This window comes from Salmo salar, chromosome ssa10 (assembly GCF_905237065.1).
Source record: "Salmo salar chromosome ssa10, Ssal_v3.1, whole genome shotgun sequence".
Classification (NCBI taxonomy): Eukaryota; Metazoa; Chordata; class Actinopteri; order Salmoniformes; family Salmonidae; genus Salmo; species Salmo salar.
Window position 1 is genome coordinate 104,097,851 of NC_059451.1, and position 288,358 is coordinate 104,386,208.

General features: G+C 43.9%; 7 protein-coding genes and 1 pseudogene across 16 annotated transcripts; 7 read left to right on the forward strand and 1 right to left on the reverse strand.

Annotated features, from left to right (window-relative positions):
- Positions 1 to 7,140: 7,140 nt before the first annotated feature.
- LOC106561409 (transcription termination factor 2, mitochondrial) lies at positions 7,141 to 9,177 on the forward strand. Its single transcript, XM_014125355.2, has 2 exons — positions 7,141 to 7,220; positions 7,639 to 9,177. Exon 2 carries the CDS (start codon positions 7,650 to 7,652, stop codon positions 8,793 to 8,795), a length of 1,146 nt encoding a protein of 381 aa, XP_013980830.1. The 5' UTR covers positions 7,141 to 7,220; positions 7,639 to 7,649; the 3' UTR covers positions 8,796 to 9,177.
- Positions 9,178 to 14,451: 5,274 nt separating this feature from the next.
- LOC106561407 (cryptochrome circadian regulator 1) lies at positions 14,452 to 31,417 on the reverse strand. Its single transcript, XM_014125353.2, has 9 exons — positions 30,668 to 31,417; positions 18,963 to 19,071; positions 18,434 to 18,576; positions 17,643 to 17,916; positions 16,973 to 17,425; positions 16,710 to 16,861; positions 16,171 to 16,373; positions 15,741 to 15,836; positions 14,452 to 15,478 (listed from the first exon to the last, which is right to left on the reverse strand). Exons 1-9 carry the CDS (start codon positions 30,823 to 30,825, stop codon positions 15,387 to 15,389), a joined length of 1,680 nt encoding a protein of 559 aa, XP_013980828.2. The 5' UTR covers positions 30,826 to 31,417; the 3' UTR covers positions 14,452 to 15,386.
- Positions 31,418 to 33,503: 2,086 nt separating this feature from the next.
- LOC106561406 (ankyrin repeat and BTB/POZ domain-containing protein BTBD11-B) lies at positions 33,504 to 152,110 on the forward strand. Of its 3 annotated transcripts, none has more exons than XM_045688298.1 (17): positions 33,505 to 34,712; positions 115,436 to 115,585; positions 127,709 to 127,913; positions 129,380 to 129,532; positions 130,330 to 130,492; positions 134,551 to 134,640; positions 136,137 to 136,238; positions 136,994 to 137,087; positions 138,088 to 138,223; positions 138,442 to 138,674; positions 139,850 to 140,028; positions 141,728 to 141,833; positions 142,029 to 142,131; positions 148,223 to 148,304; positions 148,521 to 149,069; positions 149,625 to 149,738; positions 150,395 to 152,110. In XM_045688298.1, exons 1-17 carry the CDS (start codon positions 33,845 to 33,847, stop codon positions 150,602 to 150,604), a joined length of 3,537 nt encoding a protein of 1,178 aa, XP_045544254.1. In that variant the 5' UTR covers positions 33,505 to 33,844; the 3' UTR covers positions 150,605 to 152,110. The 3 variants fall into 3 exon arrangements, with proteins under 3 accessions (XP_045544255.1, XP_045544254.1, XP_013980825.1); XM_014125350.2 differs by having other exon boundaries at positions 33,515 to 34,712; positions 148,521 to 148,589; XM_045688299.1 differs by lacking the exon at positions 136,137 to 136,238 and having other exon boundaries at positions 33,504 to 34,712.
- Positions 152,111 to 158,024: 5,914 nt separating this feature from the next.
- On the forward strand, positions 158,025 to 179,401 carry LOC123724508 (membrane protein MLC1). Its single transcript, XM_045688300.1, has 10 exons — positions 158,025 to 158,104; positions 158,852 to 159,231; positions 170,525 to 170,578; positions 170,775 to 170,876; positions 171,179 to 171,280; positions 174,931 to 175,047; positions 175,230 to 175,286; positions 175,369 to 175,491; positions 176,353 to 176,514; positions 178,831 to 179,401. The coding sequence occupies exons 2-10, from the start codon at positions 158,863 to 158,865 to the stop codon at positions 178,876 to 178,878; spliced, it is 1,134 nt and encodes a 377-aa protein (XP_045544256.1). The 5' UTR covers positions 158,025 to 158,104; positions 158,852 to 158,862; the 3' UTR covers positions 178,879 to 179,401.
- A 2,077-nt stretch (positions 179,402 to 181,478) lies between these two features.
- Positions 181,479 to 197,337, forward strand: LOC106561405 (pannexin-2). The gene is made up of 6 exons (XM_014125349.2): positions 181,479 to 182,525; positions 187,254 to 188,112; positions 190,439 to 191,553; positions 193,631 to 193,763; positions 193,991 to 194,179; positions 194,498 to 197,337. The coding sequence occupies exons 2-6, from the start codon at positions 187,884 to 187,886 to the stop codon at positions 194,803 to 194,805; spliced, it is 1,974 nt and encodes a 657-aa protein (XP_013980824.1). The 5' UTR covers positions 181,479 to 182,525; positions 187,254 to 187,883; the 3' UTR covers positions 194,806 to 197,337.
- Positions 197,338 to 208,105: 10,768 nt separating this feature from the next.
- LOC106561403 (protein adenylyltransferase SelO-1, mitochondrial-like) lies at positions 208,106 to 217,290 on the forward strand (annotated as a pseudogene).
- Positions 217,291 to 220,236: 2,946 nt separating this feature from the next.
- LOC106561402 (mitogen-activated protein kinase 12) lies at positions 220,237 to 232,578 on the forward strand. Its single transcript, XM_014125347.2, has 12 exons — positions 220,237 to 220,917; positions 223,631 to 223,760; positions 224,228 to 224,286; positions 224,494 to 224,605; positions 224,737 to 224,766; positions 228,713 to 228,760; positions 229,134 to 229,248; positions 230,554 to 230,625; positions 230,893 to 230,972; positions 231,071 to 231,149; positions 231,341 to 231,514; positions 231,986 to 232,578. Exons 1-12 carry the CDS (start codon positions 220,799 to 220,801, stop codon positions 232,051 to 232,053), a joined length of 1,086 nt encoding a protein of 361 aa, XP_013980822.1. The 5' UTR covers positions 220,237 to 220,798; the 3' UTR covers positions 232,054 to 232,578.
- Positions 232,579 to 249,556: 16,978 nt separating this feature from the next.
- On the forward strand, positions 249,557 to 285,693 carry LOC106561401 (protein MTSS 2). 8 transcript variants are annotated; one of them, XM_045688302.1, is made up of 15 exons: positions 249,558 to 250,089; positions 254,783 to 254,844; positions 255,294 to 255,367; positions 270,965 to 271,067; positions 271,189 to 271,280; positions 271,400 to 271,474; positions 271,907 to 271,915; positions 273,969 to 274,126; positions 274,541 to 274,648; positions 275,014 to 275,244; positions 282,268 to 282,339; positions 282,445 to 282,600; positions 283,071 to 283,256; positions 283,445 to 283,613; positions 283,957 to 285,693. In XM_045688302.1, the coding sequence occupies exons 1-15, from the start codon at positions 250,021 to 250,023 to the stop codon at positions 284,853 to 284,855; spliced, it is 2,463 nt and encodes an 820-aa protein (XP_045544258.1). In that variant the 5' UTR covers positions 249,558 to 250,020; the 3' UTR covers positions 284,856 to 285,693. The 8 variants fall into 8 exon arrangements, with proteins under 8 accessions (XP_045544262.1, XP_045544258.1, XP_045544261.1 ...); XM_045688301.1 differs by having other exon boundaries at positions 249,559 to 250,089; positions 282,265 to 282,339; XM_045688304.1 differs by having other exon boundaries at positions 249,560 to 250,089; positions 270,983 to 271,067; positions 282,265 to 282,339.
- The last annotated feature ends 2,665 nt before the right edge of the window (positions 285,694 to 288,358 follow it).

The window sequence follows — 288,358 nt, forward strand, 5'->3', positions numbered from 1 at the left end:
CACAGCATTATGAAAGCATATCATCAGGAAATAAGGAGAATGACAGAAACCTAGAGCAATGATTAGTAAAAAAAATATCTGGAGATCAGCTGAGAAAGTGTCCATTTAAACCCATAGATTCATGGAGTGTCAGGTAGCCTAGTGGGAAGAGCATTGGGCCAGTAACCGAAAGATCTCTGGTTTGAATCCCTGAGCTAACTAAGTTAAAAATTATTTACCCTATAGCAATGCACTTAACCCTAATTGATCTGGAAGAGAATCTGCTAAATGACAAATGTCAAATGTATGTCTTATTGGCCCAGTACACATCCTTAGGATTAGGCTATCAAATGAAGCTCTGAATTGAAAACAGAATCATGACACGGGATCAACCATTGTATCCATCAAATCAGTAAATAGTTTTGAACTAAGTATTTAAAGGGTCATCAAATAAAAAAACACAACACAAGTCCAAAGCTGTTAGGGGCCTTGTCCATTTGGGTTCAGTTTTTCCTCCTCACTCAGCCCAGTGTCCATTGTTTTCTGTCCAGACCCCATGGCCTCTCCTCTCTCTGTATCGGCGGCTTTTCTCCGACGCACAACCACCACAGCTGCTATGACCACCACAACTACAAGCACAGCCAGCACTCCACACACAGCAATTACCATTGTGTTGGAGTCATTGTCTGGTTCTGGTTCCGGTGATGTGTTGGGGTCGGTTCCTCTGCCTTTGACTATGTCCTCTGGTTTCTCTCTTATCAGAGTCAGAGAGGTCACCTGTTTAGAAATGCATGTGTCTATGTTGTCCTCTAGCCAGATGATGTCCTTGTTGCCATCATCATCATTGCCCTCAGTGTATTCATCATCATCAAAACTGCCTGCGTAGTCGTCACCGTCAATATAGTCTGGGCTGCCCAGAACCACGCACCAGAATTCCCCTCTGTCCCCCTCGTTGAGGTCAGACAGTTGGAGAGAGGAATCCTGCTCAGAGAAAACCACTCTGCCCCTCAGATCAGCAGGAATGGCAATAGTTTTAGCATTCGAGTCCAGAATCAGTTGTTCTTCTTCCAGTGGTCTTCTGTAATACCACTGCACACGGTGAGACTCCTCTTTGCCTTGGGAACATTGTAGAACAGCATCCCCTCCATCAGAAAACTGTCTCTCAGTGGGTTCTCCACTGGGGCAAAGAACCAAGGCATACTCAGCAACAAGTAGTGAGGCAGAGAAACATTTATATTCCCCAGTGTAGTTGGCAGAAAGTACATGAACAACCAATGAGAAGTTATCATCATCACCACTGACCAACATGTCAGACTTTACTGACTCAGAGTTAACATTGCCCATTGGTGTCTCCCATTTCTGATCATGGCTCTTCGCCTCAGAAGGACAGGCGAGAAGCACTTTCTCTCCCAGAGATGTGAAGGCAGTCTTGGGGTCGACATAGTCAATGTTGGGGATGTACATGTTCTGAAAGCTGAGGCATCTCTGTCTATCCATCACCAGGCAGTAAAAGTGATGACTGTCCTTCAGCATGCTACCAGAAACATTGAGAAAAACGCCTCTGTCCTTCACCTCGATGACCCCCTGTAGCTCCTCCTGTAGGGGTACCAGAGACACACTGGTGTCCAGGAAGCAGGTAGCCTTATATTTGGGGAACACCTCATGGTACCATCGAATGGTCTTCCCCTCCAGACTTGTGGCATTGATGTTACAGTTCAGTTCTGCCCCTCCGTCTGGCCGCTCAGAGATCTCAACAGAGCTGATTTCCTGGTTACACACAGACAGCTTGTGTTCATGCTTGTTGGCCAGCGCCTTGTCCTTCCAGCATTCCCTCCTGTACATGCCTGAGTCGGACTGTCTGAGCTGGCTGATCTGGAGGCCCAGCAGCTGGAGCTGGTAGGTGAGTCTGATGCGGCCCTCAAAGTCTGTGGGAGGCGAAAGGGGTGCCGTCTCATCCGAGGAATTAACCAGTAGCTGGTCTCCCTCAAGAGCTGATCTGAAAACAGTGATGTAGTCGACTCCAAAGCAGTATCCCATTTCTATGACACCTCCTTCTGTTCTGAAGATGGCCCCTGGTACCTCTGGCGCCTCACAGTAGGCTGTGTTGACTATAAAGAACAGTAGAAATTCCTTAACAGTGGTCATTCTGTTCTGTACTTTACTCCTTGTCCATGAGTTAGTCACACTCTGGGGATGTGTTCTCCAACTATGCCAACTCAGAGTAACCTTTTGTGGGTTGTCAATGAGATCCTCCCCCTTAGCCCATATCTCAGCTGCCTCTTCTCTCCCCCCCACCCCCACCCCTCCACACCCAGTCATGCACACACAAAAAGAAACACATACATGCATGCATGCATACATACATGCATACATACACTTTCTCTCTAATTCTTTTAGCTAGGGTGGACCTGAGTATGGAAAAAGTGTCAGGTGTAGGTGGAAAGTCATCAGAGTCATTCTTCTTTCATTCTCACTCTGTGAAGAGCGCTAAGAAGACAAAAATAAGTGTGTGGAAAGAAATATTAATTAAAAGTCATGTTCCCTGATGTCACTTTGCAGTGTCTATGCATGGTTGGACTGGTTTGATTCAGTCATGGGTGCAGTTTATCACCATGCCAAGGGCCTCTGAGGGTGGATGCAAGTGTGTGTGTGTGTCTCCTTGCGTGCGTGCAGGCATGAGTGCATGTATGCAAGTGCATATGTGCATTGTTATGTTCCTCGCCATTGTGCAACGCGCTGGAAGTTGCAACTTGCTCTGTATTTGGTACGATTTGATCAGTTTTGTTGTTTGATGATAGTCATTTAGTGTGCATGGTGTAATACAACCAACGCCAAATCCAAAGCCAAAATACTTTGGTAGGTTATGGATGGGCAGAATAGCATGCAGAAACATCATTCTGCTGCACCACATTCCACATGTGGCTAACATTGTACAGTGTGGCTTTGATTTTAGGTAACAGTTTCATTTCACACCGTGCACATTGCAAGTTGCTGTTCTGTAATTTCTTCACACAAGGTATTTTTTCATATCTAATTTTCATCATTTTAATCATGACAGGATGGCAGGAAGGGGTGGCAGGAAGCTTGGCCCCAGTGATGTACTGGGCCGTACGCAATACCTGCACTCTGTAGTGCCTTGTGGTCGTAGGCCGAGCACTTGCCATACCATGCAGTGACGCAACCAGTCAGGATGTTCTCGATGGTGAAACTGTAGAACTTTTTGAGGATCTGAGAACCCATGCCAAATATTTTCAGTCTCCTGGGTGGGAATGGGCTTTGTCGTGCCCTCTTCACGACTGTCTTAGTGTGCTTGAACCATGTTAGTTTGTTGTTGATGTGGACGCCAAGGAACTTGAAGCTTTCAACCTGCTCCACTACAGCCCCGTCGATGAGAATGGTGGCGTGCTCGGTCCTCCTTTTCCTGTAGTCCACAATCATCTCCTTTGTCTTGATCACGTTGAGAGAGAGGTTGTTATCCTGGCACCACACGGCCAGGGTTCTGACCTCCTCCCTATAGGCTGTCTCATCATTGTTGGTGATCAGGCCTACCACTGTTGTGTTGTTGGCAAACTTAATGATGGTGTTGGAGTCTTGCCTGGCCGTGCAGTCATGGGTGAACAGGGAGTACAGGAGCGGACTGAGCACGCACCCCTGAGGGGCCCTCATGTTGAGGATCAGCGTGGCAGTTGTGTTGTTACCCACCCTTACCACCTGGGGGCAGCCTGTCAGGAAGTCCAGGATCCAGTTGCAGAGGGAGGTGTTTAGTCCCAGGGTTCTTAGCTTAGTGATGAGCTTTGAGGGCACTATGGTGTTGAACGCTGAACTGTAGTCAATGAGCATCCTGTCGGGCATCCTGTCGGGCTGTATCACCGCCTGGTACGACAACTGCACCGCTCCAACACCGCAGGGCTCTCCAGAGGGTGGTGCAGTCTGCACAACGCATCACCGCGGGCAAACTACCTGCCCTCCAGGACACCTACAGCACCCGATGTCACAGGAAGGCCAAAAAGATCATCAAGGACAACAACCACCCGAGCAACTACCTGTTACCATCCAGAAGGCGAGATCAGTAGGCGAGGTCAGTACATCAACGTGCATCAAAGCTTGGACATAGAGACTGAAAAACAGCTTCTATCTCAAGGCCATCAGACTGCTAAACAGCAATCACTAACTCAGAGAGGCTGCTGCCTACTTACAGACTTGTAATCATTGGCCACATTAATAAATGGAACACTAGTCACTTTAATTATGCCACTTTAATAATGTTTACATATCTTGAATTACTCATCTCATATATACTGTATTCTATACTATCTATTGCATCTTAGCCTATGCTGCTCTGTCATTGCTCATCCATATATTTATATTTATATATTCTTATTCCATTCCGTTCCTTATTCCATTAGGTATGTGTTGTGGAATTGTTAGATATTACTTGTTAGATATTGCTGAACTGTCGGAACTAGAAACACAAGCATTTTTCTACACTCGCAATCTGCTAGCCATGTGTCTGTCACCAATAAAATGAAGTTGGCCTTGTCGAGTGTCTGAAGTAAATCCTTTGCGTCCGACTCGTTAAAGAAAACATCTTTGTCCAGTACGAGGTGAGTAATCGCTGTCCTGATATCCAGAAGCTCTTTTCGGTCATGAGGGATGGTGGCAGAAACATTATGTAGAAAATAAGTTACAAATAACGCAAAAAAACACACAAAATAGCACAATTGGTTAAGAGCCCGTAAAACAGCAGCCATCTCCTCCTGCACCATTCCTGCTTGGACTCGAGTGAGAATCACAAATTTAATGACTTAAGACTCAACTTGATATAAAATAAAATAAATTGAGACTTGACTTGGAGCCTCAAGACTCGGGACTCGACTTTGGCTTGAGACTGATGACTTTAACTTATCTGGCCAGGTTTTGTAAGGTTTTGTCACTCATTTTGTGGCACAGAGTCTACATGGATTACTCTACACGCAGCAAGAGACAGTAGCCGCAGCATCGCCCTTGGCTAGTGAAACGGAGCAGCACATTGTCAATTAACACAGGTCGCGTAAGCTAGCGAACAGATTGCTGATTTGCTGTGGTGTACAGCTTTAGGATTGGGTGCAACACAAACATCAAATTGTAGGAAGAGAGGATTGCCATAATAAATAAATATGCAGCTCCAAAAATGGTTTGGTGATCAAGAATATTAACTGTTTACTTTGGTCAATCTACTTGTATATTTTGTATGATATTGCGCTTTCATCATTGGATCACCAAGACCTGTAAATAAATCTACACTCAGAGCACGTCAACATGCCTTGACTTCTGCTGATTTCACGCCCTTACGACTGCTACAAATGCCCTATTTTACAATTACATAGACTAGTCCAAATGTGTTGTAGACAAAACATTTTTTTTTACTTGACTTGAGACTTGACTTGAAAACTTGTGACTCTACTCGATTTGACTTGCTCTTAGAATGTACGACTTGGACTTTTCACCCGTTCTACTTGGGACTCAACTTGAGACATGGACCTTGTGACGTCAACTTGCTTGTGCTCGAATAATACTGACTTGGTCCTACCTCTGTGAGATACATTGTAACCCATGTCCTTTATCAGTGGGCTACATAGTGATATTGTATAAGTATTGGTTAGGTTTTAAAGTTCAGACAAATGTGTAATGCCAGAAGAAAATTGTATTCTTTACAGCATAAAGATGAAGTTCACACAACTTTCTCTCTGTGAATCACACATCATGTACAAACTACATATCGCTAAGGACTCTTTGCTCAAACAGCCATGAGCAGACAGATAAGGAGATAAGGAGGTTGTCAATAACTGGAGTTATTTTGCTTTAAGCACCAGCTGTCAGAGCAGCTCACAGATCACTGCACCTGTACATAGTCCATCTGTAAATAACCCATCCAACTACCTCATCCCCATACTGTATTTATTTATTTATCTTGCTTCTTTGCACCCCAGTATCTCTACTTGCACATTCATCTTCTGCACATCTACCATTCCAGTGTTTAATTGCTTTATTGTAATTACTTCGCCACCATGGCCTATTTTTTTGCCTTACCTCCCTTATCCTACCTCATTTGCACACACTGTATATAGACTTTTTCTACTGTATTTTTGACTGTATGTTTGTTAATTCCATGTGTAACTCTGTGTTGTTGTATGTGTCGAACTGCTTTGCTTTATCTTGGCCAGGACGCAGTTGTAAATGAGAACTTGTTCTCAACTAGCCTACCTGGTTAAATAAAGGTCAAATAATAATTTTTTAAAAAGTAATAACTAGAGTTACCTTAATTATTCTATTCTCTTTAAGCATTTGGACTGTACTACAAGTTATGCAGCTAATTGAAGGGATTTTTACAATGTCAGCGGCTGCATCTCCAAAAATTGTCCAACCTCAGTCTTACTCCCTGACCTCTACAAAAACTAAGGGGTGCTGATCACATGAGCTACATACAATAGTACTGCTGATTAGGTAGATCAGATCTAATTATGCCATAATACCTGCCTGGCTGCCTGCATTCAAGCCATTATCCCCAGGTGCCTTTACATATTATGCAGACTTACAATAATGAGCTCCAATTTCCTCTCAGTCACCAGATTGGGAAGCTACATACATTTCCTGAACTGGGCTGGCAGAACAGCCTGTGGAGCTGGTGATCAAGCAGTGTGATTAAGCCCCAACTGTGAGAAACTTTCCCTCTCTGTTCACTCCAGTTTAGCTCTGTGCTGATTACAGTGATCAGTGGCTGTCCCATATGTTGCTGCTTCTGAGATGCATTGACTGCTATTTGATTTGAAATATACATTTGCCAAAATACCCTAATTACTGGAAGTGTATGGTGCAAGACCAGAGCTCTGAGGAGAAATGTAAAGATAGGAAGATAAGACAGAAGGATACTGGGCGTCGTGACTGTTCTGCTTCCTGCAAGCAACTTTAGTCAGAAGCAGAAGGAAAGCATTGCTACATTACATCTCTTCTGTGATCTATATGATCTATGTAAACTTAGTTTAGTATGCATTTTAAGCTGGAATAATTTTAGTCTGCCTTTCAGTGGCTTGAGGGATGAGTTTAGATGTTTGCATACGGTGTCAGCTGTGCACTACCGTTCTTGTACACTTAGTTGCGCTGTGGTGCATCTGCAGATAGTACCACACCGCCATACACCAAAGAAGCAAAGTTCAGTTTCATAACGAAACGTCACATCCGCTGAACGCTGCTAACAAACTCAGGTACTGTTATGTACTTCTCTTTTGTTTCTGTCTGGAAAGTACAAGGGACATGAAATAACATGCATTTTAATTGAATCAATAGTCAGTTTGCAATAGTTGTGTCTTCCAAGCATCGTCGGATGTCATCACTATTGATCCTGCTTGCTTTTAGCAACCTATCATAGCTGTCAAGGCAGCTAGCTAATTTAGCTAACCGTAGCTAGATGACTAATTCAGACATTGACAGACCAATGTTATGACCATATGACTGATGTGATATTGTAACATTTTTCATTATTACTAAGTTGTTAAGTGCTGAGTTTGTTCCCTTTGTTTTGATTCACAAATATATGTTTTGTATGTTTTATAGTCAAGAGTCTGTAGCAAGCTATCTTGAAAAAGAAAGGTCATATTACTATCTTTGTTATATCACCCCTAGGTCAGACCTGCATGGTCTGTGACTGTGCACCCATGTTGCGATTAGTCACAACGTCGCTATGCCGCCACTGTCAGCGGGTTCGACATCTCCCCCCTCTCAGGGCCTTCTCAAACCCGGGAGGCACAGCAGAGAACCAGGTGACCGTGGAAGCCCTCTATGACCTTTCTGTGGACATCCAGAAGATCCGCCAGCTCAAGGGCTGGGTCCTGCGTCAGAGCCCTGCCTATGTGAGTGAGACGGCCAGCCTGCTGCGGGACATGGGAGCAGAGGGGCCCATGATTGCCCGGGTCCTGGAGCTCTACCCCGAGGCGGTCCTCTGCAGCCCGGAGCAGCAGCAGGCCCAGAGGGAGCTGTGGAGGTCCATTTGCCCCAGAGAGAGAGAATTAGTGGGCATCATTGAGAAGTTTCCCGCTTCCTTCTTTACCTCCAGTCACCACGCCAACCAGAGGGCCAACATTGACTTTTTCCAGAGTTTACACCTAAACAAGCGCATTGTCACCAAGCTGATGGCCAGCGCCCCCCAGAGTTTCAGCTGCCCCGTGGGGCAGAACGAGGAGATGGTCTGCACCCTGCAGCAGGCCTATCTGGAGCTGGGGGGCGATGCAGCTAACATGAAGATCTGGCTGCAGAAGCTGCTCAGTCAGAACCCCTTTGTCCTCCTCAAGCCCCCGGAGGTGCTGAGGGACAACCTGCTGTTCCTCAGAGACCGGGGTTTCACCACCTCAGAGCTCCTCCGCCTCCTCTCCAAACTCAGGGGGTTTGTTGTCGAGCTCAACCCGGACAGCATGCGCCACACCCTGGCCTACTCGCAGGAGACCCTGGGCTGCTCAGAGGCTGAGCTCCGGGACATGGTGCTCAACTGCCCAGCCTTGCTTTACTACCCTGAGGTCATCCTGGCTGAACGCTTCGAGGGCCTGCTCCGAGCTGGAGTCACTATGGCTCAGATTACACAGACTCCGACCGTTCTGGAGCTGACCACACAGATTGTAAGTTACCGGATCCAAAGACTGCGGTCATATGGCTATGATGTACGGACAGGCAGCCTACAGGCCCTCAACGGCACTAAGAAGGACTTTGAGATGAGTTCTGGTAAACTGCAGCTGCGACGGGAAAGACCACTCTTCAACCCTGTTGCCCCGTTAAAGGGTGATGATTGACCTTGATTTCATGATCTAAAATGCAGAACATTCTTATATCACCATAGGGAGAACTTCAATCAGGATTTTCTTTCAGCTGAATGGTATTACTGAGGTTAGGAGACAAGCTTGCCTTGAAAGTAGTCTTGCACCGCAGACAATTCCTCCCCAAGTGCATTTAGCCTGGGGATAAGGTTAACTTGAAAGAGGCAACGCTTCATTTTATCTGTGCAATATTTAAATACTATTAGGATAACAATAATATTTGGATATTATGATGCATTGTTGAATACGTGTTAAGCAGATGTTTTGCTGTGTGTTGGGAATTGCCTATGTATTGAAGCCAATGTGTGTCAAAATAACCCCTTCAAAACATCCTAATAAAACCATTTTATTGATTATTCATGGTTTTGTGTATGAAAGGTATCATTGAAGGTACACTTTTATAAACAGTAATGAGCCATAAACTTGTTTGCTCTACAGCCAGTGTCATTGTGGATAACATAATCTCAGTGTCTTGATGGCAGCATCACTTTTGTCCCCTTAAGCAAGTGTTTTGTACAGGGTTTTTGTTTTATTGGCTGATAAGATTACTCTATTAGTCTTTGAAGTGCTGAAATCAAATACCAGTTCATTTCTGCCTGACAGGGAAAGCAAAATATGATTTCTTTGGTTGGATTTGCAAGAACTGTATTGCCTGTGTGTATAGGTCTAACACACACTGTCATGTCTGATTTGTCATGGGTATAGAACTGATATTGATCTGTCAAACGCAGCTGCCAACTTGGCTTGTATTGAGAACTGAAGTGGAGTTGCATTTAATATGTGCAGAAACTAATTTGGTCAGCTTTTCACCTGCCTTACACCTGCCGTGGTTTTAGATTAGTGCGCACATGTTAATTCAAGGTAAAAATCGCTATGCAGCCTTGCTGAGCATATAGGCCTACCCCAAATACTGTACTGTAAGCTTCTTTTAAAGGCCTCGCTGAGAGTTTAAAGCCTGCTGGAGCCCTTGAAACATGCTCAGAGTGCTTTTTAATGGGGAATGAGCAGCACAGCTAACAAAGTCATGACTTTATGCTTCAAGGTTTCCAGCTCACTGCCAACCAACAAACTTTGACAGCATCTGAACCAGCACCCCATTGCCTATAGAGAACTACTTTTGACCAGAGCCCTAGTGAACAGGGTGCCATTTCAGATGCTTCTATAGTCCGACCAGAGGGGGAAGAGATCCAGCTTAACAAGACTGCTATAATCATGGCAATAACAAAATGATATGTTCATGAATTTGGGACTAGTTCCGAGTCATGTACAATTTCAAAACCAGCCGCCTATAAGGATATGTTTGCAGTCCCAAAAGTTCACTTTTATTTTCTACAGTTGGTTTCAATGACAGTGACTTCACCCTCATACATTGTCACACCGAGTTATATTCAGTAACCTCCAAATTGGTGCCATCTTTTTAAAGCAGAGTACTACCCACTGACCTCTTGGTACAACCTGAACTTGTTTTATGAGCTCAAATACAGTATGTTTTCTGTTAAAAGGTTTGCTTCCATTTGAGTGTAATGAACAAGACCATGCGAAGTGTACAAATGCAAATTCCGTTTTTACTTCTTTCTCCCTCTCTCTTCCTTGTTCCCTCTCAATGATGATCCACTGTCACCACGTCCAGTCTGCTGCCCCACGGCGACTATGTCGGTCTGAATTATCTCTTAAAGCAGGAGAGGTTAATAAGAGGCAGTATAAATTGTTATTTTTCATTTCAAATGTGACACCTGGTATTATTAGCCTGGGTTACACATTGTTTTTACGGGGCATTAATCAGGGTAAATATGAAAATAGATGACACCTGCAATTAAAAGGTATGATTTTCAGCTGCAGCGACAGCATTGCAGAGTATTAAGGTGGTAAATATTCCATGTCTGAGGTCAGTAGGGCATGGAGAATGAATGTGTGCTCAGAGACCACGGCTAAGCATCCTGGTATTATAACCTCAGCTGTTATAATACCAGGATATCCCTGACATAATGTGCGTCCCAAATGACACCCTATTCCCTATGTAGTGCACTACTTTTGACCAGGGCCCATGAGGATTTAGGTGCCATTTGGGACATATCGATAATGTCCCTCAGTAAAGGTGACCCTTCTGGGATACATTTCCATATAGTAATTTCCGTTGTGTTGTGGTATACACAAGTTGTCTGAGTGGATGTGGACAAGAAGTTCTTTGATACACAATTATATAGAGGACATAAGGTCCTAATCTGTCTGACAGTACTCAGTCAGTTTAAGTAAAGTTCTAAGAAACTGGTTCACACACCACATCCTATCCACATCCATGACATTGGATAAATGTTGTAGTAAGAGGGAGGGAAAATGGAAATTGGTTTCAGGGGCCATACCCACTCTTTTCTCTATGTCCTGTCTTATGTCTCCATCTAGAGGATCACTTACCTCAACACTGTATACTGAAAGATGGAGTTGAATGAATTATTACTGATGACAAGTATTCGATTAGCCATGATGACAAATACAATATCACGGCAAGTTGAAGAATTTAAAGGAACTGTATTTAAGTATCATTACAACTTACATCTCTACATTGCAGACATTCTTCAATAGTAAACATTTGCAAGAAATCTAATGTCTCTCCTACACCTTTCAAGAAACATAATTCAGAATAAACATTCAATAATATATATTTCCTGTATCATTTAAAGCACCAGTTGACATGAAACACTTTTGAAATCATCATAATTACAAGTATTAAAACCATTCCATCCTTTGGGTGGTGACTCCATAACGTAAATTGCCAAATGATATTAAATCTTCAGTCATAAATCGTCATAAATATCAGAGCATACATAAGAGCAAGAGTGGCATGGGGTGAGTCATAGCAACGTGGGAACTTCCAGGAACAACCCCCCCCATCCCTGGTGCCCATGTTGCTATGACTCACCCCAGGCCACTCTTGCTCTGACGTAGGCTCTGACTCAGCGAGAGCCATTGGTTTGGACCTTGCACAATATTACTGATGAGGGGAGAGGATAACAGGGGATTGATTATGCATCAGACAAGGAAGGCCACTATATGGGACAGCAGTGGCTCAATCGTCTGTGGCAAACATGGAAATCTGTCTATATTTGACAACACATGACATGACTAACAGTAACAAATCTGACTGGGATGGACATTGTCATGACGTTGCCCTCTTTGGGTTTACTATGCACCACCCCCCTACCTCTGTCTCCCACACCCAGGCTCTGTGAGAGCGGTCGTAAATTCCTAAAGAGAATGTCCTGCCTCATGGCCACAGTATGGAGACAGAGTGGGTTTCATAGAAAGAACCAAGGAGTTCTTCCACCTCACAGGACTGGAGAACCGAACGACATTTATGTTCTGGAGAAGGTATAAAAGATCGGTGAAGAATCCAGCTACGAACTGGTCCGTTTCGTACAGTTTTGTGAAGCTCATGAGAGACAATACGGCCACATTACCATGGCGCTGTTTATATAATAGCCTCAGTTGTGAGACTTACATCTAATGGTTGTATAACATGAATGAATAAGGATAAAGCTATTTGTGAAATTGTGTAATGTGATTTTGGACTGTTTAATGAAGGGAACTCCAATTCCCTTTGGAGTTTAACTCAATCAGAGGCACGCCCCCATGAACAGACGGGACCTGGCGTCATGAGACAGACCTTTTCTGTTATTCCGAATATAACCCCCACCCAGGGTTTCTATCAGGATACCAGCTTACCTCGATAACGAGAGGGCCAATGTTTGACCATGCATTCCTCTTTCTGAACTTTAACCATACCACGTGGTTAAACTCTTAGACTATCGATACCGACAGAATAAGAACAAGTCTTTGATATTAATTACTAGTCTGCAGCTAGGAATTCGGTATCATTGAACGTGAAGACCGACGAAACATCTGTCCTATAACGACATTAATGAATGTCACTTTGAAATATCCATTCTAACCGAGAGAGAGAATGCGAGGACAAACTCTCCAACAGAACAAACTTTACAAACTTTACAACTTTACAAGAACCCGACGACACACTGAGCGTAAATATATATATTGATTGCAATTGTTCCCGAATGAATGAGCGTTCATGTGCAAAGGTTTAGCATTTCAATTGTTATAATTATCAACTCTTATCAACCTTTTGTCTAACAAGCCGCCATGCCGGTTTAGCTCACTAGGGCACATTCTATCATTTCCTTGTAACCACATCTACTGTTTGTTATGCATTTCTGTGAATGACTTAGTTAGTAAATAAATGATTTTAAGACAATTGATGTATGGATGACTCATAGTGAAGACTGGGTTCGTGCAGATAACCAACAATTTACGACGTTTGGAATGAGACTGACGAGGTAAACGAATACATAATTAATCAGAAGACGCATAGATCAGATATTATGATATCTGAAAGTTATATTAGGAAAATTATAACTTTGTAATCTGAATATTTTCCTTGGTGCCCCGACTTCCTAGTTAATTACAGTTACACGATTAATCAGTTTAGTTGCGCATATTCTCTCTTTGTTCTTGTTTCCTTATTAGGATGCAGGTGGGCGGAGTTGGGAGGGTCGTCAGCTACATGGGAAACACCTGGGCCCGGGTGAGTCCCAGGATAAATAGACCTCTTCCACATTCATTGAGGAGACTCTCTCCATGCAGACACAGACAGATTTTGGTTGTGGCTATTTGGTTTGTTTGCGTTGGCACCTTTCAACACCCCTCATTATCACATGTATACACGTGACCACTCACTTACACTACTGACTGCTGACTGAACACACACCATTGTTAATTGTATTTACTTTACTTCAGTTAATAAATATATTTTGTTATTCTTTATCTCCACGTTGTCTCCCTTTTTGTTACGGGCTTTGAGCTGGTTCGTGACACCATCCACACTAACCAACCACGTTTTAGTTTTTGCCTTAAGTAACCTGTTATGAAACCATAAACTTAACATATCATAATAATTTGAACGTTCCAGATTTAAGTTCACTATGTTACGTCTAGTCTATGAGACCAGTCTGCAAGTTTACAAGTGTTTATATAATACACTGATATGCAGGCAAGTTTAAGAGGATCATTTAATTGCATAACGACAAAAATCACTGATTTGTTTTTCCGGGTATGACAACTGTGGACATCAATGGAGGCTGATGGGAGAACAGATTATTATAATGGAGCAATTGGAATTGGAGCAAATGGAATGGCATCAAACACATGTGTTTGATGCCATTCCATTCGCTCCATTCCAGCCATTGTATTTGATATCTTCACGATTGTCTGATCCCTCCTGATGACCCAATTGGACATGACAGGGCCACCAGGAGGGATCAGCCAATGAAGTTGGAAGTCCCACCCAGTTGACTACATTTTTATGGTAGAAGCCCTCAGCGGCGCTGCCCATGCTAATAGTCTTTTGGTTACACATCTGGAATTTGCGCACATATCTGGAACGGCTTTTTCTGGATGCAACGTGACCAACTGGGCTGTCCATGTTTACCACTCATTACAGCAATTGGAAGTTTAGTTTTGATACATTTTACTTTGCATTCCTCATTGAGCTTTACAACAAACAATATTTGCATACCCATCACAAAAAAAAACAGCCTACAATAAATATTACTTTGAGCCGGTGTTACATTTTGCACCTTTTATTACAGCACTATACAGAACAGTCAGTCTTTATACAAAAATAACAATTGGTTTACAACTTCACCAGAAAAAAAGAAAACATGCAATATACCCTTTTTACTGTATACATTTTGAGTTGAATTACTCACACGCTTATACAGAAACGTTTACATCATTCCCTTACAACGATTTTAGAGGTTATGCTGCCTTAAAAATGGTTATTGGAACCTCATATTTCTGAACTTCTGACAGCACTATACCCCATAGAATGATAAGTGTTTCCTGACCATTTAACCTGACGATTCCAAGTTGGGTCATCAGCTTGAGGCTGATGCCATTCTCCATGTCTAGGACTGCACATAACATGCCCTCAGGCTCAAACAGTCAACACCCAGTGTTCTTTCAGCAAATAACGTGTGCCTCCATCTTCGATACATGTATCCCCAAAGGGACCACATTTTTCCATAGACATTTTGGGGAAAGAGGACAAACGTGTGTGTCATTTATTATAAATGGAACTGAGGCTTGTATTCCCAGCACCACAAAGAAGACAGTTTGATGGTGTGCATATTATAGAGTTTTGGGAGTCATGTCGTGAAAGGGCTTCTGTCCTGACACCATCACCTCTATCTAGTAACACTGGGAACAGTGCGACTATGTGTTTGCGATTCTCCACAGAGGTTGAATGTCACAGACCGCGATGCTGCGATCAGTTCTCTGGGCATCATGTGATTTGATGTTCCCCATAGTTCAATGTGGGATGTTAGCAGCCTCCGTTCCTCTGCTCCATCTCTTCCTACTGCTGCTCACACCACTGAGGTAGATGTGCTCCTGTACAGTTGAAGAGTCAGGGGAGGAGGATGCAGTGCTTCAGGTGCTGGTGGAGCCTACTGGAGGTCAACAGGTTAGCTGGCACCCCCTGTCCTCTACCCTTCCATATCAGGGACTAGATGCTGGTCTGCCTCTGGGCATTGTTGCTACCCCCGGTGTGAGGTCCTCATTGCTACGCTTCACAGCAGCCTGTCCTCTGCCTGAATAAAAAAAAAAATACATGATATTGTTCCCTATTAAATTGGTTATGGGTGTCTGCTTTGACTCTTGTAACTTCCACCCACGGCCCACATATCTGAGATGGATGAAGTCACGGTTCAATCTCGATGTAGATGAGATGGGCAGATAACATGCAGGTTAAAGAAAAAGTTAATTTGTCCTTTAACCCTACTCTTTGGAAAATGCAGGTTTTGCTGTGGTAAGGACAGCCAAGGAACCGAGGAGAATGGAGAGGGTCTTTACCTGCTTGAGCGACTGCCTCATGCTGGATTTCTTCAGGGGAGGTCCCCACACCATTTCCACCATTGTTAGGATTAGCAGGCACAGTCGCGAGCAGCCCTGTGAAGTGGGGACAAAAGAAGAGTTGTGCAGTCAGTCTACCACACCCCCATAGAGAACAATTGATAATGATAATATAAAAGACAACAAAGTCACTGTATCGGCAAAGAATCTCAGAATAGGCATACTGATCTACGATCAGGTCTGCACTGCCTTATTCATTATAATTTAAAAGGCAAAACTGATCCTAGATCAGTATGCCTATTCTGAGACACTTTGAATAGCTGAATAGCTTATCATTGAAATCATTTGAGTAAGTACCAGAAAGTGGCTGATTTTAAGCAGATTTTCAGGCTATTAGCTGTAGTTTCAGCAGGTTGTGCTCGGTGCTCACCCAGACCGCGGTAGCAGGAGAGCTGTTGGTAGATCTGCGTCATCCTCTGGATGTTGAGGCGGCTGGCCTCGGTGTGGTGCACCATGGGCTTGGGGTAATGCATGCCGATCACGCACTTGGCTGCCTTCTGCACGCTCTCGGGCGCGTTCCAGGGGTCAAAGATGTACTTGGCCGGGAAGGCCTTCAGTATGGGCAGATAGCGCCTGGAAGAACCAAACAGAGAAATTATATTGTTTTTAAAAAAAAGAACCGTGGTGACACACTTCTTCTGCAATGAACAATCGAGAAACAAATGTACATTTCTAGTGGGGACAGCATGGACATTTAACCAAGACTCTATGAAGTGTATGACGTGACATCGTGGTCTAGCAGTTTGTCATGGTATTCTGCATGTCCTACATGTTGTCACAAGCTTGGTGAAATAAAGCACTGAGGTCTATTACTTTGAGAGTACTTCAAAAGGAAAATAACTTGAGTGTACCACACTGGCTAAATATAGTGGAGGGGTGGACAACTGGGTGTAGGTAGGGTCTTCTCACCGTATGTAGTCTCCGTTTGGGTCTGTCCTCCTGCCGAAGCCCACAGGGCAGTAGCAGTGGAAAAACTGCTGGAAGAAGGAGCTGCACGAGAGCCACATCCAGCTGCCTGCGTTCACACTCCAGTCTGCATCCAGGAGCAGCTCCTCAAATACCTGACAGGTAAATAAACACACACACGGTCAGATAACACAGTCATACATTTTCTACCTACTTGTCACTTCGTCTCCCCGCTCCCTCTACCATTCCCTTCCCCCAGTATCTACCTTCATGCCCTCCTCCCAGCTGATCCACAGGTCTCCCCGGGTCAGGAAGCAGGCCACGGCGTGTCTGGCCAGGTGGTGGATCCAGCCCTCCTGCCTCAGCTGGGTCATGATGGCGTCAATCCAGGGGAACCCTGTCCTCCCCTCGGCCCACTTGGCCAGCGCTTCTGGGTTGCGGTCCCAGGGGATCTGCACACACACCGGATTGCCCTCCATTTTGTCGAAGCGGGGGTTGTTGGTGGCTGTGGTGTAGAAGAACTCGCGCCACAACAGCTGGCCATAGAGCGAGAGGGGCGGAGAGCTGTTTTTCTTCACCTTCCTGTAGAGGTCAGTGAGTTTGAAGTAAAAGAGGCGACAGGAGAGGCAGCCGAAGCGGAGGTAGGGGCTGAGGCCTGTGGGGCTGGCTAGCAGGGAGTTGGCGTTCATCCGGGGACGCTCAAAGTTGGCCACCCAAGCCTGGAACACAGAAGGTTAGTGTTTGGGTCACAGTGCAACACACTGACAAGGAGTTCAGAAAATAAAATAAAGAGGGCAAAATAAAGAGGGGAAAATAAAATAAAGAGGGGAGTTGAATTGACTGAATTGAAATGGAATTGACCCCAACCCTAGTACTGTATGTGTCCACCACACTGGTTCAGTAGTGCTGGGATATAAAGAAGGGACTACTCCTCACCTTTCTCTCCAGGTGCCTCTCCAGGCGAGTGAGGGCCTCGGTCTCTCCCCCCGGCCATACTGCTGTAGCCAGGCCTTCCGTCTCAAAGCCAAGCTCCTCCAGGGAGGGCACGGCAAACTTGTCGTCATGGTCATCACTGATGGGCGTGGCACACTTCCTCATGACCTCAGCAGTGATGGTCTCAGCGGGCGATTCCACGGCATCCATGTGACTGATGAGCGCCTGGAAACGCTTGTAGGTGAGAGGGGACTGGCCTCCGTTTAGCTCGATGATCCTACAGAGACACATGGACAGACATGGAGGCATTTAGTGCATCACGTAACACTAGCATCATGGCATTATTCATGAATATGTTTCTAATACATCATGTTTGCACAACTTGATCACTTGGGTTGTATTCTCACAATATCTACCGTGTGTGTGTGTGTGTGTGTGTGTGTGTGTGTGTGTGTGTGTGTGTGTGTGTGTGTGTGTGTGTGTGTGTGTGTGTGTGTGACCAGAATTCCCCACAAGAATAGTAAATGAACAAAAACTTGACCAACTGGGGACATTTTGTTAGTCCCCACGAGGTCAAATGCTATTTCTAGGGGGTTTAGGGTTAAGGTTAGAATTAGTGTTAGAATTACGTTAAGGGTTAGTTTTAGGGTTAGGAGCTAGAGTTAGGTTTAGGGTTAGGTTTTTGGGTTAAGGTAAGAGTACGGGATGGGGTTCTGGAAAATATCATTTTGAATGGGACTGAATTGTGTGTCCCCATAAGATTAGCTGTACAAGACTGTGTGTGTGCCACTCACTTGTCCAGGTCGTAGAGCGTGTGGGAGACTTTGACAGTAACCTCCACCCCGGCCTCGCTGGCCAGCTTCTGGATGGCGGCGTCACGTTCCTTGCCAAAGGGCTCAGAGTCGTACTCATAAGACAGCTGGCTGGTCTGCCATTCCTGGGAGGCAGAGAGAGAGGAACAAGGTCAGTCAACATGATACATAGGAGACCTTTACCGTTGTAAATATAGAGATAGTGGATGTCACAGAAAGGTCCTCATAGAAAATAACATGGGATTCCAATGGAATTCAAATACTTTCACATATACACTGAATATACAAAATATTAATAAACACCAGAAATAATATTGAGTTGTGATCCCCCACTGTATCAGCATATCTGATACAGTGGATTTACGGTACAGTTACTGTGACTGTATTTCTATGTGACATAGCCTAATGTATTTCTATGAGTTATAGGCTACATGAACAGTACCGCAAGTGTATGTATGGTACAGTAGTGTAATGGGTTTACTACAGTAAGGTAACTATGACTTGACTATACCTGGAACAGCCTAGGGAAGACATCAGTAGGCTGGCCCCGGATGACAAACAGACGGGAGTTGAGCTTGCGGAGGCTGGCGTCTAGGTCCTCCAGACATTGTAGTAAGAACCTGGAATCAAACAGAGGAGATGATCAATCAAGTGATTGTATATCAGAGAGGAAATAGTTTTAGGCATTGATTTAGTTAAATACAGTAAATGAATGGGTACTGCAGTGCATTTGATACTTGTCTTCAGGAAAACAACAGGTATTTCAGTTGAATGATGATCCAAAAGCCACATTAGTGACTGAACAAATGATCCATGTTTCATATGATCCATCATGTATCATAGGTCTTTGTGTCAGAAGCCTTGGCTTCTTCAAAATGATAATAGCTTGAACCGGAAGGATCAGAGGGCTAGTGGAGAGGAAGTACAAACATGCGATGCTACTTCTCTCAGTTCGTCACATTATTCAGAATGACTTAGCATCTTAGCTTATCGAACAATGTCCTCCTGAACAACAAGTCAATCAGTTAGGATAGAAGATGTTAGATGAATATTCCCTCAATCAGTTTCCCTCATAAACACTCAAACAAACAGGTGACAATATAGGCTAGGCTATATTGAAATGATTCATGCCCTCACAGATAACCTACATACATAGGCCTACTCCTCTGTCTGCTGGTATAAAACTGGCCTAATTGGCCTACCATTTAAAATACCAAGTGGAAACATCCAGTGGACAATCTTGACCAAATGGAACTTCCATTCCATTACCTTAACAATAAAGTCACTAACATCCCAGCCTTGTAGTACACTTCAGCTCACGGCAAAGTAGTTCAACAAAATGACTGCTGCTTGCCTCCCTCAACAGGCAAATCACAGCTAGTGCAACAAGGCCTCATAAGAATGGGAGTATACATTCCTGAGTAAGCGAACACAAAGTCTGTATCAACATTTAAAGAACATCTCTGGCTAACAGTAGTTCTCCGCCGAGGTAAACTAGCATACTTTGTGATCATCCTGGGCCCCTGGGGCAGGACTGCTGGACTGATCCTCTACAACAGTCCTCGGCTCGACCTTCCCCATTCTGTTGTGATATTGTCCTCAAACTACATAGGCAGTGTTGATAACAACACAGCGGTCCTCTATAGCTCAGTTGGCAGAGCATGGCACTTGCAATGCAAAGATAGTGGGTTTGATTCCCAGGACAACCCGTTTGTAAAATGGATGCACACATGACTAAGTTGCTTTGGTTAAAAGTGTCTGCTAAATGGCATATATTAGTGTCGTCATTGTGTTATGCAGCCAATAAATCTGCCTACTGTTGGATATGACAACATGGATATCAACCAAGTTAAGAGAGGGCGACTGACATCCTGTTCTGTGTTAGGTGACTAACTTCCCCTAGGGTGGCATCCCATCACCCGGCCTATACCCTCAACTGAGAATGGTGTCCTCCTGTTGTGTTTTTCAATTCACACATCAGTAAATGCTGTCTGGGGCTTGTCACCAGCTGTACTCTACTTGGAACTCTTATGAAACATGCAGAGTGGTTAGCAGCAGCACTGCAGGGAGGTTTTAAAATGTGATATCTGAAAGGGTAGTGTAGCCTATGACTTATGACAACTAGTGGCCCTACAAGAAATGTCATCTTCATGCATACACTTGAACAGTCGGGTAATGCAAGGTGACCACAAAGCGAACATAGCACAATATTGAAAGGTTGCAAACTGAATTTCAATGGATGCAAGCCTCTGTGTCCAATGGTGAGATGTCACCAGACTACAAAATAGATGCTATGGGGCTCAGGGACAGCGTTATGGACGGGCCTTAGTGGACCTGGTCTGCCCTACTTCCTTGCCAGTCAAAATAAAATATTTGTATATTATTTATTTGCAGAGCCGGTGCCAGAACGAATCAGATGGACACGCATTTGATTTCTATAGGCAGGCCTGTTTTTTCCCCACGGGACCTCCTGTGTGCAATGGGTGTTATAGTAAAGACCATAGGCACAATGGGTGTTATAGTAAAGACCATAGACACAATGGGTGTTATAGTAAAGACCATAGGCACAATGGGTGTTATAGTAAAGACCATAGGCACAATGGGTGTTATAGTAAAGACCATAGACACAATGGGTGTTATAGTAGAGACCATAGGCACAATGGGTGTTATAGTAAAGACCATAGGCACAATGGGTGTTATAGTAAAGACCATAGGCACAATGGGTGTTATAGTAAAGACCATAGACACAATGGGTGTTATAGTAAAGACCATAGACACAATGGGTGTTATAGCAGAGACCATAGGCACAATGGGTGTTATAGTAAAGACCATAGACACAATGGGTGTTATAGTAAAGACCATAGGCACAATGGGTGTTATAGTAAAGACCATAGGCACAATGGGTGTTATAGTAAAGACCATAGACACAATGGGTGTTATAGTAAAGACCATAGGCACAATGGGTGTTATAGTAAAGACCATAGGCACAATGGGTGTTATAGTAAAGACCATAGACACAATGGGTGTTATAGTAAAGACCATAGGCACAATGGGTGTTATAGTAAAGACCATAGGCACAATGGGTGTTATAGTAAAGACCATAGGCACAATGGGTGTTATAGTAAAGACCATAGGCACAATGGGTGTTATAGTAAAGACCATAGGCACAATGGGTGTTATAGTAAAGACCATAGGCACAATGGGTGTTATAGTAAAGACCATAGGCACAATGGGTGTTATAGTAAAGACCATAGGCACAATGGGTGTTATAGTAAAGACCATAGGCACAATGGGTGTTATAGCAAAGACCATAGGCACAATGGGTGTTATAGTAAAGACCATAGGCACAATGGGTGTTATAGTAAAGACCATAGGCACAATGGGTGTTATAGTAAAGACCATAGGCACAATGGGTGTTATAGTAAAGACCATAGGCACAATGGGTGTTATAGTAAAGACCATAGGCACAATGGGTGTTATAGTAAAGACCATAGGCACAATGGGTGTTATAGTAAAGACCATAGGCACAATGGGTGTTATAGTAAAGACCATAGGCACAATGGGTGTTATAGTAAAGACCATAGGCACAATGGGTGTTATAGTAAAGACCATAGGCACAATGGGTGTTATAGTAAAGACCATAGGCACAATGGGTGTTATAGTAAAGACCATAGACACAATGGGTGTTATAGTAAAGACCATAGGCACAATGGGTGTTATAGTAAAGACCATAGGCACAATGGGTGTTATAGTAAAGACCATAGGCACAATGGGTGTTATAGTAAAGACCATAGGCACAATGGGTGTTATAGTAAAGACCATAGGCACAATGGGTGTTATAGTAAAGACCATAGGCACAATGGGTGTTATAGTAAAGACCATAGGCACAATGGGTGTTATAGTAAAGACCATAGGCACAATGGGTGTTATAGTAAAGACCATAGGCACAATGGGTGTTATAGTAAAGACCATAGGCACAATGGGTGTTATAGTAAAGACCATAGACACAATGGGTGTTATAGTAAAGACCATAGGCACAATGGGTGTTATAGCAAAGACCATAGGCACAATGGGTGTTATAGTAAAGACCATAGGCACAATGGGTGTTATAGTAAAGACCATAGGCACAATGGGTGTTATAGTAAAGACCATGGGCACAATGGGTGTTATAGTAAAGACCATAGACACAATGGGTGTTATAGTAAAGACCATAGGCACAATGGGTGTTATAGCAAAGACCATAGGCACAATGGGTGTTATAGTAAAGACCATAGACACAATGGGCGTTATAGTAAAGACCATAGACACAATGGGCGTTATAGTAAAGACCATAGGCAACTCGTGAGTTTCAAGTTTGGGGAAGCTTACAATTCATCCTACCAATCTACGTGCCAGTTATGATAATTTTTTATATGCGCATTTTCGTGGTAAACAGTTTCATTTTAATAATAACATTTTAGTTTCTCAAAATAATTGTCACATGGTTAATCATAAAAATGCAAGATCACCAGCCTTATGGACACATTGGTACACCGTGATCCCTGGGCGGCTAAAGAAATGAGCACAATGTAAGTCAGAGATAGCCTATAGGCAGCAGTAGGCCTAGAACTTCCATCGTCAATTAAGTAAAATACATAGGCCTAAAGCTGACCAAAAAAAACACAAAATATTGAAAATATCCTGATGGAAATTCAGGTTCTTTCAATCGCATGAATCACTAGTCCGCCTGTCTGCCTCCCTTTCTATCTGAATTCACTAATGATATGATATCTCAAGTCAAGTGCAACATTGTATAAACTCAGAAGGTTGTCAAGGTGTTCCCTCAACCTTACCAGGACTGAGAAACCACATAGATGCTCATTGCTCACATGGAGCCTTCCCAACAAAATAGGATTTTTATTTGACAAAACTCTAAATAATGGTTATGACATAAACCAAAACTCTAAATAATGGTTATGACATAAACCAAAACTTGTTTGTCACAAGTGTAGCAGGTTGTGAACTCTGCAAACAACATTTCCACTCCGAGAATGAGAATGATAAATGACTAATACAGAAATTAATGTAACCAAACGACAGGGATTAAGGGTACATTTACTAGGCCTAATGGTTACTAGGTCTAATGGGGAATTGATAAAAAATAAACAATCAAAGGGCAAACAATTCACACAATCAAACAATGAATGTGCAAGAATTGGCGGGAGACAGAGGAGCACATTCTGGAGAGCTGAGTGCATTCATTCTGGAGAGCTGAGTGCATTCATTCTGGAGAGCTGAGTGCATTCATTCTGGAGAGCTGAGTGCATGCATTCTGGAGAGCTGAGTGCATGCATTCTGGAGAGCTGAGTGCATGCATTCTGGAGAGCTGAGTGCATACATTCTGGAGAGCTGAGTGCATGCATTCTGGAGAAAGACACCCATATCTTTGCCACACAGCCCTCCCATTCTTGTCTCAACATTTTAAATTATACTCAAGACATTATCTTCACACATTTTAGATGCTTTTCACTGACAGCCTGGCCTAGTGCCTATTGCCCAAATTGCTGGCTTCCCAAATAAGCATAAGCACTTGTGATTTGAAACAATCCACAGCAAAAAAAAAATGTAAGAAGCTAATGATCCTCTGTGGCTAAGCCAAGCTCTATGGTAAAGTATTTGAATTATTTTATTTAGATGAGTAATTATATAATTTTGGTAAAACATCAATTTACTTTAGGGGAAGCCAGCATCCGAACAGTGCACCTGCCAACTTACCATTCTAATTCACAATTGGCTGAAACCACAGTTCTGTATACAATGACGAGATGCTCATGTCTCTGCTTAACAATGTGAGTCATTGTCCCAACGGCGGGAATACAGGTGACAAGCTTAGGTCTGCATATTATGACCATAGAAACACATTGGGCTTATTCAGGATAGATTTTGGCGAAAGTGAGCTCTCTCGCTTCGCCTCTTCCTCTCTGCTGAAACTAGCAAGGGAAACTGTGTCGCTCGGTGTTACTACAAGCATTTCGCTACACCCGCAATAACATCTGCTAAATGTGTGTATGCGACCAATACAATTTGATTTTACTATATGTAGCCCATGTATCCGATGCTGTCTGGACAGAAAAACATATGACATGCCATACTCTTTTTGTCTAGACAGCATCAGATACATGGTCTACACCTACGGCGACAGAGGGGCGCCATTTCGTTCGCTCTGATGATTTATCTGAGATTGATGGGTCTCTTTCTGTCGGCTTACGTCTAGGTCAAAGAAAAAAAGCCAGGTTGACGATGACGTTGTTTCGCGTCACCCAGAATGAGTAGACGCTGGAGCAGGGACGATGACTCCTACTTTACTAGTTAATGAGTTATTAGCCCTGGTATAGATAATGTGTAGTCAGCAATGTGGGAGTGGTTGCTTTCTACAAGAGCCCAAAATGTGGACATTTCTAGACATCTTTGAAAAGTGTGTTAGATAAGGAGATTTTTTTTGTCTTAAAGGGCCAATGTTGTATTTGTTGCTAAGTAGCCAATAGGCAGTAGCATAATGTGTCTGATTCTCTGTAATAATGGCATGGGAATAATAATGCATTTTGTTTTGTAAAGTGGTTTCTTGCATCAAACACAACATTTACATAAGTATTCAGACCCTTTGCTATGAGACTTGAAATCGAGCTCATGTGCATCCTGTTTCCATTGATCATCGTTGAGATGTTTCTACAACTTGATTGGGTTCCACCTGTGGTAAATTCAATTGATTGGACATGATTTGGAAAGGCACACACCTGTCTATATAAGGTCCCACAGATGACAATGCCTGTCAGAGCAAAAACCAAGCAATGAGGTCGAAGGAATTGTCCGTAGAGCTCAGAGACATGATTGTGTCGAGGCACACATCTGGGGAAGGGTACCAAAAAATGTCTGCAGCTTTGAAGGTCCCCAAGAACACAGTGGCCTCCATCATTCTTAAATGGAAGACATTTGGAACCACCAAGACTCTTCCTAGAGCTGGCCACCTGGCCAAACTGAGCAATTGGGGGAACAGGGCCTTGGTCTGGGAGGTGACCAAGAACCCAATGGTCACTCTGACAGAGCTCCAGAATTCCTCTATGGAGAAGGGAGAACCTTCCAGAAGGACAACCATCTCTGCAGCACTCTACCAATCAGGCCTTTATGGTAGAGTGGCCAGACAGAAGTCACTCATCAGTAAAAAGCACATGACAGCCCGCTTGGAGTTTGCCAAAAGGCACCTAAAGGACTCTCAGACCATGAGAAACAAGATTCTCTGGTCTGATGAAACCAAGATTAAATTCTTTGGCCTGAATGCCAAGCATCGCGTCTGGAAGAAACCTGGCACCATCCCTACGGTGAAGCATCGTGGTGACAGCATCATGCTGTGGGGATGTTTTTCAGCAACAGGGACTGGGAGACTAGTCAGGATAAAGGCAAAGATGAACAGAGCAAAGTACAGAGAGAGATCACTGATGAAAACCTGCTCCAGAGCGCTCAGGACCTCAGGCTGGGGCGAAGGTTCACCTTCCAACAGGACAACGACCTTAAGCACACAGCCAAGACAACGCAGGAATGGCTTTGCGACATGTCTCTGAATGTCAATGAGTGGCCGAGCCAGAGCCCGGACTTAAACCCGATCGGACAGCTCTGAAGAGACCTGAAAAAAGCTGTGCAGCAACACTCTCCATCCAACCTGACAGAGCTTGAGAGGATCTGCAGAGAAGAAGTACTGAGTAAAGGGTCTGAATACCTCTGTTGATATTTGCGTTTATTTTTAATAAATTAGTAAAACTTGTAGAAACCTGTATTTGCTTTGTCTTATGGGGTATTGTGCATAGATTTATTTTCACTATTTATCTAGCACTCTTGGTGCTTCAAATGATGTTTAGGCTACTGATGTTGTTTTCATAATTTAACCACGCATCTTGCTGACCGTGCATCTTGTAGGTTGGGGTATTATTCTTTTTTTTGTCATTATAAAAAGAAGCCCTTTCCGCGTTCCGTCACATATCCTTTCTGTTTCATAGTTGTAAAAAAGGCACTCCACGTATTTTTTTATTGAATACTTGAATGTGTTTTTACATGCATCTTACAGTTACAGAAACAAATAAATGCTTTTGTATTATTTTAAGATTTATTTTCCTTCTAATATTACCTAAGTTATTCATAAACACAACCAAATGATTATTTTTGCAATACCATATATGAAATGTATTAATTACATTGTTAGAATGTTTTAGTCAGAATAACTGCTCGTTAGCTCGAGGTCCGGTGATTCTAATTTAAAAATGTTTTATTGTGCAGTGCATGCACACATAGGAGGTCCCGTGAAAAAACAAGTACCCCCTTATGGAAATCAAATGCCCGCCCAACTGATTCATTCTGGGGGCGGCCCTGATGATCAGATGAAGCAAACCATTCAGAAAAATATATAGTAACAGAAACAATGTCTATGGCTAAAATGTGCATACATTTTAATGAATATTTCTGGCGTTGTTACAATTAGTCTAGTAGTAACGGTTTATATCCTCTGGACAGCGCACTCCGACAGCAGGTCAAACAGACACTCTCCAGACGAAGCCTCTAAAGGGTTGGCTAGGCTAAATCCTGTCTAAGCTTCAGTTGTTCCATTGACCTGGAGCAGATTACACACACTGGGAACTTTATATTGGCTAAGCCTATTTATAAACTGGGTGGTTCAAGCTCTGAATGCTGATTGGCTGACAGATGTGGTATATCGAAACGTATACCACGGGTATGACAAAACATGTATTTTACTCCTCTAATTAAGTTGGTAATCAGTTTATATATGGCCAATATAACACGGCTAAGGGGTGTTTCCAGGCACTCAGCGTTGCGCATCAGAATAGCCCTTAGCTGTGGCATATTGGCCATTTGGCACACACCCTTTGGCCTTATTGCTTAAATATACATTATATACAGTACCAGTCAAAGGTTTGGGCACACCTACTCATTCAAGGGTTTTTCTTATTTTTTTAAAACTATTTTCTACATTGTAGAATAATAGTGAAGACATCAAAACTATGAAATAACACATAAGGAATTATGTATTAACCACAAAAGTGTTAAATCAAAATATATTTTATAATTTAGGTTCTTCAAAGTAGCCACCCTTTGCCTTGATGACAGCTTTGCACACTCTTGGCATTCTCTCAACCAGCTTCATGTGGTAGTCACCTGTAATGCATTTCAATTATTAGGTGTGCCTTGTTAAAAGTTAATTTGTGGAATTTCTTAACTTCTTTGGGATAGGGGGTGGTATTTTGACATCCGGATGAAAAGTGTGCCCAAAGTACACTGCCTGCTACTCAGGCCCAGAAGCTAGGATATGCATATAATTGGTAGATTTGGATAGAAAACACTCTAAAGTTTCTAAAACTGTTACAATCATGTCTGTAAGTATAACAGAACTGAAATGGCAGGCAAAACCCAGAGGACAAACCATCCCAAATGTAAAAACAAAGGCAGAAATTGTAGTTTTTCTAGGTGGCTCCCATTTTGGCTGTAGTGTTTCCAAGCGTGTAACTGAGAGCGCGTTCTTTGGTGTTTTTCTCCGGTAAAGACAACAACGATTCTCCGTCTTAAATTGTATTGTTTATTTGCGTATTAGGGTACCTAAGGATTGATTATAAACGTTGATTGACTTGTTTGGATAAGTTTATGGATAACGTTTGGGATTCATTTTGTATGCATTTTGAAGGAGGGAAACCGAGTGGATTATTGACTGAAGCGCGCCAGCTAAACTGAGTTTTTATGAATATAAAGAAGGACATTATCGAACAAAAGGACCATTTGTAATGTAACAGACATTTTGGAATGCCAACAGAAGAAGATCTTCAAAGGTAAGGCATTTTTTATATCACTATTTCTGACTTTCGTGTCGCAACTCCCTTGTTGAAAATGATTTGTTATGCATTTGTGTGCTGGGTGCTGTCCTCAGATAATCGCATGGTTTGCTTTCGCCGTAAAGCCTTTTTGATATCTGACACCTTGGCTGGATTAACAACAAGTTAAGCTTTATTTTGATGTATTGCACTTGTGATTTCATGAAAGTTTAATATTTATAGTAATTTAATTGGTATTTGGCGCTCTGCAATTTCACTGGAAATTGTCGAAATGGCACGGTAGCGTCCCACTAATCCGCAAGAAGTTAATGCATTTGAGCCAATGTGTTGTTACAAGGTAGGGGTGGTATATAGAAGATAGCCCTATTTGGTAAAAGACCAAGTCCATATTATGGCAAGAACAGCTCAAATAAGCAAAGAGAAAGGACAGTCCATCATTACTTTAAGACATGAAGGTCAGTCAGCGCGGAAACATTCAGGTTTCTTCAAGTGCAGTCGCAAAAACCATCAAGCACTATGGTGAAACTGGGTCTCATGAGGACCGCCACTGGAAAGGAAGACCCTGAGTAACCTAAGTTCATTAGACTTACCAGCCTCCGAAAATGCAGCCCAAATAAATGCTTCACAGAGTTCAAGTAAAAGACACATCTCAACATCAACTGTTAAGAAAAGACTGCATGAATCAGGCATTCATGATCAAATTGCTGCAAAGAAACCACTACTAAAGGACACCAAGAAGAAGAGACTTGCTTGGGTCAACAAACATGAACAATGGACATTAGACCAGTGGAAATCTGTCCTTCGGTCTGATGAGAGTAGGTGAACGGATGATCTCTGCATGTGTGGTTCCCACCGTGAAGCACGGAGGAGGTGTGATGGTGCTTTGCTGGTGACACAGTCTGTGATTTATTTAGAATTCAAGGCACACTTAACCAGCATGGCTACCACAGTATTCTGCAATGATATGCCATCCCATTTGGTTTGCGCTTAGTTGGCCTATCATTTGTTTTTCAACAGGACAATGACCCAACACACCTTCAGGCTGTGTAAGGGCTATTTGACCAAGAAGGAGAGTGATGGAGTGCTGCATCAGATGACCTGGCCTCCACAAGCACCTGACCTCAACCCAAGTGAGATGGTTTGGGATGAGTTGGATCGCAGAGTGAAGGAAAAGCAGCCAACAAGTGCTCAGCATATGTGGGAACTCCTTCAAGACTGTTGGAAAAGCATTCCAGGTGAAGCTGGTTGAGAGAATGCCAAGAGTGTGCAAAGCTGTCGTCAAGGCAAAGGGTGGCTACTTTGAAGAATCTCAAATATAAAGTATATTTTTATTTGTTCAACACTTTTTTGGTTACTACATGATTCCATGTGTTATTTCATAGTTTTGATGTCTTCACTATTATTCTACAATGTAGAAAATAGTAAAAATAAAGAAAAACACTTGAATGAGTAGGTGTGTGCAAACTTTTGACTGGTACTGTAGGTCACAAATGCATAGGTCAGAGCTGCGAGGAGAGCAGAGTGCCATAACCACCCTAATGACACAGTGCCCCGTTTCCCCTACAAAGCCCTGCCTTCCAGGGTAACTTACATCATTGTTACTGCTACGCATGTTCTCAAACCTGCAGAAATGTATTCTCCTGAACACACGTTTCAATGAAGAACACATCACAACGCTGACCATTGTTATGGTCATAGAAACAGAGTTTCCCACATACAAGGGGATGTTTTCCACATGTCATTCTCCCTTTCGCTTCTCTAAATTGAGTATGTTATTCTCCCCTTCTCTTTATGCTTTAATTTAAAATTGTCATAAGTGTCCAAACTAAAGCAACATAGTATCTGGGCTAAATGAAAGGGAATTCAAGGTCAAGCAGTTATTGCAACAGTCATTGGTCCCCTGGAATGCCCTCGCTTCCAGTTTTGTACATAGTTGTTTAACTCAATTTACTGTAGGCAAATAATTTTCTCTGTATTTTTTTTGTAATAACTTAGTCATTTGCAGTCAATGTACTATAACTGTGTACATAAGTGTGGAGCCTTTAGGGATGCCCTTCTTTCTTGCCTAGGGGCACACACACTGTCATTCATAACCACTACGCCCTACTTTTAAAATGTACTATAACTGTTTGCATGCACTGCATAACAATATCCTATTCCGTGTGGTGCTTCTAGGGATGCTCTACTTTACTGCCTAGGTGGCACACCAAACACACTAATGTCATTCATAACTAAATATTTCTGAATGCAGAAAGCAGGATGTGTGACCTACATCTGCGCTACACACATCTGTGTTTGGTGTGAGTCCAACACAATGTGAGATGGCAAAACAAAACAAAAACGTCCTTGCCTCCACCTGCTGATGCCCACGTTGGAGGACCCTGCAAACCAGGGGTCTAGGATGTAAACACAGCGAAGGGTGTCAGCTCCCCGGATAGACTCCTTCAGCGAGGGGTTGTCGTGGAGCCGCAGGCCCTTCCTGAACCAGTGGATTGTGTTGCCAACCATTTCACTTGCTGTCCCTTCTTGTTATGTACACGAGTCTTCTGAGATACCGCAGCGTTGACCACAAAACGCTCACGAATTAAAACAATATCCCTCGCCTGCCCAAAATGTGTTTCGGTTCTGTCGCCTTGCTGGTTTTATAATGTATAGCTACTGAAGTGATCTAACCTTGTTCCATCAATTTGTCCATTGTGATGAGTTCACTGTTGCCGCATTGATTTGGTGGCCTCTGATAAATACAGTGTAAGGACAGGTCTCGCTCGCATCAACTTTGTATAGAGCGCATTAAGTAAGACATTGTTTTATCTTTGATAATTATTTTCAACACGAAAGTAAAAATAAAACTTAAAAATGATGTTCGACCTGCTATCTTGCTTGTTTTCCTATAGCAGGTCGAAAAAAACGAATCCTTGCGTTGAGTCGTAGCGAGTGAACTAAAATATGCCTATAGCAATATATTACTAGAAGGTTTTGATCAGAAATTAGTGTTCCAATATCATTCGAATGTATTCCAATAAGCAATTGTAATGTTCTTCGTTTACAGTCGGCATTGTCAACCCCACGAAATAACTGTTATTTCCCAACATCTCCACCCACAGAGGTACGAGGATAGAGATGGACGAATCTGATTGGTCAATGTCACCCGTTACGTAAGGTTTGCTCACTCAAGTTTCTGTGGTGTGCTTACGTTGGCTTACTTCTTGCTATTTTGTGTTTTTTCCCACAAAGGCATCATTTATACTTACTATCCTAGCAACGCAATGTGTTATGTTTAATCAGTTATTTACAGCCTATGAAAACACCATAGTTTGAATATTGAGTTTATTTTGTAGGTTGTTGGCAAAAGTGTTTGCTGCCTGCCCGCGTCATGATTAGTTGCGCAGGACCCGGATAAGCACGTGTACTAAGGCAAGGCAAAAAAATATTACACAATGTATAGGTAGGGCTAGTGGGCAGCCCAGCACAATCACAAGCCTGCGCATGTGATGAATCGCATATAGTCTACTCTTTATTATGTCTTGCCGTGAGACTATGTATGTACCTATATGTATTTACGTTAAAATGGTATCATTTCAAAATTGATTTCAACCAAATAACGCATATTCTAGCCTAGAGATTAGCTCTACCAATGCAGAATTTCAGATATGGTCAAATTTCAATCAAAAACTTCTGCAAGGATCATAACGTAAACACCATCTCTGAGATGAATCTAATAATCAAACCCTATTGTATTAGGGCCTACAATTTAATTACATTGTCCTGAAGCATGCGGTAAGGGGAATATCATCATTTGGGTGATGGTGACCGTGATACTGTCGTTAGTAGTTTGTATTCATGAGACAAGGGATGGGTGGGTAGTTGGGTGAGGAAACATGCAGTTTGAATATCTAGACACTAGATGGCAACATGCAATCACTATATAGGTATAGTATAGTGAATGATATAGGCTACGTTTATCAAGGAAAGGTTCAGAGTCATAACTGTGTGACCTTTGCATATGTAAAACAAATATGTAAAAATTGTTTTGATATAGTAACCTTCCTTATCTGGAAATGTATGGTGGGGATAGATCTTTGACATAGTGATTGAGGTTTGTAAACTGAGCACCAGGGTGCAGTGTTGCTTCAATGATAAGCAGCCTACAACTATAGTCAAATGTACCAACAATCCTCTCCCTCAATCCCACAGATATCAACAGTGCCCCATATCAGGATGATTTACAGTTAAATGAGAAATATCCTATGCCCCAATTATCTCTCCTTCCTTCCAAAGTGTGATAGTTCACTTCCCTTTACTGACTAATATGGTGGAACATCCCACTAGCCCAAGCCTCCACCAATCCAATGCTTTTAAATTTGTCTGAAGTAGCCTCGTGAACAAGTGTACACTTTAGGAGAAAGGCAATATTATTGGGATGCTGCCATGGCTATCTATGGCATAGGGCTATCAATCACCTTAGGGACATTTTCTGTTGTTGCACATACATGTTGACAATATGGTATGTACATGTCTCTCTCTCTCTTTCTCTATCCCCCTCTCTCTACTCCTCTATCTATCTCTATCTATCTATCTATATGTCTATCTCCCTCTCTCTCAAACACATTCCGTTTTTGAGTGCATGTAACACTTTTCAGCCTGTCGAAGGCTCAATCCACACACACACACATCTCTCTCGCTCTCTCTGATTGTGATCAAGCCTTGGTCAATACAATTATGCATCTTTAATAGTCAATGATGCAGTATAATGTCTGACCTTGGCAAGGAATTCAGATGTCTACTTTTCAATGAGCTCTAGCTATCTCCTTGTAAGGGACCACATTATGCATGTCATCCATTATTAATGGCCTTGAGTCATGTTACCATTATTGCTGTCAGAACAAATGCCTAAGGGACTTTGCTATCCATAGCATGACACATTATGTGGATAATCACATTATCCAGTTTATCCAATCCATTACAGTCAGACCATTAGCCTTGAATTTTGAAATCGTGTTCAAGTTACAGCATGTGAAAGGACTGCTTCATTTATGAAGGTATAGTTTCAAATAGTAAGTAAAAAAAAGAAAGAAAATTAGATGGATTTGAAGAGAAAATAATTATATAGATATTTCAAATCCACTCCCCATATGGGTTATACATTGAATTGAGTAGACTAATGTAAATTAAATTGTATGATGAGGTGGTCCTAATTCAAAATCTCTCTCACTGCTCGAGTTATCCCGAGAGTGTATTGGCCGTTTGAAGAACATAGCCCCGCCTCCATCTACCAGGATCTTACTGCGTAAAACACAGACCACTGTAGCTGCTCTATGTGCTATGATGGAAACACTTCGAAGTTTTAGTTTGGATTGAGAAATATCAACTTGATTCGTTTCCACTGAAGGCAACGGGATAAAATATTGACACTTCAAAATACATCGCAGTCGGGCTTTAATTGCGTTCATTTAATTGCATTGGGCGACGTTGTGAGACATTTTGAGCCATTAATTCCAAAGTCCTCTTTACAGTATGAGGTGCAGTTATGGCAAGCAGTAGTAAGAAGTCAGTGGCGAGGACCCTGGAGGATCTGACGCTTGATTCGGGTTATGGTGGAGCAGCAGACTCCTTTAGGTCTTCCAGTGCTTCACTGTGCTGTTCCGAGGCACATATACCTTATGCGCATGGGGGGAATTTTTGGCATTTAACCGACTCCATGCACAGTCGCCACAACAGCCTGGACACGGTCAACACAGTCTTGGTCGAAGACTCCGATATCCTGGATTGCTCCGGCCAGTGCGCTAAACTACCCGAGCTCGAGGACGTGCCATGGAGCCTCGGGGAAGTAGAGAGCGCACTGAACAAGGACGAAGAGTTGAGGCTGGGGGTCGTGTCACAGGAGATCCTGGCTAGGCTCTCGGTCCTCATAAGCCGCGCACTCGTGAGGGTCGCCAGGGAAGCGCAGCGCCTGAGTTTGCGCTATGCCAAATGCACCAAATATGAGATTCAAAGTGCCATAAAGGTTGTCATGTCTTGGACAGTCTCGGTGAACTGCATCACCGCCGCACTCAGTGCCTTGTCTATGTACAACATGAGCACCGAGGACAAGTTCAGCCGCGGAAAGTCACTCAGATGCGGACTCATTTTCAACGTGGGGAAGTTCTTCAGGTGGATGGTGGACAGCCGAGTTGCGGTGAGGATCCACGAGCACGCTGCCATCTACCTGACAGCGTGCATGGAGAGTCTTTTCCGAGAGGTGTACGCACGCGCACTGCGGAGCGCGCTCGTGGAGAAAGATAATGGGATCCCTAAGTTCACTGTTGAGTCCCTCGAACAGGCCATCAACAACGATTCGGAGTTATGGGGGTTCCTGCAGCAGTATCAATACCTCATTTGTGGGAAGAATGCAAGTGGTAAGTTGTGTGTACATGACTAGTTCTGTGACGCATCTACTCAGTGCGTAATTCTAACGAATTCTTCATAATTGTGCCCAAAACATGGTGAAGGGATTTCTTATCACCATCTGTAATAAAGTCATTATCAAGTTAGGAGTTCACTTTCTCATGCTACAACATTTCTCGATGGACAGGGAGAAATAATCATGACTTCCCATATCCCCTCTGAATTTGCCCATGTATTTTTTCCTGTGTCTGACATGGCAGGATCATCCTGGGTCTTGGGTAACCCCTTTGTTGAGTTGCTGTATTCAATATGTTGATGTATGAGCACAGAGAATGGCCCCTTCTGTCACTGACATCAATGAGCATGGTTTATTTATGATAATGGAGGAGAGTGGGGAGAGAGAGCACCTAACCCCTCTTGGCTATGATCCATCTATTAAATAGATGGCGTTCTCAGAGTTCTTCATCAGTGTTGTGGTGCTGTGAATGCATGATACATTGAAGCAGGCTATAATTCACCGGGGAATATCTTTTGGATTTTCGTTCATGTCTTTAGCTTCTCATGTTTATAAGGGCAATTATCTCATTTCTGTGCAATACAGCTTTCAAACCTAAAAAAGGGTAATTTAAATGTAAGCTCTTACCTTCAGACTTCTTCATTGCTCATCCATACAGCAATACATTTAATCAGTTATAACCCAATAACCTAATGTAATAATAAGGTAATGTAATAGCAGACTGTATTACCTCTGTGGTAGATGCATTTAAAGTGCTGCTGTGGCTCCATACTCCAACAGGTTTATGTAATACAGAGCCCCAGGACACATAAGTGTTATCATGCGTTATTTTGAGTGATGTGAATGGGACTGAGTTGAAAACACAGAGGAGAAGTCCCTACTGATGCTGTGTTAAAGAGAGCTCAGGGGCAGGAGAAAGAGGACATGTCAAATGGCTCACACAATGGTCAGAAGGTGGTGGCTCCTAAAGCCAAACAATTTTTACATTGCACATTGTCACACCTATTGCAATGGCGACAAGAGAAGGCCTTAACTGTGGCCTAAGTGTAGAAGGTCATGACTTTCACAGCATTCTCATTTCCAATCTGTAACAATTTATCAATTATCTCAGTGCTGGTTGGCCTTTTCACCCCATCCCAACCTCAACCCCTTTATATCGTTCCAGCCATTCTTTCTCTGCCAAGTAGGAGTAGGCTAATTGAGGTGATTTTTCAGTATTATGGTCATGTCGGCTCCTCTCTCAGACTCAAGCGATGCATATCTTTATTGCATCTCTGTTGCAACAAGAGCTATTTTCTTTCGCTGGTGCTTTTCATAAATATAACTCCAAATACATTGAGGTGTTTAAATCTCCCTGTATGACTGCTCCTCCCACGCCCCTCTTCATCCATCCTCTCCTCCCTGAAGCCCTGAAGTAGCCCCCTTTGCTGGCAGCGTGGGCTCCTTAGTCAGAGAGAGTGTATTTGTCCTGCAAGTTGGAGGTCAGAACACCTATTTTGCAAGTGTAATTGTTATAGGGCCCAGAGTTTCTCCTGACCATGTGATCTGACCAGGGAAAACTCTGGGCCTAATAGGCTAAGGTCCCACAGGTCCTCGTCAGATCATGTGGTTAATAAATACTACTGGAACCTAGTTTTAGTTAACACCTTACTTTTCAAATGTCCAAGACCAAGAGAGCAGCATGTTATATCTAAAGAAAACGCACTATCATTCATTGGAAAAAGCTGTTATTATACAATCCTTTACATTCCCCACTTTCCGGTGTGAAGTAAAGGCATATTAATGTACTGTATGTGGTGAGCATTTCAAGTCATGGAAACCATTGGAACACAACAGGGTCCATTACCTCAACCACACACTGCTTCTGCTTACACAACACTCTTCCTCCTATTCCTTCCCCCTGTTCTCACGTATACTGTAGCTACTAGCGGTTCTCCGTTGGCACATCAGGCATATGGTAACCCTGGCTCACCCCTCCCACACACCCGGGGGTTCATTTCAGCAGCTACTGCCTCAGTATTCTGCTCAGGTGTTGGGTTCCCCTCTCTGCCTTTGGTATCCTGTCAAGACAGGAAGCTTGTTCGGTGGTGGAATTGCAGTGGCAGCCCCCACAAGCTCAAGGCAGGGGTTGCTTGTAATTTCCCTTTGTACATGTCACGAGAAATGTATCGAGAAACAGGACATTGATGCCCAGGGGTTTCTACCCCTGAGGATGACTCATAACCACACCTTGGCTGTGAGATGTCATGACTTTAGTGATGCACCTTTTCAAGTCTGGGCAGATGTTATGGAGATAGATGGTAGCTGGGAGGAGGGTCTCACCTCATGTGGTAGAACCCTCTCCCATGGCATTTGACCCTTCACACAGCTCCCACTCCATCAAACGGTGACATCCAAGTACAGAAATGCTTCGCAGAGTACATAGCTCTTTGAGATGCAGGAAAATACAGCACTAGAATGAATAGCCCTTCTGGGAATGGCAATCAAAAATGGACATTTAAGCAACAAAAATCTAAATATATTTTCCTCCATAATTGTATTTTTATTTTGCTGCATGCAGCGCAAGTTAGACACATGGAGCTTACTTCGTTTCGGCTTAAGTTAATAAGATGATTTATGTCAGTATGGTATGCTGTGTCTGGGTGTATGTCTCTAGGGTCTATGAAGACTGCGGCTGTGAGAGAATGTGTAGGTTGAAGTTCCATTCCGGCTAGGGCTCCTTTGTGCCTCATCCAGTGTTTCCCTGTGAGGTCGGTGCCTGGCGGCTGGTGCCCACAGTATGACATGTGCTGTGGTAAGCATTGTGGTCCACCAGGAATGACAGCGGTCTGCTGTGGTACCAGCCTGCACCAGACCCTGTAATGTCTGGGGCTGGGATATCTGTGGCAGATAAAAACACACACGTACACAAATTCATACACGCACACACATAAAGTGTACACACACACACACACACACTGTCTCACACACAGTCACACACACGTTATGTTATTCTATCCTCATGGGGACCTAAAATACATTTCCATTCAAAATCCTATTTTCCCTAAACCTAACCTTAACCACTAACCCTAAACCTAACCACTAACCCTAAACCTAACCACTAACCCTAAACCTAACCACTAACCCTAAACCTAACCTTAACCACTAACCCTAAACCTAACCTTAACCACTAACCCTAAACCTAACCTTAACCACTAACCCTAAACCTAACCACTAACCCTAAACATAACCTTAACCACTAACCCTAAACCTAACCACTAACCCTAAACCTAACCTTAACCACTAACCCTAAACCTAACCACTAACCCTAAACCTAACCTTAACCACTAACCCTAAACATAACCACTAACCCTAAACCTAACCTTAACCACTAACCCTAAACCTAACCACTAACCCTAAACATAACCTTAACCACTAACCCTAAACCTAACCACTAACCCTAAACCTAACCTTAACCACTAACCCTAAACCTAACCACTAACCCTAAACCTAACCTTAACCACTAACCCTAAACATAACCACTAACCCTAAACATAACCTTAACCACTAACCCTAAACCTAACCTTAACCACTAACCCTAAACCTAACCTTAACCACTAACCCTAAACCTAACCTTAACCACTAACCCTAAACCTAACCACTAACCCTAAACCTAACCTTAACCACTAACCCTAAACCTAACCACTAACCCTAAACATAACCTTAACCACTAACCCTAACCCTAACCCTAACCACTAACCCTAAACCTAACCACTAACCCTAAACATAACCTTAACCACTAACCCTAAACATAACCACTAACCCTAAACCTAACCACTAACCCTAAACATAACCACTAACCCTAAACCTAACCTTAACCACTAACCCTAAACCTAACCACTAACCCTAAACCTAACCTTAACCACTAACCCTAAACCTTAACCACTAACCCTAAACCTAACCACTAACCCTAAACCTAACCTTAACCACTAACCCTAAACCTAACCTTAACCACTAACCCTAAACCTAACCACTAACCCTAAACCTAACCACTAACCCTAAACATAACCTTAACCACTAACCCTAAACATAACCACTAACCCTAAACCTAACCTTAACCACTAACCCTAAACCTAACCACTAACCCTAAACATAACCACTAACCCTAAACATAACCTTAACCCATAACCCAAACCCTAAACCTAACTCCTAACCCTAAACCTAACCACTAACCCGTTACCCTAATTGTAACCCTAAACCTAACCCCTAAGCTTAAAATAGCCTTTGTTCTCATGTTTTACTATCCCTGTGGGGACTTTTGTGGATTTTAGGTCCCCACAAGGATAGAATAACCACACACACACACACACACACACACACACACACACACACACACACACACACACACACACACACACGCACATACGCACACACGTACGTGGGTGCGTGCGTACACAAGCCCCTTGCAATTACAGAGCAGAACTGGGTTTAATAATGAGGAGCTAGGGCAGGCAATGTTAATGTTAGATGGTGTATGGCAGTGATTTCACAGACATTTGAGGCGAGGAGGGATTCTTGCCAACTTTACCTCAGATGATCAACCACTAAGACGTGATCAAAACCAGGCAACTCCCCGCCCAGGACCCAAGGTGGAGATAAACTTTAGAAACACAATCTATCTTCAACATTAGGCCTTAGAGGCCTAAGAGGATTTCTGAAAAACATTTAGCCGTCTTCCTTTCTCATCCACTGCTGTGCATGATGACACATGTAGCTGGCAGACTGGCACTAAGTACTGTCACTTTGCACCAGAAAGACAGAAACTGAGCATCAGCACCACACCATTGTATCCAAGAAGAGCTTGGAAATATCATCCTATGAAAAACCTGCAGTCTGCAGTGCTGTACCAGCAAGCAAGTGCATGCAATAGGGAGACCACAATAGTTATCCGCCAAGGATTTGAGACATCAGGGTGAATCCTAACTTCCAAATGTATGTAGCCTCCCATTGATATCACTGCATGACTAAGTAAACATTTTATTGAAGTGGAAGTTAGGATTTAACCCATAGTGAATGGCTCATGGTGTGTGGAAAATCTGGAATTTTTGTAGAGAGGCTTTGGCATGAGGAAGTTAACAACAGATCAGCACTTCTGAATTTAGCTGGAAGAAGACAGTCTACAAGTTTCAACATGTGGATTAGTCAGACAAAACGGTGCTGTCACACAATCATTCTCTATAGCCTTGCTGCTAGTGATTACTTCTCTTACTGTAGCTTGGAGGCACAATCTAGTTCAGCATGCAGTATTTGGGTTGAACATTTGTTATGGATGAAAATGTATTAAATCAACTAGCATTAGTTTATATATTATTTTGTTTTTCATTTCAAATTCAAAATGAATATAGCCAACAATAGAATTTGATTTGTAATTTGTTGTCATTTACTACAATACTGCAAAAGGCTTATTGTCAGTGACAATGTGTATTTCACCTTGCTGCTGCCTATGGGAAGGAGAATAGCTCAAATTGACTCAGACAGTGTGGCATGTCGGGGCAGGACATGATAGGTGAACTATGAACAATGGTCTCTCTGTCTTTCTCTCTCTTTCTCTCTCTCTCTCTTCCCATTGTCTTTTCTCTGCTATGTTTATGTTTCCCTCAGCCGACGCCAGATTTAGTCAAATAAAGCCTCTAATCTGGTCAAAGATCAACATCAGGGTCTTTCTATAAATAAAGGCGCCAATGTGTGACATCAGGGTAAAAAAAAATAATTGTTTGATATACATTTAAATATACATTTTCTTGCAACTTCACATGTGTAGTTACAGGATTAAGAGTCTAGATAGGCACAATGAGACCATAACTCTTAGCAACAACAAAACATCTACATCATTCAAAATGTCACATGAAATATGGACATTGAATGTTGCTTTGTCATGCCTAGTTGCCGGGTCGGATTGTGCTTTAGTCAACTTCTCTATCATTTATAGCCATGCTAATCCTTCCAGAAGAATGAAGAAGATAAACAACAGCATTTCTATATATTTTTTTATAGTTGATATAGTCATTTAATACAATAATATAATACAATGGGTTCTGTCAACAAAGTCACTGACAATAATAATAACCAAGAATGAAATCATTATAATCAGTAAACTCTTCAAGCAGTGTGTGTGTGCGCGTGTGTGTGTGAAAACTCGACATCACATTCTTGCTTCCTATGTCCTTGTTTCCTCCACTCCTTGCCTCTCCTTAAAAGTGCATTGGAGACAGTGGGGAGGAACCTTCCCTCTCCCCCAATGTGCTTTGAGAGGGAGGTGAGGAATGGAGGAAACAAAGGGAGAATCTCAATTGCATTTCCTTCATTCCTCATGTCTGATCTTCACCTCTGATTTTCTAATCCAATGGGTTTTGAGAATGAGACGAGGAGAGAGGATGCAGCAAATCAAGGAAATGCTATTGAGGACAGAGGAAGCAAGTATTTGACAGCTATTAACAATCTTTGCCAGTGCCAGACTGACTGACTGACTGACAAACTGAGCTACCATAAAACCCATGGCGTGTCCAGAAACATCCCCTAGCCCCTACTGCCCAGAGTCTAGACACTTGTGGAGATCTGAGCGGGATTGATAGGTAGTGACATGGTGAGAGCTCCACCTTACCCTCTGAAAGTCTTTGTGCAATTTTGGCAGTATTGCTTACACCTGTCCAGTTTTCTCAGATCTCCACAAGTGTCTATGGGTAGGACTAGGGGTTGTTTCTGGACAGGACCCCACAACCATTCAGGTGTGTGGTGGACCTACAGCATGAAACTTGAGGTATTGGTTGGATGTTTCATTCCATTGCTATACACACACAGATTTGCACAGGTGTAAGCTGGACACACCCACAACACCCCACCAGGCTGATCAGACAGGTTTGGATAGCTGGAGACCTGCTGCAAACAGTTAAAGGATATATTTACATGTCTACTATTCACACCCGTGCTTCATTCCAGCTAGTTAGATGTGCAACCAGTGACTAACTATAGTTAAGGCATATCTCTAGTCTAGCAATAGATACTGTTGTTTTGGCTGTATACCATCATTTAATAAGATTTTTTTATTTATTTAGCCTTTATTTAACTAGGGCAAGTCAGTTAAGAACAAATTCTTAATTACAATGACGGCCTAGGAACAGTGGGTTAACTTCCTTGTTCAGGGGCAGAATGACAGACCTTGTCAGCTCAGGGATTCGATCTAGCAACCTTTCAGTTACTGGCCCAACACTCTAAGCACTAGGCTACCTGCCGCCCCTGCCTTCCCAGATTACCAATGGTTAGCTAAGTAGCTAGGAATTATCAATCAGATAACCATTTACAGTAACAGCAGTTCATTAATAAGTTAATACACAGTAAATCTTGTGCAGAAATGTAGAAATCTTACCTTATCTTGGAACTGTGGCACGGTATGAGCAGAAAATAATAGATTTATGGAATGGAGTTGGAAGGGTGACCTCCTACTTTGAAAGGACAGGAAGAGTTGGCTTTGCACTTGACCAGGCATTCCACATTTAACCCCAACCACATTTAACCCCAACCACATTTAACCCCAACCACATTTGAACATCAAAAAGTCAAGTCGTTTTTTTGGTTTATATGGGGGGATTTCTATAAAAAAACGAATAAACAGGCACTTTTCATGTTCCCAATTGCTCAGTTTTAACTTGGAAAACAAAAGACCAAAACATACACAGACCGTAATCTTATTTTAAGAATCTTGATTTAATGTTGTCTGGGAAGTAGGCTAATTATCTTGAGCGTCATAACAACACACACCAAAATGCTCTGTCAATCCTCCAGGTCAACATTCATTCCAGCCCTTTGGCTGTTAAACTGCGTGCAGTATCACACTCTTTAACACTCGACTGTCATTCAGAAAATCCTTTCCTGAATCAGCTGATGTTGCGTGATAATGTCCCCGTGAAACTAAACAGCTAGACGTCAAACAACTATTATGTGTAATTATTGAAGAACCCTGTTAATGACAGTATCCATTTTTGTTTTATTACTCATATTAAAGTTACTCTTTCTGTTTGAAGCATTGTATTTTGCAATCACATACATTATTTTGGATCAATGTGTAATTCAATTGATAAATGCTTAGTATATTATATAAGAAGAAGAACATGTATCATTAATGTAAGGAAAGGAAGGTATTGTTTAAAGTCACCAGATTTTTGTCAAATCTGTGAAGACTCCAAGCGTGAGAAAGGGTTTATACATAGATTTTGATTCAACTCATGAAATACATTGAATGTATCTATGTTCCCCGGTTATTTCTTAATGTATTCACATGAAAAAAAAGGCTAAAAGCTCCAAACAGTTGTCCACTACAAGAAATGCTCACTGGTACCCTAGTTTATAGAAAGACCCATCAACAGAAAGGCTTCCAGATTACCAAAAATATCTTCTTGATTACAACAAATCCACCACCCTATTTCTCACCATTGAAAGAAACCGTGCGGACCTGCACTCCCAATAACCCCTAACAAACTCTGATTCTCTGACTGATGGGCCTCGGCTGGTGCAGTGCTGGTCCGTACTCCGCTTTAGGGTTACCACACGTTCAGAAGAGTTTACACATTTACATGCTTCTCCCCACTCAAACACCAGCCATTACATCACTGTTGATGGGTTTGATAGGTCTCTGATGATCACCTAGTCTATTGACACTAAGACGATGGTGAATAGGGCCTGATTGTATGATTACTGAACCTATGGGGTATTACGTAGTAATGGTGTGTGTTTATCTCTACAGAACACCCTTCATATGTGTTATCCGAGGATAGCTGGGGGGATTTTAGTTGTGGATGTTTGCATCGCTTGCTATGTTCCATTATCCAGTCACTTGAATATGGGAGCTCAAGACTGGTTGAGAGTCATAAACAGACCAATAACTACAGAGATTGAAACCAACTGAATGAAATAAAGATGGCTAGATACCTAATCAACACCACTGACTTAAAAAGGTATTGGTTTAGGATCATTTACTTTATTATAATTTTCACTTCAATCATTTAGCAGACACTCTTATCCAGAGCGACTTACAGTAGTGCGTGCATACATTTGCATACATTTTCATAAATTTTTGTACTGGTCCCCCGTAGGAATGGAACCCACAACCCTGGTGTTGCAGCTGAGCCACACAGGATTATAATATATTTTGCTGCATTCTGAGGTGTTCTTAACCTTTAACAGCCGTTTGCTGGTATGAAATGTCAATGGGAACACTATAATACACTATTTCCACTAATCCTCAGTTATGGCAATGGGGCTCTGTCTTGTGGCTTTGTGAGATAAAGGTATAGGGACACTATTATTGTAGCCTTGTGTAAACCACTCTGTGTGCTTCCCCTACAGAGGGAAAATAAATGACTATCAGCTGTACAAACACAGAGCCTGATGTAGTTCATATAGAAGATATAAACATCTTTGCTCCAGGCATGTCACCGTCTCAGAGAAATAAACATGTACCTATTCCCATGTGATTTCTCATTTGTAGTGTTATTGAAGGTAAAGACAGTTCAGGGCACGGGGAACAACATTAAGACAATTTATTCAACATACTGATGATGTCACCGCAGACATGCTCCGTGTGTGTGTGTGTGTGTGTGTGTGTATGTTTGAGAAAGAGAACAGCAATCACATAATTATACTTTTTTTGCTGGGTCACTTCCTAGAGCCCAGTGGAACTGCTGATGGAATACTGATTCTGCTCCGAAGGACCGCTATCCCATTACTCCCATGTGAGATCAGAACAGTGACCTCAGGAGTGTGTGTGTGTGTGTGTCTGCACTTCCTCCCTCTGCCCCTAACAGCTCTCACAGCCTTGGCCCTTGCTTCAGTCAGAAAACCCTCTAACCTCCCTCCACCCTAGTCGGATGGATTCCATAAAATTACTCCTGAAAAGAGACGATATCTCTATTCTCTCTCTTCTCTGAGTCTCCTTTCTCAGTGCATTCATAATGCGGCATCTTTCTGTCATGGCTTTTATTCAGAGTAAGAGATAGGTCGTATTCACTAGAGTTCTATTTAGATGAATTAGGCAACAAATGGAAGAAAATGGACTGAAACAGGGAGAAACTACCTGAACTTGTCCAATAAGAAACACTCATTTTCTATGGAATTTTCTTTGCTACGGTGTTCAGAACCATGAGTTTGGGTGACCTTGTCCTTTCCTGGCTGTCTGGCGGGGGTCTAATAGTGCTGTCAGTCCAGACATTGAGGGCCCCGCTGGGAACCCATTCCTCCCTTCAGCCCTGCCGACTGCAGACTGAGAGACAGACACATGTGCCTGGGCCTTGACAGATATCCCCCTATCCAGCTTCCTTCTCTAGTTTCAGTATGTGTGTGTTAGTGATGGGTGGAGGTGGGTAGATGGGTATGTATGTGTGTGTGGATGCATGTGTGTGGGTCTGTGGAAGTGTGTGTGAGTCTGTGTAAAGTGAAAGTCTGTCAGAAACCATATTCATACAGGCAACTCTCTCTCCCTTCCCCCCTAACTCTTAGACACTGACTGAGTAGCTCCTTGTCTAGTACCCACGACATATGTTACGCATTACTCCTCGAAACGCATTACTCCTCAAAATGCATTACTCCTAAAAAAAACATTACTCCTCAAAACGCGTTACTCCTCAAAATGCATTACTCCTAAAAAAACATTACTCCCGAAACGCATTACTTGTCGAAACGCATTACTCCTAAAAACACATTACTCTTCGAAATGCATTACTCCTCGAAACGCATTGCTCCTAAAAAACATTACTCCTCCAAACACATTACTCCTCGAAACGCATTACTCCTAAAAAACATTACTCCTCCAAACACATTACTCCTCCAAACACATTACTCCTCGAAACGCATTACTCCTAAAAAACATTACTCCTAAAAACACATTACTCTTCGAAATGCATTACTCCTCGAAACGCATTGCTCCTAAAAAACATTACTCCTCCAAACACATTACTCCTCGAAACGCATTACTCCTAAAAAACATTACTCCTCCAAACACATTACTCCTCCAAACACATTACTCCTCGAAACGCATTACTCCTAAAAAAAAATACTCCTCGAAATGTATTACTCCTAAAAAAAAACATTACTCCTCGAAATGCATTACTCCTAAAAAATATTACTCCTCAAAATGCATTACTCCTAAAAAAACATGACTTGTCGAAACGCATTACTCCTAAAAACACATTACTCTTCGAAATGCATTGCTCCTCAAAATGCATTACTCCTAAAAAACAATACTCCTCGAAACACATATTACTCCTCGAAATGCATTACTCCTAAAAACATTACTCCTAAAAACATTACTCCTCAAAACACATTACTCCTCGAAACGCATTACTCCTAAAAATACATTACTCCTCGAAATGCATTACTCCTAAAACATTACTCCTCGAAACACATTACTCCTAAAAAAATACTCCTCAAAATGCATTACTCCTAAAACATTACTCCTCAAAACGCATTACTCCTCGAAATGCATTACTCCTAAAACATTACTCCTCGGAACACATTACTCCTCGAAATGCATTACTCCTAAAAAACATTACTCCTTGAAACGCATTAGTCCTAAAACATTACTCCTCGAAACACATTACTCTTCGAAACGCATTACTTCTAAAAAACATTACTCTTCGAAATGCATTACTCCTAAAAACATTACTCCTCGAAAAGCATTACTCCTGAAAGGTATATATATTTTTGTTTCATTACATTTTTTATTGCAAACATGGTGGTTTCTGTGTGACTCTTATTTCATCCTCACTGAGGATCAGTGACACACAGAATAACAAGCTCGTTGTGACAAAACAGATGGAGTGTAGGTAAAGCATGGCCCTTCATTTTGGCACCTTATTCCCTACATAGTACGTCCATGTGTTTGGGGAGAGGGAAGGACACTTAAGATTAGATGTATATTTGTCTTAAATAACCGAAATAAAGAAGCTCAGATGGTTTCTCTATCGAGGGAGTATTTTGTAGTTTTACTTAAAGCTAACTGTTTGTTTTGCCATATATATTTGCTTTATGGCTTAGTAACATGCACTAATGAAGAGCACTTCTAAATCTCAGTGCTTTACAGGGTAATGTTCAATAAGGGAAATATTTATAGTGCAGTTGTATCTGGTAACTTGATCTATTCAGCAGAGTCCAGAAATTACAATAATTGGACTCAAGAGAGATTAAAGGGGTACACAGAGGGAGAGAAAGAGAGAGAGAGGTGATAGCACTTGCAACAGTTCAAGATTTTATCAGCTCTAACTCCAGAAGGCTACCACTATTTCACTGTTGTGTGTTGTTCTGTACTAGATGTGTTCAAAGTTAGTTCACCCTAGTGATTTCTGATCAATGGCCAGTCACCACTGGGTGGTAGATAAGTAGATGATGTGGTCGTTGTCTTTATTTTCTCAGTATCAGTCATCAGACAGACAGTGAAACTAAATATACAGTGATTCACAGGGACTGGCAGAGCAGGTGACAGGTTAGATTGTGACAGGTGTGTCAGGCCTTGTCTCAGCATGTCGCCCTTTGTGAGCCAGACAGGTGTGTGTGAGAGAGTCTAGCACACTTCCTGCACGGTGGAAGTCTCCCGTTCAAAGGAGCCACAGATCAAGTAAGGACGTTCACTAAGAACAAGTTACCAACAGGTTTGCATAGCTAGAGACCAGGCTGCAGTTAGACTGGTGATATGGTATATAAGTATTCTTGAGGGGCAAAAATCTCATTCGGAAACCAGTGAAATAAGTGTAGTCAGTGACTTTGTGTCGTTTGCTACCGTGGAGTTATCAGCCATAACAAGCCTAGGCAGTGCAGTTGTTTAAATGATCAAATGAACAATTAGACACACAAACTCCTACATTAAAGCCTTTCTAACTCACATCCCCCAAATGAATGAACACCTTCATCAGATTTCCTGTTCCTGTGTCTGTCTGTGGGCCCATGCAAGTGAAGCTCAGTCACAGAGAAGAAAGCTCTCAGGTCACATGATTCAAATAAGCTCTCTCTCATTAAGTCCGTGACTGTGGGCCGTGGAGCTGAGTGCTGTATCTGGCTGGCTCGTCTGTGATCACAGGGACAAAAGACAGTGTGTTTGATGAATTTAAACAGCGGCAAGCTAATTACGGTGATGAATGCTAACAAATGTGTCTCTTCCTATCTGGGGTTGTAAGGAAGGAGGTTAGCTAGTCCAGTAGAACTCCAGTGGTTCTGGAACGTTCCTCCTAATGTTTTATGGTAGTATTATTACTCCCAGGATGGCAGGGGGCCCAGGGATAAGGGACGATGGACTGTGTTGAAATGGCAAAACCGCCATATTTTTCTCCCATAGCTTTTTAGTAAATGTCACATTCAGATCTGAAGGCACCGGTTCAATTCTCATCTATATTGAAGTTCCCTTTTGGAAAAATAAAGTTATTCTATTCCATTCCATTCTACTTTATTGCTCCCCAGAAGACTATGATAGATGTTAAAACAGTATTCTCTGCCCCTATAACCTTCTGCACACCTGCAGACCTTATCACCTCCTAGTTGGTAATCTCATTCACAGCTGCAGTCAGTGAGAGACAGACTTTGACTGGTTGGTGCACATCGTATTGCTACCAGATCCAGAGCTGATAGAGAGATAAATAAGGAGGCACAGAGAGAGAAAGAGAGAGAGAAAGAGAAAGAAAGAGATAAACAGAGACAGAGAGAGGGGGAAGTGAAGGAGAGAAAGAGAGACAGAGAGAGAAAAAAGAGCACTAAGCCCTGCACCCTGCACCCTGCAGTGAACTCCTGGGGCTGTCTGCAGCGTGCTGGCAGGGGGAATCTGAATCCATCCAATTTGGTCTATTTGCTCTGCTAACGGTGTCTAAAAGTAGGCCAGCCTGTGCCTAAAAGCAGAGCTGCCAAAATGACTGCACAGGCCTGCACTTGACAAGGAGGATGACAAGAGGTCTGGCAGGAAGGGCAGGACACAGGGCTGCGATTGAGAAGAGGAAGTCCTTAAATATAAGTCAAAAGGAGACCGGGACAGCCGTACTATTATTACTACAACCAACCAGCCCACATTGTTAAACAAAGCCAAGCTGTGTGGTATGGTGCTTTATGCTTGTGGTAGCTAGTAAACTGGTTGTGTTCTACTACAGTACCCGGTCCTTCTCTCAGCACATATCCAAGCTGCAGGCTAAGGTTAAATCTAGACTTGGTTCCCTCTATCGTAATTGCTCCTCTTTCACCCCAGCTGCCAAACTAACACTGATTCAGATTACCGTCTTAGATTACGGAGACGTAATTTATAATTTATAGATTGGCAGGTAAGGGTGCCGTCGAGCGGCTAGATGTTCTTTACCATTTGGCCATCAGATTTGCCACCAATGCTCCTTATAGGAGGCCTCCCTCCCCACTATCTGAGATACCTACTGCAACCCTCGTTCTCCACATACAACACCCGTTCTGCCAGTCACATTCTGTTAAAGGTCCACAAAGCCCACACATCCCTGGGTCGCTCCTCTTTTCAGTTTGCTGCAGCTAGCGACTGGAACGAGCTGCAAAAAACACTCAAACTGGACAGTTTTATCTTCATCTCTACATTCAAAGACTGAATCATAGACACTTATTGACACTTGTGGCTGCTTCGCGTGATGCATTGTTGTCTCTACCTTTTTGCCCTTCGTGCTGTACCATGTTTGTGCTGCTGCCATGTTGTGTTGCTACAGTGCTGCTGCCATGTTGTGTTGCTACAGTGTTGTTGTCATGTTGTGTTGCTACCATGCTGTGTTGTCATGTTGTGTTGCTACCATGCTGTGTTGTTGTCTTAGGTATCACTTTATGTAGTGTTTTGGTGTCTCTCTTGTCGTGATGTGTGTTTTGTCCTACTTTTTTTTAATCCCGACCCTCGTCCTCGCAGGAGGCCTTTTGCCTCTTGGTAGGCCATCATTGTAAATACGAATTTGTTCTTAAATGACTTGCCTACTTAAATAAAGGTTAAATGAAAATAAAAAATAAAAAAACAAAGCTCAGAGAACAGAGCAAAAAAGACCAACGGAAATGTATGGCTATAGGCTAATACTAGCACCATTTGGTCTTATGCTTATTTTGTTATGTAATCTCTTCATCACATTGTGCTATAGGCTGCAGATGGATGGTGATGCATTGTGACACCCTGTACAGGGATGTACACAGTCATAGCCATAGCCACAGGGCAGTGTCCTGTGATAATGGGGTGTAAGGGCATTCTGATAGACCCTTGGCCCCCTCTGCTCTCTCTATCTCTCAGCACCTCCAGCTGTGTGATAACCAAAACAGAGGCAGAGGGTCGTCAGGGCGGACGATTGATGCTGACCCCTGTGCTCTCCGCTCTCCCCGGGGGTCTCGAGTTGTCACGTGGACCTCAATACACCCGCGGAGGCTACCACAGGCTATGGGGGGGTGTTGAGTAACCAGCCGTGTGCCCCCAGGAAGTGAACAGATCAATACTTGATTAAACGATTTAACATTCCACAGCATCAGATTCAGATAACTCTCTTTTGTTGTTCTGTAACCCCCTCCCGCCCCTCAGAATAGAACGGTCCAATGCAAAGCATTGATTTTCAGACCAGTTTCTGCTCTAATGGATAGAACGATGGGCTTCATTTTGCTGTGATGGGAGCCTGTCAAGCCCTCTGGCCATAGTCGATAGTGATGGGCCAACAATCAGCAGCAAAGCTAGAGACTAGAGAAAACTAGAGAAAGACAAACGGCTAAAGAGAGACAGCTCTTATTGCCCAGAGGGATAGGCTAAGGTGGCTGTGAAGCCAATATTCCAACTGCTCCACCACACCCAGCCACAGGGGAGGGCAAATCTGTCATGATGTTTATAGCAAGATGTTCTTTGCTTCTCATCCTATAGGAATCATGTGAGAGAGCCAGATAGCATTTTCTTGAGTAATAAGGGAAGAGAAAGGGAAATGGGATATCTAGTCAGTTGCACAACTGAATTCCTTCAACTGAAATGTGTCTTCCGCATTTAAACTAAGCCATCTGAATCAGAGAGGTGCGGGGGGCAGCCTTAATCGACGTCCACGTCATCAGCGCCCGGGGAGCATTTGTTGTTGGGGTTAACTGCCTTGCTCAAAGGGCAGAACGGCAGATTTTTCCACCTTGTACATTGTAACATACATTGTATATTGTAACAATCAGTAGCATGCTTCCTATACCCAAGAGGAATTAAATAGATGTATCTGATGTTGCTGTAACATTTTTTAAAGGACCAGGGGATAGTGGTTGCAATTCAACGCATGATAAAATCCTTCGCATGTCAGTGCTGGCAGGCTGAAGAAACAGGAAAGCGTACTGTCCTGTCTGGTATCATCACAATGTGTATATACAGTTGAAGTCGGAAGTTTACATACATCTTAGCCAAATACATTTAAACTCCGTTTTTCACAATTCCTGACATTTAATCCTAGTAAAAATTCCCTGTTTTAGGTCAGTTAGGATCACCACTTTATTTTAAGAATAGGAAATGTCAGAATAATAGTAGAGAGAATGATTTATTTCAGCTTTTATTTCTTTCATCACATTCCCAGTGGGTCAGAAGTTTACATACACTCAATTAGTATTTGGTAGCATTGCCTTTAAATTGTTTAACTTGGGTCAAACGTTTCGGGAAGCCTTCCACAAGCTTCCCACAATAAGTTGGGTGAATTTTGGCCCATTCCGCCTGACAGAGCTGGTGTAACTGAGTCAGGTTTGTAGGCCTCCTCGCTCACACACGCTTTTTCAGTTCTGCCCACAAATTTTCTATAGGATTGAGGTCAGGGCTTTGTGATGGCCACTCCAATACCTTGACTTTGTTGTCCTTAAGCCATTTTGCCACAACTTTGGAAGAATGTTTGGGGTCATTGTCCATTTGGAAGACCCATTTGCAACCAAGCTTTAACTTCATGACTGATGTCTTGAGATGTTGCTTCAATATATCCACATAATTTTCTGTCCTCATGATGCCATCTATTTTGTGAAGTGCACCAGTCCCTCCTGCAGCAAAGCACCCCCACAACATGATGCTGCCACCCCCCGTGCTTCATGGTTGGGATGGTGTTTTTTGGCTTGCAAGCTTCCCCCTTTTTCCTCCAAACATAACTATGGTCATTATGGCCAAACAGTTATATTTTTGTTTCATCAGACCAGAGGACATTTCTCCAAAAAGTACGAACTTTGTCCCCATGTGCAGTTGCAAACCGTAGTCTGACTTTTTTATGGCGGTTTTGGAGCAGTGGCTTCTTCCTTGATGATCAGCCTTTCAGGTTATGTTGATATAGGACTCGTTTTACTGTGGATATAGATACTTTTGTACCTGTTTCCTCCAGCATCTTCACAAGGTCCTTTGCTGTTTTTCTGGGATCGATTTGCACTTTTCGCACCAAAGTACGTTCATCTCTAGGAGACAGAACACGTCTCCTTCCTGAGCGGTTTGACGGCTGCGTGGTCCCATGGTGTTTATACTTCCGTACTACTGTTTGTACAGATGAATGTGGTACCTTCAGGTATTTGGAAATTGCTTCCAAGGATGAACCAGACTTGTGGAGGTCTACAATTTATTTTCTGATGTCTTGGCTGATTTCTTTTGATTTTCCCATGATGTCAAGCAAAGAGGCACTGAGTTTGAAGGTAGGCCTTGAAACACATCCACAGATACACCGCCTATTGACTCAAATTATGTCAATTAGCCTATCAGAAGCTTCTAAAGCCATGACATAATTTTATGGAATTTTCCAAGCTGTTTAAAGGCACAGTCAACTTAGTGTATGTAAACTTCTGACCCACTGGAATTGTGATACAGTGAATTATAAGTGAAATAATCTGTCTTTAAAAAATTGTTGGAAAAATTGCTTGTGTCATGCACAAAGTAGATGTCCTAACCAACTTGCCAAAACTATAGTTCGTTAACAAGAAATTTGTGGAGTGGTTGAAAAACGAGTTTTAATGACTCCAACCTAAGTGTATGTAAACTTCCGACTTCAACTGTATATTGGATTCTTGATGTGAAGGATAACTGAATTGCCTGTGCTCTAGACATTGTTTAGGGCAGCCATGAAGGTTAAGAGTATGATTGTGTAGGGAGATTTATATGCCACCATAGAAGGTTATTGTGTATATAATCTGACTGCGTAGACCATGAGCTGTGCAAATTGTGTTAGGATTTGAATCATATCCTCGGGTTTGGTCTTATCACAGGAGCTTTGCCTCTCAAGGCCTGATTGTCAATGGAGAAAAATGAGAAAGTAGCAGAGGATGATTTTGATCTGTTCATGGACCTCATACAAATAAATCACGCTACATCAGTCACTCCAGCTAGCAAAGTCACATTCACCATCCATTCTCATCAGAAATAGTGACAGTTGAAAAGCAACTCAGACAGGAACTACAAAAACTTGAAGGTAATGGATTAAATAATGGGTTCAGAAGTCCAAGTGGTACGGTTACACTTGTAGCTCTACTTATGTATGCATTCATAAAGCCTTCATAACAGCTATGTAAGACCTAACATTCATCATAGGCAGGCATAAACATTATGAACAATGGCATAAGATAGCAGTCAGGCTTTCTAAGTAATTATTTTCCTTCTGGGTGTGATAATGAGATATTGTCAACTAATATGGTAGTTATTAGATATTTCTTCTGGCATCTCAGAATCCCAGGAGTACATTTGATGGCTGGAGGCCTGTATTAAACCCTCCCCAGCCTAGCCATCCCGTCCTAGATGATATGGTTTGATGAAGTGAAAGTCAGTCAGAGTGACAGGGACCGTGTCCTGGGATGCTCGGCCAAGCTTCGTTCACTTCTGGTGCACTCACCCATCCCTATTGCTCAACCGTGCCTAGTCAGAGAAAAACCTCACAAGCTAAAAGTTTATTCAGCGGTACGTAGGTATGTACAAACATACTATCTCTGCACCACCGATCTCTAATGATGGGCGTTGTTCTTTATTTGAAAATGCAGTACATGTTTTTTGTTTTGCCATTGGGGTATATACCTATCAGTGTGTTTTCAGCTGTACCGATCCGCTGTGTCTGTGTTGTTGAGATGCATTAGAACAGAAATAATAGAGACTGCCACAGTATATGAACTGAATCAATTCAGTCTTGTCAAAGACCTCTCTAGAATCTGGTAGATATACGTTGTGTTTTTTCATAGCTGCTGCTCAGTGTTCTACTGTTAGACCTGTCATGGTTCTGAACATGGAATAATCTCTTTCTTGGAAACATTGTAGAGAACATGAGAAATATGAGACTACAGTCATTTTTTATTGCCATCCATTATGTTGTGCCTTCTGTGCATTACATTGATCTTTATTTCCCTGCCCAGTCCTGTCTTTCTCCATCCAAGAATAAACCACTCATAAGTCTTTATTGCCTTAAGAGGCAGGGGGTTTACCTACGTTACATTTTGAATGACGATGAATGCATACGAGCATTGACTGTATAGGATATCTCTCTGAAATCAGACATTGTATCTCCTCACCCAAGTGGAAGGCATCATAAGGCATCATGGGAAAATGACTCAAGATACTCTATGCTCAGTAGGACCATTAAGCTCTTTACTTTCCACTGAATTCACTCTGTGCCACTGGCTGAGCCTCAATGGCGTTCAAGCGCCATTAAGGAGCCATAAAGTTATGCTTTATTTGAAAATTAAATCCACTTCATTTGCCTTGGGAGGGAAAATAAGTGCTTTGCCTTATTTTAGATAGTGCCGCGGTTACCGACGAAGCTAATGACATTATATGAAGCTAGCTATTAGGAATGCTATGCAGTTCCTTGAAATAATTATGTTTGGTGACAGTCTCAGAAGGTGTAAGTAGTTCAACAGCAAGGGTATATTGCCATATGGAATATGCCCCAGTCAGTCACCTTCTAGGCTGTGAACACTAGTAATGCCAAACCCATGCTTTAAATGCAGCACAGTCACTGGAAACTATCTCAGGAATCCCCCTCAAACACCCAACAAAATGATATCATCACCCCTCGCCACATTCAAAACAAACACACTTGGGCAGCCCACTCCAAACCTTCCCACTGTATTTTGCGTGCCTCAGGGTTTTGATTCATTGACATGTTTTTTTAAATTGTTGTTAGCCATACTCAGCAAACCCCCACAGATTTATAGCATCATTAAATAGGCTTTTGATTTTGAAGTGGATGGCTCCATTGCTCATAATGATGGGTCTTTAAAAGAGTATTATAGCCCATCTCTGGGATTGGGAAGACTGGGAAGACCCAAACCCACAGTGATGTCATAATGGAATGCCATCCAAGAGGGAGGGATATCTGGCATTCCCAGGAATGGTTGCTCCTTTAAAATTCTGTCAGTGCTGTAAAATACTTAGATTGCTCGGTTACTAAACTCTTCCCCACACTTTTACTGCTCTGAAAAAGAACAGTATTCCAAAGTATCAGTTTATTTTATGAGTTCAGTGCTGCTAATGAGTACAGTGCTCTTAGGGTATGACTTTATGCATGATTTATTACCTTTATTTAACTAGGCAAGTCAGTTAACCTCTCCAGCGTCTCATCCCGTCAGCGGGATCAAAATCCAGCGAAAAATCATATCGCCAATTAGCATTAAAAAAAATCATAATTAAAAAAAAATATATATATATATATATATATATATATTTTTTTTTTTATAGATACACCTCTCCTGAATCGACCCACGTCGTCCGATTTCAAAAAGGTTTTACAGGAAAATCATTAGATTATGTTAGATGAGTCCATCGTAAAAAGCAGCTTCATAGCCATTTTCCGACCAACCACTTGCATCACATATAATCAAAAAACAGCTAAATGCAGCACTAACCTTTTACAAACTTCATCAGATGGCACCCCTAGGACATCATGTTATACAATGCATGCATTCTTTTGTTCAATAAAGGTCATATTTATATATAAAAACAGCATTTTACATCGGCGTCTGACGTTGACTAAATCATTTCCCCTCAAATGCGTCCCGGTAAACAATGCTACAATTCCCTAAATTACTATCCGATAACGATTTTTTAAATTTATATTGTCAATCTAACATTTATAGATGAATATCTCTTGAGAACACCTGTCATACCAGATTTTAAATTAACTTTACTGGGTAATCACACTTTGCGATAAAAGGAGATGCGATACTCAGAAAATGAGCTAATATACAGAGCTCGGCGCCATCTTGGAAACAATCGCATGTCACATCTCATCTTGTATAATATTGTCAATAATCGCCTACCTTTAGTTGTCTTCATCAGAAAGCATCCCAGGTCCACAACAGATGTATTTTCGGTCAAAAAGTCCATACTTCACATTCCATTAGCCTGCTGTTGGTAGCGCGTCCTATGGCTCTCTCCAAGCGCAGGGCTGAAGTTCCGGATAAAATGAGATTCTCCCGCCTGTAGGTTCGTTCAAACATGTCAAACGTTGTAAAACATTAATCTTCAGGGCCTGTAACACCAAGAGAGCCAATAAGATTCGAGGGGGGATGATTTCATTGCCTTTAAAACCGTTTCCAAAGGTGGGGGTAGACATGGCCGCCGGCGTCATAATGGTGATGGCCCATCCCCTGTGACCAATTTCCAACGCGTCTCATTCACTGAGTTTCGACTGTATAAGGCTCAAACCACTGTGAAAAGACTGGCGACATCTAGTGGAAGCAATAGGAAGTGCTCACTGAACCATGGTTAACGGTGTGATTTATAGGGAAAGATGAGAAGTCGAGTCCACAATTCTGAATTCCACTTCCTGTTTCAATCGGTCTCGGGGTTTTGACTGCCATTTGAGTTCTGTTATACTCACAGACACCATTCAAACAGTTTTAGAAACTTTAGGGTGTTTTCTATCCATATATAATAAGTATATGCATGCCCTAGCTTCTGAGTTTGATTAGTAGGCCGTTGAAAATGGGACCGATTTTTTTTCAAAATGCGCTGTGGCGCCCCCTATCCTAGGGTATCCTCAACAAATTCTTATTTTCAATGATGGCCTCAGAACACTGCCTTGTTCAGGGGCAGAATGACAGATTTTTACCTTGTCAGCTCAGGGATTCGATCTAGCAACCTTTCGGTTACTAGTCCAACGCTCTAACCACTAAGCTACCTGCCGCCCCGATTAGTTGATGACTTGATATAATTGACAGGATGGATAGCTTCTAGATGAGTATGCAGTGCTATGGATAAGATAGCCAGTCTCTGATGCACAATGGCCTCTGGACCTATTGGGATCTGGGATGGGAGAGGGGACCAACATGCTTGGTGGCTTGGTTTGTGGGTTTGTTGGCATTGGGGGTTTTGAGATGAGAACAACATTCCCTTATCCACAAGCAAGAACCCCCCAAGAACATGCACTGTGTGTGATGACAGCAGTCCATTTTCTGATGCCAGGGTTATGCGCTGTAGCTCGATGTGAAACAACAGAGGTGTGTATTTATTGAGTTTGACTGGATTTGTTGAAGTTGTGCTCTCGTAAATTGTTCAAACACGGGCTAATATGGGGATTTTCATGTTCTTTATAGGTTCGGAATAATAAAAAGACTTGGGTTTTATGGCTGGTATTTAGACAGTCAAACTTTAAATGCGAAAGTTTTGGAATAACATTTTTTTTTTACTGTTTGTGTATGATTATGTGACATTTTACTGATTTGTTTTGTGTTTGTTCAGGAAGTGTCAATAATATAGATTCAGGCTATACAGACAGAAACATATTTCATAATGACCTTTTATCACAAGTTCAATTTTATGCTGATGTAGACATAAAAGCTTGCAGAGATGGAAAGAAAGATAGAGATAGAAAGTGAAAAATAGTGATGATATATATAAACTCAGCAAAAAAAGAAACGTCCCTCTTTCAGGACCCTGTCTTTCAAAGATAATTTGTAAAAATCCAAATAACTTCACAGATCTTCATTGTAAAGGGTTTAAACACTGTTTCCCATGCTTGTTCAATGAACCATAAACAATTAATGAACATGCACCTGTGGAACGGTCGTTAAGACACTAACAGCTTACAGACGGTAGGCAATTAAGGTCACAGTTATGAAAACATAGGACACTAAAGAGGCCTTTCTACTGACTCTGAAAAACATCAAAAGAAAGATGCCCAGGGCCCTGCTCATCTGCGTAAACGTGCCTTAGGCATGCTGCAAGGAGGCATGAGGACTGCAGATGTGCCCAGGGCAATAAATTGCAATGTCCGTACTGTGAGACGCCTAAGACAGTGCTACAGGGAGACAGGACGGACAGCTGATCATCCTCGCAGTGGCAGACCACGTGTAACAACACCTGCACAGGATCGGTACATCCGAACATCACACCTGCGGGACACGTACAGGATGGCAACAACAACTGCCCGAGTTACACCAGGAACACACAATCCCTCAATCAGTGCTCAGACTGTCCGCAATAGGCTGAGAGAGGCTGAACTGAGGGCTTGTAGGCCTATTGTAAGGCAGGTCCTCACCAGACATCACCGGCAACAACGTCGCCTATAGGCACAAACCCACCGTCACTGGACCAGATAGGACTCTTCACTGACGAGTCACGGTTTTGTCTCACCAGGGGTGATGGTCGTATGCGCGTTTATCATTGAAGGAATGAGCGTTACACCAATGCCTGTACTCTGCAGCAGGATCAATTTGGAGGTGGAGGGTCCATCATGGTCTGGGGCGGTGTGTCACAGCATCATCAGACTGAACTTGTTGTCATTGCAGGCAATCTCAACGCTGTGCGTTACAGGGAAGACATCCTCCTCCCTCATATGGTACCCTTCCTGCAGGCTCATCCTGACATGACCCTCCAGCATGACAATGCCATCAGCCATACTGCTCGTTCTGTGCATGATTTCCTGCCAGACAGGAATGTCAGTGTTCTGCCATGGCCAGCGAAGAGCCCGGATCTCAATCCCATTGAGCACGTTTGGGACCTGTTGGATCGGAGGGTGAGGGCTAGGGCCATTCCCCCCAGAAATGTCCAGGAACTTGCAGGTCACTTGGTGGAAGAGTGGGGTAACATCTCTCAGCAAGAACTGGCAAATCTGGTGCAGTCCATGAGGAGGAGATGCACTGCAGTACTTAATGCAGTACTTAATGCACCAGATACTGACTGTTACTTTTGATTTTGACCCCCCCTTTGTTCAGGGACACATTATTTCATTTCTGTTAGTCACATGTCTGGAACTTGTTCAGTTTATCTCTCAGTTGTTCAATCTTGTTATGTTCATACAAATATTTACACATGTTAAGTTTGCTGAAAATAAACACAGTTGACAGTGAGAGGATATTTCTTTTTTTTCTGAGTTTATAGAGAGAGCGAGGGCAAAAGAGAAAATGTAAAGGAGAGAGAAAGAAAGAGAGAGTTTCTACACTCTTAGAAAAAAAGGTGCTATCTAGAACCAAAAAGGGTTCGACCTGAAACCAAAAAGGGTTCTCCATGGGGACAGACACAGAATCCTTTTGGAGTCCTTTTTTCTAAGAGTGTATCAATCCCTATGAAGAAGAGATCCACCTCCTTCAAATCCTCTCTCACCTGTAGCTTATTGTTCCCTGTGGAGTAAGAGATCAAATCAAAATCCAATCAAATTTTATTAGACACATGCGCCGAATACAACAGGTGTAGACCTTACAGTGAAATGCTTACTTACGAGCCCCTAACCAACAATGCAGTTTAAAAAAATACGGATAAGAATACGAAATAAAAGTAACAAGTAATTAAAGAGCAGCAGTAAAATAACAATAGCGAACCTATATACAGGGGGGTACTGGTACAGTGAGTCAATGTGCGGGGGCACTAGTTAGTTGAGGTAATATGTACATGTATGTAGAGTTATTAAAGTGACTATGCATAGATGATAACAACAGAGAGTAGCAGCTGTGTAAAAGGGGGGGGGGGCAATGCAAATAGTCTGGGTAGACATTTGAGTAGGTGTTCAGAAGTCTTATGGCTTGGGGGTAGAAGCTGTTTAGAAGCGTCTTGGACCTAGACTTGGCGCTCTGGTACCGCTTGCCTTGCGGTAGCAGAGAGAACAGTCTATGACTAGGGTGGCTGGAGTTTTTTAAAGTTTTAGGGCCTTCCTCTGACACCGCCTGGTATAGAGGTCCTGGATGGCAGGAAGCTTGGCCCCAGTGATGTACTGGGCCGTTCACACTACCCTCTGTAGTGCCTTGCGGTCAGAGGTTGAGCAGTTGCCATACCAGGCAGTGATGCAACCCGTCAGGATGCTCTCGATGGTGCAGCTGTAAAACCTTTTGAGGATCTGAGGATCCGTGCCAAATCTTTTCAATCTCCTGAGGGGGAATAGGTTTTGTTGTGCCCTCTTCACGACTGACTTGGTGTGCTTGGACCATGTTAGTTTGTTGGTGATGTGGACACCAAGAAGCTCTGAACCTGCTCCACTGCAGCCCTGTCGATGAGAATGGGGGCGTGCTCAGTCCTCTTTTTCCTGTCGTCCACAATCGTCTCCTTTGTCTTGATCACGTTGAGGGAGAGGTTGTTGTCCTGGCACCACACGGCCAGGTCTCTGACCTCCTCCCTATAGGCTGTCTCGTCGTTGTTGGTGATCAAGCCTACCACAGTGTGTCATCGGTAAACTTAATGATGGTGTTGGGAGTCGTGCCTGGCCGTGCAGTCTTGAGTGAACAGGGAGTACAGGAGGGGACTGAGCATGCACCCCTGAGGGGCCCCTGTGTTGAGGATCAGCGTGGCGGATGTGTTGTTACCTACCCTTACCACCTGGGGGCATCCCGTCAGGAAGTCCAGGATCCAGAGGGAGGTGTTTAGTCCCAGGGTCCTTAGCTTATTGATGAGCTTTGAGGGCACTATGGTGTTGAACACTGAGCTGTAGTCAATGAATAGCATTCTCACATAGGTGTTTCTTTTGTCCAGGTGGGAAAGGGCAGTGTAGAGATTGCATCATCTGTGGATCTGTTGGGGCGGTATGCAAATTAAGGTGGGTCTAGGGTTTCTGGGATAATGGTGTTGATGTTAGCCATGGTCTGACTTTCAAAGCACTCCATGTACAGATAGAGATGACACGGTATGAAAATTTCATATCACGGTTATGGTGACCAAAATTATCACGGTTATCAGTATTATCGCGGTATTGTTAAAATGTGCTGGAAATGTTAAAAAAGTACTGATACACACACTGAAATCATTTCACCAAGTTATATATTGAAAACCAACAAACAACAAATACAATTAGCATCACTGGGTTTGCCTGCTGCACGCCCACTCTGTTAACAAGGGAATAGCAAATGTATTATTATTATTGGTTTTGTTACGTTATATTTATTATTATTATTATTCTCTCTCTCTCACACACACACACACACACACACACACACACACACACACACACACACACACACACACACACACACACACACACACACACACACACACACACACACACACACACACACACACTACACAGTTATCTTCTGTGTTGCATTTGTGTATATGCAATGACCCCATGCACAACTTACATAAATACACATTTTATTTATTTTTTATTTATTTCACCTTTATTTAACCAGGTAGGCAAGTTGAGAACAAGTTCTCATTTACAATTGCGACCTGGCCAAGATAAAGCAAAGCAGTTCGACAACATACAAAAACACAGAGTTACACATGGAGTAAAACAACATACAATCAATGATGCAGTAGAAAAAAAAATAAGACTATATACAATGTGAGCAAATGATGTGAGATAAGGGAGGTAAAGGCAAAAAAATGCCATGGTGGCAAAGTAAATAAAGTATAGCAAGAAAAACACTGGAATGGTAGATTTGTAGTTTGAAGAAAGTTCAGAGATAAAATATAAATAATATGGTGCAAAGGAGCTAAATAAATAAATAAATAAATACAGTAGGGGAAGAGGTAGTAGTTTGGGCTAAATTATAGATGGGCTATGTACAGGTGCAGTGATCTGTGAGCTGCTCTGACAGCTGGTGCTTAAAGCTAGTGAGGGAGATAAGTGTTTCCAGTTTCAGAGATTTTTGTAGTTCGTTCCAGTCATTGGCAGCAGAGAACTGGAAGGAGAGACGACCAAAGGAGGAGTTGGCTTTAGGGGTGACCAGAGAGATATACCTGCTGGAGCGCGTGCTACAGGTGGGTGCTGCTATGGTGACCAGTGAGCGGAGATAAGGGGGGACTTTACCTAGCAGGGTCTTGTAGATGACCTGGAGCCAATGTGTTTGGCGACGATTATGAAGCGAAGGCCAGCCAACGAGAGCGTACAGGTCGCAGTGGTGGGTAGTATATGGGGCTTTGGTGACAAAACGGATGGCACTGTGATAGACTGCATCCAGCTTGTTGAGTAGGGTATTGGAAGCTATTTTGTAAATGACATCGCCGAAGTCGAGGATTGGTAGGATGGTCAGTTTTACGAGGGTATGTTTGGCAGCATGAGTGAAGGATGCTTTGTTGCGAAATAGGAAGCCAATTCGAGATTTCACTTTGGATTGGAGATGATTGATGTGAGTCTGGAAGGAGAGTTTACAGTCTAACCAGACACCTAGGTATTTGTAGTTGTCCACAAATTCTAAGTTAGAACCGTCCAGAGAAGTGATGCTGGACAGGCGGGCAGGTGCAGGCAGCGATCGGTTGAAGAGCATGCATTTAGTTTTACTTGTGTTTAGGAGCAGTTGGAGACCACGGAAGGAGAGTTGAATGGCATTGAAGCTCGTCTGGAGGGTTGTTAACACAGTGTCCAAAGAAGGGCCAGAAGTGTACAGAATGGTGTCGTCTGCGTAGAGGTGGATCAGAGATTCACCAGCAGCAAGAGCGACATCATTTATGTATACAGAGAAAAGAGTTGGCCCAAGAATTGAACCCTGTGGTACCCCCATAGAGACTGCCAGAGGTCCAGACAGTAGGCCCTCCGATTTGACACACTGAACTCTGTCAGAGAAGTAGTTGGTGAACCAGGCGACGCAATCGTTTGAGAAACCAAGGCTACTGAGTCTGCCGATGAGGATGTGGTGATTAACAGAGTCAAAAGCTTTGGCCAGGTCAATGAATACGGCAGCACAGTATTGTTTCTTATCGATGGCGGTTACGATGTCGTTTAGGACCTTGAGCGTGGCTGAGGTGCACCCATGACCAGCTCTGAAACCAGATTGCATAGCGGAGAGGGTGCGGTGGGATTCGAAATGGTCGGTAATCTGTTTGTTGACTTGGCTTTCGAAGACCTTAGAAAGGCAGGGTAGGATGGATATAGGTCTGTAGCAATTTGGGTCAAGAGTGTCACCTCCTTTGAAGAGGGGGATGACAGCAGCTGCTTTCCAATCTATGGGAATCTCAGACGACACGAAAGAGAGGTTGAACAGGCTAGTAATAGGGGTTGCAATAATTTCGGCAGATAATTTTAGAAAGAAAGGGTCCAGATTGTCAAGCCCAGCTGATTTGTAGGGGTCCAGATTTTGCAGCTCTTTCAGAACATCAGCTGAATGGGTTTGGGAGAAGGAGAAATGGGGGAGGCTTGGGCGAGTAGCTGTGGGGGTGCAGTGCTGTTGAATGCAGTAGGGGTAGTTAGGTGGAAAGCATGGCCAGCCGTAGAAAAATGCTTATTGAAATTCTCAATTATAGTGGGCTTATCGGTGGTGACAGAGTTTCCTATCCTCAGTGCAGTGGGCAGTTGGGAGGAGGTGTTCTTATTCTCCATGGACTTTACAATGTCCCAGAACTTTTTAGAGTTGGAGTTGCACGAAGCGAATTTCTGTTTGAAAAAGCTAGCCTTGGCGTTTCTAACTGCCTGTGTGTATTGGTTTCTAACTTCCCTAAAAAGTTGCATATCGCGGGGGCAGTTCGATGCTAATACAGAACGCCACAGGATATTTTTGTGTTGGTTAAGGGCAGTCAGGTCTGGGGAGAACCAAGGGCTATATCTGTTCCTGGTTCTAAATTTCTTGAAAGGGGCATGCTTATTTAAGATGGAGAGGAAGGCATTTAAAAAAAATAACCAGGCATCCTCTACTGACGGGATGAGGTCAATATCCTTCCAGGATACCAGGGCCAGGTCGATTAGAAAGGCTTGCTCGTTGAAATGTTTCAGGGACCGTTTGACAGTGATGAGTGGAGGTCGTTTGACCGCTGACCCATTACGGGTGCAGGCAATGAGGCAGTGATCGCTGAGATCTTGGTTGAAAACAGCAGAGGTGTATTTAGAGGGCACGTTGGTTAGGATGATATCTATGAGGGTGCCAGTGTTTGCGGCTTTGGGCTTGTACCTGGTGGGTTCATTAATAATTTGTGTGAGATTGAGGGCATCAAGCTTGGATTGTAGGATGGCTGGGGTGTTAAGCATGTCCCAGTTTAGGTCACCTAGTAGCACGAGCTCTGAAGATAGATGGGGGGCAATCAGTTCACATATGGTGTCCAGAGCACAACTAGGGGCCGAGGGGGGTCTATAGCAGGCGGCAACGGTGAGAGACTTGTTTTTGGTGAGGTGGATTTTTAAGAGTAGAAGTTCAAATTGTTTGGGTACAGACCTGGATAGCAGGACAGAACTCTGCAGGCTATCTCTGCAGTAGATTGCAACACCGCCCCCTTTGGTCGTTCTATCTTGTCTGAAAACGTTGTAGTTAGGGATGAAGATTTCAGAGTTTTTGGTGGACTTCCTAAGCCAAGATTCAGACACAGCTAGGACATCCGGGTTGGCAGAGTGTGCTAAAGCAGTGAATAAAACAAACTTAGGGAGGAGGCTTCTAATGTTAACATGCATGAAACCAAGGTTATTACGGTTACAGAAGTCATCAAAGAGAGCGCCTGGGGAGTAGGAGTGGAGCCAGGCACTGCAGGGCCTGGATTCACCTCTACATCCCCAGAGGAGCAGAGAAGAATAAGTATGAGGGTACGGCTAAAAGCTATAAGAATTGGTCGTCTGTGACGTCCAGAATAGAGAGAAAAAGGAGCAGGTTTCTGGGGGCGATAAAATAGCTTCAAGGTATAATGTACAGACAAAGGTATGGTGGGATGTGAGTACAGAGGAGGTAAACCTAGGCATTTAGTGATTATGAGAGAGATATTGTCTCTAGAAACATCATTGAAACCAGAAGATGTCATAGCATGTGTGGGTGGAGGAACTGAGAGGTTGGATAAGGTATAATGAGCAGGGCTAGAGGCTCTACAGTGAAATAAGCCAATAAACACTAACCAGAACAGCAATGGAGAAGGCATATTGACATTAAGGAGAGGCATGCTTAGCCGAGTGATCAAAGGGTCCAGTGAGATTCAGACAGCTAGCCGGGCCATAGGTAGCAAGCTGGTGGAAGATGGGAGGGAGGTCTGTTTTTAGCCACCTCGTGCGTTTCCGTCTGTGGGTTAGTGGGGTTCCGTGTGGAAGGGGGGACCAGTCCAAGTTGGCAAAATAGAGTCTTAAGAAGACAGTGATTGTAATTGCAATGAGCCCAACAATTGACATAAATACTGGAGTCTTGTATAATAGTCTATAGTGTTTCTCCTGTTGGAACACTTTTACAACCAAGTCGACGACTGCCAGATTTTAAATGAACAAAATATGTTGGTTGGTTGACTACATAACGTGTTATCGTGTGCAATGGGCGAATAGATTCTGCAGACACACAACGCATACAGCAGCAGAACAACGTGTAGTGTTTTTACAAGAGTAGGTAACACTGAAAGCTTCAGTTCACATTATTGACAAGCTATTAGCAAGTTACAGACAAACCATGACATGTTCCCCCATTCCGAAGTCCCCACATCATGCATTGAGCTAAAAGTTAACTTACCTTGCATTCACTATAAAGTAGTAGGTGGTGGTCACGAAGATGACTCAAGATATTTGAAGTGTTGCCCCCTTTCACAGCAATTTTTTGTTGTTGCATGTTCTGCAGACAGGGTGACCATCTTCGATTAAGTTTCCCTCAGCACTCTTGTAAAACCCAAAATACGACCACAATATCTCCAGAGCGCTGTCACTGCCTTCCGCCATGTTTTCACACAAAACAAAACCCACGTTGCATGCTGCGCCTGTGTCAGACTGTTGCTAACTTTGGTTGATGCTGGACAGTATTTTCCGTGAGTTTTTCAAACCATGTTTGATCAAACATGGTTTTAATGATAATATAAATTTGAAATGGTAATACTAATCGTCGGGAATTTTACAGTGAAACCGGTAACCATTTCATCCCTAGCTACAGACGTGAGTGCTACGTGTCGATAGTCATTTAGACAGGTTAACTTAGTGTTCTTAGGCACAGGCACTATGGTGGTCTGCTTAAAACATGTTGGTATTACAGACTCAGACAGAGAGAGGTTAAAAATGTCAGAGAAGACATTTGCCAGTTGGTCAGCGCATGCTCGCGGTACTTGTCCTGGTAATCTGTCTGGCCCTGCGGCCTTGTGAATGTTGACCTGTTTAAAGGTCTTACTCACATCGGCTACGGAGAATGTGATCACACAGTCGTCCGGACCAGCTGGTGCTCTCATGAATGTTTTAGTGTTATTTGCCTCGAAGTGAGCATAGAAGTAGTTAAGCTTGTCTGGTAGACTCGTGTCGCTGGGCAGCTCTCGGCTGTGCTTCCCTTTGTAGTCTGTAATAGTTTGCAAGCCCTGCCACATCCGACAAGCGTCAGAGCTGGTGTAGTACGATTCGATCTTAGTCCTGTATTGACACTTTGCCTGTTTGATCAATGTGAGACGCTGCGTCTCTGATCCATAACCCTGTGCTCACTCATTCAGTCATAAAGATGCATACAGTATCTATCCCTATGGGTTCAGCAGTGTAGTCCACACATCAATGGCCTGAACTAACATAGGACAGAACAACACACAACAGTGAAATAGTGGTAGCCTTCTGGAGTTAGAGCTGATAAAATCTCGAACTGTTGCAAGTGCTATCACCTCTCTCTCTCTCTGAGGGACTGCGGCAGCTGGGAGTAGTTTTAGTATAAATGTCGAATCAATAAAAAACATCATATTTTTGGCTGTAAGTTCATGCCGGAGAGACGCTCTCCTTTGTGCTGTGGATTCAATCAGATCAGAGCCGTGAGTTCTATTGCTGGCTGCACACCACAACTGCCAGCTGGGTTAATAGCTCTCTGTGCCTTTCTTAATCTAAACATTTTTCACTTTAAACTCTCACACAGTCACAGCCAGCCAACTACACTACATGGTGATCTTGTGCGGCTGTTCGGCCATGGAAACCCATTTCATGAAGCTCCTGACTAACAGTTATTGTGCTGACGTTGCTTCCAGAGGCAGTTTGGAACTTGGTAGTGAGTGCTGCAATCGAGGACAGCTGATTTTTACGCGCTTCAGCACTCGGCGGTCCAGTTCTGTGAGCTTGTGTGGCCTACCACTTCGTGGCTGAACCTTTGTTGCTCCTAGAGGTTTCCACTTCACAATAACAGCACTTACAGTTGACCGGGGCAGCTTTAGCAGGGCAGAGATTTGATGAACTGACTTGTTAGAAAGGTGGCATCCTATGATGGTGCCACTTTGAAAGTCACTGAGCTCTTCAGTAAGGCTATTCTACTGTCAATGTTTGTCTATGGAGATTGCATGGCTGTTTGCTCGATTTTATACACCTCTCAGCAACAGGTGTGGCTGAAATAGCCTAATCCACTATTATTTTATATATAGTATACATACCTCAAAAAACAAATAGAAAAGATTGATCCACTGTCAACAATTCAGGTTTTATTTGAAGGTCTTACCACTCAAATGGCTTTTATGTCCAAAGCGCAGTCCGTGTGTATTGCAGTGGGGCTGATCAATGTAAGGTCACATGTGGGGACATGAGTGGTACAGGCAGTACACTAACTGACTCTATCCTAGGGCAGTATGGGCATGGCCTAATATGGCATTGGTAGACAGTGGCCATTCAGCACTCTCTGTTCAGTACAATGGGACAGATTGAGGTACAGAATAACAACAATAACAGAATCATGGCGACTACAATAGAGGATCCCAGCCCTCTCACAACTTCTACTGATGCAGAGGGTGAGCTACCATTACTCATTTCAATAAGAATAACAAGCTTCAGCGTTTATGGTCCGCTCACACTGCCCCCCAAAAAGCCAGAAGAAGCAATTTCATTGGTTCTAGCCAGCAGAATATGGGGTGTGTCTGTGCAAGGTTGCGATTCATTGGTTTACTTTCTGGCATTGATTATTTACGCAAGTAGTGTGAAGGGACCCTAATGTTAAACAAATGCATATTCATGCTTTTGAATGGAGTACTTTCTGGCAGTGAATGGAGTACTTTCTGTACCTTTGTACTTGTTGTTAATTTGACCAGATAGAAGTACTTACACTAATACTACTACAGAGCTGCCAACTCTCCCACATTGGCTGTGACACACACTCTTCTCACGCACTCACGGCACACCTCTTACATCTAACTCATTGAAAACTACTGCTTTTATTTTTCGAATTTGTCCAATTGCGCGTTAACTTTTCAACTGTGCTCCAAGTCGTTTTGAAATCAAAGCATCTGTGCCTGCAATTTAACATCACGAACGGAACTTTTATCATTGTCCTGTCTTTCCACAGCACTGTGAACTGGCACATTGAAGCATAGGATGGGTCTAGTTATATGAGGGATCAAGGGGATTGGATGCATGTTTTAAAGAAACATGGAGCTGACTGGAGAGACAGAATGTTCTCCCCTGATTTTATAAAACTGTAAACCGAAATGGTGTTTTTTACATTGGATAAAAGTAGAGACTCAGAGCTAGAAAATGGTACATCATACACTACAGTTGAGGAACAATGGGAAAGTAATTCTGCTTTGAAAGTTGATAAACTTGTAACCCCACTTTTGAGAAAATGGGCCTTGAATATTTTCGTAAACCTACTGGATAGCTCTTCTTTGTCTACACCCATTCAGCATCGTTCACACCCTCTTAAGCCCCACCCATCTCTTTAATAATTCACATGTGAGGCCATGTGCTAAACAGAGTATTCTAGTGTACTAAACAACCAAAGATTTCAAGATTGAAGGCTGGTTTATACTACGTCTATCGACATGTCTGTATACAGTTGTCGCAGTGACATCATGAACATTCTATTATCGTCCGACATCAAATTTGTCATTGCCGTTTATGTAAAAGTATAAACACAAAAATGACAGACTGCATGACATCAGCAGCCTGGTATTCCAAAATAGCATAACTGGTGTATTTTAACACCAATAAACCTATCCGTTTAAAAATGTATTTAGTACATATCGATCTAGCAAACCAGGCAACTAAAATCAACTTTCTACACAATGTTTTGGTTAGTTTCTAGCTTGTTAGCTAGCTAGCTAACCTTAAATTACCTGGCTAGCCAGTTCATATAATAACCATATCATATAGTTGACAATGTCTTAACTTTAGCAAATTTTTATTCATTATTACAGGAAAATAAACTCACAACAAATCATTATTTACAAGTTAATGGTGAGCTAATTACAGAAAATAGCTTATATTTGTGAGTGTGAAGAATTAAAAGCAGGGCATTCTACCGGATAATTTTAGAACTTGGACACTGTCTCGTTGGCCTAACGTTATATCCTAATTTGACTTTGATGTAGGTCATGTTCTTCTTCACATTACCATCTCTCACTATATCAAATAAAATCTACGTTTATTTGTCACATGCACAGGATACAGAAGGTGTAAACGGTACAGTGACATGGTTACTTGCATAGTGGAGTCTTCTGTTTAGACATGTAGCTAGCTAAACAATTAACCATAATCCCAATTCTTAACATTACTACCCTCATAACATTACTACCCTGCAACGTTACTACCCTACAGGTAGCTAAAGCTAACCAACTAGGTTCAATGTTAGCTAGCTAGCTAACATTAGGCTATAACTAGCAATGCAAATGGCTCTGAGATGCAAATAATATTTCTACATAGATCATAAACGTAACGTTAGCTAGCGAACCAGCCAACTAACGTTAGCTAGCTAGCTAACAGCACGTTTGAACTTGCAATGAAAACGACTTTCTGACAATATCTGAAACGTATAATATCTAAAAATGTAGCTAGCTAGACTCTCTTACCCTTATACATGGATGAATGCTTCTCCCGTGGTCACAGATGCCATGGTTGCCCTTAGTTTGAAGATGTAGTCCGGAGACAGGGGTTTTATACAACAGCCTTCTGTGCTCTCTTTTCAACTCCCTCCGCATTTGCAATCAAACGCCTACATTTTCTCTATCTCCTTAGCTATTATACTCTGCTTCCACCAGGCATTCCACTGATTTCAAAATTCGGTCCTCCAGAAAGTGGAGAGCCTTAACTCTTTTACAGTTCTTCATGATATCTTTTTTTTTAAAAGCCGCTTTAGAATGGATTACCTACTCATACTGAGAAGCTCATGTTATAGACAGAAGTGTTCTACATGGCAGACCAATCCAAACTCATCTCTCGGCATGTCCAGCCCATCTATTATCTCAGCCAATCATGGCTAGTGGGAAGGTTCCTGACTTATTCAGTGGCTTAACTAACTAGGCTCGTAATTTAACGGTTTTATTTGTGTTTACAGATGGCATACAGGTTTGTTATGAAGGCACATGAAAGTTCATATGTTCCAGAAGACATTTCTGCCCCAAAAACATTTAAAAAAAAATAAAAAACAGTTTTTTACGTTCAAATGCCTCTTCTGTGAAGTAGTGACGCACGACATATGCCTAGTTTCCTGAAACAAATCACAAAATGAGGTTGCTGTTATTCCTGTCCTTATTGCAGAATGCAGCCTTTTAACAGCATGTATTTAGCCACACTTGTATTAGGCTGTGACAACAAAAGGCAGCAGACTACAGTATTTACTAGGCAAGTCAGTTAAGAACAAATTCTTATTTTCAATGACAGCCTAGGAACAGTGGGTTAACTGTCTTGTTCAGGGGCAGAATGACAGATTTGTACCTTGTCAGCTCAGGGATTTGATCTTGCAATCTTTTGGTTACTAGTCCAACACTCTAACCACTAGGCTACACAGTATGTTTTAGCAGGGAAGTTTGATAGGGTGACCCGATTTGTAACTATGAAAATAATTTTATCAAACAGATTGTGAACCCAAAAGTTAAAGTTTTATTCTAGAGTGGGAAAAAATGTAAGATGAATTTGGTTAGGGTGTAGGGGCAGATTTGTGTCATCATTATCTATTTACTTTATTTAGTCTGATCATTGGAACAATTACCATTCTTAACAATGGTCTAGAACATAGGGTAATTACTGTGCCTGTCAGCATGAACACTACTGTGATTCCCCAAATGTATTTTATTACTCCACTTCTTCCCAATTTCGCCTACTTGTGTCTTTGAAAATGAATGTATTTCTGCAGCCATTCATAGAGACTTTTGAATAAGTCATCAAATAAGCATTGGATATTAAATGCTCCAGGAATCAAATATAATTTTTGACATTTTAGTATTGTGCACATGCTAGGCAGAGATGGTAGAGGGACTCACAACTCATGAAGGCATCATAATTTGTCTATGTTGAGGAAGATGATGGCAAAGATCTTCAACTCGTAGGCATAAACCACCTGAATATTGATTTTCATTCAATTTTTCTTGAAGGTTTGGTGATATTGAGAAATTAATTTTTATAACAAGAACATTTTCAAACATCCAGCACTTGGGAAACATAGATCAGGGGTGGCCAACCTTCCTGGAGAGAAAGCAAGATTTTCTTCCAGAACTAATGTAAAGAGATAGCACAACCAAATTAAAAAACAAATGTATCCTTACCTTGAAAGCAGTCTATGGACAAAGAGTTTGCAATCTATGATTTGGTTACTTTCTGCCATCAACCATTAATATAAAAACATTCCCTTTGCAGAGCTTTGGTGTAGTGGTAACACTCCCCGGCACATGACACATACAACTTTCTACCTGAGAACATCCCTGCTTCCAACCCACCTACTGTTTCTAGCATTTGCCTGTCTCCCTATCTCATTTCAGTACTGTCTAAAGTAAGTGTCAAATCACCTACAAAAAGACATAAAAAATATAATTTTTTACATTTCAATTTTGAGTGATCATTTAATGTTCAAAGCATCCTGAATACGTTTTTTTTCACCCTGGTCATAGGCCTAAGCCATGTCAGAATACGTAGAATTGCAGGAAATTAACTTTAAAACAGTAACATTTTCCCAGTCCCCCTTCTAAGGATTGTGACAGGGGCAATGAAATTCTCGCTCAAAGCTTTCGTCAAAAGTTGGCAGCCCTGCTACTACCTCCCACCTGTGTTAACGACCTGCAGCAACCTACCTCATGCCCGTCTTTTATCAGACAGCCCTCCCCTCTTTCCCTCCTTCCCTTTTATGTGATTTATGCACCAAGTTGTGTTTTATGGAAATCGTACACTTATACTAACTGGTCTAAAGAGTCGGTTTGTAGTAACCCTTTTGAACTGCCATATTTTCCCTGGTGTTTTTTTGGGGTGAGAATATCCTGGTGTTTTAGCTGGCTCAGTGTGAACACTGTTACTAGCCTAGACAGGTAGCTATAATGACCAGTCTCAGATATCATGTTCCATCCCTGGGACATTTGTCTCAGTACTCAGTTTCACAGTTGAGAGTTAGAATTTGTCCGAGGGGTCACCCATGAGCTACTCAGAAGTATTTTCTCTGCATTTGCATGATTGTCTTTCATTTATTCTAAGCTCAGAATGCAAAACCAAATTGCACACTAGCTATCTTAAATTGCGATTGCTAGCTAAAAGTTTGTCATTACTCAGGAGATTAGATTTATTCCAAAATATTCTCAAATACATAGGCCTACAACTGAAACTCATCTGCTTTTCGAAAAATATGGAAATGACTGTCTGCATTGTAAGCGCAGGCCGCAGAGATTCCTGTAATATATGGAGCCTGATTTTCCCATGAACTGATCAGAGAGCCTCCTACACCCCACAGTCTGCATGCTGTACACATTAAACCATGTGCTGGTGAGGTTTCTGGCCTACGCTCTTGTGTCAGTCCAACATGTAGTTCTCAGATTGCTCTCTGCTCTGTCAGTGCCACGCCTTCTTTTTATGTCTATGATTGGTCGAACAGTAGCCTGGTCCCAGATCGGTAGTTGATTTAGCCAGCTATTCTGACAGAGTTGGCTAAACCACATACATATCTGAGACAAGGCTAGTTGGTGTGGTAGTGGCCTGTCAGCTTTGTGTTGAGGTTATCCCTTCAGTTTATCAAGGCGATGGTTGGAGTGGTGGAGAGTGATGGCTAGCTCTAAATGGAAAGCTGTGGGCCAACCCTTGGGAAGGCCTCCAGCCAGTGAGGTCATAATGGCTTTAGTGGTGTCAACACCCTCAAGACATGTGCTCATCCATGTTATTTTGTAGCCATAATACAACTTTAGGCAGCTATTCAAGCCAAGCAGTTTCGAGGTCCACCCTTTTAGCGTTTTGGTTGTCCATGCTTATTATACTTTGTGCATGGACACCCTTCATTAAACAGAAGAGATGGGAGTTGAGGGACTCCAGAAAAGAGGGAGAAATCTGTCACAGGGCTAGCTTGTTTCAAACTAACCAAAACAAATGATCACTAACTCTGTGTTTGGCTAGCCCCAAAGAGTTGATGTTAGCTCCAGAGCAGGGGCAGCTAGCTATGCCCTAGGCTAGGTTTGCTGCTATCCTTTCAAATTTGTGTGAAACATTGCTAAGCCCTGAGCTTTAGCGCTCTCTTAGCTCTGGGCTAAGCAGAAAATGTGTAAATCCTTTTCCCCAAACTATCCCGCTGCATAATTTACTTCAATAAACTATGTTTATTGGGCCTATTTTAGAGTTGCGTGGCTGCAAAAGTGGCATGGAGCTGGGAGCTGACGAAGGTCTGCTTTATATTTCATATGCCCCTGCAACCAGCCTCCAGGGAGGGGCTATAAAGACACTCCTGACCTGCAAAACTATGAACTAAAATCTAAAACTGACCCTTACCCTAAACCTAACCTTAACCTAACCCTTAATCCTGACCCTAACCGTAACCTATTTTTAACCAATTTTGAAATGAAATATTGGTTTGTAGGTCAGGACTGTCCGTATAGCCTTTTCCCAGCCCCCAGCCTTCTTTCTTGTGGACAGACATTAGGCAGAACTTGTTTCTAAGCTGCCTGCTGCAGATCATATTGTTTTGTCTTTTCATCAGTTGCATGTTTCTTGCCAAGGTCATTAGAGGAGACACTGTGTGGAGGGAGGGAGACGTCGACTGAGACATAGGACTGATTAACAATCACGTTGCTGTCATTTTAGATCTCCATAAATTACACTATAATGTCAGGGAAAGTGACTCTGTCAAATCTATGCCAGCATTGGCTCATTGGCTCAGTCTGCTGTATATGCCTGATAACTGTCTTTATGTTATGTGGTTGTCTCACCTAGCTATCTTTGGATAAATGCACTAACTGTAAGTCGCTCTGGATAAGAGCGTTTGCTAAATGTAACTGACCATCACTCACTCTCTCCTTCACCTCATTGATTTTCCTTTTTGCTCTAATTGTTCATTCCTTGGCATTCATCACTCCTCCCATTCATCCTTTCTCTCTGTCTTTGCCTCCCCCTCTCTCTCTCTCTCCCACTCTTCTTCTGTATGTCTCCTTCTTTCTCTTTCTGTGAAGGTAGATTACAGCATGACTCAGTCTAGAGGGAGTAAGGAGGGGGGTTGCATTCATTTCAAACACCTTTTTGCTACAGCCAAATACTGTTATTTTGCTGTTATCCAGAGCCCAGATCAATTTGAAACACTCAAGGGATGCAAATATAGCACTGGGAACTTGAGAAATAGATATACTGCTTTCATACTGCTCATACACCTGGGAAATGTAATTAAATTGATGTAAGTACAGATATGTGAATATATGTACACTATATGCATAAATTAGTATGTGGATGTAGCAAACTGCTGAATATGATGTTTGCTTGCAAAGAAGAGAGAAGTTTCAGAGAGAGGGGGAGAGAGTAGTTTCAACCCAAAGTGAATAATTCAGAGCTTTGGGAAGGCCTTCTATCAGAAGAGAGGAACAGGAGTAGAAAGACGCCCAGACATCATAAACACACACACCTGCCCGAGTGATGTGGTTGCCATCTGCTGGAGAGTTGTTTTCCTCCAAGGTGTCGACTCACCTGTCATTCATGAGAATAGCAGTCTCTGATGACACAGGTGGAGAGTTAGAATCCTGCTCCAGTCGTGTCCCAATCCAAATGAACTCTGTCCGTTAGTTTTATCCTTTGAGGGATGTTCTACTTTTGTTGCTTCTCAGGCAATGAAAATACAAGTGGATTACAGTATATAAATAGACCGTCAATATTATAGACGGATCATAAAGTTGTCCTGTTTTATTAGAGCGCTAGTAAGTGTTTATATACAGTATTACTAGGGCCCAGAGTTTTTCCTCAGGTCAAGTGGTCAGGAATAATACAGAATCCCAACAGGATCTCTTGTAGAACCTCATGTCTTACGGGTCGCACACATCACACCGAATGTAGATCTCCTGTTCGTCTACCGTTCGTTCAGTGTGCTGTTGACGGCTGACTGCCAACATTTTTGCACAATGTAAAATCGGTTTGCACTCTCGAACTCTCGGCAGGCAAACACTATTGGTCTGTTCGAGCCCTTAGGTCTATAAGGCCTGCTAAGGCTTTATTTGTTCCTTGCCTTTACTTACAGTGCCTTTAGAAAGTATTCAGACCCCTCGACTTGTTCCACATTTTGTTAAGTTATAGCCTTATTCTAAAATGGATAAAATAAATACAAATACTTTTTGTTTCAAATGTATAAATGTTTCAAATGTATAAAAAACAGAAGTACCTTATTTACATAAGTATTCAGACCCTTTGCTCTGAGACTCAAAATTGACCTCAGGTGCATCCTGTTTCCATTGGTCATCCTTGAGATGTTTCTACAACTTGATTGGAGTCCACCTGTGGTAAATTCTATTGATTGCACATGATTTTAAAACCCTCTTAGGCCTCACTCCCCGCTATCTGAGATATTTACTGCAGCCCTCATCCTCCACATAAAACACCCGTTCTGCCAGTCACATTCTGTTAAAGGTCCCCAAAGCACACACATCCCTGGGTCGCTCGTCTTTTCAGTTCGCTGCAGCTAGCGACTGGAATGAGCTGCAACAAACACTCAAACTGGACAGTTTTATCGCAATCTCTTCATTCAAAGACTCAATCATGGATACTCTTACTGACAGTTGTGGCTGCTTTGCGTGATGTATTGTTGTCTCTACCTTCTTGCCCTTTGTGCTGTTGTCTGTGCCCAATAATGTTTGTACCATGTATTGTGCTGCTACCATGTTGTGTTGCTACCATGTTGTTGTCATGTTGTGTTGCTACCATGCTGTGTTGTCATGTGTTGCTGCCTTGCTAGGTTGTTGTCTTAGGTCTCTCTTTATGTAGTGTTATGTTGTCTCTCTTGTCATGATGTGTGTTTTGTCCTATATTTATATATATATATTTTTTTAAATCCCAGCCCCCGTCCCACAGGAGGCCTTTTGCCTTTTGGTAGGTCGTCATTGTGAATAACAATTTGTTCTTAACTGACTAGCCTAGTTAAATAAATAAAAAGTACAAAATAATTTGTAAAGGTCCCACAGTTGACAGTGCATGTCAGAGCAAAAACCAAGCCATGAGGTCGAAGGAATTGTCTGTAGAGCTCCAAGACAGGATTGTGTCGAGGCACAGATCTGGGGAAGGGTACCAAAACATTTCTGCAACATTGAAGGTCCCCAAGAACACGGTGGCCTCCATCATCATTTTTTTTTTACCACTTTTTCTCCCAAATTTCGTGGTATCCAAATGGTAGTTACAGTCTTGTCTCATCTCTACAACTCCCGTACGGACTTGGGAGAGGCGAAGGTCGAGAGCTGCGCATCCTCTGATACACAACCCAACCAAGCCACACTGCTTCTTGACACAATGCCCAATTAACCCGGTATCCAGCCGTACCAATGTGTCGGAGAAAACACCGTACACCTGGCGACCGTGTCAGCGTGCACTGCATCTGGCCCGCCACAGGAGTTGCTGTGTGTGTGTGTGTGCTTGATGGGACAAGGACATCCCTGCCGGCCAAACCCTCCCCTAACCCAGACGATTCTGGGCCAATTGTACGCCGCTCCATGGGTCTGCCGGTCGCGGCCAGCTGCAACAGAGCCTGGACTCGAACCCAGAATCTCTAGTGGCACAGCTAGCACCACGAGGAAGTGCCTTAGACCACTGCGCCACTCGGGAGGCCGGCCTCCATCATTCTTAAATGAAAGAAGTTTGGAACCACCAAGACTCTTCCTAGAGTTGGCCGCCTGGCCAAACTGAGCAGTCAGGGAAGAAGGGCCTTGGTCAGGGAGGTGACCAAGAACCCGATGACTGCCAAAGGTGCTTCAACAAAGTACTGAGTAAAGGGTCTGAATACTTATCTAAATTTAATATTTCAGTTTTTATTTGTAATACATTTGCAAACATTTCTAAACCTGTTTTTGCTTTGTCATTATGGGGTATTGTGTGTAAATTTATGGGGGATTTAAAAAAATGTTTTTAATACATTTTAGAATAAGTCTGTAACGTAACAAAATGTGGAAAAAGTCAAGGGGTCTGAATACTTCCCGAATGCACTGTGTGTATGTTATGAACAGAGCCCTTTTAATTAGTTCATTGAGTCTTCTCCTCTCACAATGGCCATGGCATGACTCACTGGGCCAATTGGTACAGAGATTAGTGGCACTCCATCTCCCACACTGCTTCAGGATATGGATGAATAGGGAGGTAGAGAATCAGTGTCTCTAAATGAGCTTTATTGATCACTAGGGAAAGGACCAGGGAATGAAGTTGGGCATCATTTAAAGCACCTATCTGTACTCCCCATAACTGCTCGCATCATCCTCCTCAGTAAGAGCAGTGCATTGCTGTGTTTAGTCTTCATTCTGAGGGCAGACTTAATCATAATCAAAACATAATTAAGAGTAAAGTGTCTCGGAGGGCCTAGTCGCATCACTTTTGTGATTGTTTTCTTCACCAGTCAAATGAAAAGCCATAAATGAGTCTTAGTGGTGGGCCATAATGGATTCATCCTGAATGGTTTGGTGAACTAGCCTCTGTCTCTGTATGAGCCCCATTTCTGCAGAGAGGGGTTTTAGGCCCCGTCAGCTAGATCATTCTCACTACACACACACACACACACACACACACACACACACACACACACACACACACACACACACACACACACACACACACACACACACACACACACACACAATAACATTTCTCCACCGATAGCAGGGCAGGCAGAACTTGTGTTCCTCTCCCTGGGGTGCTTTTAATCAACCTGTGCCTCATGGTTTTTCATTAATTGTCTCTGTGGGAAAGTAGGCTGTCTTCTGGCTCTGGCTGTCTGGCAGGGTAATCTGGTGTTTTATTAGGAGTGGGGTGGAGAGGACTGCAAGCCGTTAGGAAGGTGATCAATACATGTCTCTTCATTGTCTCAGACTGATCTCTTCATCTCTTTATCTCAAGGTGCCTATCTGCCCATCTGAGTGTCAGGAGAGTAAGGAAACTAAGAATTTGGCAAACTGTAATGTAATACTATTACTGCACATTGCTGCCATCTCAATAATTGATGAAAGTAAGTTTATCTGGGACTGGGAAGGAGGGACAGCATGTTAGCCTACAGCTCATCATCATGACATCAATGACTCCACACAACCACAGACACCTCCAAAAAGCAGATTTGAGGTTGGGCACTCAGAGCCAGATGCACTCTGTAGTCCTTGCTTAGTGGTATAATGTTTTGTACAGGAATGAGAGATGAGCCCTATGTTAAAGACTGAAGGAGATGTCTGAACCTGCTGAGTGGATATCATCTGGTAGCCCTCACTGGTTACCACCTGGTCCTGTGTAAAACACGGCCCCGAAATAGGAAACTTCAGCAGGTTCCATGAGCCCGAGGAAGAGTAGTGTAGAAAAAGAGTGGATGTTTCTAAACTGCATTTAGCCATGATTAATGATTCCTTGTACTGGTATATGGTGCTGTTTATAGGAAAAGGGAAAGGGGGATACCTAGTCAGTTGTACAACTGAATACATTCAATTGAAATGTGTTTTCCGCATTTAACCCAACCCCTGCTTTATTACTTAATCAAAGTACTTGATACAATAGAATAAGGATGTTTGGAGTTTTTGAATATAGGCCTACATTTCTTCAGGAACATCATTCTTAAGAATGTTATATTTTGCTAGTAAGATAATATGTATTTGGATCAAATGACATGTGCAAACAATATGTGAAAGTGTTGAATTATCTTCTGTTGTGAAGGCAGCTTCCTGCTGAGTTTCGATCTTCATGGCCTCACAGAAGACTGAACTAAACAGGGATGGGAGGAGAGACATGGGAAAAAAATACATTCCAAAGTCACTAGGTAATATTCGGACTTTCGAATTGAGAACACTGACAATCTGTTCCCTCCTGCGTGAGTGGGTTGAATTGACTGAAATGGTAGGATCTTTAAAACAGATTGTATCAGATGATTTTTAAAATATGTGGGCAGAGTAATAACATATGTGTCCTGAAGCAAGACAGTCAAACCTGTGTCACAGAGTAAGTCAGAGAAAATAATAGAATGCTTTGTTCCTTTAGGGCAAATATGTCTGGCAACATACAGCAGCTCCTGGAATACATGCACAAAATCAAAAACACAGGACATACAACCTTTCACTTGTGGACAACACATACAGTATCACAAGGCATACTTCAGACATATAGATAAATGCTAGCAGTGTGGGGTTATGGTTTCTAGTCCGTCTGTGTTTAGGAATGCATTTCCGGTCTGTTCTGTAGAGTGGGATTTTGAGTCTTTGGTCGGACTGTAATGTTTGGTACTTGGCGTTCAGCAGGTGTGTGATGTCTTTATTGATCTGTTTGGCTTTGTGGATGGTTCTGGTTTTATAGAGGGATGAGACGCTTTGGTACTTGACACCTCAGACTTGAAATGTTGACTGTTTTGTGAATTGTGTTGGTGTTTGTTATTGACAGTGAACCATACCAGCCAAGGAAACAGAAGGTGAGAATGCTTTCGATTAGTTTCTTATATAAGAGGTGGAGTATTGTGTTGTCCACATTGGAGGAGGTGCAGTCTTTGTTGTCCTTTTTTTGAATATTGCCTGTGTTAGAATTCCAGGTTAGTTGAGAGTCAATGATTGTTCCCAGGTAGCAGTATTCTTGTACAGTGTCGATATTGTCCATTTTGATTTTGACCGGTTCCAGAGCCTCAGCTTTGGTTCGGAAGTCGATGATAATTTATTTTGTTTTTCTTGACAGTCAGTTGTAGTGAGTGGTTGTTGTAGTTGTAGTGAGTGGTTGTTGTAGTTGTAGTGAGTGGTTGTTGTAGTTGTAGTGAGTGGTTGTTGTAGTTGTAGTGAGTGGTTGTTGTAGTTGTAGTGAGTGGTTGTTGTAGTTGTAGTGAGTGCTTGTTGTAGTTGTAGTGAGTGGTTGTTGTAGTTGTAGTGAGTGGTTGTTGTAGTTGTAGTGAGTGGTTGTTGTAGTTGTAGTGAGTGGTTGTTGTAGTTGTAGTGAGTGGTTGTTGTAGTTGTAGTGAGTGGTTGTTGTAGTTGTAGTGAGTGGTTGTTGTAGTTGTAGTGAGTGGTTGTTGTAGTTGTAGTGAGTGGTTGTTGTAGTTGTAGTGAGTGGTTGTTGTAGTTGTAGTGAGTGGTTGTTGTAGTTGTAGTGAGTGGTTGTTGTAGTTGTAGTGAGTGGTTGTTGCTCCATTCTGTGAATGTGTGTATTTCTTTCCTGTAGTTGTTTTCTCTCTGTCTGTAGCCTTACAGGGTAGCTCCCAAATGGGACAGTGTATTAGACAAAGCACCAGAGACTTCTGCTTCAAATAGTGGAGTTCAATAGCACTGTCTATTTGTCTGTCTGTCTGTCTGTCTGTCTGTCTGTCTGTCTGTCTGTCTGTCTGTCTGTCTGTCTGTCTGTCTGTCTGTCTGTCTGTCTGTCTGTCTGTCTGTCTGTCTGTCTGTCTGTCTGTCTGTCTGTCTGTCTGTCTGTCTGTCTGTCTGTCTGGATTAATTTGATGACCCGTGGCAGTTTTACATAATCTAATAGCTGTTGTAAACTGGGTGGTTCGAGCCCTGAATGCTAATTGGTTGACAGCCGTGGTATATCAGACCGTATACCACAGCTATGACAAAACATGTATTTTTACTGCTGTAATTACGTTGGTAACCAGTTTATAATAGCAATAAGGCACCTCGGGGTGTTGTGGTGTATGGCCAACATACCACTGCTAAGGGATGTACCCAGGCACTCTGCGTTGCGTCGTGCTATACCACACCCCCTCGGGCCTTATTGCTTAAACAAGGCACAGCTGTGAGAACTGAAATGACTACAGTATGTGTGTGAACAAGTTCAGAAATGTAGTGCAGTGAGTATTAATCTACATGAGAAGAGTGAAGGACATTAAGCAGCCTTGGACATGGACACATGCCATCTGTAAATTGGAATAGAAACACACTGATTATTATGTAGACTGCACACATACTGTATGCTCAAAGGCACTCTTGACTCTAATGCACGCTCTCTTACACACTCACACACACTCGTGCACACACACACTTAACGTAGCTTCGAGACACCAGAGAGGGAGTATTGTAAGGGGGGATTATTAAAATAAAATAATTCATTCCACAAGTCTAATAGCCAAGTCAAAGTTGAACTTTGATCAACCCTCTGATTGGATTGGGCAGCTAAGTGTTTTGGAAAACTCTTCTAGAAGGTTTGCTGCCTTTGGCTTTGAGGCGGAGGCCCTCTATTCATAAACATAGTCTCCGTCAAGAGCTTGGCTGTCATTTCTCTGGCAGCCGACTCTGTGTGTCTATTGTGAAAAAGGCAAGAGACTGCTTTAACCCTTTACACTGGTGGAAATGGGCCTTTATGGATAGGGCTGAAATGTTTCTTACAGAAGAAAAATGTAATGCATAAGCATGGTAGCAATTGAAAGGGAACAGTTTGGAGATTATGGGAAAATTATTTGACCAAAGTTAAGGACACAACAGTTCACCTGACACAAGACTGAATCCAAGCATTACACTGTTGATTTTATGTGCATTTTACATTTATTGTACTTTTTGCCGCATTTGTTGATAATGAAATCTGAAAATACTCTGGATACATTCAGTAACATGATAAGAATATTCTTGGAAAATGTGGGGGGTTTGAGTGAAAGGACTAACTGGTGTTTCTAAGTGGCCACAAACCTCTCCAACGTGATCACAGTTCCTAAGTCATTTAAATTCACTGTTGTGACTCAAAGAAGAGTCTTCAACTATAAGGTGCTTTTTTGAGCTCTCCTAGTTGTGCCGTTGAGGAACTACAGCAAGCACACTTGTAGTTGTTTGGTTTGGAACACACCCCTGCATCCCTGCCATCACACAATTACTGTTGTTGTTTACGCAATCCAAAAACGGTCCATTATAAATGGCATTCTGGATCAGGTGGGAGTCATTAGAAAGCTAGACCAGCATGACTAGTGATAAAATATGATCTTACAGTGTTAGGCTTTCACAAGGCAATTCAAAGAAACAGATTGTTATGTTGGTGTGCATAGCAAGGAGTCATAAGTGCAATCATGTGTGTGTTCAGCTGGAATTTTCGTCACAATAGACAAACATAGGCTCATTCTGTTCAGAACAACACAGGGTGTGATGTACAGGAGGTTGGTGACACCTAAATTGGGGAGGACGGGCTTGTGGTAATGGCTGGAGCGGGATGAGGGGAATGGCATTAAATACATCTAACACATGGCTTCCATTGTGTTTGATGCCATTCCTTTCGCGCCATTCCGGCCATTATTATGAGCCTTCCTCCCCTCAGCAGTCCCCTGTGGTATGAGGACATGTCATCTTGTAACTGTACATCAAACATAGTGATCATAAACGTTGACACTGTATATGACATGAGTTTTATGATATGGAAATGTGAAGTGCACTTGCTTGTATTTGTATTTGCTTGTAAAGTGGTATTTATTTATTTATTTATTTTCAAAAAAAGATTCTCACCTTTTTATAATCCTAAATGACTCATCTTTCAACATACATAGTCCTCTTAATTTACAGCATTTCCCTTACTCAGACAACAAAAAAATGCAACTTCTTGTGCGGTGCTCAAGTTCAGAACATCTGTCAGTCAAAACCCATACAGAGCTGTGAAGCGCAGAGCCTGAGCTCTGACATCATTTATAGCATGTTACTGTAGAGCCACTGCGTTCCAATTTAGGTGTTTATACGGGTACGAGTGTAAAGGGTTAACGGCTTAAGGGTAATGAATAACACAAACAGAGAAAATCTATTACATAGATCATTATGACCAAGCAGAACAGCAAGCCCCTCAATTAAGAAGGAAGGGTGGTTTGAGAAAGGTGGTTTGAGAAAGTCTATAAAATAAAATGTTAGCAGAACTAAAACTTTACTTTTTACCTCAAAGATGAGTTGTTATGGTACTTTTATATTCTGCTGCCATGTATTACTGCTAGAGGTTGACCGATTAATCGGAATGGCCGGTATTTTTGGACGCCGATTTGGCCGATATTTTTTTTTATATATACCTTTATTTAACTAGGCAAGTCAGTTAAGAACACATTCTTATTTTCAATGACGGCCTAGGAACGGTGGGTTAACTGCCTTGTTCAGGGGCAGAATGACAGATTTTTACCTTGTCAGCTCGGGGATTCAATCTTCCAACCTTACGGTTAACTAGTCCAACGCTCTAACCACCTGCTTTACATTGCACTCCACGAGGAGCCTGCCTGTTACGCGAATGCAGTAAGAAGCCAAGGTAAGTTGCTAGCTAGCATTAAACTTATCTTATAAAAAACAATCAATCAATCATAATCACTAGTTAACTACACATGGCTGATGATATTACTAGTTTATCTAGCCTGTCCTGCGTTGCATATAATCGTTTAGGTACACATTGGTCCAACCATAAACATCAATGCCTTTCTTAAAATCAATACACAAGTATATATTTTTAAACCTGCATATTTAGTTAATATTGCCTGCTAACATGAATTTCTTTTAACTAGGAGAAATGTGTCACTTCTCTTGCAACAGAGTCAGGGTATATGCTGCTGTTTGGGCCACCTGGCTCATTGCAAACTGTGAAGACTATTTCTTACTAACAAAGACAGCCGACTTGTGAAGGTGAAATTGTGTCACTTCTCTTGCGTTCATTGCACGCAGAGTCTGGGTATATGCAACAGTTTGGGCCGCCTGGCTCGTTGCGAACTAATTTGCCAGAATTTTACGTAATTATGACATAACATTGAAGGTTGTGCAATGTAACAGGAATATTTAGACTTCGGGATGCCACCCGTTAGATAAAATACGGAACGGTTCCGTATTTCACTGAAAGGAAAAACGTTTTGTTTTCGAGATGATAGTTTCTGGATTCGACCATATTAATGACCTAAGGCTCATATTTCTGTGTGTTTATTATATTATAATTAAGTCTATGATTTGATAGAGCAGTCTGACTGAGCGGTGGTAGGCAGCAGCAGGCTCGTAAGCATTCATTCAAACAGCACTTTCGTGCGTTTTGCCAGCAGCTCTTCGCTGTGCTTCAAGCATTGCGCTGTTTATGACTTCAAGCCTATCAACTCCCAAGATTAGGCTGGTGTAACCGATGTGAAATGGCTAGCTAGTTAGCGGGGTGCACGCTAATAGCGTTTCAAACATCACTCGCTCTGAGACTTGGAGTAGTTGTTCCCCTTGCTCTGCATGGGTAACGCTGCTTCGAGGGTGGCTGTTGTCGATGTGTTCCTGGTTCGAGCCCAGGTAGGAGCGAGGAGAGGGACGGAAGCTATACTGTTACACTGGCAATACTAAAGTGCCTATAAGAACATCCAATAGTCAAAGGTATATGAAATACAAATTGTATAGAGAGAAATAGTCCTATAATTCCTATAATAACTACAACCTAAAACGTCTTACCTGGGAATATTGAAGACTCATGTTAAAAGGAACCACCAGCGTTCATATGTTCTCATGTTCTGAGCAAAGCACTTAAACGTTAGCTTTCTTACATGGCACATATTGCACTTTTACTTTCTTCTCCAACACTTTGTTTTTGCATTATATAAACCAAATTGAACATGTTTCATTATTTATTTGAGTTAAAATAAGTGTTAATTCATTATTGTTGTAACTGTCATTATTACAAATAAAGAAGGGAAAAAAATTGTCCGATTAATCGGTATCGGCTTTTTTGATCCTCCAATAATCGGTATCGGTATCGGCGTTGGAAAATCATAATCGGTCGACCTCTAATTACTGCATCAGTCAAGGCCTCCAAATGTCAGTGATATTAAGAATGACTCACCTTGCCCAAAGTGCCTGTCTGTATCTGTCTGTCTATCTGTCTGCCAGTGAATATCTTTCCCATTTCCACTCTTCACAGTGATTTACTCGTACAATGACCTGCATCTAACGCTAATTCATTTCACATTCAATCAATGTCATCTTCTAGCTCTTTGAAAAAATTGTGATTTGTATAATAGCAGCCAAGAATTCAATGAGGTCCGTCCTTGGTCACTATTAGAAACTATTCTGATTCTGGGTTGAACTTCCAGTCCTTATAGCTTAAAAACTGAATGTACAAAACATTAAGAACATCTGCTCTTTCCATGACATAGACTGACCAGGTGAATCCAGGTGAAATCTATGATCCCTTATTGATGTCACCTGTTATATCCACTTCAATCAGTGTAGATGAAGGGGAGGAGACAGGTTAAATAATCATTTTTAAGCCTTGAGGCAATTGAGACATGGATTGTGTATGTGTGCCATTCAGAGGGTGAATGGGCAAGACAAAATATTTAATTGCCTTGAACGGGGTATGGTAGTAGGTGCCAGGTGCACCAGTTTGAGTGTGTCAAGAACTGCAATGCTACTGTGTTTTTCATGCTCCACAGTTTTCTGTGTGTATCAAGAATGGTCCACCACCCAAAGGACATCCAGCCAACTTGACACAACTGTGGGAAGCATTTGAGTCAACATGGGCCAGGAGGTGGCTTGAAGCCCTTTTCTACTACATGGAGCTGTGGTAAAGCACAACTATGACTCTCCGGACCCTGGAGAGGATACTATTGCTTTACAATCCCTGCAACACATCAAATATGATGTCAACTTGAATTTTATGCTCGGACTATTGGTTAGAGTAACAATGGTACTATTGTAACATTGTTTTTCGGCTGTACTAAACTTTTCCTTTTTCGAAAGGGCTTCAGCATCATAGCCTACATTCCATAGTACTGCCTTGATATTTTGGAAAATAAAAATGACCTTGCCGAATACCCAATAGGCTGTTCCCAACTTCTCAAACCCACAAAAAAACGATTTAGCTGTAGCCTCATGCATTCGAATGGCTCTGCCTTGTTTAGAAAGGTCAGGTTTTAAGTCTGAACTCTGTGGTCATGTAGGGCCATTAACCCTCAATGGGCCAGCAATGCCTGGAGCAGCCTGGGGAATGGACCACTGTTAATTAGATATAATGACTTGACCCTTTGCCTGATGATGATAATGATGGACTATACATGTACATTGATGAAGATGATGAAGAATATGAGCATGATGCTGATAGTTGATAGACCTTTGAACAAACATGGGCCAGTACTTCAGTACTGTATAAGCTGTAGCCATGAGAAAGTTCAGCAGTTTTACGCCAGAAGTACAACTGTAGAATAATTTCAATTGAGTTAGCCCAGTCACTGGGCTATAGAGTCCACTGCTGTTTCAAAAGGTGCACCACGCCTAATGAACAAGTCCAACACTGGGCCTATACAGCCAGTTCAACAATGATTCCCTTTTGACATTCATATTGCGTCTCTGTATTCTGGTCAAAGTTGGACTGGGCACTGTGTAAAGTGAAGCAATAACAGGGTTAAGGAAGAAAGTGTGGGAAGTATGTGTGTACTATGTGTGTGCTTGCTTGCATGCGTTCATGCACATGCATGTATGCATATACTGTATGTGTGTCTGTGTTTGGGTTTACTTGGGCCCTTTCCAGCCAGTTTCCTCCAATGTTTTTTCTGTATTTTTTTATTTCACCTTTATTTAACCAGGTAAGCTAGTTGAGAACAAGTTCTCATTTACAACTGCGACCTGGCCAAGATAAAGCAAAGCAGTGCGACACAAACAAAAACACAGAGTTACACATGGAATAAACAAGCGTACAGTCAATAACACAATAGAAAAAAAGAAAGTATATATACAGTGTGTGCAAATGGCGTGAGGAGGTAAGGCAATAAATAGGCCATAGTAGCAGAGTAATTACAATTTAGCAAATTAACACTGGAGTGATAGATGATCAGATGATGATGTGCAAGTAGAGATACTGGTGTGCAAAAGAGTAGAAAAGTAAATAAAAACAATATGGGGATGAGGTAGGTAGATTGATTGGGTGGGCTATTTACAGAGGGACTATGTACAGCTGCAGCGAACGGTTAGCTGCTCAGATAGCTGATGTTTAAAGTTAGTGAGGGAAATATAAGTCTCCAGCTTCAGCGATTTTTGCAATTCGTTCCAGTCACTGGCAGCAGAGAACTGTAAGGAAAGGCGGCCAAAGGAGGTGTTGGCTTTGGGGATGACGAGTGAGATATACCTGCTGGAGCGCGTGCTACAGGTGGGTGTTGTTATCGTGACCAGTGAGCTGAGATAAGGCGGAGCTTTACCTAGCATAGACTTATAGATGACCTGGAGCCAGTGGGTCTGGCAACGAATATGTAGTGAGGGCCAGCCGACTAGAGCATACAGGAAACAGACCCTACCTACCTGCCACCCACAGCTGACTGTAGTCGAAGCAGGGCAGGCTCCCAGAATGTGATACTTCAATTTTTGGCTTGGAAATATTGGGGAGATTCGTTTAAGATATGCGCTACAGTTGGGGAGGACGGTTTTAACCTGCAATAACAATCCTAGTTTGGTTGCGTTAGGTTTTGTAGTCCTCTGTAGAAAAACAAACTCATCTGAGTCGTTGTTTGACAACTTAAAACCTCTTTGGGATAGGGGGCGGTATTTTCACGTCCGGATGAAAAGCGTGCCCAAAGTAAACTGCCTGCTACTGAGGCCCAGAAGCTAGGATATGCATATAATTGGTAGATGTGGATAGAAAACACTATACCGTTTCTAAAACTGTTAAAATAATGTCTGTGAGTATAACATAACTTATTTGGCAGGCGAAACCCTGAGGACAAACCATCCAGGAATTATTTTGTTGTTGAGTTGACTGTGTTTTCTATTGGTTTTCTATGGGGAACTAGATTTATGAGTCACTTAGTTGCAGTTCCTATGGCTTCCACTAGATGTCAACAGTCTTTAGAAATTGCTTGATGTTTTTCCTTTGAGAAATGAAGAAGTACGGCTATTCAGAATGAGAGTCAAGCCAAGTGTACTTTTTGTTTGGTGTGCACGACCTAGAACTCGCTCCACTTTCATTTTATCCGCTATTGAACACAATATATTCCGTCTTAAATTTGATCAATTATTTACATTTTAGGATACCTAAGGATGGATTAGGAAAGTTGTTTGAAATGTTTGGACAAAGTTTACAGGTAACTTATTAGATCATTTGTCGTCATGTTGGGTGAGTTGGAACCGGTGTTTTTCTGAATCAAACTCGCCAAATAAATGGACATTTTGGGGATATAAAAAAGGTGTTTATCAAACAAAAGGACCATTTGTGATGTTTCTGGGACATATTGGAGTGCCAACAGAAGAAGATCTTCAAAGGTAAGGCATGAATTATATCGTTATTTCTGACTTTCGTGTCGCACCTGCTTGGTTGAAATATGATTTTCATGTGTTTGTATGGTGGGGTGCTGTCCTCAGATAATCTCATGGTTTGCTTTCGCAGTAAAGCCTTTTTGAAATCTGACACGGTGGCTGGATTAACAAGAAGTTAAGCTTTATTTTGGTGTATTGCACTTGTGATTTTATGAAAGTTAAATATTTCTAATAATTTAATTTGAATTTCGCGCTCTGCAATTTCACCGGATGTTGGAACGTCTAGCCGTAAAAGGTTAAAGTTGTGCTCTTGTTGTTATGTATTCCCCACCCTCTTTGCATTGCATGTGTACAGTACAGCTGAATGTGTCAGTGTGAAAGACTTGTTGGAAGGACAGTGAAGTCAACACTGTAATCAGCTCCCATTCCTTGTGTGACTGACTGAACCCAACATGAAAAGCATACTTCAAACTGCACTAATAAAACTTTGAGCTGATGTTAATCGGCATCTTCAGGTCCATCACTATTGTTCAAAATCAACCGGAAAACAATGTGGACATTGTTTCTCTATGTGGCAACATTTTCAAAATTTCTCTCTCAAAAGAGTGAAGTTGACCTCGGCTCTTCCTCTGAAATTATTCTTAAATTCCCTGCCGTGTAGACGTGTTGAATGTAGATGACCCTTCCACCTTTGCATGGTGTTCTCCCATTTGAAAGTGACAGAGAATTGGGCTACAGTGGCCCCTAACAGTCGGGTCGTTCCTTTGAGAAGTCAACCACGGTACAGCATGGCAACACAAGGCCCCAGTCTCATCACTCTCTGCCAATGTGGCCCCACTTCCATTGTCCACTATATTACACCCAGCTACTCTGCACAGTCAAAATGATAGATTACGTTAGGTGAGTTAAACAATTACCCAGCCATTTTGACCTTGCTCGCTCACAAATTACCACTCGGTTCCCAAAACAACTCTGAGAAGACTAATGATTCCACACTCTTAAGAGGGAAAGAAAAACGTTTAAAGATAATACTCTGCGATAATAATGCTTTCAGGAAGACCCTCTCTTCTAGATGTACTGTGAGTCAGTTGAGTGTTGGGTCATTTACTTGGTTGATGATGGATGGAATGTCTATTTTTAAAACCTCACACACAACTTTCTTCTTTCATAAAGATCAGGAGGAGAGGAAGAGACCCACAGCATTTGGTTTGTCTGTATCTATCAGATGACTATTAGTACAGCTACTCTCTGCCCATTATCTGGTACAGTATGCCAGGAATTTGGGTTATTCATGAATGAGAGCAGGGCAGAGGAAGTGTGTGTGTGTGTGTGTGTGTGTGTGTGTGTGTGTGTGTGTGTGTGTGTGCGTGCACAGGGGGAATATGTCTGGCGTGCTTCTTTCTGTCATGATGCAGGAAACAGTGGGGGACTGACTGCTCTCTGTTGGGCTCTGTTGGGATGGCTGGAGCTATCGGTCATTAATTCTGGTCATTTATGGAATTTTCCCCAACGGATTATACAGATATGTTGTTCGATATCGCTTTCACAACGAGGTGTTATGTGATGAATATGGAGCAGTGTTTGCTTGCGTGTGTGCGAATAAGAAAGAGAAAGGGGCAGGGTGTGTGTGTGTGTGTGTGTGTGTGTGTGTGTGTGTGTGTGTGTGAATAAGAAGGAGAAAGGGGCAGTGTGTGTGTGTGTGTGTGTGTTTGAATAAGACAGAGACAGGGGCAGTGTGTGTGTGAGAGAGAATACAGAATAAGTACAAGAGGAGGTTAGGGATTTATTGATGTAGATGTATTTTGATTACATTCTGTGTGAATAGGGTTTGTTTGTTCTCTTACCATATCCATGAGAGGTAGAGGAATAGGCCTGGAGTGAAAAGAAACTGTTGTGGAATGGCTTTTTTTATTGTGGCTCCATTAACCCTTGATGTTTGCGTATGAGAGAGAAAGAAGGGAGAGAAGGGAGAGATAGAGAGAAGGAGAGGGATATATATATATATATACAGTTGAAGGTGGAAGTTTACATACACTTAGGTTGGAGTCATTAAAACTTGTTTTTCAACCACTCCACAAATTTCTTGTTAACAAACTATAGTTTTGGCAAGTCGGTTAGGACATCTACTTTGTGCATGACACAAGTCATTTTTCCAACAATTGTTTACAGATAGATTATTTCACTTATAATTCACTGTATCACAATTCCAGTGGTCAGAAGTTTACATACACTAAGTTGACTGTGCCTTTAAACAGCTTGGAAAATTCCAGAAAATTATGTCATGGCTTTAGAAGCTTCTGATAGGCTAATTGACATAATTTGAGTCAATTGAAGGTGTACCTGTGGATGTATTTCAAGGCCTACCTTCAAACTCAGTTTTTCTTTGCTTGGCATCATGCGAAAACCAAAAGATATCAGCCAAGACCTCAGAAAAAAAATTGTAGACCTCCACAAGTCTGGTTTGTCCTTGGGAGCAATTTCCAAATGCCTGAAAGTACCATGTTCATCTGTACAAACAATAGTACGCAAGTATAAACACCATGGGACCACACAGCCGTCATACCGCTCAGGAAGGAGACGTGTTCTGTCTCCTAGAGATGAACGTACTTTGATGCGAAAAGTGCAAATCAATCCCAGAACAACAGCAAAGGACCTTGTGAAGATGCTGGAGGTAACAGGTACAAAAGTATCTATATCCACAGTAAAACGAGTCCTATACCGACATAACCTGAAAGGCCGCTCAGCAAGGAAGAAGCCACTGCTCCAATACCGCCATAAAAAAGCCAGACTACGGTTTGCAACTACACATGGGGACAAAGATCATACTTTTTGAAGAAATGTCCTCTGATCTGATGAAACAAAAATAGAACTGTTTGGCCATAATGACCATCGTTATGATTGGAGGAAAAAGGGGGAGGCTTGCAAGCCGAAAAACACCATCCCAACCGTGAAGCACGGGGTTGGCAGCATCATGTTGTGGGGGTGCTTTGCTGCAGGAGGGACTGGTGCACTTCACAAAATAGATGGCATCATGAGGACGGAAAATGATGTGGATATATTGAAGCAACATCTCAAGACATCAGTCAGGAAGTTAAAGCTTGGTTGCAAATGGGTCTTCCAAATGGACAATGACCCCAAGCATACTTTCAAAGTTGTGGCAAAATGGCTTAAGGACAACAAAGTCAAGGTATTGGAGTGGCCATAACAAAGCCCTGACCTCAATCCTATAGAAAACTTGTGGGCAGAACTGAAAAAGCCTTTGCGAGCGAGGAGGCCTACAAACCTGACCCAGTTACACCAGCTCTGTCAGGAGGAATGGGCTAAAATTCACCCAACTTATTGTGGGAAGCTTGTGGAAGGCTTCCCAAAACGTTTGACCCAAGTTAAACCATTTAAAGGCAATGCTACCAAATACTAATTGAGTGTATGTAAACTTCTGACCCACTGGGACTGTGATGAAAGAAATAAAAGCTGAAATAAATCATTCTCTATACTATTATTCTGACATTTCACATTCTTAAAATAAAGTGGTGATCCTAACTGACCCAAGACAGGACATTTTTACTAGAATTAAATGTCAGGAATTGTGAAAAACTGAGTTTAAATGTAGTTGGGTAAGGTGTATGTAAACTTCCGACTTCAACTGTATAACACAGGAGGCTGCTGAACGGCTCATAATAAGTGCCGGAACGGAGCAAATGCATTGAAAACCATGTGATTGATGTATTTCATACTATTCCACCTATTCCGCTCCAGCCATTACCATGAGCCCGTCCTTCCCAATTAAGGTGCTACCCAACCTTCTGTGATATAGAGAGAAGGAGAGTGATAGAGACATAAGAGAGTAAGGAGGGGAAGGAGAGAGAGAGAGAGAGGGAGAGAGAGGGAGAAATGGAGACAGAGAGAGAGCAAGAGATAACCCCATACGGTGTATTATCTGGCACTGTCACTGTCACAGAGAAACATCTGTCACCAAACACATGGCTGAAATACAGTTGATAAATCTCTTCCTGCCTTGTTCATCCCACTCCCACATTCCTAGTGGTCTTTCTAGTGGGGTCTGACTCATCGGACTCTGCCCTTCTGATTGCTGTCTCAATCTGATGGATCCTGAGCTATCTGCTCTGACATTTAGTCAATAGCGACACTGCATAGAAGAGGAATAATCACAATGGTTGTTGGTGCAGAGGTTGGAGACCTATCATGATATGTGGAAGGGATGCTTCACGGTTCCTTTAAGAGAACATCCTTTAGATCCTAGGAGAAAATTCACATATTTTAGTATCATGCTGTAGTTACTGGCCAGGTTTTTTTTAATGTAGGGTTGGATGAGTTGACCTACTGACTGTCAGTTTAGACTTCAGCACTGAAGCTAAATCCGATTACCTCGACCAACCCAATATCACAGATTATTGAGAAATAGACACATATTGCTTATTGGAAATGTGTGACAGACACACCAAAAAAGTGAAACAAATGTGTGTGCAGAACAGGATTTTTTATACAGTGAATTTCAATCACAGATAAAGACTTTAGGTTGCTAAAGACAGAAACAACAGGAGGGAGGTTGATCGGGGAGCAAGGGTGGGCATATACCGCGAACGTCTAGCAACCCAAAGGTTGCGTGTTCAAATCTCATCAAGGACAACTTTAGCATTTTAGGATGCCTGTCACGAATTTGGAATAAGTAATTTGTGTCTATTTCACCATAAGCATTGATAGTGTGTTGACCTGGACTCCACGAGGATTCTATTTCCATTATTTGACATATTTGATTTTCATATACAGCATCCCGTGGCGTCAAGTGGGAAGTTTGTAGCCATTGAAAAACATTGACTTGAAAGGTTCCAATGTTAACAAATGGCAGGATATGATGTCATCTATGTACAATGACTCAGAGGAAAATATACCCCTACAGCAAATGTCATTTTATGCTATTAGTCATAGAATTATTTCCACCAGAGCCTCTGAAGCTAAATGAGTAATTACTATAGCACAGTGTTGTGTTAAATACTGTAAAATGGAAAGTGTGTTTGTCAACAGTTAATTTGTCCTCTCAAAGAAGTATGTTTTAGTCATTGGGACGGGGATTTTATATAACAATGCCCTCACCACACAAACAGATGAAACTGTTATGTACGCTATTTCCCCTACGGCTGACCAGGCTATGTTGGAGCTGTAGTCGGATTTTGTTGCCTTGTACTTAATGCAGGAAAAACTAAATGTATGCTGTTTGTTAATTCTCGTAGAAATATTTCAGATGGCTTACACAATTATGCATTGCATGGTTCTTTCATCCAGCTGGTTCCTGCCAATAAATATCTGGGCTTTGGATTTAGAATGATTTGACCATTGAAAAACATATGGATGAGCTAGTTAAGAAGCTGAGGTTTAAAGTAGCCTTTTATAGAAGTAGATCATGCCTCTCCCTGAACAGCAGGAAGCAGATTGTACAGTTCACTTTTCTGCCAGTTCTTGCCTACGGTGACACCATTTATCGGAATGCAGCAGCCACTACTCCTACATTCACATCACTGCATTCTGCATCAAAAGGTTGTCTGGTCCTCATTAAATTCCCGTAGATCACTTAATTATTCCCTTTTTGTTTACAAGGCTCTACTATAGCAGCTTCCAACTTCGTTGTTTAAGTATAACAGGGTTGGTTAACTCTTGAGGTTCCTCGGGTCTCCACCGAACTAGGTAAATCTACTTTTAGTTTTAACGCTCCACATTTTAGGAATCACTTACAAAATTCATTACATTTAGAATCCCTGGTTCCACTAAGGCAGTTTAAAACCCTGAGGTGTGCAATTGTTTTGACTGGTTGACTTTAATCATTTGTTTATGATGCCTGTAATGTTGTGATGTTCTAATATACAATAACAAGTATCTTGTATCTTGTAGTTTTATCTTTCATTTATGTTCTCAGGTCACCATTGAAAATGAGACCCTGGTCTCAATTGGGCTCCTCTGATTAAATACAAGTGATTAATAATAAGATACACACACTCTCACACACACCCCATCCCCTGGCCTCGGTCCACTCAGATAAAACAGATGTGGTTGATGTCAAGTGAAAGAGTAGGCAGGACATGACTAGCTGTATCTGCATGCTTTGGGGTAGATACAGTCACAGAGGAGTGAGCAGAGCACAGTGACTTCTCTCTCTGCTGCCTCTGATTGCTAGCATTGTCTGGAAAGCATCCTGCAGGGAGCATGCGACTCATGGATATTACACACAGTGTTATTAACCTTGACAGAAGAAATGACATGAAAAGAGGGTAATAACAGAGAGTGAGTAAGCTATTACCTCAGGATAAAAGAACAGGGCTTACAGAAAATAGTTTTTCCTCAGATTGGAGGGAATTGTGTAATGCTGGTTGGGGTTGTTTTCCTGTGGTGTGTCAGTCAGACCTTGTCCTCATTTCCTCCTATGTGTGTGTGTGTGTGTTTGCATGTGTGTGTGTGCGTGATTGTGTGTGTGTCTGTATGTGGCAGTATATGTATGTGTGTTAATGTACATGCCTGTGTGTGCACATACGCATTTATCCATGTGTGTATGACAGCTCTAGCCTTTTGGGGGCCCTAATTGAGATTTGGTCTGGGGTCCCCCACCTTGCGGCAAAACATTTTTGTGGCCACCCTCTTGACAGTGGAGAGAAAAATGTCAGTTTTCTGCAATTCTACATATTTTGCCATGGGGCAGATTAAAAAAAGTGCAATTCTTTAACAAATTTCATGCATGGGGTGCCATGGGGTGAAGAGACATTTTTGCAGTTTTAAGGTACATTTCCTGCAATTCTACATATTATTTTAGTGGTTAGAGAAGTGAGCCAGCAGCCGGAGGGTTGCCAGTTGAAATCCCGGGTCCAATGGGAAATATCTGGCGGGAAGTGAGCTGGCAACCGAAGGGTTGTTGGTATCAAATCCTAGACGCCATTGCCGGCCATTGTGCCCTTGAGCAAGGCACAACAACAGCTCCCTGGGCTCCCAGTGAGGCAGCCCCCCCGCACCTCTCCAAAAACCTGTATATATATGTACAGTGCCTTCAGAAAGAATTCACACCCCTTGACCTTTTCCACATTTTTTGTTTTACAGACTGAATTTTAAATGGATTAAATTGAGATATTTTGTCACTGTCCTACACACAATACATCATAATGTCAAAGTGGAATTCAGTTTAAATAAAAAATGAAAAGCTGTAATGTCTTGAGTCAATACGTTTTCAACCCTAAATAAGCAAGCCTAAATAAGTTCAGGAGAAAAACATTTCCTAAACAAGTCACATAATAAGTTGCATGTGTGCAACTTTGTGTGCAATAATAGTGATTTGAATGACTACCTTATCTCTGTACACCACACATACAATTATCTGTAAGGTTCCTGAGTCGAGCTGTGAATTTCAAACACAGATTCAACCAGAAAGACCAAGGAGGATTTTCCAATGCCTCGCAAAGACGGGTACCTATTGGTAGATGGGTAAAAATGAAAAAATATCCCTTTGAGCATGGTGAAGTTATTAATTACACTTTGGATAGTGTATCAATACACCCAGTCACTACAAAGATACAGGCGTACTTCCTAACTCAGTTGCTGAAGAGGAAGAAAACCGCTCAGGGATTTCACCATGAGGTTATACATTGCTATGACAGGAGAAAACTGAGGATGGATCAAAAACACGGCAGCTACTCCACAATACTAACCTAATTGACAGAGTGATAAGAATGAAGCCTGTACATAATAAAACTATTCCAGAACATGCATCCTGTTTGCAACACGGCACTAAAATAATACTGAAAAAAATGTGGCAAAGCAATTAGCTTTTTTGTTATATTTGGGGCAAATCCAATACAACACATTACTGAGTACCACACATATTTTCAAGCATAGTGGTAGCTGCATCATGTTTTGGGTATGCTTTTAATCGTTACAATTGAAGAGCTTGAAGAATTTTGAAAAGGAGTTTTTCAGGATAAAAAATGAACAGAATGGCACTAACCATGTTCACCTAAAACACAAGGCCAAATCTACACTGGAGTTCCTTACTAAGAAGACAGTGAATGTTCCTGAGTGGCTGAGTTACAGTTTTGACTTAAATCTGCTTTAAAATCTATGGCAAGACTTGAAATGGTTGTCTAGCAATGATCAGCAACCAATATGACAGAACTTGAAGAATTCTGAAAATAATAATTGGCAAATGTCGCATAATCCAGGTGTAGAAAGCTCTCAGTGACTTACCCAGAAAGTCCCACAGCTGTAATCGCTGCCAAAGGGGAATCTAGCACGTATTGACTCAGGGGTGTGATACTTATGTAAATGAGATATTTCATTTTCAATAAATTTGCCAACATTTCAACAACAACAAAAAATCACTTAGTCATTACAGGGTGTTGTGTGTAGATGGGTGAGGAAAAATAAATATGTAATCCATTTTGAATTCAGGCAGTAATACAGAAGAATGTGGAATAGGTCAAGGGGTATCAATACTTTCTGAAGGTACTGTATGTGTATGTGTGTCTTTCGGCGAGGTTGGATTGAAAGCGAAGGTCAAATTTCAGTTGGACCTTGTGTGCAATTGACCAATAAAGTGATCTTAATCTTGTATTGATTTATACCATGCTAATATGATATCTGAGTGAGAATGACTAACTAAATCAATATGGGCCCCCTGGACATGCCCTGCATGCTCGGTCGGTATTCAGATATCTGGCTAGACTAATTACTAATAAAAAAATGTTTAGCTGACATGGCTAATTGAGTGACTGTCAGGGGTCCCCAAGCGGCCGGAGGCCCTAAGCGACCGCTTATGTCACTTATGCCTGGAACCGGCCCTGTATGATAGTATGTGTGGCTCAGTAACACGCTCATGGTTTATCTCAGGCTGTCAGTCTCTGTGTGATGCCATCCACCCTGGGCTGTTGCCAAGCTGCTCTGGGACCAGGGATTTCTCTGTTTATGCTGATGCACCTGCCTTCAGTCTATCTGTCAGCCTCTCTCTCTCTACCTGAAGGTAATCCTTCAATCAGGCCCAGTCATTTAATACACACACGCGCAAGCATGCACACACACACACACACACACACACACACACACACACACACACACACACACACACACACACACACAATGTAGATACAAGCTTGTTTGTTTTGTCATCTAATTTTGAAGATAAATAGCTAATTACAGTAGTTGTAATGAGATATTGATTTCCCAAAGAAAAGTAAGCCGTGAGCAGCTCTGAGGGTCGCCTGTCAATCCCAGTGCTAGACACTCGTTTTTTGTTAACACCTATCCCAACCCTTAACTTAACCATTCGGAATGAATGCCTAAACTTAACCGTGGAGTTGTTTTTGTTTTAACCATATTCCTAACCTTAACCTGTTGGGTCTAGGGGGCAGCATTTGCACGTCTGGATAAAAAAAATGTACCCGATTTAATCTGGTTACTAATCCTACCCAGTAACTAGAATATGCATATACTTATTATATATGGATAGAAAACACTCTAAAGTTTCCAAAACTGTTTGAATGGTGTCTGTGAGTATAACAGAACTCATTTGGCAGGCAAAACCCTGAGACATTTTCTGACAGGAAGTGGATACCTGATGTGTTGTATTGACTTTAAACCTATCCCATTGAAAAACACAGGGGTTTAGGAATATTTTGGCACTTCCTATTGCTTCCACTAGATGTCACCAGCCTTTACAAAGTGTTTTGAGTCTTCTGGAGGGAGATCTGACCGAACAAGAGCCATGGAACGGTGATGTCCCATTAGACACCTGGCGCGCTAGTTCATGTTGGGTACCCTCGTTCCAATACGTTATAAAAGAGTATGCATTCGTCCACCTTGAATATTATTCATGTTCTGGTTAAAAAGGCCCTAATGATTTATGCTATACAACGTTTGACATGTTTGAACGAACGGAAATATATTTTTTCCCCTCGTTCATGACGAGAAGTCCGGCTGGCTTACATCATGTGCTAACGAGACGGAGATTTTTGGACATAAATGATGAGCTTTTTTGAACAAAACTACATTCGTTATGGACCTGTGATACCTGGAAGTGACATCTGATGAAGAGAATCAAAGGTAATGGATTATTTACATAGTATTTTCGATTTTAGATCTCCCCAACATGACGTCTAGTCTGTATCGCAACGCGTATTTTTCTGGGCGCAGTGCTCAGATTATTGCAAAGTGTGATTTCCCAGTAAGGTTATTTTAAAATCTGGCAAGTTGATTGCGTTCAAGAGATGTAAATCTATAATTCTTTAAATGACAATATAATATTTTACCAATGTTTTCTAATTTTAATTATTTAATTTCTGACGCTGACTTGACTGCCGGTTATTGGAGGGAAACGATTTCCTCAACATCAATGCCATAGTAAAACGCTGTTTTTGTATATAAATATGAACTTGATAGAACTAAAAATGCATGCATTGTCTAACATAATGTCCTAGGAGTGTCATCTGATGGAGATTGTAAAAGGTTAGTGCATCATTTTAGCTGGTTTTATGGTTTTGGTGACCCTGTCTTTGACTTGACAAAACATTACACACAACTCTTGTAAATGTACTGTCCTAACATACTCTAAATTTATGCTTTCGCCGTAAAACGTTTTTGAAATCGTAAAACGTGGTTAGATTAAGGAGATGTTTATCTTTCAAATGGTGTAACATAGTTGTATTTTTGAAAAATTTGAATTTTGACATTTATTTGGATTCAAATTTGCCGCTCTTGAAATGCACCTGCTGTTGATGGAGTGCACCACGGGTGGCACGCTAGCGTCCCACCTAGCCCCAAGAGGTTAACCCTTAATCATTTGGAATTAATGCAGGAGGAGCTGCAGCAGGAGGAGCAACTCACGGTGTCCAAAACACCTTGAAATTTGATGTTTAGTGCAACTTGAAATGGGTCATTTGGGGAAACCTAGATAAAGGTCAAACTGTGAGATCTTGTTGGTCAAGAGGTAGCCTGGTCCCAGATCTGTTTGTGACGTTGTGCCAACTCCTATGGTCTTGTTTGGTAATGAGAGAATATGAGAGAAGAGACTAGATGAACATATAAAAAAGAAATATATATATATATATATATAATAATCATTTAGCAGACACTCTTATCCAGAGTGATTTACAGGAGCAATTAGGGTTAAGTGTCTTGCTCAAGGGAACATCAACAGATTTTTACCTAGTCGCCTCAGGGATTTGAACCAGCGACCTTTGGATAACTGGCTCAACACGCTTAACCGCTAGGCTACCTGAACCACTAGGCTTTGGGTATATGATGTACATGGATCAGACAGTATGGAAGTTTAGAGAGGCTTTCAATCTAAGCCAACAACCATGACGCCATACGATGGTCATCAAATGGCTGTTGAAGTGTCAAATGACTCACTCTATATTGGCGTCTGGAAACAGGTTGCTACACACATATGCACTCTGATTTCCTTTGCCTTTAATGTCAGCACAAGGGCACATTAGAAGTTCCTTTTTTCCAAGCTACATCATTTCTTATTTTCTATTTCTTTCCTGGCCTTTTATTCACTAGCAGTAAGTGAGTTTTCCGACATAATGGAAATTGTACCTGTATGCAATGTACAGTGACTTCAGAAAAGTAGTCACCACCCCTTGACCTTTTCCACATTTTGTTCCACTTTACAAAGTGGGATTAAAATGGATGTAATTTACTTTTTTGGGGGAGGGGAGGTCTACACAAAATACTCTGTCATGTCAAAGTGGAAGAAAAATGTGAACATTTGTAGAAAACATGTGCCATATAAAACACTAATATATCTTGATTACATAAGTATTCAACTCTTTGAGTTAGAATTACCTTTGGCAGCTCTTGAAAATATGGAGAGTGGTACTCAGTAATGTGCTGTATTAGATTTGCCCCAAACATAACACTTTGTGGACAAAAACACTTTTTGCAGTATTACTTTAGCGCTTTCTTGCAAACAAGATGCATGTTTTGGAATATTTTATTCTGTACAGGCTTCCTTCTTTTCACTCTGTCAGTTAGGTTAGTATTATGGAGTAACTACAATGTTGTCGATCCATCCTCTGTTTTCTCCTATCACAGCCATTAAACTCTGCAACTGTTTTAAAGTCACTATTGGCCTCATGGTGAAATCCCTGAGTGGTTTCTTTCCACTCTGGCAACTGAGGAAGGACGCCTGTATCTTTGTAGTGACTGGGTGGGTGTATTGATACACAATTCAAAGTGTAATTAATAACTTCACTTTGCTCAAAGGGATATTCAATGTCTGCTTTTTTTTACCCATCTACCAGTAAGTGCCTTCTTTGCGAGACTTTGGAAAACCTCCCTGTTTTTTTGGGTTGAATCTGTGTTTGAAATTCACTGCACGACTGAGAGACATTACCGATAATTGTACGTGTGGAATACAGAGATGAGGTAGTCATTCATAAATCATGTTAAACACTATTATTGCATACAGTCCATGCAACTTATGTGACTTGTTAAGCACATTTTTTACTCCTGAACTTATTTAGGGTGCCATAACAAATGGATTGAATACTTATTGACTCAAGATATTTCAGCTTTTCATTTTGAATTCATTTGTAAACTTTTTGAAAAATATAATTCCACTTTGACATTATGGGGTAATGTGTGTAGGCCAGAGACATACATTTGTGTGTATATATATATATATTTTGTTGTGTTATAGCCTGAATATATATAGCCTGAATATATATATAGCAACACAGATATACACATGGGATAAACAAAAGTACAGTCAATAACAATAGAAAAATATATATACAGTGTGTGCAAATGGAGTAAGGAGGTAAGGCAATAAATAGGCCATAGTAGCAAAGTAATTACAATTTAGCAAATTAACACTGGAGTGATAGATGTGCAGATGATGATGTGCAAGTAGAAATACTGGTGTGCAAAAGAGCAAAACATTTAAATAAGAACGAGGCGAGGCAGTCATTTGAGAAACCAAGGCTGTTGAGTCTGCTGATAAGAATACGGTGATTGACAGAGTCGAAAGCCTTGGCCAGGTCGATGAAGACGGCTGCACAGTACTGTCTTTTATCGATGGTGTCACGGCTGTGTGGAGAGACGGACCAAGGCGCAGCGTGCTCTGAGTTCCACATCTTTATTTTTTGTGAAACTTACAAAACAAAAAAGGAAACAAACAACTAACCATAACATCAGAGGTACGACATGCACTAACTCAAAATAAGATCCCACAAAAACCAGTGGGGAAATGGCTGCCTAAATATGATCCCCAATCAGAGACAACGATAAACAGCTGCCTCTGATTGAGAACCATACCAGGCCAACATAGACATAAAACAACCTAGATAACCCACCCTCGTCACACCCTGACCTAACCAACATAGAGAATAAAAGGCTCTCTATGGTCAGGGCGTGACAGATGGCGGTTATGATGTCGTTTAGTACCTTGAGCGTGGCTGAGGTGCACCCGTGACCAGCTCGGAAACCGGATTGCACAGGGGAGAAGGTACGGTGGGATTGTAAATGGTCAGTGATCTGTTTGTTAACTTGGCTTTCGAAGACTTTGGAAAGGCAGGGAAGGATGGATATTGGTCTATAACAGTTTGGGTCTAGAGTGTCACCCCCTTTGAAGAGGGGGATGACCGCGGCAGCTTTCCAATCTTTGGGAATCTCGGACAATATGAAAGAGAGGTTGAACAGACTAGTAATAGGGGTTGCAACAATGCCGGCTGATAATTTTAAAAAGAGAGGGTCCAGATTGTCTAGCCCAGCTGATTTGTACAGGTCCAGGTTTTCAGCTCTTTTAGAACATCTACTATCTGGATTTGGGTGAAGGAGAAGCTCGGGAGGCTTGGGCAAGTGGCTGCGGGGGGTGCGGAGCTGTTGGCCGGGGTTGGGGTAGCCAGGAGGAAAGAAATTCTCAATTATCATGGATTTAACGGTGGTGACAGTGTTTCCTAGCCTCAGTGCAGTGGGCAGCTGGGAGGAGGTGCTCTTATTCTCCATGGACTTTACAGTGTCCCAGAACTTTTTGGAGTTAGAGGTGCAGGATGCAAATTTCTGTTTGAAAAAGCTAGCCTTTGCTTTCCTAACTGACTGTGTGTATTGGTTCCTGACTTCCCTGAAAAGTTGCATATCGCGGGGACTATTCGATGCTAGTGCAGTACACCACAGGATGTTTTTGTGCTGGTCGAGGGCAGTCAGGTCCGGAGTGAACCACCTATATCTGTTCTTAGTTCTACATTTTTTGAAAGGGCCATACTTGTTGAAGATGGTGAGGAAATTACTTTAATAGAACAACAAGGTATCCTCGACTGGCGGGATGAGGTCAATATGCTTCCAGGACACCCGGGCCAGGTCAATTAGAAAGGCCTGTTTGCAGAAGCGTTTTAGGGAGCGTTTGACAGTGAACGGGTGCAGGCAATGAGGCAGTGATCGCTGAGATCCTGATTGAAAACAGCAGAGGTGTATTTGGAGGGCAAGTTGGTCAGGATAATATCTTTGAGGTTGCCCATGTTTACGGATTTAGGGTTGTACCTGGTGGGTTCCTTGATAATTTTTGTGAGATTGAGGGCATCTAGCTTAGATTGTAGTGTTAAGCATATCCCAGTTTAGGTCACCTAGCAGAATGAACTCTGAAGATAGATGGGGGGCAATCAATTCACATATGGTGTCCAGGGCACAGCTGGGAGCTGAGGGGGATCTGTAACAGGCGGCAACAGTGAGAGACTTATTTCTGGAGAGATTCCTTTTTAAAATTAGAAGCTCGAACTGTTTGGGAATTGACCTGGAAAGTATGACAGAACTTTGCAGGCTATCTCTGCAGTAGATTGCAACTCCTCCCCCTTTGGCAGTTCTATCTTGACGGAAAATGTTGTAGTTGAGGATGGAAATCTCAGAATTTTTGGTGGCCTTCCTAAGCCAGGATTCAGACACGGCAAGGACATCAGGGTTGGCTAAAGCAGTGAGTAAAACAAATTTAGGGAGGAGGCTTCTGATGTTAACATGCATGAAACCAAGGCTTTTACGGTTACAGAAGTCAGCAAATGAGAGTGCCTGGGGACACGCAGGGCCTGGGTTAACCTCTACATCACCTGAGGAACAGAGGAGGAGTAGGATGAGGGTACGGCTAAAGGCTATCAAAACTGGTCGTCTAGTGCGTTGGGGACAGAGAATCAAAGGAGCATATTTCTGGGCATGGTAGAATAGATTCAGGGCATAATGTACAGACAGGGGTATGGTAGGGTGCGGGTACAGTGGAGGTAAACCTAGGCATTGAGTGACGATGAGAAAGGTTGCATCTCTGGAGGCACTAGTTATGCTAGGTGAGGTCAACACATGTGTGGGAGGTGGGACAAAGGAGGAATCTAGTGGGACTAGGGGCTCCGCAGTAAAATAAAACAATGATAACTACCCTAAACAACAGTATACAAGGCATATTGACATTAGAGAGAGACATAAAGCGAGGCATAAAGCAATCACAGGTGTTGATTGGGAGAGCTAGCTAAGACAACAACGGGTAAGACAGCAACTGCTAATCAACTAAGACAACAACAACAGGTAAAATAGCGATGAATGGGCAGAGAGGGTCAGTTAACTACACACAGGGCTGAGTTCGAGGCTGGGGCCGACAGATAAACCAAATTAACAAAATGGAGTTCCGTGATTAATGAACAGTCCAGCAGGCATCAACTATGTAGCCAGGTGATCATAGGGTCCAGTGAACAGCAATAGATGAAACAGGGAAGCCGTTAGGTAGTCGTTACTACGCTAGCAAGTGGGAGACACGGCGTTCATAAAGATAGCAGGCCGGGGCTAACAGAAGCATCTTCACCGACGTCCGGCAAGGGCCGGTTGAGGGCACAACGGACGGAATTATGTCTGAAGACCATCGTGATGGATCGGCGGGGCTCCGTGTTGACAAAGGTTCCAGGCCAATTGGCAAAAGAGGTATTGTAGTTGGAGTAATTTTGTTTGCTAGCCGGGAGATGCACCTGGCTTGATGCTAACTGGTGCTAGCTTCGGGACAAGGGTGTTAGCCACTATAGCCACTCGGTAGCAGCTAGCTTGCTGTGATCATTCGATGCAAAGGTCCAGAGCTTACGGCAGAAATCTGGTGATGTAGTGGCTTCTAGTCGTGTTAGTGAAGAGTCCGGGAGGCATCAGCTTTGTAGCTGAGTGATCATAGGATCCACTGAGCAGGCCGGGAGATGGGCCTGGCTCAAGGCTAGCTTAGGGGCTGGGCCACTAAGTAGCAGCTAGCTAGCTGCGATGATCTGGAGTAATGGTCCAGAGCTTACGGCAGGAATTTGGTGATGTAGTGGAGAAAAGCAGTGTGTGGATGCATAGGGTATATGTTGGGCGGGAATGAATGAGAATGGATGAGTAAATTGATGGGTGTAAGGGTGTCTGAGAGTTAGGGAGGGTGGGAAAAGATGGGAGGTTGGGACAAGTTTTACTTGGGTGTGTAAGGTTGGGAAAGGATGGGAGGTAGGGACAAGCTTAGCCTGGGTGGGAAAGGATGGGCAAGGATGGGTGATAGGGACAAGCTTAGCTTGGGTGGGCAAGGATGGGAGGTTGGAACAAGCTTGCCTTGGGTGGGGTGAAGGGCAGAGAAAACAGGAAGGGGGAGGTAAAGATGGTACAACATAGTACAATGTAATTCTTAGTTCTGGACAGATTAAGAGAAGATGTCGAAACCTTATTATTCCTTTTTTGTCAGTATAGCTAAGATATAATGGTGGTTATTGGTAAGAGGGGAGAGGGGCTCTATCCGAGGGACTGGGACGGGGAGACTGGGAGGGCATCAGGCACTTCTCTGAGATGTGTGTGGGGCCTCCACTCATTTCACTTCAGTCTCTTGGTGGACCCACTCTCCCGAAGTAGACACCCACAAGCCACTATATTTTCATTTAATTTACAAGGTAATACAAACGGACCACAATTCTTAAATGGCAGACTTTATCCAATGTATGTACAAAGACCTAATCCACAGGCTTTTGGTACATCAGGAGAGGAGTTGGAGTTTAAAATCCCTAAAAGGCGTAGCGCCTCAAAGTACAAAAACGTTATTTGCTTTGTGACTTTTGTGTATTCTCTGTTAAATGTCTGCTCAGACCACATGCTCACACACTCTATATACACAATATATACAGAAGTATGCGAACACCCCTTCAATTAGTGGAACCGGCTATTTCAGCTACACCCGTTGCTGACAGGTGTATAAAATCAAGTACACAGCCATCCAATTTCCATAGACAAACATTAGCAGTAGAATGGCCTTACTGAAGAGCTCGGTGACTTTAACCGTCATAGGAAGCATCGTCAGCACAAGAACTGTTCGTCGGGAGATTCATGAAAAGGGTTCCCATGGTCCGAACAGCCGCACACAAGCCTAAGATCACTATGCGCAATGCCAAGCGTTGGCTGGAGTGGTGTAAAGCTTGCCACGATTGGACTCTGGAGCAGCGGAAACGCATTCTCTGGACGGATGAATCACGCTTCACCATCTGGCAGTCCGACAGACTAATCTGGATTTGGTGGATGCCAGGAGAACGCTACCTGCCCCAATGCATAGTGCCAACTGTAAAGTATGGTGGAGGAGGAATAATGGTCTGGGGCTGCTTTTAATTCTAGATGATTCTGTGCTTCCAAATTTGTGGCAACAGTTTGGGGAAGGCCCTTTCCTGTTTCAGCATGACAATGCCCCTGTGAACAAAGCAAGGTCCATACATGCCTATTTTCAAAGGATGAAGCTAAGAATATTAACAACTTCATAGTTAAGAACAGTACAACATTGTGGGAAAAAATTTAACTTATTTTACAAGAACCAATACCACACCATAAAACACACAACACTAAGGAATGATCCTAGATAGATAGATAGCTTTTCAGAATTCACAGATAAATTGGTTTACATGGCAAACTAAAGGCATAGAAACTGTATATGACTTGGAAATCAATGTATTTCCATGACAGAATAAAAAGCCATTTTGGACTGACCAATGTAGATATTTGCAAATACTTAAAAGTTTCATATCAAGAAATTCCGAATTTGGGAATCATCTGTCTGCTTCCACCAGGCATTCCACTGATTTCAAAACTCGGTCAACTTCTTGCGTGACAACAACACTATTGATCACCGTTTCTTCTGATGACAGTGATTTTTACTTAAGTCAGAGAGAGTCAGCATGGCATGATCATCCTCCAGAAAGTAGTCCATCACAACTTTTCCCGCTGATCTTTGTTGATAGCGCTATTAACTTCAAGGCAGCAATACAACACTTTTTCAGTTCTTCATGATATCTTTCAAAAGAATCCTTGGTAGAAAGGATTTTCCAAGCATACTGGGCAGCTCATGTTATAGACAGAAGCATGCTACATGGGAGACCAATCCTATCTCCTCTCTCGGCCCGTCCAGCCCATCCATTATCTCAGCCAATCATGGCTAGTGGGAAGGTTCCCGTATTTTTCCGTGGCTAAACCAACTAGGCTCGTAATTTAACAATTGTATTGGTATTTACAGATGGCATACAAGTTTGTTATTAAGGCACAAGAAAGTTCACATGTTCCAGAAGCATTTCTGACAAAAAACACATTTTGATATATATCTTTTTTTTCCTTCAAATGCCTCTCCTGTGAGGTAGTGATGTCCGACATACTCCTAGCTTCTTGAAACGGGCTCCAAATGCTTTACAGTCTATATGTTGAAAGTGTGTGGGGGACGATGAGAAACAATGCAGTTTGAGGCCATGTGGCGGAGAGTGATGCGAGCGGTGGAGATGGGGGTGTGAGCAGGTGGGTCTTGGCAGGGGTGGCAGGGGTGATGGTGTGGATGTTTGTAAGCGTCTGTATGTTGTTGTTTGTATGTGTTTGTTTTGTATTGTTTAAAAATATATAAAAAAATAATAAAAAATGAAATTGTATCTGCTTGCAAACATGTTCAAAGGACCCACATGGTTCTCTCCAAGAGGAAACCCACACCTCCTGAAACAGGGTTCAAAGAGGCAGAAAGCGTTGAATGCTTGACAGATGGAATTCATTAGGTTTTGTTGATGTGTGTTTGTGCATGTGTAGATAGTTGCCTTTGCGTGTGTTTGTGTGAGATTTAAATGGAAGTTTATATCTGATATACGTATTACTGTAAGAAAAAAACGACAAAATCTTCTCCTTGTACTGGGACGTATAGACTACAGCTATGCATCGTTTGAGGCATAATTATGTCTCTGTCGTATTGTATGTTTCTTTGTGTGTGTGCTTGCATGGATGTGTGTGTCGTGCGCATGCATTTGTGTGTGCATACATGTGTGTGTTCTTGCATGTAAGTATGTGTGTGTGCTTGTGTGTACATGTGTATGTGCGTGTTTACAATATGTGTGTGTCTGATAGCGTGTTGACATGCTCTCTCCCCAGACCATGTTCTATATAAGCAATAAGGCCCGAGGGGGTGTGGTATATGGCCAATATACCACGGTAAGGGCTGTTCTTATGCACGACGCAACACGGAGTGCCTGGACACAGCCCTTAGCCATGGTATATTGGCCATATACCACAAACCCCCGAGGTGCCTTATTACTATTATAAACTGGTGACCAAAATAATTAGAGCAGTAAAAATAAATATGTTGTCATACCCGTTGTATACGGTCAGATATACCACAGCTTTCGAACAATCAGCATTCAGGTCCCGAACCGTCCAGTTTATAATACTAATAGAAGCATACATGTGTAGGTCTTTTCTCCCAGGGCCTGTGTGATCTCACTTTGTCAGAGTGGTTGTAGCCTCCAACTTCCAACACGTCCCTGTGGCAGCTATACAGTACTAACCCATTAAAGACTTGTGGTCGGTGGCTGTCTTAGACCGAACTGTGGCTGCTATACAGTACTAACCCATTAAAGACTTGTGGTCGGTGGCTGTCTTAGACCGAACTGTGGCTGCTATACAGTACTAACCCATTAAAGACTTGTGGTCGGTGGCTGTCTTAGACCGAACTGTGGCTGCTATACAGTACTAACCCATTAAAGACTTGTGGTCGGTGGCTGTCTTAGACCGAACTGTGGCAGCTATACAGTACTAACCCATTAAAGACTTGTGGTCGGTGGCTGTCTTAGACCGAACTGTGGCTGCTATACAGTACTAACCCATTAAAGACTTGTGGTCGGTGGCTGTCTTAGACCGAACTGTGGCTGCTATACAGTACTAACCCATTAAAGACTTGTGGTCGGTGGCTGTCTTAGACCGAACTGTGGCTGCTATACAGTACTAACCCATTAAAGACTTGTGGTCGGTGGCTGTCTTAGACCGAACTGTGGTTACTGGGTATCCCAGACCAAGCCCATACTCAAGCACTTGTACAGTCATCCCAGGTATGTGTACTCCGCCTCTCATCTAACTCACATACAACTCTAGACATTTCACTCACAGTTGTATTTGTACCACTGAAAATTGGCCTACAAATGTCAATGCATACGAGGAAATAAAGCTGTTATACAATGTACCGTATGTTATATTCTCTCTTCTCTCTCTTACTTTCTGCATCACTGTTTCCCAGGCTAGCTCCATCATGTCTGATTCCTCTCTCTGTATACATATGGCCACCATCTGGTCTGGCAGGGGGATGTCAGAGCCCAGAGTGAGCCAGCTCCAGCTCCCTCAAAAGACTATGTGCAGTATCAGGGTTAACCCCTTACAGGAACACCTGGTACAGTACATGGTGCAGTACACTCTGCAAAGAAAGAAAGGAACAATAGGAAAGACTCTCTCTCTTTTTTTCCTTATCTCTTTTCTCTATCTTTCTCTCTCCCTTATTCTTGTTTTTACATACAGACATTTCTTTCTCCTCTCTCTCTCTCTGCTTATTTGATACAAGTCACATGCCTCTGGTCTAAGTTGTATTATTCATCTCTAAATCCCCTAGAACAGTGAGTACAGTACACAGAGGACAGAGTGACTTACCAGACAGACGGACTCCTATATTTCATTGTTGTCCCTGCTCTGTGAGAAACCCAGGGAAACTACTCCCATGGAGCTGCAGAGTTTTCTGGGGAAGAACCAGGCTCTAGTGCGTCCCTCGAAAATAGATTTAAGTGCAGGGTAAAGCCACATCGAGGTCACAACTCCTTCAGTCAAGCATGGGGAAGTCAGAGAGGCAGGGCTGGTCCTGCATGCTAGGCATTCAGCCCTACAGACAGGGGGTGGCAGAGATAGACAGCCTATAGTAACCCTGCTTTGTTCCCTCTTTTCTCCCTACATAGCTCATAGGTTGTTGTTGTTTTTCCTCTAATAGGCCTATATAGTAGCTCAGATGGATTTGTGTGCTCATATGTCAACATTTATAAGTAAAGCAGTTATTTGATAATCAATGTTTCAACAGCAAAGTAAACTGTATTTTTTTTTAAATGACATTTAATAGTAACTGTAACTATTATGTTCTCCTTGTGGCAGTAGAACAGAGTCAGTGTTCCAAACCAGTGATTTTAATGTCCCAGGTCTTTCCTATGAGGCTGTATGACACTGTCCACTTTAGAATTACCATATTATTGAGTACTAAGCATTCATTATAGGGAGAGATCTGAATGGGGGGCTCCTCCTGTACACAACCAATTATTCATCATTCAGTGATGAGTGGCTTGCCTGGAGGATCTCTCTCTCTCTCTCTCTCTCTCTCTCTCTCTCGTTCTCTCTCTCCCTCATGCATTTAAACCTCATGACTGAATAGCAATAGCCGTCACTTGGCGCAGGTAGTTAAAAGTCTGAAATGTATTATTCAAAAGACACAATGGCTACTGGATCCCACCACTGCCACCACATGCATTTTTGATAACAACAACATCAGAAAATAATTTCATCATCTAAATTAATAATCTAATCTCTGGTGGCTGAATATTGCCAGGTTTGAACCACAGCACAGTGACAGGGACATAATCAGGAGAGGAGTCCTGGCTTGGCTTTTTTGTCACGCACAGAGAGAGTGGTTACAGTACTTTGGTTGTGGCTGGAGTGTGTGTAAGAATGTCGGTGTCCGCGACGTCTTGCTCCCAGACAAGCTAAACACCTTCTTCACCTGCTTTGAGGATAACACAGTGCCATCGACGCGGCACCCTCCCAAGGACTGTGGGCTCTCGTTCTCGTTGGCCAACGTGAGTTAGACATTTAAGCGTGTTAACCCTCGCAAGGCTGCCGGCCCAGATGTCATCTCTAGCCTTGTCCTCAGAGCATGCACAGACCAACTGGCTGGAGTGTTTATTGACATATTCAATCTCTCCCTATCCCAGTCTGCTGTCCCCACATGCTTCAAGATGGCCACCATTGTTCCTGTACCCAAGAAAGAAAAGATAACTGAACTAAATGACTACCGCCCCGTAGCACTCACTTCTGTCATCATGAAGTGCTTTGAGAGGCTAGTTAAGGACCATATCACCTCTAACTTACCTGACACCCTAGACCCACTTAAATTTGATTACGGGCCCAATAGATCAACAGACGATACAATCACCATTGCGCTGCACACTGCCCTATCCCACCTGGACATGAGGAATACCTGTGTAAGAATGCTGTTCATTGACTACAGCTCAGCCTTCAACACCATAGTACCCTCCAAGCTCATCATCAAGCTCGGGGCCCTAGGTCTGAACCCCGCCCTGTGCAACTGGGTCCTGGACTTCCTGAATGGCCGGTGCCAGGTGGTGAAGGTGGGAAACAACACCTCCACTTCACTGATCCTCAACACTGGGGCCCCACAAGGGTGCGTACTTAGCCCCCTCCTGTACTCCCTGTTCACCCATGACAGCGTGGCCACGCACACCTCCAACTCAATCATCAAGTTTGCAGATGACACAAACATAGCAGGCCTGATTACCAACAATGACGAGACAGACTACAGGGAGGAGGTGAGGGCCATGGCGGAGTGGTGCCAGGAAAATAACCTCTCCCTCAATGTCAACAAAACGAAGGAGCTGATTGTGGACAGTGTGGTGAAGAAGGCACAACAGCGCCTCTTCAACCTCAGGAGGCTGAAGAAATTTGGCTAGGCCCCTAAGACCCTCACAAACCTGTACAGATGCACCATTGAGAGCATCCTGTTGGGCTGTATCACCACCTGGTATGGCAACTGCACTGCCTGCAACTGCCCAACGCATCACCGGGGGCACACTGCCTGCCCTCCAGGACACCTACAGCACCCGATTTCACAGGAAGACCAAAAGATCATTAAGGACACCAACCACCCGAGCCACTGCCTGTTCACCCCGCTATCATCCAAAAGGTGAGGTCAGTACAGATGCATCAAAGCTGGGACTGAGAGACTGAAAAACAGCTTCTATCTCAAGGCCATCAGACTGTTACATAGACATCACTAGCCGGCTACCACCCGGTTACTCAACCCTGCACCTTAGAGGCTGCTGCCCCATATACATAGACATGGAATCACTGGTCACTTTAATAATGGAACACTGGTCACTTTAATAATGTTTACACACTGCTTTACTCATTTCATATGTATATATTGTATTCAATTCTACTGTATTTTTGTCAATGCCACTCCGACATTGCTCGTCCTAATATTTATATATTTCTTCATTCCATTATTTTACTTTTAGATTTGTGTATTGTTGTGAATTGTTAGATACTACTGTACTGTTAAATTGGAATACAAGCATTTCGCTACACCCGAAATAACATCTGCTAAATATGTGTATGTGACCAATAAAATGTGATTTGATTTGAACTCAAGCAGTTCTTCCCTGAGGGCAGTGGCTTCACTGGCTTGCATTAGAACACAGTGAGTCACCTTGCCCCAGCCAAGCCTGTGAGCAGCCTGCACTTCACTGTCAGCTGGTCTTGCACCATCACTGCATGATTCTGCACCCTGCGTCACAGTAAGGTCAAGGACTGGGAAAGTTAAAGCCAAAAGCTATAGTGCAAACTTGCAAGGTGTTTTTCAAGCACATACTCTCATTCATAAATCAGTTAATACATTTTGAGGATATTGGCAAAATTACAGGCTCGAAAACTGTGAGCGAACCCAATTTTTTCTTCAGGGTCTTGATACGGGTCTTTACTTTGGCCAAGTTTCATAGTAAACAACTCTCTGGCACCCCTTGGAAATCCTGACTTTTCAGTGATCTTCCGCGTAAAGCCTGTCCAGCTCCAACCGAACTGTGTTGGTCTGACTGAAGGATGGCCAAGGGATGGAGAGATGACCGGGGGAGCCGAGAGAGAACAGGAAGGAGTCTTACCTCGCCCATCAGTATGACCCTCTTCTCTCCATCCTCCTTCTCTTCTTTCCTCCGGTCTCAGGTCACACACAGGCCTGGCACCCATGGACTAAGTGGATGTTCAGGTCATGGCCTGCATGTTGAGGGCCTCTTGGCCAGTGGCAAGAGGGTGCCTCTGCTGCCAGCCAGCCCAGCCTTGCTTATGGGAAATCAAGGTGACACTTCAGTGTTATTTTAACTCATAGCATCCCCCTCATAGAGTCCTCCTGATGTCGCCTTTTCTAGCTTTTACTATGGCACGATGCTCGAAATTTACCTCCAGAAAAATGTGGCTGTTATAACGTTCCCCACAAAAATGATGGGTGTTTTGCTAAATCACTGCACATCAAAGGTTGAGGAACACATTTAGCTAGCTGTATAATGGTGTGAAAGTGGTGGCAGGGGAGGGGGGAGATGCCAGGACAGCTCCCCGCTGCTTTAAGTGCTTAAAGCTGGATTTCCTGGAGCGTTGCTCTGTGAGCTGGCAAGATAATAAAGAAGGTGTTTCATAGAAATCCATATTGTGCCTATGTGCTTGCTGAATATGTGTATGTGACCAATAAAATGTAATTTGATTTGATTGAGGTAGCCTGGTCTGTGGTCCGGGATCTGCTGTCTTGCCAACACCTACAGTCATTGTCATGTATTGCACAAACAGATCTGGGACTAGGCTACCTACCTGTAAAAGTCTTCCACTAAGGCATTGGTTGATACTGTAAGTTAGGTTTGGCTGGTGCTGTATCAGACATCTGACCCTATCCTACTGAAGCAGATGGTTGGGTCTCATGTTCTTTGTTAGAGGGACATGTGTTTGTGCGTGGTCCCCCGTAGTGTACCTAGCTGAGGTGTATAATGGGAGGGGTCACGAACACTGAGCAGTGAGCTGTGGCTCTACACCACACAACACCTGTTATCCCTGCGTCACGGCAACCAGTCACCCCCCCCCACTGGCTCTCTGTCTCCATGGTGACTGACTTTCATTACTGTCAATATTCTGACCATCGTCACCCTGGAGGAGAAAAAAAAATAAAAATATGTTTGGACTCAGAAATGAACTGAGGTCTCTATTCTATGTGTAACAAATTAGTCTCGTCATGTGTAATGGGTCAGAGGAGGATTACTAAATTCCCTTAAAGCCATTTTTTCCCTTAGAGACTGATGAATAGTGTAAACTGCAAGGCTAGGCAGCAAGTCAATTAAATTAGCTGCATATTGAGGAGGAAGTATTCAAACCAAAGCTACTTTCCCTTTTCCCTAGGGGGTATAGGGCCATTGGTTATAGCCATTTTGTAATTTGACACACCGCAGGCGTGAGTCGTGGGAAGCGGTAGCAGCACTGCGCTGCTGTGGAAGAATAGGAAATGGGAAGGAAAGCAATCTGCCTCGTCATCCCCTGAGCAGGAGAGAATGACTAATGTAATTTGTGGCTGCAGCTATGATGAAACTGCCTCCATGATATTAGTTTAGGTAGAACACTCCATCTGAGCCAAACTGAAGAGGGATAGGTACAGCATACAAATATGAGCACGTACCCTCATTTCTGCAGAGCTAAATGGCCATATTTGAAATGAGGAACTAGAATTTAACATGGCCACCCGATGGATTAAATCTGAATAAAATAACACAATAAGTAGGTGTGGAATCATGTGATAAAGTAAGGTGCCTCACTGCCAAGGGAGATGGCAGTCGAAGTGAATATACATAACAGATCCACAAAAACAAGAAAGGCTAGATTATTAAACTGTTTAGCAAACAGTGTTTTACAGCTATTTACCTCACAACAAGCATCTCGCATTGAAACGTGAGGACGGAGACAGGTAGGTAACCATCAGCAGCAGTCTACCCCCTTCCTAAAACAGACTGGCATAAATACCAGCTGGTAACACTGCTACCTGGCTTGGGTCATACCCAACTCACTTGTATTTATGAGTTGTATTTATGAGTTTATTTACTTGTATTTATCTCTAAAATACATAAAAGTACCAGGGCATTCATAAATTCATCAACTGCCATACAATTCATGAACTAAAAATAATACCGAGCTCTTCCATGTATATAATAGCAGATGTTTGGGCATACATTCAGCAACAGGTCGAGTTTAATCACTGTCAGGAAAACACTGCAAAGGCAGCACTAAGCCGCGTCATCACAAATCATATATATATATATATCTCTAAGCAATAATACTCTATGAAACACAGGCAGTCAAAAGGGACATTTCTGAAATTGAGGGGATGAAGTATCCTCTCCCTGTTCCAATGACTCAACTTGTAAACAGCAAACGATTACACCCTAGCTCAGCGACAAAGACTGCCAGGCGTTGTTCCTCACACACAGTGATTGCTTGTGTAGACAGAAACACAATACAGTATACTCCTCAATGTCCCCTCTACGAAGATGGCTGACAGTGAGCTTTAGGGACAAACCATTCACCTGTTGCAGTGCAGTACAAACCAACATATCTAATGAACATAAACCTTTCCTGCAATGGAGAAGTCACTTCTCCTGACTAAAAAAGAACCAACTCATGCTGTATTATGATTATTGTAACTTTTCACTTATTTGATATTTTGTTATCCAGTGAGTCTGGGTCCATCGTGAGTCTGTCTACTGTGTTTACACATTGGTTTGTTCTTAACCACCTGTCTCTTTTCTCTCCTCTTCCTCCCTCTCAACCTCCTTTCTCTCTATCTCCCCCCTCTGCCTCTTTCCCTCCTGCAGGTGTGCTCAGCCTACCAGAGAGCCTGACTCTGCATCGGGACCAGCAGCGGTCAGGGAAGAGTGGGGAGGGCCACTCCTACAGTCAGTCGGAGCTGCGCTCCATAGAGCAGTGCCTGCTAGCCACACGGGTGGGAAGCATCTCAGAACTCAGTGAGTATACTTAGACAGACATACAGTATATATTGTACACTGACACACATTGGGTTTTTACAATGCCTTTGTGTGTGTGTGTGTGTGTGTGTGTGTGTGTGTGTGTGTGTGTGTGTGTGTGTGTGTGTGTGTGTGTGTGTGTGTTAGAGTAAGCCCACTCAGGTCTGTTTTTTTACCCCAAGAGAGTCATTTCTCCTGAAGCATCCATATGATTTGCCTTCTAAGATGAACATGTACCCCAGAAGTCCCGATAACGAGGTCAATGGCAGAGAATTCCAAATCTATCCATTATTCAAACAATTTAAGTAGGCGTTTGAATGGTCAATACATTTCTTGGAATAGATTTAAATATGCTTTAAGGATTAGGACGGCAGCGAGGTATTCTGTTTCACCTACAGCCTTTCAGGGAGTTCCAGGATCACTATGAGACATCTGTCTTCTTTCCCCATGTTGTCATCTTTTGTAAGTGGAAAAACTACTGCAACTGTTCCCCAGATCCTTGCAACAAACCTGGTAAATTAATATACAGTGCATTCGGAAAGTATTCAGACCCCTTGACTTTTTCAAATTTTGTTACATTACAGCCTTATTCTAAAGTGGATTAAATAGTTTTTTCCCCTCATCAATCTACATACAATGCCCCATAATGACAAAGTAAAAGCAGTTTTTTTTTTGCACATGTATAAAAAAAATTTTTTAAAAAGGAAATATCACATATACATAAGTATTCAGATCCTTTACTCAGTACTTTGTTGAAGCACCTTTGGCAGTGATTACAGCCTCAAGTCTACTTGGGTATGACGCTACAAGCTTGGCACACCTGTATTTGGGGAGTTTCTCCCATTCTCTGCATATCCTCTCAAGCTCTGTCAGGTTGGATGGGGAGCGTCAGTGCACAGCTATTTTCAGGTTTCTCCAGAGATGTTCCATCGGGTTCAAGTCTGGGCTCTGGCTGGGCCACTCAAAGACATTCAGAGACTTGTCCCGAAGCCACTCCTGCGTTGTCTTGGCTGTGTGCTAAGGGTCGTTGTTTTCATCAAGGATCTTTCTGTACTTTGCTCCGTTTTTATGACTAGTCTACCAGTCCCCGCCGCTGAAAAACATCCCCACAGCATGATGCTGCCACCACTATGCTTCACCGTAGGTATCGTGCCAGGTTTCCTTCAGACGTGACGCTTGGCATTCAGAAAATCTTGTTTCTCATGGTCGGAGAGTCCTTTAGGTGCCTTATGGCAAACTCCAAGTGGGCTGTCATGTGCCTTTTACCGAGGAGTGGCTTCTGTCTGGCCACTCTACCATAAAGGCCTGATTGGTGGAGTGCTGGAGAGATGGTTGTCCTTCTGGAAGGTTCTCCCCTCTCCACAGAGGAACTCTGGAGCTCTGTCAGAGTGACCATCGGGTTCTTGGTCACCTCTCTGACCAAGGCCCTTCTCCCGCGATTTCTCAGTTTGGCTGGGCGGCCAGCTCTAGGAAGAGTCTTGGTGGTTCCAAACTCCTTCCATTTAAGAATGATGGAGGCCACTGTGTTCTTGGAGACCTTCAATGCTGCAGAAATGTTTTGATACCCTTCCCCAGACCTGTGCCTCGACACAATTCTGTCTCTGAGCTCTACGGACGATTCCTTTGACCTCATGGCTTGGTTTTTGCTCTGACATGCACTGTCAACTGTGGGACCTTAAATAGACTGGTGTGTACCATTCCAAATCATGTCCAATCAATTGATTTTACCACATGTGGACTCCAATCAAGTTGTAGAAACATCTCAAGGATTATCAATGGAAACAGAATGAATTTGAGCTCAATTTTGAGTCTCATAGCAAAGGGTCTGAATACTTATGTAAATAAGGTATTTCTGTTTTTTATTTATAATACATTTGCAAAAATGTCTGAACCTGTTTTTGCTTTGTCATTACGGGGTATTGTGTGTAGATTGATTCGTTTTTTAAAATGTTTTATTCATTTTAGCATAGGACTGTAACGTAACAAAATGTGGAAAAGGGGAAGGGGCCTAAATACTTTCAGAATGCACTGTACATGTATGTTTTGTGAAAACCTCTTCCACTTGAGAATATGTTGAGCTCTTGTATAATGCTCTTAGGGCCATACACAGTACTGTATCTCTTCCAATGGCATTTCGATAAACTGTAGTCCGTCAAGGCCATTTTTGGATGAGTGAGTGGGCCCTTCATTTGAAGAGACACACTGTTCAGTCTGGGAGTGTGGTTGAGTTTGTGTCCTCAGCTCATTTCAGCTGACTAACCAAGAAACGACCTGTGATGTCCAGAAGTGCTGAAACCTCTAGTCTAGTCAGTGTAGATACACAGAGCAATGTCATTCTAAGAACACATGCAGCAACACAGAAGGACTTTAATGCTGTCTCTTTCAGACGTGAGGTCTCTAATGTTGTCTCTTTCAGACGTGAGGTCTCTAATGTTGTCTCTTTCAGACGTGAGGTCTCTAATGTTGTCTCTTTCAGACGTGAGGTCTCTAATGCTGTCTCTTTCAGACGTGAGGTCTCTAATGCTGTCTCTTTCATACGTGAGGTCTCTAATGTTGTCTCTTTCAGACGTGAGGTCTCTAATGCTGTCTCTTTCAGCCGTGAGGTCTCTAATGCCGTCTCTTTCAGACGTGAGGTCTCTAATGTTGTCTCTTTCAGACGTGAGGTCTCTAATGCTGTCTCTTTCAGACGTGAGGTCTCTAATGTTGTCTCTTTCAGACGTGAGGTCTCTAATGCTGTCTCTTTCAGACGTGAGGTCTCTAATGCTGTCTCTTTCAGACGTGAGGTCTCTAATGCTGTCTCTTTCAGACGTGAGGTCTCTAATGTTGTCTCTTTCAGACGTGAGGTCTCTAATGCTGTCTCTTTCAGACGTGAGGTCTCTAATGCTGTCTCTTTCAGACGTGAGGTCTCTAATGCTGTCTCTTTCAGACGTGAGGTCTCTAATGTTGTCTCTTTCAGACGTGAGGTCTCTAATGCTGTCTCTTTCAGACGTGAGGTCTCTAATGCTGTCTCTTTCAGACGTGAGGTCTCTAATGCTGTCTCTTTCAGACGTGAGGTCTCTAATGTTGTCTCTTTCAGACGTGAGGTCTCTAATGCTGTCTCTTTCAGACGTGAGGTCTCTAATGCTGTCTCTTTCAGACGTGAGGTCTCTAATGCTGTCTCTTTCAGACGTGAGGTCTCTAATGCTGTCTCTTTCAGACGTGAGGTCTCTAATGTTGTCTCTTTCAGACGTGAGGTCTCTAATGTTGTCTCTTTCAGACGTGAGGTCTCTAATGCTGTCTCTTTCAGACGTGAGGTCTCTAATGCTGTCTCTTTCAGACGTGAGGTCTCTAATGCTGTCTCTTTCAGACGTGAGGTCTCTAATGTTGTCTCTTTCAGACGTGAGGTCTCTAATGCCGTCTCTTTCAGACGTGAGGTCTCTAATGCTGTCTCTTTCAGACGTGAGGTCTCTAATGTTGTCTCTTTCAGACGTGAGGTCTCTAATGCTGTCTCTTTCAGACGTGAGGTCTCTAATGTCTTTCAGACGTGAGGTCTCTAATGCTGTCTCTTTCAGACGTGAGGTCTCTAATGCTGTCTCTTTCAGACGTGAGGTCTCTAATGCTGTCTCTTTCAGACGTGAGGTCTCTAATGCTGTCTCTTTCAGACGTGAGGTCTCTAATGCTGTCTCTTTCAGACGTGAGGTCTCTAATGCGGTCTCTTTCAGACGTGAGGTCTCTAATGCTGTCTCTTTCAGACGTGAGGTCTCTAATGCTGTCTCTTTCAGACGTGAGGTCTCTAATGCTGTCTCTTTCAGACGTGAGGTCTCTAATGCTGTCTCTTTCAGACGTGAGGTCTCTAATGCTGTCTCTTTCAGACGTGAGGTCTCTAATGTTGTCTCTTTCAGACGTGAGGTCTCTAATGCTGTCTCTTTCAGACGTGAGGTCTCAAATGCCGTCTCTTTCAGACGTGAGGTCTCTAATGCTGTCTCTTTCAGACGTGAGGTCTCTAATGCTGTCTCTTTCAGACGTGAGGTCTCTAATGTTGTCTCTTTCAGACGTGAGGTCTCTAATGCTGTCTCTTTCAGACGTGAGGTCTAGAAATGCTGTCTCTTTCAGACGTGAGGTCTCTAATGCTGTCTCTTTCAGACGTGAGGTCTCTAATGCTGTCTCTTTCAGACGTGAGGTCTCTAATGTTGTCTTTCAGACGTGAGGTCTCTAATGCTGTCTCTTTCAGACGTGAGGTCTCTAATGTTGTCTTTCAGACGTGAGGTCTCTAATGCTGTCTCTTTCAGACGTGAGGTCTCTAATGTTGTCTCTTTCAGACGTGAGGTCTCTAATGTTGTCTTTCAGACGTGAGGTCTCTAATGTTGTCTCTTTCAGACGTGAGGTCTCTAATGCTGTCTCTTTCAGACGTGAGGTCTCTAATGCTGTCTCTTTCAGATGTTATGTCGACATTTGGCCAATGTTATTGCATCTGACATGATGAGCGACCCAAAGCACCCTGTGTGTTCAGCGTCAACACTTATCATCAGAATAAACACTGATCCAATTCTAATCTGGATCAAAATGGAGTCCCAGGCATACAGAGCGCTAAGTTACATCATCAGGCTCTGTACATGGAATATTTATGGGGTCACTCTGGGACTAATTCAACTGTGTTGACACTGCAAATACAGTGACACAGCTGTAGCGGCCAAGGATACCTCTCGATGCCTCTCGAGCTTATTTCCAAAGGTAATATCAACGCAGGAAGTTTATCTTGTAAATAGGCCGGATGATATGTGCAAAGTTCAAACTGCAGAATGAATTATTGAGAAAAGCAGAAACGACAACAACGGACGAGCTATCAGACTGTCATGGAGGGAGAGGGAGAGGATAAAGACAGATGATAAAAAATCTGGCAAAGTTAAATTTAGAGATTTGCATATTCTAGGTATAGTGTTTTTCCAATGGCGTTTAGATGTCCATTTAAGACTTATCGATTTTTCTGCTTTGTTAGTTGTGTCATCTATTTTGTGTTAAATGCCATACAGGCATATTTGAAACGGCAGTCTGTCAAAGTCCCCACAAACGAGCTGTCATCTCTGACATGTTTCAACAATACCTCAGAGAATCATCATCAGTCAGTCGGAGATTAAATTAGGTAAAATCTTCCTTTGAAGTAGAGAGAAATTGATCATGTAATTATGTACATTTAACAACAATGGCCTCATCGTATTCTTGGAAATGTCAATACTCAGCACAGGCTATTTTCATATGGAAATCTGTAGAAGCAACCACTAGGGAAAAGTACCTCAGGAAATAATGTCAAAATGATGACCTCAGTGATTGCTTTCTACACCACCAGAAAAACAGTTTTATGTTCATATAATGTGGGGTCCTTATTGGAGCCCATTGTCTGATGTTTAGGAACAAATGAGGTGGTTATTTGATTTTGAACCAGAATTTATTTGGATCAGGACTCAAATCTGAACACAGATCATATCATCTCCACAGATCTCCCTGTATCATAAAACACACACGTGCACATACACTCACATTTTACATTTATTTATCGATAATAAAAATAGGCTATACATTTTTTAAACAGTTTGACCTGATATGTTCCTCTGCTTCTGTCAGAGCCTTGGAGAGAAACGTCCTGGACCTACACAGGCTACTCAAAATTAAACACTATCATGGCTGATTGGCAGCAAATCAAAGTCCAATAGCTCTGACTTCACCTGCGCTATTCTGTGCACTAAACTACATATTCTCCAACTGCACAGACCAAATATGATAAGAAGTTGTGTAAAAAACATTTCTAATAGCGCTTCTAATTTCTGTCTACTGGTAAATGTTTGGTCATGGCTCCTGTGAGATGGACTCAGCTTCTACCCCATTAAACAGTCATTACACATCACGCTCTAATGAACGCTTGGCTGTTATGTGGGCACTGAATAGCTGGTAACTCACCCCTAAGGTGCCAACACTTCTAAATCCCCCTTGTAAATATAAGCGGTGATTGTACTCCTGAGAAACAGAACTAGACGAGAACCCAGCTCATTGCAACAGTGAACAGGTTTTAGGAGATTATCTTTTGATAACCATGTAGATCCTGTAGACAAAGCGGATGGTGCCCTGTTGAACACTTTAAAAAGGCATTATAGTTAAGATGCATACCCAAACACTAGAGCTATGATACCAGTCTGTCTCCTACTTCCCTGCTCACTGTTGCTGGAAAGAATGAGCTAGCTGGGATGAAATTAGCAGTAGCTTGAATCCCATTGATAAACTAATAGCATTGTAGACTAGCTCTTAAACGGCTCTCCTTCCTCCTCGCCACCATTATGGCTAACACAAAGTACTGTCTAGTCCAGTATCCATGGTGACATGACAGCTTTTATTAGAGGACATGACAGCTAGCCGTTTCCTATTCCTGCCTATTATACTGGACCCATATGTTCTCTTGGCTATGCATGCCTCTCTAATATCAATATGCCTCATCCATTACTGTCCTGGTTAGTGATTACTGTCTTATTTCATTGTAGAGCCTTTAGCCCTGCCCAATATGCCTTAACCAACCATGTTGTTCCACCTCCTACATATGCGATGACATCACCTGGTTTAAACGTCTCTAGAGACTATATCTCTCTCATCATTACTCAATGCCTAGGTTTACCTCCAATGTACTCACATCCTACCTTACTTTTGTCTGTACACTATGCCTTGAATCTATGCTATCGTGCCCAGAAACCTGCTCCTTTTACTCTCTGTTCTGAACGTGCTAGACGGCCAGTTTGTATAGCCTTTAGCCGTACCCTTATCCTACTTCTCCTCTGTTCCTCTGGCGATGTGGAGGTTAATCCAGGTCCTGCAGTGCCGAGCTCCACTCCCCAGGTGCTCTCATTTGTTGACTTCTGTAAACGTAAAAGCCTTGGTTTCATGCATGTTAACACTAGAAGCCTAATCCCTAAGTTTGTTTTACTCACTGCTTTAGCACACTCTGCCAACCCGGATGTCTTAGCCGCATCTGAATCCTGGCTTAGGAAAACCACCAAAAACCATGAAATCTCCATCGCTAACTATAACATTTTCCGACAAGATAGAACTGCCAAAGGGGGCGGTGTTGCAATCTACTGCAAAGATAGCCTGCAGAGTTCTGTATTACTATCCAAGTCTGTACCCAAACAATTCGAGCTTCTACTTCTAAAAATTCACCTTTCCAGAAACAAGTCTCTCACTGTTGCTGCTTGCTGTAGACCTCCCTCTGCCCCCAGCTGTGCCCTCGATACCATATGTGAATTGATTGGCCCCATCTATCTTCTGAGCTCGTGCTACTAGGTGACCTAAACTGGGACATGCTTAAAACCCTAGCCATCCTACAATCTAAGCTTGATGCCCTCAATCTCACACAAATTATCAATGAACCTACCAGGTACAACCCCAAATGGCCCTCCAAATACACCTCTGCTGTTTTCAATCAAGATCTCAGTGACCATTGCCTCATTGCCTGCATCTGTAATGGGTCTGCAACCAAACAACCACCCCTCATCACTGTCAAACGCTCCCGAAAACACTTCTGCGAGCAGGCCTTTCTAATCAACCTGGCCGGGGTATCCTGGAATGACATTGACGTAATCCCGTCAGTAGATGATGCCTGGCTATTCTTTAAAAGTCCCTTCCTCACCATCTTAAATAAGCATGACCCACTCAAAAAATGTAGAACAAGGAATAGATATAGTCCTTGGTTCACTCCAGACCTGTCTGCCCTTGACCAGCACAAAAACATCCTGTGGCGTTCTGCATTAGCATCGAATAGCCCCCGTGATATGCAACTTTTCAGGGAAGTTAGGAACAAATATACACAGGCAGTTAGAAAAGCTAAGGCTAGCGTTTTCAAACACAAATTTGCATCCTGTAGTACTAACTCAAAAACGTTCTGGGACACTGCTCTGAGGCTAGGAAACACTGTCACTACCGATAAATCCAGTATAATTGAGAATTTCAATAAGCATTTCTCTACGGCTGGCCATGCTTTCCACCTGGCTACCCCTACCCTGGTCAACTGCCCGGCACCCTCCACAGCAACCCGCCAAAGCCCTCACCATTTCTCATTCACCCAAATCCAGATAGCTGATGTTCTGAAAGAGCTGCAAAAACTGCACCCATACAAATCAGCCGGGCTAGACAATCTGGACCGTCTCTTTCTAAAATTATCGGCCGAAATTGTTGCAACCCCTATTACTAGCCTGTTCAAACTTTCTTTCGTATCGTCTGAGATTCCCAAATATTGGAAAGCTGCCGCGGTCATCCCCTCTTCAAAGGGGGTGACACTCTAGAACCAAACTGCTACAGACCTATATCTATCCTACCCTGTCTTTCTAAGGTCTTCGAAAGCCAAGTTAACAAACAGATTACTAACCATTTCGAATCCCACCGTACCTTCTCCGCTATGCAATCTGGTTTCAGAGCTGGTCATGGGTGCACCTCAGCCACACTCAAGGTCCTAAACGACATCATAACCGCCATCGATAAGAGACATTACTGTGCAGCCGTATTCATCGACCTGACCAAGGCTTTCGACTCTGTCAATCACCACATTCTTATTGGCAGACTCGACAGCCTTGGTTTCTCAAATGATTGTCTCGACTGGTTTACCAACTACTTTTCTGATAGAGTTTCGTGTGTCAAATCGGAGGGCCTGTTGTCCAGACCTCTGGCAGTCTCTATGGGTGTGCCACAGGGTTCAGTTCTTCTCTGTATACATCAATAATGTTGCTCTTGCTGCTGGTGATTCTCTGATCCACCTCTACGCCGACGACACCATTCTGTATACTTCTGGCCCCTCTTTGGACACTGTGTTAACTAACCTCCAGACGAGCTTCAATGCCATACAACTCTCCTTCCGTGGCCTCCAACTGCTCTTAAACGCAAGTAAAACTAAATGCATGCTATTCAATCGATCACTGCCCGCACCTGCTCACCCGTCCAACATCACTACTCTGGACGGCTCTGACTTAGAATACGTGGACAACTACAAATACCTGGGTGTCTGGTTAGACTGTAAACTCTCCTTCCAGACTCACATTAAGCATCTCCAATCCAAAATTATATCTAGAATCAGCTTCCTATATCGCAACAAAGCATCCTTCACTCATGCTGCCAAACATACCCTCGTAAAACTGACCATCCTACCGATCCTCGACTTCGGTGATGTCATCTATAAAATAGCCTCCAACACTCTACTCAACAAACTGGATGCAGTCTATCACAGTGCCATCCGTTTTGTCACCAAAGCCCCATACACTACCCACCATTGCGACCTGTACGCTTTCGTTGGTTGGCTCTTGCTTCATACTCGTCGCCAAACCCACTGGCTGCAGGTTATCTACAAGTCTCTGCTAGGTAAACCCCCGCCTTATCTCAGCTCACTGGTCACCATAGCAGCACCCACTCGTAGCACGCGCTCCAGCAGGTATATCTCACTGGTCACCCCCAAGGCCAATTCCTCCTTTGGTCGTCTTTCCTTCCAGTTCTCTGTTGCCAATGACTGGAACGAACTGCAACAATCTCTGAAGCTGGAGACTCATATCTCCCTCACTAGCTTTAAGCACCAGCTGTCAGAGCAGCTCACAGATCACTGCACCTGTACCTAGCCCATCTGTAAACAGCCCATCTTTCTACTTACCTCATCCCCGTACTGTATTTATTTATCTTGCTCCTTTGCACTCCAGTATCTCTACTTGCACATTCATCTTCTGCACATCTACCATTCCAGTGTTTAATTGCTATGTTGTAATTACTTCGCCACCATGGCCTATTTATTGCCTTAACTTACCTCATTTGCACTCACTGTATATAGACCTTTTGTTTTCTTTTGTTCTACTGTATGTTTTGTTTATTCCATGTGTAACTCTGTGTTGTTGTATGTGTCGTATTGCTATGCTTTATCTTGGCCAGGTCGCAGTTGCAAATGAGAACTTGTTCTCAACTAGCCTACCTGGTTAAATAAAGGTGAAATAAAAAATACAAATAAAATATATCCAACTGTAACATATCAGTGGTTGTTTTCTGTACTTCAGAAGAAACTCATTGTCTTTGTGTAGAGAAAGGCACAGTTCTGTGGCCGAGAGTATTGCTGTTGGCTTGTTGTGTTTAGTTATCTCACTCCTCAGCCCTACGCCTGCCTGCCTGCCTGCCCGCCACCCAACTCCAGGAAATGTCACAGTCCAACATCAATAAGAGATGAGGATGGATGTTAGACCATCTCGCTGAGCTGCCTGCCTCAGTCCCCCATCCCCCTCATTCCACTGCTTAATTAGGGCACTATTACACTGTCATCACACTGTATTGTACTCCCTTTTGGTACAATTAGTGTAGGGTGGGTGTAGTGTGTGGGTGTGCAGTGTGTGTGCGGTTGTGCTGCTAGCATGTCAAGGCTATAGGGTCTCAATTATACATCTGAATTGCCAGTGTGTGGTGGTTGTTGTTTGTTTTCATCAGATCCGCTAGCCCACTCTGTTCTTTGCATTGCATCATACTGTTCCATACAATGCTGCACTGTTTCTCTTATCAGTTGAGCACTGACATCTCCCAGATCTGCTGTCTGTAAGATATACTGTTGATTCCAAGCATCCAATTCCCTCCTTTTAGTCATGCTTCCACATGTGCCCTTCTCTCATTGTCAAGGCAAAAAACGAAATATTGACAACAGGCAAGCCACACAATTATGATGCTAAACAAACCATTTGTCTCTTTGAATGACTGTCCCCATAGACTCATCCCTTTATTGGTACGAATGCTTGCTGTTGCGTTTCCACTGAATGAGTTTGGTGAGAAATAGATCCCTCTTAAATACCACTGTTTAGTCTTTAATTGAATGCAATGTGTTGTGATTGTGTAACAGACCCCTACAGTATGTGTGAATGTGAAACCAATGGAACGTGCCATTACACTATAACTCTATTACTTGACTGACAGATTAGCACCATGTCAACCTATATCCGGACGATATATATGTGTGTTTATTTGGATCCCCATCAGTAGCTACTCTTCCTGGGGTCCACAAAAAAACACAAAACATGACAAGTAACAAAACACTGATAGACTGATAGACAAGGACAGTCACACACATTTAACATACAATCAATACAACAACAAAAAATGTGTTAGATGCATAATAATGTTATATAAACAATAAGTGTTTTTCTGTTATATACACAGTAACAAAAGTGTACGGGCTGATAGGGCCCAGGACTCTCAGAATGTCACGCTATGATAGAGACGCAGAACAATCTGCAGTATGTTTCTAATGTATAGTAATGGTGTCATATCGACAAGATGTGCTTTTCTGCTCTATATAGTAGAAATAGGGTGAATACTGGTACTCGTTGTGTCTATGAGATAGCATAAATAGTGCAGCCTTTTGAAAAACCCTCATGTACAGTTTTACTGTGTCTCAGTGGGATTCTAGTTGGGCCCAGCTGTCTCGTTGTCTGGCTTCCAGGTCTGCAAGGCATTCGAAGGCAATATGTCCTGTCCCTTTCAGCTCAGTAAAAATTTTGTGGAAAACTGTTTTTGCCATGCCATTTGAAGCATCTGGAGAATATTCACATTTTATGAGGAAATCCTTTTAAGCAGAGAGTTTGAGTGAAACCGCATGACCTAAAAGTACTGGAGGATTATGCAGAGCATGAGGAAATAGCAAGGAGAGTATTATGTTCCTAAATATTCATATTTCATAAAAAAACTGTTGTGGCTATGCTTTTACTCCACGGAAGCTCCTTTAGAGAGGATGGTGATGAACGTCTGTCTGTCTGTCTGTCTGTCTGTCTGTCTGTCTGTCTGTCTGTCTGTCTGTCTGTCTGTCTGTCTGTCTGTCTGTCTGTCTGTCTGTCTGTCTGTCTGTCTGTCTGTCTGTCTGTCTGTCTGTCTGTCTGTCTGTCTGTGTGTTTATGTCTCTTCGCCATAGACATTCTCTATATTATCTATCTCCCCTGACAGCGTGCGTGTGCATGTGTACACGTTTGTGTGCGTGTGTGTACGCATGCGTGTGAAAACAAGAGGACATTCCCTCCATTTCTCTATGACCTTCTTCTTGTCCAGCTCCTGATTTTATTGTGGATGAGTGTGTAACCCCACCCCTCTTTTCATTGTGTCCTGCAGGTGACCTGGTCTCCCGGGCCATGCACCACCTCCAGCCGCTGCATGTGAAGAACCATAGCAACGGGACGCCCATCCACCAGAAGAGCAGCCCAGTACACTGGGAGCCTGAGGCGCTCTACACTCTCTGCTACTTCATGCACTGTCCCCAGGTGGAATGGGAGAACCCCAACGTAGAACCCTCTAAGGTTACCCTGCAGACAGAGAGGTAACACACACCTCAAATGAGACTGTTATATATATGGTAAAGTTTGATTCACAGTTATGATTCACAGCTCAGGAGAATCTCTGCCCTGTACTGAACCTCCACATTCATCCTTTGATCAGATAGGTATTGACACAAATATCATGGTAGTACTTTAATTCTATGGTGAACCAAAGCCATTCTGAAGTACGCCAGTTTTAACAGTGAACCTCCAAAGTCTCCCCCACATGCCTTCAGAATTTGATCAAACTCTTACCCTGCTGGGAACTGGGAAGCTGACGTCATTGGAACCAAATTCAAGAACATACATTTTTTCTTCTTACAGTCCTACGCAATATATTTTTGAAGAATTCTGTGTTTGATGACTTTATGGCAAATAGTTATCTATCTACATAGTTTTTCCTGGCCATATCACATGGTGAGGAAAAACTCCTGTACATTATCTCTATAAATGATATAACCTCACCGCCCCAGTATGTCCACAGGCTATGTGGAAACCCCTGTCAGGGGAAGGGGAAGTGGGTGAAAAAGCTGACAGTTGGTTATGAGCAGGCCTCCTCCGGAGTTCCAGACTTTACTGCCCTGTAATGGAGAGCTAACGGCTAATATGTCCCCCAGGTCTCTTTTCCCCAGTCTGCTTCAGCTCTGCGCTCTGCAAAGAAAGGTTCCTAACGAGCAGATTGGTAGAGTGGAATTGGGAAAGTTGTGTGATTCCAATCACGTTTTAAAACTTGGCTAGGTCTATGCCTAATTATGAGTCTTCAAAGATAATGTAATATTTTGAAAACACGTGTACAAATTACTTCATAATGCCTCAAGGTCACATGTTTCCCATGTCTTTGAAGAGAGTCATTTGCATTTGTGCAGTGATGAAACCTTGAATCTCTAAAGAGCAGGATTCTCCCTCAGGCTAGAATAGCATTGATGAATGACAGATTGATGATGAGTGACATATAGCTATTACAAATAAAGGAGTGAAGCTGGGGTCAAGGACATTCAACACATTGAACCATCCTGTATGAGATATCAAGCAGTGACTTAGAGTCACCTCAGTATTATTCAATATTAACATTACATATATATTGATAATAATGTCTATGACAGAAAGGTGCAGATACATATTAATATTTGTAATGTCATTTGAAATGGGAACCAGCTGTTAGGGTCTCTGAATAAAGGAGTAGGAGGAATAGCAAACTTTGCTCCAAGACACAGATCTCAAGTCAGTTTTGTGTCCCTCCAACCCGGATCCTCTGAATGGTAATGGTTTGCATTTCTGTAAGCTAAGCTTATCCAAGGTATGTACTGAAACCAGACAACAACCAGACTACATTCAGCCAGTAGCTGATATTGATGACTCCTGTCTGTGTGTGTGTCTGTGTGTGTGTCTGTGTCTGTCTGTCTGTGTCTGTCTGTGTGTGTGTGTGTGTGTGTGTGTGTGTGTGTGTGTGTGTGTGTCTCCCCTGCAGGCCATTCCTGGTTCTACCTCCTCTGATGGAGTGGCTCAGGGTGTCTGTGGCCCACGCAGAGCACCGCCGTAGCTTCTCAGTGGACAGTGATGACGTCCGGCAGGCCGCCAGGCTGCTGCTGCCAGGGGTGGACTGTGAACCACGCCAGCTCAAGTACGGCATGGAAACACACACACACAGGGCACGCAGGCACACACACAGGCTTGAAACACACACATTCAGTATGAACTCAGAGACACACGCATGCACATACGCAGGGATGGACGCATGCACGTGTTCACACACACATACATACATACATACACACACATTGAGACTTATATTTCCCTCACTAACTTTAAACATCAGCTATCTGAGCAGCTAACCGATCGCTGCAGCTGTACATAGCCCATCTGTAAATAGCCCACCCAATCTACCTACCTCATCCCCATATTGTTTTTTTTAACTTTTCTGCTCTTTTGCACACCAGTATCTCTACTTGCACATCATCATCTGCTCATTTATCACTCCAGGATTAATCTGCTAAATTGTAATTACTCCGCTACTATGGCCTATTTATTGCCTACCTCCTCACGCCTTTTGCACACACTGTATATAGACTTTCTTTTTTTCTATTGTGTTATTGACTGTACGCTTGGTTATTCCATGTGTAACAATGTGTTGTTGTTTGTGTCAAACTGCTTTGCTTTATCTTGGCCAGGTCGCAGTTGTAAATGAGAACTCACACACACACACACACACACACACACACACACACACACACACACACACACACACACACACACACACACACACACAAACTCAGGATAACCTCATACAGTAAGCATTTGTCCTCACATTGGCACTAATCAGTTAACATGCAAATCATGTCCATCCAGAGGATTGATAGGAAGCTGAGTGTAACTCTGAATTCAGCTAATTGATTTCCTTTCCTGTGATTTCCCTACCAGGACAGATGACTTCTGTGCATCCCGGAAGTTGGATGCAGCATCCACAGAGGCTAAGTTCCTCCAGGACCTGGGATTCCGTATGCTCAACTGTGGCCGGACCGACCTGGTCAAACAGGCTGTCAATTTGCTGGGGCCTGACGGCATCAACAGCATGAGTGAACAGGTTAGTTAGACACACGCATACACACACACACACACAAATGCACGCACGCACATACACATGAAAAAACTCACATTCTCTCTCTCTCTCACACACACACACACTGCTTGGGGAATCTGTGTATCACACATAATGTGAGGATTTGACTTACGTTCCTTACAGCGGACATAGCACCAGTCCACAGGGACACCTTGCAGGCAGGCACGCAAGCACTGGCAAAGATGCTCACACTCTTACAAGCACGAATGCACCCCTTCGGCCTCATGTACACCTGGATGGATATACACACACATGCCCACACCCCCAACCACCCACCCACATTCTCAACTCAATTTGACCCGGCACTTTTTATATTTATTTAAATCATTTTAGGGTTAAATTGCAGATCGATTGTGGCTTCTATCAGTGTAATTGTCTGCATAATTTCCAAACCCCCATATATATATGTGTGTGTGTGTGTATATATGTATGTATGTATGTATGTATGTATGTATGTATGTATGTATGTATGTATGTATGTATGTATGTATGTGTGTGTAAAAAAAATTATATTTTCCTTTATTAGTTTCCCCTAACTCTACCACCTAATTGGAATAAACTAATGGACAACAACACATACAGTAGGCTTCTACTTCCAGCGTATACATACTATTTACATTTTACAGACACAGAATATTTTACAATAGTTATTTTTTGTTTGTTTTTAGTCACATCCTTCAGCTCCCCTCAACCCCTCCCATCTATCTCTGAACACCATCCAGTTTTGATTTCTATTCGCCATATATTTGTAACTGTGATGTTTCACAAGTTCTGAACCTATATACATTTTACAGACACAGAATATTTTACATTAGTTATGTTTTTTTCTTCCATCCTTCAGCTACACTCAACCCCCCCCATCCATCTCTGAACACCATCCAGTTTTGATTTCTATTTGCCATATATTTGTAACTGTGCTGTGATGTTTCACAAACGTTCTAAACCTTTCTATTATCATAGTTTCTACAGATTGTAAATGAAAGATAAGAGTATTATTATATTATTGATCGATTAACTATGACTTTTCAAATAACCCAGCAGTGCTATTTTCAGAGTTAGCTTCAGGTAAATGTTGCAATTCTTCATCCATTCCTGGACCTGTGACCAAAAACAAGCTACATATGGACAGTACCAAAACAGAGGATCTAATGATTATGTCTCTTCGCAGCAAAATCTGCAGAGCTGGGATGGTTGTATCCCCCATATATATATAACATTCTATTGGTTGCAAGAATTTGTATAATAATTGAATTTGAAAAACACAAAGTTTTGAATCCAGCGTCATTTTGCTGCATTTAGTTGGTTGTAATTTTGGGTAGAGCATATATTTTGTTGGCTGCATGTGTGACATAACTCCACCAGTTCTATTTATTCTCCCAAAATATATATATTTTTATCAATTAGTATATTTAAGTTTAACAATAATATTTGTTGTATTATTTATTCTGTCTTTTCTGGTGGATTAAACTGAAATTGCAACCAACTTTCTATGGCTTGTTTAAAACCAAATCGATATTTTGGAGATTATTTCATTTTAAAATAACCGAAAGTGAGAGGTTGTAATCTGAATAAAGGGAAAAATGCCATTCTTGAACTTGGAGTGAGACATTTCCTCAAATTGTGAGTACAAATTTGTTTACATCCCTGTTAGTGAGCATTGTTCCTTTGACAAGATACTGTATGCCACACCAGTCAGGTGGATGGATTATCAAGAAGCTGAGTAAACAGCATGATCATTACACAGGTGCTCCTTGTGCTGGGGACAATAAAAGGCCACTCTAAATTGTGCAGTTTTATCACACAGCACAATGTCACAGATGTCTCAAGTTTTGAGGGAGCGTGCAATTAACATGCTGACTGTAAGAATGTCCACCAGAGCTGTTGCCAGAGAATTTAATGTTAATTTCTCTACCATAAGCTGCCTCCAACTTTGTTTCAGAGAATTTGGCAGTACGTCTAACCGGCCTCACAACCGCAGACCTTATGTAACCACGCCAACCCAGGACCTCCAATTGTTGCATTTGCTTTTATATTTTTGTTCAGTATATGTTCAAGATAAAAAAAAATATTTGTTGCATTTTGCTGATATTTGCTGATATTCCATATAGTTTGCTTTATTTTTTATAATATATTACATTTGATCTTTTTTGAATAAGTTCCTCCATTTCCTTTTGTTTTTCCTCTAACTTTCAGTGCCTCTATGGTACAGTTTTTATTGTTATCTTTCTGTACTGTTAGTCCCTCTATGTTCTTTGTTAATATGAACTCTTTTGACCTAAATTGTTTTTGTTTTAAAGATGAGTATTGAATTGCATGGCCTCTAAATGCATATTTAAAAGTGGCCCATACAATAAGGGAATCTGCTGTACCTATGTTTTGTTGGAAAAAGTACCGTAATTTCCGGACTATTAAGCGCACCTGAATATAAGCCGCACCCACTGAATTTAAATTTTTATTTTATTTTGAACATAAATAAGCCGCACATGTCTATAAGCCGCAGGTGCCTACCGGTACATTGAAACAAATGAACTTTACACAGGCTTTAACGAAACACGGCTTGTAACAAAAATAAATAGGCTTTAACGAAACACGGCTTGTAACAAAAAATAAAAAATGAGCAGTAAGCTTTAGTTGTCTTTTTGCACTGAGTCAATTCCTCAGGCTGCTGTTTCCAACGTCTTATCATCGACTCATTAAGACCAAGCTCCCGTGCAGCAGCTCTATTTCCTTTTCCAACAGCCAGATCAATCGCCTTCAACTTGAAAGCTGCATCATATGCATTTCTCCGTGTCTTTGCCATGATGAGGGTGACAAAATGACTACCGTAATCAGAATGATGGGAAGTTTGAGAGCGCTCGATTTAATCTAAACAGTAAACAAAAACGTTGTTTGACCGTAACCCGTTCGGCAATTTCATTGGTCTAATGAAAGCTTCATGCCGCCAAAAAACTGAGCACGTCACAGAATGTGTTTTAAAAAAAAAAAAAAAATGAAAGCGGGAAAAATCCATATATTAGCCGCGTCATTGTTTAAGCCGCGAGGTTAAAAGCGTGGCAAAAAAGTTGCGGCTTATAGTCCGGAATTTACGGTAAGTTATAAATTCTTCTGTCTTGGTTGAAAAAAGGTTGTCAACCAAAAGGCTTTGATAACATGTCAGACCCCCCCCCCCCACACACACACATCTAATGTACCAGCCACATTCATTTTTAATGGAAACCCAGTTTTTAGTTCTAGGCTGTTCTGAGCTGAGGAACCCAACTCATTCCCTTCAGACTGGGTGTCTTTGATGTTTAGACTGACTGAGTAGCCTAGTGGAAACGCTGGCTGTTCCCAGTCACTTAGAGCTATGGAACACTACTCCTCTGAGTTTTCCATGACCCACTCCACATGCTAGTTAATCAAAGTGGCTGGAGGGGAACTTTCAGACATGGAGTCCAAGTGAGCTGTGAGCACATCCAAGAAGTCAGATACTGGTCAAACTGAGGATTGTTGCCATGTGTTGATTGCTTCAACCTGTGCACATGTAAGGGAGGTGGTTCGGTGAACCACGTTTGCATGATGAGTAACCTTGTCTGAGACCCAAAGACTTGTGTTAGCTCCCCGAGCTAATGCCTAAGCTTTAGCTCAGCGGGCTAACACAGTATCAACTCACAGTATAAAGACAGTGTAAAGCAGCCATACACTGTCATACAAAAACAATGTGGCTCAGTTGGTAGAGCATGGTGTTTGCAACGCCAGCATGGTGTTTGCAACGCCAGGGTTGTGGGTTCGATTCCCACGGGGGGCCAGTACAAGAAAAAAAAAAGAAAAAAAGGAAAAAAATGGATGAAATGTATGCATTCACTACTGTAAGTTGCTCTGGATAAGAGTGTCTGCTAATTGACAAAACATTTTTTAAATCTGCTTTATTCAACTCACATAACCCTGAACATATCTGTCAAACAAAACATGAGTCCACCCTAACTGTAAGTTGACCAATTAATCATCTGACCCCTAAACTCCCTGTGTGATTCATCTACCAGGGAATGACCCCTCTGATGTACTCCTGTGTGAGAGGGGATGAAGCCATGGTCCAGATGCTGCTGGACGCTGGAGCCGACATCAACAGTGAGGTCAGGGACGATGGCAACACCATGTTGTGTAGAATGGTTTGTGTGTAGCCTGATCCCAGATCTGTTTGTGTTGCCTTGCCAACTCATATGGTAATTTTCATGTTGTGACAAGACAGCACAAACAGATCTGGGATCAGGCTAATTTATGTGGTGCGAGATAGGAGAAAACTCAGATTGTGTTGTCCCTCATTTGTCCCCACTCCTCCTCTCCTGTTGCCATGCTGTATAGTGTGTAGAAGGTCATTATTTCGAGGCATGGGCCACCATACTGTTTACTGTACAAAATATAATAACACTGTTGACAATTTAATTACACAGACACAACTGTAAGCTCACCTTTTAGCTGTACCTTTGATACGAAGAATGATAAGATAACGTTAAATACTGTACTAATATGTTTGAGTCATTTGTCAAGGAGCCCCTGGTAAGCTTAGGGGGTTCTTTGGTTGTAGCCTACTTACATGTAATGGTGGCCTATGTCTGTTGGTCCTAGCCTTGGCTAATCACCTCATGCATGTGTAACCCACCAGCCATCACGCCAGAGTTCATGTCGCCCATAATAGTGATAAACCCCAGAACAAAGCACTCAACACAGCATCCCATGAGGCTGAAAACTGGTTTTTTTGACCGCTCATTATTATCGCAGTGAGGTCATAACTTGTCGTTAATGCAGCAATGATTCATCTCAATAAAGTTAAATGGAGCATGTGACTGATTTGATTGATTAGGAAGTTTTTTGCTTCCAGTATTTCTGAAGCACCGCACACACACACACCAGTCAAATAGATTAAACATTCATAAAAATGTTACTTCTGCCTCTGTGTACCCTCAGAGTAATTGAGGAAAAGTAAATGGAAGTAAAGCAAATTAGAGAAAAGTAAATTAGAGAAAAGTCTGAAACGAGTCTCTGCTTCAGAGGCTCTGAGAGATGCTCGAGGGAATATGAGTTTGTGTGCTTCGTTCACGGGTCTGTCTCAGCCCCTAACTGACTGTCTGCCTGAGAGGAGATGTGGTCTAGTTACTGAGGTCACCTTAGGTCAGTCTTGGACTCAGACTGGACTCAGAGTCATGTCTATCGCTGTCAGACACACCAGGGCTGGAACACAGTGGAAAGTTTAAAGTATCAAATAGGACTACACGACTAAGCGGGACAAGACAGAACTAGATGGGATCTATCGAGTTGGTTAGAAACAAGTCAGGCTATTGTGCAGAGGATGTCTGTTTTTGCTAGTTACCTCAGGGTCATATTTATTAGGGCAAGCAATGGACAACTTTTTTTTAAAGGTTTGGAAATGGAAAACAGAAATGAAAGTTTGTTATTGGACAAGTCCAAGTAAGCCTTCCCTGTTTCTGTATGTTTATTATGTTTGGTGCCTAATGAATACGACCCAGCACTCCTTTAGATTCCCCCCTTTAGCTGCTTGTCTTTGCTGCATAGACTAGCATTTTAATGGCTTCATATCTCTCTCCCCTGAACCTCCCCAATGACTTCCCAGGTGCCAAACACAGTGCACAAGTACCCCTCAGTCAACCCCGAAACGCGCCTGGGGACACCTCTCACTTTCGCCGTGTTACACGGACATGTCCCTGTCGTGCAGGTAGTGATGTCATCCTTTTTCACCTCACTGTGTTTTCTGTCTGTTCACCTCCCATTGTGTATCGTGTCAGGCAGGGTGGGGGTCAATTCAAAATTCAGGAAGTTAACTAAAATTATTTTTTCATTTAATAGCAATGACAAAAATTGGAATTGGAAGCTTGGTTTACTTCCTGAATTGACTGAATTGAGATGGAATTGACCCCAATCCTGGTGTCATGGTTATTATTATCATGACTTATAAATGGTAATAATAATGGCTAAAATGTGTTTTCTCCTTAATCCTATGAATGTTGTGTCTATTGAATGTCGTTGAATGCTGAGTGAACTGAGCTTGAAAACTCAATGTAAACTGGTTAAAATGGAAACACTCAATACATTTAGGAGTGTTTGTCCCATTTTATTGTCAGAAAAGTACGAGCTGATTCTCTATTTCCTTCTTTCAGTGTGCACGCAATGCATTAACTTAGTGGAAACAGGACAATCTGTTTGTCCCCGTTGCTAATGGTTATCAAGCACAATGGACCAACATTGCAATGATTTTTCCACTGAACTGCTAGAACTAATTACTTCTACATCTCGAATGAAAAGGTGTAGCAGCACTTTTTCCACAGCCTCATGGAAGGGTTCTGGAAGGACATGGAAATCACATGGGCTGAAAGCAGAAAAACAGCATTTGTGGTTGAATAAATGCAGATTTAGTGTCCAGGCTTTTTGGGGTAGAACCGTCCCTAAGCTGCCTCCCCCTGCCCTCCATAGCTGCTCCTGGATGCCCGGGCCAACGTAGAGGGCTCCCTACAGGACGGTATGGAGAACTACACAGAGACCCCGCTACAGCTGGCCTCCGCTGCAGGTACACTATGCACTATGCAGATCTAGAAGATGTAGCATACACATACAGTACACACAGACACCTAGCAGGTCTGGAAGATGTAGCATACACATACTGTACACACAGACACCTAGCAGGTCTAGAAGATGTAGCATACACAGACACCTAGCAGGTCTAGAAGATGTAGCATACACATACAGTACACACAGACACCTAGCAGGTCTGGAAGATGTAGCATACACATACTGTACACACAGATACCTAGCAGATCTGGAAGATGTAGCATACACATACTGTACACACAGATACCTAGCAGATCTAGAAGATGTAGCATACACATACTGTACACACAGATACCTAGCAGATCTGGAAGATGTAGCATACACATACTGTACACACAGATACCTAGCAGGTCTAGAAGATGTAGCATACACATACTGTACACACAGACACCTAGCAGATCTAGAAGATGTAGCATACACATACTGTACACACAGACACCTAGCAGATCTGGAAGATAAAGCATACACATACTGTACACACAGATACCTAGCAGGTCTAGAAGATGTAGCATACACATACTGTACACACAGATACCTAGCAGATCTGGAAGATAAAGCATACACATACTGTACACACAGACACCTAGCAGATCTAGAAGATGTAGCATACACATACTGTACACACAGATACCTAGCAGATCTGGAAGATGTAGCATACACATACTGTACACACAGATACCTAGCAGGTCTAGAAGATGTAGCATACACATACTGTACACACAGACACCTAGCAGGTCTGGAAGATGTAGCATACACATACTGTACACACAGACACCTAGCAGGTCTGGAAGATGTAGCATACACATACTGTACACACAGACACCTAGCAGATATAGGCAGACTAGCTGAGATGTTCATGGATAGACACACACAACATCCGCAATAAACCACCTTCATACACACATTCTCAGTTCAACTTGACCCTCAACTAATATATGATATATTGACCTCTTCCCCAGGTAACTTTGAGCTGGTCAGTTTGCTGTTGGAGAGAGGAGCAGACCCCATGGTGGGAACCGTGTATCGTAACGGTATCTCTACTGCCCCTCATGGAGACATGAACTCCTACAGTCTAGCAGCAGCACATGGACACAGGTAACACTGACTATACTCACAACACACAACATGAGCAAGAAATTATATGTTTGAGAGAAAACATATCTCTCTCTCACTTGCGAACACACACACATACCCCCCCCACACACACACACGCGTCACCAAACATTTAACATCATAGCTTCCCTGCATTATCACTACATTATCACCACTATCACTATTATCACATATCTCTGTCTGCTATCCTCCCCGTAAAGGAACGTGTTCCGCAAGCTGCTGTCCCAGACGGAGAAGGGGAAAGGGGACGTGCTGTCCCTGGAGGAGATCCTGGCTGAGGGGACAGAGGAGGAGAGGGGCCTGGAGGAGAGGAACCCCTCCCAGCTGGACCTGGTCCGGACAGGCAAGGCCAAGCTCAAGGCCCTGAGAGAGGCCATGTACCACAGCTCTGAACACGGACATGTGGATATCACCATCGACATACGCAGCCTGGGTTAGTACATACTTCAGTAACACTTTATAGTCTATCTACAGCAGGGGTGGGCAATTCCAGTCTTCGAGGGCCTGATTGGTGTCACAGTTTTGCCCCAGCTACATCTAACACACCTGACTCCAATAATCACCTAATCATGATCTTCACTTTAGAATGACATTTGATTAATCAGCTGTGTTTGATAGGGATGGAGGAAAAGTGTGACACCAATCAGGCCTCGAGGACTGGAGTTGCCCACCCCTGATCTACAGTATATAGTATAGATCAGTGGTGGCTGGTGGCATTTTAAATCAGAGGACAGGTTAATGGCTGGAATGGACTAAATGGAATGGTATCAAATGCATGGTTTCCATGGTTTCCATGAGTTTGATACCATTCCATTAATTCCATTCCAGACATTACTATGAGCTGTCCTTCCATCACCAGCCTCCTCTGGTATAGAGGCTCAATAACCAAGCCCAGATAAGTAACATGTTGAGATGCCAACTGCATGTCTGTGGACTTGCAACAGGGAACGATATATAGACGTTCACCTCATCAACCATGGACTTAGTTTCAGGTCAACTGCATATTTGTAAACAACATGTACTTTCTTTAGGTCTTCACAATGCAGTAATTACAGTATAGATATGCACAGCCTTTTGTCAGTATAATAGATATACATTCAGGTCTGACCTATACATTGTAATCTAAGAGATCCATATTGCCGTGGCCATTCGCTTGCATTCTAGTCACATGAAGCAAACTGTAGATGTTCTGCCTGTGTTGTTGTTGTTTTTCCAACGGAATGAAGGCCGGCTGTTTGTGTAACAACCTTGTGTTTTTTCCATTTGTCTCCTCATTCCACTAAGTTCTGTTAGTGTGTTATCACTGTATTATATGTATTATAGTTTTGTTGACAAGATATATTGCTGGCAATATTAACAATGGGAATCAGTGTAAACAGACGGGAGAAGTAGGAGGCAGACAGGAACATTCTAGCTAATGAGATGGCAGATTTACATGTGAACAACAGGCACAACTCTGATAGTGTTTTTTCTCAAAGTTGGCGGGATGTCAAGTGTGTGTAGATGTAAACATCTCTGTGTGTGTAGATGTAAACATCTCTGTGTGTGTAGATGTAAACATCTCTGTGTGTGTAGATGTAAACATCTCTGTGTGTGTATGTGCCTCAGGGGTCCCCTGGACGCTGCACACCTGGCTGGAGTCTCTGCGGACGTGTTTCCTGCAGCACCGGAGACCACTGATCCAGGGCCTGCTCAAGGAGTTCAGCTGTATTGAGGAGGAGGAGTACACACAGGAGCTCATCACCCACGGCCTGCCACTCTTGTTTCAGATCCTACGAGCCAGCAAGGTGACTGGATATCATGGCCTGTATTCAAAAAGTGTCTCAGACAATTGCTGATCTAGGATCAGGTCCCCCCTCTTATTCATTATATTCTTAAAGGCCAAATGTATTCTAGATCTGAGTTGGGCACACATCTAACTTTCTACACTCAGCTTTTTTCAGTATCCACATCCCACTTTTTTCAACTTTGAACTGTATTGGTTGCATTGGGAAATTGGTCACATAAAAAATAAACGTAGAGATCATTGGAATTTCAGAGGGAATACACAATGTGAAGCATGTTGTCAGATCCCAACATCCCCTGTTCCTCTTTACCTCCATATCTGTCTCTTTTTTCCTCTCCTGACAGTGAAGATAATCATGTCTTCTTTCTGCTTCACAACCATACCCTTATGAAGGAGCCTATGGACGTTTTTATTCCCCTTTATAGAAACATGGCCTACTCGCTTGGCTCAGTCTCCTCTGCATTCCTATGAGCCCTGGTCAACAGTAGTACACTAAATAGAGAATAGGCTGGCATTTGGAACACGACCCATTTGTCTTATTGTGATTATATAATGCAGCCCTTAGCTCCACACTGACTGACGGAACCCCCCAGGCCCAATCCATTTCAATTAGTGCATTGATTTATGATTTATGCCCTCCGCTTCTAAATTGTACCCATTTTTCAAACCCCACCCTTCTCTCTTTATCCCCTCAAGATTCACTGCAGCATTAGATCCAACATAATACCTCAATAATATATTAGCACAGTTCAATGCCTTTTCTTATATATCAACTAACTGTTGGCCTGTCATGTAGTTGGGTTTGTGCATTATTGCTAAGAGAGAGCAGATGAACACACACGTGCATGGACACTCACACACACACATACATACACACACGCACACACACACATACACATAGACATACATACACATACACGCACGGACACAAACACAGACAAACGTACAAACACACAAAGCCCCCGCCACACACCGTCCTCTCCTGTCCCATTCCAGCAGCTGCTCTTGTCCCTGTCAGGGTTGATCTATGGCAGAGGCAGTGATGCCTACTCTATGAGACGTCGGGGACCCCCATCACTGTTTGTCCTGTCATATCCCCGCTAATAATGTGTGACTTCAAGGTAGAGAACGTTCATCTTCCTCTAGCCAGACTGTGTGTGTGTGTGTGTGTGTGTGTGTGTGTGTGTGTGTGTAACAGTCTATTTACACCTTCTTGTTTAACACACACACACAAAGTGCAGACTGATGCACAACAGAGAGTAACACTGAGAAGATGTGTATGTTTTCATGTTCAGGATGTGATATGACAAATGTGGATTTATTCTTTAAACGGGACTTGTTATTATGTTCTCCATACTGGTGTGGCACACAATACATTATAGCAGCAGTTACTGCAACATTTGTGATTTATTCAGTCCATCAACAAGTGTGGGTCTGTTACCCTGGGTCCTCTGTGGTCTGCAGATGTTATTTTTCATCCTTCTGAAAGCAACACTAGATAATCTAGTCACTGATTGACTGTGAACACCGGTGCTTGTTTCATCAGCAGCCTTTGTGACTTGACCTACTGGGAAATGTGGAAGTGAATGTGGTAGTAGATACCTGTATCTGCCTTTATCTATATTGTGTGTATGGAGTGTATAAAACCTGTCTGATATCTAACTCCCCTGTATTCCCTCTGCCTATCTGCCATGTTCCAGAATGAGGTGATCAGCCAGCAGCTGTCTCTGATCTTCACCCAGTGCTACGGGCCGTACCCCATCCCCAAACTCTCCGAGATCAAGAGGAAACAGACCTCACGCCTGGGTGAGCAGGAGAAGAAGGATTAGGTCTTATTACTTAGTAGTAAAAGTTAGATTTCTGCTATGGAGCACGTCATACATAACACTGCACTGATTCACATCAGCATAGACAAATGCTCCATTTAGTGGCCAAATATTGTCATAAACTAGAAATTCAGAAGTGAGTTGCAATAAAATAGATGATGAATCTGCCTTCCAGATCCTCATTTCCTAAACAACAAGGAGATGTCAGATGTGACCTTCCTGGTGGAGGGGAAGCCATTCTACGCCCACAAAGTCCTGCTCTTCACCGCCTCTGCCAGGTCAGAACACTGCTCTCTCTCTCTCTCTCTCTCTCTCTCGCACACGCACACACACACACACACACACACACACACACACACACACACACACACACACACACACACACACACACACACACACACACACACACACACACACGCACACTATGCCAGTTTCCCTGGACACAGATTAAGCCTAGTCTTGCACTAAAACACACTAATCTAGGATGGTGTTAAACTGCATCTGGGTACATTCCTACATTCCCCCTAATAGGGGCTTATGTAGATCTGAAATGATTGCATACGTAGAAGAAATATGGTATAAATTCCACCTTAACTATCTACATAACTCCTGTCCCCAACTACCCTTACATAACTCCTGTCCCCAACTACCCTTACATAACTCCTGTCCCCAACTACCCTTACATTACTCCTGTCTCCAACTACCCTTACATAACTCCTGTCCCCAACTACCTTTACATAACTCCTGTCCCCAACTACCCTTACATAACTCCTGTCCCCAACTACCCTTACATTACTCCTGTCTCCAACTACCCTTACATAACTCCTGTCCCCAACTACCTTTACATAACTCCTGTCCCCAACTACCCTTACATAACTCCTGTCCCCAACTACCCTTACATAACTCCTGTCCCCAACTACCCTTACATAACTCCTGATCCCAACTACCCTTACATAACTCCTGTCCCCAACTACCCATACATAACTCCTGATCCCAACTACCCATACATAACTCCTGACCCCAACTACCCTTACATAACTCCTGATCCATCTACCCTTACATAACTCCTGATCCAACTACCCTTACATAACTCCTGATCCAACTACCCTTACATAACTCCTGATCCCAACTACCCTTACATAACTCCTGATCCAACTACCCATACGTAACTCCTGATCCAACTACCCATACATAACTCCTGATCCATCTACCCTTACATAACTCCTGTCCCCAACTACCCATACATAACTCCTGATCCAACTACCCATACGTAACTCCTGATCCAACTACCCATACATAACTCCTGATCCATCTACCCTTACATAACTCCTGTCCCCAACTACCCATACATAACTCCTGATCCAACTACCCATACATAACTCCTGATCCCAACTACCCATACATAACTCCTGTCCCCAACTACCCTTACATAACTCCTGACCCCGACTACCCATACATAACTCCTGTCCCCGACTACCCATACATAACTCCTGATCCAACTACCCATACATAACTCCTGATCCCAACTACCCATACATAACTCCTGTCCCCAACTACCCATACACAACTCCTGTACCCAACTACCCTTACATAACTCCTGTACCCAACTACCCATACATAACTCCTGTCCCCAACTACCCTTACATAACTCCTGACCCCGACTACCCATACATAACTCCTGTCCCCGACTAGCCTTACATAACTCCTGATCCCAACTACCCTTACATAACTCCTGGTCCCAACTACCCTTACATAACTCCTGACCCCAACTACCCATACATAACTCCTGACCCCAACTACCCATACATAACTCCTGATCCAACTACCCTTACATAACTCCTGATCCAACTACCCTTACATAACTCCTGATCCAACTACCCTTACATAACTCCTGTCCCCAACTACCCATACACAACTCCTGTCCCCAACTAACCATACATAACTCCTGCGCCCAACTACCCATACATAACTCCTGATCCAACTACCCTTACATAACTCCTGATCCAACTACCCTTACATAACTCCTGATCCAACTACCCTTACATAACTCCTGATCCCAACTACCCATACATAACTCCTGATCCAACTACCCTTACGTAACTCCTGATCCAACTACCCTTACATAACTCCTGTCCCAAACTACATACATAACTCCTGTCCCCAACTACCCTTACATAACTCCTGTCCCCAACTACCCATACACAACTCCTGTCCCCAACTACCCATACACAACTCCTGTCCCCAACTAACCATACACAACTCCTGCGCCCAACTACCCATACATAACTCCTGATCCAACTACCCTTACATAACTCCTGATCCCAACTACCCTTACGTAACTCCTGATCCAACTACCCTTACGTAACTCCTGTCCCCAACTACCCATACTTAACTCCTGATCCAACTACCCTTACATAACTCCTGATCCCAACTACCCTTACATAACTCCTGAATCCAACTACCCTTACATAACTCCTGTCCCCAACTACCCATACATAACTCCTGTCCCCAACTACCCTTACATAACTCCTGTCCCCGACTACCCATACATAACTCCTGTCCCCGACTAGCCATACATAACTCCTGATCCCAACTACCCTTACGTAACTCCTGGTCCCAACTACCCTTACATAACTCCTGATCCAACTACCCTTACGTAACTCCTGATCCAACTACCCTTACATAACTCCTGACCCCAACTACCCATACATAACTCCTGATCCAACTACCCTTACATAACTCCTGATCCAACTACCCTTACATAACTCCTGATCCAACTACCCTTACATAACTCCTGTACCCAACTACCCATACATAACTCCTGATCCCAACTACCCATACATAACTCCTGATCCCAACTACCCTTACATAACTCCTGGTCCCAACTACCCATACATAACTCCTGATCCAACTACCCTTACGTAACTCCTGATCCAACTACCCTTACATAACTCCTGTCCCCAACTACATACATAACTCCTGTCCCCAACTACCCATACACAACTCCTGTCCCCAACTACCCTTACATAACTCCTGTCCCCAACTACCCTTACATAACTCCTGTCCCCAACTACCCATACACAACTCCTGATCCCAACTACCCATACACAACTCCTGTCCCCAACTAACCATACATAACTCCTGATCCCAACTACCCATACATAACTCCTGATCCAACTACCCTTACATAACTCCTGACCCAACTACCCTTACGTAACTCCTGATCCAACTACCCTTACGTAACTCCTGTCCCCAACTACCCATACGTAACTCCTGATCCAACTACCCTTACATAACTCCTGATCCAACTACCCTTACATAACTCCTGATCCAACTACCCTTACATAACTCCTGGTCCCAACTACCCATACATAACTCCTGATCCAACTACCCTTACATAACTCCTGATCCAACTACCCTTACGTAACTCCTGATCCAACTACCCTTACGTAACTCCTGACCCCAACTACCCATACATAACTCCTGATCCAACTACCCTTACATAACTCCTGATCCAACTACCCTTACATAACTCCTGATCCAACTACCCTTACATAACTCCTGTCCCCAACTACCCATACATAACTCCTGTCCCCAACTACCCATACATAACTCCTGATCCCAACTACCCTTACATAACTCCTGGTCCCAACTACCCATACATAACTCCTGATCCAACTACCCTTACGTAACTCCTGATCCCAACTACCCATACATAACTCCTGATCCCAACTACCCATACATAACTCCTGTCCCCAACTACCCTTACATAACTCCTGTACCCAACTACCCTTACATAACTCCTGTCCCCAACTACCCTTACATAACTCCTGACCCCAACTACCCTTACATAACTCCTGATCCCAACTACCCTTACATAACTCCTGATCCAACTACCCATACATAACTCCTGATCCAACTACCCATACATAACTCCTGATCCAACTACCCATACATAACTACTGATCCCAACTACCCATACATAACTCCTGTCCCCAACTACCCATACACAACTCCTGTCCCCAACTACCCATACACAACTCCTGTCCCCAACTACCCTTACATTACTCCTGTACCCAACTACCCATACATAACTCCTGTCTCAATCAAGCAAATCAATCAAATATATTTATCAAGCCCTTTTTACATCAGCTGATATCTCAAAGTGCTTATACAGAAACCCAGCCAAAACTCCAAACAGCAAGCAATGCAGGTGTAGAAGCACGGTGGCTAGGAAAAACTCCCTAGAAATGCCAGAACCTAGGAAGAAACCTAGAGAGGAACCAGGCTCTGAGAGGTGGCCAGTCCTCTTCTGGCTGTGCCGGTTGGAGATTATAACAGAACATGGCCATTAAGGCCAGAGGAGGAGAGAGAGAGAGATGGGAGAATTAGGGGGAGCATATTTAAGTTCACACAGGACACCAGATAGGACAAGAGAATTACACCAGGTAGGACAGATTGACCCTAGCCCCCCGGCACTGTGAAGAGACACACACAAAGGTACAGAGATATGCATACGCATACATTGTGATATTGTTGTATGGTGGTATTAAACATTTTGTATTGTAGATATGTAGTGGTGTAATAATGTTATCTGATGTACTGTTTTATCTTTTGTTTTATATGTAATGTAAGTGCTTTAATATGTTTGGACCCCAGGAAGAGTAATGGGGATCCTTAATAAATACAAAATTCAAATACATAGACTATTGCAGCATAGATACTGGAGGCTGAGACGGACGGGGGCGGGAGGGGGGGGGACGATGACACTGTGGCCAACCAGGCAGGATATAACTCCACCCACTTTGCCAAAGCACAGCCCCAACACCACTAGAGGGATGTCAACAGACCACCAACTTACTACCCTGAGACAAGGCTGAGTATAGCCCACAAAGATCTCCTCCACCGCACAAGCCTGAGGGGGCGCAAAACCGGACAGGAAGATCATGTCTGTGACTCAACCCACACAAGTCGAGATGAGTCTTCAGTAAAGACTTAAAGGTCGAGACCGAGTCTGCGTCTCTCACGTCGATAGGCAGATCATTCCATAAAAATGGAGCTTGATAGGAGAAAACCCTGCCTCCACCTGTTTGGTTAGAAATTCTAAAGACAGTAAGAAGGCCTGTATCTTGTGACTTTAGCGTACGTGTAGGTATGTGCGGCACGACCAAATCGGAAAGATACTGTAGGTAGGAGCAAGTCCATGCAATAGCAGTAAAACCTTGAAATCCTCCCTAGCCTTAACAAGAAGCCAGTGTAGAGGCTTGCACTGGAGTAATATGATAACATTTTGGGGTTGTAGTCAAGAGCTAACAGCTGTGTTTAGCACTAACTTAAGTTTATTAAGTGCTTTATGCAGGTAGCCAGAGAGTAGAGCATTACAGTAATCTAATCTAGAAGTGACAAAAGCATGGATTAGCTTTTCTGCATCATTTTTGGACAAAACGTTTCAGATTTGTACAACGTTACGAAGATGGGAAAAGCTGCCCATAAAATATTCTTGGTATGTTCGTCAAAAGAGAGATCAGGGTCCAGAGTATCGCTGAGGTCCTTCACAGTTTTATTTGAGATGACTGTACAACCATCAAGATGAATTGTCAGATCCAACAGTAGATCTCTTTGTTTCTTGGGACCTAGAACTAGCATCTCTGTTTTGTCTGAGTTTTAAAGTAATACATTTGCCGCCATTCACTTCCTTATGTCTGAAACACAGGCTTCCAGGGTAGGCAATTTTGGTGCCTTCCTCATGCTCCAGCAGGTATATTGCACTGGTCATCCCAAAAGCCAACACTTCCTTTGGCTGACTTTCCTTTCAGTTCTCTGCTGCCAATGACTGGAACGAATTGCAAAAATCTCTGAATCTGGAGTCTTTTATCTCCCTCTCTAACTTTAAGCATAAGTTGTCAGAGCAGCTTACCGATCACTGTACCTGTACACAGCCAATCTATAAATAGCACACCCAACTACCTCATTCCCATATTATTACTTACCCTCTTGATCTTTTGCACCTCAGTATCTCTATTTGCACATCATCATCTGCACATATATCACTCCAGTATTAATGCTAAGTTGTAATTATTTTAGCCTGTATGGCCTATTTATTGCCAACCTCCCTACTCTTCTACATTTGCACACACTGTACATAGATTCTTTCTATTTTTCTTTTCTTTTGTGTTATTGACTGTACGTTTGTTTATGTGTAACTCTGTGTTGCTGTTTTTGTCGCACTGCTTTGCTTTATCTTGGCCAGGTCGCAGTTGTAAATGAGAACTTGTTCTCAACTGGCCTACCTGGTTAAATAAAGGTGAAATAAAAAATAAATAAATCTCTTTTTTATTCTCTCTCTGTCTTTCTTTCTCTCTGCTTAAGGTTTAAGTCTCTACTGGCGAACAGACCAGCTGCTGAAAACACATGTATTGAAATCAGCCACGTCAAATACAACATATTCCTGGTGCGTTCGTAGAGAAAACAACTATTCTGTTTACTTAGACATGTGCTTTTCCCTTGCAATCTAATCAAATTGAAACATGAATCAGACAACGGTGTGATACATTCTCAAAAGGGAATGTTCATACAAAAAAATACCCAGATTCTTTCCCATAACAGTGTAAATCCATTGGTAGGTTTGTTGTGTTGTGTAAACGTCGGTTCATTCGTACTGTTACAGCTGGTGATGCAATACCTCTACTGTGGTGGGACGGAGCATCTGCACATCAGAAACACAGAGGTTATGGAGGTGAGACTGTTAGTCCATCTGCACATCAGAAACACAGAGGTTATGGAGGTGAGACTGTTAGTCCATCTGCACATCAGAAACACAGAGGTTATGGAGGTGAGACTGTTAGTCCATCTGCACATCAGAAACACAGAGGTTATGGAGGTGAGACTGTTAGTCCATCTGCACATCAGAAACACAGAGGTTATGGAGGTGAGACTGTTAGTCCATCTGCACATCAGAAACACAGAGGTTATGGAGGTGAGACTGTTAGTCCATCTGCACATCAGAAACACAGAGGTTATGGAGGTGAGACTGTTAGTCCATCTGCACATCAGAAACACAGAGGTTATGGAGGTGAGACTGTTAGTCCATCTGCACATCAGAAACACAGAGGTTATGGAGGTGAGACTGTTAGTCCATCTGCACATCAGAAACACAGAGGTTATGGAGGTGAGACTGTTAGTCCATCTGCACATCAGAAACACAGAGGTTATGGAGGTGAGACTGTTAGTCCATTTGCCACGTTGTCAGTCGAGTCATGTTTTCTAAGATGCAATAAGACTTAGACCAATATACAGCTGGTTGAGAGAATGCCAAGAGTGTGCAAAGCTGTCACCGAGGCAAAGGGTGGCTACTTTGAAGAATATAAAATATATTCTGATTTGTTTAACACTTCTTTAGTTATTACTTGATTCCATATGTGTTATTTCATAGTTTTGATGTCTTCACTATTATTCTACAATGTAGAAAACAGTAAAAATAAAGAAAAACTCTTGAATGAGGAGGTGTGTCCAAACTTTTGACTGGTACTATAGATAGATGCATGTTCATAATCAATACAATTTATATACTTCCTGACACAAGGTGGGCAGTCCCAGTTAGTGAAGAGCAATATTACAGTCCAACAACATGTACTACTTAACCATAATAGGGTCATGTTACTAGCCTGGTGACTGGGCCGAGATCTGTGTCATTGTGACCATACAGCAGGATAAGGCAGCCTAAATAGATCTGGTGCCAGGCTATAATTGTCTTCTTTTCTGGTGTGTGCAGCTGCTGTCAGCGGCCAAGTTCTTCCAGCTGGAGGCGCTGCAGAGGCACTGTGAGATCATCTGCTCTAAGAACATCAACACAGAAACCTGTGTGGAGATCTACAGCCACACCAAGGTGAGGGGTCGAGTTGAGAATGTGTTGTACAGCAGTACCACACATGGGTGGCTGTGTGTGGGGGTCTGCTTGTGTATGTCTACTATCTATTCAAGCACGTGTGTATGAGGCCGTGGGTGTGAGTTTGTGTGTGATCATGTGTAAACATATTTGCCTGTGCTTGCCTTCCTGCTCGGTGTTTGTGCCGTTTGCAGTATGCACTGTAGAAATGCATGCAAATAAACAAGTTTGATACACAGATTCTTAAGTAGATGTCTCCTTAATTAGTTTGTGCAGCACTGATGAGGGCATAGAAGCCGAAACGTATGCTCCTTTTACAATACAAAATGTTTAATACCACCATACAACAATATCACAATGTATGGGTATGCATGTCTCTGTACCTTTGTGTGTTTCCTTCTACACCTTGCACTTTAACCTTTTGTATTCTTTTGAGCATGGATTCAATTAAGTATATTATTGTAGCATCTCTGCCTCCTTGAGTTATTCCTTTGTCATGGTTTTAGTGTGAGTACCTTTTGAACTCTACTGATACACAGATTCCTCACGCAGTGTGTGTGTGTGCTTGCTTGTGTGCATGAACAAACATGTATAGGTTTGGCATCCAACTCAAGCTAGACAACACTCAACTGTTCTCAAACCTTCTGCTCCATCAGTTCCTGGATGTCCCAGATTTGGCTGTCTACATCGAGGGCTACTTCCTGAAAAACATGGTGGTGCTGATTGAGCTGGAGCCCTTCAAAACACTGCTGTACGACACGCCTCCAGACAGTCCCGCCACCGACGTACTCCTGGACCTGGAGAAGACCCTGGGCATCCGCATCCAGTCCATCCACCTGTCCTCCTCCAAGGGCTCCATTGTCTGATTGGTTGATTGATTGAGCTGCTAATGGGACTGGAACTGTCTGTCTGTCACCATTGACCCCAGTTCAACACATAGCTGTACTGAACCACACTCGACAGTGACACTTTTAAATTGCTTGCTGTGCTAACACCCCATTGCCATTCTCCTGCAGCCTACTGAGCTTTGGGCCGAGCACTTAGGCAAATGGACAGCGCTGGAACCCCAGAAATTGTGAAAAGGAGATTTTCATAGGGCTGAAGCAAAGCTGACTCATCACAGCAATAGTGGGACTATATCGCTGAGATGCAGTGAGGAATGTGTGTGTGTGTGTGTGTGTGTGTGTGTGTGTGTGTGTGTGTGTGTGTGTGTGTGTCTGGGATCATTCGTAAAGCCCCAGTCAACATTACTTCGCTCCTTGACATTAGTCTCCAGACTGCAGTCAGACCTGCCATTGTCCACATGTCTACTGGACAGAATCATTGTTGGTACTTTTCTCAGCATGGTTCTGCAATCCTACATAGCTTTATAGTCTATTTATAACTGGGCCTAGCCAAACTTAACATAAGAGCAGACCTGAGTTCAATATTATTTGAAATAAAATACTTTTAGCATTTGCTAGTCTGCCCGGGGTGTCAGATTGGTGCAGCTTGCACTTTTGTGACTATTCTATTGGTTCCATTGTGCCAGGCAAGCTCAATCACGCCTAGATAAAGTATTTAACATGATTTCAAGTAGTATTTGAACCCTGGTCTGCTACATGTAAGAGTGATATGTGGATATACTGTATGTCATGTGGTAGTATGTTTTAAGGGAGTCATGCAAAGGAGAGAGGTATTGGGAAATTCTTCAAGCTATGTTTGGGAAAGCTGGAGAACAGAAAACACATTTCCTTCCTTCATCCGCTGTTAGAACTGTGTAAATATTGTGAATAAAACACAGAGCTATGGCTCCTCTTGTAAGTTAATGTATATATCCTACAGATGTTTCTTGTTCTCATGCGTCTACTCATTGGATATGGCTTTATAAAATGCTGTTCTTTTCAATGTGTTATCGTTCTGTATGTTTCAAGTTGCATGTCATGAGAATGACTGTTTTGCTTGTGTTCAGTTTGGTTTAAGAGTGGCATGAGACTTTAAGAGAGGGAGCAGGAACGGTAGAGGAACGATATTGTCAGCATGTGTCTCTAAATGTGTAGACGTGTACTGGTGTCTTCATTTCAGGAGAGAACGGCTATGGGCCTGTATTCAAAAAGCGTCTCTGAGTGGGAGTGCTGATCTAGAATCAGGTCCCCCTGTCTGTATAATCACATTCATTATGATCTAAAAGGATCAAACTGATCCAGCACGCCTACTCTGAGACACTTTATGGATAGGGGCCTAGTTCAAAAGATGATCAGGGTCTATCCTAAACCGGAGATGCGTCATCTGTTGTGTTTTCCAGACATTGTGAAACTACATGTAAATGTGTGACTCAATATCCGTTTCCTCCATAAAGATTAATATAAAGAATGATATGAATCCTCCCTAGATATCAACTGGTACAATTCTTGTCTCGAACAACAATCTCAACGATTTTTCCACTGTGAAACCTTAGTAACTGGTCTCCTGTTGTTGTTGGAACCTATGGATTTACCCTCTGGTGTTCTGTCATTAGCTGGATCCCTCATGGCGGAAGGTTTTGGAGTGGTCATGTGACATCATCACACACTTCACAAGCTGTACTACAGAGAATAAATGAGCTTTAGGGTGCATCCCAATTGTCCACCCTTCTCCCAAAGTGTGCACTTGCATACTTCCAGTCATGGATTTCACAGTGGTGGAAACTCCCTTCAGCCAATACTTACACCAATCCAATTGTTTTAAATCCATGACAGGGATTCAAGTGCGTTTGGAAAATCAGGGAGAAGGTTGGAAAATCGGGATGTAGCCTTACTTTGTCTAACTTTGTCTTGCTGCTAGGGAAAGGGGGATACGTAGTCACTTGTACAATGGAATGCATTCAACTGAAATGTGTCTTCTCCATTTAACCCAGCCCCTCTGAATCAGAGATGTGCAGGGGGCTGCCTTAATCAACGTCATCGGCACCCGGGGAGCATTTGTTGTTGGAGGTTAACTGCCTTGGGCAGAACGGCAGATTTTTCCACCTTGCTGGCTCGGGGATTCAAACCAGCAACCTTTTGCTCCTAACCGCTGGCCTACCTGCTACTGTTCAAACTTAACTGTGATCAATAGATATGAATGTCTGTAGCCTGGAATCCAAACTGATATGCTCAGTTCATTATGGTTTAACTTCATGAAAGGGAGCAAATCAGTTTGGATTCTGGGCTAATGAATGCCTACAGAGCACTGCTGAAGCCCTTGAGACAGTGCTCAATGCTGGGAACACATACAATGTACAGTGCAAATAATGCAGTATACAAACAGGATTATGATATTATGAGCCATGGACCTCTTAGTGGCTAGAGGGAGAGAGATCAAGAGAAGACAAGTAGACAAAGAGAGGTAGGCAGCATTGGAGAAGGAGAGAAATAGAGAGAGTGACAGGCAGCTACTGTAGTCAGAGAGAAGAGAGTGAGAGAGCACTCAGATGAAGAGAGATGAGCAAGTATAAGAAGAAGAGAGAATCAGTGCCACTGTGACAGCAGTGCAGAGAGAACAGGCTTGTCATTGTCCTCTGCTCTACTCTTCTCTAGTCAAGAATCTGTGTTTTTACTGTACAGGACACTACTAGCTGAACTGAACTGTTTCATCGTGGACTCCCAGCTTTACTACTCTCTTTCACCATAGTGTTTTTTCCCTTGGCTGTTTATTAAAGGGACGGACTGTTTAGATTCATCTTGCAGTTCGATGTTATTTGTAATCTAATTCAGTCACCACTGTGCTAGTCTGTCTGTCTGTCTGTCTGTCTGTCTGTCTGTCTGTCTGTCTGTCTGTCTGTCTGTCTGTCTGTCTGAGTACTGAGTAAGTGGGTCTGGCTTGCCAAACAACATGATGAATCACAATTAAACCATTACTCCTGATATGAATAAGATGACAGGACTATAATGACACACCAGGTTAGTTTGCTCTGGGATTTTTTTCTATTTGCAGGTGTGTAAAAAAAACTGTTACGATAGATGGATAACTGTCCTCTGATATGACCTTAGGCACAGTGGTACTGTGTTGGACTACAGGCCTACAGATGTAGGATCTTAATTTGAGCCAGATTGCTATGACAGGAAAATAATCCATCAGCAACAGAACATTTGAATTATTATGTGGATTATAATTATTGGACATTTTTGTAGGAGTTAATACATTTTTCGTAAGAGAAAATCAAGTCTGACATTTCAAATTGGAAATTATACACTCCAGAAGGCTTTTTAAACCTCAAATACACTACAGTATACATGTATTCTCCTGCAACATGGTGATCAAATTAAGATCCTACGTATGTATGCTTTACTTAGACTGATCAGTCATGCAGTGTATGTGTTCTTTGCATTGTGCAGTGTGTGTAGAGGGGACAGAGTAATGGGGAAGGGGGTGAATGGAGGTAGAGGGGTGGAAGAGTTGTTGAGTATCCATAGATACGGCTGTCCAGTAACAATATTAAGCTGAGAGTATACTGCTGTGCTCAGTCTGAATAGAATCCCTGTTTACGCAAACATGCGCATGCACACACACACACATCTTCCTGTGGCTGCAGCAGTCCTCTGCGGAGTGTGTTGACAGAAATAATAACACACACATACTGATCCTATTCAAAAGGATGTGATTTGGGGAAGCTGATTGGGAACACTGGAATGAACTTCAATCAGATTCACTGTGTCAGATGTGAAAAGAAACCACGTGATTGACCGAACCAAATGCCTCTCTGTCTCTTTTATAAAGCCCTGCTGGACAACTTGATTTACTTGACTGTGAAGTGTAGCTAGCTACTGTTGGTTGGGCAGGGGAAAGGAGGAGGGGCGAGGCAGGAAATCCTAGGTAGGAGAACCCCAAATTATTTAACTGAACCAATTAGAATATTTTCTTGTGTGTGTGTTTCTGTGTGTGTATGTGTGTGTGTATTCAGTGTACATGTCATAGTAAGTGGGCTGAAGTACACTATATATACAAAAGTATGTGGACACCCCTTCAAATTAGTGGATTTGGCTATTTTAGCCACACCCATTGATGACAGATGTATAAAATCGAGCACACAGCCATGCATTCTCCATAGACAAACATTGGCAGTAGAATGGCCTTACTGAAGAGCTCAGTGACTTTCAATGTGGCACTGTCATCAGATGCCACCTTTCCAACAAGTCAGTTCGTCAAATTTCTGCCCTTCTAGAGTTGCCCAGGTCAACTGTATTTGTTGTTATTGTGAAGTGGAAACATCTAGGAGCAGCAATAGCTCAGTTGTGAAGTGGTAGGCCACACAAGCTGGCTCAGAACAGGGCATTACGTCTGGCCCTTGGATGTACACAAAGAGCTAACATTAATAATATGCATGTCAATCTCTCCTGGCTCAAAGTGGAGGAGAGATTGACTTCATCACTACTTCATCACTAGGTATTGACATGCTGAATGCACCGAGCTGTCTGTCTAAACTACTGGCACACAGCTCGGACACCCATGCATACCCCACAAGACATGCCACCAGAGGTCTCTTCACAGCCCAGAACAGCCTATGGGAGGTGCACAGCACTACATAGAGCCATGACTACATGGAACTCCATTCCACATCAAGTAACTAACGCAAACAGTAAAATTAGATTTAAAAACAGATAAAAATACACCTTATGAAACAGCAGGGACTGTGAAGCAGAACGCTTAAGAATGCTGAAGCGCATAGCGTGTCCTTGGTTGCAACACTCAGTACCACGTTCCAAACTGCCTCTGGAAGCAACCTCAGCACAAGAACTTTTCGTCGGGAGCTTCATGAAATGGGTTTTCATGGCCGAGCAGCTGCACACAAGCCTAAGATCACCATGTGCAATGCCAAGCGTCGGCTGGAGTGGTGTAAAGCTCGTCGCCATTGGACTTCATCATCTGGCAGTCCGACGGACGAATCTGGATTTGGAGAATGCTACCTTCCCCAATGCATAGTGCCAACAGTAAAGTTTGGCGGAGGAGGAATAATGGTCTGGGGCTGTTTTTAATGGTTCAGGCTCCTTAGTTCCAGGGAAGGGAAATCTTAACGCTACAGCATACAATGCTATTCTAGACGATTCTGTGCTTCCAACTTTGTGGCAACAGTTTGGGGAAGGCCCTTTTCTGTTTCAGCATGACAATGCCCCGTGCACAAAGCGAGGTCCATAAAGAAATGGTTTGTCGAGATCGGTGTGGAAGAACTTGACAGACCTGCTCAGAGCTCTGACCTCAACCCCATCGAACACCTTTGGGATGAATTGGAATGCCGACTGTGAGCCAGGCCTAATCTCCCAACATCAGTGCCCGACCTCACTAATGCTCTTGTGACTGAATGGAAGCAAGTCCCCGTAGCAATGTTTCAGCATCTAGTGGAAAGCCTTCCCAGAAGAGTAGAGGCTTTTATAGTAGCAAAGGGGGGACCAACTCCATATTAATGCTCATGATTTTGGAATGAGATGTTCTATGAGCAGTTGTCCACATACTTTTGGTCATGTAGTGTACTTGTTTGTATGCTCTCAGTGTGTGAGCAGATGGGAGGGAAGGGAAAGGGGGTCTGCCCTATCCAGCTCTGCCCCTAGCAGAAGCCCCTTCTCCTCTCTCTCTCTCCTCATCTTCTCTCCTCCTCTCCTCTCCTCTCCTCTCCTCTCCTCCTCCCTCCCTCCCTCCCTCTCCTCTCCTCTCCTCTCCTCTCCTCTCCTCTCCTCTCCTCTCCTCTCCTCTGCACTCCTTTGCTCTCCTCGCCTCTCTGTCCCCTCTCTTCCTCTCCTCTCCTACTCTCATCTCCTCTCTCTCCCTTCTCCTCCTCTCCTCTCTCTCCCCTCTCCTCCTCTCCCCTCTCCTCCTCTCCTCTCCCCTCTTTGTCATTCACAGGCCGTATCTCTCGGGCACAGAACGTGCTGTCAGCTTGAGGGGCATGTGTTTTTGTTCTCCTCTGTGAAAACTGCTAGCTCCAGAATTGTTTTCCCTCTTCTAAAGAGAGTGAGAGAGAGGGAAGGGAAAGTGGGAGAGGGAGGGAGGGAGTGTGAGAGAGAGGAAGAGGGAAAGAGCGAATAAACTTTCTCAGACCAATGAAAACAAGTGTCTTCTATATGAGATTATACAATTTCTGTGTCCATTGTGAGATAACTTGTGGGTACATTGGGGAGATACTACAAGACAGACAACTGAAGAGGTGAGTGGGAGAGGAAGATGGGGAAAGGGGAGAGGAGGGGATGGGAAGGGAAGGAGGGGGTGAAAAGGGTGATGTTTGAATCAGAAGAGACCTTTAGGACAGATCAGGGGCGGAAATCCCGGGGGGGACGGGGGGGACACGACCCCCCCATCCTGGGAAAAATATGATTTGTCCCCCCCAATATATCACTGAAACATAACTATGTAATTTAAATAATATTAATAATACGCAATGAAAGCAATTGTGCTGATTATAGACACTTAATAGCGCGTTTTTAAGTTTCAAAAGATTGCAACCCCCCCACCCTTTGCCTCACAATGGTTTGATCCACTGCCAGTTCCTTAGCTTGCTACGCAACTGACGTGAGGTTAATCCAGTCAATCGCGCACACACACTAGCTGAATATGCATAGCTAGCGCGCAAATATTAACTATTAAGCTAGCTAGTACCTATTCCATTTATGTGGCGTCGTCAAAGATGGAATCAGCATGCAGATGATGTAAGTTAGTGCTTCAAAGTCCCTGTGATAAGGTTAGCGATAAACTGAAATCCAAACTGAACAGAACTACACTCTCTTCTACCATTGTCTTAAATATATTTAATGTTCTCGTTGCAAAAGCTAAATTGTCGCAAGTGAACTTTTATTTATTTATTTTATTTCACCTTTATTTAACATGGGTAGCAAAGATTATAGCAAACACCACTGAAACTGAATTGGTGCTCGCTAGTTTTGCAAATTCAGCTATTGTTGGAAGCCAGCCAATATGAAACAAACTATTAAAATTACAAAAGGTTGCAGCATATGTTGTGTAAATGGTGAACTCATACAGCTGTCAACTCTTGTCATTTTAATCCGTTTCACATTTGCTAGCTACCTTTTAGATCGAAGCCCAAATAGAATGATAAAAGATAAGATGATAGAAGCCCATCTCCTACTGTAAATAACCTACACACTGTGTGTGTAGCCAGCCAGCCAGCCAGGTAGAAAAATGGCAGAAAAATAAAAGACGGACATCAGAGTATTTTTCAATACACCAAAACGCATAGTAAGAACCCTAGTAGCCTAATATCTCAAATACTAGTTGATAAAATGTTCATAAGAAAGAAATGAAATTCTAATGGAAATGTTTCACAATGATGTCATTAGGCAGAGCAGGCAACAGATGGCACACAGACAGCAGAGTTGGGGACAGATATGCAGGGACAGACTGGCAGAGACAGGGAGTCTCAGGTAAGTTTGTTGAGTCTTTGTTTTGCAACATTATGAAAGGTTCAAATTTTTTTGACTTGTAAATTAGGAACATAATTGGAAAATGCCATGGATACCCCCACTCTCAACTTAAACTGGTGACTGAACTAAGATTTGTTAAAGGCAATGGTATTGCTGTTGTGATTAGTTGTGTAGTTTTGGGTACCGGTAGTTAGGAGTACGGCAAACACCTTATTTCATTGGTTCCTCAATATACATTTACCATATTACAATGTAGGCTATGTGTTACAGCACTATTTTTGGTGTCCCCCTCAGGAATTGCTCTTGAGAAAATTTAATGTAATTGTCCCCTCCAAAGTTGATATCAGATTTTCGCCAATGGGAGAGATGGGCAAGGACTATTGTAGGATTAAATTATGTGTACATTTATTTGCACATATTTTCTATTTGTATTGATCTTGTTTCTTGCTGTCCCATTGTTATCCTAAACGTTATAACCACTTTCTACTACACACCATTTTCACTCAGAGCTAAATAATGCTCTCCGAGTTTGGTTTAGCTGAATTATTGTGATTAATATAACTCATAATAGATCTTGTTGATCTTAGATTTTTATATTGGAAAGAAGATATAATAAAAATCAAGGTTAATGGTACAGAAAACCATTTTGTCTTATGACAATTTGTACAAAATCCTTATTTATCAACTGATAATTAACGGAAATAAATAATAATTTCCATTTGTGCAACCATCTTTATCTTCCTAAAGGACCAAAGACGATGACGTTATCGTTTGATTCCGATACTGATTACTCAGTGTCTGAATGTCCACTCTCACAGACACATTTCCTCAGACCCAGCGTGACCTCCCATTGGTCCATCGGGGGGCACTGTCAATCATCTCACCATGATGCAGCTGGACGATCTGTCTGCCGTGGAGGAGTTCAGCTACGCCCAGATGCCCACGCTGGAGAGAGGAGCTGGTGGGGGTACAATGGGACGGCGGGACGGCGGGGGTGTGTGGAGAGGGACCGGCCAGAGAGCTACACTGTGGACGTGAGGGCCAGTGACCTGAAGCTTTCCCACTCTGAGAAGCCCATGCACCCCTGCCTCAGCTATAGGACCTGGCTCTACAGTGTTCTCATTGGGGTAAGAGGTCAGGAGGTTAAAGGTCAAGGGTTAAAGGTTAAACGTTGCTACAGCAGGGAGTTGGTCAACTCTAGTATTCCAGAAAACACAGTGCTGCTGGTTTTTTGTTTGTACCAGGAATGAATTGTAAATGATTAGTCATAGTCAATGCCATTGACTGGTTAGAGAGTCCACAGACCTGGTAACTCCAGTCACCGTCTGATTTGAAGGCAGAAACACAGCATAACAGCATTACAGCATCCTTCGAGGAGGAGATGTACACCTCTGCTTTAAAACTTTTTCTTAGGTGTGAATGTAGAGAGAACAGGGATAGCGTGACAACTTTTTGGTAAGTGAACTCTCCTCTAGGCAGTTTACGTACTAACCACTGCGTGTGTGCGCATGTGTTTGTGTGTGTGTCTGTATCTGTGTCTGTGTGTGTGGGTGGGCTGGCTTCTCTCTCTACCTGGGCAACGTGTTTCCTGCTGCTATGGACTACCTGCGCTGTGCTGCAGGCTCGGTGAGGGGCTCTTAGCTGACTAGAGTCTGAAAAAAGGCTGTTCCTCATGTCCCAGAGGTATTTGTGCTGTCTATCCAACTTCTATGACAAATAACATAGGAGTTGGCAAGACAGCACAAACACATCTGGGATCAGGCTAGGAATGACCTGATAGTAACATGAAAATGGCACCGACGGACAGGGCTGCCGTGCTTCTAGCTCTTAGGAAACCTTGCTGCAATATTTCGATTTTTTAATGTGTTATTTCTTACATTATTAGCCCAGGAAATGTTTTGTGTTATTACTTACAGCCGGGAAGAACATCTGGATATCAGAACAGCTGTAACTCACCCGAATTACCAGCATTACGACCAGGAATACGACTTTCCCGAATCGGATACTTTGTTTGTACCCTCCAGGCCAATTGAACTGACTCCAGAGGCTGTTCCAATACATCACCGGCGGAAAAGAGGTACTCGGAGGTACTCAGGAGGTGCGCACACCACCCACCGCTTCCGAGTATATTACTCGCTAATGTTCAGTCTCTGGATAATAAAGTTGACGAGCTCAGGGTGGGCTCTCCTTCCAGAGAGACATCAGGGATTGTAAAATACTGTCACGACTCCTACCGAAGGTGACTCCTCTCCCTGTTCGGGTGGCACTCGGCGGTCGTCGTCACCGGCCTACTAGCTGCCACCGATCCCTTTTTCCCTTTCTGTTTGTTTTGTCTAATTAGTTTCATCTGTTTTCATTTAGGCTTGTTAGTTGGGCTATTTAAGCCAGTAGGCCCGCCTGTTCTTTGTGCGGGCTTGATGATCCTTCCACTGTGTTCGTTGTGGTGGATAGTATATTTTGGGCGTTTGTATTTTGGTGCGCCCGGCATTTTGGGCGAAATACTTTTGTGCGTAATAAAGCGCTACATTGAACTTTCTGTCTCCTGCACCTGACTCCGCACCCACTACGCCCAGACAGTTACACATGCTCTGTTTCACGGAAACATGGCTCTCTCTGTATATACTGTCTGAGTTCATTCAGCCAGTTGGATGCTCAGTTCATTGCGCAGACATGAATACATATCTCTCCGGGAAGAAGAAGGGGGGCGGGGGTTCATGTTTTATGATTAACTACTCATGGTGTGATTGTGATAACATACAGGAACTTAAGTCCTTTTGTTCACCCGACCTAGAATACTTCACAATCAAATGCCGACCATATTACCTTACAAGAGAATTCTCTGCGGTTATAGTCATAGCCGTGTATATTCCCCCTCAAGCCAATACCATGACGGCCTTCAAAGAACTTCAAAGGACTTTATGCAAACTGGAAACCACATATCCTGAGGCCGCATTTATTGTTGCTGGGGATTTTAACAAAGCAAATTTGAGGAAAACTTTACCGAAAATCTATCAACACATTGACTGTAGTACTCGCGCTGCTAAAACACTCAACCACTGCTACTCCAAATTCCGGGATGCCTACAAGAACCTCCCCCGCCCTCCCTTTGGAAACTGAGATCACGACTCCATTTCGCTCCTCCCTTCCTATAGGCAGAAACTCAAACAGGAAGTACCTGTGCTAAGGATTATTCAACGCTCGTCTGACCAATCAGAATCCGCGCTTCAAGATTGTTTTGTTCACGTGGACTGGGATATGTTCGGGGTAGCCTCTGAGATCAACATAGACAAATACACTGATACGGTGACTGAATTCATCAGGAAGTGTATAGGAGATGTTGTACCTACTATGACTACTAAAACCTGTCCTAACCAGAAACCATGGATAGATGGCAGCATTCGCGCAAAACTGAAAGTGCGCGAACCATCACATTTAACCATGGCAAGGCGACTGGGAATATGGACGAATACAAACAGTTTAGTTATTCCCTCCATAAGGCAAGCAAACAGGGCAAAACGTCAGTATGGAGACAAAGTGGAGTCGCAATTAAACTGCTCAAACAATCTACAGACAATCACGGATTACAAAGGGAAAACCAGCCACATCACGGACACCAACGTCTTGCTTTCAGACAAGCTAAACACCTTCTTCACCCGCTTTCAGGATAACACAGCACCACCGACGCGGCCCGCTACCAAGGACTATTTGCTCTCCTTCTCCATGGCTGACGTGAGTGAGACATTTAAGCATGTTAACCCTCGCAAGGCTGCCGACCCAGACGGCATCCCTAGCCGCGGCCTCAGAGCATGCGCAGACCAGCTGGTGTAGTGGAAATATTGAATCAAATATTTCTCAGATACCGGAACTTGTAAATTCAAATAGACTTTATTACAAAAGTAACAGAAGCTGAGCAATTCCACGGAACAACTGAATTCTCTTGTTACAGACCTCAGGCTTTATAGGTTTACACCTCCAGATAACACACATGGTCACTCCTCTCTATGTAAATGATTAACACCCCTTGTCCTCTTGCCACCATTATCTTTCTGTTTCAATTATTGCTTGTTAACGCCCACATCTGACTTATCTTTGCTCAGTTTAGATTATATTGGTGGTGGTGCCATAGTATTAATACAAAAAAGAATACATTTATTGCATATATATGTTCCTAATGTCAGTGATTTTCTAATAATACTTGATTAGTACAAACACATCTTCTTTTCACAGGTACATGGCTTATGGTGCCTATATTATTTAACTAAGGTACACATTTTCTGCTTGCGTTCTGTTTTTACATATCTAGTGATTAACTCCATGTTGACCCAGCCGTGTACACTCCCATGGATCCTGTGTCACGAGCGGAATGAACAGTTTAAGGAGTGAGTCAAGCGCAGGAGACGGAGGTCCGTGAGAACAAACTTAATTTAATAAGTCCACGGGCAAGATTCATATACAGCTGGGAGCATAACAGTCAGAAAAAATGACTAAAAGAAGCTCCGCTCAAAAGGCAGACGGGGCGCAGCCCGGCAACCCTAATGCCTAGACAATAGAAGTAACACCACACGTAACAACGAACAATCCCGCACAAATCCTAGCTAAACACAGACAGACTAAATAACCCCCCCACTAATTACAAACACAAAACAGGTGCAATCAAAAACAGACATAACTAATAGACACTAAAACACAGATCGGTGGCAGCTAGTAGGCCGGCGACGACGACCGCCGAGCGCCGCTCGACCGAGGAGAGGAGCCCCCTTCTGTGGATGTTGTGACAGTACCCCTCCCCTGACGCGCGGGTCCCGCAGCGTGCCGACGCCGGCCTCGAGGACGACACGGAGGGCGAGGCGCTGGGCGATCCGGGCGGAGGTTGTGGAAATTCCCCAACATGGCTGGATCCAGAATGTCCCTCGCCGGGACCCAGCACCTCTCCTCCGGACCGTACCCCTCCCAGTCCACGAGGTACTGTAGGCCCCCCACCCGACGTCGGGAGTCCAAGATGGCCCGGACTGTGTACGCCGGGGCCCCTCCGATGTCCAGGGGGGGGCGGGGGGACCTCCCGCACCTCAGCGTCCTGCAGCGGACCAGCTACCACCGGCCTGAGGAGAGACACATGAAACGAGGGGTTAATACGGTAATATGTAGGAAGTCGTAACCTATAACACACCTCGTTTATTCTCCTCAGGACTTTGAATGGCCCCACAAATCGCGGACCCAGCTTCCGGCAGGGGAGGCGGAGGGGCAGGTTCCGGGTCGAGAGCCAGACTCTATCCCCCGGGTTAAACACGGGGGCTTCACTGCGGTGGCGGTCAGCGCTCTCTTTGTGTCGTTCTCCAGCCTTCCTTATACACTCCTGGACCGCATTCCAGGTTTCCCTAGAGCGCTGGACCCATTCCTCCACCGCAGGAGCCTCTGTCTGGCTCTGTTGCCATGGCACCAGGACCGGCTGATACCCCAACACGACCTGGAAGGGTGACAGGTTAGTAGAGGAGTGGCGCTGAGAATTCTGGGCCATCTGGGCCCAGGGTACGAACCGCACCCACTCCCCTGGCCGGTCCTGGAAATATGACCGCAGAAACCTGCCTACATCCTGGTTAATGCGCTCTACCTGCCCATTACTCTCGGGGTGGAAACCCGAGGTCAGGCTGACCGAGACCCCCAGCCTCTCCATAAACGACCTCCACACCCTGGACGTGAACTGGGGACCCCGATCAGATACGATATCCTCGGGCACCCCGTAGTGCCGGAAGACGTGGGTGAATAGGGCCTCCGCGGTCTGTAGGAAGACCGGGCAACGGAAGCAGACAGCAGGACTTCGAGAACCGATCCACAACAACCAGGATCGTAGTATTTCCCTGAGATGGCGGGAGATCCGTAAGGAAATCCACCGAGAGGTGAGACCAAGGTCGTTGTGGAACGGGGAGGGGCTGTAATTTCCCTCGAGGCAGGTGCCTAGGAGCCTTGCACTGGGCGCACACCGAACAGGAAGAGACATAGTGTGTTACATCCTCTACCAAGGTGGGTCACCAGTACTTCCCCCTCAGGCCTCGCACTGTCCGTTCCACCCCAGGGTGACCCGAGGAGGGTAAAGTGTGGGCGGAACGAACTTCCGACCCGCAGGACATTGAGGTGGAGTGGGTTCGAACCGACCCGCCCGCTCGATGTCCGCATCCACCTCCCACACCACCGGTGCCACCAGACAGGAAGCAGGGAGTATGGGAGTGGGATCGATGGTCCGCTCCTCGGTGTTGTAGAGACGTGACAGTGAATGGCCGAGATGCATTCGTACATTCCGAGAACCCGGAATGTACGAAAGGGTGAACTGAAACCTCATAAAGAACATGGCCCACCTGGCTTGACGAGGATTAAGTCTCCTCGCTGCCCGGATGTACTCCAGGTTACGGTGGTCGGTCCAGATGAGAAAAGGATGACGTGCCCCCTCAAGCCAATGTCTCCACACTGTCAAAGCCTTGACCACGGCTAACAACTCCCTGTCCCCCACATCATAGTTGCGCTCCGCCGGGCTCAGCTTCTTAGAAAAGAATGCGCAGGGGCGGAGCTTCGGAGGAGTGCCCGAACGCTGCGAAAGCACAGCTCCCACCCCAGCCTCGGACGCGTCCACCTCCACTATGAATGGCAAAGAGGGATCCGGATGCGCCAGCACCGGAGCGTTGGTAAACAGAACCTTCAGACGACGGAAAGCTCTGTCCGCCTCTGCCGACCACCGCAATTGCACCGGACCCCCTTCATCAGTGAGGTAATGGGAGCTGCCACCTGGCCAAAACCCCGGATAAACCTCCGGTAATAATTGGCGAACCCCAAGAACCGCTGCACCTCCTTCACAGTGGTAGGGGTCGGCCAATTACGCACAGCCGTAACGCGGTCATCTTCCATCACCACCCCTGTGGTAGAAATGCGATATCCCAGAAAAGAAACGGCTTGTTGAAAGAACTCACATTTCTCAGCCTTGACGTATAGGTCATGCTCCAGCAGCCGCCCAAGCACTTTACGCACCAGAGCCACATGCGCGGCGCGAGTAGCGGAGTAGATCAAGATGTCATCGATGTACACCAACACCCCCTGCCCGAGCATGTCCCTGAGAACCTCGTCCACAAAGGATTGGAAGACGGCGGGAGCATTCTTTAACCCATATGGCATGACGAGGTACTCATAATAGCCCGATGTGGTACTAAATGCGGTCTTCCACTCGTCTCCATCTCGGATACGCACCAGGTTATATGCGCTCCTGAGATCTAGTTTGGTGAAAAAGCGTGCCCCGTGAAATGACTCCACGGCCGTAGCAATGAGAGGTAGTGGGTAACTGAGCCCCACTGTGATAGAATTTAGACCTCTATAGTCAATGCACGGGCGCAGGCCTCCCCCCTTCTTCTTCACAAAAAAGAAACTCGAGGAGACGGGTGATTTAGATGGCCGAATGCATCCCTGTCTCAAGGATTCAGTGACGTATGTCTCCATAGCCACTGTCTCCTCCTGCGATAGAGGGTACACGTGACTTTTAGGAAGGGCTGCGCCAGCCTGGAGGTTTATCACACAATCCCCCTGTCGATGGGGTGGTAATTGATTCGCCTTCGTTTTACTGAAGGTGATAGCCAAATCGGCATATTCAGAGGGGATGTGTACAGTGGAGACTTGGTCTGGATTCTCCACCGTGGTTGCACCGATGGAAACTCCTATACACCTACCTAAGCACTCCCTCGACCACCCCTTAAGAGCCCTCTGCCCCCATGAAATCTGAGGATTGTGAGAGGCTAGCCAGGGAAGTCCCAGCACCACCGGAAATGCCGGGGAATCAATAAGGAACAGGCTGATACGTTCCTCATGACCCCCCTGCGTTACCATGACCAGTGGCACTGTTTCCTCCCTTACTTGGCCAGACCCTAGTGGTCGACTATCTAACGCGTGCACGGGGAAGGGTTTGTCCAGTTTAACCAGGGGAATCCCTAACTTATCAGCAACACTTCGGTCCATGAAACTCCCAGCTGCGCCTGAATCGACTAGTGCCTTATACTGGGAGTGAGGGGAAAACTCAGGGAAGAAAACAGAGACATACATGTGGTTGACAGGGGGCTCTGGGTGAGGTTGGTGCTGACTCACCTGGGGGGTCGATGGAGTGCTCTGCCTGCCATCTGAGTTCCCGGGAGAACCTCTCCACCACCGGTCCGCAGTGTGTCCTCTACGGCCACAGTGGGTGCAGGAGAGGCCCCCCCCTCCGGTCCTCCTAGCAGCAGTCCCTCCAAGCTCCATGGGCGTTGGAGCAGGAGGGATGGGAGGTGGAATGAATAGGCCCCGATCGGAACGTCCCCGGGCAGCTAGCAGGTTGTCCAGCCTGATGGATAAATCAATTAACTGGTCCAGCGTGGTGGTATGGTCCCGGCAAGCCAGCTCCCGGCGGACGTCCTCACGTAGACTACACCTGTAGTGGTCAATCAGGGCCCGCTCATTCCACCCCGATCCGGCGGCCAGAGTCCGGAACTCCAGAGCAAAGTCCTGAGCACTCCTCGTCTCCTGCCTCAGATGAAATAATCGCTCGCCCGCCGCCTTCCCTCCGGGGGATGATCGAATACCGCCCGGAAGCGGCGAGCGAACTCTGGGTAGTTGTCCTTCGCTGAGTCTGGGCCCTCCCAGACGGCGTTGGCCCATTCCAGGGCTCTACCCGTGAGGCACGAGACGAGGACGCTCACCCTCTCTTCATCGGAGGGAGAGGGCCGGACGGTCGCCAGGTACAGGTCCAACTGGAGAAAAAACCCCTTGCACCCAGCGGCCGTCCCGTCGAACTCCCTGGGAGCCATTATCCGTATCCTGCTTGTACTGGGTTCGGTTGGATTCGGTAGGGGTGCAGGGTGATGAATTGGTCCTGGTGGGGGTGATGGAGCGACTCGCTCCCAGCTCTCCAATCGAGTCAGCACCTGGTCCATGGCTGTGCCCAGTCGCTGGAGGAGGCTGGCATGTTGGGAGACTTGTTCCTCCATTGACAATGTTCCTGTCCCTGCTGACTCCATATTTGGTGCGGGATTCTGTCACGAGCGGAATGAACAGTTTAAGGAGTGAGTCAAGCGCAGGAGACGGAGGTCCGTGAGAACAAACTTAATTTAATAAGTCCACGGGCAAGATTCATATACAGCAGGGAGCATAACAGTCAGAAAAAATGACTAAAAGAAGCTCTGCTCAAAAGGCAGACGGGGCGCAGCCCGGCAACCCGAATGCCTAGACAATAGAAGTAACACCACACGTAACAACGAACAATCCCGCACAAATCCTAGCTAAACACAGACAGACTAAATAACCCCCCCACTAATTACAAACACAAAACAGGTGCAATCAAAAACAGACATAACTAATAGACACTGAAACACAGATCGGTGGCAGCTAGTAGGCCGGCGACGACGACCGCCGAGCGCCGCTCGACCGAGGAGAGGCGCCCCCTTCTGTGGATGTTGTGACATCCTGTCAGGGCTTTCTGAAGGATCGGACCAATACGCAGCGTGATCATAGTTCCACATCTTTTATTCAGTCGTGAAACTCATGCAATAGACCATACATTTGAAATACAAAAACAAGAAAGCCGTGACGCAGAGCAGGCATACACTACTCACAAAATAATCACCCACAAAACACCAGTGGGACAAACATCAACTTAAATATGGCCTCCAATTAGAGACAACGACAACAGGCTGCCTCTAATTGGAGGTCATGCCAAACAAAAACTAACCTAGAAATACAAAACTAGATACTAAACATAGAAATACAAAAACGGGCAAACACTCCCTGTCACGCCCTGACCTACTCTACCATAGAAAATAACAACTTACTATGGTCGGGACGTGACAGATCCTGCTTACGTTCTGCTTACACATGTCTATTAATTTACCCTATGTTGATTCTGCTCACTACTTCTGGGAGAACAGTCTAGGTACTGGAAAATCCCCATAGTACTGGACATTGTCCAACACTGGCTGGAGTGTTTACGGACATATTCAATTTCTCCCTATCACAGTCTGTTGTCCCCACATGCTTCAAGATGTCCACCATTGTTCCTGTACCCAAGAAAGAAAAGGTAACTGAACTAAATGACTTTCGCCACGTAGCACTCACTTCTGTCATCACAAAGTGCTTTGAGAGGCTAGTTAAGGATCATATCACCTCCACCTTACCAGACACCCTAGACCCACTTCAATTTGCTTACCGCCCCAATAGATCCACAGACGATGCAATCGTCATAGCACTGCACACTGCTTTATCCCATCTGGACAAGAGGAATACATATGTAAGAATGCTGTTCATTGACTAGATCAGCCTTCAACACCATAGTACCCTTCAAGCTCATCATTAAGCTCAAGGGCCTGGGTCTAAACCACACCCTGTGCAACTGGGTCCTGGACTTCCTGACGGGTCACCCCCAGGTGGTGAAGGTGGGAAACAACACCTCCACTTCACTGATCCTCAACACAGGGGTGCCCACAAGGATGTGTGCTCAGCGCCCTCCTCTACTCCCTGTTCACCCATGTCTGCGTGGCCACTCACGCCTCCAACTCAATCATCAAGTTTGCAGACGACACAACAGTAGTAGGCCTGATTACCAACAATGATGGGACAGCCTACAGGGAGGAGGTGAGGGCCCTGGGAGTCTGGTGCCAGGAAAATAACCTCTCACCCAACGTCAGCAAAACTAAGGAGCTGATTGTGGACTTCAGAAAACAGCAGAGGGAGCACCCCCATATCCACATCGACGGGACCGCAGTGGAGAAGGTGGAAATCTTCAAGTTCCTTGTCGTACACATCACTGACAAACTGAAATGGTTCACCCACACAGACAGTGTGGTGAAGAAGACACAACAGCGCCTCCAACATCAGGAGGCTGAAGAGATTTGACTTGGCACCTAAAACCCTCACAAACTTTTACAGATGCACAATTGAGAGCATCCTGTCAGGCTGTATCACAGCCTGGTATGGCAACTGCACTGCTCGCAACCACATGGCTCTCCAGAGGGTGGTGTGGTCTGCCCAACGCATCACCGGGGGCAAGCTACCTGCCCTCCAGGACACCTGCAGCATCCGATGTCGCAGGAAGGCAAAAAATATCATCAAGGACAACAACCACCCGAGCCACTGCCTGTTCACCCCGCTATCATCCACAAGGCGAGGTCAGTACAGGTGCATCAAAGCTGGGATCGAAAGACTGAAAAACAACTTCTATCTCAAGGCCATCAGACTGTTAAATAGCCATCATTAGCACATTAGAGGCTGCTGCCCTAAATACATAGATTGAAATCACAGGCCACTTTAATAATGGAACACTAGTCACTTTAATAATGTTTACATATTTTGCATTACTCATCTCATATGTATATACTGTATTCTATCCTATTCTACTGTATCTTAGTCTATGCTGCTCTGACATTGCTCGTCCAAATATTTATATATTCTTAATTCCATTCCTTTACTTTAGATTGTGTGTGTTGTTTGATATTACTTGTTAGATATTACTGCACTGTTGGCGATAGAAACATAAGCATTTCGCTACACCTGCAATAACATCTGCTAAACACGTGTATGTGTGAAATAAAATTTGATTTGATTGGAAGAAGAGCCCATGACAGATCCTTACTGTAACAGGTCTACATTCTTCTAATAATATACAATGAGTATACAAAACATTAGGAACACCTGCTCTTTCCATGACATAGAGTGACCAGGTGAATCCAGGTGAACACTAGGTTCCCCTATTGATGTCACTTGTTAAATCCACTTCAATCAGTGTAGATGAAGGAGACAGGTTAAATCATATTTTTTTTGCCTTGAAACAATTGAGATATGGATCGTGTATGTGTGCCATTCAGAGGGTGAATGGGCAAGACAAAATATTTAAGTCCCTTTGAACGGGTATGGTAGTAGGTGCCAGGTGTACCGGTTTGAGTCTGTCAAGAACTGCAATGTTGTTGGGTTTTTCATGTTCTACAGTTTCCCGTGTTTATCAAGAATGGTCCATCACCCAAAGGACATCCAGCCAACTTGACACAACTGTGGGAATCATTGGAGTCAACATTGGAGTCAGCAACATCCCTGTGGAACGCTTGACACATTGTAGAGTACATGCCCCGACAAGGCTGTTCTGAGGGCACAAGGGAGTGCAACTCAATATTAGGAAGATGTTCCTAATGTTTTGTACACTCAGTGTATATTACAATAGGCAATACACAAACCTGCTTACTTGCCAAAAAAAGTATTCGGACCAATGGTGGCTTTGACGAGGCAGCACCCCACCGCAGGCAGGCCAATATCCTGTGTATGTATTTATATAATATCGCTTCCCAGGCTACATAGCTATGGTGTAGTATATACAATATTCAGAGACAGTCTCTGGTTCGGCGAGATTAGTATTTGTGTGTTTCTTTGTTTCAGAGTATCCCAGCAGCAGTTGTCAGCTTTGCCATTGCCAAAAACCATCATGTTGCAGTGAGTTCACAATAAATAATCTTACACTACTCAATGAGCATGTGTATTTTTTGTGTGAATTCTGTCCATGGGCTACTGATCTAGTGCTTGTCTCCTGCTGTCCATATGTCCCCTTAATACTGTAAACAAGTCCCCTTGATTTTAGAAGCATGTCCCTGATACAGCTGCTAATATATTGTACCTTTGTGATTGACAGGTGTCAGATTTCCAGGTGGTATTTGTGTCAACCTTTGCTGTGACGACTACCTGCCTGGTGTGGTTTGGCTGTAAGCTGGTGTTGAGTCCCTCTGCTGTCAATGTGAGTCTACAGCCAATCATTTTTTTTCTCAATTGTGTGTACACTTTATGTGGTTACCGTAATGCAAAGCTTTGAGGGTCTTCAATTGTTTGTTTGCATGATATGCACACACACACACACACACACACACACACACACACACACACACACACACACACACACACACACACACACACACACACACACACACACACACACACACACACATCGTAGTATACAGATGTTAAATGCATCTCTCTCCCTGTCTCTGACCCTGCTTCCCTCCTCTGTCTCTCTCTCCCATGGCCCTATCCCCTGTTCAGATCAACTTTAACATCATCCTGCTTGTTCTGCTGGAGGTGCTGATTGCCAGTACAGTCATTCTGTCAGCACGCTCCGCAGAGGACTGCTGCAGCCACAGGAAGGTGTGTGTGTGTGTATGTGTTTTTGTGATTGTTATTGCTACAAAGTGATTGTTATTGCTACAAACACAGTTTGTGCATTTGTTAGCTGCACAGTAATTTGTGCTGTATTGTGTGGTGTGTAAGATTGTTTGCCTGCATGCCATTTTAAGATACCGCCCTCTCTCTCTCTCTGTCTCCCTCCCGCTGCATGTTATCTCTTCCACTCTCCATTTCTCCCTCTCCCTCTCCCTCTACCCCACTTTGTCTCCCCTCCCTCTCTCCCTCAGCCAGTTACGTATGATGGTCCTCTGGTTCTGACCCCTGCCGTCTTTCCCACTTGACTTCTAAAGGCCTACTCTGTGAGCACATAGACACGGAGTTTGTGTGTGTGTGAATGAGATACATTAGACAGTCTACTATGTACTGTACTCCTAACAGCGAATGTAATGTTTGTGCATTGAAACACCACATATACTGTACAGTACACTGGCTACATGTTTGTTCTTCATTTGCACCAATAGTCACTGCTGTGTATTCCCAATAGTCACTGCTTTGTATTCCCAATAGTCACTGCCGTGTATTCCCAATAGTCACTGCCGTGTATTCCCAATAGTCACTGCCGTGTATTCCCAATAGTCACTGCTGTGTATTCCCAATAGTCACTGCTGTGTATTCCCAATAGTCACTGCCGTGTATTGCCAATAGTTACTGCCGTGTATTGCCAATAGTCACTGCCGTGTATTCCCAATAGTCACTGCCGTGTATTCCCAATAGTCACTGCCGTGTATTCCCAATAGTCACTGCCGTGTATTCCCAAAAGTCACTGCCGTGTATTCCCAATAGTCACTGCCGTGTATTCCCAATAGTTACTGCCGTGTATTCCCAATAGTCACTGCTGTGTATTCCCAATAGTTACTGCCGTGTATTCCCAAAAGTAACTGCTGTGTATTCCCAATAGTCACTGCAGTGTCTTCTCAAGTCACTACTGTGTATTCCCAATAGTCACTGCCATATATTCCCAATAGTCACTGCCATATATTCCCAATAGTAACTGCCGTGTATTCCCAATAGTTACTGCAGTGTCTTCTCAAGTCACTGCCGTGTATTCCCAATAATAACTTCTGTGTATTCCCTATAGTCACTACTGTGTATTCCCTATAGTCACTACTGTGTATTCCCAATAGTAACTGCCGTGTATTCCCAATAGTTACTGCAGTGTCTTCTCAAGTCACTGACGTGTATTCCCAATAATAACTTCTGTGTATTCCCTATAGTCACTACTGTGTATTCCCAATAGTAACTGCCGTGTATTCCCAATAGTTACTGCAGTGTCTTCTCAAGTCACTGCCGTGTATTCCCAATAATAACTTCTGTGTATTCCCTATAGTCACTACCGTGTATTCCCTATAGTCACTACCGTGTATTCCCAATAGTCACTGCTGTGTATTCCCAATAGTCACTGCCGTGTATTCCCAATAGTCACTGCTGTGTATTCCCAATAGTCACTGCCGTGTATTCCCAATAGTCACTGCTGTGTATTCCCAATAGTCACTGCCGTGTATTCCCAATAGTCACTGCTGTGTATTCCCAATAGTCACTGCTGTGTATTCCCAATAGTAACTGCCGTGTATTCCCAATAGTCACTGCCGTGTATTCCCAATAGTCACTGCTGTGTATTCCCAATAGTCACTGCCGTGTATTCCCAATAGTCACTGCTGTGTATTCCCAATAGTCACTGCCGTGTATTCCCAATAGTTACTGCCGTGTATTCCCAATAGTCACTGCTGTGTATTCCCAATAGTTACTGCCGTGTATTCCCAAAAGTAACTGCTGTGTATTCCCAATAGTCACTGCAGTGTCTTCTCAAGTCACTACTGTGTATTCCCAATAGTCACTGCCATATATTCCCAATAGTCACTGCCATATATTCCCAATAGTAACTGCCGTGTATTCCCAATAGTTACTGCAGTGTCTTCTCAAGTCACTGCCGTGTATTCCCAATAATAACTTCTGTGTATTCCCTATAGTCACTACTGTGTATTCCCTATAGTCACTACTGTGTATTCCCAATAGTAACTGCCGTGTATTCCCAATAGTTACTGCAGTGTCTTCTCAAGTCACTGACGTGTATTCCCAATAATAACTTCTGTGTATTCCCTATAGTCACTACTGTGTATTCCCAATAGTAACTGCCGTGTATTCCCAATAGTTACTGCAGTGTCTTCTCAAGTCACTGCCGTGTATTCCCGATAATAACTTCTGTGTATTCCCTATAGTCACTACCGTGTATTCCCTATAGTCACTACCGTGTATTCCCAATAGTCACTGCCGTGTATTCCCAATAGTCACTGCCGTGTATTCCCAATAGTCACTGCTGTGTATTCCCAATAGTCACTGCCGTGTATTCCCAATAGTCACTGCCGTGTATTCCCAATAGTCACTGCCGTGTATTCCCAATAATAACTTCTGTGTATTCCCTATAGTCACTACCGTGTATTCCCTATAGTCACTACCGTGTATTCCCAATAGTCACTGCTGTGTATTCCCAATAGTCACTGCCGTGTATTCCCAATAGTCACTGCTGTGTATTCCCAATAGTCACTGCCGTGTATTCCCAATAGTCACTGCTGTGTATTCCCAATAGTCACTGCCGTGTATTCCCAATAGTCACTGCTGTGTATTCCCAATAGTCACTGCTGTGTATTCCCAATAGTAACTGCCGTGTATTCCCAATAGTCACTGCCGTGTATTCCCAATAGTCACTGCTGTGTATTCCCAATAGTCACTGCCGTGTATTCCCAATAGTCACTGCTGTGTATTCCCAATAGTCACTGCCGTGTATTCCCAATAGTTACTGCCGTGTATTCCCAATAGTCACTGCTGTGTATTCCCAATAGTTACTGCCGTGTATTCCCAAAAGTAACTGCTGTGTATTCCCAATAGTCACTGCAGTGTCTTCTCAAGTCACTACTGTGTATTCCCAATAGTCACTGCCATATATTCCCAATAGTCACTGCCATATATTCCCAATAGTAACTGCCGTGTATTCCCAATAGTTACTGCAGTGTCTTCTCAAGTCACTGCCGTGTATTCCCAATAATAACTTCTGTGTATTCCCTATAGTCACTACTGTGTATTCCCTATAGTCACTACTGTGTATTCCCAATAGTAACTGCCGTGTATTCCCAATAGTTACTGCAGTGTCTTCTCAAGTCACTGACGTGTATTCCCAATAATAACTTCTGTGTATTCCCTATAGTCACTACTGTGTATTCCCAATAGTAACTGCCGTGTATTCCCAATAGTTACTGCAGTGTCTTCTCAAGTCACTGCCGTGTATTCCCGATAATAACTTCTGTGTATTCCCTATAGTCACTACCGTGTATTCCCTATAGTCACTACCGTGTATTCCCAATAGTCACTGCCGTGTATTCCCAATAGTCACTGCCGTGTATTCCCAATAGTCACTGCTGTGTATTCCCAATAGTCACTGCCGTGTATTCCCAATAGTCACTGCCGTGTATTCCCAATAGTCACTGCCGTGTATTCCCAATAGTCACTGCTGTGTATTCCCAATAGTCACTGCTGTGTATTCCCAATAGTAACTGCCGTGTATTCCCAATAGTTACTGCTGTGTATTCCCAATAGTCACTGCCGTGTATTCCCAACAGGTGATTGAGGTGATAGCAGAAATCTCGGCTGTGTTTGGCGGTGTCATCGCTCTCAACATGGACGCCTTGCTCCTGGGTCCATACCTGTCTGTCACCTTCTTCTGGATCTTAGTGGCTGTAAGGCTGCGTGTGTTACAATGGGTCTACACCATTGGTTCACAAATATTTTGTACCCCACCACAGACACAAAACTGCTTCCAGACATATCCAGTCATTATTCATGATCCAATAGAGTCTGGCTGTGACTCAACAATGGGTGAAAGACTGAAACACCTCTATTTTGTTCCCTGTCTCTGCAGTATTTCCCCAGTGCCATTGCCAGCGATGTCGTAGTAGAATACCCCAACAAGTGTCTGGTGAGTTTTTAAAGGTTATGTATTCTGGACAGGTGTCATGCTCAACCATTACCTCACTGAATGATCCCCCTCTACCCCTAAGGTGGATATGTTGATTGCCATCAGCAGTGTGACCTCCCCCCTGCTCTTCTCAGCCTCAGGCTTCCTCTCCTGCAGTGTGCTTAATTTCATTGACATCTTCTTGTATGAGGTGCCTACAGCTAAGGTGAGCTGCCTAGTGTTCTGTGATAGATAGAGTCTCTGTACATGGGATGAGTTCATTAGGACTGCCTCAGGTCAGCCTCCAGCTCAAAGTCATTGTCACTTGTGAATCCAATGTTTTGAGAATCATGGTCAAGGTATAACTAACAACTCTGCAGAAATTGTACAAACATACAGAGCTTTTCATGTTTTTTTATTTTTAAATGTAACCTTTATTTAACAAGGCAAGTCAGTTAAGAACAAATTCTCATTTACAATGACGGCCTACATCGGCCAACCGCGGATGACACTGGGCCGATTGCGCGCCTCCCTATGGGACTCCCAATCACGGCTGGTTGTGATACAGCCTGGATTCGAACCAGGTTGTCTGTAGTGACGCCTCTGGCACTGAGATGCAGTGTATTAGACCGCTGCACAACTAGGGAGCCCATGTGATGGTATTAACTCAGATATTGAGTGAATCCAACGTTTTGAGAAAGGGACAATCAACATGTTCAAAATGTATATACTTAAAGACGTCCTCTAGCGATTGTTGAACTTTTACTGTTGAAAAGTCATATCCCAAGTTTGAGCAAATTAGTGTTTTTTTTAGACACAACTGCAAACTTCAAAGAGTAGGACATTCAATGAGTTAGTCTGATGGGAATTTGTGACGTCATCGGCCTCCCCTTTGTCAGAGGAAATATAGAGGAGCAATAGACTTGTGTAATGCCATGACTTACCTGGACCACCTATTGAGATGTGCCTTTTGTTATGTAAATCAGGTGTTAAGTGAGGTGAAAATGAGACTGGAGTGACACTTTAATGACTCTGTGGTTACAACTCAGATGGCGTACAAAAACAATATGTATGTGAGTCCCCCTAGCAATCATATGACATCCTGCTGCTGATTCTGATGGTGTTGCTGCTGGTGCAGGCAGTTCTGACTCTGGCCACCGTGGTGCACTGTGCCTCCTACAAGAGTCAGCTCCTCATGGGGGCTCCAGAGTGGGATGACAGCCAGCAGCTCCCAGCTCTACACTTAGAGGTACATTACAAACACATTCTGTACCTACTGTTTACACAGTCATGCAGATTCACATAGACATGAACTAGGACTGCTGCACACATCAGGCTCTCTCCTCTCTCTCAAACACATGCACGTACACCACACACACACACACACACACATGTACACACACACGTACACACACACACACACACACACACACACACACACACACACACACACACACACAAACATAGAGTTTTGGCAGATGTGATGTTGTGCTCTATGAGTAACTGATGTAGAGTCACTGATGCTTAGATAGCTGGTACATCTCTCACATCAGTCTCTCTGGAAATGTCACTGACGTGTGAGGAGGACTGACACTTATGTAGCACATGAAGATGTGGGAAACTTACTCCTCAGCATTGTATCCATGTTTACGTCGCTCAAGAACTAGCTTTTGAGTGGCACGACGAGTATAGATGCTTGAGGGAGGATGGTGTTTGTAAAGCAAAGGTCCCGGGTTTGAAACAAGTACAGTGCATTTGGAAAGTATTCAGACCCATTGACTTTTTCCACATTTTGTTAAGTTACAGCCTTGTTCTAAAATTGATTGAATAAATGTTTTTCCTCATCAAATCTACACGGAATAATCCATAAAGACAAAGCGAAAACAGGTTTTTAGAAATGTTTGCAAATGTATTAAAAATAAAAACAGAAATACCTTATTTACATAAGTATTCAGGCCCTTTGCTATGAGACTTTGAGTTTGACTTTGAAACTGAGCTCAGATGCATGCTGTTTCCATTGATCATCCATGAGATGTTTCAACAACTTGATTGAAGTCTACCTGTGATAAATTCAATTGATTGAACATGATTTGGAAAGGCACACACCTGTCTATATAAGGTCCCACAATTGACAGTGCATGTCAGAGCAAAATCCAAGCCATGAGGTCGAAGGACTTGTCCATAGACTTCCGAGACAGGATTGTGTCGAGGCACAGATCTGGGGAAGGGTACCAAAAAATGTCTGCAGCATTGAAGGTCCCCAAGAACACGGTGGCCTCCATCATTCTTAAATGGAAGAAGTTTGGAACCACCAAGACTCTTCCTAGAGCTGGCCGCCTAGCCAAACTGAGCAATCAGGGGAGAAGGGCCTTCGTCAGGGAGGTGACCAAGAACCCGATGGTTACTCTGACAGAGCTCTAGAGTTCCTCTGTGGAGAAGGGAGAACCTTCCAGAAGGACAACCATCTCTGCAGCACTCCACCAATCAGGCCTTTATGGTAGAGTGGCCAGACGGAAGCCACTTCTCAGTAAAAAAGGCACATGACAGCCCTCTTGAAGTTTGTTAAAAGGCACCTAAAGGACTCAGACCATGAGAAACAAGATTCTCTGGTCTGATGAAACCAAGATTGAGCTCTTTGACCAGAATGCCATGCGTCATGTCTGGAGGAAACTTGGCACCATCTCTACAGTGAAACATGGTGGTGGCAGCATCATGCTGTGGGGATGTTTTTCAGCGGCAGGGACTGGGAAACTAGTTAGGATCGAGGGAAAGATGAATGGAACAAAGTAAAGAGAGATGATGAAATCATTGATGAAATCCTGCTCCATAGCGCTCAGGACCTCAGAAGGTAAACCTTCGCCCCAGTCTAACAGCACAACAACCCTAAGCACACAGCCAAGACAATGCTGGAGTGGCTTCGGGACAAGTCTCTAAATGTCCTTGAGTGACCTAGCCAGAGCCTGGACTTGAACCTGATCGAATATCTCTGGAGAGATCTGAAAATAGCTGTGCAGCAACGCTCCCCATCAAACCTGACAGAGCTTGAGAGGATCTGCAGAGAATGGGAGAAACTCCCCAAATTCAGGTGTGCCAAGCTTGTAGTGTCATAGTCAAGAAGACTCGAGGCTGTAATTGCTACCAAAGGTGCTTCAACAAAGTACTGAGTAAAGGGGTCTGAATACTTATGTATATGTAATATTTCAGTTTGTAATTTTTAATACCTTTGCAAAAATTTCTAAAAACCTATTTTTGCTTTGTCATTACAGGGTATTGTAACCGTTTAATCAATTTTAGAATAAGGCTGTAACGTAACAAAATGTGGAAAAAGTCAAGGGGTCTGAATACTTTCCGAATACACTGTATGTGCTGAATCGAGAGGAAGTGGTACTCGCTAAGCAAGCAGCGTGATGTCCTTTACACTTATGTCTAAGCCGGTCATTCATGGAGTAACAGTATGTTGTGCAGTGACGACATGCAGACTGCAGTGACAAAAGTCTCTCTATTTTCTATTCCAACCTCTCTCCTATCTATCCCCTCTTCCCTTTCGCTTCTTCCCTCCCTCCAGCTTGCTCTCTCAGCAACAAGCATCCAACAAAACACTGTGGGACTTTGACAAAGACAAGGCCTGGAAGGCGGTCGTGATCGTGACACACTGAACAGAGGAGGAGGAGAAAGGGGACAAAACAGAAAAGACAGACAGGGGAGAGGAAAGAAAAATAAATCATAAATATCAGTAGTCAGTTTCACTGCAAGATAGAAGACAAGGAGGAAAAGAGATAGTAAGATGAGAAAGTTGGAGCAAAGAGGAGGATGACAAAAGAGTGAGGAATCGAGAGGAGGGATACAGGATGAATTGTGTGATGTTATAAGCATTCAAGTCTCTCAGATATAAAATGTTTATACTTGCTAAAACAATCTGCTTACTGTGTACAATCTGTAGACCATTGGGTACTCTCATTCCTCTTTGTGTTGTATTTGCAGCTCAGTATAATTTTGGTCTTTGTCTATATGTAGTGAACTTTACGCATAGGACTTTAGGTCTAATTGATATTGACATGAAGATGTGTAGAGTGCATTCAGAAAGTATTCAGACCCCTTGACTTTTTCCACATTTTGTTAAATTATATACTTTTTATAAAATGGATTAAAAAACAAATTCCCCCCTCATCAATCTACACACAATACCCCACAATGACAAAGCAAAAACAGGTTTTTAGACATTTTTGCAACAAAAAAAAGACATTTCACATTTACATAAGTATTCATACCCTTTACTCAGTAGTTTGTTGAAGGACCTTTGGCAGCAATTACAGCCTCGAGTCTTCTTGAGTATGACGCTACAAGCTTGGCACACCTGTATTTGGGGAGTTTCTCCCATTCTTCTCTGCAGATCCTCTCAAACTCTGTCAGGTTGGATGGGGAGCGTCATTGCACAGCTATTTTCAGGTCTCTCCAGAGATGTTCGATCGGGTTCAAGTCTGGGCTCTGGCTGGGCCACTCAAGGACATTCTGAGAATTGTCCCGAAGCAACTCCTGTGTTGTCTTGGCTGTGTGCTTATGGTTGTTGTCCTGTTGGAAGGTGAACCTTCGCCCCAGCCTGAGGTCCTGAGCGCTCTGGAGCAGGTTTTCATCAAGGATCTGTTCATCATTCCCTCGATCCTGACTAGTCTCCCAGTCCCTGCCGCTGAAAAACATCCCCACAGCATGATGCTGCCACCACGTTTCACTGTAGAGATGGTGCCAAGTTTCCTCCAGACGTGACGCTTGGCATTCAGGCTAAAGAGTTCAAGCTTGGTTTCATCAGACCAGAGAATCTTGTTTCTTATGGTCTGAGAGTCTTGCTCAGTTTGGCCGGGCGGCCAGCTCTAGGAAGAGTCTTGGTGGTTCCAAACTTCTTCCATTTAAGAATGATGGTAGCCACTGTGTTCTTGGGGACCCTCAATGCTTCAGACATTTTTTGGTACCCTTCCCCAGGTCTCTGAGTGCTACGGACAATTCCTTCAACCTCATGGCCTGGTTTTTGCTGTCAACTGTGGGACCTTGTATAGACAGGCGTGTGCCTTTCCAAAACATGTCCAATCAATTGAATTTACCACAGGTGGACTTCAGTCAAGTTGTAGAAACATCTCAAGGATGATCAATGGAAACAGGATGCACCTGAGCTCAATTTCGAGTCTCATAGCAAAGGGTCTGAATACTTAAGTAAATAAGGTATTTCTGTTTTTCTTTTTAATACGTTTGCAAAAATTTCCAAAAACCTGTTTTCGCTTTGTCATTATGGGGTATCATGTGTAGATTGATGAGGGAAAAAAATAATTGAATACCTTTTAGAATAAGGCTGTAATGTAACAAAATGTTGAAAAAGTCAAAGGGTCTGAATACTTTCCGAATGCACACAGTACCTTCGGAAAGTATTTAGACGCCTTCGGAAAGTATTTAGACCCCTTGACAGTCAAACGGAAATACAAAAAAAAATCTGTTTGACTGTGATCCTGACTCAGTTGACATGCCAGTAAGTGAAATCAAACAGGTGATCAATCTGTCATGTGACCGAATGCTGCAGACAACACATTCATGGGTCACTATGGAGGATTTTGGTTCCTCACTCAAAGGGAATAGTGTGCCGTCTCCCTCCGAGCATTACAACTCATGGTATGCTGATTCAGTGCTGTCATCCGCAATAAAAAAACAAATATCGATTCAGGTTAGATGTGACAGCACTGTTGACCACGCCCCCTGACTTTGAGACCTCGGTGGCGACTTGCATCAAGCACACCCATCTCCTTAGCCTCACAGTAAAAGTGTATGATGGTGAGTTGAGAATAACATCAGAAATACTGTTGGAATGTTTTACAATTGACTGTAATAGCCCCAATTAAAAAAGTTAACATTGGCTGTTAATTACATCATTATTTTTCACATGATTAGGGTCTTGAGAATTTTCAGATATCAAAATTAGGTTGTGGGCCCAAAAAAGTTTGGGAACCACTGCCTTAACTCTTTTAGCTAAACCTTCCCCTAACCTTAATCCTTTAACCTAACTCCTAACCTTAACCCTAACCCCTGGCTTAGCTAACGTTAGCCAGCTAGCTAATGTTAACGTTAGCCACCTAGCCACTTAGCTAACATTAGCAACAACAAATTTGGAATTCGTAACATATTGTACGTTTTGCAATTTATTTCGCAAATTTGTAACTTATTATACGAATCGCAATGCATAGCATATTGCACGAATTGCAATTCGTAACATATCATACGAATTGTAATTCATAATTTATCATCCGAAATGAATGATGAACATCCACAAATTAATACATTCCATACAAAACGTAATATATAAAACTAAATGGAGTGTCTCCGGTTGCAGCCACAACACATTCAATTGCTTGCTTGATCACCATTGCGATGCAGTAGTGGTGGAGAGGAAATCCTATATTTGGAAGCAGTTATGAGGAGCGGCACCTAACCGGTGAAAACCGGCTAGGAACCTGACCGGAGTCTGAAGCGCGCGCCTTGGCTTGCTTGCTCGCTTGCTATCGATCTGACCTGTACGGGAGTCTTGCCAGAAACAGCCAACCTAAACAGCCTAGCTATAGCCAATCGTGAATAACCAGAGGCACCACATCACTGAGCAAAAACACAGCTGCTGCGGGTGGCGTGATTGGGGGTGTGCGAGTTAAGACAGAGTGTTTGTTCCCTGTTTATCTGCTGGCTGTTCTCCCACTGGGACTTCATGAGTGTGTGTGTGTGTTTGAGGGAGTGGGGGGTTATAATGCCTACATCACATGGAAAGATTGATTGACTCACTGTTCCTCTCCTCCTGAAACGCAAGATAGCGACAGCTTCGTAGGCTAGCCTAGACTACATGAGGAAATCCTCAGAAGCTTGCATCAGTGTGCCCAATTTATTTTTACTGGTAATGTGAGACCTTTTATAAACTACATCCAAAGTGTCGAGTTTGTTCCTCCATCTAAAGATCACAACCCATTGTCTGGGTTTTCACAACACAGTCAAATGGACATTTACATCAGGATTTGTCATTTCAATTTGTGCAAGGAGAGAGGAAGTAATGATTTGTTGAATCCTAATGCGTTACCTATCTCATCTTTGGTTCTGGGGAGAGGAGAGAGACAAAACCGGGAAGGGAGGGTGAGGACTGAGGAGGGGTAAAGGCGGAACAAACCGGTGTGCCCGGATACACGCTGTAGCGGCTCGCCCGCACTGCAGTAACTCTTAGCACGCCGAGGATGCACAAGACCTGTGAGTACATTATATTTCCTCCTCGTGTTAAATGGGTGAATTTGAACCCACAGTGGATTCTCGGGCTTGATCTATTTTCCTTATGGATGGATCGTGAATTTTCTGTGCCTGTCACTGATATGGACAGGTGGACTGCAGCTAATACATGTAGCGTATTGAATCTCAAAGAGCTGAAAGTCTAATAAGAGTCGTTACTAAACCCGTTTTAGACTAATACACTTAGATTTTCAGCACCCCGTCTACATTTCGGGAGCTGTCCACCTGTCCAAGTGCTGAATTGGCGTGTACATTAGTTGACTTGAAGCGAGTGTTTTGTTTTGTGCACCGCTCCTGTGATGTAAGTAGCCAATAGCATGTGGATGACTAGACAACCAACAGTGCGGCATGTTTGAGAATGACTCTTGGACAATTTCACAAGATTAGTAGAGGAAACTCTATCATATCATATGATAGCCTGTATGTAGCATAACCACAATAGATTTGTTGCTTTGTTATTGTAGCATTTTGTTTAGCAATGGACTTGCATTTGGTGTAACAGTAGCCTAAAGTTATTGTTTGCACGTTTAACAGTATTTTTTAATTTTGCTTAACCTGTCATTTGTGCACTTGAAAAAGGCAGAGTGAATAGGCGTTATATCGGGGACAGTGCATTCTTCAGGTGAAATTCCACTATTTGCCATGCTCACTTTACAACAGGATTAGCTAGTTTGGAAGTTTTTGGACGGAGTCCAATCTATAAACTCATGATCACACTCGGAATGGATGCTCACTAATGAGGAGGACCGGTGAGAGTACTTGAAAGATCACACAGTTCCACTCACAATCCTTTAAACATGTAGCCTACAGTGAATTGTGTTCACCTCTTCAGCAAAAGTGAGTCTGATTACACCAAGAGTGTCTATCTGTGTAACAGGGACAGCCTTAACCAAACGTGGCATACTCTAGTACTGGCAACTGAATGTGGGCATCCCCTTTAAACACGTGTAGCAGGTCCAACTGTGGTAATCTGTTGTTGGACTGGTGCCAAGGGCTCACCACTGCCAGAAGCTGAGTTTCTGAAATGAGATATTGTCTCCTACAAGACAAAATCGATTTAAAATTGGCAACTGTAGGTTGTAAACCAGATTTTTGTAACTGTTGGACAGACAATTACAAGAATCATCAGGTCATAAATATTAGGATATTGTTTTATGTTAAAGACATTTTCATGCCCAAGTAAAACATGTTCAATAATGAAGGAACACAAATAATACATGTGCTACACAGAAGGGCCTTTCCCAGAATCAAGTAGCCTGAAATGTAAATTAATTGAACAGGCCCTTTCACCTACAGTATGTCTCAGGGCTTTCTCATTGTCTGATCCAAGGATCCCTCAAAGATCTTCAGAGTAGGAGAGGGTGTTATCGATTGCTCCAGGCGTGCTCGATGATGTGTCCCGTAGGTACAGATCTGGGACCAGCTTCCCATCCTCCAATCCTATCCTTAACCATTAGTGGGGAAAATGCAAAACTTACCCAAGAACAGCATCTAGGGGAAACTTCACCCTACACTGTTATCTATTCACATATGGTCAGTATTCACTACCTATGACTAATGTTTCACGACTGGTGGCTTGACAAGTTTATATTTTATCTCACAATGATTTATTTATTCAAGATCATTTTACTGCAGATGAACTTCAGCCTATTCTATATGTCACATCACGTTATGCTCAGATACACTCCATTTGTCATCATAAAGGAGCCTAATGCGCTCAAAAATAATATGAATGATTGGTCTTTGCCAGATGCAATTTATTGAGTAGGTCATGATGCTAACAGTTCAGTTGGTAGGCAGGATTTCCGTCCCTCTATCCATGCACAATGTAATCCACTCTACCTGCAGACAGTATGGGCCTGCTTCTGTGTGGTTCAAGGACTATGGATATTTATGCCAGATTGAGAGAGAATGAGAAGAAGCAAGAAAGAGATGGAGAGAAAAAGAGATGGAAAGAGAGGGAGAGAGAGCATAAGATGGAGAGAAAGAAAGATGGGAGGGGTGTGTGTGGTGGGGTGAGCGGGGACAATGTGATCACACTCCTCTCGAAGGACATTCACGTAACCTTCCTGGAGTGTGCATGCAGCAGCAACCCCCTCCTCACTTGCAGAGTGCAGCAGTGGCAATGAGACACACACACACACACACACACACACCATAAAGCAGCATCCCCCTGACAGGTGTCCTGGATTCTGACATTCAAAATCCCCAGGTTTGACAGTGTTCATTAAAGATAATGATGTCTCACTGCTCCATGGGAAATGGTTTCACTGTAACGCTGAATGAACAGAACATGAGCATAATGTCATATGACTAATGATTACATCACTGATATGAATCGGAATCTAATAATATCGATTGACTCAGCCAGGAATCAAATCCTTTTTTGGTACCATGTTTGGGAAAAAAAGGCATGTCCTTGTACTCAGTGGTGCATAAAAGTTTTTTAAAGGCTTTTCAAAGTCATCATTCTCATCAGAGCGGGCGACTTCGCCCTTCACAGTCCTTGTGTAATCAAAGGCAAATTTTCCCCACAGATGTGACCACACTGACACACTCACTGGAAACTGAGCCACCACTGCTAATACTGACCCAGTAAGCAAAATTACATAGAGAATATGTCTTTTAGACGTCTTTTTCTGACGTTGAAATCAGGTGCATTTTAGGTGCTGAATGAAAGGTGAAAATACGTATTTTCCGGATGTCAAAAAGATTTACAGACATTGAAAATCCGTATTTTTCAGTCATTGATTCTATGTCCAAATTTCTGCAAATACATTATTTCAAGCCTCTTAATATACTGTAGGAAAGAGGAACCAACTGAAGATTGTGACAGAATATGTATTATTGCTCCCATCTGTCACATACATTTAAGCTAGCTTTTCAAAGCATTCCAACCTACAGAATAAACCAACAGACCACTTCAACTACAATAGCATTCTTAGTAGCAGTAAAAACAAAATAAATCTTGCTTTGACTGTGATATGTTTATCTACCTTAGTTAGCTCCGTTTCTGCTGAATTACCAAAATGTAAATGTTAAAAAAACACTTGAAAAGCATGCTGGGTATTATTCTAATGAGCTCCTCTCCCAAACAAGTACATATTTGATCTGAACAAATCATAGACATCTAAGCTATGTTTTCACAAGTTTAACATCACAGTACGACACAGTTTAGTACAGTAGAGCACAGTAGAGTACAGTGCGCTACAGTACGGTATAGGATAGCGGAGTTTTTCAGTAGAGTAGACTACAGTAGAGTATGGTACAGTACAGTTTAGTTCAGTAGAGTACATTAGAGTAAAGTAGGGTATAATACAGTACACTTTACTTTTCCTTACTGTACTCTGTGCTCTACTGTATGTTTATTTACTGTGCACTGTACTCTGCTGTGCTCTATTGTACTGTACCGTGCTGTCCAAACTTGTCAAACATAGATATCTATGATTGAATCTGACCAAATCTGAACCAATTATAGACGTTTATGTTTGGGCCAAATATAGGCCGATCCGGACGTCTGTGGACATTGAAATCAAGGCCGGTCCAGACCGGACAAAATCTGAACCAAACACGGATGTCTATGTTTGGTTCAGATTTGGTCCGGTCCGGACTGCATCAAAAAAAGACAAAAAAAGACCAATCCAGACAGTACTAAAAAAAAAAAATACATCCAAAAGACATTGCCGTCTGTAAATGCTTAGCGGGGAGTGGGTACAACAGGAATTTAGCTGCATACGGTGATGCAGAACACTGCATCAAGTACCTTTTGAGATGGTGTACCTGAGTGGTGTACCTGAGTATGGTGTTGTTAGAGAGATAATTTCAACCAGATGATTTACTTGAACTAAACTGTTGGATTTATTTTCAGTGTTTACTGAGCTAGTGTTTTGTTATTGCTCTCTCTTTTAGAAGAAAAGGCCAACATTTTGCAAGTATAGATATAGTATGTTTCTTGACTAGTTCTTGACAATCCAACCTGGTCTCAGAGCATTTCGTATTATTCTTATTGTAAATCTGAGACACTCCATTTAGTATGATATGTTACATTTGGTATGGTTACATAAAACAGATGGGTAGTTAAGGCAAAAAAATGTAAGTAGTATAATTGGTTGGGGTGGATGGAAGGGTGTATAACACAAATGTCTAGCAACCTAAAGGTTGCGAGTTCAGATCTAATCACGGACAAATTAAAATGTTTTGCTAATTAGCAACTTTAACTACTTACCACTTTTTAGCTACTTTGCAACTACTTAGCATGTTAGCTAACCCTTCCCCTAACACTAACCTTAAACCTTTTAGCTAACCCTTCCCCTGACCCTAACATTAACCCTTTAACCTAACTCCTAAACTTAAGCCTAAATCCTAGCCTAGCAAACGTTAGCATGCTAGCTAATGTTAGCAACCTAGCCACCTAGCTAGAATTCATAACATAAATGTTTTGCAAATTCGTAACATATAGTACATTTTACAAATTCGTAATATATTGTACATTTTGCAAATTCATAACATTAATACGAATTGTAATTCGTAACAGATCATATGAAATGGGTGTGAATTGTAAATCACAATATCACACAAATTAATACATACCATACAAAACTTAATATTACATACTAAATGGAGTGTTTCGGATTTACATACAGAATAATACGAAATGATCTGAGACCAGGTTGGATAATCTGTCTTTTGCAGGAAGATGGAATCGGAGTAGGTATCCCTATTGATCTGGGTATACTATAAATCCATACAAACTCATCCACCGGAGACCACACTCTTTGAGAACCGAGAGAAAGATCATCTATCCTTCCTTTTACCTGACACACTGTGTGTGGACCAAAGCCAGTTAAAGGTGAGAGAGAACAAAAGCACAGAATGTACACAGCACAACTGGAACCCACAGTAAACCACTGACTGAACACAATGTCCTTCCTCGGTGAGGGAAGAGACAGTCAGAGAGCATCAATCTGTCTGACTCACCGTCAGTGAACATATCCAAGACTGTCCATCAAAACCCAGTCGTACCTGCCGCACCACATGACCAGCTCTGGCATTGAGACCGCCAGTCCTGTGTGAGTTGGTGTGTAACCGTGTGAGTGGACGTAGCTAGGAGGAGGGAGGTCCCACTTAGTCAGTGAAGATCCCAATACACCCAAGAGACTGTCCATCACATCAAGACCCAGCCATTACTGACTTTACATAACCACATAACCAGGTCTGGCCTGGAGACAGCCAGTCCTGTGTGTGTGTGTGGAAGTAGCCCAGTGTGTGTGAGTGGGTGGAGGTATCTAGGAGGAGGGGGTGGCCGTTGTCTTCTCAGGCCGGATGCAGAACATCCTCGAGCAGAACTTAGACATGGCCACGGCTCTGCTGGCGGGAGAGAAGCTGAAGGAGCTGATCCTGCCTGGCTCTTCCCAGGATGAGAAGGGAGGAATGCTGGCCGGCCTTATGGTCCAGCTTAAACTGGAGCTACCATTTGACCGCGTCGTCACCATCGGCACCGTCATCATACCCATCCTGCTCGTCACTCTTGTCTTCACAAGGAACTTTGCAGGTCAGTGGGTCAGCAAGACGGCAGACCTGGCTTTAACTATTATTTGAAATAATATACTTTATTTGTGCTTGTCTGGGGCAATTGAACCAGTAGAATAGTTGCAAAAGTGCAAACACCGCCCCTTTTGGCACTCCAGGCAGACAAGAGCAAACACTCAAAATATTGAAAATATTTTGAATAGTATTTGAATCCAGGTCTGGCAGACAGCCACTAGCGGGGCCTGTGACAGTGCCATGCTGCTGTTGTAAACACCAAACACACACAGCCGGTTGGGAAGGGAACTGTATGTCCTAACGTGTTGTTGTTAACTCACATCACATCAGCCTCTCACTTTACACTGAACCAGAACACAGATACTAGTAGACAGCTGTAGTAGCTTTATGTTATTCATACTATGGCATTGGTATATTTAAAAAACAACAACAAAGGTTTCTCTCACAGACCATGCCCCAACAACATTGGCATTCATAATGTCTAACAGTAGGAGGACATTATCCTGAAGAGTTTAGTTGTACTCTATTGGTGCTTTTCCAGAGAGTCTTACCCCCACACCAGGTTGTCACCAGTGTTTTATGTTAATGTGAGCTCTAAAGTTATCGTGTTTCCATCAGGAGTATGACACTAAAGATTTGTGGTGAGCTGAATCAACAACCTCTGCATCATTTCATGTTGTGTTGCTGCCATGCTGTGTTGTCGTCTAAGGTCTCTCTTTATGTAGTGTTGTGGTCTCTCTCTTGTCGTGATGTGTGATGCGCGTTTTAATCCCGTCCCAGGGGCTGAAAAAAAAGACAAAACACACATCACGACAAGAGACACCACAACACTACATAAAGAGAGACCTAAGACAACATAGCATGGCAGCAACATGTGACAACACAGCATGGTAGCAACACAACATGGAGGCAGGAGGCCTTTTTCTAGGCTGTCATTGGAAATAAGAATGTATTCTTAACTGACTTGCCTAGTTAAATAAAGGTAAATAAATGTAAAAAATCATGACTGTTGGTTTGTAAGAAGGTGTTAAAGTTCACAGTTAGCCATTGTTATGTAAATTAAACCTTAAAAGTGCCTAGGGCCTTGCCTTGGCTCCAAGTCTGAGCAGGGCCGCTGGAGCCATGGCCCAGTGAGACACGGGTGCCGGCACGCGTCGATGGAAACAGAAAAGTCTGAACCTTTTGGGTAAAACACTCAGGTAAATCCTCAGACGAAATGCACCATATCATTTTTTTTATCAGAATGATAGATCTGGGAAATGTAGGGTTAAGTATGCAGTGATTTTGGTTTTTGGTGTGAGAGATCAGTTCAGAGATTAGACTGGGCTACTGTAGTGAACAGAGAGGAGAGGAGAGAAAGGAAAGCTCAATGCTGAGTCAGGCTGTCTGCATAGCAGCACCAACCAGCTGTGACTGAGCATTTCTCTTAGTACCGGCCGGGAAGTACTGGTCCGACAGAGGATGGGATTGGGTGGGAGCCCATGTCTGCATTCTCTGCACTGCTCCTCTTCAAAACATGGGTTGCCAACGTGACCCATTTGATAGGCCCCACAAACCTCAAGTGCCATGGCAACAACCGAAGACAGCAGTGCAATGTGGACTATATTTAATTTATGTACAATACTTATTGTATTGATGTCATTGGTTGCTACCCTTAAATTGAACAAATTATGTTGGATTTAAATCTCAGGCAAAGTACAATACCAAATGAAGGAGCCTACAGGCCAAATATGAACGTGTGCAAATTTGAAGAGCAATCACAAACTTTCTCAAGCCTGAAAAACAGCCCTTTCCCAGACACCGTACCCACCCCAGCCCTCAGACACCTGGCTCAGCACTTTGCAGTCAGTGTGTAATATTCTCATGCTCAGTTCAACAATCATTAAATGAAAGTCACAAATGCACCTCAGGGCCAGATGCACCCTGAACCTACCAGACCTTGTCAGTCGGCCGTCGAATGGCCTTGCTGCTACCATACTCAAGCATAACAGGGAAAGAATGGATGGAATACAAGTGTGGCTTGAAGTGCTGCCTCCTTCTCAGTCTCCTCTGCAGATGGTTTTATACCATGAATCAGCACTTCCAGAGAGTAATGAAATCTGAGAAGTCTTCTGACACAAATGGATGAAATGAATCAATGGTATTTCCCTCACATAGGAAACATCTATAAAATCAACATAATATCAAGGACTGGCTGTTAGAGGAAAGTTTGACAACTAATTTTTTATTCATTTGATTCACTTACTGTAAATAGATTACAAACATCCATTACCCTCAGTCATGTTGTAATGTCAGATTATGAGGCTAACTCTCTCCTTCTTTTCCCCTCTCAGAGGAGTCGATCTACTGCTACACGCCTCACAACTTCACCCGTGACCAGGCCCTGTACGCACGAGGCTACTGTTGGACAGAGCTGCGTGACACTGTTCCCGGGGTGGAGCCTGACCTTCGACCTTCGCTGTTTGAGCACAAGTTCCTACCCTACGCCCTGCTGGCCTTCGCCGGCATCATGTACATCCCTGCTTTGGGCTGGGAGTTCATGGCCTCCACAAGACTTACCTCCGAGCTCAACTTCCTGCTTCACGAGATAGACAACTGCTACCACCGGGCTGCCGAGGGCCGGGCCCCTAAGATCGAGAAGCAGATCCAGTCCAAAGGACCAGGCATCACGGAGAAAGAGAGACGAGAGATCATCGAGAACGCGGAGAAGGAGAAAAGCCCCGAGCAGAACCTGTTTGAGAAGTACCTGGAGAGGCGAGGCCAGAGCAACTTCCTGGCCAAGCTGTACCTTGCGCGCCACCTGGCCATCATGTGCCTCAGCTCCATCCCCATCACCTACCTGAGCGCCTACTGGCACCGCCAGCGCCAGAATGAGTTCAGCTGTGCCCTGGGGGAGCCTCCAGACTCCAGCAGCATCCCTGAGCTGAGGCTCAGCGTCAACTGCAAACTGCCAGCCGTGCAGCTGCAGCGCATTATGGCCGCCGTAGACATCGCCCTGCTGAGCACCATGAACCTTGTCATCCTGGTCAACCTACTGCACCTGTTCGTGGTGCGGAAGTCCAACTTCGTGTTCGACAAACTGCACAAGGTGGGCATCAAGACGCGGCGGCGCTGGCAGAAGTCTCAGTTCTGTGACATCAACATCTTGGCCATGTTCTGTAACGAGAACCGCGACCACATCAAGTCACTCAACCGCCTTGACTTCATCACCAATGAGAGCGACCTCATGTATGACAATGTGGTGAGGCAGCTGCTGGCCGCCCTGGCCCAGTCTAACCATGACGCTACACCCTCTGTGAGGGACTCAGGCATCCAGACCCTAGACCCCAACATGGACCCCTCTCTCTTGGGAGTGGGGGAGCTGGGAGGGGAGCCGCTGGTCATCAAACGACCACGCAAGAAGATGAAGTGGATCCCCAGCTCCAACCCCCTCCCCCAGCCTTTTAAGGTAGGTCCCCATGCATAGGTGGCCTAAATGCTGCCTGCCACAGGTTTGCCTAAACATCAGACTGTTACCATGGTTATCCCATGGATATTCAGTCTGAAAGTTGTCTGTCTAAAAAATACGCAAGTCTACAAGTCAAGATGTTGAATAAAATGACATTTCCACTTACTTTAGCGGTTGTCCGTGCTGTTGGTGCTTTTGACGGTAGGAGGTGGAGATAGGGTATCCACAGGAAAGTGTTGTTTACCTGACTTTTTGTGGTTCTGTCACTTGCATTTTCAATCTCCTGATGCATTTTGCACGATGTGCAACATGTAAACAATAGCCAAATTTACCGAACATAGTCAATCGAACCACGTTTCCTCGCAATCAGATGGAAGCGTTTGTGAAATTTGACAGCTGATTGTGTGGGACAACATTCACTCTGTGGTTCGGTTAGACTTGGCCATATTGTGCAAATGTTTGTCGCATACAAAAAAAATGATATACAGACCAGTGTACTGAAGGTCGGGTTGATAACACTTCCCTGTGGATATTTTGTCTCAGATTACCTCCGACATAGGGAAAAACTCAGCGGACAAGAGGTAAAGTAAGTTGAAATGAAGTTTGTTCAACCTTCTGACTTGTAATGGGACTGTTTGTGAATGCTGAGCCTACATGTTAGAGACGAGACTAAGTATTTCACTCTCTGATTCTAAAAGAGGGTAACCACAGGTCTGCATATTCTGGCCAATTATCATGGGCTGGAAATGCGATCTGTTTGTCTAAAGCTGAATTACACATAGTAGGCTAAGTCTATTGTTGTTATGACTAATTACCGCCAATAAAAAAAGGATATTCCTGATTTCCAACCCAAATGAACTGATATTGATTCATCTTCTCACACTAAGAAACCAACCTGTGGATTTCCTTCCGATTAATGCCTTAGGATATTCATCTAAATTAATATGCAATAAAATAGTCTTCACCCACTGTGCTGAACAACCAAAGCACCTGTCACGTGTGCTCCCTCTCCGGCCTCTAGGTCACCAGGCTGCTCGTTATGGCGTACACCTGTCACCATCGTTACTCGCACCTGCGTGTCATCAGACTCACCTGGACTCCATCACTTCCCTGATTACCTTCCCTATAAATGTCACTCCCTTTGGTTCCTTCCCCAGGTGTTATTGTTTCTGTTTCAGTTTCCTGTCTGTGTGTTCGTGTTTTGTTAATTTGTTTATTAAATTATGCGCTCCCTGAACTTGCTTTCCAACTTCCAGTGCACATGTTACAGCACCACTTACTGTAGAGTGGGTTTGTTCAGTGTACTAGAACAATATCTGAGATATTCGTATCAGCATTTATTGAGAAGACTTGACATGATGTTTCCGATTGAAAAGGCCCTTAGAGAAATGAGGCCCTCACCAAGAGATGGTACCAAACTCTCTAAAGGAAGAGAACCTACTCGGTTTTAAAGGATCTGTCATGGATTCCCCCTTAGTATGTGTATATATGTGCGCTCTGTTCCCCATTGTCCTTGTTGATTATTGTTCCATGTCCGTTGGTCTTGTGAGTACCTGTGCTCTGTTGTGTCGGCTTGCATGTTACTGTGTTAATGTGCACTTGTTATTACTGGTCTCGTCCCGTGTCTTGTTATTATGGGTCTTGTCCAGTGTCTTGTTATTACGGGTCTCGTCCAGTGTATTTATTAGAGGATTACACCTCACTCTTTGTTTGGGTTACAGCCCTGTGTTATATATATACGTGTTTGTTTTGGGCTTCGTCCCCGTCATGTTCATGATGAACGCTATTTTGGGTAGAGAAATAAAAAAAAAGATTTCGTATTCCTGCGCCTGTCTCCTATCATTATACAACCTAACAGGATCGTTCACTTTTTAAGTTTGAGCTTTTTTGCAAATTATCTAGTGTTGTTTCATCCCAACTATTTTAAAGTTTGTTAAAACCAGAGGTAACCCTTAGTAAGTCGGAAAAAACCCTTGGTAAAAATAAGCTAAAACTTCACAAAAGTGAACTATCCCTTTAATAATCTAATTCTACTTGGGATAATTGTACTAACTGTCCATGTCTGTCCATGGTGAAGGAACCTCTGACAATGACACGTTTGGAGAACAGCACTAAGACTGAGAAGCCCAAACCGGTGAGGAGGAAACCAGTGGCAGAGAACTATATTGCTCCATTAAGCAAGAGCACACAGTACCCGCCCTCTGCCAAAGGTACTGTACTGAGAGCAGTGACATTACTGTAGAAATTATGGTAATAGAAAGTTACTCAGAATTTTGCTATATTTCTCTATTTTAGATATTTGACTAAAACTGCTTTTGAATAGAAAAGTGCTTCAGGAATGCCACATACTGTAAATAAAGTTGTACAACTCATGCACAATTTGATCCTGCTATTGTGTTCTATCCCCTTACCATATCTGTTGAATGCCCGACTGTAGATATGAGCGCAATGGAGAAAAAGAACAGTCGCAACTTTACCCTGGATGTCCACCCATACATGCTGACCATCCGTAAGCCCACCAAGGTAGAGACAGTCAGCACAGAGCCTCTGCCCCCTGACCACACCCTGGACTCTGTGTTCATTGAGGGCACACACACCATCGTCCATGTCTCTGCTTCTATCACAGGTAAGGTTGCCATGCCTCATCTCAGGAGGAATCTGTCACCAAGGCAACCAAACCTTATTCTATATATTCCTGTCTCCCCTGATTCTTTTTGGCATTTTAGAGAATGGAAAGAAAGGAGAGAACTGAGAAAAAGCCAACTCTAACAGAATGCTTAACCTAATGCAATGGTGACCCAGAGTTTTGCATGACCACTTTGTCTTTATAGACGACAAGTAGGCTATAACTAGGGTCTAAAAATGTTCCTGGTTAGGTCATGTGGTCAGGAAAAATCTGTGGGCCTGTGTACAATACCATTGTTTTCTCTCTCTCCCTCTTCAGAAAAGAAAGATTGCACCCCAGAGTCCACCAACACGGTCGTCTCTACAATGACCGTCCCCACCAGCATCTATCTGAACGGTGCCACTCCCAGCCCCAACCCACCCTCCCTTGCTGACTGCCACCCTACAGATTCCCTGATCGAACAAGAGGAGCCCGAAGCCCAGCCTGCAGTCTTTACTCGGATCCCTTCCCACCAGCTTCTAAGTATGCACCAGATACTCAGTATGGAGGAAGATGGGGCTGGAGGCCAGGGGGCCAGACTGGCTGAGAGACCCGTGGGGGAACTAATCGCTGCTGGGGAGTGCTGAGGAGACACACACGTCCCCCCTCAAAATATGTCCCCAAACACAGCAACATGTACTCACCACTTCCATGCCAATCACTGTCTGCCTATAGAAAAAAAACCTTGTCCTCCTGACCACACAGTTGTGCTGTGCTCACAACGCACCTCTTCTCTGGTGAAGGGACTGAGTGAGGGTGCCGATGGTGCTGAACCATCATTTTTTGATGAAGATTTAACAAGATGCAGCAAAAGAGAGGATACTGGTTCAATATGTGCTGATCAACCCTGTCATCTGCTGTAACTCTCTCAGCACTTGATTTGTCCAGGATGGGAAGCAAGGAGACTTTGTTGAAATGCAGACAGCATTTGTTGCTCATATCCTTGACTTGGAGAGGAAGCAGCTCATATTACAAGAGCTAGGAAAGAGAAAAGGGAAGGTGGAATGCTTTTTACACACATTTTAGTGAAGCATACCATGTAAAAGACTGCTTTACCAACAGTTAAATTCTGAAAACATGTTTATAAAAACATTACTATCAATGCTTATTGTCCCTCTATCCAAGTATACTGAAAGCCCATGCAATACGTTTAAAAATCTGCACTGCAATATATGCAAAAGAATATGCAATAATGTATACACTTTCAACTTACAAGACATTTTACATACTGTAAATCATCTATAGACTCTGTAGCCCTATGTCGGTTGTTGTGGTGTGCTTCACACATACATGGTCAATTAGTTAATCAGTGTCATTTGACCACACAGAGGACAGAGGAGGCGAACTGAGAATGCACCTACCTTACTGAAGATTGGGCTCAGAAGTTGCAATCTGTAACTTTAATTTTCCCAGTGGCACACACCTATCCAAGAAGTGAAACAAAAACAAATGGTTACATTCGTTTTAGTTCCCCTTTAGTTTACAAACAAGTGTAGGGGCAGTACTTTTGAGTGGGAATGAAAGTTACAGATGGCAACTTTAATGGGTTCCTCTCACACCACTAGTGCACTTATTATGTGAGGTTGATTGATCCATCCAATAAGGAAGTCATATAATAGATTTTCTTGTGTAAAATACATGTCAGATTCAGAAACACTTTCACTTTAATGAATATAGGCAAGAATATGCATAATAATTTTTTGCCAACATTTTGCATTGAAGTTACAACCTTCTTGCTATGAATCTACAAATGTGTTCCAACCTTGCCACCTCTCAATGTCAGTGTTTGTCCCTATATGTGCCCTAATGACTGTGATAGTTACTCTGAACTGTTGAGCTGTCAAAGTACAGTCGACTTTACACCAGCACTGCATTTCAACTGAAACCTGGACTCATTTGGGGACATTACAGTCACCCCCAGCTGGACATTGCAGTCACTCCCAGCTCTTCTTGTGAAAGTTTTGAAGAATAAGTGAAGTGATACGTAGATAAAGAAAACATTGTACACAATGAAATATACAGCATCTGAATGCTTTGCTTTTGACTGTCCTACCATTTCACCATAGCCATAGGCCTGCCTTGCCACGTGCCACCACATTGAGAGCAACAACAGCACCCCATCTCAGTAACACTTTCTCATCGTGCTGTCTCATTACTCACCAAAGACAATGAAATGAACGAATGAAAAGTACAGTACTGTAGTTAGTAGAATTGTTATCAGGATATAAAAGCACCTTTCACCAGGTATGATGCCGTAGACAAGGGGATATGTGTAGCAAACAACCACCATCAACCGTATGTCTGAGCAATTGGTAGCCAAAACTGAACAGTGATGGCAGACCAATCTACAACAAGCAGGTATTTTTCATGAACACGCTATGAGGATTCCGCTATGCTGTGAATCTGTCATCTTGGGCAATAAAACATGTATAAAAGGGCATGTAAAAAGGTGCATGTAAAAAGGATTAGAAACCCTATAATATTACTTAACCTACCAGTGAGATATAGGGTAAGTGTATGTGGCAATGTAAAGTTGACCTTCCAATTAGATTGATGGTTGTGATGTTCACAGTCTAAAATCCACTAAATGCATGGTTTGGGAAACTACCTGCCTGGGTAGGCTACCTTAGACGTATTATTCAACAGATGCAATCTGAAGGGTGCTTGTCTGGCAATTTTTTAGATGACAAAAAAGACATTAATTTCATGATCTGTGGTTGGCACACTATCCCCTTGATGTACTCAGCACACTAATGCATCCAAAGGCACTTTAAATATGATATGTAGCACAAGTTTATGAGTGTGAGCATGTTGATAGAGCAGCGCTCCTCCTCATGCTTTCTTCGGGGTTGGGGACCTCAGATTGGGGAAAGAAACAGTTTTGTTCCTGAAGGCTCTGTCAGGTAGATTGCCTACATTCCCTGCCTGGGTACAGCTCTAGGAACAGTTGATCCACCCCAAATCCTAGTCCGAGTAAAACAGAGGAAAGACAGTGTAACTTGATCCTGCTCCTTCTTAAGTGGGTGGTGTTTGGTGAAATAAGAGTTGTGGGGGGTTGTAAGATGTAGTCATGAGTAATACACTTTCAAAAAATAAAAGTTGAACATGAGTTATTTCTATACATGTTTCTGTAATTAATAGCATATGCATGAAAATATATATATAAAATACACAATAATAAGAACTACAAGCATATTTCCACCACGAACTACAAGTACCAGAAGGCAACGGCAACAGACGAGTCACAGTCTGACTGAGTACAGGTGAGAGCACACAGGTTGGCTAGCCTGTAAGTTTGCATTCCTATTTATTATATTAATGTAGCTTTAATATTGTAAACTGATATACACCTGATATACACCTGTTTACCAAGGAGCACAAGTAATAGCAAATTTCAATGGAGGCTGCTAGCTCCAAATATGCTAAATATGCTAATGTGAGCCTATATATGCCATTTATCAGATTAAAATAAATGAAGAACGAAAATAAATGAATTGCAAAGACAGGCAATCCAGCTCGTAAAGTTATACATATATAGATAGGAGCTACCAAATGTCATTTTTGGTGAGTTTGGACATTTACAAGCGAATGTAAACGATATACATTGTGCAAATGAATAATGTTTTTATGCATGCTTGTCTGAAGGAAGAACAGTACTGGCTTTGGAGCAGCATGTGTAGGATACATGGTCTGTGGAGTCTGGAGCCGCTAGGGCAACGGGCCTACATGCTCTGCTTGGAGAAGAGGGGAGAGGAGAACGGAGAGGAGAAAAAACGCAAGGAAATCAAGATAGTGGCAGCTCTACAAATAACTTATCCAATGGGCTTTGACCTTCCAAACCCGGCAGAAGGCTAACATAAAGCCCCTCCTCTCCCCTGTACCTATTCCCCAGGTCGTTGCTGTAAATGAGAATGTGTTCACAGTCAACTTACCTGGTAAAATAAGGGTAAAATAAAAATATATATTTAAAAAATGATGCTGTGCCACCTTATTAATTCAGCCACTCACTTAGATTCACTAGCAAGTTAAACTTAGGGGTTGCGGAAAAAAAGGAAAAATAGATCAAATGCATAACAAATATCTTGCTGCGTTTTGAAAAACACAGATGTAAAATACTTCTTATTGTGATTTCTGCTCGGCATCAGACTAATTTCGTGCTTCAGTTGCACTTCTCTAATCAGATGAGAATTCACAAAAGAGCATTGTATCAGCAGACCATGCTTGACTGACATGTAGCTACTTTTCTCCGGTACTTTTACAGCCTCCTTTTCTTGGAAAATGCAAGATTAACTTAAGCAAAACATTAGGAAATGTAGCTGGCTACATTCTTTCTATGGTAAACATTAGAAATATGATGGCAATGCATCGTTTTTCCAAAACATACCTTTTTCAGTGTTAGCTTATTTACTTGAGTGGTTGCCAAAAAGCTTTGCACATAAGCTATTTTCTGACTAATATGTTGCATTAATGTATACTGCTCAAAAAAATAAAGGGAACACTTAAACAACACATCCTAGATCTGAATGAAATAAATAATCTTATTAAATACTTTTTTCTTTACATAGTTGAATGTGCTGACAACAAATTCACACAAAAATAATCAATGGAAATCCAATTTATCAACCCATGGAGGTCTGGATTTGGAGTCACACTCAAAATTAAAGTGGAAAACCACACTACAGGCTGATCCAACTTTGATGTAATGTCCTTAAAACAAGTCAAAATGAGGCTCAGTAGTGTGTGTGGCCTCCACGTGCCTGTATGACCTCCCTACAACGCCTGGGCATGCTCCTGATGAGGTGGCGGATGGTCTCCTGAGGGATCTCCTCCCAGACCTGGACTAAAGCATCCGCCAACTCCTGGACAGTCTGTGGTGCAATGTGGCGTTCGTGGATGGAGCGAGACATGATGTCCCAGATGTGCTCAATTGGATTCAGGTCTGGGGAACGAGCGGGCCAGTCCATAGCATCAATGCCTTCCTCTTGCAGGAACTGCTGACACACTCCAGCCACATGAGGTCTAGCATTGTCTTGCATTAGGAGGAACCCAGGGCCAACCGCACCAGCATATGGTCTCACAAGGGGTCTGAGGATCTCATCTCGGTACCTAATGGCAGTCAGGCTACCTCTGGCGAGCACATGGAGGGCTGTGCGGCCCCCCAAAGAAATGCCACCCCACACCATGACTGACCCACCGCCAAACCGGTCATGCTGGAGGATGTTGCAGGCAGCAGAACGTTCTCCACGGCGTCTCCAGACTCTGTCACGTCTGTCACGTGCTCAGTGTGAACCTGCTTTCATCTGTGAAGAGCACAGGGCGCCGGTGGCGAATTTGCCAATCTTGGTGTTCTCTGGCAAATGCCAAACGTCCTGCACGGTGTTGGGCTGTAAGCACAACCCCCACCTGTGGACGTCGGGCCCTCATACCACCCTCATGGAGTCTGTTTCTGACCGTTTGAGCAGACACATGCACATTTGTGGCCTGCTGGAGGTCATTTTGCAGGGCTCTGGCAGTGCTCCTCCTGCTCCTCCTTGCACAAAGGCGTAGGTAACGGTCCTGCTGCTGGGTTGTTGCCCTCCTACAGCCTCCTCCACGTCTCCTGATATACTGGCCTGTCTCCTGGTAGCGCCTCCATGCTCTGGACACTACGCTGACAGACACAGCAAACATTCTTGCCACAGCTCGCATTGATGTGCCATACTGGATGAGCTGCACTACCTGAGCCACTTGTGTGGGTTGTAGACTCCGTCTCATGCTACCACTAGAGTGAAAGCACCGCCAGCATTCAAAAGTGACCAAAACATCAGCCAGGAAGCATAGGAACTGAGAAGTGGTCTGTGGTCCCCACCTGCAGAACCACTCCTTTATTGGGGGTGTCTTGCTAATTGCCTATAATTTCCACCTGTTGTCTATTCCATTTGCACAACAGCATGTGAAATTTATTGTCAATCAGTGTTGCTTCCTAAGTGGACAGTTTGATTTCACAAAAGTGTGATTGACTTGGAGATACATTGTGTTGTTTGTGTTCCCTTTATTTTTTTGAGCAGTGTATTTTCTGTGAAGGAAAACTATAGTTGCACGTCGCTGATCACTCTATTTAAGCAAAAAAAAAACACTTGACTTTCAATATAAAACTCGATCCCTGTCCATACACAGCTGCACTCACCTGCTCCTCCCACTTTCTCACGTTGCTGTTTACAAACAAACATTGTTACTGGGTCAACTGTTCTGGGGAACTACAATATGCTTCATAATGTAAAATAATGTGACAGGTGAAATGAAGAACATGGACTGCTTTATCTCCTAACTTATTGCACAAGTTGGCCGAAGGTATTTACTTAAAAAGTATCTACAAATATTAAAATATATTTTCAGACCGCAGAGTGAAGAAAAAGCAGCCAACAAGTGCTCAGCATATGTGGGAACTCCTTCAAGACTGTTGGAAAAAGCATTTCAGGTGAAGCTGGTTGAGAGAATGCCAAGAGTGTGCAAAAGGGTGGCTATTTGAAGAATCACACTTTTTTGGTTACTACATGATTCCATGTGTGTTATTTCATAGTATTGATGTCTTGACTATTATTCTACAATGTAGAAAAAAGTAAAAATAAAGAAAAACCCTTGAATGAGTAGGTGTTCTAAAGCTTTAGACCGGTAGTATATATTCGGAACGTATTCGGACCCCTTCACTTTTTCCACATTTTATTACGTTACAGCATTATTCTAAAATTGATTAAATAGTTTTTCCCCTCATCAATCTACACACAATACCCCATGATGAAAAAGCAAAAACAGTTTTTTTGAAATGTTTGCAAATGTATAAAAAATTAAATTATGAAATATGACATTTACATAAGACCATTTACTCAGCACTTTGTTGAAACACCTTTGGCAGTGATTACAGCCTCGAGTCTTCTTGGGTATGACGATACAAGCTTGGCACACCTGTATTTGGGGTGGCAGGTAGCCTAGTGGTTAGAGCGTTGGGCTAGTAACCGAAAGGTTGCTGGATTGAATCCCTGACCTGACAAGGTAAAAATCTGTTGTTCTGCCCTTGAACAAGATAGTTAACCCACTGTTCTCCGGTAGGCCGTCATTGTAAATAAGAATTTGTTCTTAACTTGCCTAGTTAAGTAAAAAATATTTTAAAAAATTGGCTAGTTCTCCCATTCTTCTCTGCAGATCCTCTCAAACTCTGTCAGGTTGGATGGGGAGCGTCGCTGCACAGCTATTTTCAGGTCTCTTCAGAGATGTTTGATTGGATTCAAGTCTGGGCTCTGGCTGGGCCACTCAAGGACATTCAGCGACTTGTCCCAAAGCCACTCCTGCGTTGTCTTGGCTGTGTGCTTAGGGTCATTGTCCTGTTGGAAGGTGAACCTTCGCCCCAGTTTGAGGTCCTGAGCGCTCTGGAGCAGGTTTTCGTCAAGGATCTCTCTGTACTTTACTTTATTCATCTTTCTCTTCGATCCTGACTAGTCTCCCAGTCCCTGCCACTGAAAAACATCCCCACAGCATGATGCTGCCACCACGATGCTTCTCCGTAGGGATTTTATTACATTTACATTTACATTTAAGTCATTTAGCAGACGCTCTTATCCAGAGCGACTTACAAATTGGTGCATTCACCTTATGATATCCAGTAGAACAACCACTTTACAATAGTGCATCTAAATCTTTTAAGGGGGGGGTGAGAAGGATTACTTTATTCTATCCTAGGTATTCCTTAAAGAGGTGGGGTTTCAGGTGTCTCCGGAAGGTGGTGATTGACTCCGCTGTCCTGGCGTCGTGAGGGAGCTTGTTCCACCATTGGGGTGCCAGAGCAGCGAACAGTTTTGACTGGGCTGAGCGGGAACTGTGCTTCCTCAGAGGTAGGGGGGCCAGCAGGCCAGAGGTGGATGAATGCAGGGCCCTTGTTTGGGTGTAGGGCCTGATCAGAGCCTGAAGGTATGGAGGTGCCGTTCCCTTCACAGCTCCGTAGGCAATCACCATGGTCTTGTAGCGGATGCGAGCTTCAACTGGAAGCCAGTGGAGAGAGCGGAGGAGCGGGGTGACGTGAGAGAACTTGGGAAGGTTGAACACCAGATGGGCTGCGGCGTTCTGGATGAGTTGTAGGGGTTTAATGGCACAGGCAGGGAGCCCAGCCAACAGCGAGTTGCAGTAATCTAGACGGGAGATGACAAGTGCCTGGATTAGGACCTGCGCCGCTTCCTGTGTGAGGCAGGGTCGTACTCTGCGAATGTTGTAGAGCATGAACCTACAGGATCGGGTCACCGCCTTGATGTTAGTGGAGAACGACAGGGTGTTGTCCAGGATCACGCCAAGGTTCTTAGCACTCGGGAGGAGGACACAAGGGAGTTGTCAACCGTGATGGCGAGATCATGGAACGGGCAGTCCTTCCCCGGGAGGAAGAGCAGCTCCGTCTTGCCGAGGTTCAGCTTGAGGTGGTGATCCGTCATCCACACTGATATGTCTGACAGACATGCAGAGATGCGATTCGCCGCCTGGTTATCAGAAGGGGGAAAGGAGAAGATTAATTGTGTGTCATCTGCATAGCAATGATAGGAGAGACCATGTGAGGATATGACAGAGCCAAGTGACTTGGTGTATAGCGAGAATAGGAGAGGGCCTAGAACAGAGCCCTGGGGGACACCAGTGGTGAGAGCGCATGGTGCGGAGACAGATTCTCGCCACGCCACCTGGTAGGAGCGACCTGTCAGGTAGGACGCAATCCAAGCGTGGGCCGCGCCTGAGATGCCCAACTCGGAGAGGGTGGAGAGGAGGATCTGATGGTTCACAGTATCAAAGGCAGCAGATAGGTCTAGAAGGATGAGAGCAGAGGAGAGAGAGTTAGCTTTAGCAGTGCGGAGAGCCTCCGTGACACAGAGAAGAGCAGTCTCAGTTGAATGCCCAGTCTTGAAACCTGACTGATTAGGATCAAGAAGGTCATTCTGAGAGAGATAGCAGGAGAGCTGGCCAAGGACGGCATGGTCAACAGTTTTGGAGAGAAAAGAAAGAAGGGATACTGGTCTGTAGTTGTTGACATCGGAGGGATCGAGTGTAGGTTTTTTCAGAAGGGGTGCAACTCTCGCTCTCTTGAAGACAGAAGGGACTTAGCCAGCGGTCAAGGATGAGTTGATGAGCGAGGTGAGGTAGGGGAGAAGGTCTCCGGAAATGGTCTGGAGAAGAGAGGAGGGGATAGGGTCAAGTGGGCAGGTTGTTGGGCGGCCGGCCGTCACAAGACGCGAGATTTCATCTGGAGAGAGAGGGGAGAAAGAGGTCAAAGCACAGGGTAGGGCAGTGTGAGCAGGACCAGCGGTGTCGTTTGACTTAGCAAACGAGGATCGGATATCGTCAACCTTCTTTTCAAAATGGTTGACGAAGTCATCCGCAGAGAGGGAGGGGGGGAGGATTCAGGAGGGAGGAGAAGGTAGCAAAGAGCTTCCTAGGGTTAGAGGCAGATGCTTGGAATTTAGAGTGGTAGAAAGTGGCTTTAGAAGCAGAGACAGAAGAGGAGAATGTAGAGAGGAGGGAGTGAAAGGATGCCAGGTCCGCAGGGGAGGCGAGTTTTCCTCCATTTCCGCTCGGCTGCCCGGAGCCCTGTTCTGTGAGCTCGTAGTGAGTCGTCGAGCCACGGAGCAGGAGGGGAGGACCGAGCCGGCCTGGAGGATAGGGGACAGAGAAAATCAAAGGATGCAGAAAGGGAGGAGAGGAGGGTTGAGGAGGCAGAATCAGGAGATAGGTTGGAGAAGGTTTGAGCAGAGGGAAGAGATGATAGGATGGAAGAGGAGAGAGTAGCGGGAGAGAGAGAGCGAAGGTTGGGACGGCGCAATACCATCCGAGTAGGGGCAGAGTGAGAAGTGTTGGATGAGAGCAAGAGGGAAAAGGATACAAGGTAGTGGTCGGAGATTTGGAGGGGAGTTGCAATGAGATTAGTGGAAGAACAGCATCTAGTAAAGATGAGGTCAAGCGTATTGCCTGCCTTGTGAGTAGGGGGGGAAGGTGAGAGGGTGAGGTCAAAAGAGGAGAGGAGTGGAAAGAAGGAGGCAGAGAGGAATGAGTGAAAGGTAGACGTGGGGAGGTTAAAGTCACCCAGAACTGTGAGAGGTGAGCCATCCTCAGGAAAGGAACTTATCAAGGCGTCAAGCTCATTGATGAACTCTCCAAGGGAACCTGGAGGGCGATAAATGATAAGGATGTTAAGCTTGAAAGGGCTGGTAACTGTGACAGCATGGAATTCAAATGAGGAGATAGACAGATGGGTCAGGGGAGAAAGAGAGAATGTCCACTTGGGAGAGATGAGGATTCCAGTGCCACCACCCCGCTGGCTCGATGCTCTAGGGGTATGCGAGAACACGTGGGCAGACGAAGAGAGAGCAGTAGGAGTAGCAGTGTTATCTGTGGTAATCCATGTTTCCGTCAGCGCCAGAAAGTCTAGGGACTGGAGGGTAGCATAGGCTGAGATGAACTCAGCCTTGTTGGCTGCAGACCGGCAGTTCCAGAGGCTGCCGGAGACCTGGAACTCCACGTGGGTCGTGCGCGCTGGGACCACCAGGTTAGAGTGGCAGCGGCCACGCGGTGTGAAGCGTTTGTATGGCCTGTGCAGAGGGGAGAGAACAGGGATAGACAGACACATAGTTGACAAGTTACAGAAGTGTTGTTTCTTGTATTATTGTCTCTTGTGTCTTTAGAGAACTGTTTCACTTTGATATCCTTTTTCTTCTGTCCTGATTTTCTCTTTCTTTTCTTCTGTTAACTAGATATTCTTTGTTGTTCTTCGTTAGCTAGCTAGCTTCTTCCAAAAGAGTCCCTAGCAACTGCTTAGCAACTGGTAAACAATTCAGCTAGCTAAGATAACTACAATTTTATGAAAAACAGTTATTTTTCAAAAGCCTATCTTCTTTGTTTGTTGCTTGTTTTTTCTCCTATTCAGTCTTGCAGTTTTCTTTTGCTTTTTTCCGATGTACTTCACTCTAAAAACCATGTAAATTTCAATATTTGTAGGAGCTCATTTTTCAGCTGCTGCTGCTCAAATTGGAGTTCCGGAATTAGCCAGGTGATGAGCGTTGCCTGACTTACTCCAGACGTGACACTTGGCATTCAGGCCAAAGAGTTAAATCTTGGTTTCATCAGACCATAGAATCTTGTTTCTCATGGTCTGAGAGTCCTTTAGGTGCCTTTTGGCAAACCATTAGCGGGCTGTCATGTGCCTTTTAACAAGGAGTGGCTTCCGTCTGGCCACTCTACCATAAAGTTCTGATTGGTGGAGTGCTGCAGAGATGGTTGTCCTTCTGGAAGGTTCTCCAATCTCCACAGAGGAACTCTGGAGCTCTGTCAGAGTGACCATCTGGTTCTTGGTCACCTCCCTGACCAAGGCCCTTCTCCCCCGATTGCTTAGTTTGGCTGGGCGGCCAGCTCTAGGAAGTGTCTTGGTGGTTCCAAATTTCTTCGATTTAAGAATAATGGAAGCCATTGTGTTCTTGGGAACTTTCAATGCTGCAGATATTTTTTTGGTACCCTTCCCCAGATCTGTACCTCGACCCAAACCTGTCTCGGAGCTCTACGGACAATTCCTTCAACCTCATGGCTTGGTTTTTGCTCTGACATGCACTGTCAACTGTGGGACCTTATATAGACAGGTGTGTGCCTTTCCAAATCATGTCCAATCAATTGAATTTACCACAGGTGGACTCCAATCAAGTTGTTGAAACATCTCAAGGATGATCAATGGAAACAGTATGCTCCTGAGCTCAATTTAGTCTCATAGCAAAGGGTCTGAGTACTTATGTAAATAAGGCATTTCTGTTTTTCAGATTTAATACATTTGCAAACATTTCTAAAAACCTATTTTTGCATTGTCATTATGGGGTATTGTGTGTAGATTGCTGAGTTTTTAAAATTTATTTAATCCATTTTAGAATAAGACTGTAACATAACAAAATGTTGAAAAAGTGAAGGGATCTGAATACTTTCCGAATTTATGTAAGTATGCTACATGACCGAAAGTATGTGGACAGCTGCTCGTCGAACATCGCATTCCAAAATCATGGGCATGAATATTGAGTTGGTCCCCCGTTTGCTGCTATAACAACCTCCACTCTTCTGGGAAGGCTTTCCACTAGATGTTGGAACATTGCTGCTGGAACTTGCTTCCATTCAGCCACAAGAGCATTAGTGAGGTCGGGCACTGATGTTGAGCGATTAGGCCTGGCTCGCAGCATTCCAATTCATCCCAAATGTGTTCAATGGGGTTGAGGTCAGGACTTTGTGCAGGCCAGTCAAGATCTTCCACACGAATATCTACAAACCATTTCTGTATCGACCTCGCTTTGTGTATGCCTACCACTTAGCGGCTGTGCCGTTGTTGCTCCACTTCACAATAACAGCACTTACAGTTGAACGAGGCAGCTCTAGCAGGGCAGAAATTTGACAAACTGACATGTTGGAAAGGTGACATCCTATGACGGTGCCATGCTAAAAGTCATTGAGCTCCTCAGTAAGGCAATTATACAGCCAATGTTTGTCTATGGAGATTGCATGGCGGTGTGCTCAATTTTATACACCTGTCAGCAACGGGTGTGGCTGAAATAGCCGAATCAACTAATTTGAAGTTGTGTCCACATACTTTTGTATATATAGTATAGTGTATGTAACTGACTACACTTTAGTTTCCCACTGTTGTGGTAAAGTTCTCTCCCCAGCCAAGAGACGAGATTTTAGTAACTAGTTTTAGTGGCGCTATGCCTACACAGACAGTCAAGTGCCTCCTTTACTGTGTAAAAGGCTCATAGTAAGTTTGAGGACAGTAAACCCAGGGAATAGGCGATTCCAGTTGTTATAGTGACTACATCTCTCTTCTGAGCACACAATTTACTGTTCCTGGCATAAACTGATCTGTTCTGGTTGGCGTTACACACAACCAGCCATACTGGTGGATACAGACAGAACAACCTAATGCTTAGACGTGTGTTATAAATACCTGTACTGTCGAAGGCAATGCCCAGCTCAAATTTGTACTGGTATTTTAAGTGAACTCTCATAATTTAATTTTTTCAAAGAACGCTGCATGTCAGCAGGTCAGTTGTGTGTGATGTATTGGTTGGACTTGGAAGGGTAAAATACCATAACACCAACACGTATTAAATACTTCATTTAAAAGGGCTAATGTTTGATATTTTTTTCATGATGGAGATGCCGAAGCAAGCAATCCATTTTAAATGGGAACATTTTGTATATTTGATTGTACTTGCAATGAGGCACCTTCAACATCTTAAACATAACTGTGGCTTCCGGAGTGATGGGTCACACTGGACATGATGAGAAAATATGCAATTTGTACAATAAGCCATCAATGAACTCTCTTTGTACAGGAACATCTGACATCCAGATTACATTTCTCTAATCTAAAACGTACATGATTCTATAACCCTAATCCCTAGGAATTAATGGGTTAATTTTGGGGATTCTGTTGGACTGGATTGAGAGATGTGGTTTGTTCATCTCTATCTGTCCTCCATTGTTTTCCTGTCTCTGTCTGAATGTCTCTGTTCGTACATACTGCATGTATGTGTGTGCTGTATACATATCGGGTAAGACCCTCAGACAACAGGTTGTGGATTCTGTGTGTGTGAATAACATTTTGTCTCAGATGGTCTGTATGCCCACCCTCACTGTAGTACTATCACTGTAAACAAGCCAAATATTGAAGCCTGAATTATGTATTGAACTATAAAAAGTTTAAAATAAAATATATGTTTTACTTAAAAAAAAAGTGTTTTTATTCTATTTGTACTTATTCTGTCATTTTATCTAACATCTCTCATTAATTTAGACATTCAAAGATTCCATGGCCAATGCACAAGTCTTAGTTCCGTCTCGTATCGTTTCCGGTAGGACCAATAATAGAGTGGCAAACCATTTCTGACAAACATCCGTAGTGCAGACCTGTGATAGCGTCGTATCTTGGAGGTGTGAATGAGGTCTCTGCTGAGTTTAAACAGACCTACCGGCTTTAGTTGGATGACTTCTTTAAAACTTCGTCTGGCACGGTCAAATTTTCTTCGCTCTGGTATTGTCGTCGTGGTTAGATACTTCTCCGCTGTTGTTATGGACGACATGGGTCTGGCGGTCAGTCGTTCTCCGCTCGAGCGCCTCGAATTTGACAATGTCGCACTCAAGAAACTTCCACTGGATACATCAGAAGAACCTGGGCCGCGAAGGGTGACAGGAGCCTGTTTCTCTCGAGTAAAACCACAGCCAGTGGTCAAGCCCAGATTTGTGGCCGTCTCGAATGATGCTTTAGCTTTGCTTGGGCTGAACGCCATGGAGGTTCTGAACGACCCACTGGGTCCAGAGTACCTGAGCGGCTCCAAAGTAATGCCAGGGTCCGAGCCTGCAGCGCACTGCTACTGCGGTCACCAGTTCGGGTCATTCGCCGGACAGCTGGGGGACGGGGCGGCCTGCTATCTGGGTGAACTAAAAGCTCCAGCAGACCAGTGCCCCGAGCTGCTGCGAGAGAACCCCAGTGGCCGGTGGGAGATTCAGGTCAAAGGAGCTGGACTGACGCCCTACTCCAGGTTGGACAGTATTGCATAAGCATGACTAGACAGTTCTAAAAATTCTTTAGCTAGTGAATCTGTTTCCTCAGTCAAATTCATCAGTTTAAATACAGTTGACTATCATTGTAACTTAGCCTATGAAAATGTGCTAATGTTGTTGAATACATTACTATCATACTTTCTCTTCCATTCTCAGACAAGCGGATGGGCGTAAGGTGCTGCGCTCCAGCATCAGGGAGTTTCTGTGCAGCGAAGCGGTGTTTGCTCTGGGCGTGCCCACCACGAGGGCAGGGTCGCTGGTGACCTCTGACAGCATGGTGGTACGGGATGTGTATTACAGCGGGAACCCCCGCAAAGAGAGGTGCTCTGTGGTCCTCCGCATCGCACCCACCTTCATCAGGTGCATAGCCTATCACATGTTCTCAGTCTCACAGTTATGGCAAATTACTTTAAGGAACAATACTAAAACGTGTCACTCTGATCATTGTGTTTGCGTGCATGCAGGTTTGGGTCCTTTGAGATCTTCAAGGCGACTGATGAGAACACAGGCCGCCAGGGCCCCAGCTACGGCCATGATGCGATCAGAGGTCAGATGATGGATTATGTCATAGAGACCTTCTACCCAGAGATCCAGCAGAACCACACTGACAGAGTGGAGAGGAATGTGGCATTTTTCAAAGAGGTATAGTATAAACACCACTAGATTCAGTGAAGGATTCATTATGTTAAAGTGAACAGTAATGCTCTTAGGCTTTATGAACTTGAAGGATATCCTTTTATGTCCTTCATGAAAGTAAAACTAATTTGACTCAAAGCAGACTGTAGGCCTACATTTGAGCGCTCTCTATCCTTGACCTTTTTGTCATGGATCCAAGAACACTGTTATCCTCTTATCCTGTTAATCTGCTGTCGATAGAGTGGGACGCTGTCTTAGCACACACTGTGCTATTAATGAATTTTATAATGAAAAATATTATTTGACCACCACAGCACAGTATATAATCCCTAAATATGTATTGCCTAACCCAGCACCTAATAAAGAGGTACATTTAAAGTTTAAACTACTAGACCCAAGTAATCTTTTCCTTCTGTTCTGACACTGGTGCGTGTTTGTGTGCATGTCCCTGACTGGTAGGTGATGCTACGTACAGCTCGGCTGGTGGCCCAGTGGCAGTGTGTGGGTTTCTGCCATGGAGTCCTCAACACAGACAACATGAGCATTCTGGGACTCACAATAGACTATGGCCCCTATGGCTTCATGGACAGGTACATCATACAGTACTCAGCAGCAGTCCATCTCTTCCACAGCAGTAGCATTGACTAGCATGGATGGCTGACCTGCTTTATTTTATTTTTATTATGGCCATCTTCAAACTTCAACTTCACTTTTAATGTACTTGTTACTGAATCCAAACAAGAGTCTGTCTTAACACTGCCTAATTCCCCCTCTATCTTGTCTGCAGGTTTGATCCTGACTTCATCTGCAATGCCTCAGACAACTCAGGCCGCTACTCCTATCAGGCCCAACCGGCTATCTGCCGCTGGAACCTGGCTCGCCTGGCCGAAGCCCTGGACCCAGAGCTCCCCCCAGGCCGGGCAGAGGCTGTTCTGGACGAGTACCTGCCCCTCTACAACACCTTCTACCTGGGCAACATGAGGAAGAAGCTGGGCCTGCTGAGGAGGGAAGAACCGGAGGACGAGATGCTCATCACTGAGCTGCTGCAGACCATGCATAACACAGGTAGGGAGAGAGAGACATACTCACTGGACAGTTTATTAGGTACATCCATCTACACTGAACAAAAATACATTGCCTGTTTCTTGAGCTGAAACAAAATGTCCTAGAAGTGTTCCATATGCACAAAAAGCTTATTTCTCTCCAACTTTGTGCACAAATTTGTTTACATCCCTGTTGGTGAGCATTTCTCCTTTGTCAAGATAATCCATCCACCTGACAGGTGTGGCATAGGAGAAGCTGATTAAACAGTATGATCATTACACGGGTGCTCCTTGTGCTGGGGACAATAAAAGTCCACTCTAAAATGTGCAGTTTTGTCACACAGCATAATGCTACAGGTGTCTCATGTTTTGAGGGAGCATGCAATTGGCATGCTGACTGCAGGAATGTTCACCAGAGCTGTTGCCAGATAATTTAAATGTTAATTTCTCTATCATAAGCCACCTCCAACGTTGTTTAACTAGTATGGGCTATGTGGGACACTAGCGTCCCACCTGCGGGACACAGCCAGTGAAATAGCAGGGCGGCAAATTCAAAACAGCAAAAATCTCATAATTCAAATTTCTCAAACATATAACTATTTTACACCATTTTAAAGATACACGTCTCCTTAACACAACCACATTGTCCAATTTCAAAAAGGCTTTACGGCGAAAGCAAAACATTAGATTATGTTAGGACCGTGCCGAAAAAATAAAGCCACACAGCCATTTTCCAAGCAAGGACAGGCGTCACAAAAACCAGAAATACAGCTAAAATTAAGCACTAACCTTTGATGATCTTCATCAGATGGTACTCATAGGACTTCATGTTATACAATACATGTATGTTTTGCTCGATAAAGTTCATATTTATATCCAAAAAACCCATTTTACATTGGCCCGTGATGTTCAGAAATGCTTTTCCTCCGAAAACTTCCGGTGAATGAGCACATCAATTTACAGAAATACTCATCATAAACGTTGATAAAATATTAAACTGTTATTCAAAGAATTATAGATAAACATCTCCTTAATGCAACCGCTGTGACAGATTTTAAAAAAAGCTTCACGGGGAAAGCACACTTTGCAATAATCTGAGTACGGTGCTCAGAAAACAACAGCAGGCAATACAGATACCCGCCATTTTGGAGTCATCTTAAATCATAAATATCATTATAAATATTCACTTACCTTTGATGATCTTCATCAGAATGCGCTCCTAGGAATCCCAGGTCCACAATAAATGTTGGTTTGTTCGATAAAGTCCATTTATGTCCTTTTTGTTTGCGCGTTCAGTAAGCTACTCCACATGTAGGAAGCGCGCAGAAAATTTCACGTCAAAAAAGTTATATTTACGTTCGTAGAAACATGTCAAACGATGTATAGCATCAATCTTTAGGGCCTTTTCAACATAAAACTTCAATAATATTTCAACCGGACGATTCCAATGTCTTGAAAAACGTAATGGAACACAGCTAACTCTCACGTGAATGCGCGCCAATGAACTCATGTCCACTCCTGAGTCTACAACTTCCAACTTTCTTTGTTCGCTCTCTGTTCACCATAGAAGCCTCAAACAACTTTCTAAAGACTCTTGACATCTAGTGGAAGGCTTAGGAAGTGCAAAATGAACCCTAAGTCACTGTATACTGAATAGGCCCAATCTTGAAAAACTACAAACCACTTCCTGGTTGGATTTTTTCTCAGGTTTTTGCCTGCCATATGAGTTCTGTTATACTCACAGACATCATTCAAACAGTTTTAGAAACTTCAGTGTTTTCTATCCAAATCTACTAATAATATGCATATCCTACGTTCTGAGCCCGAGTAGTTAGCTGTTTAATTTGGGCACGTCATTCATCCGAATTTCCGAACACTGCCCCCTGTCACTAAAAAGTTAAAGAGAATTTGTCAGTACGTCCAACCGGCCTCATATCCGCAGACCACGTTTAACCATGCCAGACCAGGACCTCCACATCCGGCTTCTTAACCTGCGTAATCGTCTGAGACCAGTCACTGGACAGGTGATGAACCTGTGGGTTTGCACAACCAAAGAATTTCTGTACGAATTGTCAGAAACCATCTCAGGGAAGCTCATCTGCGTGCTCGTCGTCCTCACTAGGGTAAATGCTCACCTTCGATGGCCACTGGCACGCTGGAGAAGTGTGCTCTTCACGGATTAATCCCGGTTTCAACTGTACTGGGCAGATGGCAGACAGCGTCATGTGTGCAAGCAGTTTGCTGATGTCAATTTTGTGAACAGTGTCCCATGGTGGTGGGGTTATGGTATGGGCAGGCATAAGCTACTGACAACAAACACAATTGCATTTTATCGATGGCAATTTGACTGCACATAAATACCGTGACGAGATCCTGAGGCCCGTTGTTGTGCCATTCATCCGCCGCCATCACCTCATGTTTCAGCATGATAATGCACGTCCCCATGTTGCGAAGATCTGTACACAATTCCTGGAAGCTGAAAATGTCCCAGTTCTTCCATGGCCTGGATACTCACCAGACATGTCACCTGTTGAGCATGTTTGGGATGCTCTGGATCTACATGTACAGCAGTGTGTTCCGGTTCCCGCCAATATCCAGCAACTTCCCACAGCCATTGAAGAGGAGTGGAACAATATTCCACAGGCCACAATCAACTCTATGCGAAGGAGATTTCACGCTGCATGAGGCTAATGGTGATCACACCAGATACTGACTGGTTTTCTGATCCACACCCCTACTTTTTTTTTTTAAGGTATCTGTGCCCAACAGATTAATATCTTTATTCTCAGTCATGTGAAATCCACAGATGAGGGCCCAATGAATGTATTTCAATTAACTGATGTACAGTAACTCAGTAAAATCTTACAACATGTAACAATTTCTGTTTTATTATTGTTCAGTGTAGTACCAGGTCAGACCCTCCTTTGCCTCCAGAACAGTTTTTTTGTTTGTAACACCATTCTTGTTAAACCCTAGACACTTGTGCGTGAAAAGCCCAGGACGGTGGCCGTTTCTGAAATACTAGGTCTGGCGCGCTTGGCACCGACGATCGTACCACGCTCAAAGTTGCTTAGGTCACTCGTTTTGCCCATTCTAAAGCTCAATCGAACTGTAACAGAATGCCTGTCTGCCTGTTTTCTATAACAAGCCACGGCCACATGTCTGTAGGAGCGATCCATTTTCGTGAACGGGGTGGTGTACCTAATAAACTGGCTGGTGAGTGTACATAAAGCTATGGGGAATGATGAGGGACAAACAACTGAGGGGTGTGCCGCAGAACACTCAGCACTGATGCATAGAAAGATGACTCACGGTCACATCATTCACACAGAACACATGTTGCCAGTAGAAGACAGCTATGACACTGACCAAGCATGACTGATTTAATCTCTGATCCTTCTCTTCCTGGACACTAGGAGCAGACTTCACCAACACATTCCGCTGTCTGAGCCAGATCCCCTGCCCCACTGCGGGAGATGGGGAAGCAGAGGAAGGAGTCATCAAAATGGCCAAAGACCTCCTCCTGGAGCAGTGTGCCTCTCTGGAGGAGCTGAAGGCTGCCAACAAGCCCAGCATGGACCCACGGTGAGAGAATATATTGACATGAGCAATGAGAACACAGGTAATGGTTTGTTGGAGCTTCTTGTTCTTGGGTCATTGAAGCTGTAGTAGAGCTTTAGAATTTGGTCAATAATACAGTAGTGGACATAGTTCATTGGATGGACATGATCCTCTGACCCAAGTTTGTCTATTATAGTCCTTCATCTCTTTCCTCTGCCTCTCCCTTCTATTATTATATTTTTTTTTAGATCACATTTTTGACATTTTGCATTAAGATACCACTCTCCCTTCACCCTTCAGTGAGTTGGCCATGCTGCTGCAGTTGGCCCAGAGCAACCCGTCCCTGTTCCAGATGATATCAGACCGGAGGACGGTGGCCATGCAGCTGGAGAAGCTGGGCAGGCTGAAGGAGCTGCTTGAGGCTGATGAGGTAGAGGTCAAGGCCAAGCACAGGGAGGACTGGGCCACCTGGATCACCTCATACAGGCAAGTGCTTGTATTTTTAAAGCATCTCAGAAAAAGTCCTAGGAATCCTGTTAACCTGTTTTAAGACAACACAAACTCCCAGCTCAGGGTAGGTTTTAGGATCTTGCTAAGACACTGCTCAGACAAACTCTGAGCCAGGAGTAAAAATAAACTCACAAAAGTTTCTCCGCTAGTAATCGCAACAGTTTGAGGTACCGCAAAGGAAAGGTAGTGATGACACTCATTGACATTGTTACAAATGATTGGAAATAACCAATCGCGATGAGGCATGCCAGCTGTGAACGCTATAGCACGCTTCAGACAACCACTGTGAATGTGACTGTACATCAAATGTTGCCATGGTAAAATGTTTGATATAATTTTTGCCTGACATGATCACTTTGCCTACTCTTAATTGTTGCCGATGTGATTGCACTGAATCATACAGTATGATGGTTTTTAAAAGCGGAATTTTGATAATATTACTGCTATATCAACACACTCGTCACTCCCGTTCAACAACTTTAAATCGCTTTGGCACAGTAGGCATCAAGTTACTTGACAATAATGTTGCAGAAAATGTTTGAAAGGTTTAGAATTTTCACCGAACACAATCAAAGTTAAAATAGGACCTAGATGCTTTCAATTGCCCAAGTTATAGGCATTTAGGAATATATTTTTAGCAATGTGATATTGCTCTCCAAAGGGATAACTTTAAATAACATAATATAGGTTGATTTAAATCATGTATTAGTCTAGTGGTTCTAAGTATTTAGGCATATGATGTGAATTAGGCCTCATGTCAAATCATTCTCAAAAGATACTGTTGCATGTAGGCCTAGATTGTTTATAGGCTGAGCATATCGAATTATCAAAACATTATTTTAACAACTCCGAAGCAATTGCCTGTCTATGGTGCAGGAACCACTGACTCGCTGCCCTTTTCTATTATCAAAACACCTGCTGTTAACTCCTTAACAGGTTAGGATGCTTCATGAGGTCTCCTTAATATCTGTGACTAGGTGGGACTCTTATGACTAAAGAGGCTTCATGCATATCTTTTATTTTTACCCATAAGATTAGGGGTAAAATGTCTCTTCTCAATAGTTAGAACTAATTCTCTACTCTGAGATGCTTTGTGGATACAGCCCCAGGTCTTCCTGTCATAATCATTATGATCCAAAAGGCAAAACTGATCCTAGATCAGCACTCCTATTCCACGCAGTGAATACAGGCCCTGAATTGAACTTGCCTTTTTCTCCAACTCAGTGTTTGACACTATATGAAGGTAACTCTACCACCAGATATATTGCTTTAGAAATGTAGCATTGGGAGAAGGAGAGGATGAGAAGGGAAGGGAATAAAAGCTTAGAAAAAAGCAGGTTGGTCTAATGTTTGCAGTAGAGGTGGTGTTAGTCGCAGTTATTTGACTATGCCAGCCCATCCTCTCTGAACACAGTGGGGGGTTTCATTAGGCACCAAATGGAAGAAACCTGACATCGGGAGGGACTAACTGCATGCTTGTTTTTGTTCTCCGTTGCAAAGCGTTTTTCTCAGGTGTGCCCTAATGAATCTAATTCTGTGTTGTGACTGGTGCAGGGAGCGTCTGGCTAGGGAGGTTGAGGGCCAGAGTGACGTCCAGGCTCTGCAGGAGGAGAGAGTGAAGGTGATGGATGGCACCAACCCACAATACGTACTCAGGAACTACATTGCCCAGAATGCAATAGAGGCAGCAGAGAACGGAGACTTCAGTGAGGTCAGTCTCCGATCAAGCAATGATGTCACCAGAACAGTAGGATTCTCAAAAGGAAGGAAAAAACATGCTGTCTCTGCCTTTACTTGCTTCTCTGGATTTCTCTCTCATGGTTTGATCTTTCTCACATCTCTCTGTGTCATAGGTCCAGAGGGTGTTGAAGGTTCTGGAAAAGCCTTTCTCTACCCAGCTGGGTCTGGATCAGCCGAGCTGGCTGGGCCGGGGGGGGGGGCGGAGGGGCAGAGGAATGAGGAGGAGGAGGCACAGCAGGGGGCAGAAGCAGCATCATCCCGAATGCGTGTTCCCTATGACAGCAAGCCCCCCGGTTTGGGCCAATGAAATCTGTGTCACCTGATCTTCGTAGTACCTTCCCTGACAGTCAACCCACCTAAAGTTACAAGCGAGTCACTCAGTATTTTCTTCACCTCTGTTTACCTTTACCTCTCCACTCTCTCGCTTTACTTGGGTGGGTAATGTCAAGGAAAGTACATTTATGAGTTAAGATGCTACTATGTCAATCAGTCAGTCAATAGAGGAGAGGATGTGTTAAGAGTTTTAGCAAATTTCAGAGTACAACCCCAGAAATTTGAAATCACACCTTTGATCCAAGTGATAATTACATTTATGGAAATATCACGTCTTTAGTAGAGCTATACTCTTAATACAGATACATATCCCGCTCTGTAGATCTGCGTAGCCTATTGGCTGTCTGGTTATGAATGACGGCCCAGACATCCAGTCCTACAGTGACCCGTCTGAGTCTGAGAGACTAGGAGTATCACCTTAATATACCAAATATCATGTGTGTGTAATGTGTCTGTATGCGTGTGAAAGGGAATGATTGTATATGGAGATTTACATATCCTCTGAATCGTACAGAATGGTTCACATATGTCTATGTGACTGACTGAGCCGCAAATGACTTAGCACACAAGTATAACATAATTGGCTAAATTTACACTACCGGTCCAAAGTTTAGAACACCGACTTATTCTCATTTGCATATTAAATCATAAAATATATGTGTATTTCCCATGGTTTTCTTGGTTGACAATAGCAGTTTTGAAGCTTCCTGGAAAATGTAGGCAATACATAGAATGTTATCATGACCTACAACAATGTTGTGGTGTTCTATTTGTGCAATGAAGCACTAAGTGGTCAGTGTTATGGCTGCTATGACATATATACACTACTGGTAAAATGTCTTAGAACACCTTCTCATTCAAGGGTTTTTATTTATTTTGACTTTTCTACATTGTAGAATAATAGTATAGACATCAAAACTGAAATAACACATATGGAATCGTGTAGTAACCAAATAATTCTTGAACAAATCAAAATATACTTTATATTTGAGATTCTTCAAATAGCCACCCTTTGCTTTGATGATAGCTTTGCACACTCTTGGCATTCTCTCAACCAGCTTCACCTGGAATGCTTTTCCAACAGTCTTGAAGGATTTCCCACATATGCTGAGCACTTGTTGGTCGCTTTTCCTTCACTCTGCAGTCTGACTCATCCCAAACATATCAATTTGGTTGAGGTCGGGGGATTGTGGAGGCCAGGTCATCTGACGCAGCACTCCATCACTCTCCTTCTTGGTAAGATAGTCCATACACAGCCTGGAGGTGTGTTGGGTCATTGTCCTGTTGAAAAACAAATGATAGTCCCACTAAGCCTGAACGAGATGCGATGGTGTATCGCTGCAGAATGCTGTGGTAGGCATGCTGGTTAAGTGTGCCTTGAATTCTAAATAAATCAGACAGTGTCACCAGCAAAGTACCTTCACACCATAACACCTCCATGCTGTACGGTGGGAAATGCATATGTGGAGATCATCTGTTCATTTACACCGCATCTCACAAAGACACAGCGGTTGGAACCAAAAATCTCCAATTTGGACTCCAGACCAAAGGACAAATTTGCACCAGTCTAATGTCCATTGCTTGTGTTTCTTGGCCCAAGCAAGTCTCTTCTTATTGTTGTCCTTTTAGTAGTGGTTTCTTTGCAGCATTTCAACCATGAAGGCCTGATTCACACAGTCTCTGAACAGTTGATGTTGAGATGTGTCTTTTACTTGAACTCTGTGAAGCATTTATTTGGGCTGCAATTTCTGAGGCTGGTAACTCTAATGAACTTATCCTCTGCAGCAGAGCTAACTCTGGGTCTTCAATTCCTGTGGTGGTCCTCATGAGAGCCAGTTTCATCATAGAGCTTGATGGTTTTTGCGACTGCACTTGAAGAAACTTTCAATGTTCTTGACATTTTCCGTATTGACTGACCTTCATTTCTTAAAGTAATGATGGACTGTTGTTTCTCTTTGCTTATTTGAGCTGTTCTTGCCAAAATAAGGCTATGTTCTGTATACCCCCCTTGTCACAACAACTGATTGGCTCAAACGCATTAAGAAGGAAAGAAATTCCACTATTTAACTTTTAACAAGGCACACCTGTTAATTGAAATGCATTCCAGGTGACTACCTCATGAAGCTGGTTGAGAGAATGCCAAGAGTGCAAAGCTGTCAAGGCAAAGGGTGGCTATTTGAAGAATCTCAAATATAAAGTATATTTTGATTTGTATAACACTTTTTTGGTTACTACATGATTCCATATGTGTTATTTCATAGTTTTGATGTCTTCACTATTATTCTACAATGTAGAAAATAGTAAAAATAAAAACCCTTGAATGAGAAGGTGTTCTAAGACATTTTACCAGTAGTGTATATATGTCATAGCAGCCATAACACTGACCACTTAGTGCTTCATTGCACAAATAGAACACCACAACATTGTTGTAGGTCATGATACCATTCTATGTATTGCCTACATTTTCCAGGAAGCTTCAACTGCTATTGTCAACCAAGAAAACCATGGGAAATATACATATATTTTATGATTTGATATACAAATGGGGAATTTGCTTTTGTGGCTTGTTCCTTTGTCACTTGAATTTCTTTAACTTTTGATATGTTATGGCTCAAAGTTTAGCTGTTCATAATATTGAAAAAGCCATTCCATTAAAATTATATTTTTGGAAGGTTTTACTCAGAGGTAAAAAGGAAAACTGTGTGCACTACTCAAACGGCTTGTCTTCTCTTGGGCAGGGCTCAAGTCTGTTAATATTGATCAGTTGGAGCTTTTCTCTCAAAAGAAAGGATGAAGGAAAAAAAGGAAACCGCACACTGTTCTTGATAGTATCACTGATATTTAATAAGCTTACGTATCGGCCTTCGTCAGAGCTCTGAGCCGATACGTAAGCTTATTAAATATCAGTGATACTATCAAGAACAGTGTGCGGTTTCCTTTTTTTCCTTCATCCTGTTTCAACTGTTGCCATGCACCTGCAACAAGATTGCTCAGATGTGCGAGTGCCTTTTGAATCTCTCAAAAGAAAGGAAAAAACATTGATTATAATAGAACGGACTATCCTAAAGTTATAATCCCTCACAAAACCCAATGAGATTCTTACATGATCGTTTTTATTTCTTTGTTATTAAAGTAGATATGATATTCAATATATTATCTTCTGAGAGCTTCCTCTATATGTGAATTGTAGTCAGTAAACTTCAACAAAAATATATTTTGGCTGTTGTCACTTTATGCACACCCATGCATAGGTCTACATATGCACAACAGTATAGTCTACATTGATTTATATTCCTGCTTGTCTCTTCATGTCTAGATTATTAACATTGCATGTGAAGTATTGATGTTGCTCATGTTAAACAGTAAATACTAGAGCCTGCCACACCTACCATAAAATATATTTTCTTTGTTTCTTTGCAGAAATGTTCAGAAAAGACTTGAAGCAATTTTATTTAACTGTTTCAAGATATGCTGTTTCTTTCTCCCAAACATGTTGGACAACTTTGTGCAGTGTATCCTGGTATTGTGTAACTTATGTCTGTTCCTCAGGCCTACACACAACTTTGCGAGTCTCTCCAACCAACCTTGGCACTGTGGGAGGAATGTCTGTACCCTTGTGGACTCCTCAATGCACATGTTCCAGCAAGCACTGAATACACTACACTGTAGGCTACACCTCAACATGGCCAATGCAGAAAGACATTTAAGGAGCAGCAACATCAAACAGGCCTGTAAAGATTTAACTTACACACAGTCATACTTGTATTCTATCCTGGGTTTGACTTGTATACCATTGATATTCTGATCTTCCAGGTTATATAGTTATCTAATAATAGGGTGCTTTCTTGAAACTATATTCTACTCTGCAGACATGTGAAAATGACAAACTTGTCACAGTTTATTTGTCCAAACAGAACTCATACAACATTAATCAGCAGTTATATTGTGCACACAGCAGTGGAAGTGCTGTCACTACGCTTCATAAGACGCTGGAGTGGCTGTGCTGTGGTTGACCCTACAGGCGGCGCCTAGTTGCGCGTTAGACGCGCTGCGTATACGGTGACGAGAATTTCAAGAACGCATAGGTAGGACAATGGGTGTGTAAACGAAACTGGGAAATCACCTCTTGGGACACAGTGAATTTGTTAAAAAGTGGTAAAATAAGATGTCGAGCAGGACCAGACCTGGCTACTGTCGCCAGGACGTGAACAAAACCACCTGGGAGGTACCGGAGCAGTACCGGGAACTGAAACAGGTGGGGACGGGGGCTTACGGTACAGTCTGGTAAGTGTCGTGGCAACTGGGGTCGGAAGAGATGTAACAACTATGTATGTTTTGGTGCACTTTGACATAGTTTAGGCTATTCTAAATGTTGTAGACATAAAGCGGTGTTGTTAAATTTCGCATGTGACTAGGTTTTGTTTGTTCTCAGTTCGAGAGAAAACAGCACCTCTTGAGTTTCACGCCAAAGCGAGGGGCACTTCCTTATTTGAGGGCAGATTTCTCTTCATCACCTCAAACCATTTTGACATTTCAGACTTTTTGCGTTCTAATCTCACTGGTCTTTGGAAGTGCCCATCTTGAATAGGGTACTCATTCTGATAATGTAGGCTAAACTAGAGCCTAGAATAGAATGACAATATGTATGAAACTCAAATTAAACTAAGTGTGTATTATTCCTACATCACTAAAGTTAAACGCTCAGAGACAGATCTTTCAATAATTTGCGCATTGCCATTGCACTCTAGTCACATTACCTTTGTGTGACTGGCAGCATATGTCCTTACATTGAGTACAACAGTATGAGTCATAATGCATATAAAATGTAGTTGTCAAACAGGGAAATGGTTCCAATCGTTTTTGCACCATTCATTAAAAAAAAAAAAAATATGTTATACTGCTCAAAAAAATAAAGGGAACACTTAAACAACACAATTTAACTCCAAGTCAATCACACTTCTGTGAAATCAAACTGTCCAGTTAGGAAGCAACACTGACAATAAATGTCACATGCTGTTGTGCAAATGGAATAGACAACAGGTGGAAATTATAGGCAATTAGCAAGACACCCCCAATAAAGGAGTGGTTCTGCAGGTGGTAACCACAGACCACTTCTCAGTTCCTATGCTTCCTGGCTGATGTTTTGGTCACTTTTGAATGCTGGCGGTGCTTTCACTCTAGTGGTAACATGAGACGGAGTCTACAACCCACACAAGTGGCTCAGGTAGTGCAGCTCATCCAGGATGGCACATCAATGCGAGCTGTGGCAAGAAGGTTTGCTGTGTCTGTCAGCGTAGTGTCGAGAGCATGGAGGCGCTACCAGGAGACAGGCCAGTACATCAGGAGACGTGGAGGAGGCCGTAGGAGGGCAACAACCCAGCAGCAGGACCGCTACCTCCGCCTTTGTGCAAGGAGGAGCACTGCCAGAGCCCTGCAAAATGACCTCCAGCAGGCCACAAATGTGCATGTGTCTGCTCAAACGGTCAGAAACAGACTCCATGAGGGTGGTATGAGGGCCCGACGTCCACAGGTGGGGGTTGTGCTTACAGCCCAACACCGTGCAGGACGTTTGGCATTTGCCAGAGAACACCAAGATTGGCAAATTCGCCACTGGCGCCCTGTGCTCTTCACGGATGAAAGCAGGTTCACACTGAGCACGTGACAGACGTGACAGAGTCTGGAGACGCCGTGGAGAACGTTCTGCTGCCTGCAACATCCTCCAGCATGACCGGTTTGGCGGTGGGTCAGTCATGGTGTGGGGTGGCATTTCTTTGGGGGGCCACACAGCCCTCCATGTGCTCGCCAGAGGTAGCCTGACTGCCATTAGGTACCGAGATGAGATCCTCAGACCCCTTGTGAGACCATATGCTGGTGTGGTTGGCCCTGGGTTCCTCCTAATGCTAGACCTCATGTGGCTGGAGTGTGTCAGCAGTTCCTGCAAGAGGAAGGCATTGATGCTATGGACTGGCCCGCCCGTTCCCCAGACCTGAATCCAATTGAGCACATCTGGGACATCATGTCTCGCTCCATCCACCAATGCCACGTTGCACCACAGACTGTCTAGGAGTTGGCGGATGCTTTAGTCCAGGTCTGGGAGGAGATCCCTCAGGAGACCATCCGCCACCTCATCAGGAGCATGCCCAGGCGTTGTAGGGAGGTCATACAGGCACGTGGAGGCCACACACACTACTGAGCCTTATTTTGACTTGTTTTAAGGACATTACATCAAAGTTGGATCAGCCTATAGTGTGGTTTTCCACTTTAATTTTGAGTGTGACTCCAAATCCAGACCTCCATGGGTTGATAAATTGGATTTCCATTGATTATTTGTGTGATTTTGTTGTCAGCACATTCAACTATGTAAAGAAAAAAATATTTAATAAGATTATTTCTTTCATTCAGATCTAGGATGTGTTGTTTAAGTGTTCCCTTTATTTTTTTTAGCAGTATATATATAACTAGGCAAGTCAGTTAAGAACAAATTCCTATTTCCAATGACGGCCAAACCTGGACGACGCTGGGCCAGTTTGGGAGTCCCATAGGGCAGCACACGTGTGATACAGCCTAGATTCGAACCAGGGTGTCTGTAGTGACGACTCTAGCGCTGAGATGCAGTGCCTTAGACCACTACGCCACTCGGGAATTCCCATAGGGGATTTTAGAAACACTTAAAGAAAGGGCTGTGTGTTGTATAGGCTCTGTGGGCGTGTCCAGAGTTGTGGACTGGCTGAATGCCAAAATGTAACGCAAGATCAACTCAGCCTTCCAATGTGGTTCATTTGTATTTGTTGTACTACAAAGAAGCATCACTTTCTATGTTTGGCTGGGAAATGGTTTACAGGCGGTGGGAAGGGATGTTTAAAAATGGAATTAACCTGATTCTGCAATTGTATAGGACTCAAAGCTTAAATTAAAGTTTTAAATCACTTTTTGAGGACCTTCTACTTCTTTCTCTCTCCCTCCAACACCTCAACCTCATCTCCATGTCTGTCTCCAGCTCTGCGGTGAACTTCAGGACAGGGACCAAGGTGGCCATTAAGAAGCTCCACAGGCCCTTCCAGTCTGAGCTCTTTGCTAAGAGGGCCTATCGGGAGCTGAGGCTGCTCAAACACATGAAACATGAAAATGTAAGACCTGCAAGCCTATAGTCCAAAATCAACTCTTATCCTGTTTCAATGCATTACTTTAGTCCTTGAGGTTTGTAGTCCTCAAGGTGTTTCCCGCCCTGAGTGACACTAAGTAATTGCAATCAAGTAGGACAGCAGGTAGCCTAGTGTTTTAATTATTTTTTTTTACTTGCTCACCCACAGAACAGCAAAATAACATGGAAAATTATAAATATTTCATCAAGAACATAACTGTATATTAATATCAATCTCTTCCCGTTGAACCAGTTACCGAAAGGTCGCTGGTTGGAATCCCTGAGCAGGCTAGGTGAAAAATCTGTCGATGTGCCCTTGAGCAAGGCACTTATCCAGAGTGACTTACAGGAGCAATTAGGGTTAAGAACATCTGTTAAGTGACTTAATATAATATCAAATACAACCCTTAGTAAATACCTCATGAGTTGTTTCTGTTCTCTCCCTGGGACCAGGTTATTGGCCTTGTCGATGTATTCACTGCAGACCTCTCCTTGGACAGATTCCATGACTTGTGAGTACACTTGTTTTCATATTTGGGCACAATAGCTCACGAACCTCAAGTAAACTTAAACAGGAGACACAATATCCACATTCCACCTACTGGATATTTAGCAAAGTCTTTGTTCCATCTTTCCTCTTCATGGTGGTTGGTCATTGTGAAGATAAGACATTTTAGTCTCTTGCAATCTGTCCCTCGCCCTCTCTCGCTGTCTCTCAGCTATCTGGTGATGCCCTTCATGGGAACAGATCTGGGGAAGTTGATGAAGTTACAGAATCTCTCGGAGGACAAAGTACAGTTCCTGGTGTATCAGATGCTGAAGGGACTCAAGGTGTGTCTTACATAGCCACAAACAATCTCATAGATAAATACTTCTACACATACAGCTCATAAATACAATTTGATTTGACCCGACCCTACTGCTCTGTTATTGATGGAAATTGTTGTTATCTTTTATTACAGTATATCCATTCTGCTGGCATCATTCATAGGGTGAGTGAATCTCCTTTTTCCTGTGTGTATCAAATCAAAGTTTTTGTCACGTGTGCCAAATACAACAGGTGTAGACCTTATAGTGAAATGCTTACTTACAGGCTCTAACCAATAGTGAAAAAAAAGTATTAGGTGAACAATAGGTAAATAAAAACAGCAGTGGAAAATAACAGTAGCGAGGCTATATACAGTAGCGAGGCTACATACAGACACCGGTTAGTCGGGCTGATTGAGGTAGTATGTACATGTAGATATGGTGAAAGTGACTATGCATATGATAAACAGAGTTGCAGCAGCGTAAAAGAGGGGTTGGGGGGGGGGCACACAAAGCAAATAGTCCGGGTAGCCATTTGATTACCTGTTCAGGAGTCTTATGGCTTGGGGATAAAAACTGTTGAGAAGCCTTTCTCTCCTTGACTTGGCACTCCGGTACCGCTTTCCATGCGGTAGTAGAGAGAAGAGTCTATGGCAGGGGTCTTTGACAATTTTTAGGGCCTTCCTCTGACACTGATTGGTGTAGAGGTCCTGGATGGCAGGCAGCTTAGCCCCAGTGATGTACTGTGCCGTACGCACTACCCTCTGTGTAGTGCCTTGCGGTCAGAGGCCGTACCAGGCAGTGATGCAACCAGTCAGGATGCTCTCGACATTGCAGCTGTACAATCTTTTGAGGATCTCAGGACCCATGCCAAATCTTTTTCGTTTCCTGAGGGGGAATAGGCTTAGTCGTGCCCTCTTCACGACCGTCTTGGTGTGTTTGGACCATGACAGTTTGTCGGTGATGTGGACACCAAGGAACTTGAAGCTCTCAACCTGCTCAACTACAGCCCCGTCGATGAGAATGGGGGCGTGCTCGGTCCTCCTTTTCCTGTAGTCCACAATCATCTCCTTAGTCTTGGTTACGTTGAGGGATAGGTTGTTATTCTGGCACCACCCGGCCAGGTCTCTGACCTCCTCCCTATCGAGGCTGTCTCGTCGTTGTCGGTGATCAGGCCTACCACTGTTGTCGTCTGCAAACTTAATGATGGTGTTGGAGTCGTGCCTGGCCATGCAGTCGTGGGTGAACAGGGAGTACAGGAGGGGACTGAGCAAGCACCCCTGGGGGGTTCCAGTGTTGAGGCTCAGCGTGGCAGGTGTGTTGCTAACTACCCTCACCACCTGGGGGCGGCCCGTCAGGAAGTCCAGGATCCAGTTGCAGAGGGAGGTGTTTAGTCCCAGGATCCTTAGCTTAGTGATGAGCTTTGAGGGTACTATGGTGTTGAACGCTGAGCTGTAGTCAATGAATAGCATTCTCACATAAGTGTTCCTTTTGTCCAGGTGGGAAAGGGCAGTGTGGAGTGCATTAGAGATTACATCATCTGTGGATCTGTTTGGTGGTATGCAAATTGGAGTGGGTCTAGGGTTTCTGGGATAATGTTGGTGTGAGCCATTACCAGCCTTTTCAAAGTACTTCATGGCTACGGACGTGAGTACTACGGGTCTGTAGTCATTTAGGCAGGTTGCCTTTGTGTTCTTGGGCACTGGGACTATGGTGGTCTACTTGAAATGTTGGTATTACAGACTCAACCAGGGACATGTTGAAAATGTCAGTGAAGACACCTGCCAGTTGATCAGCACATGCCCGGAGCACACGTCCTGGTAATCCGTCTGACCCCACAGCCTTGTGTATGTTGACCTGTTTAAAGGTCTTACTCACGTCAGCTACGGAGAGCGTGATCACACAGTCGTCCGGAACAGCTGATGCTCTCATGCTTGCCTCGAAGCGAGCATAGAAGTGATTTAGCTCATCTGGTAGGCTCGTGACACTGGGCAGCTCACGGCTCTGCTTCCCTTTGTAGTCTGTAATAGTTAGCAAGCCCTGCCACATAAAACGAGCGTCGGAGCCGGTGTAGTATGATTCAATCTTAGCCCTGTATTGACGCTTTGCCTGTTTGGTTTGTCGCAGGGCATAGTAGGATTTCTTTTAAGCTTCCGGGTTAGAGTCCCGCACCTTGGAAGCGGCAGCTCTACCCTTTAGCTCAGTGTGAATGTTGCCTGTAATCCATGGCTTCTGGTTGGGTTATGTACGTACAGTCACTGTGGGGACGATGTCCTCGATGCACTTATTGATGAAGGTACTGACTGATGTGTACTCCTCAATGCCATCGGAAGAATCCCGGAACATGTTCCAGTCTGTGATAGGAAAACAGTCCTGTAGTTTAGCATCTGCTTCACCTGACCACTTTTTTATAGACCGAGTCACTGGTGCTTCCTGCTTTAATTTTTGCTTGTAAGCAGGAATCAGCAGGATCGAGTTGTGGACGGATTTACCAAATGGAGGGTGTTACGCATGCCTCTAGTAAGAGGGAACGCAACACCCTGCTACAACTCAACTCTCCGTGGTGTGAAAGAGGTATGGACTGTAGGTGTGAGTAAGGATGACAAAAAGGCAGATAATTACTGTTTACAGGGAATTTACTCCATTGCACGGTAATTTTGGGGAAAAGGGGCTGGACGGAACCAAAGCAAAGAAAGTAAATATCAAAGCCCCCTCTCCTACCTTACCTCCCTACCCACTACTTACCTAATTAGCACCACCTGGTGCACTAACCAAAATACAGGGGGTGGTCCGCCCAGGTCTTACCTAGTGTGCATAGACAGTAAACTACTACGGGTTATGTATGCCTGCGGGCCTCTTGCCTAAGCACTCCCTAGGTGCCTTCCCCTTCCCCCCTGGGAACAAATGAAACAGAATAACACAAACAATTTCAATAATCAAAACACGGCATCCTATTGACACACAACAGACACAACCAATCAGCTCCCTCAGCAACTACTAACATAGTACATACCAAATCTCTTAGTAACAACCAACATGCTATAGCCATTAGCCTCCTCTCTCAGCAATCATCTCGTTTTCTGAGTAACATAACATTGGCTTATAAAGCTTCAGAAGGAGTTGGTAATTGGAGACAGCTGTGTCCTGACGAGGGGGCGGGGTCAGTTCTCCAATCATCAATGGGGCTGACCAATCAGCTGCTTGTAGAGAATTTCAGGAATCCATTTCCTGAAATACACACATGAAAATACACAAACCACAACACAGAAACTGGGGAACGTAACAGAGGGCAAGGCGGAGCTTTGTGCGTATTGCTGTATGGAGTACAGGTGATCTAGAATTTTTGTTTCCCCTCTGGTTGCACATTTAACATGTTGATAGAAATTTGGTAGAACTGATTTAAGTTCCCCTGCATTCAAGTCTCCGGCTACTAGGAGCACCGCCTCTGGGTGAGTGGTTTCCTGTTTGCTTATTTCCTTATACAGCTGACTGAGTGCGGTCTTAGTGCCAGCATTCGTCTGTGGTGGTAAATAAACAGCCACGAAAAGTATAGCTGAAAACTCTCTAGGCAAGTAGTGTGGCCTACAATTTATCACAATATACTCTACTTCAGGCGAGCAAAATCTAGAGACTTCCATAGAATTCGTGCTCCAGCTGTTGTTTACAAATATGCACAGACCACCCCCCCCCCTCGTCTTCCTGGAGTGTGCTGTTCTATCTTGCCGGTGCAGCGTATATCCCACTAGCTGAATATCCATGTCATCATTCAGCCACGATTCCGTGAAACATAGGATATTACAGTTTTTGATGTCCCGTTGGTAGGATATTCGTGATCGTACCTCGTCTAATTTATTGTACAATGATTGCACGTTGGCGAGTAATATTGACGGTAACGGCAGCTTTCCCACTCGCCTCTTGCGGGTCCTCACGAGGCATCCTGCTCTGTGTCCTCTATACCTGCGTCTCCTCCTCTTGCAAATAACTGGGATGTTGGCCCTGTGGGGTGTTTGTAGAATGTTCTGTGCTTCCTGCTTGTTGAAGAAAAAATCTTTGTCTAATCCGAGGTGAGTGATCGCTGTCCTGATATCCAGAAGCCCCTCAAAATGACCCACTTAATGTTTGTATCTGCAGGACCTCAAACCTGGGAATCTGGCTGTTAACCAGGAATGTGAGCTCAAGGTACACTGTCACACACACAGTGCTCTGATAACCTAAATAAACATTCCACCATTGTGTCCAGCTCCACTGTCAATAACTCAGTCTGTGGCTTAACGGCCTCTGCACAGGCCAACAGACAACATTTCGCTCTGTTGTCATGGTTTGATGTTTGAGCACAGTTTTGCAGCAGTAATAACTTCCATAATAATAACTTGCATAGTATTTCGTAGTCATAAACTGTCCCATTGATGTGCAATGTATTATTAGTAGGACTGATTTTGTAGATAGCATATGATGGTGATACAGTTTTACCTTAATTGAATGAAGAGCACGTCTACTGAATGACTCAAATGTATTGTCCAGTAATAATATAAGCATGTTGTGTCTGTGTCAGATCCTGGACTTTGGCCTGGCGCGGCAGGCGGACAGTGAGATGACAGGCTACGTAGTGACTCGCTGGTACAGAGCCCCAGAGGTCATCCTCAGCTGGATGCACTACACCCAGACTGGTCAGTACACTACGCACAACTAATCTTAACTGGTCCAGGATTTGTGTTGGTAAGCCACTGATGGTTAAGGCTAATACTGGGATACATACTACTGATCCTAGATGGGATCCTCTACAAGGATGTAAAGTAATCTGAGTGGTCTACGTAGACCGTGTCTACTGAATGCATTGCATACTGTATGTAGTGTACATTGAAGCTTATGGACGATGGTAGAATGTCCATTAGGTGGTGCTCTCTTCTGTATTTTTTGCCTAGTGATAAATGCACTCAAACATGGTTTTACCAGTCATGTTATGAGGTCCTTTCTATCAAAAACGGTTTATTCATGACTGTCTTGTCAGGAAACTTAAGGAGAGAGATGCTGCTTACAAACACGGCAAGGTGACCAGGGACAATTGTATGGTTAAACAGTACAGATATGACCTACGGACGACGCAATCACCATTACACTGCCCTCACCCACCTGGACAAAAGGAATGCATATGTGAGGATGCTGTTTATTGTCTGCAGCTTGGCCATAGTGCACTCTAAGCTCACCACAAAGCTCACGGCACTGGGACTGAACTCCTCTCTATGCAATTGGGTCTTGGACTTCCTGACGGGCCATCCCCAGGTGGTGAAGGTAAGCAACATTACCTCCTCCGCACTAATCCTCAACACGAATGTGTCCTCAGTCCCCTCCTGTACTCCCGTATACCCACGACTGCATGGCCTCACTCTGTTCCAACTCAGTGGCGGCACCACAGTAGTAAGCCTGATAACCAACAACGAGACGGCCTACAGACACACTGACAGCGTGGTGCCAGGTAAACAACCTCTCCCTCAATGTCAGCAAAACAAAGGAGCTGATTGTGGACTTCAGGAGGAACCACGTTTGGTACGCCCTCATCCTCATCAACTGGGCCGCCGCGGAGACAGTCAAAGCGGAGACAGTCAAAACGGCAAGTTCCTCAGCAGTTTGAATCGGTCAAACCACACGGACACCTTGGTGCAGAAGGCACGACATCGACTCTTCATCCTCTGGAGGCTGAAGAATCCTCTACAAGGATGTGTTCTACAGGATCACCATTGAGAGCGTTACCCACCCCCCCAAATAAACATTTACCCTGCCCCTCCCCAGATGGACATTTATTGTTGTAAATATATACGTTTCATTCACTTCTCTTTTTGACCTGCACTGTTGGAGCTCAGAGTTGAATAATTTCACTGTAACCTGCAATTACATCTGCGACCCTGTTCATGTGACTAATAAACTCATCTAATGTAATCAGTTAACAGTATTCTCTCCTTTTCTTCTCTTCTTAGTGGACATCTGGTCAGTGGGCTGCATCATGGCAGAGATGCTGTCGGGAAAACCACTGTTCAAAGGCAATGACCGTATCCTGATTTGATGTGATCTGACCTGCCCCTGAGCCTTCCCATCCACTGTTTCACAATACACTTACACAATTCTATTACTGTGGTTAATGCTGTTTATTGTGGAATCATGCGTGTTTCCATTTTTACTTTTCAGTTTGCCTGACTATAACTAGATTCTACCCTTACATGGCCAGGTGGTTCTGTTTCACCTTTACTCTAGATGCAATGTGTTTTTCCATGATAATGTGTTCACTATGTAGTTTGACCTTGACCTGTGGAGCACAGACCTGGATCAGCTGACTGAGATCATGAAAATCACCGGGACGCCCACTCAGGACTTCATCACCAAACTGCAGTCTCAGGACGTGAGTCATACACATACTGTTCTTACAGGCCAAATACATACTATATGCCGACATACACATTGGCCTTGATTTAAATATGTTGACATTCTATTTCTCAGGCTAAAAACTATGTCAAAAGCCTTCCCAAAGTGCAAAAGAAAGACCTTCAGGAACTCTTTTCCAAAGTCAACCCACAGGGTAAAACTATCACCATCGCATATAATGTATAGTGAATCTGCAGAATCCCATCATCATGACTACTGTGTGCTGTCTTTATCTCTCTGTTTAGATGTATGTATTCCCTCTGTTAAGTGTATTGAGACTGTGATATACTTTTAAATGAAACTTTACTTGATTTTATTCAATATCTCCCTTCCTTTCATCTCCAGCGGTGACAGTTATAGAGTGCATGCTGCTGCTGGACCCAGAGAGTAGGGTGATGGCGGCGGAGGCCCTCGCCCTGCCATACTTCTCAGAGTTTAGAGAGCCAGAGGAGGAGACTGAGGCCCAGCCTTACGACCACTCGGTAGACAACTCTGACTTGCCCCTGGAACAGTGGAAACGTAAGGAGGAGGGGAGGGCTGTATTCATTAGGCACCAAACAGAAGAAAACGGACTGAAACAGGGAGAGATTACCTGAACTTGTACAATAGCAACGATTGTTTTTGTTTTCCATTTGCAAAACGTTTTGCTACTGTGTGCCGTAATGAATACAACCCAGGACAGAGGGGAAGACTGTCAATAGGGACTAGTTTGTTTTCATTGGTTAACATTATTACATTAAACCATTATTGAAGGTGTTTTTAAAGGATATCCAGAGGTCTTGTTTGGTGTGAAAGTCGTCACGCTGTGCAGGCCTTCCTGGAATAGGGAATTATTTTTTAGAATGTTTGTGTTGCTGATGGATTTTACAGTGAGCTTCTGCAATATGCATATTTGCAGGATTTCATTCTCTACAATGAATTTCTATGAAAATCCTATATGTAAGCACTATGTTATTTATGTCTTCTCTTCCTCCATTTGTTTGTTCACAGGTCACACGTTCACAGAGATCTTGTCTTTCCAGCCCCAAGTGGTTGAGTCCAGGGAAACTGCACTGTAAGGTGAAGCGTCGCACATGGAAACCAACCCCCACCCACCATTTGTTTTTGCAAGTGTCCTCCTCTGTTATTCCAACGTTCTCAGACTCTAATTATGGGTTTACTCCTTACATGTGTACATTTTCAGCCATTTTCACACCACTGTCTTGTTGGCTCCTGGATCAAGCGCTTATCAAGACGACGATGTTTGTCCTTTAGGATAAGGTGTTGTTTGTCCTTTGACCAGAATTCTAGGATGTTTCCATGTGCGTGTAGCTATGTAGTCTAAACATGTCTCTGACCCCTACTGATGTTTCCTTAACCTTGTAATTTCCTTTTATCACTTTAATGAACAATGGTACAGGTCCAAACATCTGAAACCATTTACTAGTGTGAGCACAGAAGCAGTTATTTACGGGACAAAGATTGCAGACACATAAAAACCATTGGTGGTCTGTAAAACATTGCACTATTTTTATATAAGCCATTTACTGTAATTTTGCTTACATTGGATATTTCATTTTTTAATTAAAACACCATTGTTTAAAGAAGTGTTTTTTTTCTTTTCTTCCATGCATACCTCTTAGATATTTATATAAAGGATAATCCGCCTGACAATAAGTCAACTCTTTTGTGAGAAATGCTTTTGTGTTTTGTGTTCCCTTTGCCATCTCTTGTTGGATACAAACCTGTATTGCTGCTTTCAAGATTGGTACAATAAGGAAGCTTCTTACCCCCCAGTTATGGTCATTTCCTATCAGATAACAGTAGAGGGCAGCACCTTCACAAAAACAGATGTTTTCCAGGACAGACGGGGCTCCCGCTATTGAAGTCCTCGACAGTTTCCTCTTCATCATTTATCAAACATAATGAGTGATGTTCTGTGTATGACATTCTGTGTTTCAATCATTTCTCAATATTATCTACAGAAAAACACCTTAATATTGAGTCGCACCCAACCTTTTTCCCTCAGAACAGCCTCAATTCAAAGTGTCAAAAGCGTTCCACAGGGATGCTGGCCCATGTTGACTCCAATGCTTCCCACAGTTGTGTCAAGTTGGCTGGATGTCCTTTGGGTGGTGGACCATTCTTGATACACACGAGAAACTGTTGAGCATGAAAACCCAGCAGCGTTGCAGTTCTTGACCCAAACCTGGCGCCTGGCACCTACTACCATACCCCGTTCAAAGGCACTTAAATCTTTTGTCTTGCCCATTCACCCTCTGAATGGCACACATACACAATCCATGTCTCAATTGTCTCGAGGCTTACATTTTTTTATTTAAGCGGTTTCATCTACACTGGATTAAAGTGAATTTAACAAGTGACATTAAGGGATCATGACTTTCACCTGGTCAGTCTGTCATGGAAAGAGCAGGTGTTCTTAATGTTTTGTACACCCAAGGGTATTACCATTCATATTGTTAAAATCTTTTGAAATCTGATTCTCAGATTCTACTGTTTCTTCAAATTTTCCACCAACTGCAGAATGTAACAAGGTGGTCTTGACTGACCCCTGATCTCCAGGATCCTAGGTCCCCTCAACCAGAGGATGTGCATCCTCTCTAAGTCCCCTCCAACCCTTCGGTGAGTGTGTATGTTGCGTTATCCATCCCTTCAAGGTGCTTGATATGGTTCAGTCAGAAGTCACCAAGTTCTTGACCTAGCTCAGACAGGAAACGTTTTGAATTTTTTTTTTGTACCCTCCTCTCTTCTACCGCCCCACCACTGACCACCGCTCCTCTCCTGCCCCACCACTGACCACCGCTCCTCTACTGCCCCACCACTGACCACCGCTCCTCTACTGCCCCACCACTGACCACTGCCCCACCACTGACCACCGCTCCTCTCCTGCCCCACCACTGACCACCGCTCCTCTACTGCCCCACCACTGACCACCGCTCCTCTACTGCCCCACCACTGACCACTGCCCCACCACTGACCACCGCTCCTCTACAGCCCCACCACTGACCACTGCTCCTCTACTGCCCCACCACTGACCACCGCTCCTCTCCCGCCCCACCACTGACCACCGCTCCTCTCCCGCCCCACCACTGACCACCGCTCCTCTCCCGCCCCACCACTGACCACCGCTCCTCTCCCGCCCCACCACTGACCACCGCTCCTCTACCGCCCCACCACTGACCACCGCTCCTCTCCCGCCCCACCACTGACCACCGCTCCTCTCCTGCCCCACCACTGACCACCGCTCCTCTCCTGCCCCACCACTGACCACCGCTCCTCTCCTGCCCCACCACTGACCACCGCTCCTCTACTGCCCCACCACTGACCACCGCTCCTCTACTGCCCCACCACTGACCACTGCCCCACCACTGACCACCGCTCCTCTACAGCCCCACCACTGACCACCGCTCCTCTACTGCCCCACCACTGACCACCGCTCCTCTACTGCCCCACCACTGACCACCGCTCCTCTACAGCCCCACCACTGACCACCGCTCCTCTACTGCCCCACCACTGACCACCGCTCCTCTCCCGCCCCACCACTGACCACCGCTCCTCTCCCGCCCCACCACTGACCACCGCTCCTCTCCCGCCCCACCACTGACCACCGCTCCTCTCCCGCCCCACCACTGACCACCGCTCCTCTCCCGCCCCACCACTGACCACCGCTCCTCTCCCGCCCCACCACTGACCACCGCTCCTCTCCCGCCCCACCACTGACCACCGCTCCTCTCCCGCCCCACCACTGACCACCGCTCCTCTCCCGCCCCACCACTGACCACCGCTCCTCTCCCGCCCCACCACTGACCACCGCTCCTCTCCCGCCCCACCACTGACCACCGCTCCTCTACCGCCCCACCACTGACCACCGCTCCTCTCCCGCCCCACCACTGACCACCGCTCCTCTCCCGCCCCACCACTGACCACCGCTCCTCTCCCGCCCCACCACTGACCACCGCTCCTCTCCCGCCCCACCACTGACCACCGCTCCTCTCCCGCCCCACCACTGACCACCGCTCCTCTCCCGCCCCACCACTGACCACCGCTCCTCTCCCGCCCCACCACTGACCACCGCTCCTCTACTGCCCCACCACTGACCACCGCTCCTCTACTGCCCCACCACTGACCACTGCCCCACCACTGACCACCGCTCCTCTACAGCCCCACCACTGACCACCGCTCCTCTACTGCCCCACCACTGACCACCGCTCCTCTACTGCCCCACCACTGACCACCGCTCATCTACTGCCCCACCACTGACCACCGCTCCTCTACAGCCCCACCACTGACCACCGCTCCTCTACCGCCCCACCACTGACCACCGCTCCTCTCCCGCCCCACCACTGACCACCGCTCCTCTCCCGCCCCACCACTGACCACCGCTCCTCTACTGCCCCACCACTGACCACCGCTCCTCTCCCGCCCCACCACTGACCACCGCTCCTCTCCCGCCCCACCACTGACCACCGCTCCTCTCCCGCCCCACCACTGACCACCGCTCCTCTACCGCCCCACCACTGACCACCGCTCCTCTCCCGCCCCACCACTGACCACCGCTCCTCTACCGCCCCACCACTGACCACCGCTCCTCTCCCGCCCCACCACTGACCACCGCTCCTCTCCCGCCCCACCACTGACCACCGCTCCTCTCCCGCCCCACCACTGACCACCGCTCCTCTCCCGCCCCACCACCGACCACCGCTCCTCTCCTGCCTGACCACCCCTCCTCTGCTTAATCCCAGCCCCCGTCCCCGCAGGAGGCCTTTTGGTAGGCCATCATTGTAAATAAGAATTTGTTCTTAACTGACTTGCCTAGTTAAATAAAGTTTTAATTAAAAATAAATAGTCCGTGTAGCTATTTATCATTCATATTGCTTGAGGGATAGAAGCTGTTTATTTTTTATTACCTTTTATTTAACTAGGCAAGTCAGTTAAGAACAAATTCTTATTTACAATGATGGCCTATGAACAGTGGGTTAACTGCCTTGTTCAGGGGCAGAACGACAGATGTTTTTACCTTGTCAGCTCGGGGATTCGACCTTGCAACGTTTCTGTTACTAGTCCAACGCTCTAACCACTAGGCTATCTGCCGCCTCTGTGCAAGAGCCTGTTGGTGTCAGACTTGATGCACCGGTACCTCTTGGCGTGCGGCAGCTGAGAAAATAGTCTATGGCATGGGTGGTTGGAGTCTGACAATTTTCTGGGCCTTCTTTTCACATCGCCTGATTATAGAGGTCCTGGATGGCAGGGAGCTCAGCCCCAGTGATGTACTGGGCTGTCTGCACAACCCTCTGTGGAGCCATGCAATCAAGGGTGGTGCTCTTGCCATTCCAAGCAGTGATGGATCAAGTCAATATGCTCTCAGTGGTACAGCTGTAGAACCTTTTGAGGATTAGAGCGCCCATGCCAAACTTTTTCAAGCTCCTGAGGGGGAAGAGGCACTGTCTCGCCTTCTTCACAAGTGTGCTTTTTAGCTTGAAGTTGCCTACCTGCTCCACTGCCACCCCTTCAATGTGGATGGAGGCATGCTCACTCCCCCCCCCATTTCCTGTAGTTCACGATCAGCTCCTTGGTCTTGCTGGCGTTGAGGAAGGGGTTGTTGCTCTGGCACCACACTGCCAGGTCACTGACCTCCTCCCTGTAGGCTGACTCATCGTTGCCGGTGATCAGGCCTACCACTGTTGTGTCGTCAGCGAACTTGATAATGGTATTGGAGTTGTGCGTGGGTGAACAGGGAGTACAGGAGGGAACTAAGGGTCAGCGTGGCGGAGGTGGTGTTACCTACCCTCACCACCTGTGGTCGGCCCATCAGGATGTGCAGGATCCAGTTGCAGAGCGAGGTGTTCAAACACCGAGTCCCTTGGTGACGAGTTTGGAGGGGACGAGTTTGGAGGGGACAATGGTGTTGAACGCTGAGTTGTAGTCAATGAACAGCATTCTCACATAGGTAATCCTCTGATCTAGTTGAGTGAGGGCAGTGTGGAGAGCAATAGAGATTGCTTTGTCTATGGATCTGTTGTGGCGGTATGGGATGGTGGAGTTTAATGTGTGCCATAACCAGGTCCTCAAAGCACTCCATGATTACAGAACTCTGTGGTGTGACGCCTTAAGAGTTCTTAGGAACAGGAATGATTGTGGTCATCTTAAAATTACTGTGAACTGTTCTGCACATGCTCTGAGAATGCGCCCTGGAATACCGTCAGGGCCCTAGGCCTTGCAGGTGTTAACCTGATTAAAGACCCTTCTCACGTCGGCCTTGCAGAGCGAGATCACCCAATTCTCAGGGTCGGTGACAGCCCTCACACCCGGCTCGATGTTGTTGTCAATATGTTGACTGTATGACAATATTTTAGATTGAGAAGAATTTTATTACACAATTTCTGATATATCACATATGTCTTTTGTTTTATTTTCCTGCCTAAGTAAAATCAGGATTATGCCTCTACTGCCATTCATTCCAATTAGACTGGTTTGGTTCTCAATGACCAATATGGTTGCCATTTTCATCCCATTCTGGAACTTTGAGGGTTTATGACATAGCCGTCTAGTCATTTAATAGAGATCCTATGTCATAAACCCCCTACAAAACTGCTCAGACCTTGCAGGGGGCCACTGAGAGGAGCACATGGTTGGGCTCCTCTCTCTCTGGCTTCGATCCCCTGTCTTATTTTCAGACAATGTTGTATCTTGAGCTGCACATTTCTGCCCTCTCCCCTCTCCTCTTTCCACTCTCCTCGTTCCACTCTCCCCTCTCCTCTTTCCACTCTCCTCGTTCCACTCTCCCCTCTCCTCTTTCCCCTCTCCTCTTTCCACTCTCCTCGTTCCACTCTCCCCTCTCCTCGTTCCACTCTCACCTCTCCTCGTTCCACTCTCCTCGTTCCACTCTCCCCTTTCCTCTTTCCACTCTCCTCGTTCCACTCTCCCCTCTCCTCGTTCCACTCTCCCCTCTCCTCTTTCCCCTCTCCTCGTTCCACTCTCCCCTCTCCTCTTTCCCCTCTCCTTGTTCCACTCTCCTCTTTCCCCTCTCCTCGTTCCACTCTCCCCTCTCCTCGTTCCACTCTCCCCTCTCCTCTTTCCACTCTCCCCTCTCCTCTTTCCCCTCTCCCCTCTCCTCGTTCCACTCTCCCCTCTCCTCGTTCCACTCTCCCCTCTCCTCTTTCCCCTCTCCCCTCTCCTCGTTCCACTCTCCCCTCTCCTCGTTCCACTCTCCCCTCTCCTCGTTCCCCTCTCCTTGTTCCACTCTCCTCTTTCCCCTCTCCTCGTTCCACTCTCCCCTCTCCTCGTTCCACTCTCCCCTCTCATCGTTCCACTCTCCCCTCTCATCGTTCCACTCTCCCCTCTCATCGTTCCACTCTCCCCTCTCCTCTTTCCACTCTCCCCTCTCCTCTTTCACTCTCCCCTCTCCTCTTTCCCCTCTCCTCGTTCCACTCTCCCCTCTCCTCTTTCCCCTCTCCTCGCTCCTCTTTCCCCTCTCCTCTTTTCACTCTCCCCTCTCCTCTTTTCACTCTCCCCTCTCCTCTTTCCCCTCTCCTCTTTTCACTCTCCCCTCTCCTCTTTCCACTCTCCTCGTTCCACTCTCCCCTCTCCTCGTTCCACTCTCCTCGTTCCACTCTCCTCGTTCCACTCTCCCCTCTCCTCTTTTCACTCTCCTCTTTCCACTCTCCTCTTTCCACTCTCCCCTCTCCTCGTTCCACTCTCCCCTCTCCTCGTTCCACTCTCCCCTCTCCTCGTTCCACTCTCCCCTCTCCTCTTTCCCCTCTCCTCTTTTCACTCTCCCCTCTCCTCTTTTCACTCTCCCCTCTCCTCTCTCCACTCTCCTCGTTCCACTCTCCCCTCTCCTCGTTCCACTCTCCTCATTCCACTCTCCCCTCTCCTCGTTCCACTCTCCCCTCTCCTCTTTTCACTCTCCCCTCTCCTCTTTTCACTCTCCTCTTTCCACTCTCCCCTCTCCTCTTTTCACTCTCCCCTCTCCTCGTTCCACTCTCCCCTCTCCCTTTTTCACTCTCCACTCTCCTCTTTCCACTCTCCCCTCATTGGAGGATGTTGACTGTTGAGGTGGGGGGGATAGAGTACAGTATGTGAGGAATCAGAACAATGTCCAAGCACTGACACATCCCTGAGTCACTCTGGTGTCTTAAAGGAGAATGTCAGTTATCAGGGTGTTTATTCTATGTGTCTATGGGAGGTACATCAGAGGTCTAAGCCATTCCCTATAGGGCATCTCTATTCTTACTCCGATGCCTGCATGCCAATACACAATGCACTGCAGGAGGAGAGCTGGCACCATTCTACCACACCACATCTCCGCTCTTACTGCGGTAGATTGATTAAATAGGACCTCAAGTATTCACAAATGTCATCAGTGCTTTTAAAGTTGATGACACTGCTCTCAAAATAGCATGGCGTGTTGTCTTATCGCTTTAAAATAAATGTCCAGAGCTGATTAGTGTTATTAGTGGTCCACAGTTTGGATGGATGCTCGTACACTGAGCATGTCTGACTCTCTGTCTGTATATTTGTGTGTACAGTATGTAACTCTATACTGTATGTTTAATATCTCGTAGAAGCAACAAACAGCCTATTTGTGTACTTTATGTGCACCATGTGACTGTGCTTGGTTCCAGATGTTTGAGCCTATCTGGGATCCAGATTTAGACGTCAATTCAACATCTACATTTTGTTGAGTTATCAACTAACGTGAAATCAACAAAACATGTCGCCATGATATTGGATTAGGTTAAAAGTTGGGTGAAAAAAGACAATTCACTAATGTTAATGACTTTTTGCGAATCCAATAAGTTTTCCACGTTGATTCAACATCACATTACATTTTTTTGTTGAAATGACATGGAAACAATGTTGATTCAACAATTCTTTGCCCAGTGGGTATTTTACAGCAGCCTGCGTTTCCGCATAAATGACTGCATTTCGTGTACAGTGGTACTCTTATATAAAGGAAGAGAGATGTTCTGTAAGTGAAAAGAGATGTATATAAGCAGCAATGCAATGTAAAATTGAGCATTTACTGTAGTAATGCTCTGTAAATGTAGTAAATATGAAATATTATGGTTCCTATATGCTGTGATACAACTTTTCCAGAGATATCTGTCCAACAGAGCCCAGGAATGCACAATTTTCCAGTTTGAAACGTCGCTTTACCATTTCCCAGACCTGCGTGCGTGAGTTTTGAGCAATTGTTTGGGAGTGAATATGCCTGTGTTTATTGTCCGTGAGTGTTTATTTTTCCATTTGCAGTCATATTGTATGTGTGCATACTTGTGCACACACGTGTGTATGTGCGTGCATCTCTATTTGTCAAGTAGATCTCACTCTGACATTCCCCTGGTGTAATGTGGTCTCTCTCTCTCTTTCCCCCCCGACTAGCCTGCCCATACTCCGTCTGTCTCTGAAATGTACAGGGGTAAGCACACATGTCTGTGGCACCTTTTGAAGGAATCACTGCGCAAGCCAGGCAGGGAGAACAGGGGAGGAAATTCAAAAGGCTCACATGTTCCCTGTGAACCAACCCACCAGTTCGGCTCTGGGAATCCTCTCCTCCAGCTCCCCTGAACTCAGGGTGGTGTCAGGGATGGATAGAGGGGGTACATGTGGGGTAAGAAGAGGGAGAGAAGTGAAAGATGAAGTAGAGACAATAGAGAAGGGGAAATATGTGGGGAGATGAGGTAAGATGGGGATGAGCTCGAAAGAAGGGGGCAAGGGAGATGGGAAGTGTGGAGACGGACAGAAAGGGTGGTCAAAGAGGAGGCCCGGGGCCACAAGATAGGGTCTAAGTGAGGGCCTATGGTATCTCCACTCTACAGGGTGTTGTTTAATTTACATGAGCTTCTGCCAAACACTGAGTACTGTGTGCATGCCACTGTGTCTGATAGTGTTTACATGGAACTGTTACTTAGGAAGAAGCTCTATTGACATATAGCATCTGCTACATGCTGTTTATGTATGGTGTGTGTCTCCCAAATGGCACCCTATTCCTTACAGTGCCTTGCAAAAGTATTCATCCCCCTTAGCATTATTCCTATTTTGTTGCATTACAACCTGTCAATTCAATGGTTTTTATTTGGAATTCATGTAATGGACATACACAGAATTGTCCAAATTGGTGAAATGAAAAAAATTACTTGTAAAAATAAAATAAAAATTCAAACGAAAAAGTGCATATTTATTCACCCCCTTTGCTATGAAGCCCCTAAATAAGATTTGCTGCAACCAATGACCTTCAGAAGACACATAATTAGGTGGACTTTATTTAAGTGTCTCATGCTCAGTGTGTGTGTACAGGCATATATATTTATATATATGCATGCCCAAGTTTTTATTTATATATATATATGCCTGTTCTGAAAGGCCCCAGAGTCTGCAACACCACTACGCAAGGGGCACCACCAAGCAAGCGGCACCATGAAGACCAAGGAGCTCTCCAAACAGGTCAGGGACAAAGTTGTGGAGAAGTACAGATCAGGGTTGGGTTATAAAAAATATCCAAAACTTTAAACATCCCATGGAGCACCATTAAATCCATAATTACAAAATTTCAAGAATATGGCACCACAACAAACCTGCCAAGACAGGGCCGCCCATCAAAACTCACGGACCAGGCAAGGAGCGCATTAATCAGAGAGCCAACAAAGAGACCAAAGATAACCCTGAAGGAGCTGCAAAGCTCCACAGCGGAGATTGGAGTATCTGTCCATAGGACCACTTTAAGCCATACACTCCACAGAGCTGGGCTTTACAGAAGAGTGGCCAGAAAAAAAGCCATTGCTTATATAAGCAAACACGTTTGGATGTTTTTCATCGGCAGGGACTGGGAAACTGGTCAGAATTGAAGGGATGATGGATGGAGCTAAATAAAGGGAAAGTCTTGAGGGAAACCTGTTTCAGTCTTCCAGAAATTTGAGACTGGGACGGAGGTTCACCTTCCAGCAGGTCAATGACCCTAAGCATACTGCTAAAGCAACACTTGAGTGGTTTAAGGGGAAACATTTAAATGTCTTGGAATGGCCTATTCAAAGCCCATACCTCAATCCAATTGAGAATCTGTGGTATGACTTAAAGATTGCTGTACACCAGCGGAACCCATCCAACTTGAAGGAACTGGAGCAGTTTTGCCTTGAAGTATGGACAAAAATCCCAGTGACTAGATGTGCCAAGCTTATAGAGACACCCCAAGAGACTTGCAGCTGTAATTGCTGCAAAAGGTGGTTCTAACAAAGTATTGACTTTGGGAGGGTGAATATTTATGCATGCCCAAGTTTTCAGTTTTTTGTCTTATTTCTTGTTTGTTTCACAAGAAAAAATATTTTGCATCTTCAAAGTGGTAGGCATGTTGTGTAAATCAAATGATTGAACCCCCTCAAAAATCAATTTTAATTTGGCAACAAAAATAGGAAAAATGCCAAGGGGGATGAATACTTTCGCAATCCACTGTATATACTACACAACTTTTCACTAACATGTAGTGCACTACATATGGAATAGGGTGCCTTTTGGTGCACATCCATAGTTGAGGTATGTGCTGGTGAAGTGCACTAAAACCCCACCCATATGCACCCCAGAGAGCAGTTACTTCTATGGGGCCTATAGTTGATTGGAGTGGGATAAAGTTCCTCTTATAGCCAAAGGTTTGAACCGCAGATCACACTGGAAGTCAAAGTTAACACCACGTCTCATATGGGCTTAACATGGAGAAGGGCATGGGTTGGGCCTGCTTCTTTTTTTTCTGGTGTGAAGTGAGGATTTTGGACATCCGTAATCTGTTTCTCACCGAAAGTATTGAATACAACTGTCAGAAAGCGTGAAAATATTATTCTAACTTAAGCATCTGTTGCTGTTTTTCCAGCTATGTGGAGGGCCTTTCCTTTTGTTTTGCGCTCTTTGTTTTTCTGTATGATGTTATATTTTCTCAATTTCTATCATAGATCAGACTAAATGTGAGGTGTGTATTATTGAGATCTATGTTTGTGGCCCAATGATTATGGTACATGATTTGATTCAGACCTCAACGGGGCAATGCCTCCTGCCTCAGTCCATCAGTTTATGCAATAACAGATTCACCAAACACAATGGAACCCCTTGCTTAATTTGTATACTGCCAAATATCAGATGGTGTGAAGTTGGATTACAGGGTAACTTTATAAAACTTCTGTGAAATTTACACATTATGCACACCGATAGTTCAGCCTAGCTGTGCCCAATCATCTGCCATGATGAGACAGTCCCTCCTCATGTGTTCTTTTTATTTACAGCCTAACGAAGACCTTCAGGTCGAAACCGTTGCACAATAGAACTATGGGAGTAATCACCAGTGTGCAGGTATCTATTTTTTCTCATCATTTTACTTCTTGTACCCTGCACCTGCATGTTACTGGATATGCGTACACTACTTCAAAGCTGATTTAACATATTTTCTTAATTTGGGATGACATACAGGGATCACTTATGTATCAGACGTGGGTAGTATTTGGAGAATTCGTAAATCCTGATTGATTTTATGATCAAGTGGACATATGGCCCGCTGTCCACCAGAGCAGACCCCAGCATCACGTCTGTTATCCCTCACCATGGGTGATAGGGGGCCCAAGGAATCATGGGTAAGGCATTGCTAGGGGGTCAGAGGTCACAGTCTATCACTGTAGGCATCTTTCTCTTTTTGCATTGGGTTGGAAGGGAGGGAGGGAGGGGGCGGGCGGAGCGGGGACTCGTGGTCAGGTCAAGGTTGAGAGAACCGCATGTTCCCAATGGAGTAGTCTTCTAGGAGTAACTAGGACTGTTTCTGGTCAAAGACACCTTCAACAGGTTGCACGCTAGTTTGTGAAAAAACTTTAATCTCGTTCCAGCCAGGTTTATGCTCTTTTACGCAATGGAATGCTAAGACACAACACGTTAACTTCAACTTCAATTTAAATGGTACCCTGAGTGTATGCGGTTATCACATTTTTAAATAAACATCACATGGTTTATATCTGTTTTATCGCCTATTTGGAAAGATAAACTGTTCTTTCTCGCACAGCCTCTTGCTAATGAAATAAAACATATAGCCTTTTTGAAGGGTAAAAAAACAAACAGGCTTTCTCACAAAATGGCAGATAAATATATGCCCAGGTTTGAAACCCTTAAACTTAAGATACGTAAGCTTTCGCCATCTTCAAAGTCTCTCCAACTTGACACGTTTAGAGTGGATGATTGATTTAAGTCGTACAGGATTACAGTCTTACGAAGAGTGAGGAGAAAAAGAAGAGTTAGCATTTTCCCCCTACTAAAGCCGTCCCTCGTTGAATTGGGGAATAACGGAAACTGATGCAGACACACGTGGAGGAGGGAGTGCTGAGCTCTGCTGAGTTGGTGAGTTGGTTGTGAGGAATGGATGTGGTGTCAGTATCGATATTTTCTGTTTATGGCTGTTTTGTCAGGGATGCCAGGAGCTCTGTGGTTCAGACTGACTGGGCTGCAGGCCCACAGACAGGCCTCTGAGAGATTCATGGCTGCCTATGTGGTTGGGGAAACACAGTAGGCCACATAGTAGACCACATACATCCAAATATATAGAGATTTTTATGTACAATAGTAGTATTGACAAAATGTATTGTTAGATCAAATTCCTTTTCCACTTGTGTAAAAACAACTGGTCAAATTCATTACTATGCAATTATAATTAGATTCACATGCAATAATTACTATATCGATACACGACTTTAGCGCATTATAAAGAGTAACATTTTAGGATCCAGCTGAGATTTACCTTGAGATTTACCAATAGGGAATTTGGTTTATGAGTTTCAACCAATAAGAGTACTTGTTGAATTTATAGTGCCATGTCACTTCTGATACTGAAATATGATTTACTTTAGTTTAAAGTTGTTAATCTCAGTCTTTGGAAACCTCTTCCTCTGTGTACTTTTCAGCAGAATGCAGGTGTCGTTAAATGTTATTTTCAAGATAGACTGAACTGAAGGGAGGTGATGTGAGGTCCTTCTGTGGGTTGGAAGAGGCAAGGAAGGTGTGTGTGTGTGCGTGCGTGTACATTGTGTGTGTGCTGCTGGCAGATGTGCAGGGTTCTGATTTTACAGGATGTTTTTGGGGAATGCTGTCGGGGTGACCCCGGTCCCCTGTACCCACTCAATTACTGACCATGATGATGTGTTTAAATCTACATGATGCTCTTGGTAATGTGTAGCATAATGTACAGTACCAGTCAAAAGTTTGGACACACCTACTCATTCAAGGATTTTTCTTAATTTTTGTATTATTTTCTACGTTGTTACTACATGGAATAATGTAGTAACCAAAGAAGTGTTAAACAAATCAAAATATATTTTATATTTGAGATTCTTCAAAGTAGCCAGCCTTTGCCTTGAAGACAGCTTTGCACACTTTTGGCATTCTCTCAACCAGCTTCATGAGGCGCTCACCTGGAATGCATTTCAATTAACAGGTGTGCCTTGTTAAAAGTTAATTTGTGGTATTTCTTTCTTTAATGCGTTTGAGCCAATCAGTTGTGTTGTGACAATGTAGGCGTGGTATACAGAAGATAGCCCTATTTGGTAAAAGACCAAATCCATATTATGGCAAGAACAGCTCAAATAAGCAAAGTGAAATGACAGTCCATTACTTTAAGACATGAAGGTCATCGCTATGATGAAACTGGCTCTCATGAGGACCGCCACAGGAAAGGAAGACCCAGAGGTACCTCTGCTGCAGAGGATAAGGTCATGAGAGTTACCAGCCTCATAAATTGCAGCCCAAATAAATGCTTCACAGACACATCTTAACATCTACTGTTCAGAGGAGACTGCATGAATTAGGCCTTCATGGTCAAATTGCTGCAAAGAAATCACTACTAAAGGACACCATTAAGAAGAAGAGACTTGCTTGGGCCAAGAAACACACGCAATGGACATTAGACCAGTGGAAATCTGTCCTTTGGTCTGATGAGTCCAAATGTAACATTTTTGGTTCCAACCGCCGTGTCTTTGTGAGACACAGAGTAGGTGATCTCCGCATGTTTTTCCCACTGTGAAGCATGGAGTAGGAGGTGTGATGGTGTGGGGGTGCTTTGCTGGTGACACTTTCAGTGATTCATTTAGAATTTAAGGCACACTTAACCAGCATGGCTACCACAGCATTCTTAAAAAAAAAAAAAAATGTTATTTCACCTTTATTTAACCAGGTAAGCTAGTTGAGAACAAGTTGTCCTTTACAACTGCGACCTGGCCAAGATAAAGCAAAGCGGTGCGACGCAAACAACAAGGAATAGATGAGTGTACAGTCAATAACACAATAGAAAAAAAGAATCTATATACAGTGTGTGCAAATTGTGGGCTATACTCGGCCTTGTTCCGGGATGCCTTGTTGGTGGTTGGAGATATCCCTCCAGTGGTGTGGAGGCTTTGGCAAAGTGGGTGGGGTTATATCCTACCTGTTTGGCCCTGTCCGGGGGTATCATCGGATGGGGCCACAGTGTCTCCTGACCCCTCCTGTCTCAGCCTCCAGTATTTATGCTGCAGTAGTTTATGTGTCGGGGAGCTAGGGTCACATCTGGAGTATTTCTCTTGTCTTTTCCGGTGTCCTGTGTGAATTTAAATATGCTCTCTTTCTTTCTTTCTTTCTTTCTTTCTTTCTTTCTTTCTTTCTTTCTTTCTTTCTTTCTTTCTTTCTTTCTTTCTTTCTTTCTTTCTTTCTTTCTTTCTTTCTTTCTTTCTCTCTCTCTCTCTCTCTCTCTCTCTCTCTCTCTCTCGGAGGAGGAGGAGGAGGAGGAGGAGGAGGAGGAGGACCTGAGCCCTAGGACCATGCCTCAGGACTACCTGGCTTGATGACTCCTTGCTGTCCCCAGTTCACCTGGCCGTGCTGCTGCTCCAGTTCCAACTGTTCTGCCTGCAGCTATGGAACCCTGACCTGTTCACCGGACGTGCTACCTGTCCCAGACCTGCTGGAACCCTGCCCTGTTCACCGGACGTGCAACCTGTCCCAGACCTGCTGTTTTCAACTCTCTAGAGACAGCAGGAGCGGTAGAGATACTCTCAAAGATCGGCTATGAAAAAGCCAACTGACACTTACTCTTGTGTTACTGACTTGTTGCACCCTCGACAACTACTATGATTATTATTATTTGACCATGCTGGTCATTTATGAACATTTGAACATCTTGGCCATGTGCTGTTATAATCTCCACCCAGCACAGCCAGAAGAGGACTGGCCACCCCTCATAGCCTGGTTCCTCTCTAGGTTTCTTCCTAGGTTTTGGCCTTTCTAGGGAGTTTTTCCTAGCCACCGTGCTTCTACACCTGCATTGCTTGCTGTTTGGGGTTTTAGGCTGGGTTTCTGTACAGCAGTTTGATATATCAGCTGATGTAAGAAGGGCTATATAAATAAATACATTTGATTTAAATTTACAAATGGCGTGAGGAGGTAAGGCAATAAATAGGCCATAGTAGCGAAGTAAATACAGTTTAGCAAATTAACACGAGTGATAGATAAGCAGATGATTGATGTGCAAGTAGAAATACTGGTGTGCAAAATAGCAGAAGTAAATAAAGTAAATAAGTAAATAAAAAATATATAAAGTTGAGGTAGGTAGATTGGGTGGGGTATTTACAGATGGGCTATGTACAGCTACAGCGATCGGTTAGCTGCTCAGATAGCTGATGTTTAAAGTTAGTGAGGGAAATATAAGTCTCCAGCTTCAGCGATTTTTGCAATTCGTTCCAGTCACTGGCAGCAGAGAACTGGAAGGAAAGGCGGCCAAAGGAGGTGTTGGCTTTGGGGATGACCAGTGAGATATACCTGCTAGAGCGTGTGCTACGGGTGGGTGTTGTTATCGTGACCAGTGAGCTGAGATAAGGCGGAGCTTTACCTAGCATAGACTTATAGATGACCTGGAGCCAGTGGGTCTGGCGACGAATATGTAGCGAGGGCCAGCCGACTAGAGCATACAGGTCGCAGTGGTGGGTGGTATAAGGGGCTTTGGTGACAAAACGGATGGCACTGTGAGAGACTGCATCCAGTTTTCTGAGTAGAGTATTGGAAGCTATTTGGTAAATGACATCGCCGAAGTCGAGGATCGGTAGGATAGTCAGTTTTGCGAGGGTATTTTTGGCAGTGTGAGTGAAGGAGGCTTTGTTGCGAAATAGGAAGCCGATTCTAGATTTAATTTTGCATTGGAGATGTTTAATATGAGCCTGGAAGGAGAGTTTACAGTCTAACCAGACACCTAGGTATTTGTAGTTGTCCACATATTCTAAGTCAGAACCGTCCAGAGTAGTGATGCTAGTGGGGCGGGCGGGTGTGGGCAATGAACGGTTGAAAAGCATGCATTTGGTTTTACTAGCGTTTAAGAGCAGTTGGAGGCCATGGAAGGACTGTTGTATGGCATTGAAGCTCATTTGGAGGTTAGTTAACACAGTGTCCAAAGAAGGGCCAGATGTATACAGAATGGGGTCTGCAGCGATACGCCACACCATCCCATCTGGTTTGCTCTTAGTGGGACTATCATTTGTTTTTCAACCAGACAATGACTCAACACACCTCCAGGTTGTGTTAGGGCTACTTGACCAAGAAGGAGAGTGTTGGAGTGCTTCATCAGATGACCAGGCCTCCACAAACACCCAACTTCAACCCAATTGAGATGGTTTGGGATGAGTTGGACCGCAGAGTGAAGTAAAAGCAGCCAAAAAGTGCTCAGCATATGTGGGAACTCCTTCAAGACTGTTGGAAAAGCATTCCAGGTGAAGCTGGTAGAGAGAATGCCAAGAGTGTGCAAAGCTGTCATCAAGGCAAAGGGTAGCTACTTTGAAGAATCTCAAATATAACATATATTTTGATTTGTTAAACACTTTTTTGGTTACTACATGATTCCATATGTGTTATTTCATAGCTGTGATGTCTTCACTATTATTCTACAATGTTGAAAATAGTACAAATAAAGAAAAACCCTTGAATGAGTGGGAGTGTCCAAACTTTTGACTGGTACTGTATATGCACTGTGGGGGATACAGGGTTATTTATTCAGCCGATGATATACCGTAGTGAAATATAAAGTTGTTGTACTTTCCGTGAGGGAGAAGAAACAGTGAAAAATCATTTATTAACCTGTTTGTCTTTTTTTGCTGCAAAATTCATTTTTTTCTTTTCTTGAAAGATGTTAAATTTAATGAGCATCTTTCTGTTTTTTATTCCCTCCCAGTAAAATTGGCATATTTAAGAGTCAAAAGGCCAACAAAAAGTATTTATTTATAGCCTAAAGAGGTTGAGGTTCCTTTAACTTGAAATAACACACTATGCATATGTGCATGCATGGTGTAGTATCAGTGTTGATTCATTATTACTATGTATTATAGGCTACATTGTATTGCTTGTAACAATAACTCCAGACTGATACAGTATATGATGAACAGGCTCGTGCATGCTGAAAGCACATTTGAAGCTGGGGATATCCTTTCTTTTGCTGTTCAGAGCATCCGTGAATGAGAAGACAGATTCACTTTTGTTTGGATAGGGGGTGTCCCTCCCTCCACGCTTCATGTGACAAAAAAAAGACCGCCCCCCTTCAATTCCCATGGATCGAATAACAGACCCCCAGCTTCAAGACATCTGTTCCCCTACAAGAGAGCGTGCCCCACATTCAGAGCTGTGACCGACTGTCTGTCGTGGTACCCTACATTTGCCCGTGATTATCACCCGAAAATGAAAATAGACGTTGACCCAAACTCACCCTGCTCTTCTTTTCGCAGTTTGTAGACCGGAGGGAATCGGAACGAGGATTTTGCCTGCTCTCCATCACTCGCGTCCGAGCAGAGAGAGCAACCGCCGAGCGTCAGCCCGGTGCCATAGAGTAGAAGATTTATTTTTGTCTGCCCTCTTGCCGGGACTTTCGCATCCTCCGCGTCTGGCTTGGAGGGTGAAGGACAACGAAGAGCGAATTAAAATATCGTTATATCTGGTGTGAATATTTAGCCCTTATGGACATTTATTTTCTCGCATTCAGTCATCGTTAGAAGACGACTGTGATAATGGAGTCAGTGGAAAAGGAGTGTGGAGCGTTGGGTGGATTATTCCAAGCTATCGTCAACGACATGAAGGTACCAGAGCTCGATGAAGTCGACAGTTTTTTCCGACCTATTGCATGGATAATCTTACTCAATTTGCTGCCTTTGTTTCTTCTCATATTCCGTACCCTCTCACTGGCTATGAGAAAGGATAAATTGTGATACATATTTTTCCTTTATGTTATTTGCCAAGAGTGTGCAGATTTGTAGGGAGCTGTTCTGATGACGACCAACATGTCTTTGAATATAATCAAGCTGTTGATAGTTTATGAGTTAATATTTGTAGGTTTTAGGCTACAGAATTTGTGTTGTGCAATATTTGTTATACAATTATTCCATTGAAAATATGACTTAGCCTGTACTTTTCAAGAATTAAACATACTTTAAAAGGAAGTCAATAACTGAATATCAGAATAATGACTGAATAGAAAAGACAGTGTTCCAACTGATCCACTGCTAAATCAGTAATTGTTACAACAAACAACTGTAATTGTGGAGGTCTTATTGGATATATGGCAGCTCACTAACCTAATCATAACAAAACATGACAACTGCTGTGACACACACTGATCACATAACCCATAACATGTTTTTAGTTGTTTGTGTGTGTGTGTGTGCCTACACATTTTCCAGTGTCTAACATCAGGCCAATAATGGAGAGGGGTTAAATGATTCAATTTGGCGACCCCTTCTCATCCAGGAAAGCAGCTCTTTGACAAAGACATTATGTGTCAAATGAAATGTCCAGTTTGGCCATTAGGCCGTGGTCCCTTTTGACCATGGCCTGGCTCGCAAGATTATGGTCACAATGCAGTGTCCACCACCAAAGATTATGTCTCTCTATATAATTAGATACAGGGAGGGGAACCTATTCAGGCCAAGCAGGACAAGTTCACATAGGTCGAGCAGTGGCCTGGTTTGGTCTGTTGTACAACAGATGGAAAGTGTGAACAGGCATGGTAATATGGAGTACAAGGATAGGCCAGAAATAGGACTAGGAGTTTTTCTTGACCACACGATCTGACCAGGAACAACTCTCGGCCCCAGTTATAAACTATATAAATATAGAAAGTGTCACATGATCTGACCAGGAACAAGTCTTGGTCCTAGTTATAAACCTTATATATATAATGTGTGAGTGCATATATAGAATGATTTCTGTTCTTCCTCTCTCTAGGCTTCTCTGCCTCTATAAGAGGCTCAGGCTGGGATCCAAACCTGAAATTATAAAGTTGAATTTGAACTCAATTACTTACCAGGTTAAGTAAGGTCATGTCATCAGGTACACAGTATTATGTGTGTCTATTGATAAAACGTACGTCTCTGAGTATGTGTGCTGATCTAGGATCAGGGCCCCCCTGGTCCATTCATTATAATCTAAAAGGCAAAATATATCCTATATCAGCACTCCTACTCTGATCCCTGATATTGATCATCTACTCACAGTTGCTACCTCGCCATGGCCACTCGATAGCCTACCTTCTATTTATGGGGCGTAGTTTGTCAAGCACCTTAAGATGCTCAATGAGATCAGCACTAAATATCAGCCTTTCATACATTATTCTTTTGTCGTTGTGTCTATGGGAGAAAGACAACATTTAGAGAAAGGGACCTATTAATAATCAGCTGGAATCAATGGTCCAGATACAGAAAACCTTACTCAGCAGTCAGGTCATCTGGCTCCTATTCATTAGGGCATGCAATGGAAAACATCAAGTGTTTTGCAACGGATAATGTAAATTAGCGTTTCTTATTGAACAAGTCCAAGTAGTCCCTCCCTGTTTCAATCAGTTTTCTACCGTTTGTGCCTAATGAATACTACCCTGGTGCATAGTGCTTGACTTCCTCCCGGGCCAGTCAAGGAGAGAATTAGCCGTATGGCTGAACCTGGTGTAGGCTAGGTACACACTGTCAGTGTCGTAGCCTGTTGAGAGCTAACTCTGCCAGTGTATCACTGACTCCCCTAAATCCAACAGTGTAACATGACACAGACAAGCCGCTAGCACCTGATGCAGTTGCACCTGCTCTGCTCCCTTCAGATGAATTCATTAACTGAGGAAGGAAGGATCTGCCTGGATTTTGGGAGCTGTGTTTGTGTGTGTGCATCTTTCTTCACTGCGCTGCATGGATATCTTAACCCTGCATTCACCCTGCACCCTCAGCTGTCCTGTCTCAGCCTACTCCTGCCGTTGTCAGGAGGCGTAGGGCTGAAAAGCTAATTAGCCACCTGTTGCAGTCCAGTGAAGACAGACGGAGAATGGCGAAGCATGGGGAAAACATTTTAATAGTGAAACTTGATCACTTTGTGAGAAGTACATTTTCTCATAGAAAGATATCTTGAAAACAGGGAATGGATATGATGACGAGAGAAATAGGAGTTGAGTGAATGATCTGGGATGTTTCTTTTGCCTATTTTCCCCTTTCTCTGCAGTCTTTTCACTTCTCTGCAAGAGAAGCTGGTGAATATGTACATAGACAGCCTGTGTCCCTCTCTCTGGGCTCTATGAGGCTCAGGCTGGGCTCCGATCCTAAGCGTGTTTTGTGTTTTGGCTGCTGCTGGGGCCTGGAGGGAGGGAGGGAGGGAGGCAGGCTGCTGCTGGGGTCTGGAGGGAGGGAGGCAGGCTGCTGCTGGGGCCTGGAGGGAGGGAGGGAGGCTGCTGCTGGGGCCTGGAGGGAGGGAGGCAGGCTGCTGCTGGTGCCTGGAGGGAGGGAGGCAGGCTGCTGCTGGGGTCTGGAGGGAGGGAGGGAGGGAGGCAGGCTGCTGCTGGTGCCTGGAGGGAGGGAGGGAGGCAGGCTGCTGCTGGGGCCTGGAGGGAGGGAGGCAGGCAGGCTGCTGCTGGGGCCTGAAGGGAGGGAGGGAGGCAGGCTGCTGCTGGGGCCTGGAGGGAGGGAGGCAGACTGCTGCTGGGACCTGGAGGGAGGGAGGGAGGCAGGCTGCTGCTGGGGCCTGGAGGGAGGGAGGCAGGCTGCTGCTGGGGCCTGGAGGGAGGGAGGCAGGCTGCTGCTGGGCCCTGGAGGGAGGGAGGGAGGCAGGCTGCTGCTGGGGCCTGGAGGGAGGGAGGCAGGCTGGTGCTGGGGCCTGGAGGGAGGGAGGCAGGCTGCTGCTGGGGCCTGGAGGGAGGGAGGCACACTCTTAGAAAAAAGGGTTCCAAAAGGGTTCTTCGGTTGTCCCCATAGGAGAACCCTTTTGGGTTCCAGGTAGAACGGTTTTTGGTTCCTACAAAGGGTTATCCTATTGGGACAGCTGAAGAATCCTTTTAGGTTCTAGATAGCAAATGTTTTTCTAAGAGTGCAGGCTGCTGCTGGGGCCCAGGCCTGGAGGGAGGCAGGCTGCTGCAGGGGCTCAGGCCTGGAGGGAGGCAGGCTGCTGCTGGGGCTCAGGCCTGGAGGGAGGCAGGCTGCTGCTGGGGCTCAGGGCTGGAGGGAAGCAGGCTGCTGCTGGGGCTCAGGGCTGGAGGGAGGCAGGCTGCTGCTGGGGCTCAGGGCTGGAGGGAGGCAGGCTGCTGCTGGGGCTCAGGGCTGGAGGGAGGCAGGCTGCTGCTGGGGCTCAGGGCTGGAGGGAGGCAGGCTGCTGCTGGGGCTCAGGGCTGGAGGGAGGCAGGCTGCTGCTGGGGCTCAGGGCTGGAGGGAGGCAGGCTGCTGCTGGGTCTCAGGGCTGGAGGGAGGCAGGCTGCTGCTGGGGCTCAGGCCTGGAGGGAGGCAGGCTGCTGCTGGGGCTCAGGGCTGGAGGGAGTCAGGCTGCTGCTGGGGCTCAGGGCTGGAGGGAGGCAGGCTGCTGCTGGGGCCCAGGCCTGGAGGGAGGCAGGCTGCTGCTGGGGCCCAGGCCTGGAGGGAGGCAGGCTGCTGCTGGGGCTCAGGCCTGGAAGGAGGCAGGCTGCTGCTGGGGCTCAGGCCTGGAAGGAGGCAGGCTGCTGCTGGGGCCCAGGCCTGGAAGGAGGCAGGCTGCTGCTGGGGCTCAGGCCTGGAGGGAGGCAGGCTGCTGCTGGGGCCCAGGCCTGGAGGGAGGCAGGCTGCTGCTGGGGCCCAGGCCTGGAGGGAGGCAGGCTGCTGCTGGGGCTCAGGCCTGGAAGGAGGCAGGCTGCTGCTGGGGCTCAGGCCTGGAAGGAGGCAGGCTGCTGCTGGGGCCCAGGCCTGGAAGGAGGCAGGCTGCTGCTGGGGCTCAGGCCTGGAGGGAGGCAGGCTGCTGCTGGGGCCCAGGCCTGGAGGGAGGCAGGCTGCTGCTGGGGCCCAGGCCTGGAGGGAGGCAGGCTGCTGCTGGGGCTCAGGCCTGGAAGGAGGCAGGCTGCTGCTGGGGCTCAGGCCTGGAAGGAGGCAGGCTGCTGCTGGGGCCCAGGCCTGGAGGGAAGCAGGCTGCTGCTGGGGCTCAGGGCTGGAAGGAGGCAGGCTGTGTGTCCTCAGGGAAATCTGATCTAGCATGATTCCTTAAAGAGCAGGTACACTACCTGCCCTCCCACACACCCCAGCTTTGCCCTGCAGTGAGTCAACTGTATTTTCAGCATGGTTAGGTAAGAGAGAATATACAAGCTTGATTGGATGATGATGTATTATGTTGTTCTGAGTCATATGAATGAGTCATATGAGAAGGCTGAGCACAGAAGGTGTTCCAAAGTGCTGGTCCACTGGAACAAACGTGTGTGTGTGTGTGTGTGTGTGTGTGTGTGTGTGTGTGTGTGTGTGTGTGTGGTGCCAAAGGTTTTAACTAACATTTGATTCCTCTTTCATCCAGAGTTCATATCCAGTGTGGGAAGACTTCAGTGCCAAGGCCACTAAACTACACTCCCAACTCAGGTGAGACCTTGAATCTTTACTATCTACAGTATGTCTGAGACCGACTATCATGTCCTATTCCATCCCACCTTCAATAGATGCAAGTTGGCATTTATTGGGATGACATATGTACCGGAGGCAGCTCTGCAGGGTAGTCACTAGCTGGCACAGCCACAAAGTCATAACATCGGATTTTAAACCTAACCTGAACCCTAACCTGAGCCACACTGCTAACCTTATGCCTAACCCTAACCTTAAATTAACACCACTAAGCTAATTCTGTTTTCATACATATTCACAATATACTTTGCACAGGTCTGTCTCCAGGACAAGATTAATCTCAATAAATGTGAACCTGCTCAGTAGACTGGCTACTCTAACTGTCCAGTGTTGACATTCTGGTCTATTCATAGTTTCTAGTGGCTGTTGAGGTTGAATACTGACTGCTGTGTCCTCCTGTGTACTTGTAGGACTACAGTTCTGGCAATAGTGACATTTCTAGATGCCTTTCAGAAGGTGGCAGACATGGCGACCAACTCAAGAGGTAAGGAGAAAATAGCAAGATAAGGGACTCTTAAACAGTAAAAAAAATGTGGTTTCCTATCTGTCTCTTTTCGTTTGACTGCACTAATCTGAAAACACAGGAGAGGTGAGACCAAAACCAACATAATTGATTCCTATGTACTTTTGCTTTCACTTGTCTAGTTCTTTCACACTGAATTAATAAAATAAGAAGAGGGAGAAGCCACTTCAGACTATTGGGAAGCAAACTGTGTCTGATCTCTGCAGTATGTAGGCTCTTTGCTCTATGAAGTGTTCCTTCCTCCACACTGTGTCTGATCTCTGCAGTATGTAGGCTCTTTGCTCTATGAAGTGTTCCTTCCTCCACACTGTGTCTGATCTCTGCAGTATGTAGGCTCTTTGCTCTATGAAGTGTTCCTTCCTCCACACTGTGTCTGATCTCTGCAGTATGTAGGCTCTTTGCTCTATGAAGTGTTCCTTCCTCCACACTGTGTCTGATCTCTGCAGTATGTAGGCTCTTTGCTCTATGAAGTGTTCCTTCCTCCACACTGTGTCTGATCTCTGCAGTATGTAGGCTCTTTGCTCTATGAAGTGTTCCTTCCTCCACACTGTGTCTGATCTCTGCAGTATGTAGGCTCTTTGCTCTATGAAGTGTTCCTTCCTCCCTTGCTTGAGATAATCAATCAGTGATCTATCATGACATGAATGTAGGAAGGATACATTTCAAGAGTATTTGAATAGGTCTTATATACAGAGTCCATTCTCCAACATGAAGAACCATGATGGGTGAATCTACATGGAAACAGCGCAATAAATTGATCAAGCTGAGCTTATTGTATGTAGGGCTGGTGATGGGGTTGTGTTGTGATCTGCTTGGTCACTGTATGGAGCGGCAGACAGATCCTCTGTAGAGCAATGATTAAAACAGTTTTCCACCCGGTTGATCATTGAAAGCAGTATTTAGGTGAAAAATCTATACACACACAGATGCATGCATGCCTGCATTGAATCTCTCTCTCTCTCTCTCTCTCTCTCTCTCTCTCTCACACTCACACTCACACACACACACACACACACACACACACACACACACACACACACACACACACACACACACACACACACACACACACACACACACACACACACACACACACACACACACACACACACACACACACACACACACACACACACACCTAATGATAGTTTGCTGAGCATCTACAGATGGACTATCCAAATATAGTGTTACCATGAATAGGGATACACCAGCTAATAACCAAACATATGTCTCCATCACTGATGAGGCTGCATCACTAAACCTAAAGTGAGCTTAGGTGCTGTAACAATGGGCCGCCAGGTGTGATGAGGCTGGCCAATGGCCCACACATAAAAAGTCCCAGTATATCTGTCATCCTCACAGCAGGCGAGCTCTCAGAGGGGCTGGATCCTGGCAACCTGAACCTGTTCTCGCTAGTAATGTTCTGACTGTGTCAGGGCAACTATTCAGAGAGAGAGAGAGACGTATTACTTTAAACGCTTACAGATAGGACATGATTCAAATCTCTATCACTCATGTGCCAACTCACACTCCAATCCCTCTTCCAGTGACATTAGCTGTAGGATTAGACAGACATCATGGAATCCATGGCAGCAACATCCGAATGTGGCACATACAAACAGTATGGAGAGAGATGTTCTAAAGATTAAAGAACAATGCCAGGCACGCTCAATCAAGCCCAGATAAAATATTTGAAATGATTTCAAATAGTATTTGAACTCAGGTCTAACGGAAGACACACAGCATCCCACTGATGCCTGTGTCTTTGTAAAGTAGATGGAGGTTTTGAATGTTTGTTTCTGGATTATTAGCAATATGTCAGTGAACCAATTCCATTCCATTTGTCCTCTGGGAGCCCTTTTGTGCTCAGCGCCAGTCAGCGGACTTCACAACTGCAGCCATTCATTTGGAAGGAGGAATGTCGATATTTATTTTAACCGGCTGGTGCTGGAGAACAAAGACCCTTGAACTCTCACTGCAGGCTGGATAGTGGTTTGGGTCATTTCACCTCCCCCAGTTGATGGTACTACCGGGTTCTCAGGGTTCTTCTCTACAAGTGTTTAAATTGCTGGTTCAAGTCAGGAAGATAATGTTATAACAGTGTTGTAGAGAGCGAGAGAGACAGAAAGAAAGTATGAGAGATAGAAAGTGTTAGCCTGTGTGTGTGTGTGTGTGTGTTTATTAGTCTGTGTGTTTGCGTGTCTGTGTGTGTGTCTGTCTAGGGGTTATTGCGCCACAGGGATCTGCTCTGTGGTATGTAGTGTTGGCCATCAGGCCTGATTCCCTCTCAGCATCAGGGGACGGACCACAGCTGCTGGCACAGCTGGAGATTTCACCACGTTCTTCTCCTCTAATCTAGCCCCGACACACTCACCCCATAACCCCTTTAACTCACTACCCATCTTACACACTTACAGTATTCTCTCACTCCATTTACTCATCCTGTCTTCTGCCTCTCATTCTGTACTCAACCAAACACCCACCTGTCACTGTTCTCCCACCCATAAGTTGAGAGAGGAGAGGGAATGAGAGGAGAGCAAAGCAAGAGGAGATGAAGTACTGCTTGGAAATGGACACTGGGTATTATTGGGAAACAGTCTATTTATATCACCATAATCACTGACAGGAAAAGTCTCCTGCATCTCCCTCTCTCCTTCTTCCTTTCTCTTTCTCCGTCTCTCTCACAATGTATCTCCAACCAGCTCTCTCTCCTTTCTGTCCCTCTATCTCTCTCTGTCTTTCTCTGTCTCTCTTTCTCTATGTATCTTCACCTAACTCTCTACTTTCTCTCCCTCTATCTCGCTCTGTCTTTCTCCGTCTCTCTCTCTATGTATCTCCACCCAACTCTCTCCTCTCCATCTATCTCTCTGTCTTTCTCTCTTCTTTCTCCATCTTGGTCTGGGTTCAAGTCTGGGCTCCCAGCCATGTGCCATGTTTTGAAACTTTATGTGCACGTTGATGACGCCACTGTCTGTGTTTGTGAAACAGATGGGGTGGTCGAACGCCGAGCACGTTGCCATGTGTCTGCCAGTGGTGTGTAAGCCTGATGTTTCTGTGTCCAAGTCCATGTCATCAGTGGGCTGAGCTAACTCAGCCTAGCATCTGCCTTCAATAAGGTCCTTAATAACCACAGAGTCTATTTGCTGAATGTATTAAAGAAGGCTGTTAATGTAAGATGTTTCCTCCCTCTTTTTGCTGTTTGACTCGGTTTATGCTTGAGCTCCTAATGTGAGTGTGTCTTCAGTGAAGGGGTTTAGTTTTGGATGGGTTGGTTAGGACTTCAGAAAAGGATGTTGAAGTGTGTGTTGGACAATGTTTCTTCATCCAGGTTTCAGAATGATCTGACATACTGCCTGATGAGTTGATAGGATATACCTCTGTGTACAGGGGTTCGTATGGGTAAGTAAAGTTAGCCTGGATTTTAGACTGGGTGAGTTAGTCCTCCATATTGTGATCAAGGTGAGCGAGGCATTCACATTTGGGAGAAAGTGAGTTACTATAGGTCCCCAATTCCCCATATTTAGATGAGAGAAGGTGAGTTCTCCATATATGGGTAAGTGAGGGAGAATGGAGAAGTTAGTGACAGACAGTGAATGAGGGTGGATGGGTTGGAATTTCCAAAGCTCTCTGGAGGGAGGGAGAGGGAGAGAGAGAGGGAGGGAGAGAGGGAGGGAGAGAGAGAGAGAGAGGGAGGGAGGGAGAGAGGGAGAGAGAGGGAGGGAGAGAGAGAGGGAGGGAGGGAGAGAGAGAGAGAGAGAGAGGCGTACAGTTAATCCTCTTATAGCTCCAACACACATAACAGAGTGGGTTTCCTCTCTTCAGATTAACAGAAGCAGATCCCATAGCTTTAACATACACACTACAGTCTGCTGATCACTGTCATGGGAGGTGTGTGTTCATATACACAGTACTGAAGCAGATACTCTTTTCAGATGAATTCACACACACAATTGTCTAGTCAATCAATATACGCAGATCAGCATATGCTCTCCCTCCCTTCTCTCGTTCTCTCTCTCTCTTTCCTAGTAGATCAGTGTGTCAGTGAGGCAGTAATCCTGCTTGGTCGCTGTGCTTCTCTGGGTTGGCAGATGGTACAGATATCCTTGCCCGTCATCTGCACAACCTGAAGATTACTGTCAGCTTTACCATCATAGCAGTGGAGCTATTGTTTAAAAAAACAGAGTGGGCCCTTGTGATATGGGGATATGAGTCTAGTTTTATTTGGGGAGATGGAGATGTAGGAGTGTGTACTAGCCTGGTTCCAGATCTGTTCATGCTGTCTTGTCAACCCCTATGGTCATTGTTGGCCAGACTGCACAAACAGATCTGGGACCAGGCTAGGAATGTACTGTATATAGCCTAGACACAATCTGTGTTGTGTATAGGCTATGTTATATGATGTATGTGTAGACTCGAATATATATGGGACCGGATGATTTAGATGTGGACATTGTGTGCAGGTCATTTGTTGTTGAATACATGGTTGTTGCGTGATGCTCTTCACCGTGGCATACTATTCCTACTGATGGTATTGTATTGCCTTGTATTGTATTGCTCTTGAGTCTTGAATGAACACCATCGTTACAGCAGTCTGTCCGTCCGTCCGTCGGTGTCCGCCTGCCGGTCTGTCATGGCTGTGGTGGCTCTGAGTTCCCATGTGCTTTCAGAAGCATTAACCTCAAGGCCTGTGCTAACCCGCGGTCTCCTCCTAAACCCCGAAATGAACGATTCCAATTATTATTATTACTACAGAGAACGGGAGGAACGGAGGGAAGGGGAGAATAATACTATAGAAGGAGAAGAAAAAAAGTATCTTGGCTCTGTGTAAGGAACACTCTGCAGGCGAATACCAAGCAAAGAAGACAAACATGAGAGTTGAGGAGAACACTGTGTTCAGCTTTATCCTGTAAGGACCGGGTGGAGGGGAGCAAGGGATAGCAGGAGAGGGAAAACAAAGGGAGAGAGAGAGGGACTGAGAAAAGAATGCAAACTAAGGCAATGAGGGAAGGGAGTGAGTGAAGGAATAAAGATACGGATTGGATCATGGAGTTAAGAGTGTGTTTCTCAACCAGTTTAGCAGGACTCTTTGGAGATCCCATTGGGATCCCTTAAAGGGATTCTTTGGGATTTTGACAAGAACGATTGATCTACTTCCCCAGAGTCATGGACTTGTGGATACCATTTTTATGTCTCTGCGTCCAGTATGAAGGAAGTTAGAGGTAGTTTTGCAAACTAGCGTTAGCGCAATGAAATCTATGGTAACAGCTGGCATGCTACCTGTTGCCATCAGAAGAGGCTGGTGGGAGGAGCTATAGGAGGACAGGAATGGCTGGAATGGAATTAATGGAACAGAGTCAGACATGGTTTCCATATGTTTGATACCACTTATTTCATTTCAGCCATTACAATGAGCCTGTCCTCCTATAGCTCCTCCCACCAGCCTCCACTGGTTACCATAGACTTCCAGTCATTGCGCTAATGCTTGTTAGCAATTGCGCTTAAGCTTGTTAGCATCTTCCTTAAAACTGCATGCTGAGACATAAAAATGGCATGTATCCAGGAGTTCATCTGACTGGGGAAGTAGATAAAGGGCTTCATTGCCAAAATCCCAAAGAATCATTTTAAGAGGTGGAGGCAGAAATATCTTCATGGGTGAAATCTATAGTATTACCCAATCTGCTCACAGTGAAATGGACCTTGAAAACAAGGACAGTGGAGGAAGGGCACATGGATGGAGCACAGAGAGTGAGACTGGAAGGCTACTTGTTGTTCGAGACTAGAGTGAGGAACCTTTTAATGGTCAACTAGAACGATACATAAGACAGTTTCTCAGAAACATTATGGAAAACAATGAGAGTCTACAATATTATACACACTGTGGTGGATCGCATCTGATTGTGATCCAGTGACTGTAGAATGGCGGGTCCCTCCAGCATCACTCCCTTAGGTCAGGGTGTCCCTGACGGTCAGCTCTATGGCAACGCTCCGTGCTCTGGAAAAACAGTCTGGGGAATAGGCCTATACATCTCCTCTGTCTCCCTCTCTCCTTCTGTCTCTTTCTCTCTTTTTGTCTCTTTTTCACTCTCATATTTTCTTTCTTTATTTTTCTTTCTCTCTCTCCCTTCTCTCTCTCTTTCTATCTTCCTCTGTCTCATAAAACGTGGTGTTTTTCTCCTGCGTAGCTCCCTGATGAAAAGCACATCTGGAGAAGAGAGAGACAGACAGACAGGATTATTTTTAGCAACACTTCAGTCCCAAGGCAGGAAGCTCCTTCAGCAGTAAATATCTCTACCTCTTCCTCTTCCTCCTCCTGTCCATCATCCTAATACAGTCCAGAGGGTGTTATTGACTGCATAGTCCACACCACACTGGAGGTTGTGGAATCTGTTGGTTGTGAAACTGTATAGTCTGTTAATAACTTCTGAGTCTCACACAGGCAGGCAGACAGACAGGCTGGCAGGCAGACAGACGGATAGATAGACGCACGCACACACGTGCACACATACACACACATACATTGAAAAACCTGGCATCCATGGCTGCACCTGCAGTGGACCAGTTCCGTTGTCCCCTTATCCCATCACTCGTCAGCCCATCCTCAGTCTATTGCCTCTTTTATCTTCTCCTCCTCCCCATCGCCCTCTTCTTTCATCTATTCAATGGCCTCCGCTGTGTCTCTGCCAGCTTGCTATCTGAACCTCTTAAAAAAGGGGTGAGAGTGGGTAAAGGGAAGAGCTTGTGTTGAAATCAGTGTGATTATCGTCAGTGGTCAATGCTTGGCAAAGGTGCCAACATGAGGTGTAACAACGTAATCCTTTGGAGTTTGTGCTGGAAGAAACGTATCTTTAGCACTAAGATATTTCCATAGCTAACTAGCTGGATAAGATTCCTATTTCCTACATGTATTTATTTAAAAAGTTGCTACAGGGGGTGCTGAGATGTTGGCCGGGGTAGGGGGTACCTAGGTGTAAAACATGGCCAGCCTTAAATCTATGATAATTTCAATAAACATTTTTCTATTGGTGGTGACAGTGTTTCCTATCCTCAGTGCAGTGGGCAGCTGGGAGGAGGTGCTTTATAGTGTCCCCAACCTTTTTGGAATTAGTGCTACAGGATGCACATTTCTGTTTGAAAAAGCTAGCCTTTGCTTTCCTAACTGACTGAGTATATTGGTTCCTGACTTCCCTGAAAAGTTGCATATCGCAGGGGCTAATTGATGCTAATGCAGAACGCCACAGGATGTTTTTGTGCTGGTCAAGGGCAGTCAAGTCTGGGGTGAACCCAGGGCTATATCTGTTCTTAGTTCAATTTTTTTGGAATGGGGCATGCTTATTTAAGATGGAGAGGAATGCACTTTTAAAGAGCAACCAGGCGTCCTCTACTGACGGGATGGAAATATCCGGATTTTTGGTGGACTTCCTAAGCCAGGATTCAGACACGGCTAGGACATCCGGGTTGGCAGAGTGTGCTAAAGCAGTGAATAAAACAAACTTAGGGAGGAGGCTTCTAATGTTAACATGCATGAAACCAAGGCTTTTACGGTTACAGAAGTCAACAAATGAGAGTTCCTGGGGAATGGAAGTGGAGCTTGGCACTGCAGGACCTGGGTTACCCTCTACATCACCAGAGGAACAGAGGAGGAATAGGATAAGGGTATGGCCTAAGGCTAGAAGAACTGGTTGTCTAGTGCGTTCGGAACAGAGAGTAAAAGGAGCAGGTTTCTGGGCGCAGAAGAATGGATTTAAGGAATAATGTACAGACAAGGGTATGGTAGGATGTAAATACAGTAGAGGTAAACCTAGGCATTGAGTGGCGATGAGAGAGGTTCTGTCTCTAGAGACACCATTTAAACCAGGTGAGGTCACCGCATGTGTGGGAGGTGGAACAAAAGGGCTAGCTAAGTCCTATTGATCAGGGCTGGAGGCTCTAGAGTGAAATAAGACAATAATCACTAACCAAAACAGCAATGGACAAGGCATAACGACATTAGGGAGAGGCATGCGTAGCCGAGTGATCATAGGGTCCAGTGAGTAGCTAGGCCAGCTGGAGACACGGCAATTCAGACAGCTAGCGGGCTGGGGCTAGCAGAAGGGCCTTAGGGGGACATCGCGATGGAAGAGTCAAACCCCCTCGGACGGTTACGTTGGCAGACCAGTCGTGATGGATCGGTGGGGCTCCGTGTAGGCAGTAAAAGGGTCCAGGCCAATTGGCAAAATAGGTATTGTGCTTGCCTTCGGGACAGAGACGTTAGCCAGGAGTAGCCACTCGGAAAGCAGCTAGCTAGCTGCGATGATCCGGTGTAAAGGTTCAGAGCTTGCGGTAGGAATCCGGAGATGTGGTAGAGAAAAAAAAAACTGTCTGATATGCTCTAGACAGGTAGCGGGCCGCGGCTAGCAGGCTAGCAGATGGGCCTTCAGCGGACGTCGTGACGGAGGAGCCTGTTGAAACGCCCTCAGGCGGATTACGTCGGTAGACCAGTCGTGATAGATCGGTGGGGCTCCGTGTCGGCAGTTAAAGGGGTCCAGGCCAATTGGTAGCCCAAGAAGTGGCTGATGGACCTCTTCAGCTAGCCGGGAGATGGGCCTAGCACGAGGCTTCCTCCAGGCTAACTGGTGCTTGCTTCAAGGGGCGGACATTTCCGGGAGCATAATAGTGAGAAAGTTCTGTTCTTTAGCTACCGCTGAACATCCTCTATAAACATATTGATGTTTGACACAGGAAGAACATATCAGTCAGCACACTGAAAAACACTCAAGTGGTTTTAGCTAGTGGCAACTGGGCCATCCGCAACCGCAGGGCTCTCCAGAGGGTGGTGCAGTCAGCCCTACGCATAACCGGGGGCACACTACCTGCCCTCCAGGACATCTACACCACCCGGTATCACAGGAAGGCCAGGAAGATCATCAAGAATCTCAGCCACCCGAGCCACGACCTGTTCACCCCGCTACCATCTAAGGTGGAGACAGTACAGGTGCATCAAAGCTGAGACCGAGAGACTGAAAAACATCTATCTCCAGGCCACCAGACTGTTAAATAGTCACCACTGGCAGCGTCCGCCCAGTACCCTGCCATGAACCCTGCACCTTAGAGACTGTCTCGGATTCCCCCGGTACTGCTTCTCATTCTCTTCACCAGCTCCAGAGGTCTACGTCACCGGCCTTCTAGGCGTCACTGCACTGGATCATTACCACCAACCCCGGATTGTCTTGTCTCATTACACACCCCTGATTAGTATATGTATATATGTGCCCTCTGTTCCCGAATGTCCTTGTTGATTATTGTTCCATGTCCATTGTTCTTGTGAGTACCTGTGCTCTGTTGTGTCGGCTTCCATGTTAACGTGTTAGTGTGCACTTATTACTGGTCTCGTCCCGTGTATTGTTATTACGGGTCTCTATTTATGTTTTTCGTAGCTGTCTATTTACCACCACAAACTGATGCTGTCACTAAGATGGTACTCAACGAGCTGTATAAGGCCATAAGCAAACAACAAAATGCTCATCCAGAGGCGGTGCTCCTAGTGGCCAGGGACTTTAATGCAGGGAAACTTCAATCCGTTTTACATTCTACAAGCATGTTACATGTGCAACAAGTGGGAAAAAAACTCTAGATCACCTTTACTCCACATACAGAGACACGTACAAAGCTCTCCCTCGCCTTCCATTTGGCAAATCTGATCATAACTGTATCCTCCTGATTCCTGCTTACAAGCAAAAACTAAAGCAGGAAGTACCAGTGACTCGCTCAATAAGAAAGTGGTCAGATGACGCAGATGCTAAGCTACAGGACTGTTTTGCTAGCACAGACTGGAATATGTTATGTGATTCTTCCGATGGCATTGAGGTGTACACCACATCAGTCACTGGCTTCATCAATAAGTGCATCCATGACGTCGTCCCCACAGTAACCGGTCATGGCTCACATCAACACCATTATCCCAGAAATCCTAGACCCACTCCAATTTGTTTTTCGCACCAACAGATCCACAGATGATGCAATCTCTATTGCACTCCACACTGCCCTTTCCCACCTGGACAAAAGGAACACCTACGTGAGTATGCCACTAATTGACTACAGCTCAGCGTTCAACACCATAGTGCCCTCAAAGCTCATCACTAAGCTAAGGACCCTGGGTCTAAACACCTCCCTCTGCAACTGGATCCTGGACTTCCTGACGGGCTGCCCCCAGGTGGAAACCTGGCACCATCCCTACGGTGAGAGCTCAGGACCTCAGACTGGGGCGAAGGTTCACCTTCCAACAGGACAATGACCCTAGGCACACAGCCAAGAGACATCGGGACAAGTCTCTGAATGTCTGTGAGTGGCCCAGCCAGACCCCAGACTTGAACCTGATTGAACATCTCTGGAGAGACCTGAAAATAGCTGTGCAGCGACGCTCCTTATCCAACCTGATAGAGCTTGAGAGGATCTGCAGAGAAGAATGGGAGAAACTCCACAAATACAGGTGTGCCAAGCTTGTAGCGTCATACCCAAGTAGACTCGAGGCTGTAATCACTGCCAAAGGTGCTTCAACAAAGTACTGAGTAAAGGGTCTGAACACTCATGTAAATGTGATATTTCAGTTTTACATTTTTAATAAATGAGCTTTGTAATAGTGGTATTGTGTGTAGATTGATGAGGGGAAAAAAGCGATTTTCTCCATTTTAGAATAAGGCTGTAACATCAAAATGTGGAAAAAGTCAAGGGGTCTGATAATTACTGCTGTACACACCTTTTCTATTCATATACTGTCAATAAGTTCTATACATACCATTAGACACTGACATTGTTCTTTCTAATATTTCTATATTTCTTAATTTATGTTAATTTTTGGGATTTGCGTGTATTGTTTTGTACTGTTATGTATTACTGTCCTGTTGGAGCTAGGAACATAAGCATTTCACTACACCTGCAATAACATCGACAAAATATGTGTACGTGACCAAAAACATTTGATTTGACACACACACCATGTTGAAGACAGTGATGGAGGCCCCTGGCTCTAGTCCTGTAGCTCCTGGCGGGGCCAGTGCAGCCCCTATAAAGCCAGCCTTTTAAAGTAGTGCTCCTCCTCCCCTGAGGATCACTGGGGATAATCAGGACCAGAGGTCTGGGTCTGGAACCACTCACCAGTCTATGAGCCTGGTCTGCTCAACAATACTGTACACAACCACTTTTACTATGGCGGTATACAGCTATGTAGCTACCTGTGTGAGTATATGCCTATACGTTCATCCACCTCTGAGATGTGACTGCTATTTACGATGGCAGCTGTTATTTCTTACATTTTGTTATACACGGCTGGTTTGCGTAATGGTTATTTCTCACTTTGTCTGTGTTGAGGACATCCAGAATTGCAATTCCCTTCGATGTGCGTTGCATTGGATGGATCCATTTTAGACAGGCGTTAGTGAGGGGAGAGTTTGAGGCTATCCCAGTGTCTGCTCCAGCCAGGCCTGTGATGTGGGCTATTCTGGTGGCTGTGGGACTCCAAGGTGTGGAGCCTAGAGCGTGTCCGCTCAGGGCCAGGTCTCCAGTATGCAGGAAGCCTGCTGTACAGGACCCCTCCAGGATGTAGTTGTCAGCTGATCCCTTCTGGGGGGGAAGGGAAGGGGAAGCTGGCAGGTGTGGATGGGAATGAGGGACGGGGTTAGGATGGAGAGGGGATGTGTGTGTGTGTGTGTGTGTGTGTGTGTGTGTGGCTGACAGTGACATTGGGAAGGTCTGTTATAGAGATAAAAGGTCCATAACTTCCTTCCTTCCTCCATCCACCTCCTCCTTCGTTCCTCCTCCTGCCAAATCACCCTCTTTAGAGCTGATCTGCAGCTGTTGACGCGTCCTGTAGTGAAAAGACGTTGTGGAAAGAGGAACACTGAGAAAGTGTGTGTGTGTGTCCCGTGTGTGTGAGTCCCTGTGTCCCTGTGTGTGCCTGTGTCCCTCTCTGTGTGTGCATTTCCATGTGCAATACTGTAAATGTATACAAGTTTATGATTAAACTTGTACATTTTATCTGTCAGGGTTTCTTAAGCCTTTTCAGCTGAAGTCCCAAATGAGAAATTTACTGTCCTCCCGTAACCCAAATCGTTCTCCAACTACCCAAACTGTAAGAATAAATAGTGTGTGATTATAGATGATTAAATATACAGTTGAAGTCGGAAGTTTACATACACCTTAGCCAAATACATTTAAACTCCGTTTTTCACAATTCCTGACATTTAATCCTAGTAAAAATTCCCTGTTTTAGGTCAGTTAGGATCACCACTTTATTTTAAGAATGTGAAATGTCAGAATAATAGTAGAGGGGATGATTTATTTCAGCTTTTATTTCTTTCATCGCATTCCCAGTGGGTCAGAAGTTTACATACACTCAATTAGCATTTGGTAGCATTGCCTTTAAATTGTTTAACTTCGGTCAAATAGTTTCGGGTAGCCTTCCACAAGCTTCCCACAATAAGTTGGGTGAATTTTGGCCCATTCCTCCTGATAGAGCTGGTGTAACTGAGTCAGGTTTGTAGACCTCCTTGCTCACACACTTTTTCAGTTCTGCCCACAAATTCTCTATAGGATTGAGGTCAGGGCTTTGTGATGGCCACTACAATACCTTGACTTTGCTGTCCTTAAGCCATTTTGCCACAACTTTGGAAGTATGCTTGGGGTCATTGTCCATTTGGAAGACCCATTTGCGACCCAGCTTTAACTTCCTGACTGATGTCTTGAGATGTTGCTTCAATATATCCACATAATTTTCCGTCCTCATGATTCCATCTATTTTGTGAAGTGCAGCAAAGCACCCCCACAACATGATGCTGCCAACCCCGTGCTTCACGGTTGGGATGGTATTCTTCGGCTTGCAAGCCTCCCCCCTTTTCCTCCTAACGTAACGATGGTCATTATGGCCAAATAGTTCTATTTTTGTTTCATCAGACCAGAGGACATTTCTCCAAAAAGTATGCTCTGTGTCTCCATGTGCAGTTGGAAACCGTAGTCTGGCTTTTTTTATGGCGGTTTTGGAGTAGTGGCTTCTTCCTTGCTGAGCGGCTTTTCAGGTTATGTCGATATGGGACTCGTTTTACTGTGGATGTAGATAATTTTGTACTCGTTTCCTCCAGCATCTTCACAAGGTCCTTTGCTGTTGTTCTGGAATTGATTTGCACTTTTCACACCAAAGTAGGTTCATCTCTAGGAGACAGAACGCGTCTCCTTCCTGAGCGGTATGATGGCTGCATGGTCCCATGGTGTTTATACTTGCGTACTATTGTTTGTACAGATGAACGTGGTACCTTCAGGCGTTTGGAAATTGCTCCCAAGGATGAACCAGACTTGTGGAGGTCTACAAATTTTTTTCTGCGGCCTTGGCTGATTTCTTTTGATTTTCCCATGATGTCAAGCAAAGAGGCACTGAGTTTGAAGGTAGGCCTTGAAATACATCCACAGGTACACCTTCAATTGACTCAAAGGATGTCAATTAGCCTATCAGAAGCTACTAAAGCCATGACATCATTTTCTGGAATTTTCCAAGCTCTTTAAAGGCACAGTCAACTTAGTGTATGTAAAGTTCTGACCCACTGGAATTGTGATACAGTGAATTATAAGTGAAATAATCTGTCTGTAAACAATTTTGGGAACAATTACTTGTGTCATGCAAGTCCTAACCGACTTGCCAAAACTATAGAAATTTGTGGAATGGTTGAAAAGCGAGTTTTAATGACTCTGTTTGTAAACTTCCTACTTCAACTGTATGTGTGTGATACTGGCATATACACATTGATTTGAAGACCTAACATCCTTTAAATAATTATCAAATTCATCAAGTGTTGTAAAGAGACGAGACAGAATGGGGAGGTGAGTCCAATCCATAGTTTCACTAAAATTGGCGATATTGATGAATGCAAGTACACAGGTAGTTATGTTACAAATCAGCACCTTTTTCAGGAGAGATAAATACAGATAGGTGTTTGTAAGCGCCTCACATGGCCCCTGTTCTCTATATCAATTCCTCTGTTGTCCCAGTGGGTGAGATTCAGCTGGCTAACCTCTGACCTCTCACCTGTACCCCTTTCAGTTACCACTTCTGTCACCTGGAAAGGAAAAAGCTAAATGACAACACGACTAAACTCCCACCACATATCATCCCATCCACACATGATTGTCAGTGGATGCATCCATCGATCCCCCAAAGCCATCCAGCATCTGGCTGGAAACCCCTGATGCCTTTGGGAGATGGAGTTCTGTGAGGTGGAAGGCTTTTCATGTAGTCCCAGGAGCACTGAAGCCAATAGTTAAGGGAATGTGTTGTGAATCGTTCTTTGTCTTATGATGAGTTTGTTTCAGCAAGGATTTAGTATAATCTCTGGGTATACAAATGGAATAGATTACTCTTCATTGTATGCATCCATCTTCAGTATTCCTCAGTCAGAGAATGTTTAATTTGACCCAGTTATATCAGCAGTTGTACTTTCTCTTTTACCTCTAATAGCCTTTTCAGAACTACTGAACTGAGCCGAGCTGTAATGCTCTGACCTGGCCTGGCTACACATCCACCATTGTTGCTGGAGCCATTACAGTTCAGGTTGGCACAGTAGTTTTAAAAGGGTTTAACTGTGTGCAGGCCCAGGGCTGTTAGGTTGATCCTTTCTCATGGACAGACAGGTTCAAGCCGGTCTCTCCTCGCTCCCCTGTAAGAATGGTGTTTAGGAAACACAGAGAGAACAGGAAAGGCAGAGCAGGCTGGGGAAGAATAGAGGGATATCCCCTTACAGGGTTCCTTCCTTTTTCCTTCAGGATAGAGGGTTGAGAAGTTGGGGAGGGGGTTGTTATGTAAATCACTTCACCTGTCTACACAAACAAGACTCATACAAACATATGCCTGCACATACACACATCAAACTTCATCAGAGGTAGTCCTCGTCTGGCTGATGTTTCGGTGTTTGTTTGTGTATTTGTGTGTGTGCCCGCCTGCCTACCTGGGTGGGTGTGTGTGATGATGTGAGACCCTCCCGATCATCCCTCTGTGGACCAGTGCATTAGAACAGGATCGATACTGTCAGATATTACTGCAGTACCCTGAGAAAAAACCCTGGATGCAGCCTGCAGCCGCCGGAGCCTGCAGCCGCCGGAGCCTGCAGCCGGTGGAGCCTGCAGCCGGTGGAGCCTGCAGCCGCCGGAGCCTGCAGCCGGTGGAGCCTGCAGCCGCCGGAGCCTGCAGCTTGGGGCCTGCCTGGGCTTTACACCCCATTTTAATTACACAAGAGAAGAAAAGTAGTACAGCAACTCAGACAAACTGTTATTTACTGGGTTGTGGGGTGGGGTAGACTTAATCACTGAATGCAATTCAATTGCATTGGTGTAGTTGGTGTCCAGACCAGGGTAGTAGATGCAAGATTATGTTGAGGATGAATGGGCTGCAGCCTATAGATGTTGGATTGATTACTTTTGACATTATCCTCGGAGATTTTGGTTGGAGAAAATAACTGCAAAAGCTGAGCTGACTAGGGTCCCTTGTTGTAATATGCAATACTGCCCCCCAGTGGTTGTGTAAACCCATACTAATAGAACCAGTCTTCCTCCTCTCTCCAGGTGGCACCAGGGACATAGGTTCAGCTCTGACCAGGATGTGCATGAGACACCGCAGCATTGAGACTAAATTACGCCACTTCACCAAGTATGTACTCCTCGTTCAACCTTGCCTAATTGCTCTCCCTACATCTTTGTGCATTGCTAATGGTGCTACAAGTCATACAAGTCCAGTCCTTACTCTCCCTCTTCTTTCCTCTTCTCCCCAGTGCTCTTATGGAAGGCCTAGTCACTCCTCTCCAGGATAGGATAGAGGAATGGAAGAAGACAGCTTACCTGCTGGACAAAGACCACGCCAAAGGTGAGGGACAGAACAACCCCGCCGTTATGGGGTCAAAGCTTAAGAACTTTGTGACAAATGTAAGTCATAACTCCATTAAATGTCATAACTCCAGAGTGAATTGTCCCTCTCCTCCTCAGAATACAAGCGGTCTCGTCAGGAGATAAAGAGGAAGTCCTCAGACACTATGAAGCTCCAAAAGAAAGCCAGGAAAGGTAACATCTAACCGCACCCTGTGATCTGATTGGCTTCTTCTAGAAACTAATGCTACTGATTAGCGACTGTCCAAAACAGGCTGTAGACTTTAGATAGAGGATGTTGATAGTGCTGCTAGTTACCATCACCTAAATGGGAGATTGCACCACCTAGTGCCCTGGATGTGAAATTCATTGTCATGGGTTTCCAATGAGGGGTAATTCAGAAATGTGTTATTCAAAAAGTTTGGAGAGTTTTTGAGGAGTCAAAAAATATAAGGTTTATGTTTACAACAGCAGGTCCCGATTTGATCTATTTCCATGCTTATAACGATGACAGTGCCAAATCTAATATTGGGCTTTTTGTCTCTGCTCCCCCCCCTTTCCTCGTTCCACCCATGCTACCTATCTGTCTACTCCTCTGCCCCTCACTGGCCTATTCCCCTGCTGTAGAGCTTTTAGGTATGTGTGCTGTTCTCACATTCTTATATGCATTGCATGAGGCATTTCCTGATAATGTTGTAGTTATTGTCCGGTGTGTGTCTGTGTGAATATGTGTGCATCATCACGTCATTGTGTGACCATCTTACCCATAGTGTTGTGTCTGTCTGATACTGGCGTCTCCTAATATTCCTCCCTTACTGTTATCATCCCTCCTCCTCTTCATTCCCCTCTTAGTCATCATGTCACCATGTTTCATAAGGCTGACTCATACATGGCAGCTGAATATTTCATCACAGTGTTGTATTTTCCTATGCTTGTTAATCATTTTCATTTCAGGACCTCCATCCATATCAAGTGGTTGTTGCTCATCTCATTTAGGACTCACATGGTCTCATCCAGTTGAAGTCGGAAGTCTACATACAACTTAGCCAAATGCATTTAAACTCAGTTTTTCACAATTCCTGACATTCAATCCTTGTAAAAATTCCCTGTTTTAGGTCAGTTAGGATCACCACTTTATTTTAAGAATGTGAAATGTCAGAATAATAGTAGAGAGAGTTATTTATTTCAGCTTTTATTTCTTTCATCACATTCCAAGTGGGTCAGAAGCTTCCCACAATAAGTTGGGTAAATTTTGGCCCATTCCTCCTGACAGAGCTGGTGTAACTGAGTCAGGTTTGTAGGCCTCCTTGCTCTCACACGCTTTTTCAGTTCTGCCCACAGATTTTCTATGGGATTGAGGTCAGGGCTTTGTGATGGCCACTCCAATACCTTGACTTTGTTGTCCTTAAGCCATTTTGCCACAACTTTGGAAGTATGCTTGGGGTCATTGTCCATTTGGAAGACCCATTTGTGTCCAAGTTTTAACTTCCTGATTGATGTCTTGAGATGTTGCTTCAATATATCCACATAATTTTCCGTCCTCATGAAGCCATCTATTTTGTGAAGTGCACCAGTCCCTCCTGCAGCAAAGCACCCCCACAACATGATGCTGCCACCCCGTGCTTCACGGTTGGGATGGTGTTTTTTGGCTTGCAAGCCTTCCCCTTTTTCCTCCAAACATAACGATGGTCATTATGGACAAACAGTTCTATTTTTGTTTCATCAGACCAGAGGACATTTCTCCAAAAAGTACGATCTTTGTCCTCATGTGCAGTTGCAAACCGTAGTCTGGCTTTTTTATGGCGGTTTTGGAGCAGTGGCTTCTTCCTTGCTGAGTGGCCTTTCAGGTTATGTTGATATAGGACTCGTTTTACTGTGGATATAGATACTTTTGTACCTGTTTCCTCTTGCATCTTCACAAGGTCCTTTGCTGTTGTTCTGGGATTGATTTGCACTTTTCGCACCAAAGTAGGTTCATCTCTAGGAGACAGAACGCGTCTCCTTCCTGAGCGGTATGATGGCTGCATGGTCCCATGGTGTTTATACTTGCGTACTACTGTTTGTACAGATGAACGTGGTACCTTCAGTCGTTTGGAAATTGCTCCCAAGGATGAACCAGACTTGTGGCGGTCTACATTTATTTTCTGAGGTCTTTTAAGGTAGGCCTTAAAATACATCCACAGGTACACCTCCAATTGACTCAAATGATGTCAATTAGCCTATCAGAAGCTTCTAAAACCATGACATCGTTATCTGGAATTTTTCAAGCTGTTTAAAGGCACAGTCAACTTAGTGTATGTGAACTTCTGACCCACTGGAATTGTGATACAGTGATTTATAAGTGAAATAATCTGTCTGTAAACAAGTGTATGTTAACTTCCGACTTCAACTGTATGTGCTGTAATTTCATCCTATTCTCACTGACACATTGTTTCATTTCACTGTAGTGTTGTTTTTTAATGGCAGTCAAACTTAGTAGAGTGTTATAATCACCAGTCTTTCTTTCCCCCCTCTCATTTCATCCTCATACTCTATCTATCTTACCCAATGCCCCTCATTGGCACCCTGTTCCCCCTTCACTCACTATTGACCCCTCCCTCTGCTGTCCCCTGACCCTCTCTCTTCTACCTCTTCTCGTCTTCCCTCCTCTATCTCCTCTTCTCTCTTTACCCCCCCTACCCCTCCTCAGGCCGGGGGAACCTGCGTCCCCAGCTGGACAGTGCCATGCAGGACGTCAATGACCTCTACCTGCTGATGGGGGAGACAGAGAAGCAGGCAGTGCGCCGGGCCCTCCTGGAGGAGAGGGGGCGCTACTGTTCCTTCATCAACCTTCTGCAGCCTGTGGTGGTGAGCATAGATCGAGGATCAGATTACCCTCCCCACATCTGAACCTTAACCAGTATGTGGAATAAACTTGCCTGACTAGATCATATGGTGATGAGAGAGGAGGGCTGCTGAGATACCAGGGGTGGGCTCTGGGGAGAAGTTGCCTTGTTTTTAGGCACAGATTTAGAATCTGTTTACCTTCCCCACATCATAACATGAACCATTATTTGGAAAAACTTGACAGAATATAGATCAGTGTCAGGGGGAACTGCATCCTATTATAGGATTGTTTAGTGGACTTAATCTGGGTAGAGCATACAGGGATGTGTTTCAGCTTTCTTGTTAGTTATTTCAGTTTGTCACAGTTATTTCAGCTAATCTATTTTGTCTTTGACTGTGTGTTGCTGAGTAGAAGGTCTTGTTGTTGATCCTCAGAATGGAGAGATAGCCATGCTGGGAGAGATCACTCACCTGCAGGCCATTGTTGATGACCTCACAGTGCTGACTGAAGACCCGCACAAACTGCCCCCGGCTAGTGAGCAGGTACGTACAGTACTCTCCAAAATACCTGAACACAAAACACACTCCTGTCCATACACATGTACCCATCATACAAGCACACATGCTCAACGAGTAGCAAACACCGATAACCAGCGCAATTAACACACATACACACAGAAACCCTGGAGTTATTCAATCAACTTGAGGTCAAATAGGTAATACGTTATTCAGACTTCAGACTTCAGATTTAACTCTGATTTTTACACAAGACTCCCATTGACACCAATGACTGATTTACACGAAAGTCCGAGTTTAGTGAACAGATCTCAGGTCTGAATACTGCACTGAGTGAATGTATTGCTTGTGCTAACTGTGTGTTGTGCTATGGTTCTCCCTCCTCTCCTCAGGTGATTGGGGACTTGAAGGGTTCAGACTACAGTTGGTCCTATCAGACCCCTCCCTCCTCTCCCAGCAGTGCTGCTTCCAGGAAGAGCAGTATGTGCAGTATCCTCCAGATGCCCAGCTCCGCTGCCCACCGCCTCAGCAGTGTCTCCTCCCACGACTCAGGGTTCATGTCTCAGGATGCCAACACCCATTCCAAGCCCCTCTCACCCATGCCCTCTGTCATCACCAGCCAGGTAGGCACACCTCTGAGTCAGGTCAGGTCCTAGACTACACTCCAGGTTCACCGGCACGTTCTTGATTAACAAGACTTGGGAGTATGGTAACACTAGAAAAAGAAAAGGAGAACCGCACACTCTAGGAGCTCAGATGCAATAATTTAATAATCTAATAACCAACGTTTCAACAGACAAGCTGTCTTCATCAGGGTATAATGACAAACACTGTGGAGTGACTAGTTTATATAGTGTCAAAGGACACACACAGGTGTCTGTAATCATGGCCGGGTGTGGCCTGATATCAATGGTTATTTCTCAGAACATACAAAAAACACGAATGGATAGCATACAATCATAGGTACAATTTGGCTACATAGGCCTACAAACATTTACAATGAATAGCAAAATCACAATAATCACAAGAATGGCTTCAGATCAAAGTCTACATTGAGACCGAAGGGAGCAAGGGTCTTTAAATTACAGATCCAGGCAGACTCTTGTTTTAACAATAAATTGTTGAGGGTGACATGTTCGTTGCCAATATAATGTAGAGATGAAATCGAGTGGTTTGCTTCCATAAAGTGGGCCACAACTGGGTAAGTCGAGTTTTTGAACCTAATGGTGCTACGATGCTCCGAGATTCGTTTAATTTGCGCTTTGTTTTACCCACATAATTTTTACCACAAGGACAAGTTATAAGATAAATAACTGCTTTAGTGGAGCACGTGAAAACACCTTTGATTGGGATCTTTTTCCCTGTTTGGGGGTGTTTGAAGGATCTACATTTGTAAGTGCCATTGCATTGAGCGTAGCCATTACACTGGTAGTTTCCATCCGGTAGAGGCCTAAATAGAAGTGCAGGGGTATTTTGGAGTGGTAAATCAGAGTTTACCAATTGATCTCTGAGATTTCTGCCCCACGAGAATACGACCAAGGGAGGGTCCGAAAACACATTACAGATACTATCATCGGATCTTAGAATGTGCCAATGTTTGTGAATGATTCCCTTAATTTGTTCAGAGCGCTTTGAATAGCGGGTAGTTAGAAAGCAAGAATGCTTCTTTTTGCGAGACTTGTCCTTGAAAGAGATCATGTCTCGATTTGTTTTGAATTTTCTCTATGGCAGTATTAATCTGACCATTTTTGTACCACCTCCTTGAATTTTCTTTGCGTCTCAGCCGTATTTCTGTCGAAATCTGATTGTTTTTTGCAAATTCTTTTGATTCGACAGAATTGGATGTAGGGCAAACTGCTTTTCAAGGGAAGCGGGTGACAACTATCAGCCTTCAACAAACTATTACGATCAGTAGATTTCCTGTAAAGGTCAGTGTATAGAACATTATCCTCACACAAGATTAGAAGATCAAGGAAACTGATTTGACGTGTGTCAGATTGCATAGTAAATCTCAGGTGCTCAGAACAAGTGTTAAGAAAAGCATTGAATGCCTGGAGCTGTTTTGCATCACCCCTCCATAGAACAAAAATATGATCAATGTACCATTTCCAAATAATGTTAGGCAAGAAAACATTTTTGAGAGGATTGAAAATGGACTGTTTCTCCATGTAACACACATACAACTTAGCATAGTTAGGAGCCATGGGGGATCCCATAGCAGTACCATTCGTCTGAATAAAGAAATCATTTAGAAACATAAAGTAGTTGTGTGTGAGTACTATTTCAGCCAATGTTATAATGCATGTACTGGAAGGTAGTTCATTAGGTTCACTTTGCAGAAGAAAATGTTCCATGGCCTCAATACTGCCCTCAAGTAGAATATTTGTGTATAACGATTCAACGTCAAAAGTAACTAACAAAGAATTGTCAGGGAGACGTTCAAGAGATTCAATAATAGAGATCACACTGCTGGTGTCCTTTACAAAGGAGGGGAGCTGTTCTGAGATCATACTGCTGGTGTCCTTTACAAAGGAGGGGAGCTGTTCTGAGATCATACTGCTGGTGTCCTTTACAAAGGAGGGGAGCTGTTCTGAGATCATACTGCTGGTGTCCTTTACAAAGGAGGGGAGCTGTTCTGAGATCATACTGCTGGTGTACTTTACAAAGGAGGGGAGCTGTTCTGAGATCATACTGCTGGTGTCCTTTACAAAGGAGGGGAGCTGTTCTGAGATCATACTGCTGGTGTCCTTTACAAAGGAGGGGAGCTGTTCTGAGATCATACTGCTGGTGTACTTTACAAAGGAGGGGAGCTGTTCTGAGATCATACTGCTGGTGTCCTTTACAAAGGAGGGGAGCTGTTCTGAGATCATACTGCTGGTGTACTTTACAAAGGAGGGGAGCTGTTCTGAGACCATACTGCTGGTGTCCTTTACAAAGGAGGGGAGCTGTTCTGGGATCATACTGCTGGTGTCCTTTACAAAGGAGGGGAGCTGTTCTGAGATCATACTGCTGGTGTCCTTTACAAAGGAGGGGAGCTGTTCTGAGATCATACTGCTGGTGTCCTTTACAAAGGAGGGGAGCTGTTCTGAGATCATACTGCTGGTGTCCTTTACAAAGGAGGGGAGCTGTTCTGAGATCATACTGCTGGTGTCCTTTACAAAGGAGGGGAGCTGTTCTGAGATCATACTGCTGGTGTCCTTTACAAAGGAGGGGAGCTGTTCTGAGATCATACTGCTGGTGTCCTTTACAAAGGAGGGGAGCTGTTCTGAGATCATACTGCTGGTGTACTTTACAAAGGAGGGGAGCTGTTCTGAGATCATACTGCTGGTGTCCTTTACAAAGGAGGGGAGCTGTTCTGAGATCATACTGCTGGTGTACTTTACAAAGGAGGGGAGCTGTTCTGAGATCATACTGCTGGTGTCCTTTACAAAGGAGGGGAGCTGTTCTGAGATCATACTGCTGGTGTACTTTACAAAGGAGGGGAGCTGTTCTGAGATCATACTGCTGGTGTCCTTTACAAAGGAGGGGAGCTGTTCTGAGATCATACTGCTGGTGTCCTTTACAAAGGAGGGGAGCTGTTTTGAGATCATATTGCTGGTGTCCTTTACAAAGGAGGGGAGCTATTCTGCGAGTGGTCTAATAAAAAAGTCAACAAAAGTCGATAAAGGGGCCGTTACTGCATCAATGGCCGCTACAAAAGGACGCCCTGGTTTTGTAACATTCTTGTGTAATTTCGGCTAAGTATAGAAAGTGGCAATTTTAGGGTGTTGAATAGCCAAAAAGCTGTGTTCTTTTTTGGTGATTTGACCAGAACTTAAATACCCATCTAGGACAGTAAAGATAGTGTTCTGAAATTGGGAAGTGGGGTCACTTCTGAGTTTCTTGTAAAAGGTGTTGTCAACCAGTTGTCAGTGACACTCATTTACATAAACTGTCCCATCAATGAGTACAACCGACTCACCCTTATCAACAGGGCGGGTAAGGACTAACGTATCGGATTGTAAACCAAGCAAAGCTTGTTTTTCATCCTTGGGTAAATTATGGAAAGATATGTACTCCTGTGTGTTCTTAATGACTTAACGCATATAATCACTAAGAGTGACTATATGAAGATGCATTCTCGTCTGGTGCTTAGATAAATTTAACAGTTCTTTCAAGAGGTCTGAATTATCTTCCGGCATGTCAAAAAGGGACTCCGATACAATTATCTTATCACGTTCCCTTTGGCTATATTCAAATGGGTGTCTTGTTTGGGTCTTTGACCAGTGTCAGGAAAATAATGATCATTCAGCATCGTTTTAGAGATTTTTGTCGGTAGTGTGCTGTTTACTGGGTAACAGATTAATCTGGAGGCGAATGAAACACACACCTGTTTAGGCGAGGTGCTGGCTAGCGGAGTAGAACACTTGAAAAAGAAAAGGAGAGCCGCACACTCTAGCTCAGATGCAATCATTTAATAACCTAATAACCAACGTTTCGACAGACCCTGTCTTCATCAGGGTATAATGACAAGCACTGCGGGTCACTAGTTTATATAGTGTCAAAGAACACTTAACTTCTTGGTGACAGGGGGCAGTATTCGGAAATTCAGATGAATAACGTGCCCAAATTAAACTGCCTGCTTCTCGGGCCTAGAAGGTAGGATATGCATATTATTAGTATATTTGGATAGAAAACTCTCTGAAGTTTCTAAAACTGTTTGAATGATGTATGTGAGTATAACAAAACTCATATGGCAGGCAAAAACCTGAGAAAAAAATCCAACCAGGAAGTGGTTTGTAGTTTTTCAACTTATTGCCTTTCCAAACTACAGTGTCTGTGGGGTCATTTTGCACTTCCTAAGGCTTCCATTAGATGTCAACAGTCTTTAGAACCTTGTTTCATGCTTCTACTGTTACTGGGAAAAGAATAAGAGCTGTCTCAAGCCTGAGACCAACGAGTTGTTTACAGCGCGGGCACACAGGCGCACAGTTCCTTCTTTTTACTCTGTAATGAATACGCTATTGTCCGGTTGGAATATTATCCAATATTTATGTTAAAAAGACCCTAAGGATTGATTGTAAACATCGTTTGACATGTTTCAATGAACGGTAATGGAACTATTTGACTTTTCGTCTCGGGTTTTGCGCTCACGCATTATGCCTTTGGATTTGTGATCTGAACGTGCAAACAAAACGGAGGTATTTGGACATAAATATGGAGTTTATCGAACAAAACGAACATTTCTTGTGGAAGTGGGAGTCCTGGGAGTGCATTCCGACGAAGATCAGCAAAGGTAAGTGAAGATTTATAATACTATTTCTGAGTTTAGTTTACTCCAGAACTTGGCGGGTAATTGTATAGCTTGCTTTGATGGCTGAGCTCTGTACTCAGAATATTGAACAATGTGCTTTCGGCGTAAAGCTATTATGAAATCTGACACAGCGGTTGCATTAACTTCTATGGGCTAGGTGGGACGTTAGCGTACCACTCTATTCAACAGCCAGTGGAATTGCGTGGCGCGAAATACAAATACCTCAAAAATGCAATAATTTCAATATTTCAAACATACGACTATTTTACACCATTTGAAAGAAAAGACTCTCGTTAATCTAACCACATTGTCTGATTTCAAAAAGGCTTTACAGCGAAAGCAAAACATTAGATTATGTTAGGAGAGTACATGGACACAAATAACCACACAGCCATTTTTCAAGCAAGCATATATGTCACAAAACCCCAAAACACAGCTAAATGCAGCACTAACCTTTGATGATCTTCATCAGATGACACTCCTAGGACATTATGTTATACAATACATGCATGTTTTGTTCAATCAAGTTCATATTTATATCAAAAAACAGCTTTTTACATTAGCATGTGATGTTCAGAACTAGCATTCCCACCCAAAACCTCCGGTGAATTTACTAAATTACTCATCATAAACGTTGACAAAATACATAACAATTATTTTAAGAATTATAGATACAGAACTCCTTTATGCAATCGCTATGTCAGATTTTAAAATATATTTTCGGCGAAAGCACATTTTGCAATATTCTGAGTACATAGCTCAGCCATCACGGCTAGCTAATTTGACACTTGCCAACTTCGGGGTCACCTAAACTCAGAATTACTATTAGAAAAATTGGATTACCTTTGCTGTTCTTCGTCAGAATGCACTCCCAGGACTGCTACTTCCACAACAAATGTTTTTTTTGTTCCAAATAATCCATAGTTATGTGCAAATACCCCGTTTTGTTCGTGCGTTCAGGTCACTATCCAAAGGGTAACGCGCGAGCGCATTTCGAGACAAAAAATGTCAAAACGTTCCATTACTGTACTTAGAAGCATGTCAAACGCTGTTTAAAATCAATTTTTATGGTATTTTTCTCGTAAAATAGCGATAATATTCCAACCGGACAATACTGTATTCATTCAAAGAGGAAAAGAAAAAATGGCGAAGTCTCGTGAATGCGCCTTTCCATTCCCTTTGTCCTCAGGCAGACCACTGACAAACTGAGTTACTATACTTTGCCCAGAGACAGGAGACGCCCCATTCCACTTTCTGGCGGCTTTAGAGAGCCAATGGAAGCCTTAGAAAGTGCAACATAACCCCACGGATACTGTAGTTTCGATAGACAAGCAAAAGGAGAACTACAAAATCGCAGACAGGCCACTTCCTACTTGGAATCTTCTCAGGTTTTTGCCTGCCATATGAGTTCTGTTATACTCACAGACACCATTCAAACAGTTTTAGAAACGTTAAGAGTGTTTTCTATCCAAATCTACTAATACTATGCATATTCCCGTTTCTGGGCAAGAGTAGTAACCAGTTTAAATCGGGTACGTTTTCTATCCGGCTGTGAAAATACCCAGACAGGTTAAGGAGAAGTGTATCTATAATTCTTTCAATAACTGTTGTAAATTTGATCAACGTTTATGATTAGTATTTTTGTAAATTGAGGTGCTTATTCACCGGAAGTTTTGGAGGCAATTCATTTTCTGAACATCATGCGCCAATGTAAAATGGGGTTTATGGATATAAATAATAACTTTATCGAACAAAACATACATGTATTGTGTAACATTGAGTCCTGGGAGTGTCATCTGATGAAGATCATCAAAGGTTAGTGATTAATTTTAGCTGTATTTCTGGTTTTTGTGACGCCTCTCCTTGCTCCTTGAAAATGGCTGTGTGGTTTTTCTTGTTTAGGCGTTGTCCTAACATAATCTAATGTCATGCTTTCGCCGTAAAGCCTTTTTGAAATCGGACAATGTTGTTGGATTAATGAGAAGTGTATCTTTAAAATGGGATATAATAGTTGTATGTTTGAGAAATTTGAATTATGAGATTTTTGTTGTTTTGAATTTGCCGCCCTGCTATTTCACTGGCTGTTGAATAGTGTGTACCGCGGGTGGGACGCTAGCGTCCCACATGTCCCAGAGAGGTTTTAAGACAAGTCAGACTGATGATGAAGACAATCCTGTTTTTGTATGGTATTTGTTTTTGCTTATACAATCAAGAATGTAAGATGATGCTAGAGTTGTTGTTAGAATTACTCTGTAAATAAAATGGACAACTATTGCAGTGTTCCATGGCAAAAGAGAAATATTCTGTGTTAGTTTGTCATGTTCTCTTATCTCACTCCTTCCATCTTCAGAAGACCACCAGCTCAGCCTCTTCTGAGGCATCAGAACCCTGCCAGTCTGTCAGCGAGTGCAACTCTCCCGCTGCGGTTAGTACACACTCACATACATACACACACGTATTGTGGCCCCCAGGGATCTTCCTAATGTATGCGATAAACACGCTGACTCAGACATGTTTGTCCATTCCGCAGTTTGGCTCATGCTCATCCTTCGGTACCTTCCGCTCCACTCTCTCTTACACTGGCTCCGTCAGGCCTCTCTCTAGCATACTTCCTGGGTCCCCCACATTTAACCGCTCTCCTGGATCCAACACCCCCGCACCCACATCAAAAGTTCCTAGCTGGAAGGTTTGTTTTCATTTGCCGCTTTTCCTTTTTTGTCTCGCTTTCATATTTTATTTGCCTAATTGCTTTTTCCTTGTTTGTATCAACTGATTTGCATAATGCATGATGCATAGTAACTTTATGATCTCTCTATCCATTCTTTTGTCAAACTCAGCTTTCAAATATCTCATGCCAAAGATTTGCTAAAACTCATTGTAATAACATTTTCATGCTTAGGCCTCAGCATTTTAGCCTGGTCTCAGATCTATTTGTGTTGTCTTGCCAAATCCTATGGTCTTTGACATGAGTAAGCAAGACAGCACAAACAGTCTGGGACCAGGCTATCTGAGACCAGGCTAACCTCTTCATGGACCCCCATACTGCTTCCATTGTACCACAATGAAAAAGACTCCTGAACAGCTGATCGATAGACGTCCTATCCAAGGGTACATTGTTTAGTTCATTTCCTCATTGCCTCAATAATATCGCCACAGGATTGGTCCAAAACGAGTACCTATGAGCCCTTATTGGCTACCACGCTGCAGCGAAGGAGAGAGTCATTGGACAGGATGAGGGAGCAGGAGGTTCCTTCCAGTCCTAAAGGGTTCTCTGGGATGCATCCAGACACCCCAGACACTCATAGGTCCATTCTAGCCCAAGCTGCCATAGCCACAGCCAAGGTAATGATGAGCACACAGTGGATACAGCACTCAACCATCAGCATTCATTGTTGAAATGTGGATCTTAATCTTTGTCACTACTGTATGGTACAATGAGTCTCTTCTCTTTCTCTCACTCTCTTCCTTCTGTGCCTGCGTCTCTCTCTGTGGGTGTGTATGTGTGTGCCTGCGTCTCTGTGTGTGTGCAGCACAGCGGTGAGGCCATGTCCCCAGCAGCCAGTACACTAGCCATGGTGCTGATCCGGGGTCTCAGTGTAGAGCATCAAAAGAATAGCAGGGAATCTCTGCAGTACTCCAGTGGTTACAGCACCCAGACCAACACACCATCCTGTTCAGAGGACACCATCCCCTCACAGGGTAACAAACACTCTACACATATCCCTTTAAACAGTACCCTACTGTACAGTATATCTTTTTTTAAACCTTTATTTATGCAGGTTATTATCATTGAGCTAAAATATCTTACATACAGTACCTAGATAATATACCTTCTCAAAGCAACATACACTCTCAAAGTAAAATACACTCTAGTATACTAATTTCTCCTCAAGGTAAATACTGTATCATAGTAAATAAAATGTATTCATCCTTCAAATTATCACACATTATTCGATCAGAAGCTAATATAATCCATCCTCTTGGAAAATCCTGCTCTCATTTGACCAGATCAGGTTAACTACATTGTCTTTCTTTTGTTCAGGGTCGGACTATGAGTGCTACTCTCTGAACGGGGATGCTGGCACCAGCAGGGAGGCTGACTTCGACAAGTCCTCCACTATCCCCCGCCACAGCAACATCGCACAGAACTACCGCCGCATGATCCAAACCAAGAGGCCTGCTAGCACCGCTGGGCTGCCGGCCGGAGTGAGCCCTCCTGGGGGTACGCATGGAGAGACTGCAGGGGGTGATGGAGGTCGTGGCGGGGGGCATGGAGCCATCACCTCTGGAACAGCCACCATCCGCCGAACCCCCTCCTCCAAAACGGGAGTGAGACGTACCCCTTCCACCTCGGGCCCCATCTCCATCCGCCCCCCCATCGTTCCAGTCAAGACCCCCACTGTGCCAGACTCTCCAAGCTACTCCCCTGGCTACTCCCTCAGCCCCACCCAAAAGCGCATGGGCAGTGATGAGTACCTGTATGCAGATGAGACTCCACCCAGTGCCCTGGAGTACATGAAGGTCTCCCCCAAGCTAACGAGTCTGCCTGACACCAGCACCTGGGGCTCCGAAGGGGGGCTGGAACGAAGCATCTATGCCCAGCAGCCCCCTAGCATGGCTGGCCTCAGCCCAGAGGAAGACTCCCAGCTGGCCGTCAACCGCCACAGCCTGGTGGAGAAGATAGGAGAGCTGGCGGCCAGTGCCCACGCCCTTGGTGAGGGTCAGTTCCCTTTCCCCCCTCTGGACCCTCTGCCAGTGAACCCAGTCGGGACAAACTCTGTACCCCAATACCCACAACACCTACCCCCCAAGCCCCAGGAGGGAGTGGACATGCTGGTGTCCATACGGAGGGGTGTGAGGCTTCGCAAGGCGGTCTCCAATGACAGATCAGCCCCTAGGATACTCCAGGATACTGCCGCAGCCTCCAGGATACTGCCATAGTATCTCCAGAACTGTGGTGCCCTTTCTTACAATAAGCTCAACCTCTAGTTGTAAAATGAATGAACACTCATCCTATACAGGATAAGACTGTATGAAATGAAAGGGAATCAAGTGTCAATGTGTAAAGATTTAATGAATGGCCATGGGTGACCAATGGATAAATGTCATATTTTATGTTGTATTGCTATTTCCTATAGTGGTTTTGGTTGTCTATTTCCTCTGTCTCCTGATGCATCAGGCCAGACACCTCCCCGTATTCACAAAGTGTCTCAGAGTAGGTGTGCTGATCTAGGATCAGTTTAGCCTTTTAGGTCATAATGAATAAGACTATATGGACAAGGATGACCTGATCCTAGATCAGCACTCATACTCAGATGCTTTATGAATATGGGGCTAGGAGGTTACTCCATGTAGGGGTTGAATGCTCTGTGTCTTATTGTGTGTGTACTAATGCCGCATTCACGCGCTAGTCGGACCTAGGGAACTCAGAAATTCCCAAATAGCTAATTGGTTACAGTTATACACGTGACACGTTCAAACAGTAATAAGTCATACGTTTAAGAGTTTCCTAGTTCCGACTAGCACGTGAATGCAGCATAACACAGCCATCTGTCATCTGAAAGTGATGGGGTCAAGTTGCTCCATGAGCCTGTCTGTATGTTATGTATTATTATACTGATGTATATATTACTGTTTGTAAAATAAGCTGAAAACCAATTGTGTATGTCACATATCGGAGAAATGTAAAAGTCATGTAAAATAGGATGCGATATGGCAGTGTTTTTATTGGTGTACTGTACTATCAATATATTCTGCAATTAAACCAACCATTTCTATAGAACAATGTAGAACTTTATTTTGGATCTGTGAGATTTTACATGATGCACATACAATGGAGGTTTTAATGCCTTAGCCTATAGGCTAATTGAAAATCTAAGTAAGCGTAGTTCTCTTCTGGAATTATTAGATGGCTATGTTTTAGATGAAGGAGCAAAGGGTGCGAGAAGAGCACATACATAGTTATCAGGACACATACTGGAGGTGTAAGAGCCATTTTGGTAAGATGTATGTTTATTTGTATTTGTCTTGGTCTGTCACTTCTCACCACCAGAGAGCAGTCTCACCGGTGTTATTATGGGTCCGGTGGTGGTGGTGGTTCATGTGTATAAGGTCCCAGGTAAACAGGTTGTAATCATGCATGGATGAACAGGAGATATACGTTTTTTACGGCTACTCACAAGTTTACTCTACCTCAAACCTTCACCACAGGAAAACATAAGTTCATCTGTCACCTGTATCATTGGATTTATCATTGAACTTTGAAATAGCCAAAAGCTACAAAGGGGCTCTCCCTGACAGCAATCTCTGAGACGGAAGGGAGCACTTGATAATAACCAAAGTGTCTGTGATATGTTGACTGGACTGATGGTGGCGCCAAAGACCTTTCATATGCTTCGGGAAGCTTTCTACTTTCTAATATAAAACCACGAGAGGAAGTCCGACTCAACAGCAGTGGATGGTAGACTTGCCCAAACTTGTCAATCTGTGGAATTACTTTTGTGCCTTTAATATCAAGCAAACCTTTTGAATTTGAGAACAAAATTCTTAGTATTGCAAATGAAAATTAGATTAATAAAATTTTTACGCATTTTGTTTTCCTGTAATAGGGAATTATCAATGGAAATAGTGTTTTTTTCTGTAATAGGGAATTATCAATGGAAATAGTGTTTTTTTCTGTAATAGGGAATTATCAATAAAAATAGTTGGTTTTCAGTTCAACATCTGCTAGGAATGACAGTCCTAAACTTATAGCTACGTGTGGCACATTCTCATTGGTCCAACCTGAAATAGTATACTTGTTATTTGGCTGTTGGCTTAGTTTTATTGCAAGGAATTCTAATTGGTCAACCACAGGCTAGGGCTGGGTTATAAAACCACATGCTGTCCCTTTGTTCTGTGGAGAGAGTCTCAGGAGAGCATCACTGAGGACAGGGGAGAATGATCATCTACTTCCAAGCATGATTTGTCCTATTTGAATAAACCTATTTTCCTCCGCCTGATTTGCTTTGGGTCTGTGTTATTGAAGAATAACATCAACTGCTAACACTTGGTGCCGTGACCCGGATGAATTGGTCTGAACAACAAGAAAAACGTATCAACTGTGTTGATCCAGAGGAAAGAGAGAAGGCTGCGCGCAACCCACTTTGGGGAGTCAACTCTTAATCTCCTGATTGATGGCATAGTTGCTGGGTGAGTGTAGACCAATAGCATTTTAAAAGAAAGAAATCAGGTTAAAATTACTGCATGCAATGAGTGATACGTATCTGTGATGTATAAGGTTCAAGTACTTTGTTCTCTATTAAAAGGTTAGAGTCCTTTCTATATTAAAACACACGTACATATATACACTGCTCAAAAAAATAAAGGGAACACTTAAACAACACATCCTAGATCTGAATGAAAGACAAAATCTTATTAAATACTTTTTTCTTTACATAGTTGAATGTGCTGGCAACAAAATCACACAAAAATAATCAATGGAAATCCAATTTATCAACCCATGGAGGTCTGGATTTGGAGTCACACTCAAAATTAAAGTGGAAAACCACACTATAGGCTGATCCAACTTTGATGTAATGTCCTTAAAACAAGTCAAAATGAGGCTCAGTAGTGTGTGTGGCCTCCACGTGCCTGTATGACCTCCCTACAACGCCTGGGCATGCTCCTGATGAGGTGGCGGATGGTCTCCTGAGGGATCTCCTCCCAAACCTGGACTAAAGCATCCGCCAACTCCTGGACAGTCTGTGGTGCAACGTGGCGTTGGTGGTTGGAGCGAGACATGATGTCCCAGATGTGCTCAATTGGATTCAGGTCTGGGGAACGGGCGGGCCATTCCATAGCATCAATGCCTTCCTCTTGCAGGAACTGCTGACACACTCCAGCCGCATGACGTCTAGCATTGTCTTGCATTAGGAGGAACCCAGGGCCAACCGCACCAGCATATGGTCTCACAAGGGGTCTGAGGATCTCATCTCGGTACCTAATGGCAGTCAGGCTACCTCTGGCGAGCACATGGAGGGCTGTGCGGCCCCTCAAAGAAATGCCACCCCACACCAAGACTGACCCACCGCCAAACCGGTCATGCTGGAGGATGTTGCAGGCAGCAGAACGTTCTCCATGGCATCTCCAGACTCTGTCACGTCTGTCACGTGCTCAGTGTGAACCTCCTTTCATCTGTGAAGTGCACAGGGCGCCAGTGGCGAATTTGCCAATCTTGGTGTTCTCTGGCAAATGCCAAACGTCCTGCACGGTGTTGGGCTGTAAGCACAACCCCCACCTGTGGACGTCGGGCCCTCATACCACCCTCATGGAGTCTGTTTCTGACCGTTTGAGCAGACACATGCACATTTGTGGCCTGCTGGAGGTCATTTTGCAGGGCTCTGGCAGTGCTCCTCCTGCTCCTCCTTGCACAAAGGCGGAGGTAGCGGTCCTGCTGCTGGGTT

Bases quoted from the DNA above. Each gene is read 5' to 3' on its own strand.
- LOC106561407 (XM_014125353.2), bottom strand. From the start codon at position 30,825: ATGGTTGGCAACACAATCCACTGGTTCAGGAAGGGCCTGCGGCTCCAC. The intron at 16,862-16,972 runs GTAGATACTGGG...TTTACCTGTCAG, and splicing joins GCTGGGAGGAGGGCATGAAG to GTATTTGAGGAGCTGCTCCT. The intron at 16,374-16,709 runs GTGAGAAGACCC...TGGTTCTTCCAG, and splicing joins CCAAACGGAGACTACATACG to GCGCTATCTGCCCATACTGA.
- LOC123724508 (XM_045688300.1), top strand. From the start codon at position 158,863: ATGACGTTATCGTTTGATTCCGATACTGATTACTCAGTGTCTGAATGT. The intron at 170,579-170,774 runs GTGAGTTCACAA...TGTGATTGACAG, and splicing joins CCAAAAACCATCATGTTGCA to GTGTCAGATTTCCAGGTGGT. The intron at 175,492-176,352 runs GTGAGCTGCCTA...GAGTCCCCCTAG, and splicing joins ATGAGGTGCCTACAGCTAAG to CAATCATATGACATCCTGCT.
- LOC106561409 (XM_014125355.2), top strand. From the start codon at position 7,650: ATGGTCTGTGACTGTGCACCCATGTTGCGATTAGTCACAACGTCGCTA.
- LOC106561401 (XM_045688301.1), top strand. From the start codon at position 250,021: ATGGAGTCAGTGGAAAAGGAGTGTGGAGCGTTGGGTGGATTATTCCAA. The intron at 250,090-254,782 runs GTACCAGAGCTC...TCTTTCATCCAG, and splicing joins CTATCGTCAACGACATGAAG to AGTTCATATCCAGTGTGGGA. The intron at 271,068-271,188 runs GTATGTACTCCT...TCTTCTCCCCAG, and splicing joins AAATTACGCCACTTCACCAA to TGCTCTTATGGAAGGCCTAG.
- LOC106561405 (XM_014125349.2), top strand. From the start codon at position 187,884: ATGCAGAACATCCTCGAGCAGAACTTAGACATGGCCACGGCTCTGCTG. The intron at 188,113-190,438 runs GTCAGTGGGTCA...TTCCCCTCTCAG, and splicing joins CTTCACAAGGAACTTTGCAG to AGGAGTCGATCTACTGCTAC. The intron at 194,180-194,497 runs GTAAGGTTGCCA...CTCCCTCTTCAG, and splicing joins TGTCTCTGCTTCTATCACAG to AAAAGAAAGATTGCACCCCA.
- LOC106561402 (XM_014125347.2), top strand. From the start codon at position 220,799: ATGTCGAGCAGGACCAGACCTGGCTACTGTCGCCAGGACGTGAACAAA. The intron at 224,287-224,493 runs GTGAGTACACTT...GCTGTCTCTCAG, and splicing joins TTGGACAGATTCCATGACTT to CTATCTGGTGATGCCCTTCA. The intron at 228,761-229,133 runs GTACACTGTCAC...TGTCTGTGTCAG, and splicing joins ACCAGGAATGTGAGCTCAAG to ATCCTGGACTTTGGCCTGGC.
- LOC106561406 (XM_045688298.1), top strand. From the start codon at position 33,845: ATGGCAAGCAGTAGTAAGAAGTCAGTGGCGAGGACCCTGGAGGATCTG. The intron at 129,533-130,329 runs GTACGGCATGGA...TTTCCCTACCAG, and splicing joins TGTGAACCACGCCAGCTCAA to GACAGATGACTTCTGTGCAT. The intron at 130,493-134,550 runs GTTAGTTAGACA...TTCATCTACCAG, and splicing joins TCAACAGCATGAGTGAACAG to GGAATGACCCCTCTGATGTA.